This window comes from Oncorhynchus clarkii, chromosome 17, assembly GCF_045791955.1.
Source record: "Oncorhynchus clarkii lewisi isolate Uvic-CL-2024 chromosome 17, UVic_Ocla_1.0, whole genome shotgun sequence".
NCBI lineage: Eukaryota > Metazoa > Chordata > Actinopteri > Salmoniformes > Salmonidae > Oncorhynchus > Oncorhynchus clarkii.
Genome location: NC_092163.1, coordinates 44,478,047 through 44,766,404, shown reverse-complemented (window position 1 = coordinate 44,766,404; position 288,358 = coordinate 44,478,047). Strand labels below are relative to the sequence as shown.

Genomic DNA, 288,358 nt, shown 5'->3' with positions numbered 1-288,358 from the left:
TTCTGCCTGCCAGCTGGAAATCTTTGCCAGGTGGGTGTGCATGTATGTAGGCTACCTGCCCCTCCCCTCTGAAGCATAGGTTACTGTAGCCTACTGACGACATTACAAGAGTGATTCAGAAATTCAGTCTGATAGCCTTGAGATAGAAGCTGTTTTTCAGTCTCTCGGGCCCAGCTTTGATGCACCTGTACTGACCTCGCCTTCTGGATGATAGCAGGGGTGAACAGGCCGTGGCTCAGGTGGTTGATATCTTTAAATGATCTTTTTGGCCTTCCTGTGACATTGGGTGCTAAAGGTGTCCTGGAGGGCAGGTAGTGCTCCCCCAGTGATTCGCTGGGCAGACTGTACCACCCTCTGGAGAGCCCTGCGGTTGCAGTCGGTGCAATTGACATACCATGCGGTGATACAGCCGAACAGGATGCTCTCAATTGTGCATCTGTAAAAGTTTCTGGAGGGTCTTATGGCCGAAACCAACTTTTTGTCTGCCTCCTGAGGTTGAAGAGGCGCTGTTGCACCTTCACCACACTGTCTGTGTGGGTGGACCATTTCAGATCGTCAGTGAAGTGTACGCCGAGGAACTAGAAGCTTTCCACCTTCTCTTCTGCGGTCCCGTCGATGTGGATAGGAGCGTGCTCCCTCTGCCATTTCCCAAAGTCCACGATCAGCTCCTTCGTTTTGTGGACGTTGAGGGAGAGGTTATTTTCCTAGCAGCACTTTGCCAGGGCCCTCACCCCCTCTCCGTAGGCTGTCTTGTGAGTGTTGGTAAACATGCCTACTATGGTTGTGTCGTCTGCAAACTTGATTGCGTTGGAGGCGTGCGTGGCACACAGTCATGGGTGAACAGGGAGTACAGGAGGGGGCTGAACACGCACCTTTGTGAGGCCCCCATGTTGAGGATCAGCAAAGCGGAGGTGTTGTTTCCAACCTTTACCACCTGGGTCAGGAATTCCAGGACCCCGTTGCACAGGGCGGGGTTCAGGCCCAGATCTTAATAATGACCTTGGAGGGTACTATGGTGTTGAAGGCTGAGCTATAGTCAATGAACACCATTCTGATGTAAGTATTCCTCTTGTCCGGATGGGATAGGGCAGTGTAATTGTATCGTCTATGGATCTATTGGGGCAGTAAGAAAAATGAAGTGGGTCTAGGGCAGGGGTGTCAAAGTCAAATGGACGGAGGGCCAAATAAAAAAATCAGCTACAAGACGAGGGCCGGACTGTTCGAATGTTCATTGAAAAATTTTTAAATGACGCATATAGTCTAGTGAACCTAATTGAACCTACTGAAAACCTAACAAATATATTACAATATGATCAGATAAATAAAGCAATATTTTCTTATGGCTCTGTCAGTAATCTTTAATTTTCAACAGACACAAAAGACAAATTTCCTTTATATAAATATCCCCATAACATGAACATTAAATGAAAGAAACCGGTATTCAAGGCACCATCAGTAGACTATATTTTCTATTTTAGCAAAAGTGGGCTAAATTTACTTCAAAGAAAAAACAATAATAGCAATTTTCTATCATCCACTCAACTGAAATATTTTTAAAATATAATTGGATTGAAATACAAAAAAATAAAGTGCAAAAATCTATTAATCAAAAACAACACTTTGTTTAAGGAGAAGTAACATGCAGTGAAAACAAATATTAAATTTTAACTTTTAAACTTGAACTGAGTAAAAACTCTAAATATGTGATTGCACAGTAATGTTCACTTGTTTGAGGTTGAGGGTGATACTTGGTGGTGTCCCATCTTTTCCACAAGTTCATCAATGTTCGGGGTAAGGCTCTGAGCTGAAGAAATCCTCAGAATTGAGTGGAGGTGTTCAGCAGTAAGTCGACTTCTGTGTGATGTTTTGTTCAGGTTCATCAAAGAAAACAGTTGTTCACACAGGTATGTGCTGCCAAACATAGACAACGTTTGAGCAGCCTGGATGCGCAGCTGGGGCATTGTGCCGGGGAGGAAACGGGCGAACTCCGCAGCACCCACTGCCGCATATTTTGCCCTCAGTGCATCATTGCATTGGAGGTCAATCAACTCCATTTGGAGGTTTGGTGGTGAGCTTTCCACGTCAACAGCAAATGGGTTACCGAGCAGTTCCAACCTGCTTTTTTGTGCTTCAAAGTCAGCAAATCGGCGTCGAAAGTCAGCGGCAAGCATACCTATTTTATCAGCCAACTGTGTGCTCGGGAACGCACTGGTAGAGAGCTTCTCTTTCATGGTCTGGCAGCTGGGAAAGTGGCTCAAATTTTCTTTCCGCATCTGCGTCTCCCACAAAGTCAGTTTGGTTTTAAATGCCTTCACTGTACTGTACATATCAGAGATGACACGATCCCGACCCTGCAGCTGCAAGTTTATTGCATTCAGATGACTCGTAATGTCACACAGAAAAGCCATTTCACACAGAAACATTTCGTCTCGGAGTTGTGTTGTGTCTTTCCCTTTGCTGTCCAAGAACAGACAAATCTCCTCACGAAGCTCGAAACATCTTTGAAGCACCTTTCCCTGGCTTAGCCATCGCACCTCTGTGTGATAAGGCAAATCACCATGCTCCGTTTCTAACTCCGTCAGAAATGCCTTGAACTGGCGGTGATTCAAACCTTTGGCTCTGATAAAGTTAACTGTGCGCGTGATGATGCTCATTACATGCTCCATTTTCAAGGCTTTACCGCACAACGCTTCCTGGTGTATGATACAATGATAAGCTGTCAGCTCACCTGTCGCGTTTTCCTCTTGCATCTTTTCCCGTATCTTCGCCACCAGTCCGCTCCTGTGTCCACACATCGCAGGTGCTCCGTCGGTTGTCAAACCCACGAGTTTTTCCCAAGGCAGCTCCATCTCATTTACACATCTTGACACCTCTTCATACAAATCATGCCCCGTAGTTGTGCCATGCATAGGACGTAAAGCCAAAAACTCCTCTGTCACGCTTAGGTTGGAGTCCACTCCGCGGATGAAAATTGACAACTGGGCAATGTCAGAAATGTCGGTGCTCTCATCCACAGCCAAGGAATATGCAATAAAATCTTTTCCCTTTTTCACAAGCTGCTCTTTTAGATTGATGGACAACTGGTCTACTCTCTCGGCAATGGTGTTTCTGCTCAGACTCACATTTAAAAAGAGTTGCCTTTTTTCTGGGCAAACTTCGTCACAAACTTTAATCATGCAGTTTTTGATGAAATCCCCCTCCGTAAATGGCCGGGCTGATTTAGCGATCTCTTCTGCCAAAATAAAACTGGCCTTGACAGTTGCGTCCGCGTGTGTGTCCGCGTGTTTCGTTTCATAATGTCGTCTCAGATTATACTCTTTCAGTACCGCCACACTTTCTCCACACAGAAGACACACAGGTTTTCCAGCTACCTTCGTGAACATATACTCCGACTCCCACCTTGTTTGAAACCCCCGGTTCTCAGTATCCACCTTCCGTTTTGCCATTTTTGATGGGTATCTGAAAGTTAATTTTACTGTGATGCTGACGACTGCTGTGCCAATAAATATTGAAATGAAGCAGCCTACTGCTCGGTGCGTCACCTTTGCATTGTGGGAAATGTAGTATTGGTGCGTGTAAAAGATCTGCGGGCTGCCGGCTTGCTGCGGGCCGGTTCTAATAATAAATCAAGATCATCCCAGGGGCCGTAAAAAACCTTCTTGCGGGCCGGATGTGGCCCGCGGGCCTTGACTCTGACATATGTGGTCTAGGGTATCACGTAAGGCGGAGGTGATATGATCCTTAACTAGCCTCTCAAAGCACTTCATGATGACAAAAGTGAGTGCCACGGGGCAATAGTCATTTAGTTCAGTTACCTTTGCTTTCTTGGGTACAGGAACAATGGTGGACATCTTGAAGCAAGTGTCTCCATAAACACTTCAGCCAGTTGGCCAGCACATACTCTGAGGACGCAGCTAGGGATGCCGTCTGGTCTGGCAGCCTTGCAAAGGTTAACACACTTAAATGTCTTACTCACGCCGGCCACGGAGAACGCCGGCACACAGTCCTGGGAGCAGGACGCGTCGGTGGCACTGTGTCATCATCAAAACTGGTGAAGGTATTTAGCTTGTCTGGGAGCAAGACGTCGGTGTCAGCGATGTGGCTGGTTTTCCTCATTGTAGTCTGTGATTGTCTGTAGACCCTGCCACATATGTCTCGTGTCGGAGCCGTTGAAATGTGCATTTTGTGCGTATGCTACCATCTATCCATGGATTCTGGTTTGGGTAGGTTTTAAAAGACCCTGTGGGAACAACATCCCCTATACACTTCCTGATGAACACTGTGTCCGTGTAAAAAACATGTAGAAATAAAATGAAACAGGCAGTTTTGCTCTATTACAGTGGCCGCTATAGTAGACATCGATCAAGGGCACAAGGCTATGTGTGCAAATATAACGTTAACTTCTTGGTGACATGGGGGCAGTATTGAGCAGCTTTGATGAATAAGGTGCCCAGAGTAAACTGCCTGCTACTCTGTCCTAGATGCTAATATATGCATATTATTAATAGTATTGGATAGAAAACACTCTGAAGTTTCTAAAACTGTTTGCATGATGTCTGTGAATATAACAGAACTCATATGGCAGGCAAAAACCTGAGAGAAATCCAACCTGAGAAAAATCCAACCAGGAAGTGGGAAATCTGAGGCTTGTAGTTTTTTTTAAACTCAGACCCTATTGTAGATACAGTGGGATATTGGTTATGTTGCACTTCCTAAGGCTTCCATTAGATGTCAACGGTCTTTAGAAACTTGTTTGAGGATTCTACTATAAAGGAGGGGCTCATGAGAGCTGTTTGAGTCAGTGGTCTGGCAGAGTGCCTTGGGCTTTGACGCAAAGTCACGAGAGAGTTAGCTCTCGTTCCATTGCTTATGTACAGACAATGGAATTCTCCAGTTGGAACATGATTGAAGATTTATGTTAAAAACATCCTAAAGATTGAATTTATACTTAGTTTGGCATGTTTCTACGACCTGTAATATAACTTTTTGAACTTTTCGTCCAAACGTTCGGCTGGACCTGAACGCGCGTTTGGATTTGTTTACCAAACGCCCTAACAAAAGAGGCTATTTGGACATAAATGATGGACATTATCGAACAAATCAAACATTTATGTTGGAACTGAGATTCCTGGGAGTGCATTCTGATGTTTAGAGAGGTTAACAGAGCTAAAAAATAATAATTATAATCCCCCTCACTCACAAGTGTTACTGTCAAGTTCAACACAACAAAAGCAATATCTTTGGGCTACACTGCACATTGTTACATTGGACACTTTCTGCCTGTGGGCATCTGTTCTACAATGTGCAAGCAGAGTATGATACCATTTGTTGGAATAATTTCTCTCTTTCAGGCAGAGAGCGCACCTGGCATACCCCTTTTTACCCACTGTGTGTATTGAGAAAGTGTGTGGCGTTCCTTTCACCTCTATAGTGGCATCCAGCTTAAGCCAGGCCAAGCTACACTTGATCCCCGAATTCACTTGTTTAACAAGCAACGCCTCATTTTCACCTTTTACCACATACTGTGGAGGGAAAACATTAGTTCACAGACAACTAGTTCACTAGCTATCGAACTAACTACTAACATTTCACACAGATTGCCAGGGTCCAGTAAGAAACTAACATTAGGTTTCTAACATTAGCTCATCTGATGATATAACGTTAGCTAGCATTTTTAATTTGTTTTCCTTTATTAGCCAGCTAATTTTCACACCAGAAACACAATTATTTGATCAATTAAGTTGGCTAATGTTGCTCAATATTTCTCTGGCTAGATAATGGAGAATTAGACCCAGCGAGCAAGATACTTAATGTTAACAATACTTGTTCCACCACACTTTCTCCCTCACTTCAAACTTTCCAAATGACAGTTGTTTTTTGGTTCCAGCTCATGAAGTACGCTTCATCACCTTCTCCATGGTCAGGCTTCTCACCTACCTCTTTGTTATCGTTCAGGGGATGCGCTGCTGTAACTGGCAAACTGCTTTTGCACTCGCTGTCTTTCCAGAACGTGCATTGATGCTGTAACTCGCAAATTGGTTGTCTCGTCTCTCTTCAGTCACATGCTGCATTCTGTTGTTACATGAACGACTGACTGTGCCTTGGATTCAGCCAGTATTGCTCCAAACGAGCATCACTCGTTCGCTTACAGCCAGTGTTGATCCAAAGCCCACCCCGCCTAAACTTTTCTCATTAGATCTACACGGATAACGTAGGTCACCTATTTTGACTAGTTTGCATCCCTGAACTGTTTAATTGTTACCCGATTAAATTAATAATGTAACAATTAACTCACTAGGATTTGGGGCACCACGGAAGAAGTTGTTTGTAACTCTCTAATCTCCCAAATTAAATTCTAGAAAGGTCTTTACCAAGAACATTGATAAACAGTCAACATATTAATCATTACCTCTTATCAAATACTCATTCTGAACGATCGTAACCTTCCTGGATCTGAAGAAACCTCAGCCTTGCACATTTTTCAGTACTATACAAATTGGTTTAATAATTGATTTACTAGCCAACACAGAATATACACACACTAACGAGAAAAAAGATCCCTAGTGGACTGACAAGATATGACTACAACATAGGGGAGGAGAGAGAGAGAGAAAAGGACACTTGTCATGGATACATTCTAGGACTGTCATCACAGTAACCTCTTTGGGCTTGGGGGCAGTATTTTGACGTACGGATGAAAAGTGTGCCCAAAGTAAACTGCCTGTTACTCAGGCCTAGGATATGCATATAATTGGTAGATTTGGATAGAAAACACTAAAGTTTCTAAAACTGTTAAAATAATGTCTGTGAGTATAACATAACTATTATGACAGGCGAAACCCCGAGGACAAACCATCCCCCCCAAAAAATGTTCAGCCTATCACTGTTTTCAATGGCTGTCAATTTTATTATAAGGCAAAAACCTCCCAGATTGCAGTTTCTAGGGCTCCCACTAGATGTCAACAGTCTTTAGAAAGAGTTTCAGGCAGTTTTTAAAAAATATTATTTAGAAGTTGTAGTTTTTCTAAGTGGCTCCCATTTTGTCTGTAGTGTTTCCATGCGCGTGGAGGAAAGTGCGTTCTTTGTTATTTATCTCCGGTAATGAACATACTATTCTCAGTCTTAAATTTGATCATTTATTTACGTATTAGGGTACCTAAGGTTTGATTATAAACGTTGTTTGACTTGTTTGGATAAGTTTATTGGTAATGTTTGGGATTCATTTTGAAGGAGGGAAATCGGTCGATTATTGACTGAAGCGTGCCAGCTAAACTGAGTTTTTATGACTATTAAGAAGGACTTTAATCGAACAAAAGGACCATTTGTGATGTAACTGGGACCTTTTGGAGTGACAACAACAGATCTTCAAAAGGTAAGGTATTTATTATATTGCTATTTCTGACTTTCGTGTCGCACCTGCCTGGTTGAAAAATGTTTTTATGGTTTTGTAAGCGGGGCGCTGTCCTCTGATAATCTCATGGTGTGCTTTCACCGTAAAGCCTTTTTGAAATCTGACAGAGCGGCTGAATTAACAAGAAGTTAAGCTTTATTTTGATGTATAACACATGTATTTTCATGAATGTTAAATATTTATATTTCTGTAGCTTGAATTTCGCTCTCTGCAATTTCACCAGATGTTGTCGAGATGGGTCGCTAGCGGAATGCCTGCGCTAGAAAAGTTAAGCATATACCTTGCACACAAAACACCACCCGTTTGGAATAAGAAATCATTAATGTATTTATGTGTGAAATGCCTTCATTCGTCGTTTCGCTGTGGGAACAGCCCTCCTTCGGAAGGGGGTCTCCCCTTCCCTGTCTTCTACTGTTGTTCACTCTGGAAGATAACTAGCCACATCCACAGTTCCCATTGGTGAGGAGTGTAGTAGTCTCACTTAGATTCGCTTTTCTCGATATCTGACTTAAGACAGCTAATCAGCTGTACCAGTGATTGTCTGAGATGAGCTTCTCGCTCCTTCCTCCTCGTGTTGGTATTCAGGATTTGGACCACAATAGACATGAGCTGCAGCTCTTAAGTCTCTCTGGTCTAAAGGAAGGCCGTATTTATTGTAGCTGGGTATTCTCAGCTAATCTGAGAACGAGGCTTCCTAAAATCTATCAGCATATTGAATGCGCGACATGAGCTGGTAGCATTTTGGACCATTGCTACTCTGACTTCCACGATGCATACATGCCCTGCCCTCCCCCGCCCTCCCTTCTGCAAATCTGACCACGACTTCATTTTGTTGTTTCCAGCCTATAGACAGAAACTAAAACAGGAAATACCCGTGCTCAGATCTAACCAAAGCTGAACTGACCAATCGGATTCCATGCTTCAAGATTGCTTCGATCAAGTGGACTGGGATATGTCCGGGTAAGCTCAGACAACAACATTGACGCTGGCTCAGTGAGCGAGTTCATTAGCAAGTGCGTCGGTGATGTTGTACCCACTGTGACTATTAAAACCTTCCCTAACCAGAAACCGTGGATTGATGGCAGCATTCGCACAAAACAAAGCGCAAACCACCGCTTTCAATCATGGCAAGGAGACTGGAACATGACCGAATACAAACAGCGTAGCCATTTCCTCCGCAATGCAATCAAATAAGCAACACGTCAGTATAGAGACAAAAGTAGAGTCGCAATTCAACGGCTCAAACAAGACGCATGTGGCAGGGCCTAGAGTAAAACACAGATTTAAAAAAAGGTTTTAAATCAGCCTCGTCGCGGACATCGACGTCTTTCTCCCAGGCAAATTAAAACAACTTCTTTGCTCGCTTTGAGGAGTGCCACTGACACGGACCGCTATCAAAGACTGTGGGCTCTCCTTCACCATTGCCAACGTGAGTAAAACATTTAAACATGTTAACCCTCGTAAGGCTGCCGGCTCATACGGCATCCCAAGCCGCGTCCTCAGAGCATGCGCAGACCAGCTGGCTGGTGTGTTTACGGACATATTCAATCAATCCCTATCCCAGTCTGCTGTGCCCACATGCTTCAAGAGGGCCTCCACTGTTGCTGTTCCCAAGAAAGCAAAGGTACCTGAACTAAAAGACCATCGCCCCGTAGCACTCACTGTCATCATGAAGTGCTTTGAGAGACTAGTCAAGGACCATATCACCTCCACCCTACCTGATACCCTAGACCCACTCCAATTTACTTACCGCCTCAATAGGTCCACAGATGACACAATCGCCATCACACTACACAATCCCATCTGGACAAGAGGAATACCTATGTAAGAATGCTGTTCATTGGCTACAGCTCAGCATTTATCATAGTACCCTCCAAACTTGTCATTAAGCTCGAGACCTTGGGTCTCGACCCCGTCCTGGACTTTCTGACGGGCCAATTGAGAATCTGTGGTATGACATAGAGATTGCTGTACACAAGTGGAACCTAACAAACTTGATGGAGCTGGAGCAGTTCTGCCTTGAAGAATGGACAAAAATCCCAGTGGCTAGATGTGCCAAGCTTAAGGAGACATACCCAAAGAGACTTGCAGCTGTAATTGCTGCAAAAGGTGGCCCTACAAAGGATTGACTTTGGGGGGTGGGGTGAATAGTTATGCACACTCAAGTTCTATTTCTTTGTCTTATTTATTTGTTTCACAAGAAAAAATATTTAGCATTTTCAAAGTGGTAGGCATGTTGTGAAAATCAAATGATACAACCCCCCCACCCCCCAAAAAATATAGATTTTAATTCCAGGTTGTAAGGAAACAAAATAGGAAAAATGCCAAGGGGGATGAATACTTTTGCAAGCCACTGTATGTACATATTCGTATTCATCTCTTTACATTTGTGTGTATAAGGTAGTCATGAATGTTAGATATTACTGCACTGTCGTAACTAAACAAACAAGCATTTCACTACACTCGCATTACCATCTGCTAACCATGTGTATGTGACCAATAAAATTTGATGTGAGTTTATTTCTTCACCTCGTGTTGAGGTTCAGAGTTTCAACAATTTAAAACACGTAGCTCCACCTCACATTTCCTGGTCTAAAGGTTGATTCCTCTTCCAAGCCTTTATGCACTCTTGGTAAAAAAGGAGCTCTCTGACCTCCCTCGGGTGTGGTTACTTAACCTGTTTGGGATAGGGGGCAGCATTTTCACGTTTGGATGAAATGCGTGCCCAGAGTTAACTGCCTGCTACTCAGTCCCAGTTGCTAATATATGCATGTTATTAGTATATTTGGATAGAAAACACTGATGTTTCTAAAAAACTGTTTGAATGATGTCTGAGTATAAAATAACTCATATGGCAGGCGAAAACCTAAGAAAAATCCAACCAGGAAGTGGGAAATCTGAGGTTTGTAGTTTTTCAACTCTTGGCCTATCGATAACAGTGTCTATGGGGTCAAATTGCACTTTCTAAGGCTTCCACTAGATGTCAACAGTCTTTAGAACCTTGTTTGATGCTTCTACTGTGAGGTGGGGGGGCTCATAAGGGCTCTTTGAGTCAGTGGTCTGGCAGAGTGCCACGAGCTTGTGACGCACGTTCACGTGAGAGTTAGCTTGAGTTCCATTGAATTTCTGAAGACAAAGGAATTCTCCGGTTGGAACATTATTGAAGTTTTACGTTCAAATCATCCTAAAGATTGATTCTATACTTAGTTTGACATGTTTCTACGGACTGTAACGGAACTTTTTGACTGTCTGCTCGTACGTCATGAATTTGGATTACTGGGCTGAACGAGCTAACAACAAGAAGGTATTTGGACATAAAGATGAACTTTTTCGAACAAATCAAACATTTGTGGAACTGGGATTCCTTGGAGTGCAATCTGATGAAGATCATCAAAGGTAAGTGAATATTTATAAATGCTACTTCTGACTTCAACATGGCGGATATCTGTTTGGCTTGAGCACCGTACTCAGATTATTGCATGGTTAGCTTTTTCCGTCAAGTTATTTTTTTATTTTTTATTTTTTTTTTAAATCGGACACAGCGGTTGCATTAAGGAGAAGTATATATTTAATTCTGTGAATAACACACTATCTTTTATCAATGTTTATTATGAGTATTTCTGTAATTTGATGTGGCTCTCTGCAAAATCACCGGATGTTTTGGAAGCAAAAGATTACTGAACGTAACACGCCAATGTAAAATGAGATTTTTGGATATAAATATGCACTTTATGGAACAAAACACACATGTATTGTGTAACATGATGTCCTATGAGTGTCATCTGATGAAGATCAAAGGTTAGTGATTAATTTTACCTATATTTCTGCTTTTTGTGACGCCGCTCTGACCTAACAACATATGTTGTGCTTTCCCTGTAAAGCCTTTTTGAAATCGGACACGATGGGTAGATTAACAAGAAGTTTTTCATTTGGTGTATTGCACTTGTTAATGTGTGAAAGTTACATATTTCTGAAAAAATATTTTTGAATTTCGCACGCTGCCTTTTCAGCGGAATGTTGTCGATGGGTGCCCTAGCCGTAAGAAGTTAATGTGCAAAGGATATGATACTTTCATAATTTTCCATATAATTTGTATTGGATGGAAACTTGAAAGATAAAGGGGGTATCCTTTACAAGTTACAGTATTTGGTACAGTTTTTAATAGCATCACAAAATGAAAAACAATATGACATTCGTTTTCTACATCTCAACACTGACCATTAGCCACATTTCCCATGTTATAATTACTGTTCCATTATCCACTTGTGGACGTTAAGAGTATTGGGCGGGCAAAAGTGTCTGTAAATTGATACTAAAAAGCAAGAGAGAGCCCTCTCCGGCTTAATTTACAACTGAGTGTGAGCCGTCAACCCGGCAGTTCTCTCCTCCCCCTTTGCGGGTGGGAGAGGGTCTGGTTATTGTCAGCCATTGCCAAGCTTATCTGACCCATTGTGATCCTCACAGGACACTCATGACAGAGCCTATGTTATTAATTTAATTTATTCTATCCACACTGTCCGTTAAAATGTCTATACATCCCATCACACACACACAGTTAATTTGGAAAGTATTCAAACCCCTTCACTTTTTCTTTGCGTTACAGCCTTGATGTGACATTTTTTGTTTCCCCTCAATCTACACACACTATCCCATGACAAAAAAAACTTAGACATTTTTGCAAATTATTTGAATTTAAAAAAAGGACATATTACATTTATGTAAGTATTCAGAACATTTACTCAGTGCAATTTTCTAAACACCTTTGGCAGTGAATACAGCCTCGAGTCTTATTGGGTAGGTATGACGCTACAAGCTTGGCACACCTGTATTTGGGGAGTTTCTCACATCCTTCTCCTTCTCTGCAGATCCTCTCAAGCTCTGGCAGGTTGGATGGGGTGGGGTGTCACTGCACAGCTATTTTCAGGTCTCGCCAGAGATGTTCAATTGGGTTCAAGTCTGGGCTCTGGCTGGGACACAAGGTCATTCAGAGACTTGACCCGAAGCCACTCCTGCGTGGTCTTGGCTGTGTGCTTCTCCCCAGTCGAAGGTCCTGAGCACTCTGGAGCAGGTTTTCATCAAGGATCTCTCTGCACTTTGCTCCGTTCATCTTTCCTTCAAGCCGGACTAGTCTCCCAGTCCCTGCCGATAGCCCAGTCCCAATAGCATGATGCTGCCATCACCATGCTTCACCGTAGGGATGGTGCCAGGTTTCCTCCAGACGTGATGCTTGGCATTCAGGCCAAAAAGTTCAATCTTGGTTTCATCAGACCAGAGAGTCCTTTAGGTGCCTGTCATCTGACTTTTACTGAGAAGTGGCTTCCGTCTGGCCACTCTACCATAAAGGCCTGATTGGTGGTGCTGCAGAGATGGTTGTCCTTCTGGAAGGCTCAACCATCTCCACAGAGGATCTCTGACAGAGTGACCATCGGGTTTTTGGTCACCTCCCTGACCAATGCCCTTCTCCCCCGATTGCTTAGTTTGGCCGGGCAGCCAGCTCTAGGAAGAGTCTTTGTCGTTTCAAACTTCTTCCATTTAAGAATGATGGAGGCCACTGCGTTCTTGGGGACCTTCAATGCTGCAGACCTTTTTTGGTACACTTCCCCAGATCTGTGCCCCAACACAATCCTGTCTCGGAGCTCTACGGACAATTCCTTCAACCTCACGGCTTGGTTTTTGCTCTGACATGCACTGTAAACTGTGGGACCTAATAAAGACAAATGTGTGCCTTTCCAAATAATTTCCAATTAATTGAATTACCACAGGAGGACTCCAATCAAGGTTGATCAAACATCAGGGTTGATCAATGGAAACAGGATGCACCGGAGCTCAATTTCAAGTCTCATAGCAAAGGGTCTGAATACTTATGAAAATGTTTAATTCTTTATAAAAATGTGCAAAAAAAAAAAACTGTTTTCACTTTGTCATTATGGGGTATTGTGTGTAGATTGAGGATTATTTTATTTAATACATTTTAAGGCTGTAACGTAACAAAGTGTTTAGTCAAGGGGTCTGATTACTTTCCAAATTAACTGTATAATTCGGTGGGCCTTATTCTGATGATCCATGTCATACGATATCCAGCGCTTCAAGGCAAGCTTCCGTCACCCTCTGTCGCTCTCCACACCCGCAAAATGACCGTTGCATCTCACGCTCCTACACTGGTCTGTCCATAGTGACTGGCAGCACAGTGTGTCTTTCATTATGATTAAACCATGCAGTTAAGGCAAAATACAATTTGGTCTTAATGACTTTCCTATACAGATTAAATTGCTTATCCACTCCATAGCTTTCTGATTGGTTAAGTAATTTAATGTTTTAAAAAAGAACAAGATTTGAGGTTTAAAAAGGAACAGAAAGGAACGATATAAACCGGTACTTTTGGGCGGTTTAAACCGGTTCAGAACTTTACTTTGCTGGTCGGAACAGTGGAACGGAATGAAAAAAAATAATAGTTCTGAACAGAACCAAGCTATTGGAAAATAATGTTGGTTCCAATAGTATAATAATCTGTCACCTGTTAAATTGATTCTATACTGAACAAAAATACATATGCCAACATGAAATAAAAACACAAATATTTTCCATATACACCTGTGAGCATTTCTCCCCACAGGTGTGGCATATCAAGAAGCTGATTAAACAGTATGATCATTAGACAGGTGCACCTTGTGCTGGGGACAATAAAAGGCCACTAAAATGTGCAGTTTGGTCACAACACAATGCCACTGATCTGTCAAGTTGAGGGAGTGTGCAATTGGCCAACTGCAGGAATGTCCACCAGAGGTGTTGTCAGAGAAAATAATGTTAATTTCTCTACCACAAGCCACCGCCAACGTCATTTTAGAGAATTTGGTAGTACATCCAACAGGCCTCATAACCGCAGACCTCATGTAACCACACCAGCCCATGACCTCCACGTCCAGCTTCTTCACCTGCTAGATTGTCTGAGACTAGCCACCCGGACAGCTTATGAAACTGAGGAGTATTTCTGACCGTAAGAAAGCCCTTTTGTGGGGAAAAACTCATTCTGATTGGCCTGGCTCCCAAGTTGGTGGGCCTATGTCCTCCCAGGTTCACCCATGGCTGTGCCCCTGTCCATTCATGTGAAATCCATAGTCGGTCCTAATGACTTATTTATTTATTTTTAATTGACCGATTTTATATGAACTAAGCTCGTTGAAATTGTTGCATTTATATTTTTGTTCAGTATACATTGAATTTAGTCTTCGACATGCTCAAACAAGCACATATATCTGTAGTTGGTGTTCTTCAACTTTAAAATGCACTAGGCTGTGCAAGACAAAAACCACAAAGAAAGACAACAGGCAAAGACATACAGCATGTGGTCCCAATGTCTAAATAGAGACAGCAGGGCTAGTCCAAACTGCAGTAGGATGGTTCTTCTCACAGGTGAGTGAATCAGCTCACGCTTGTTGAACTGCACTTGGTTTTTATTTGACCTTTATTTAACTAGGCAAATCAGTTAAGAACAAATTCTTATTTACAATGATGGCCTAGGAACGGTGGGTTAACTGCCTTGTTCCGGGGGAGAACGGCAGATTTTTACCTTGTCAGCTCGGGGATTCGATTTAACAACCTTTTGGTTACTGGCCCAACACTAACAACTAGGCTACCTGCCGCCCCATGAAGGTTGATCTCTGGGAGCAGGACAAAGGAGAGCTGAAAAGATCACGAGACAAAAGGGAGAGACAAGAATGAATAAATTAATCACCGCAAAGGAATGTAGCTTGTGCTAGAAAATGAACATCCTGACAGCCAAACTATTGACAGGGATATTGTGGCCTTTCTTATTTGTCAGTTTAAATTAAACTCAGTGAATCCTTCCTTGATGAATATATTTCCTTTACACTACTTGTCCTACAGATGTTTGTAGTTGTAAATTAATTGGAATAAACTGATAACTAAAACCCTCCTGGTCCAGGAATGACATGCAAGCTAGTGATTAAAGCCATCTGCTCCTGCTAGCTAGCAACATATCTACTTGTTGTAACTAGTTAGCTAACTAGCAAGCTAGCTACATTACTAAGGTCGCTGCATTCTATGTTGGGAGTCATTTTACAGCTTGCATCGACGGTATCACGTTTCTATAACTAAATAGTTGATTACAAATAAATGTAAAACTTTACCTGAAAGCAGTTTGTCGGACGGAGATCTCGAGCTTCTACACCTGCATTGCTTGCTGTTTGGGGTTTTAGGCTGGGTTTCGGTACAGCACTTTGAGATATGAGCTGATGTCAGAAGGGCTATATAAATACATTTGCTTTGAGCTGTCACCAGCTGCGTTTAGTACTTAGATATGGAGAATGTGATTGCAGACAATGATCAGCAGAGACAGTACACGTTTTCATTGGTTTACAGTTTAGTACTCGGCCGAGTTTGCCTGTCCAGTTAGCGAACGTGCATTTTTATTGCAATAATTTACATTGTTCAAGTCGCAGCATTTTGTTGGCAAACGTTCCAAAGATATATATGAAGGCTACAACCTTCTCATCTGTTGTAACAGATATTGCGGTAGCACAAGCAAGACACAATCTACACATTGTATTGGGGAAAAACAATTCGGATTTTGTGTGATGTAATCTTTATAGTTATGCCGCCATACAGCCAGCTGTCAGCCTCCTGTTTAGCCAATGTTTGCAGTAGCGACAGTGGCAAGAAAAAGCATGTGAACCCTTTGGAATTACCTGAATGTCTGAATAAATTGGTCATCAAATTTGATCTGATCTTCATCTAGGTCGCAACAATAGACAAATATATAAATTACTAATACAAATTATTTTATTTTTCTTGTCTATATTGAATACATCATTTACAGTGTAGGTTGGAAAAGGTATGTAAACCCATAGGCTAACCTGGAGTCCAATCAGTGAGACAAGATCGGAGATGTTGGTTAGAGCTGCCTTGCTCTATAAAAAAAAGAATTGTGAGTTGAGTTTGCTATTCATAAGAAGCATTGCCTGCTGTGAAACATGACTCGAAGAAAAGACATCTCAGTAGACCCAAAATTAAAAATGCATAAAGCTGGAAAGGGTTACAAAATTATCTCTAAAAGCCTTGATGTTTATCAGTCCACGGTAAGACAAATTGTTTATAAACTGAGAAAGTTCAGCACTGTTGCTACTCTTCCTAGGAGTGGCCATCCGGCAAAGATGACTGCAAGAGCACAATGCAGAATGATCAATGAGGTTAAGAAGAATCCTGGAGTGTCAACTTAAGACTTACAGAAATCTCTGGAACATGCTAACATCTCTGTTGACGAGTCTACGATACGTAAAACACTAAACAAGAATGGTGTTCATGGGAGAACACCACGGAAGAAGCCACTGCTGTCCAAAAAAAAAAAAATGTTTCTGCACATCTGAAGTTTGCAAAAGTGCACCTGGATATTCGACAGCACTATTGGCGAAATATTCTGTTGACAGATGAAACTACAGTTGAGTTGTTTGGAAGGAACACACAACACTATGTGTGGAGAAAAAAAAGGCACAGCACACCAACATCAAAACCTTATCCCAACTGTAAAGTATGGTGGAGGGAGCATCATGGTTTGGGGCTGCTTTGCTGCCTCAGGGCCTGGACAGCTTGCTATCATATCAAAAATTAATTCCCAAGATTATCGTGACATTTTATAGGAGAATGTTAGGCTACCTGTCCGCCAATTGAAGCTCAACAGAAGTTGGGTGAAGCAACGGGACAATGACCCAAAACACAGAAGTAAATCAACAACAGAAGGGCTTCAGCAGAAGAAAATACACCTTCCGGACTGGCCCAGTCAGAGTCCTGACCTCAACCAGATTGAGATGCTGTGGCATGACCTCAAGAGAACAGTTCACACCAGACATCCCAAGAAATAGTGCTGAAATGAAACAGTTTTGTAAAGAGGAATGGTTAAAAATTCCTCCTGACCGTTGTGCATGTCTGATCCACAACTACAGAAAACGTTTGGTTGAGGTTATTGCTACCAAAGGAGGGTCAACCAGTTATTAAATCCAAGGGTTCACATACTTTTCCCACCCTGCACTGAATGTTTACAGTGTGTTCAAAAAATACATGAAAATGTATAATTGTTTGTGCTATTAGTTTTAAGCAGACTGTGTTTGTCTATTGTTGTGACCTAAATGAAGATCAGATCAAATTTGATGACCAATTTATGCAGAAATCAAGGCATTTCCAAAGGGTTCACATACTTTTTCTTGCCACTGTAGGTTCATCCAATTGACAGATTTTCATGCAAATATGAAGAAAAAAAAAACAATAAAAGTACATTTTATACACTAAGTTTTAATGTAACTAATATAAATATAAAGTTCAGGTCCTCCCGAGTGTAGCAGTGGTCTAAGGCCCTGCTTTAGGCTTTTACTACAGATCTGGGTTCAATCCCAGGCTGTGTCACAACTGGCCGTGACTGGTCCCATCGGGCAGAGCACAATTGGCCCAGCGTCGCCCGGGCTCGGGGAGGATTTGGCCTGGGGGGGGGGGGGGCTTTACTTGGCTCACCACGCTCTAGCGATGTGTGGCAAGCCTGGCGCCTGCAGGATGACTTCGTCGTCAGTTGAACAGTGTTTCCTCAGACACATTGGTGCAGCTGGGTTAAGCGGGTGGATGTTAAGAAGAGCAGTTAGGGGAGGGGGGGGGGGTCATGTTTCAGAGGACGCATGACTCAACCTTCGCCTCTCCCGAGCCCATTGGGAGGTTGCAGCGATGAGACAAGATCGTAATTGGATCACACGAAATTGGGGGGTAAAGGAGGTCAAATAAATACATCTAAAGTTCAATGTGTTTCCATCGCATTTTCAACTCTACCGATCTCCACGGTCACAAAATGTTGCGTTAAATAGCAAATGTGCCTCTGCAATTTAGCCAACAGCTGGCAGATACAGTGCGGGTAGGCTAGTCTACATGCTGAGATATATTTGTATTATGTCAAGCATCGATCACATCATCAGAATAAGAGTCTCGATATTTATCGGAAAGGAGCATCAAGATCACCGTGCACTTTCCACACCCTGTGAAGTTCATCATAACGTATTGCACCTGTAGCCTAATAAACTGCATGGTTTCCCGAGTCAGAGTGGGATGACCACCCACCCACACACACACACCCCATCCTGCCTTATACATTTTACAGACACAAAAGGATCCCACCATATCGAAAGCACAAAAGCACTTTTTCTAAATACGGTGTGACTTTACTCACATAAACATGGTTAATGATGGAAAACAACATTACATCGCTATTGACTGCTGGTTTGTGTACAAGTGGTAGCATCACAAGTAAGTGAGCACTAAGCAGGAGGGAGGCTCGTGGACCTCCCATGAGCAGAAATCTACGTATTTTTTTTCCAACAGCATGTTGGATTCCAGAAAATCCAAAACCGCAGCCACTCCATATTACTAATTACCTGTATCCATGATTTCCCTTAGTGGTTTTAATGGCCATCTGCTGGAGTTGGTTCGATTGGCATGGTGGTGGTTACTTTGACCATATTGCATTGTTTAAGATGTACAAACAATTTGTCAGAACATTGTGAAGAGCTTTCCTTCTGGCTGAGTCAGAGACAAGCTGTCTTGATGCTTCATGTTGCTAGGCTATGGACGACCATGTTCCCAGTAGGACATTTTAAGTTCACACTTGAAGAAATGTGTAATATTCATATGCACAGACAGAAAGACAGGAGGAAACGTGTTCCCTTAAAAAATGAAATCACACCATTTCATACAAGCTAAGCAACACACACACACAAACACACCACACACACACACACACACACACACACGAGGGAAGACAACACTGTCACATTAATTACCTTTCCACACAAGCGATGGGGAGGCATTCGTAACGAATTCTGTCTCTCCCCCTACTCCTTTCCCTCACTCCTCTCCCTCTCAACCTATTCCATGCTCTCTCCCTATTCCACGCTCTCCCCCACCCACACTCCCTCCCTCTTCCTCGCACTCCCTCCCTCTTCCTCGCACTCCCTCCCTCTTCCTCGCACTCCCTCCCTCTTCCTCGCACTCCCTCCCTCTTCCTCGCACTCCCTCCCTCTTCCTATTCCTATTCCATGCTCTCTCTCCTTCCCTCTCCCTCTTCCAAACTCTCCCTCTTCCTCCATCTCTCCCTCCATCTCTCCCTCTCTAACTCACTCGCTATTCCGAGGGGAGTCTTGAGAGAGAGAGGCCTCCCCCTCTCTCTTGCAAGCCTCCCCCTCTCTCTCAAGCCTCTCTCTCGCTCTCTCAAGACTCCCCCTCTCAAGACTCCCCCTCTCAAGACTCCCCCTCTCTTGCTCTCTCTCTCAAGCCTCCCCCTCTCTTGCTCTCTCTCTCAAGCCTCCCCCTCTCTTGCTCTCTCTCTCAAGCCTCCCCCTCTCAAGGCTCCCCCTCTCAAGGCTCCCCCTCTCAAGGCTCCCCCTCTCAAGGCTCCCCCTCTCAAGGCTCCCCCTCTCAAGGCTCCCCCTCTCAAGACTCCCCCTCTCAAGACTCCCCCTCTCAAGACTCCCCCTCTCTCTCTCTCAAGACTACCCCCCTCTCTCTCTCAAGCCTCTCTCTCTCTCTCAAGCCTCTCTCTCAAGCCTCCCCCTCTCTCTCAAGCCTCTCTCTCTCAAGCCTCCCCCTCTCTCAAGCCTCTCTCTCAAGCCTCCCCCCTCTCTCAAGCCTCTCTCTCAAGCCTCCCCCCTCTCTCAAGCCTCCCGCCTCTCAAGCCTCCCGCCTCTCAAGCCTCCCGCCTCTCAAGCCTCCCGCCTCTCAAGCCTCCCGCCTCTCAAGCCTCCCGCCTCTCAAGCCTCCCGCCTCTCAAGCCTCCCGCCTCTCAAGCCTCCCGCCTCTCAAGCCTCCCGCCTCTCAAGCCTCCCGCCTCTCAAGCCTCCCGCCTCTCAAGCCTCCCGCCTCTCTCAAGGCTCCCCTCCCCCTCTCTCAAGGCTCCCCTCCCCCTCTCTCAAGGCTCCCCTCCCCCTCTCTCAAGGCTCCCCTCCCCCTCTCTCAAGGCTCCCCTCCCCCTCTCTCAAGGCTCCCCTCCCCCTCTCTCAAGGCTCCCCTCCCCCTCTCTCAAGGCTCCCCTCCCCCTCTCTCAAGGCTCCCCTCCCCCTCTCTCAAGGCTCCCCTCCCCCTCTCTCAAGCCTCCCCTCCCCCTCTCTCAAGCCTCCCCTCCCCCTCTCTCAAGCCTCCCCTCCCCCTCTCTCAAGCCTCCCGCCTCTCTCTCTCAAGCCTCAAGGCTCCCCTCCCCCTCTCTCAAGGCTCCCCTCCCCCAAGCCTCCCGCCTCTCTCTCTCAAGCCTCAAGGCCCGCCCCCTCTCTCAAGGCTCCCCCAAGGCTCCCCCTCCCCCAAGGCTCCCCCCCTCTCAATTCTCAATCCTCCCTCAATACTACCCCCCTCTCTCTCTCCCTCAACCCCCCCCCCCCCCCTCTCTCTCTCTCTCTCTCCTCTCAGAGACAGAGACTGTGCATCCCCACAGAAGTCTGTTCAATTACACCTGCTGCTGGGTCCCTGCTAGGACAACTAATGGAACGCAGCTTGACTCCTGTCAGCCTTGCCGCTAGCCCGGGAGAAAGCTTCATTTAGCCCATCAAACGCCAAGCCAAGTCCCAGTGCCGACCAGGCCCACCTCAGCCGCATGCTCCCCATTCCCTTCTTTCCTCCCTCTTTTTATTTTCTTTCCACACCCGTTCGACGACATGTTGCATTGCTCTTCCACCCTGCCTGACCTGTTCATGAAAATAGTATTTTTCCTAATCTAAATTTTTCTAGATATGGTAGAAAACACACCACAAGCATTTCGCTACACCCACAAAATGTTATTTGATGAAAATACAGCACAGCTTTTAACAACTCTTTGTTTATTCAGTGCTCAATGCTTAATTAAGACTAAATTTAACCATATGAAATAAATCGATACAGATAACGGGGATCATTAATAAAATACAAATATCCACACACTGATGAATGCTCCCGATGTTTTTTGTGCAACGTTTCAACCCAGCAGGAGCACTCAGTGGACAGGGATCTGTACCCAGCACCTGCAACTTCCTGGACATGCGTACACTACGTTGGACAATAGCGTATTCATGTCATCACAGCCCAAAGAAAATTGACAACACACTTTATTTTGACCTTGAAAAAGTGCTGATAATGATGACCTAGGCTAAGCTATCCTTGGATCAAGGCTATGATGCGGTGTTGCGGTATAGTACAGTGCAGTCAATTGGGAAACAATGGTGTAAGGGATACAACAGTGTTGTGATTGGGACACCAAATTCAGTGGCTTACCTAGCGTGGGGGGTCCTAGGTAGAGTGGGGGACATCACCGGTGCTGGGGTGGCTTTGAGAATGCTCTGGGGCACCACAGGAGAGGTGGCTATATCCCTCCTGGACTTGTTATGACAGGGCTCTGCATAAGGAGGACAAAAAAAAAAAAAAAAAAATGGACTTCAGAACCCTAATGAAGGAGACTATGAAGCAGGGATGGCTAACTGGCAGCCAATGGATACAGAGCTGTCACACACAAATGCACACAACCTACCAGGGGAGTGTATGGAGTTTTGCAGGGGGATGTGTGCAGTATTGTCTTTGAGTGGAGGTACTTCTTGCTCCGCTGCCAAGTCCTCTGCATCGTCACACCCTCTCATCTCACTGCAGAGACACAGAGTCAAGCTTTGTAAGCTAATGGTTGGATTACTAGATACAAAAATGCCAGTTACTCAGAGAGCGAGAGATGGAGAGGAAAGAGTGTGTGAGAGATTGAGTGAGGTGGTTCCAAGGCTTTACCTGAGTAGTGCACGGCTGTTGGGTAAAGGATCGGTCCCATTTCTGGACATGGAGTGGCTGAGTTCATCTAAAGTGGCTCGCTGGAACCTGTAAGACACAACATTAAGTACAGGCCCCAAATATTGTTCACATCGTGTTTGACCAGGCTTCAATACTGCACCGTTTGACTTGTGGCAGTGAAACGTTTTCACCTGATCACGTTCCTTTTCGGTTCACAATTCGCTTTTTTTTTTTAAATGTTAAATATCATTATGATTTATTAACATAATGTGCAATTGACCAAAAACAAAACCAACTTTCTAAAGAGGCAAGTACAGCACGGGAATGCCCCCGTCTGTCTCTGCATACTGGGGAGGTTTTGGAAATCTTCTGGCCCAGTCGATCACCACCATCAAAAATATTTTAATAACACTAGGCAACATAACTGATTTTTTTTTTAAATATAATTTAAAAACGGAAGGATTCTCGAAGGTGTGATTAATCATCATACGCGCGCTACACGCATATTTATATATATCCTATAGATAATCTGTTGGGCAGAGAGAGAACGCAACTGTCAAACATCGTTCTCGGTGAATCGAAGACTGACAGCGGTAGGGGTAGGAAAGCAGTAAGACATGTTCCAAGTTATGATATCTACCAGTAAATACTAAGGTAAGAATGGGTATGCAAACCAGGTATTTAAAAAGTTAAGTCTTAGTGGAATATCTGCAATGTGCAAGTCAATCATCATGGAATAGCTTACCTTTAGGCTCTTTGGTCCTTGAAGTCTTTGACGTTATGCTAGCCGATTTCCAAGTTCTACTGCCCCAAAATAAATGATCTGCAATTTCATTTCTGATCAGTTTTTATGAGATGTAAGACCATTATTTTGTTTCCTGACGCTTCTGTTGCGGGACAACCATGTCCCGGTTATTATTGGCAAAACAACTTCCAATGTTTGGCTTCAACTTGGTTTTCCATTCAAAGCGTTCCATTACAAAGGGAACCCGATTTTTGGTCGCTTTCTCGTTTTAAAATATGATAATAACCTCTCAGTAACTCTTCAACATCTCAAATGGCAAGACTGACTATTTACCAAATGCACAGACTCCATTAGTGCGTTTGTGTCGAGAGCATGTCTATTTAGTCAGGCAATTCCCACGTTATTCTGACATATTTTAGAATGTAAAAATAATATGAATGTCAATGCATAATGCCATTTGGTAGGCCTTTAAAAAAAACATTCTTGAAGTGTGTGTGGGGGGGGGGGGGGGGGGGTTCTATAGATATTACAACAATTAAATATACATTGTAGGGCCTTAATAATTACAATTAAATGCTTGAAAAAGTCCTTGAATTTGACTTGCCATTGTCTGTATGAACCCTGTATAGGCTTCTTGCTCAGCCCGCAAATGAAAGATAAAAATCACCTGCTATTGAAATTATGCCTGCATCATTCCATTCCTGTCAGATCTTGTGAAAGTATGCATGTATATATATTGTTTTCCCCATTCCGGACAGTACCTTTGAGTTGGCACTGGCCCGGTGTGGCACTGGCCCGGTGTGGCACTGGCCCGGTGTGGCACTGGCCCGGTGTGGCACTGGCCCGGTGTGGCACTGGCCCGGTGTGGCACTGGCCCGGTGTGGCACTGGCCCGGTGTGGCACTGGCCCGGTGTGGCACTGGCCCGGTGTGGCACTGGCCCGGTGTGCCACTGGCCCGGTGTGGCACTGGCCCGGTGTGGCACTGGCCCGGTGTGGCACTGGCCCGGTGTGGCACTGGCCCGGTGTGGCACTGGCCCGGTGTGGCACTGGCCCGGTGTGCCACTGGCAAATGTACCTGAAAGTCGATCCCTGCTGTGTGCAGTACGTGCAGGTCCTATATCAATGATCTACAGTGCATTCGGAAAAGTATTCAGACCCCTTGACTTTTTCCACATTTTGTTCAATTACAGCCTTATTCTACAATGGATTAAATAGTTGTCCCCCCTCACCAATCTACACACAATACCCCATAATGACAAAGCAAAAACAGGTTTAAACATTTTTGCAAATTTATAAAAATAAAAGTGAAATATTACATTTACATAAGCATCAATGGAAACAGGATGCACCCGAGCTCAATTTCGAGTCTCGTAGCAAAGGGTCTGAATACTTATGTAAATAAGGTATTTTTTCATTTGCAAAAAAACCTGTTTTTATTTAATCCATTTTAGAATAAAGTTGTAATTTATCAAAATGTGAAAATGTCAAGGGGTCTGAATGCACTGTATATACGCACAAACACACTCCGGGTGACTAATAGGTAGCGCTAATGTTACTGTCCCCACTAGAACAAAAGAATAGGAAATATTTATTGAAATAAAAGACCATTCTGAAATGTGCAGTTTTGTCACAACACAAGGGAGGGAACATGTAATTGGCATGGGGACTGCAGGAATGTCCACCAGAGCTGTTCCAAGATAATATAAAATGTTAATTTCTCTACCAACGTCATTTTAGAAAATTTGGCAGTAGGTCAAACCGGCCTCACAACCACAAATCATCTCATCTGCATGGCGTTGTGTGGGTCGAGCAGTTTGTAGATGCCGTTGTGAACACAGTGCCCCATGGTGGCGGTGAGGTTATTGTATGGACAAGCATAAGATACGGACAACCAACACCATTGCATTTTATCGATGACAATTTGAATGCACAGACATGCCGTGACGAGATCCTGAGGCCCATCGTAGTGCCATTCATCCACCACCATCACCTCATGTTTCAGCATGTTAATGCACAGCCCCATACACAATTCCTGGAAGCTGAAAATGTCCCAGTTCTTCCATGGCCTGCATTCTCAGACATGTCACCCATTGAGCATTGTTTGGGATGCTCTGGATCGACGCATACGACAGCGTGCTCCAGTTCCCACTAATATCCAACAATTTCGCACAGCTATTAAAGAGGAGTGGGACAACATTCCACAATCAACAGCCTGATCAACTGTATGCGAAGGAGATGTGTCGCACTGCATGGGGCAAATGGGGGGGGGGGGGGCATCTGAGATTGTTGCAGACACATATCTGTATTCCCAGTCATGTGAAATCCATTGATTAGGGCCTCAATTGACTAATTTCCTTATACGAACTGTAACTTGGTAAAATCTTTGAAATTGTTGCATGTTGAATTAATATTTTTGTTCAGTATAAAATGTAATTCAATTTAATACCTGCTGTAGTCTAGGCGTGTGTGTCGGAGATGCTGGTTCTGTCTGATCAGACGCTCCTCCTGCTGGGCCAGCCGTGCCTGCAGCCGCTCTCTCTCCACCTCCAGCTGCAGCTTCTGCAGGAACAGCTGGTGCCTCCTCTCCTCCCAGTCCTCTGGGCCCAGGAGGGGTGCTGTGAGGGCCCCCTCTGTCTCTAATCCCTCCCCCGATGGGTCTTCTCCGGGTAGTAACCCTCCAGGTCCAAGTAGACCTCTGCTGTCTTTGAGTAGTTCACCAGGGCCGTTGTGGAGCAGCGGGCTGGTGTTGCCCAGTAGAGGGGCTTCTGTGGCCCCCCTATGGGGGAACCTCCCGTTGACCAGACTTTCCTGTCTGCTGCGTTGGGACGCTAGACGAAGCTCACTATGGGCCCCTCCTCGGCAGCCCTGTGGTTTCATTGGTCCCTGGGATTGGTCACTGGAGGAATAGGGAGGGGGGGTGTCTGAGTGAAGGTCGTCCGAGAGAGAGGCAGGACTCAGGGATGGGACTCTTCCTCCCGCTCCTCTTCCTCCACCATTTCGCTCTCTTCCTCCTCTGTTTGTCCCCGTTCCTCCAAGAGTGGGCAGGTCTAGGTAGGAGCCGTCCAAGGCGGTGGCCCTCTCTCCCCTGCTAAGCTTGGTGGAGGCTCCCTCACTGCTGGGGGCCTGTGGAGACAAGACAAATATACCTTTCTATTTGTATCTATTGTCAATATATTATTCAATGTTACCATTTAATCTTATGCACCTGGATTTCAGCCTGTATTAACTGCTACAGTATGTAGGAATTAATAAAATCTGAAACTTGTCATGTATTCGTCTCCAATCTCTACAAGTGTTTAAGAGTAAGGGGTCACTCCTTCCTTTACCTGTTTTAACTTTTCTGTGAGAGAGCAATGGTTAAGCCAAGATATACTCAACAACGCAGAAGTAAGAGGTATGGAATCTTTCACTTCAATTTGGTTTGGGCAAGAGATTCTGGGGGGAAAAAAAGTGCTGAGCACAGGGAAACCAAGGTCTCTGAAGCGAAAAAGATAAACCCTTAGAGTAGAGAAGAGAAAAGTGCCCACCTTCAGCAAGACAAGAGAGCGACTGACTAATCCAGTGTGCGGTCACAGAGCACGCAAACACGCATTACTCAGCCCCACCGTAGGCCACGGAGGATGACGAAGTTGTCTAAATGATTACCTTGAGAAATGGTTTGTGCTACTGTACGCGGTCATAGTGGACTTTTCCTTAGCTGTCGTGACATTTGATGTGCTGTCTAGGTCTTAGGACAGGTCCTTCGAAAAGAAAATGTGAGTGTGTATGTGCATCTCTCCCAGTTGGGGGTATTGCGTTTGATGGTGAACAGCACTGTTGTTTGGAGATGGCTCACTAGGGAAGGTGACGGGTGCACACACACAAATATGCTCTTTCACACATTCACTTTCGCCATCTCTCAGATGCGCATCTGTATCACAATCTTGTATTACACATGTTGCAGGCGTTCACACACACACACACACACACACAGTGAGTACCTTGCTTTGGGAGTTATAGTGGGAGCTGCGGGCGTGGCTGAGCTGGGCAATGGACTGGTTGAGTTTCTCCTGCTGCTGAGAGAGGTACTGCTGGTAGAGCCCAAGCAGCTCCTGACACTCCCGATACTGCTGCTGTAGGCCTGGGCCACAGGGGGCTGGGGTTAAGGGTCATATTAGTCTCCATTTTTCTTCCTTTCTTGTAATACGTTTTTATTTACATTTTGCAGACATGTCACATAACATAAGCCCAAAATAACATCCCACCCACCACCATCATTAAGCCAGCAAAGTGAAAGACAACAGTGAGTTTCAACTCAAGATGTTGAAAAAGAAAAACTGAAAAGAAAGAGCATGATAAAAATGTTGGGCGGGTAGAGCTTTCCAGATTTCTCCATCTGGGTCGGGCCAGGCTGAGCAGAGCTGGGCAGTGATGCCAGATCTGGGTGCCAGGTTGAATGCCAGACAAGAGAGCTCATCTGGAGCAAAACCACTGCTGAGCATGAGGGGCCTGCTAATGACAGCACCGCTCGTACACACAACCGGGCTCTGAGTGAGGTAGATATATACTTCCATTGCAACCCCTACCTTATTAACAAAGCATCACATACACAGTGCATTGGAAAGCATTCAGACCTCTTGACTTTTCAAATACGTTAGAACCTTATTCCACAATTGATTAAATCGTTTTCTTCCCTCAATCTACACACAATACCCTATAATGACAAAGCAAAAACCAGGTCGAGAAATTTTTGCTGGTCCATTCAAGCACATTCAGAGACTTGTGCCGAAGCCACTCATGCCTTGTCTGGGCTGTGTGCAGAGGGTCGTTGTCCTGTTGGAAGGTGAACCTTCACCCCAGTCTGAGGTCCTGAGCGCTCTGGAGCAGGTTTTCATCAAGGATCTCTCTTTACATTGCTCAGTTCATCTATCCTGACTAGTGTCACAGTCCGTGCTATGGAAAAACATCCCCACAGCATGATGCTGCCACCACCATGCTTCACCGTAGGGATGGTTCAAGGTTTCCTCCAGACATAACGCTTGGCATTCAGGCCAAAGAGTTCAATCTTGGTTTCATCAGACCAGAGAATCTTGTTTCTCATGGTCAGAATCCTTTAGGTGCCTTTTGGCAAATGCCAAGCGGGTTGTCATGTGACTTTTACTGAGGAGTGGCTTCCTTCTGGACACTCTCCCATAAAGGCCTGATTGGTGGAGTGCTGCAGAGATGGTTGTCCTTCTGGAATTCTCTCACATCCCCACAGACAAACTCTGGAGCTCTATCAGAGTGAACATTGGGTTCTTGGTCACCTCCCTGACCAAGGCCCTTCTCCCCGACTGCTTAGTCTGGCCAGGTGCCAGCTCTAGGAAGAGTCTTGGTGGTACCAAACTTCTTCCATTTAAGAATGATGGAGGCCACTGTGTTCTTGGGGACCTTCAATGCTGCAGACATTTTTTGGTACCCTTCCCATGATCTGTGCCCCGACACAATCCTGTCTTGGAGCTCTACGGACAATTCCTTTTACCTCATGGCTGGGTTTTTGCACTGTCAACTGTGGGACCTTATATAGACAGGTGTGTGCCTTTCGAAATAATGTCCAATCAATTTAAATTTGCCGAAGGTGGACTCCAATGAAGTTGTAGAAACATCAAGGATGATCCATGGAAACAGGATGCAGCGGAGCTCAATTTCAAATCTCTTAGCAAAGGGTCTGAATACTTATGTTAATAAAGGTATTTCTATTCTGTTATTAATGTGCAAACATTTCAGAAAACCTGTTTTTGCTTTGTATTTATGGGGTAGTGTGTAGATTGATGAGGATATAAAAAAAATTAACAAAATTACATCCATTTTAGAATAAGGCTGTAACGTAACAAAATGTGGGAAAAGTCAAGGGGTCTGAATACTTTCCGAATGCACTGTAGGTAGACCCACAGATAATTTGCATTGCACCAACAATAACACATTACCACCTCTAGTCACCCCTCAAGATGGGTACACACAGTCCCAAACACACTCCTACCAACCAATACCCATAAACCTCCCTGCTGCAGGCCATATCCTTTTATGGATGGGCAATAGCCCCAGGCTGATGACTTTCTCAACACATCACCTTTTAAAAGTCCTCGATTTGGGAGCAAATTAAAAGTTTTCAAAGTGAAGCCATAATGAAGATGAAGATACGCTAGGAGAAAACACTTTTGTGTCGGATGAGTTCAACCAAGCCTGGGAAATGAAACGGAGCATGGGAAGAGAAAGGCTTCTTTCATAAACACTAAACACTCTACGGACTGCAAGGCGCTACAGAGGGTAGTGCGTACGGCCCAGTATATCACTCGGGTCAAGCTTCCAGCCATCCAGGACCTCTATACCAGGTGGTGTCAAAGGCCCTAAAAATTGCCATAGACTCCAGCCACCATAGTCAGACTGTTCGCTCGGGCACGGCTAACAGGTACCCCCGCACATTGACTAGCAGTCTATGGAAAAAGTATGACAGTAATCAATGTTTTAGTTTAGTTTCCCTGGCACTGTTTCCAAATGTTTGAGCATTTGTGGCACAAATCCCATTCAAGTCATGAGACCGATATTAGATTTTCATCATGTCCAAATCATTCGAAAGTTTACCCGTGAAGCTCAAGTCAAGTATAGACGATTTGAACATGAAGCGCGAAAAATACTAATATCGGTCCCATGACTTGAATGGGATTCGTGCCATAAATACTAAAACATTAGCATTTGGAAACTAAACCAAAGCATGGATTGCTGTCATAGCTTGTCCATAGACTGCTAAAAAAAAACTAAAGCATACTTTTGTAATTTGGGTGAACTATCCCTTTAATGTTGGTAGTATAATATCCTCTGGGTTATCATCAGATTCCTTTTATTCAAAAGGAGCCTAATGCACGCGACCATGTCAAAGTAACCCACACAAATCTGGTATTGCAAGCATCATGCTCCAACCAAAAGTCATCACAACCACCTAACCTGGCTAGAGTGTGGGAGCGTAAACACACTATCATTAAAAAGGTTGATGGTCAAAGCAGCCCTGACGCTCAACGCCTGGTAATCTAGGGGCGACTGAAGTGCAATTGATAAGGATCTCTTCACACACCGAAAACAGTAAAACCGCTTCTTTGAGTCTTGGCCATGAGCCAATCAGAACGCACGCCCTCTTCAATCAAAGCTTCAATTTCTACGCTCCTTAAACCAAAAATATACAAAATCAAGAGTTTGCAATCGAGGCTTCAGACAGTGCCTGTCAAAATGATTCACTCACCCTGTCAGGCTGTGCACAAATGAAATAATGAAATCCACCTTAAGGTGAAACATATTTGCGCAGGAAAGGAATATTTTAAAACCTGCCAATGAGCTCTGTGCCAAATCGACTGGGTGTGTGAATGAGTGTGTATGCAGTCTCTCTCTTTCAGTGTGTGTGTGTGTGTGTGTGTAGGGCCTGGCGATGAAGAATTGATGGAAGGGGACAGTTAGCATAACTTTATGTTCCTGGCGAGGACAAATCGGTTTACAAGCAACCAACCAAATAAATAGCTGCATCAAACGCTATAGCTCAAAGTTGACTGTCTTTTGATGGTATTAAAGGTCTAACATAAATACAATAAGAACAAAGTCAACTCAAAGTTTAGCCCTTTATCCATTGCCTAAGGGAGGAGGGTAGTGTCACTTAATATTTCAACCACAGCAGGGGTATAAAAATCGCTGACTAACTTCCAAGGTTGATGAAAAAAAATGATGTGATATGTGGAGCACAGACTCAGAAATGACATTTAGTTTTTAACCTCCCCAAAACAACATGCCAAGGGGAAACAACCAAAGACAACCTTATTCAAATCGTATATTTCATTCAGCACTTGAGCTTCAAAATCGTCCTGACAGACAACATTTCAACAAGAATTGCTTTTCTCTCATCTCAGGTCTTTAGACAGAGAGATATACATCCTCCCCTTGATAACCTGGCTCTTGGTAGATAAGACTGAAGGTGAGGCAGAGGGTGTAATGGAATTAGACTTTACAAGTCTCCCTTTAGCCCGTTTGCCTTTGGTGTCTCCTTAACCTTAAAAAGATCAGTCCAGAACCCTATGTCTCAGAAGTCTCTTTACGACTGTGTGTGCGCTTTAAAAGACTGGTTATCCCATCGAGGTGCTTTAATCAGAGTTTTTCCAGCTCAAATTCCGTTTTAATGGAGTTTGGAAGTTTAGTATAAATGCCAGGTCTCGCAGCCTAAGTGCCTTTAATTGAGTTGTGCTTTCCTAATTTCCCAGCTCCGCTGCCAATTGTGCAATTTACCAGCCAACGATTACTCTTCATATTTCGCTGTGTTTCCCCCCCCTAAATTGCCGGCTCTCCCCACGTCGGTTTGACCTGAGCGGAATCGTTAAGGAGGACGACAGGAGGGGTGGGATGCAAAAGGGGAGGAAACAGAGTAATTCTGGGATGCTGCTGGAATTACAGGAATGTTGCCAGGTCATGCCAAGAGACAGTTAGCTTGTTTAGAATTAACTGGTAGCATTGCATCTGAAAGCCTTTGACAGGTCAGGAAAAAGGTAAGATATGACAAAATTCAGTGCATGATTACCAAAACATGAGACAAGAGCAAATGCCACAGTCCCACAAGGTAAAACGTCATAGACGGTAATGGTTTCAAACAACGTAATCCACAGTGATCTCAGACAGAGTGCAAATGTCATATTAAATGTCAAGATGTGGCCAAGAAGCAAAATCGTGAAAAAGCAGGGGGGAATGAAGGTACGTGTGAATGTTATAACGCTCATGGAGTATCTGGCAGACACTGAGGTTGGCAGTGGTGATATCAAGCCCTAGGCAATGCTGCCCCCTGCTGCCAGAATACAGGAAGAGCCTTAAATTCTTCAGTGGCATAGTAGGGCTGCAGTGTTTTTTTTTTACCTTTATTTAATTAGGCAAGTCAGTTAAGAACATTATTATTTTCAATGACGGCCTAGGTACAGTGCCTTGTTCATGGGCAGAACGACAGATTTTTATCTTGTCACCTCGGGGATTAGATCTTGCAACCTTTCGGTTAATAGTCCAACTCTCTAACCACTAGCCTACCTGCTGCCCACTCATGGCTGTCTTATAAATCATTGACTGATACAAGTCCGGGAAAGCAAGAAAACATCAGCAGGCACGTCAGGCCTCAAGGACGGGGGTTGAGGATACTTCAGACAGACAATGACACCACAGGGCTGACAATGTCATTAAGAGACGCCCTTGATGTGTGTGTGTATATCCGTGTGCGTCCATGGGGAAAAGGATACTCTCTCTCTCCTGTACAATGAGCTGGTTCTGCTGCTCAAGCTGTAAGATTTTGCGCTCAAAGGTCTCCTGTTCGTCCCTCAGCCTCTGTACCGACGACTCCTTCTCTTCACTCACTCTAGGTAAGAAGAGATGGAGGGTCAGGGATTATAGCAGACTGTGTACATTAACATAATTCTTGAGAAAATCCACACACCTAAAAATCCCAAATCCCTGCCAAATACAGACACTTATGTTGGATGAGCAGTTACCTGGCCAGCTCCTGGATGAGGTTGGCGATGCGCCGCTTATCCTGGGGACAGAGGTCCTTCAGAGAGGTCCTGTTCGTAGCCTGGGTCATCTCAGAGATCGCCTGAACAAAATATGCAGAAGTATGTGGACACCCATTCAAATTAGTGGATTCAGCTATTTCAGTCCCACCCGTTGCTGACAGGTGTATAAAATCGATCAGACAGCCATGCAATCTCCATAGACGAACATTGGCAGTAGAATGGCACATACGGAAGAGCTCAGTGACTTTCAACGTGGCACCGTCATTGGATTCCACCTTTCCAACAAGTCAGTTTGTCCCATTTCTGCCCTGCTAGAGCTGCCCCGTCAACTGTAAGTGCTGTTATTGTGAAGTGGAAACATCTAGGAGCAACAACGACTCAGCAGCGAAGTGGTAGACCTCACAAGCTCATAGAAAGGGACCGCCAAGATTTCTCAGTCTCCTGTCTGTCCTTGGTTGCAACACTCACTACCAAGTTCCAAACTGCCTCTGGAAGCAACATCAGCACAATAACTGTTCGTCGGGAGCTTCATGAAATGAGTTTCCATGGCCAAGCAGCCACACACAAGCCTAAAATCACCATGCGCGATGCGAAGCGTCGGCTGGAGTGGTGTAAAGCTCGCCGCCATTGGACTCTGGAGCAGTGGAAATGCATTCTCTGAAGTGATGACTAATGCTTCACCATCTGGCAGTCCGACAGACAAATCTTGGTTTGGATGATGCCAGGAGAATGCTACCTTCCCGAATGCATAGTGCCAACTGTAAACTTTGGTGGAGGAGGAATAATGGTCTTGGGCTGTTTTTCATGGCTCAGGCTAGGCCCCTTAGTTCCAGAGAAGGAAAATCTTAACGCTACAGCATACAATGACATTCTAGACTAGTGTTCCCAACCCTGGTCCTCGATTACTCCCAACAGTACAGATGTTTTATTGTAACCTTGGACAAGCACACCTGATTCAATTGGTCAAATAATCATCAAGCCCTCAATGAGTTGAATGAGGTGCGTTTGTCAAGCGCTATAACGAAACTGTACTGTTGGGGGTACTCGAGGACCAGCGTTGGGAAACACTGTTTTAGACAATTCTGTGCTTTCAACTTTGTGGCAACAGTTTCGGGAAGGCCCTTTCCTGTTTCAGCAGGACAATGCCCCTGTGCACAAAGCGAGGACCATACAGAAATGGTTTGACGAGATCGGTGTGGAAGAACTTTACTGGCCTGCACAGAGCCCTGACCTCAACCCCATCAAACACCTTTAGGATGAATTGGAATGCGTTCTGTGAGCCAGGCCTAATCGCCCAACATCAGTGCGTGACCTTACTAATGTGCTTTTGTGGCTGAATGGAAGTAAATCCCTGCAGCAAAGTTCAACATCTAGTGGAAAGCTTTCCCAGAAGAGTGGAAGCTGTTACAGCAGCAAAGGGGGGACCAACTCCATATTATTGGCCATGATTTTGGAATGTGATGTTTGACGAGCAGGTGTCCACATACGTTTGACCATGTAGTGTAGGATATTTAATTTATCACAAAATAGAAAGCCTTAAATCAGAACAAAAGAGACAATTTTTTTGGCAAGCATTGCACAACAGTACAGTATATTGACATTCTGTGTGTTACTAGCCTGTTGTATGTCAGCCTATTTCAGCCTATGTCAGCCTATTTCACAAATTAGTTAGCACTGATGAATCAGGATTGTGATCAGCATCAGAAAAACATTGCAAATCTGAGAAAAGAGGGTGGGCTTGGGAGTAGGCCTAAGTACATTTCAATTATGTATAAATGGCTGGAGTCAATCAGAAATAGCTGTGTAGTACCCAGGCTTTGTGTTTGCATGTGCCCCTGTCCGACTGGAGAGGTTATTTAAGCAATATACCACAGCTAAGGTCTGTTCTTACGCACAACGCAACGCAGAGTGCCTGGACACAGACCTTAGCCGTGGTATACCGGCCATATATCACAAATTCCTGGGGTGCCTTATTTATATTATAAACAGTTTACCAATTTAATTAGAGCAGTAAAAATGTGTTTTGATATACCACGGCTGTCAGCCAATCAGCATTCATGGCTCGAACCACCCAGTTTATAATAGTTAATAACTAGTTGGTGTTGATGGAGTGGCCCTTCTTGGCAGACCTACCTGTGGAGTGGTGAGGAGATGCTGCTGGGTGGCTGGGTTGGGGGGTGGGACTGTAGGTGCAGGGGTGGCCTGGAGCTGCCCTCTACCCATCGAGGACAGGGAAAGACGCTGGCCTTGCTTCTTATTGCCCTGGCTCAGAGGAGCCTCTCTTCGGATCTCACTGCTATAATTGGCCCTCATCTTCACCTTTCTCTCACTGATGCTGGTGCCTGATACTGACTTAAAGGCTGTCCGCAAGTGTCCCTCTCTGCTGACTCCTGAGAGAGCGAGAGACATGGTGATAAATAAAGTAGCGTTAGCAGTCAGCAATAGGAAAAGGTCAGAACATCTCACATATGGCTTTGAGAAGTCTAATAATGTCCTCACCCGGAATTAACACCACAGGTTGGTCTTCATCTGATGCTGTGTGAATTTAATTATGAAAATATATTTGGTCTCTAACAAGACCCTCACTTCAATAAAAAGCACCATGTTGAAGTTGGCTAAGGCAAGCTACTGAAGTGGGTTCATCAAGTTCCTGGCATGTGTTGATAACTTTATAGCCAGCTAGCTGGCAAGGCTTGCTTTGAACATGGTACGTTAAGGGATAGCTAACTTCCCATGAGAATCCGGCTAACGTTAACTAGTTACACAATTGTAAGTTAGCTTGCTAACATGGTATTTAACATCCCCGGCCATAGCAAACAAACTAGCTAGCTATGATAGTTTTCCAGCCAGGAGATGAACCCCTAGCTAGTTAGTTAACGTTAGCAAGAAAGGCTCCACAACTAGTAAGCAAGCTAATTACATCTAGTTAGCGATGTGTATGCATAACAGCTAGCTAACGTTAGCCTCATACCAACTCCACAGACTTGTAAAATAAAAACGTATCCTACCGTCATCGAAAGCATACTGACAATTTCGACTTCAAAACGTTTCCTATACGGGGGGGCTGTCTTTTATGGACACCATGTAAAAGGATACTGTCATTAGTCCCCCAAAATCCTGAGTTGTTATTTCCTTCCTTTGCTGCCGCCATATTGAATCAACCGCCACTCCCAGGATGCTAAGTATGGCCAAGTTGCGTAGAAACTGGCTCTTGTTAGGATGAAAGACACACTTGTTGGGGGGTGGGAGGAAAGTGGACTGATGCTGCGTTCAGAACAACTGGGTAATCGAAAAGCTCCTACTTTCGACTCAAGTGCGTTCCAAACAACTGGGATCTCGGGGGAAAAAACTGCTCCGACTGGGAAAAATCAATTTGAACGGTTATCCAACTCGGTATTCCAACTATTTCTAGAGCTCCGACATTCCGACCTAAAGATCGCTGACGTTTTAAACGCGGCATTAACATCAACAGTACCACATCCCTGTGATTGCGTGTCAAAGGCTCTACGTGACTGTAAACATACATCTGTAGATGAGACTAGATGCTCATGTCTGCGTCCTAACTATCGGAGTCATTTTCCCAAAGGCGAGGCGCGAAGGCAGGCGACAAGTTTAAGTAAAACAAAAAGCACATAGAAATTCATGCTTGTCTCTCACCTTTAGTAAAGATATTCAGTTTATTTTTTAGTAATAGACATTGTCGTTATCTATAAAGTTATGTACATCAAATTGTCGTTATCTATAAAGTTATGTACATCAAATCCATCATTGGGAGCGGTTGGTTAAATCAAAACGTTCTCTTCAGGCCTAGATCAAGGGATAAGTTTTAACTATTGAATTGTGTGTGAGTATCAATAGTCATTTGGTATTGAATGTAATGAAATATATAACAAATTATAAGCCAATGTATTTGATAGGAATGTTCTATATTACTTCAGTGTAATCATAATCTACAAAATAGAGCCCAGAACATCTCACAGAGAAGTCTGATTTAATAGTTGATCGAGCAAAACCGTCTTTCAGGCATTGTGCTCCATTTTTGGTTTGTCATTAGCCAAGGAAAGTCTAAGCATTGCCGTACCGTTCTCCTCTCCTCCATGACCTGGAAACTGATGATCGAGGAGAATGACAATTCGTTAGGATTGCCTTCTTTGACAGAGGAATGCACAAAAGAATCCTTGGGGCAGGTAGCGTGGAATGGTTTTATAATCCACATTTTTACAATTATTCTCTACTTATCATTTTATCTATAACATGTCTTGCACAACTAGCTACATTTGTTTTTATCACTTTACACATTTATTTTGGGATTCCACCCCTGTAAACATAATTTACCTGATGACTCGTGAGCAGAGGAGGAGTCTCATTTCATGCCAAGGCATTTGTTTCCAGAGAGAGGAAGGAGTTGAGGTGAGCCAACCATTTGAGATTCTCCCACTGAGAATTTTAATGGTGTGTGTTGCCTATCCTTAAACCCTAGGGGCCACCATATTTATTTTTTCACAACTTATAAACATTGTAGAAAGTATAATGGAAAATTGCATACAAAAACACAACCCATTAGCTAAAACAAAACATTAACTACCAATACGATACGTTATTGCAGCATAATGATAGGAAGAAATCACAAAAACAAGGAGATTTACAGGCTTTGTCAGCTCACTTTATTGAATGACTATTTTATACGAGAACATTTCATCGGGAACTCATGTTGTTTGACTCCTTGTTGATGTCTCTCTTCAGGGCTGCACTTAATTTTTCAGCTTCTTTTCCCTAAATGGATTAACAAGAAAAAGGATAATGTATTTTTTGTTTATTTTATATGTAGTTGCACATCATTGATCTGTAATCTGGGTTCATTAAAGTCGACATATCTAAGGAAATCGGAGAACAAAATATTTGATTATACCTTGCCAACTTCACAACTCTTTGCTCTCATTTTGTTGACCTGTGACTCCTGAGCTTCCTCCAGCTCATGCTGCAGCTTCCTGTACCTGAACAGGTGAGTGTTGGCCTGCTCTTCCTGTAGGGGTGTCAAAACACTATTTAATATTCATATAATGTAAATAAAATGACATTAAAATAAACAAAACATTTAAAGTCATGTAGAATAACTGAATGATAGAGTCAAAGTAATGAGTGTGTCTGATTGATTGACAGATCTGATACCATAACTACACTATTTTGTTATTTATTTATTGAGACTCATGCATGCATTACAATGAAAGGAAGGAGTTTATATTTTATACAGTTTTTTTTTTCTCTGAATATAAAAGGCCGTGGCAGGGGGCATGGCAATGGGCGCGGTCTGCCGGTTAGTGTGGCTGAATTTAAAAAAAAACTTTAGCAGCCCCTATCTGCTTTTAGCACTGCTAGTATTTACACACTAGTGGTGCTGGGAATTAGCTTGCTAAAAAACAGGAATAAAATAACATTTCAACTTACTCTGTTGATTGTCTGTAGGCTTGTGTCACGCCCTGGTATTAGTATTTTGTGTTTTCTTTATTATTTTGGTCAGGCCAGGGTGTGACATGGGTTATTTATGTGGTGTGTTTTGTCTTGGGGTTTTTGTAGGTCATGGGATTGTGGTTAGTGGGGTTGTCTAGAATAGTCTATGGCTGCCTGGAGTGGTTCTCAATCAGAGGCAGGTGTATATCGTTGTCTCTGATTGGGAACCATATTTAGGCAGGCATATTCTTTGAGTGTTTTGTGGGTGATTGTTTCTGTCTCTGTGTTTGTTGTCACTTTGGTTTTTCTTTTTGTTTTCTTGTTTTGGAAGAGAAGAGAACGTGAGCCGGGTGAGCCATTCTCCTTGCGGAGATGGTGCTAAATCCATCAACACGGTCGGTCCCTGGGATTGGGCTGGCCAACACGATTCGGTTTGCTTGGAAGGAAAAGGAGTTGGAGCCTTTAGGACGGGAAACTTTTGGAAGGACTATATTGATGGGGATTCTAAAGCTGACGGTGAAGGACGTGTTTTGTTTCCAAGGCAACTCGTTGGAGGGAGCATACGACGTGGCACTACATACAGAGGAGAAACACGATGATATCCTGAGAAGGGCAAGAGCAGTGGGAGGTGAGAGGCCGATGAGCCACTATGAAATAACAAGCCTGGCGAGGAACAACTTTAGGGTTGTAACTGTCAACATTTACAACCCATATGTTAAGGACGAAGAGGTGAGGGCCTTTCTGGGGAGATACATGGATAACGTCTCCTCAGCAAGGCATCTCAAAGACTCCCTTGGGTTTTGGAATGGGAGGAGAGGCTTCCAGGCCCTGCACAGTCCGGTCTGCATGGAGCCGCCAGTCTGCATGGAGCAGCCAGAGCTGCCAGTCTGCATGGAGCAGCCAGAGCTGCCAGTCTGCATGGAGCAGCCAGAGCTGCCAGTCTGCATGGAGCAGCCAGAGCTGCCAGTCTGCATGGAGCAGCCAGAGCCGCCAGTCTGCATGGAGCAGCCAGAGCCGCCAGTCTGCATGGAGCAGCCAGAGCCGCCAGTCTGCATGGAGCAGCCAGAGCCGCCAGTCTGCATGGAGCAGCCAGAGCCGCCAGTCTGCATGGAGCAGCCAGAGCCGCCAGTCTGCATGGAGCAGCCAGAGCCGCCAGTCTGCATGGAGCAGCCAGAGCCGCCAGTCTGCATGGAGCAGCCAGAGCCGCCAGTCTGCATGGAGCAGCCAGAGCCGCCAGTCAGCCAGGATCTTCCAGATCTGCCAGTCAGCCAGGATCCGCTATTCAGCCAGGATCTGCCAGTCAGCCAGGATCTGCCAGAGCCGCCAGTCAGCCAGGATCTGCCGGATCTGCCAGTCAGCCAGGATCTGCCAGAACCACCAGCCAGCCAGGATCTGCCAGAGCCATCAACCTGCCCGAGCTTCCCCTCAGTCCCAAGCTACCCCTGAGTCCCGAGCTACCCCTCAGTCCCGAGCTGTCCCTTAGTCCAGTGGGGCCCTTGGTGAGGGTTACTAGGCCAAGGTTGGCGGCGAGGGTTGCATATCTAAGGAAGCGTATTAAGCGGACTAAGACATTGTTGAAGTTGGGTCCACGTCCCGCGCCGGAGCCGCCACCGTGGACAGACGCCCACCCGGACCCTCCCCTATGGGAGGGGAGTCCGCGCCTTGGGGGAAGGGTTCTGTCACGCCCTGGTCTTAGTATTTTGTGTTTTCTTTATTTTGGTCAGGCCAGTGTGTGACATGGGTTATTTATGTGGTGTGTTTTGTCTTGGTTTTTGTAGGTCATGGGATTGTGGTTAGTGGGGTTGTCTAGAATAGTCTATGGCTGTCTAGAGTGGTTCTCAGAGGCAGGTGTTTATCGTTGTCTCTGATTGGGAACCATATTTAGGCAGCCATATTCTTTGAGTGTTTCGTGGGTGATTGTTCCTGTCTCAGTGTTTGTTTGCACCAGGTAAGGCTGTTTAGGGTTTCACGTTACGTTTATTGTTTTGTATTGTTCGTGTTTATCATCTTCATTAAAGATGTATCGAAATAACCATGCTGCATTTTGGTCCGCCTCTCCTTCGACGGAAGAAGCTTGGTCCTTATGCAGGGGGGAAATTGAGAACAATTGAGAAAAATCATCGAATAGAACATAAATTAAACAGACTTTCCAAACTTGGGTCTGTTGTAGAACCACTTCCTCTCTGCTTACCTCATGTCAAAATAAGCCCTGCACGTGCTCCATACCTGCACAATAAAGCAATAACTTGTGGGGGACTTATTTTGACATGAGGTAGAGAGGGACTGACCTCGCTGAGGTATACTGCATAGGTCGACAACAGACCCACCCTTAGAAATTCTGTTTAATTATACATTCCGTTAATGTTATTTTTTTCTATACATTCCCCCCCTCCAAGGCTACAGACAATCAATAGTAAGTGGAAGTTGCTGTTTAAAGCTAATTTCCTTCAAATCTGTGAATTTTGCCATGGCTAATGATGTGTTCCTTTGCTCAAACATAACAAAAGCAATACTGCTAAATTCAATATTTTAGGAATTTTCTATATTCTCTGACTGTCTAGCTTTTATTTAGGTGATTGTTATAGTTCTCAAATATTGTATTTTCAAATAATACATAATTCAAATAATCCCAATTTCAATTGCAGAAACATCCCTGATATATATTGAAACTACTTGCAGTGATTGTCCCTTCTGCGATAAAGCTAAAACAAAGGCTAATACACTAATGCCAAAGTTTCTGCACCTTGTAACACTACATAAATACATCTCAATAAAGCAAGATGTCAAATCAACCAAGTATTGTACTTACGGCATCCTCAGCATGTCAACCAGATCCTGGAGCCTGTTCACATTTTTCTTGTCCTCTTCAGTCTGTAGGTTGTAAAATAATATACTGTAGGCATTATATCATGTGTAGCTTTATAAATAGACTATTATTATAATTACTAAGAAAAAAATCTTAACCTGGTATGTGAGCTCCTTGACTCTTCCCTCATATTTGCAGACCCCTGTGATAGCATCCATTTCTCTGTTCAGCGTCAACTTCACCTTCCAGCTCACGGACCTGAAATAGAAGACTTCTGTGTTTTGTTCTCAGATGGGATGGTAATACTAAATTATAACTAAACTGTTGCCTTTTTCAATTATGGAGTCGACTTTCTATCAAATGAATGAACTATACATAGTTAAGGAGTTTACCCTAGCCTCCGGTTTCTGGAGTTGTTTCTTTCCGCCCTTCATGGCCAGATTCTCAGCCTCATCCAGACGGTGCTGCAGGTCCTTCACTGTGACCTCCAGGTTCTTCTTCATCCTCTCCAGGTGAGAGCTGGTGTCCTGCTCCTTCTTCTTCAGGCTGGATTACTGATAAATGAAAGTATTGTCCTTAATGTGCACATAATTATAGCACTGGCGATGTTTGGCTCCAAACAGAGATGACATTGTTACACAAACATGCTGGGGAAACTTGATTGTGCTGACAAATAATGAGACATTAATGGCCAAGACGGCTATCCTAGTCTACTTATAGTTATGTAATGTATGTAGACTCACATCAGTAATAGCCTTCTTGGCCTTCTCCTCTGCATTTCTTGCTTCCTGGACAGTGTCTTCCATTTCACCTTGGACCTGAGTAAGGTCAACCTACAGCTTCTTTTTAGTGTTGATGAGGCTTATGTTCTAAACAAGTTATGATAACGTGCTTATGTTAAAAGTAATACATGGGAAGCACATCTTTAATTGGGCATTTTGTAGACTTTACCTGGGAGTGCAGCAGTCCCACACGCTCACTGGCATCAACCAGCTCCTGCTCGACCACTTTGCGGCCTCTCTCTGTCTGCTCCAGGGCAGCCCTCAGTTCTTCAATCTCAGCCATCATCAGGTTATTCCTACGCCATGATAAACTAAAGTGTACCTTGAACGCTCCCTGAAAGTTCCTCATCTGTTTCTGGCGTGCAGCTTCCTGGCGGTTGGCATGGCTCAACTGAATCTCCATCTCATTGAAGTCCAAGTTCTAGCCCACAAACTTGGACTTGGTTATGCAGCCCTAAAGAAAATAAGCAAAATCCTAGGAATCCTGCCTTGCTTCTCAGCTCATATCAGAGACATGACAGGAGAATGACCGGTAAATAAAAATGGAGAGTAGCCCATTATTGTCAGGTGACTTGCTGTGTAAAATAATATTTATTTCCTTGCTCCATGAAATATATTCAATGCTAACAAAACAGAGTGATAGGAAACCATAACTATACCATGAGACTGTCACATAGGCCTACAGTGTCATAGGGCTGTAGCCTAATGCGATTAGCGAAAAATTAGCTTTACATAAAGTAAATACAATGCTGATATGCTAATATTTACATAGTGTAACATGCTGATATTTAGTCCTGCAGTTTTGTCTGTAATGTCGACAGACATAAGTACTTGTATTTGTAAAATGTATAATTAATGTTTATTTGTCAGTTTAGAAGTGATATATGAATAGAAGTTTAATTAATGTGACATAAATGGTCATATTTATGTAAAGTACATTTTTAATTGCATTAGCCTATCTTTATTGGCCATTTTCTCAAAATGATATGTTCCCAGGGCGCCAATTCATTTTTCTCAGCCTTCAAAGGATGTTCATTCCCATTATTCCACACACAGGTTCTTAGGTCTTATAGTCAGATTTTTACAGAGGTTTTTTTATAACTTGTGTCGTTTAGATTTGAAGTGTCATTTTATGTGTAAATATATGCATCTGTCATACATGTGAAGTGTTTTTTAAATAATTCCATGACATGACAATATTTTGATGAACTGATCTGTAAAAGTCTGTCCATTGAGTGTCGTATCGCAATAAAACAAAACAAAAACATTCTGCCTTGAAGCAATGTGTTAAAACAGATTCTTGTAATATGCAAATTAGCGCATATTTAAGGGTTTGCCTCATTGCAAATATAAATACAAGTTGGAATACATTAATATCTTGTATTTATCTATACTTTCCACTGGTAAAGTTTCAGTCTGATGAGCGTAAAGGAAAAAATCCCTATTAGCCTGTGGTGCCTGGCCTTAAACTCACGTAGCTCATCTATGCTGCATAACGCTCTTTGAGGTTATACAGCACAGCGGGCTCATTGAGGTGGGTAATCATGGCCATGTCCTCATTTCTATCATGCATTGGAGGGTCCATGGGGTGTATATCATGCTCCTTTACAGTGATGGTCTGTGACAGAAAGAAAATGAACATTTATTATGTTACTATCATGTATACAGTTTATTAGGTATTCTTTCTATATAGTATGATCACAGAGTCAGTGCTTCATTTTTACAACATTAATGTTTGCTAGTTATTCAAACACATAAGGTGGCCATACTTACTTGCCCACAAAGAGTTTTGACAGTGGCTTTGCCACCCTCTTTACCCTGGTGAACTCTTTTGAGGTGCATTTCTTTGGGCTCAACCCCAAAGAAAGCTCTTTTGGCATCAAAGAGAGCAGCCTGGGCCAAAACTCTTTCCCTTTCTGGCTTCCAGAGGCAATTGGTCGTTGGGCCAAAGACCACAATCTCTGTGTCAGTGCTCATGATGGCACCTTACTCTGGGATGGGGAAATAAACGTAAATCAACCTTATTATTATGTGGTACATTCTATATTGTATCATCACAAATATAAAATTGAACAAAGCTTGAATCATTATTGTTAGTAACAGATTCTGTTATGCCATCTTCATAGTCAGTGTAGTACTATTAGTGCTACTACATGCAAGCAAAGTCTTAAAGATTCCATCCTTGTCAGTTTAACTTTACTGCAAGGCCATTCAAACACCACCTAACTTGGCATTTCATATGCTATGCATTTGTTACCAGCAAGGACAACAGTGTGTGTGTAGATATAACCTTTTCATAAATGAACAGGCAAAATAGATGCTTGAGACCAGGTCAGATGTCTGACCAGAGGGGCAGCAGCAGGTTCCATCATCATAATCATTATCACCATCCTAATCATCATCATCATGGCAATCATCATCATCACCATCATCATAATCATCATCATCACCATCCTAATCATCATCATCCATCATCATAATCATAATTATGATAATCACCATCATCATTATGACAATCATCATCACCATCATCCTAATCATCATCATCCATCATCATAATTATGATAATCACCATCATCATTATGACAATCATCATCACCATCATCCTAATCATCATCATCCATCATCATAATCATCATTATGATAATCACCATCATCATTATGACAATCATCATCACCATCATCATAATCATTATCATGACAAGCATCATCATCATCATAATATCATCATGACGATCATCATAATCATCACCACCATAATCGTCATCACCATCATAATCATAGTCATCATCACCCTCATCATCACCATCATCGTCATCGTCATCATCACCCTCATCACCATCATCATCAGCATAATCAAAAGCAACATTTAAGTGCAGAAACATGCTAGACTGAATCCATCACCCACAGCAAATTTGGTGAGTGCTAATTAGGTGGGTCGTTTCACCAATTCGGTGCCTTGTGAGATGTGTAACTTGGTCATAAAAAAACTTTGGATTTCACCAACTTTTAACATTCTGTCATAAAGAGCACATGTTCATCTTCATTAAAAAAAAACAAGTTTTCCCATCTCAAGATGCTAAATAAAAAAATTAACTACTTAAGTAGTACTCTAAAGTATTTTTATGTAAGTACTTTACACCACTGCCTGTTGCACACAACAAGCAGAAGGGGATTTATCGCTGATTTAAGATAAAATTGTCAACCCTGTTACGATCAACCCTGTCACTTTATTCAGCACTTAATAGGCACTTACTATAGTATTTTTTTTATTGTAGTCATACCTTGTGGGATTGGTAATAATCTAGAAAGATTTAGGGAGTCCCATTGCTTTAGGACTTGGTCAGGTGGTTTAAGCATGTCCCAGTTTGGGTCACCAAGCAGGACAAATTCAGATTTAGCATAAGGGGCCAGGAGAGAGCTCAGGGCAGGTAGGGTACAGGCCGGTGCTGATGGAGGACGATACACGCAGCAACAGTCAACAAAGAGCTATTTGAAAGTTTATTTCTTAAAACCAGCAAATCAAATTGTTTGGGGACAGACTTGGTGGAGACAACCGAGCGCTGAAGGTATTCCTTGGTAAAGATTGCCATTGCCTTTGGAGGATCTGTCTTGCCAAAAAAGGTTATAACCAGACAGGTTAACATCAGTGTTCAAAACATTCTTCCTTAACCACGTCTCAGTAATGACCAACATATCTGGATTGGAGCTGTGAGCCCACACTTTCAATTGATCCAATTTAGGTAATAAGCTTCTAGTGTTAACGTGCAGAAAATCCAGGCTTTTACGAGAGCAAAATCAGTGAAGCAGATATCAGAGCACAAGTCAGAATTGGGGCTAGCAACAGTAGATGGGCATGCACATTTCCAGATATTATCAGCAGTAACACAATCAGGGCACAGCAGAGGACAGGGAGAGCTCTGCAGTGTTGATCTATGACATTTGAATGTGCATTAGATGGTAAAAATATCATATTGTACAGCAATTCCATCAGGTAACATGAATACAAAGTCGGCGAGAGGTGGTGGGAATAGGATGGGAGGCCAAGAGTCCTTGTAACCAAAAGAGAGTCAGATTCCCGAGTGTGGGAACAAACATAGTCTGTCCCACGGTTGGATCAACCAGCAAGTGCATAGTCAACTAAGCATGCAGGAGTCATGAGGCAAATAGCATAAAGAACAAGAAAAAAATATAACGACTTGGGACTTGCCATTGTAAGTTCAGAGTCACGCACCAACAATGATTGTTTGCTGGAGGCAAGCGAAAGTTCGGGAGAGAGGTGGGAGTGTGGTGGGGGTACCTGTACCAGACAGGGAAAGACAGGCCAGAGCAGACGGTGAAGAGATCGCCAGGTGGAATCAAAGCAGCAGTGCAGCTGGAAATGGGAGTAGGTGTCACACCCACCTGGGAGAAGCTTTTTTCTTGAGGTAGATTCCTTGTAGAAAATGTCAGGGGATTGTCTCTGAAAAGCTGACGCTGGTCCAGGAGAACTCGGACGAAAACTTAAAAAATATATATTCCAGGTCGAATAAACTGGTCAAACTAAGTAGAGAATCAATCTTCAGAATGTTATTTTCATATATATCCAATAACGTTCCAACCGGATCATACGTTTTCATCTGCAGCCAAATGGAACGACGGTGACATCAACAGACAAATGTGCCACAGGGAAATTGCATTCTGCTAAGACAGTGACTATTTCCCCTCCCATTCGGTCAAAGTTCACACCAGAGGCTCCATTCCACGTTCTACTGAATGAGGACATCTAGTGGAAGATATCCATATCTTATTTGGAAGGGAAGGGGCGATGACGTCAAATTTGACCCACATTCAGAATTTCACTTCCTGTTTGGAAGATTGCCTGCCCTATGAGTTCTGTTATACTCACAGACATAATTCAAACAGTTTTAGAAACTTCAGAGTGTTTTCTATCCAATAGTAATAATAATATGCATATATTAGCAATCTAGGACAGAGTAGGATGCAGTTCACTATGGGCACGCAATTCATCCAAAGTGAAAATACTGCCCCCTATCCCCAACAAGTTAAATAAAGGTTAAAAAAAATATATATATTTTTAAACATAGACATTTATCCTGTTGCTATTTTCACTACTTGTAGCTCTCAGGCTACATAGACATGTATATTATGCATATAAACAGTACTGCCAATAGGGCTCTCACTAGCCCCGCAAAATCCTCTCTCTGGGATTTAGGATCCTTGTCACTACTTTGATTTTCGCTACAAATTTAAATGACTTACTGACAAAATTAACTTACTGAAATTCATTGGGTTGTCCTGTTCAGATTCGTGAATGTGGTGTTTCCCCCCAGGTAGTCTCCAGTGGTGGTCTAGTCAGGGTGGGTCCTAGTCGTCTTTGGTCGGGCAGGAATTTCCTTCACTTTCCCACGAAGAGTGTCACCGGTGTCTCCTTCGCAGACACTCACCGATGCCTTCCTCAGACAGAATCACACATCCTTGGTCGTGATGCCAGATTGTTGTGGAAATGACCACTAAGGACCACAAAGTCAAGCTTAAGTGAATGTATGTTTATTCACTCCAGCGAGGAGATTACAGACAAACAGGATTTAATGTGGAGTTTAGTCAGAATCTCTGACGAGGTATTTCCTTCCTCAGCATATTTCTACTATTGCTACGGGTTACAGAAAGATACCCAGAGACCGGCTGCAGAGGAGGAGAACACCTGGCAACCACAGTCTGGGCGTTCAGACAATATTTCCACTCCTGATGAACTGACCTTGTGAGTGCAAACCTCAGACACCCTGTCTGTCTACAACAGGCACATTTCTAAGTACGCAACAGGTCAAACATGCATGATAAGTGTGAGACACTGAAAAAGCAGAAAGAGACACATTAAAATGCCACTATAAAGTACCTATACAAATACCTAACATCACTGATTGAGCTGTCGGCTCTTCCAAGGCTATATGAGTATGACTCCCATGTTATGAGAACTCACCTTGACTGGTTCCCTATCAGCCCTTGGAGGAGTTCTGCAAGGCATCTTATATAGAGCGATACGTGTCCAGTCATTAATGGCTCGTTCTATTTGGACTGTTTGGTTATGTATTTTTACCATTGATCTGGTATATTTTGTCTGTCATTATTAACACGTATCGATACTCTACATGCCACTGGTATTTCTGTGGTTTCACAGAGATCAGTTATATTGTTTTAATACTTATACATTTAGTAAAGCCATTGGGAGCACTGTTGAACTTAAAAAGGATGATCTAATAAATGTAACTATGTAAACTATGAAGTTATTCCTGACAATAATATTTAATTCTAGATGAAGACCTCTGTCCTCTAACAGAATGCAGTATTGGATGATTGAATGGCGGCCTGATTACATTGGATATTAAGCCTCCCAAAATTGTGGGTTGAATTTCATGATGTATTTATAGAATTGGGTCACTTGTGATTGACCATTTCTTAACGTTGTGTAAATGTGTTTCTGCGAAGGATATCAGTTACTGAAGTTTAGACATTGTTTTGGTCTTATGTTGACACTAGTCTCCCCTAATTCACCTTGGCACTGAAGTTTAGCTGTGGAGAAGCTCTCAAATGTCACTAGCATACTGTTCCTGAATCCTTTGATGTGACAAGTCTTTGATGTGACAAAGTAGCAAAGCTGGGCTTCTGAGAATGATGATAACTCATGACAGTGGAAAACAGCTTATCTCCTTGAAAAGGAAATATAAAGGACTGCAGAATTGTTTTATATATATAATATATACAGTATATATTTTTTTATTTTCTGGGAAATCTCTATAGTTTAAAGCTATAGTTTGTGCAGGCAGTACTCTTTGTAATACATGTATTGAACAAAATAGTGTAGTGTACTCTAGTTTAAAATCTAATGTTCTGTAACTAGCTTTTCCTTTGTAAAATGTCTATCATTCTAAGAAATGAAATATTATTTAGTTGGGAAACCAAACTTAATTGACCAAAAACTAAAATTGTAGTTTGCTTCTAAATAGCCTCTTATCAATAGGTGTTTTTTTCGGGGGCAAGATTACATTACCTAATAGGAAGTGATGTAGCTTTGACCTAACCTAAGGATTGTACCTTTTTTTTTAAATGTTCACCTAAAATGACATACCCAAATCTAACTGACTGTAGCTTAGGCCCTGAAGCAAGGATATGCATTTTCCTAATACCATTTGAAAGGAAATACTTAGAAGTTTGTGGAAATTTGAAATGAATGTAGAAAAATATGACACACTAGATCTGGTAAAAGATAATACAAACAAGAAAAACATGCATATTCTTTTTGTTTTGTTAAATCATCTTTGAATTGCAAGAGAAAGGCCAAACTTTCAGATAGGAGTCTAGGTGTCATTACCACCGTTTTTCACATACTCCTGTTTTTTCTCTAGTCCCTGTTTTCTAGTTCTCACAGTTTTGACCTTTCTGCCTCCCCTGACCCTGAGCCTGCCTGCCATTCTGTACCTTTCGGACTCTGCTCTGGGTTACTGACCTCTGCCCGCCCTGACCCTGAGCCTGCCTGCCGTTCTGTACCTTTCGGACTCTGCTCTGGATTACTGACCTCTGCCTGCCCTTGACCTTTCGTTTGCCTGCCCTCTGTTTTTGTAATAAACTTTTGTTACTTCCAACTGTCTGCATCTGAGTCTTTTCCTGAGCCGTGTTAGAAAGTTGTATTCTTATTTAGATTAATGATAAATATAGAAGCTTTGTATTTTCCTTGGGAAGCTTTCATCTTCATTGTGAAAGAGTTGTTGGATACATTTTTTATTTTACCTTTATTTAACTAGGCAAGTGAGTTAAGAACAAATTCTTATTTCAATGACGGCCTTGGAATAGTTGGTTAACTGCCTTGTTCAGGGGCAGAACGACAGATTTTTACCTTGTCAGCTCAGGGATTTGATCTTGCAACCTTTCAGTTACTAATCCAACACTCTAACCACTAGGTTACGTGTCGCCCCAACTTGTGTTATTGTGATTATCTTCTGGGCTTTCATCCCTTTTAAAAGTTGCCAACACAAGTGATACACATAATTGGTACGTGGTAGTGTTTTAATTGTTTAATATCTCTTCATATTTCTACAAAATAACTTGAACATATGTAAAAATGCATTTTGCCTTTAATGTATTTATAGGCTACTGCAGGCAAATTGAATGACACTGCACAGTCAATGTAAAAGATTCTTGCATTTTTACACCATTTTGAATAGTGATAGTACCAGCTAGGAAACAGCCACAAAGGTACAGTGCCTTGCGAAAGTATTCGGCCCCCTTGAACTTTGCGACCTTTTGCCACATTTCAGGCTTCAAACATAAAGATATAAAACTGTATTTTTTTGTGAAGAATCAACAACAAGTGGGACACAATCATGAAGTGGAATGACATTTATTGGATATTTCAAACTTTTTTAACAATTCAAAAACTGAAAATTTGGGCGTGCAAAATTATTCAGCCCCTTTACTTTCAGTGCAGCAAACTCTCTCCAGAAGTTCAGTGAGGATCTCTGAATGATCCAATGTTGACGCAAATGACTAATGATGATAAATACAATCCACCTGTGTGTAATCAAGTCTCCGTATAAATGCACCTGCACTGTGATAGTCTCAGAGGTCTGTTAAAAGCGCAGAGAGCATCATGAAGAACAAGGAACACACCAGGCAGGTCCGAGATACTGTTGTGAAGAAGTTTAAAGCCGGATTTGGATACAAAAAGATTTCCCAAGCTTTAAACATCCCAAGGAGCACTGTGCAAGCGATAATATTGAAATGGAAGGAGTAGACCACTGCAAATCTACCAAGACCTGGCCGTCCCTCTAAACTTTCAGCTCATACAAGGAGAAGACTGATCAGAGATGCAGCCAAGAGGCCCATGATCACTCTGGATGAACTGCAGAGATCTACAGCTGAGGTGGGAGACTCTGTCCATAGGACAACAATCAGTCGTATATATTGCACAAATCTGGCCTTTATGGAAGAGTGGCAAGAAGAAAGCCATTTCTTAAAGATATCCATAAAAAGTGTCGTTTAAAGTTTGCCACAAGCCACCTGGGAGACACACCAAACATGTGGAAGAAGGTGCTCTGGTCAGATGAAACCAAAATTGAACTTTTTGGCAACAATGCAAAACGTTATGTTTGGCGTAAAAGCAACACAGCTCATCACCCTGAACACACCATCCCCACTGTCAAACATGGTGGTGGCAGCATCATGGTTTGGGCCTGCTTTTCTTCAGCAGGGACACGGAAGATGGTTAAAATTGATGGGAAGTTGGATGGAGCCAAATACAGGACCATTCTGGAAGAAAACCTGATGGAGTCTGCAAAAGACCTGAGACTGGGACGGAGATTTGTCTTCCAACAAGACAATGATCCAAAACATAAAGCAAAATCTACAATGGAATGGTTCAAAAATAAACATATCCAGGTGTTAGAATGGCCAAGTCAAAGTCCAGACCTGAATCCAATCGAGAATCTGTGGAAAGAACTGAAAACTGCTGTTCACAAATGCTCTCCATCCAACCTCACTGAGCTCGAGCTGTTTTGCAAGGAGGAATGGGAAAAAATGTCAGTCTCTCGATGTGCAAAACTGATAGAGACATACCCCAAGCGACTTACAGCTGTAATCGCAGCAAAAGGTGGCGCTACAAAGTATTAACTTAAGCGGGCTGAATAATTTTGCACGTCCAATTTTTCAGTTTTTGATTTGTTAAAAACGTTTGAAATATCCAATAAATGTCGTTCCACTTCGTGATTGTGTCCCACTTGTTGTTGATTCTTCACAAAAAAATACAGTTTTATATCTTTATGTTTGAAGCCTGAAATGTGGCAAAAGGTCGCAAAGTTCAAGGGGGCCGAATACTTTCGCAAGGCACTGTAAATGGATTTATGTGTTGGACCGTTTCTTCCCAGTTAATTAATTAAATGACAAATTAGAAAAACAGTGCATGTCCTTGATCGCTGAGTACAGTATGACTAACATTTGGTAAAATGCTTGCCTGATTAATTGGTAAAACACCTTACCAAACTATTGTTTTAACATGGCCAAGGAATTGACATGACACTCTTAGTAGAACAATGGGACGAAGTTGGCAAAGTTAGTTCCTTTCAGAAACAGTTATTTGTTGCAGCATCTGCACTTGGCCTCATACAGGTATGCATACTGTATAACACTAAGAATGTGGTGTGGAAGATGAGACTGTAGTGCACGTTGTGGTATGATGAGGATCTCTCAGTGCCTTTCTTCAGTGTCTTTCTTCCTTCATGTAGTTTTCACCATCAGATAGGTGCAATAGCCACTTCAACGAACCTCATGTGAGCATATTTTCCTGAATGATATGTTGTGCCATTAAAAAAAGGGGGCAGTAAAATACATCCAAATTATCTTGAGGTTTTAGAGGAGAAATAACCCCCCCCCCCCCCCCCCCCCCAGACCTACAGATGTATAATACTTTGACAGAATATTTGTGGGAAAACAAAGGAATACCAGTTTTGTCAAAGCACTGATAAGGACCCCATATTGGCATAGCTCAGGTATACGCTGAAAGGGACACCAGGTGGTCTGTTGTTCACATTCTGTTATACTGTATATGAAAAGACGAATGCTGAATTTATGCATGCGGAGCTAAATTACAAGAAGTCAAAACAATAATAGCTACAGTTTTATTCATCAAATGTCAATACCGCAGCAGGAGCGGTAATAATGCACTGACTAATGTAACTGTGTGACGATGTTCAGGAGGAATACGACATCATCAGGCATACATTAGTGGTTCAATCAGTGATATCCGAGGAAGAAGGTGTTTGTGTGACACAATTCATTTCAATGATAAATTATGAAAACAATTGACACGGTGTGGATATGGTTTGCAGATTTATTTTTGATTCATGAGAACATTTTTACCAAAAATCATATTGTATGACCTGTTGATAATGTGTCTCATCTGGACTTCGTCCCTCACTCTTCAGCCACATTCCCCTGGAAAAGAATGTGAAAAGATTTTTTTTTAACATCTTGCTTATACTTTACCATAATGGGATTTTTATAGCTTATATATGAACCATTTGCTGCATTGCAATGTATTACAGTACACAGTTGAAGTCGGAAGTAACATACACTTAGGTTGGAGTCATTAAAACTCGTTTTTCAACCACTCCGCACATTTTTTGTTAACAAACAAAAACACAGGTTTTTATAACGGTCGTTAAATGTATTCGTACCTTGCTACCAATTTCACGGCTCTTGGCTCTCAACTTGTTGACCTGGGACTCAGAGATGTCGGCACGCTCTTGAGCTTCCTCCAGCTCATGCTGCACCTTCCTGTACCTGGACAGGTGAATGTTGGACTGCTCCTCCTGTAGGATTGCAAATACACATTTCAACAATGATGCTGCATTTTTTGGGCAAAACATGCAAAGTTCAAACTTCTTATGAATTGTGTACCTTATTTATCATCAAAATCTTATAAATAAAGAAGTAATGATCATACAAAAAGTACAACAGAAACCAACTACACGGTAAAAGGTCAAAGTAAACTTGATTCTTTTACATATCCCATTTTATATTGTGCTTCTTTTTTTACTGCAAGCTGTACCTTAGATACGATTTTATATGTACAAAATAGATTTCCATCTTTTGGATCTTTTCCATCTCCATCTCTTTTTCCATCATTATTTACTAGGCCTATTTATAATATTATAATATATGCCTTTGCGCAGATGCTTTAATCCAAAGCAATTAACAGTCAATCTATAAATTAAGTTTGTTATTAGGTAATAGACCATGGCGCTTGCAACACAAAGGGTCATGGGTTTGAATCTTCTGGGGCCACCCATATGTAAAATGTGGCCCCATAAGATTCAAACCCACGACCCTTCACATTGCGAGCGACATGGTCTACCGACTGAGCCGCACAGGATCACTACTTTACTTTATCTACAGTCTGCTTTAATTAGTAACAACTTCCTCTGTTACATTATTATTACCTAATACCAAACTTGATTTATTAAGGATTACTTGAAACAAGTACGTATAAGTACCTAACATATAGTTAGTTATTCATTTGTTTGAACATTTTTAAATAGGTAGCAAAATTCTGTTTTTTATTATGTCACCATTACTTTAAAAATCTGTCATTGAGTATCATACTCACAGCATCCTCAGCCGCTCTCTTGTAGGCCTTCATTTTTAACTGAAGCCTGTCCACCAGATCTTGCAGCCTGCTCACATTTTTATTGTCCTCTTCGGTCTGCAGTTTACAAGAGATTGACATTTCGATTTCAAATGGTCCAGTGCAGTATACAATATCTTGTTTATTATTATCAAGATTCATGGTTGTACCTGGTAGGTGAGCTCCTTGACTCTCCTCTCATATTTACGAACACCTTTAATAGCTTCAGCTCCACGTTTCTGTTCAGCATCAACTTCACTCTCCAGGTCACGGACCTTACATATAGGAGTTCCATTTTTTATCAGTTAAGGTTTCATATATAACGTAGCTTGCTCTAGATCCGTATATGCTGTAGTATATAGTACATACCCTAGCCTCCAGTTTCTGGAGTTGCTTCTTTCCGCCCTTCATGGCCAGATTCTCAGCCTCATCCAGACGGTGCTGCAGGTCCTTCACTGTGACCTCCAGGTTCTTCTTCATCCTCTCCAGGTGAGAGCTGGTGTCCTGCTCCTTCTTCAGCTCCTCTGCCATCATGGCAGCCTGGAATAACATGTTGTGTACATTGATTATATGAACACTTCTGCAGTACTTGTAAAGAGTAAAGTATGTAATACTTGCTGATTGTGTATGTAAATTAAATGTCCAAACTCATTTTGATTTCATTCTGAGATATTGAAATTATTACTCAAGACAATTCTAATGGATCTGAACAAAATAGATACAGAAGGAAGAAAATGAAACTTACATCAGTAATAGCCTTCTTGGCCTTCTCTTCTGCATTTCTTGCTTCCTGAACAGTGTCTTCCATTTCACCTTGGACCTGATTAAGGTCAACCTCCAGCTTCTTCTTAGTGTTGATGAGGCTGGTATTCTGAATGAATGGGGGGCATTTAATCACATGCCAAAACTTGATTGTACCTCTCCCGATTTGTAACTGAGAGAAAGTTAATATTTTATATGTACCTGAGAGTGCAGCAGTCCAACACGCTCACTGGCATCAACCAGCTCCTGTTCGGCCACTTTGCGGCCTCTCTCTGTCTGCTCCAGGGCAGCCCTCAGTTCTTCAATCTCAGCCATCATCAGGTTATTCCTGCGCTCCACCATGGCTACTTGCTCCTTCATGTCATCTGCGACGCGGATGGCGTCATCAAGTTGCAGTTGGGCATCCTGAGGTTTAGAGGAAAATGTATTCTAACATCATCTAAAGAGAAAGAACAATTCATTTGGGACTCCATACAAAAATAAAGTATATATACCTTGAGTGCTCCCTGGACGTTCCTCAGCTGTTTCTGGGCTTCAGCAGCCTGGCGGTTGGCATGGCTCAGCTGAATCTCCATCTCATTGAGGTCTCCCTCCATCTTCTTCTTGACTCTCATGGCATCATTCCTGCTCCTGATCTCAGAGTCCAGAGTGCTCTGCATGGAGTCCATCATCCTCTGGCTGTTCCTCTTGATTTGCTCTGTCTCCTCATCCTTCTCTGCCAGCCTCCTGTCAACTTCACCTTTGATCTGGTTGAGCTCCAGCTGTATACGAAGAATCTTGGATTCCTCATGTTCCAGTGTGCCCTAAATAATATAATTGAACAATGACCAAAGTAATGTAGGGATCTAGGTATGACATGTATATCATCATGATGACTTTGTTGACATAAAAACTCTTGTGGGGTCTACCTCTGCTTCCTCTAGCGCAGCCTGGATTTCTGCCTTCTCATTCTCTACTGTCTTCTTTGCCTTATCCAGCTCATGGATGCTCTTTCCAGACTCACTGACCAGTTCAGTCAGGTCAGAGATCTCATCTATTGAAATGAAAAGGAGAGGTAAATTAACAACTTTGTAGATTTGAATCCACACAGCATAAACTGTGCACTGACATTTTTTGTTGTCGTTATTTTTATTTCCCCATACGTTGCAGGTTCTTGTTCTCCCTCTTCAGTGTCTCCAGGTGGTCCAAACATTCTTCATAGGAGTTCTTCATCTTGAACAACTCGGTGCTGAGAGAGCGGGCCTCTTTCAGAGACCCCTCTAACTCTGCCTGGCCCTCCTCATACTTCTGCTTCCACTCGGTCAGAACCTGGGAAAACAGTTAAGTAAATTAATACACAAGATTAGATGCATAGATTTTTACTGTGTTTCATTCACATCTTTGTCAAAACATTACCTTGTCAAAGTTCCTCTGCTTCTTGTCAAGTTGGGCAGCTGAAGCATTAGCTCGCTCCACATCAATCATGAGATCTTCCACTTCACCCAGGAGTCTCTGCTTGGTCTTCTCCAGAGAAGCACACTTGGCGTTTGTTGCTTCAACAGCCTCCTGTGCATCTTGCAGGCGCTGGGTAAGCTTTTTCCTGTCAAAAGAAAAAAACTCAGATTTTAGCTATTGTAGGTACTTTGTTGAGTATGAAGAGTGGTAGAATGTTTTTCAATTACTTGGCATCCTCAAGCTCCTCAGTGCGCTGAATGGCATCAGTTTCATATCTGGATCTCCACTGAGCCACCTCACTGTTGGCCTTGGACAATGCCCGCTGCAGTTCAGCCTTGGCCTCCTGCTCCTCCTCATACTGCTCCCTGAGCAGGTCACAGTCATGGCGGGCTGACTGCAGACCATGGGCTAGGGCATTTTTGGCCTAATGGTCAACAGTATGGGGGGGGGGGAAGTCAAATTGAGCACTTAAGCCAAATATAACATTTATATGAATCACAAAGATGCAGTATAGTAGAAGATGGCATTGAACCTTCACTTCCTCTTCAATCTGCCGTTTGAGATCCTCAATCTGCTGTGTGAAAGTCTGCTTGGTCCTGGTCAACTGGGAAACAAGAGATTCTTTCTCCTCCATCTGACGACCAAGTTCACCTGATTGAGACAGAGAAAGTTGGAAGTTGGCTTTTTTGGTATTATGGAAAACAAACAGAAATACAAACTTTTCATTTTAAACTCACCATTCTCCGTCAGAAGCCTTGCTCTCTGAACATTTATGTCATTAAGTTGGCGGACATGCTCATCATTCTTTGTCTTCAATTCACTCAGTTGATCCTCAAGGCTTCGGCACATTTTCTCTAGATTACCCTATAAACGATGTTCAACAGGTTATCGAGCAATTTTTCATGCTTTTTGATAAGTGTATTTATCATTTTTTTATATATATTCTGGCAACCACATCATCTCCCACCTTTGCCTTGGCGATAGCTTCCATGTTGCTGGAGAGGTCATCACTCTCCATTTTGAATTCACTCTTCTCCTTCTCCAGCTTCTGCTTGACACGCTGGAGGTTGTCTATTTGTTCTCCCAGTTCTGCCACAGTGTCGGCCTGCTTCCTACGGAGTGCAGCAGCCGTGGCCTCATGCTGCAGGGTGGACTCTTCAAGATCACGACGCAGCTTCTGGAACTCAGCCTCACGCTTCTTGCTCATCTCAATCTGGACAGATGTTGCACCTCCAGCTTCTTCAAGCCTTTCACTGATCTCCTCAAGTTCCCTGGAGAGATCAGACCTCTGCTTCTCAACCTTCGCCCGTGCAGCACGTTCAGCCTCAATCTCCTCTTCCAGCTCTTCAATACGGGCCTGAAATATATAATGTACTTAAATGTTTATTTGCTTAAAACATGCAATTCGGAAGATAGTGAATCTATCCCATGAATCTTATTCAGTGTGGTATGTTGAACCGACAGTTCACCTGGAGTTCTTTGATTTTCTTCTGAAGCTGAGCACCCAATGCCTGTTCATCTTCAATTTTGCTGAGAAGTTGGCTTGTCTCAAAGTCCTTCCTGTTTGAAATAAAACATATATATTAAAAGATGTATCAGGCGATCAGTTCTGAGAGAATGGTTCAACAACTGTTTATATTTTAAATGTACTTCTTGATCTTCTCATCAGACTGCTGCTTGTCATTCTCCAGGTCCATCAAGGACTCCAGGGCCAGTTTCAGATCTCCTTCAAGCTTCCTCTTGGCTCTCTCAAGGTCCATGCGGACCTTCTTTTCTTGCTCAAGGGAACCCTCCAACTAGACCACACAAGAACAGTTTCACAATATTTGGTTAACTGTTAATTTATTGTATTTCCTGTGATGGTAATATTAAGCTGTTTTAAGGTTGTCACATCTCTTACATCATCAACTTGCTGTTCAAGCTTGGTCTTGGCTTTGGTCAGATTGTTGACTTTGTCTTCCTCTGCCTGGAGATCATCAAGGACTTGCTGGTGCGCCTCTTGGAGGGCTTTCTTCTCCTTCGTCAACTTGATAAGGCTCTCATCTTGAGAAGACATCTCCTCTGTCAGGTTTTTAACCTAAATTGAATGATTTAATCTCAAATCATCAATGCTCTGTCTTTTACATTTAAAATGAATGCAAAAATTAATGGCTTATAATAAATGGTAAACCTTATTTTCAGTGGCATGTTTCTCCTTTTCCACTTTGGCCAAGGTGAGCTCCAAGTCATCAATGTCTTTCTTTAGCTCAGAGCACTCGTCCTCCAGTTTCCTTTTCTTGGCAGTCAGTTCAGCATTGAGCTCCTCCTCATCCTCCAGCCGCTCAAATGTCTCTTTGAGTTTGGCTTCCATCTGGATCTTACTCTTGATGAGTCCCTCACACCTTTCCTCAGTATCACAGAGAGTATTCTCTTCCTACAACAGGCACAACATAAATGAGGCAACACTGGAAGTCAAAGGCCAATAAAATGACGTGAACAAGAATTGTATAACAGGCAATTTATTAACTTACCGCTGCTATCTGTAGCTGCAGATCATTATTTTCCTGCAACAGAGAAACTATCTTCTCCTCAAGCCCTTTTATCTTGGCCAACGCCTTGGCCAGATCCTCCTTCATTTTCTCAAAGTTTTCCTTCATTGCAGCCATCTCTTTTTCAGTTTCTGCTGATTTTAAAAGAGGCTTGATCTTGAAGTACAGCTTCATCCATGGCCAGTGTTTCACATTCATAAATGAGCGGATGTTGTATTGGATGGAGTAAATTGCTTCTCTGTAAATAATAATCATAAAATAAATAGTTTTGGGGGGGGATTCTCTTCACTGGCTCAATAACATGTACTCTTTAAAATAGTGTAGCTACCGTCTCGCCATCATCTTGACAAACTCTTTCCTCATGACGTAACCTCTGCACAGGGCCTGAGTCATGGTCACCAGAGTAACCAGTTTCTCATCTCGCATCTCCTCCAGAGTACCCAACAGACCAGCTTTGAAGAACACCTGTAGGAATATGTATCTTGATTATATTTATAGAAAATAAAGAACTAGTTGTTGTTTTTTTGATGGAGCTCAACGTTTGTTTTTTTTTTGTGGGAAAAGTGATGGTGCTGTCTATTGCTCTACCTTGGTGTACCCAAACTTGTACTGACTCTTGTCCACATCTATTGATCCCAGGAGCTTCTCTGAAGCCTTCTTGTTGTCAATAAATTGTCCATCAGGGATGACACTTGCATTCAATACTTTGTATCTGAAATTATGATTAAGGGAGATATAAAAAATATTTAAAAAATACATCACCAAATAAATATGTATTTGATGTGATCATGCCTATGAAAGAAGTACTTGAATATCTTGTTGGCATTTTCCCTTACTGAACATGAATTACCTCTGCTTGAAGTCACCATATTGGATTCTGCTGGGGAAGCCCTTTCTGCAGATTCTGATGCCTTCCAGTACACCATTACACCTCAGCTGGTGGATGACCAGGAAGTTCTCCATCAGACCTAACGACAAGAAAGTAGCATGTTCTACGACTTTCCTCAAGTTAGCCAGTACAACAAAGGAGCCTTATTTTCTCAGAATCTTTATAAACGTGTATTAAAATACTTGACACTGAGCCCAGACCTGGTGTCTTTGATTCATTGGGAATCAAACAGCGCACAAAGTGAGGATGGGTACTCCTCAAGTTGGTCATCAGCTTGCCCAAATTCTCCTGTGGGATTGGAAAATGTGTGAGTTGTGAGATTCTATAATAAACAAAGTTGTGTTTGACACTTTTAAATTTCAAGCCACATTCTGTAAGATGTCCAGTCATTTCAATTAATGAAATATACCTATGGATTTTAAAGAATATCAACTATGAACAACTTAAAGAGATGTTATACAGTACACCTGTTTTACCTTATCATAACCAAAAAATGAAATACAAATGATAATGACCAACTAGCCCCCAAAATTTTCATTTGACAAAGTATTGCACCGTAGTGCATCATCATAATAGCGGATAATATACATTTAGATACCCTGAACAGAGCAGACACAGTCTGGAAGGAACCACCCTTCTTCTTCTTGCCTCCTCCTCCTCTTGCTGCATCTGTTTACAAATGTGTTAGGCCAGTTATATTCTTATTCCAATTAGACTTTTACATGATTTCACTGACTGAACACTAATATTGACTCACAAATGTACATTATATACAGTGGGTCATTAAATAATACTGTATTGTATATATTGTGTATTGTGTGTATATATAATCATAAATAAATCCAGTGTACTGAGATTTCCAGTAATACCAATGCCATCAGTTTAACTCAAATGACCACTTCAACCGCAATGCTTTTATAATCATAAACTATATAACAAGGGAAGGGGTAGATATAGTCTCATCTTGTAGTATGAGCAATTCTAGATACTATGGGATGTACCGTCTGCTTGTGAAGCTGCTGCTCCTACATACAGCATAGCCAACAGTTTGACTGAGGACTTCTGGTAGAGTTGCACAACGGAGTCATTCAGGGGGTCCTTGTTCTTGTCCAGCCAGCCTGTGACATTGTAGTCCACAGTACCGGCATAGTGCACCAGGGCAAAGTGGGCCTCAGCCTTGCCTTTCCCAGGTTTAGGCTTCTCAAACGCTTTGGTTTTACCAATATGCTGGTCATACAGCTTGCTCTTGAAGGTAGTGTCTGAAGCCTTGGGGAACATGCACTCCTCTTCAAGGATGGAGAAGATGCCCATTGGCTGTGGGTGACAAGATGTGAAATATTAAACTGTTAAGCAGACATGCCTTTTATTGTATTGTCTGCTTTCTTAAGATTTCACCTACCTTCTCAATAAGCTCAATGCAGGCAGCCAAGTCCATCCCAAAGTCAATGAACTCCCATTCAATTCCCTCTTTCTTGTACTCCTCTTGCTCCAGTACAAACATGTGGTGGTTGAAGAACTGTTGTAGTTTCTCATTGGTGAAGTTGATGCAAAGTTGCTCCAAGCTGTTGTACTAATGTTTAAATACAGAGACGTTGAAAGTCAAGAGTTACCCAACATGACTGCTAGTTCATATTTTGATCAGTAGATATTGTACAGGCATAATGTCTGCTGTTGGTTAAATTGTTTTCAAGTAGCAGGATGAGCTGAACAGCAACATGCTGAATTTACGGTATACAAATACTCACATCAAAGATTTCAAATCCAGCGATGTCCAGCACACCAATGAAGAATTGTCTGGCCTGCTTTGTGTCTAACATCTCATTGATACGGACGACCATCCACAAGAACATTTTCTCATAGACTGATTTACAGAGGGCCATAGTTGAATTGTTCACCTACAGAAAAAAATATGTTTGTTTTTATCCTGCATAAAATTCACGTTCATTTTACTTTTTGCAAATCTCCCTTGTGTACAATAATTGAGAATAGTCTAAAAGATTCTACCTGTGGTACAGTCTGCCCCTTGGTCACCATCTCATTCCCGACCTTCACTCTGGGGTAGCACAGAGCTTTGAGCAAGTCAGCGGAGTTCAGGCCCATGAGGTAGGAGATTTTATCAGCCTCTGGTTAGGAGAGAAAATGTTATGCTCTTTAAACATTTTTTTTTTTGATACATTGCTTAAACCTGTAAATTAGGCTATTTAAATTAGGCTGGAAGAACCTAGAAAATGAACCGTGACCATTTCAAAGGCTTCCAACAGTTGAGTACAGTTGATATGGCAAGAGATAAGGTAGGTTAGTTGTCCATTGAATTTTCTCATTTTATTCTGATATTTACCCTCAGTGCCATCAGGCTCAGCCTGCTCCTCACGCTGCTTCTGCTTGAACTTCATTGCCCCATGATGCATCACAGAACCAGTCAGCTTGTAGATGCCAATCTTCTCCTCAGCAGTGAAGCCTAAAATGTCAATGGCCGTCTATGGAGATTTTAAGAAATGTTTGAGTAATGTTTTCAGTAACACAATGATACAGATTGTTAAAATGTTCTCCGGAAAAGTTGAAGGGAATCTTGATGGAATGCAATGTTACTGACTGTCATGCTTTATTAAAATATAAGCTACGATATCAGTTAACATGTGTTTTCGAAGGCATACAGTCATTATACAAGTTGCTTTTTATCTACTTTTTAGACATGTTCATGTTTTTTAGAGAAACGTTGGCTTCTAATATTCTGTTATATCATGCAATGATGTTTTTCCTACATTTGTAGTTTTTTATAAACTTACATCGGTGGCGATGAACTCTTCTGTATCATCAATACTCTTGACAGCGATTTCACCGTGACTGATTATGGGATAGTCATAGGGGTTGGTGGTGATCAGAAGTGCCTCTGGAATACAATAATGAACACAATAATTAGAAAAAACTATTTCGCACAGTTACTATTACGACTGTATAATGTATTTACTGTTGACCTTGTTTATTCCATGTCATATTTCTGTATTTGTCTCTCACCCAGCAATTGTGGCTGGTGTCCAGTCATGAGCTGATAGAAGATGTGGTAGCTTCTCTCAGCAGACAGCTGGAATGTCACTCTAGACTTCTCCAGCAGATCTGTAGCATACGTTGTTGTATGAGCAGGAGTCTTTTACATGTGTCAATCACAACTTGATAAAGATACACTGATCATGAAGCACTTACATGTTTCAATATCAGCAGAGGCCAACTTTCCAGTTGTTCCAAAATGGATTCTGATGAACTTACCCTAAAAGGTTCATTAGATATCCATCAGTATACAACCCTTCGAAACCAAGAAAGCTCACAAATACAAAAATGCATTTTTTATACTTACAAAGCGTGAGGAGTTGTCATTTCTCACGGTCTTGGCATTACCATAAGCCTCCAGTAGGGGGTTGGCTGCAATGATTTGATCCTCCAACGACCCCTAGAGATGTCATCACATTTAGTCATGTTTTGATGATGCCTACATACTGGATCTTTGATGAATACAACCCCTTTATACTAGATATGTTAGGCTACAGTAATGTTTCTGACCTTTATTTTCCCAGAAGCAGCAGCCGCTGTTTGTTCCTTCTTTCCCCCAGCCACTGCGATTGTCGCAAAGTACTGGATGACACGTTTGGTGTTCACAGTCTTTCCTGCACCAGATTCTCCACTGAGGGTAGACAGAGATTAGTTAAACTCCTATCATTCTTCTTTTCAATAATCTCACTTACTTTTTTTTTTTACTAAACCGCAATATTACTTACTGAACATCCATCAGTGAGCAAGTTGATTGTGTTTTTTAACCATAATCTTACCCTCATTTTCTCATTGATTTGGACTTACGTGATCAGAATTGACTGGTTCTCATGGTCTGAAAATGGAAAGACGTGTGAATAAGTTACAAACATATTGTGCAATTCTGTACATTAAGTAATTTTAGTAGCATGGGTATTTGTGTACCAGTGAGCATGAACTGATAGGCATTATCAGAGATAGAGAAGATGTGGGGTGGGGCTTCAATTCTCTTTTTGCCTCTGTAAGCATTCACAACTACAGAGTCGTACACTGGGAGCCACTTGTAGGGGTTCACAGTGACACAGAACAGCCCAGAGTAGGTCTGTAATAGAAGGGAATAATGTTTGTTAACATTTCAACTCTCCATTGATTAATATCTTGACCGCTAGATTATCTTTAATTTAAGCTCACGTAGATCATCCATGCTGCGTAACGCTCTTTGAGGTTATACAACACCGTGGCCTCATTGAGGTGGGTCATCATGGCCATGTCCTCAATTTTATCGTACTTTGGAGGGTTCATGGGGTGGATATCATCCTCCTTCACAGTGAGAACCTGTGACAGGAATAACATTTTGTAAATGACTGGTTACTCAAACAATTAGATGATGGTTTTAATTAACTCATATCACAGTTTATAGCTTAGAAAACAGCATAGCCATCACCGCATTAGAATATGTCGATAAAAATATTTTTCACTGCCCTATTTTCCGTCCTACAGAATTCTCACTGTTGTAGACATCTACTTACTTTGTTACACAGTGTTTTGACAGTGGCTTTTCCACCCTCTCTACTCTGGAGAACTCCTTTGAGGTACATCTCTTTGGGCTCAACCACAAAGAAAGCTGTTTTGGCATCAAAGGGAGTGGCCTGGGCTGCAATCCTCTCTCTTTCCGGCTTTCGGAGGTAGATGGCCGCCGGGCCAAATGCCGCCATCTCTGCGTCCGTGCTCATAATTACCCTCTGCCAAGAAAAGACAGAGTTGCTTTATCTACAATGACAAATACCAATGCTAATCATTATCTTCCACAAACAAGAATCTGAATGATTTTTTAGATCTTGGTGATAATGTCCCATGTTCTTACTTACACTGCATTTCTCTGAAAACCTTTACTATATGTAATGAACTCTTTATACAATTGTATCAATAAGATCTAGTTAAGCATCTTCCTTTGACTTATCTTGGTAAAGGCTATATTTTGTATTAAACAATTGAAGTGCTCCCCAGTCAGTGTTTCCCCATACTGACATTGTACATGCCAGATACAGTTAACACAATGTACCTCTTTTTTTTGCCCAAGTTCGTAGGATGTTGCTGGGACCAAGTTGGTAAGATGTCGATACTTGAAAAGAAAGAGTTTTGTCAGTTTCCATAACGTTATTATATATGTATTTTAAAGCACTTGTCTTTCCCTACTTGCACTGACTTTGCTGATAAGTACTTTGTTGACGGAAAATGTACCTGATATAATTGTGATGTGTTTTTGTCTCACCTAGCTATCTTTAGATGAATGCACTAACTGTAAGTCACTCTGCAAAAGAGCGTCTGCTAAATGACAAACGTGTAAAATGTAAATATACACAACTGAAGCTAGTACAAAATTAGTCATCTGTGATTGCAGGAGTTTTTTCCATAAGTGAACCAGACAAGAATGTATCTCTAAAGGAGCAAATAAGCATCTCTCTGGCCACTAGTAAATCTTTGTGAGAGCTGTGGCACTTACTCACCTTTGCTGGGTGGCCTTCAGTCAGTCCAAGGGTGGTCATAGATGGCTTCTTTTATAGAGAGATTTGTGTTCACTGAGCAGAAGCAGCCCACCCTTTTGGGACGTGTACTTTTTCTTTATTTGGTCATGTACGTCTGCCCCTTCTCACATCAGCATCCTTACTTGTTGTGTCACTGTTTATATGGGAACTAATAGTGTTAACAGCGATGTCTAGAACCTGTGCAACATAAGCTAATTATATTCATAAATCATTTTGGTTACAGTTGTAAGCCTGTTCTCTAATGATGCATGGAATGATGAATGGGATTTGCTAAGACGGTGTTGTGGAGGATATCTGAAGGTCTTGCACGTGTCAAAACTTCATTCAACGTCATTTGTCTCACCCTCGTCTTTAGTGACATGACAGTGTTGAATTGTAATCATGTTAAAATGTTTACGAAACATCACAATGGATAGGAGAAGGAGAGATGCCAAAAGGTCTGTCATCTCAGCTGTGGTTGTTTTGTCTCTCGCCGACAGTAAGAGTGGTGCCACAAGTTAAGTGCCGTAACAGCCGGAGGTTTGTTCACTTAAATTGAATAGTTGACGGTATTTGAAAAGATGGGATTGTGCATATCTGATAACAAAATAAGAAGCTTGATTGTTTTTCCAGTTCATTGGGTATAAAGTACCTTGAATCAAATACGCGTCTCCAATAAGTAGTAGTTTTCACTGGGTATAAACGGAATGCCCAAAGGATCATCACACACTGACCTTTACGGAAGACATTGTTCCAAAGGTCTCCTGAGATCATCTGATGCCAATTATGCTCTCATACGATACGCTATTTCCAAATGGGGACAGTGTCTTAAGTATTCTTTAGTGGTCCCACATGCGATAAAGTTGCAATAGAAATGTGATACACAATATCTTTGGCTTCCCCTTAGGTTCTTATTAGGACTTAAAATAAATATAGCCTCTAGCTCATTCATGCAGACACTTTTGAGATTGTTGACAATTTAACTCTAGAGCACCCTAATGTAGGCTCACACTCTTCAATTATTTTTTACTTTAATTTCTTATTCATATATTTTTTTAGGTATTTTTTAATACTTTTTAAAAAACTGCATTGTTGGTTAGGCCTTGTAAGTAAGCATTTCACTGTAAGGTCTACTACACCTGTTGTATTCGGCGCACGTAACAAATAAAATGAGATTTGATTTGATACGCTCAGATTGCTCTGTAGCCACTTCAGGTTCAGAAAAATATACATATTTTTTTTAATAGATATTGTCATTCAAACAATTCACTTTTGTAAAATGTGAATATACACTGAGTATACCAAACATTAGGAACACCTACTACCATACTCCGTTCAAAGGCACTTCAATCTTTTGTCTTGCCCATTCACCCTCTGAATGGCACACACACAATCCATGTCTCAATTGTTTCAAGGCTTAAAAAGCCTTGTTTAACCTGTCTCCTTCCCTTCATCTACACTGATTGGAGTGGATTTAACAGGTGACATCAATAAGGCATAATTGCTTTCACCTGGATTCAGCTGGTCAGTCTCTGTCATGGAAAGAACAGGTGTTCTTAATGTTTTGTACACTCAGTGTATGAATCATTTATTTACCTTGACACTTGGAAGGAGGCATTTATTTCAATGATTGTTTTTGATTGATTTATTTATGTTCATAGCGGTGTGCAGATGAACCTGTATTTGTGATTACAGAACACATTTCTATTATATATTTCATTTGAATGTTATTTGCACTGTAAGTGCATGCCTTTTGAAAATGTGGGGCAGAGTTTTTAAAGGGCAGAGTTTACATACTGCTAATACATAGCAATGATTATGATAAAAATGTAACGTCTTAAATATTTAATAATAAAACGTGTTCATTATTTATTAGCTTATTAATACAGGCCTAACATGATTCAAATACATGATGTATTATTAACATGTCAAACATAATATAGTATTCACATTTTCTACTACAAACACATACCTGACCAGAATAATAAGAACAAGTATTTGCTAACACTGTGTTTACAGTGTGTCCATTGTTATATTGACCTTATGACAAAGCTATTCAAACATGCCAGAGGTCATATGGCAGCTAAAGCCAGCAGCTGATATTTCTTACATTATGAAATCTGTCAGCTCAAAGCAGCCTTAGCCCACAGCTGCAGTCGCCAGTGTGTGTGTGTGTGTGTGTGTGTGTGTGTGTGTGTGCACGCGTGTGGGGGAGTTGTGGCAGTGAGAGAGAAAGCACGGTACAGACTCCAAGGTTGGGTAGTTTATGCTATTTGCTCTTCTTTCTGCAGGTAAATGCAAACATGTGGGGAGAAAGGTTTTTGGTGCTGAAGACATTAAGACCTGGTGAGTTAATGAATCAAACATAACCATATTGGTCAACATTGTAGATATCAAGCCAGATAAAATAAAACGATTCTCAGGAGTGAACATGGGGCGTTGTAAATTCAGAGTGGGGTTTACAAATTCGACTTGAATAGTTCATTACAGCAATATAAGCCTTAGACACTTCTGTGGATTTAGATCAAGGACTGTTAGCAGGTCAAAGACCTATTTTGAGCAAGTGGTGAACCATGATTTCTTTGCACATTAGCTACTTTGTAATCATTTCATATGTAGCCAACAGGGAATCACATGGACTCATGGCGGGCTAAATTTGTCTTCTGAGTAATATTAGGTGTGGCATTATGATTAAGACTTATTAATGTGCAGAAGATTTCATAGATCCTTGCGAGCCCCAAGGAGTGCTATTTTTATTTAGCAATTTAAAATACTTCATATGCAATTATAGTGAGATGTACAAAACATAATAGTTAAGGTGTTGCTTCAGTGGTCATTGGTCATTCAAGACACCTCTCTTTTCAAAATGTTATATTGTTCAAGTCAACAATATAGTATAGCAACAATATGCCGACAAAGGCTTATGTCACAGCTGTCACGTGTTTGCATGCAATCTAGAAGAAGAATTGAGTCATGTGATTTGAATTGTTTTTGTGTTCTAGGTGGCCGCCCACAGTAGGTGAATGCAGTCCGGATGCGTGGTGGAGCCCATTTTTTTCTAGGGCTTGTAGGGCTTTGTTTGGTGAGTACATGGCTAATGGAGGTTATTTAAGATTAAATTGAAGTCTTAACAAAATGGACCTTCCAGACTGCACCAGTTCCTGTGACACTTTGTTTTCCTTGTTTTGGTTTGTATGATGATTTTAACTAGCATGGTTTTAGAGTAAACGTAAAATAAATGATATTTACTATGTGTAAAACAAAGCAATTGAATGGAAATTAGAAACTGGAATGTGTTTGAAATGGAAAATGATGCCTTAAAATAAATGTAAGAAACACTCCCTTCGTTGTCTGCCTCTGCTTCACTCTGCTGCTCAACCCAGACCTAGAACCTGTCACCTTACACCTTGTGGTACAGTGCTTTCGAAAAGTATTCAGACCCCTTGACTTGTTCCACATTTTGTACGTTACAGCCTTATTCTATAATGGATTAAATAAATAAATACAAATCCTCAGCAATCTGTACATAATACCTCATAATGACAAAGTGAAAACAGTTGTTTTTGACAATTTAGTAAATGTATTAAAATTAATAAAGAGAAATACCTTATTTACATAAGTATTCAGACCCTTTGCTATGAGACTCGAAATTGAGCTCAGGTGCATACTGTTTCCATTTATCATCCTTGAGATGTTTCTACAATTTAATTGGAGTCCACCTGTGGTAAATTCAATTGATTGGACTTGATATGGAAAGCACACACCTGTCTATATAAGGTCCTACAGTTGAAAGTGCATGTCAGAGCAAAGACAAAGCCATGAGGTCGAAGGAATTGTCCGTAGAGCTCTGAGACAGGATTGTGTCGAGACACAGATGTGGAGAGGAGTACCAAAACATTTTTGCAGCATTGAAGGTCCCCAAGAACACAGTGGCCTCCATCATTCTTAAATGGAAGAAGTTTGGAACCACCAAGGCTCTTCCTAGAGCTGGCTGCCTGGCCAAACTGAGCAATCGGGGGAAAGGGCCTTGGTCAGGGAGGTGAAAAAGAACCCAATGGTTACTCTGAAAGAGCTCTAGAGTTCCTCTGTGGGAGAAACTTCTAGAAGGACAACCAACTCTGCAGCACTCCACCAATCAGGCCTTTATGGTAGAGTGACCAGACGGAAGTCACTCCTCAGTAAAAGGTACATGACAGCCTACTTGGAGTTTGCAAAAAGGCACCTAAAGACTCTCAGACCATGAGAAACAAGACTCTCTGGTCTGATGAAACCAAGATTGAACTCTTTGCCCTGAATCCCAAGAGCCACCAGGAAACCTGGCACCATCCCTACAGTGAAGCATGGTGGTGACAGCATCATGCTGTGGGGATGTTTTTCAGCAGCAGGGACTGGGAGACTAGTCAGGATCGTGGGAAAGATGAACCGAGTAAAGTACAGAGAGATCCTTGATGAAAACCTGCTCCAGAGTGCTCAGGACCTCAGACTGGGGCGAAGGTTCACCTTCCAACATGACAACGACCTTAAGCGCACAGCCAAGACACACAGCCAACGCATGAGTGGCTTCGGGACAAGTCTCTGAATGTCCTTGAGTGGCCCAGCTAGAGCCCAGATCGAACAACTCTGTGTCGTGTCTTTGGCTATGCCGGATTACGAGATATGACATGCTATTCTATAAAATAATTTCTCCGTAATTAATATCACCTGATTGAGCTAATCATGTAAATGTAATTAACTAGAGAGTCGGGCACCACAAAATAATATTTATAGAGCTGTTATCTTCCGAATAAACTCTTAAAGACCTAGTAATATTTTACATTAATAGCAGTCAATATCAATCGTCACCTTAATTCAGTCTCATCTGAAAGTTGTAAATTATTTTATCTGCACGAACCCTGGCTAACAAGTTGAATCAGCAATACAAAATTGGGTTTAATTATTTATTTACTAAATACCTAACTAATCACACAGAATTACACACAATTAATCATAACTTGATTACAAATTACATCATAAAGGAAAATGTCCCTAGTGGACGGAATAGATATGACAGCTTGTTACACAAAAGAAAAGGGTCTGGGTTTGAGTGAAAGAGTGGGAAGACTGAGGAAGAAAGGGAAGAAGCTGTGCTATCGTAAATACAGTATCTTATGCATTCTAAATTACCGCCCATTTAGAAAAGGAAAATGCAATAAATATTTACTCTGAGCTGCGCTTCGGTAGGTTGGTGGTAGATGGAAGGCCGTGTTGCCCAACCGAGTCGTTTGAAGAATGTCTCTGGTGGTCAAATGGATACGTTGTAGTAACGTCGTTATGTGGTAGACGGGATACTCTGTCTGTTCCTTCCTAACCTGCGTTTGCAGCTGGGGTTGCTAACTTAACGGCTGGGAGGTATCCCTTCTGTAGTGAATAAGAGTTCAAAGTTCATACCATTCGCAACCAAAGCTCACACTGATGTTGGCTTCGTTCTGTAGTTATCTGAACCATTCTGACATAGGACCGTCGTCCTACAACCCCGGAACAGATAGTTCTATTGTCGTCAAGGGCTTATATAGGAAGGAAGAGGAGGGCGTGTTTGAAAAGCTTTATAGCCCATGTCCCTTCACAGAGCGGGCCACTGACTGAGCAGCCCTATCTTATGAAAACCCATATCTCACATTTTAGAAGCTAAAATCACATTTCATCCCATCACAAATAATTTCATATTCAAACATTTAAATTGAACAACAATTGCATGTGAATCCGATAACTCTGATGTGTAGACTTTCCACTGTAGAGTTTATGTCATCTTATCATTGATGAGAATGTCTCAGATGACAACCGAACTGACATCATATTCATTAAGTACCACTGCATATGTTCAATTGTTCGGATTACCAGAATATAGTTCATTTCCCCCCACCTACTGATGTTCCCAGAATCTCTATGTTAACCAAGGGTTTTGCAAATGTAACCTCAGTAGGGTAGAGAGAGGAAAAAGGGGGGAAGAGGTATTTATGACTGTCATAAACCTACCTCCCAGGCCAACATCATGGCACTGGAGAGACCTGAAAATAGCTGTGCCGCGATGCTCCCCATCCAACCTGACAGAGTTTGAGAGGATCTGCAGAGAAGAATGGGAGAAACTCCCCAAATACAGGTGTGCCAAGCTTGTAGCGTCATACCCAAGAAGACTCAAGGCTGTAATCACTGCCAGAGGTGCTTCAACAAAGTACTGAGTAATGGGTCTGAATACTTATGTACATGTGATATTTCAGTTTATTTGTAATAAAATGTTTTTTTTATTCTGAAAAGCTATTTTTGCTTTGTCATTATGGGGTATTGTGTGTAGACTGATGAGGAGGAAAAACATTTTAATCAATTTTAGAATAAGGCTGTAATGTAACAAAATGTGGAAAAGGCCAAGGGGTCTGAATACTTTCTGAAAGCAGACTTTAAGAGATCAATGTTGACATTTCACAAGAAGATCATATTATATGACTGCCTAGAAGTGTGTCTCATCTGTGGCACATCTCCCATTCAGCTGCTTCCTTGCCCTGCAAAATAATATAAAATATCACATCTATTTACTAATACATTTTGGCTTGCTTCTAACATGTGATTTGTCTATAATGATTTCAATTAAAGGTATAAATACAGTATTCATATCAATGGGATTAATCTGTTAGAATAAAATATGAATACAAATGTATCAAAGAATATAAATTACATTGTAGTTCTATTGAACAAGATATGTTTTGACGCCCCAGAGAAGTGTCTTCTTGTAATGAATACTCCGGGAGAAAAAGGTGTAGATTCACACGCAGAGCACGGCAGGTGTTTATTTTGCCTTCACAGAAGGCAGGAATCGTGGTCACAGGCAGGCAATGGTCATACACAGGTAGGCAAACAGGCAGGTGAGTCAAAACTAGGACTGAAGGCTATAACTGGTTCTCAACAAAGGAGCTAGAAAAAGGCTTAGTAGAGTCAAAACGAACAATACCTCACAAAGGCACAAACAGAATGAACTGAACTAAATAAGGAGCTGAGGAGACCAGGTGATAAACTAACACAGGTGAAATCAATGAACAAAAATGAAAAACAGGGCTACGTTCAAGAACACAAAGTAACAGGGCTACGTTCAAGAACACAACGAAACAGAACACAAGGTTGACTAAGAAAATAAATACAGAACCATGACACTTCTCCTTTCCAGTATTACGGCTCTTTACCCTCGACTTGAGACAAAGCTATGTCGGCATGCTCCCAAGCTTCCTGCAGCTCATGTGGCACCTTCCTGTTCCTGGACAGGAGAGTGTTGGCCTGCTTTTCCTGGGATATGCCACTCTCAAGCTCATGCCCCTGGAATATTGATACAATATTATCTCAATCTATTTCCCCATGTTTAACCAGGCCTGAACTTTTCCACACACTTAGATACTGCTTAACTTCAGTCCAAGTAAAAGACAACAATTGATGGGAATTTAAGCTAAGATGTATAATGCTGTTGCACTTTAGCTTTTTCCAAAATAGGATCATGTGTAGAAAAAAGTATTGTGCACTCATCCCACATAGCATAAAGTCGCAATAATAAAAGTTTAACTTTATGTTCTTATTAGGAGAAGTCGAGCATCTTGCTCTTTCATGCTCCCCCACGATTGGGATTGCCTAATACATTGAGCCTCACTGTAACGTAAGTGTGAGGTACCTTTCTCCATCCAGCTGTAGAACACCCTAGGCTCAAACTCAGTGATGGCTGCACATTTAAGGTTGGGAAGTATGTGAATTGTTGTTTCTCCTGGTAATTTTGTTGTTTAAACAGTAACTATATCTTCCAGGAGCTGTTTTAAGCGGTTTGACATGCTAAGTAAAACACCAATGCTAAAACAACAGTTCTTTAACTGAAATATAGTTGTAATAAAATGTAATATTTTTGTAATAGAATGACAGCAAAATATTAACTGTCAGCCATTTTTTTTAAACTTTAATAGCTCTGTTCCAACTTGACAGTGAATGTAAACAGCTGATCTTCCCTGCAATGTGAAGTACATATTTGTTGGTCCAAAGGATCGAGAGCTAGAGAGCAGGTGGGGTGAGAGAAAGAGAGAGAGGGGGGAGCGAGAGAGGGGGAGAGAGATGATATACTATGCTGTGAAAAAGTATTTGCCCCCTTCCTAATTTGTTATTTTTTTGCACATTTGTCACACTTAAATGTTTCAGATCATCAAACAAATTTGTATATTACACAAAGATAACCCAAGTGAACATAAAATGCAGTTTTTAAGTGATCATTTTATTTATTAAGGGACAAAAGCTCTCCGAACCTTCATGGCCCTATGTGACAAAGTAAATGCCCCCCCCCCCCCCCCTGTTAAATCATGAATTTACTGTGGTTAATCACATTTTTTGGAAAGCTGAGTTCAATTTCATTAGCCACACCCAGGCCCGATTACTGCCAGACCTGTTGAATCAAGAAATCGCTTAAACAGAACCTGTCTGACAAAGTGAAGTAGGCCAAAAGATCTCAAAAAGCAAGACATTGCTTATTGTTAATACGGTCCGCTCTTCTGTTCCAGGAGCCTGGGTGCCAGTCTGTTTTAACCAATATGTTGTATTGTTTTACAGGACAATGATGAGTGCATTGTTGACTGCAGAAAAGGACAAGCTAGCTTCACAGTACGTGTGGCAATAGTGAGTTTGGAAACCTCTATCATCTTTCACTGGTCTTAGCATGCAAGTATTATCATATTCAAGTCTCTCTCCAATAGAATCACAGGGTTTCATGTGATATGTTTGGATCATAGTCAATAAAAGTGTAACACTTCTTACAGACTATTCATGTATACAAATAGATGAGCTATTTAAAGGCGAGGCGGTGTGACACATCTTGATCGGTTTTTGAAAGGAATATCGTGCTGTTTGCCTGAGTAATCACTGGTCGCAAAGAATCCCAAGTTGACTTGTGTTTTAACATGCTTAAACATGTGTTTAAAAATGTTTACGTTTATCTCAACATAATCATGTTCACAACAGCTGATCTAATCCATCTTTGAGGATTCCACAGAGAACGATCTATTATCTTAGCTACGTGTGAAGACAAGGAGTGCCATCTGTGTCGCATGTCAAGTGTCAGGATCTCCTATCTATCTACCGTATAAACCCTGTGTGTCATTTAATCCCTATGTGTGGGAGTAGAGCCTTAGATCTGTCATGTGGTCTCCAGAGTAGCCTACACAGTAAATAGCCTGTTTGGATCCAATGCTGGGGGACAGAGGATTCTAAAAGAGGAAAGGGGGAGACAAGTTGGAATCCAAAAACAGAGAGGAAAACAATGAGGCACATCAAAGGAACTATGCAGACAAATCAAGTCCGTTTTTCCTGTGTTTTATATCCTTTTTGTACATTAGCTGATTAAACTAACACTAAAAGTGTGGACGTGTGATCATCGTCGTAATTCCACGATAGTCGCTGGCTGGAAATACAATCTATACAGGACTTTATTTTCAGCAGGTTCTACCTTGGTGGACTTTTTGTTTTATAACCGGTGATTATCTGATAACCAGCTGATACAGTGTGTAAAATCACGGAGAAACAACCATAATGACCAGAACATTTCAGAACCAGGAACAATCGCACCATTTGAGATTCATATTCAGATTGTTTAATAGTCACATGTACAGGATTGCAGGGTTGCAGGCGTGATTGCAGGGTACAGTGAAAATCTTAGGCTTCGAGCTCCAACATGCAGTGAAATAAAACAATGAAAATGGTAATAAAAACAATATAAATATAGCACTATATACATAACAGCAACTGTGGCAGTGAGGAATGAGTAAATGCCGATTGGGGTGGAGGCAATGTAAAGACTGTTGGGGGGGTGGGGGGGATGAACATAAGGGGAGAAGCAGCATGATCATTGAGTGAAACAAAAACAAGAAAGTAATACTAGACATATTAACAACTTCTACAGTGATGAATGTCATTGTGGTGGGGGGTGTGGGGGTAGAATACACATAGAGGGAGTAGAAGGGGGAGGGCAGCAGGAGAAAGAATGTCCATAGGGGGAGTAGAAGGAGGGAGCAGCAGGAGGAAGAATGTCCATAGGGGGAGTAGAAGGAGGGAGCAGAAGGGGGAGCAGCAGGAGAAAGAATGTCCATAGGGGGAGTAGAAGGAGGGAGCAGCAGGAGGAAGAATGTCCATAGGGGGAGTAGAAGGAGGGAGCAGCAGGAGAAAGAATGTCCATAGGGGGAGTAGAAGGAGGGAGCAGAAGGGGGAGCAGCAGGAGAAAGAATGTCCATAGGAGGAGTAGAAGGAGGAAGCAGCAGGAGAAAGAATGTCCATAGGGGGAGTAGAAGGAGGGAGCAGCAGGAGAAAGAATGTCCATAGGGGGAGTAGAAGGAGGGAGCAGAAGGGGGAGCAGCAGGAGAAAGAATGTCCATAGGAGGAGTAGAAGGAGGGAGCAGCAGGAGAAAGAATGTCCATCGGGGGAGTAGAAGGAGGGAGCAGAAGGTCTGGTCTGGGGTTCAAAAAATATATAATTTTTTCTTGAATAAATCAAATGAACTACTTGATGAAAGACATGACCTGCTGGTGTGGAAATCAATATATTTTTCTTGAACGAGTTCCCATTTTTAGGCATTTCTGAATGGCTGTAGGGTTCCAGCGCAGCAGACTAGAGACTGAAGCTCAAGGAGTCAGGTAGATCTGGAGCACCATGCAGTGGTTGATTTGTGGACTTACAATACAATACACGCTGCCAATTATTTAAACAAGTTTCCTGTGGACTCAGTCATACAAACCAATGCCAAACTCCTTTCAAGGGGCAATCTGCAGTTCAAACAATAACAAAGCGGCCACCCCACCACCTTTTTGTGTCAACAGTTAAGGCTGTGCTTACACAGGCAGTCCAATTCTGATCTTTTTTCAACCAGGTCAACACTTTTGGCCAATCAGTTCAACCCATTTGCCAATGATTAGCCATGTTTTGACGCTATGCAGTGTTTGTTTACAATTACATTTTTAGACAGTTGACCTGAGGCATTAATAAGTTGAATTCTTCAAGAATCAATGAATCAATTCATTTAAAAGTCAAAAAATGTATGTAGCAAAGTGCAACATTAAAAAACAAGTATCTGGATGGAAAGCAACTATGTACGGTAAATTGGCCATAAAAGGCCACAACCTCAACCATCCACTAACAGGGAAGCCATTCAAAATCAAGGGGATATCACCAGCTCTTCGAAATGTTCATGCGGACTGGCCTGTGGGCAAGACTCACCGTGCGCTAGAGACAGTCAAGGAATGGGATCGACTCCTTTTGCCATTTGATTTGGGGAACATCTCTTCATATGCCTGACCTAATCAACATCATATAGATGTAAGGAAGCAGTTGCACAATAAAAGTACTGTCACAGTGGAGGAGACGAGACAGATATCTTGACCTGAAGGAGGTAGGAAGAGTTGGAGCATCCTGCACAGGTTGATTTGTTTGTAAGTATCTATAAATGAAGTCATCCCTGGACTCAGTCATATGTACAGTTGAAGTCGGAAGTTTACATACACTTAGGTTGGAGTCATTAAAACTCGTTTTTCAACCACTCCACAAATGTCTTGTTAACAAACTATAGTTTTCGCAAGTCGGTTAGGACATCTATTTTGTGCATGACACAAGTCATTTTTCCAACAATTGTTTAAACACAGATTATTTCACTTATAATTCACTGTATCACAATTCCAGTGGGTCAGAAGTTTACATACACTAAGTTAACTGTGCCTTTAAACAGCTTGGAACATTCCAGAAAATGATGTCATGGCTTTAGAAGCTTCTGATAGGCTAATTGACATAATTTGAGTCAATTGGAGGTGTACCTGTGGATGCATTTCAAGGCCTACTTTCAAACTCAGTGCCTCTTTGCTTGACATCATGGGAAAATCAAATCAGCCAAGACCTCAGAAAAAAAATGTAGACCACCACAAGTCTAGTTCATCCTTGGGAGTAATTTCCAAACGCCTGAAGGTACCACGTTCATCTGTACAAACAATAGTACACAGGTATAAACACCATGGGACCACGAAGCCGTCATACCGCTCAGGAAGAAGACGCGTTCTGTCTCCTAGAGATGAACGTACTTTGGTCCAAAAAGTGCAAATCAATCCCAAAACAACAGCAAAGGACCTTGTGAAGATGCTGGAGGAAACAGGTACAAAAGTATCTATATCCACAGTAAAACGAGTCCTATATTGACATAATCTGAAAGGCCGCTCAGCAAGGAAGAAGCCACTGTTCCAAAACCGCCATAAAAAAGCCAGACTATGGTTTTCAACTGCACATGGGGACAAAGATCGTATTTTTTGGAGAAATGTCCTCTGGTCTGATGAAACAAAAATAGAACTGTATGGCCATAATGACCAACTTTATGTTTGGAGGAAAAAGGGGGAGGCTTGCAAGCCGAAGAACATCATCCCAACCGTGAAGCAGGGGGGTGGCAGCATCATGTTGTGGGGGTGCTTTGCTGCAGGAGGGACTGGTGAACTGCACAAAATAAGTGGCATCATGAGGGAGGAAAATTATGTGGATATATTGAAGCAACATCTCAAGACATCAGTCAGGAAGTTAAAGCTTGGTCGCAAATGGGTCTTCCAAATGGACAATGACCCCAAGCATACTTCCAAAGTTGTGGCGAAATGGCTTAAGGACAACAAAGTCAAGGAATCGGAGTGGCCATCACAAAGCCCTGACCTCAATCCTATAGAAAATGTGTTGGAAGAACTGAAAAAGGGTGTGTGCGAGCAAAGAGGCCTACAAACCTGACTCAGTTACACCAGCTCTGTCAAAATTCACCCAACTTATTGTGGCAAGCTTGTGGAAGGCTACCCGAAACGTTTGACCCAAGTGAAACAATTTAAAGGCAATGGTACCAAATACTAATTGAGTGTATGTAAACTTCGGACCCACTGGGAATGAGATGAAATAAATCATTCCCTCCACTATTATTCTGACATTTCACATTCTTAAAGTAAAGTGGTGATCCTAACTGACCTAAGACAGGGAAAATTTACTAGGATTAAATGTCAGGAATTGTGAAATACATTTTAAACTTGTGTTTTTGGCTAAGGTGTATGAAAACCTCCGACTTCAACAGAATTGCGTTGCAGAGGCAGTTGCAGTGCGTTCTGTGGTGCATACATTGGATTTACTGAACGTATGCGTCAAACTGTATAAGAAGACAGCTTGACAGAAATGGTAGCAGAAGGTGAATGTTGAACTTTTCCACCACACATATCCAGATGATGGTGTGTGATATTTAGAGAAATGACACTACCGGTGTGATCAAGGCGTAAGGATGCCTGTCTAGTTCTGTCTCTGTTTAGCCCAGAGCTTAACCTGGGCTAAACAGTCGGAATTGTGAAAAACTGAGTTTAAATGTATTTGGCTAAGGTGTATGTAAACTTCCGACTTCAACTGTAGTTCAAACGTTCAAATTGCGCATTACAATAAGCAGGTATAATAAGCAAATTCAAAGCAATAACACATTAATTTAACAAAATGCTGTTGTTGTTACTTACCTGACACTGTGGTCTGCTGCCCTGTTCACAGTTGCTGCTGCTTGGCAAACAAGGAAGCTCAAGTGATTGAATTTGACAGTAGCACGTCAAGGTCCCTGAAAACACAATAAGCCTTCTAAACATGTGAAACATTTGGCAGTACACAGCCATATGGAATATGTCCTAAAAAAAAAATGAGTGTTTCAAAGGAGATATCAAGTATCACATTTTTACTTGAATACAGGAGACCATTCTATCCTGTGGGTAACCACTTGAGAATTTCTTAACCCTCCTATCCACTGTTCAGATCAGATCACCTTTCCAATGGAAAAAAAAAAGTATCCTCTGGCAGCCTTCTCTTGGTTTTAAATCGTGCCGTATTAGATCCCTTGGCGACGGCATGGCACATTCTTGGCAAAACTGTGGGAGGAAGGTCACCCTGTTGCTTTCTTAGACAACTGTCAATCTCTACAGTCCATCTTCGGATTGAGATCTCATTTTAGCTTAATGTTCTGAGCTGTGTGTTCTTAGCATAATAATGGTACTCCACGGTGTTTACTGCACGTGAAAAACATTTATTGGAATATCTATTGTCAAGACAGGATACATTTTCAACAGTACAATATTAGTGTCTGCTACAACCCACTGGGTACAGACGTCAATTCAGCATCTATTCCATGTTGGTTCAACGTAATTTCATTGAAATGACGTGGAAACAACGTTGATTCAACCAGTGTGTGCCAAGTGGAAAAACAACTGGCCCCGTCTCAAAGTAACACTCTTTGGTTGAAGATTTAACACCTACAAAAATAAAACAAACACGTAACGTGCAATGTGACTTTACTCGCAAAGGGAAAACCTTTAAATCTCGAGGGAGCAGAAACGCAACGAGATTAAACACTCAATGACTTAAGATGGGTTCGTATTGGGAGGTTGTCTCATCCTCCTTCATGTGATGAGCTGGTATGACCACAGCTGTTGGCCCTGTTGTGTGGAACAATAATCTCTTGGAACCCTCCACCTTACTTTACTTCAAGCTCATTGGCATTACCCATTTTATTTCTTTATAACAATTTAGGACTTGCAAGGCTACTGCAACCGTATACCAATGACATTTCAAGATGTCACGGCTAAATGAGGATATTCTGTTGTGCCAGTGAACGCTTAAAAAGAAAAGAGTAAGAACCATAGATTGACCTAACCTTGAGTCGAGTATGTTCTGTGCACTACTTGAAACAAAGCTGTGTTAAAAGAGTGTTAAAAATGCTTGACAAAAACCTTTTCACACCTCATTTGAGATTTTGTAGAGATGTCATCATAGATTGAGTCAATGTTTTTACTGCACACCACAAAACACATATTTACATATCTTGTAAAACATATAAAATATGTTTTTTTATATATATACTGTATATGCTACAATATTGAATGTCAACACCAATTAAATAAATCATTCAAAACAATGACAGCCACTGACGCCCATGGTTATATGTGAGATGAATCATGGGATATTTCGTGAAGCAGTCACACGTCAACTAGCAGTCTAGAGGTTGCTGCCAAACAAAGCCAAAATACATGACCAATGAGATCAAGTAGTAATCTCCTGAGAGCACTCGTCCCTCTATATAAGAAGCGACACCACTCCTATCAGGACAGACAGGGACCCAGCTAAGGTAAGTCATGCTCCTGCACAGATGCTACCTCAGTTTAGTCTTGCTTCGCTCATAGATAACAAGCACATTTAAATTAAACGTTCTGATTATTTATTTGATTATAATCTTAATATCTTAATTATTAGAGTCTCTCTATATTGCATTATCTGATTTAATATTATACATTTTAAAATGTAGAGGAAGCTGTAAAATACTAAACAAATGGTTTGTCTTTTCAGGTATTCTGTTTAAAGGCTGCCAGAGACCTACCTGCACTGTTGGTGTCTGACAAGGTAAAAACATTTTACTTTGCAAGCATTACATGTAGTTATAAAATGTTACATTTTTGTGTTATCACATATACAGTACCAAGAATGTTAATTATTAGTTACTAATTTGGCTAAGGTCCTGTCATTACAATTTAATAATTGTTTTGTGTACCTTCAGTTACCTTCAGTTTGTGTATCTGCAGTTCAAACCAAATCACATTTTATTGGTCATATACATGTGTTTAGCAGATGTTATTGCGGGTGTACCGAAATGCTTGTGCTTCTAGTTCCGACAGTGCAGCAATATCTAACAAGTAATGTCTAACAATCTCACAACATATACCCAATATATACAAATTTAAGAAAAGGAATGGAATTAAGAATTCATAAATATTTGGACGAGCAATGTCAGAGCGGCATCTACTAAAATACAGTAGAATAGTTTAGAATACAGTATATACATATGAGATGAGTAATGCAAGATATGTAAACATTATTAAAGTGACTAGTGTTCCATTTATTAAAGTGGCAAATGATTTCAAGTCCGTGCATATAGGCAGCAGCCTCTCTATGCTAGTGATTATGGCTATTTAACAGTCTGATGGCCTTGACCTTGAAATAGTTACCATAGTAGTCATGAAGTGACAACATACCTTAAGGTTAACTTAGTGTATAGTGTTGTATGCTGTCAATGTGTCCAACCACCACCCAAGTACCATTCAATGATTCCCTTTAGTCAGAGTGAAGTCAATACTTTACAGTGGGGTTATATTCTCTTTTTAAGACGTTAATAATGAGAAAGATTCCAACTCTTTAAAGGCATCATCTGTAACATCTTGTTCAATGATCATTTCAACTAATGTACCCACCACAGGAGGCTGCTGAAGGGAGGACGGCTCATAATAATGACCGGAACGGAGCGAATAGAATGGCATCAAACACATGGAAACCAGCTTTTAGATGTATTTGATACCATTCCACAATTCCTCTCCAGTCATTACCACAAGCCCATCCTCCCAAATGAAGGTGCCACCAACCCGTTGATTCTCTGTGAATAGTCCATAACTTATGCCGCATGAGCTTAGTACAACTGACTTAACCTATCATATGTCAAAATCTAAAGTCGTATTTCTCCATTGTTTATATTTTGTAGGTATCTGAGTCTTTGTTAACAACAATGCATTACATTCTAACAGTAAAGAGCCACCATGGGGGACTCAGAGATGCAGTGCTTTGGCGCGGCGGCCATTTACCTCCGCAAGCCGGAAAGGGAGAGGATCACGGCCCAGGCCGCTCCCTTTGATGCCAAATCAGCTTTCTTTGTGGTTGAGCCCAAAGAGATGTACCTCAAAGGGGTTCTCCAGAGTAGAGAGGGTGGCAAAGCCACTGTCAAAACGCTATGTGGTCAAGTAAGTGATATAATGTATCTCCATCTCAGCACTCTAATAAAAATGGATTAGTACATATAAGGTAAGTAACATTTTAGATTAATAATTCATGTCTTTTATGTGTATTTTTTTTGGCACAGACCATCACTGTAAAAGAGGATGATATCCACCCCATGAACCCTCCAAAGTACGATAAAATTGAGGACATGGCCATGATGACCCACCTCAATGAGGCCACGGTGTTGTATAACCTCAAAGAGCGTTACGCAGCATGGATGATCTACGTGAGCTTAAATGAAAGATAATCTAGTGGTCAAGACATGAATCAATGGAGAGTTGAAATGTTAAAAAACATTATTCCCTTCTATTACAGACCTACTCTGGGCTGTTCTGTGTCACTGTGAACCCCTACAAGTGGCTCCCAGTGTACGACCAGTCGGTTGTGAATGCTTACAGAGGCAAAAAGAGAATTGAGGCCCCACCCCACATCTTCTCTATCTCTGATAATGCCTATCAGCACATGCTCACTGGTATGCTCACTTATTGGTGCAATTTAAATGAACTGAAAAAGAGAAGGCCTCTTTATTGTCTCGTCAACATAGGCTAATCTTTGATATTTTTCCCTCTTGCAGATCGTGAAAACCAGTCAATCCTCATTACGTAAGCACCCGTGTCTGTGCAGCCTAATGAACGTATCAACTTCATTGAGTCTTTAGTCTTCAGTCATTTTGAACAGAAAACAACTGTGTTAAGTGTTTATTTTGAGTGTTTCCTACCCGTAGCGGAGAATCCGGTGCAGGAAAGACTGTGAACACTAAACGTGTCATCCAGTACTTTGCGACAATCGCAGTGGCTGGAGGCAAGAAGGAACAAGCAGCAGCTGCTGCTTCTGGGAAAATAAAGGTGAGACACATTATTGTATATACTGTGCAAATACAGTATGTCAAGATTAAAGTATGTAGATTTTAGGCAGAAGCATCATGCTATTGTTATTTTTTTATGTGGGTACTGATGACCAAATTTGCTGTATTATTCAGAAAATAAATAATATTGTTTAGGCCTATATTGTTTTCAGTACAAGTGCATAAAACTGAAAGTAGTGCGCTTCCTTATTCATTAAAAAATATATTTTAAGGGTATTTTGACACTTTATTTAGTGTTGGTATCTGAAAGGAAAGTGGGATACAGGCAGGTGGGAGATGTAGTGGGAAGGGTGGATGCAGGGATTAAACCCCTGGCTCCAGTGGGGAGCTTTGTACACTTGATACGGCTCTCCACAACGCCCATGACTTTCAAAGGCCATGGCCCAATCCAAAATGGATCACGAAACCCTACGCATTTTGACAGGAGCAATCCATATGGTAATGCCGTCATGTTGCGCTCTCACAGGCCAGGTTTCACCATGTCGCTTATAGCATCTCAGATCTACACAATTGCGTTCTAGGGTCTAGGGCACAGGAGTTTGGTGGCACCTTAAATAAAGTCTAGTTATTTGTTACATTTGACTATGTAAAACCTAGCAGTACTACTTATTTCTCTAAGAGTGAGGTGGATTTAGAGCATTTAGCAAAGAAAAAACATATTTGTCTCTATGAAATGAAACCATCAAGTGATAGATTTTTATTTATTATTTTATTGTATTTTACCCCCCTTTTTCTCCCCAATTTCGTGATATCCAATTGCGACCCAATTACGATCTTGTCTCATCGCCGGGGCGAAGGTCGAGTCATGCGTCCTCCGAAACATGATCCGCCAAACCACGCTTCTTAACCCGATTAACCCGGAAGCCAGCTGTACCAATGTGTCGGAGGAAACACCTTCAACTGACGACCAAAGTCATCTGCAGGCGCCAGGCCCGCCACAAGGAGTCGCTAGAGCGTGATGAGCCAAGTAAAGCCCCTCTGGCCAAAACCCTCCCCTAACCCGGACGAAGCTGGGCCAATTGTGGGCTGCACTATGGGGGTCCCGGGCATGGCCGGTTGTGACACAGCCTGGGATCGAACCCGAGTCTGTAGTGACGCCATGGCATGGGGTTTTTCAATGACAGACATGACCGCTGCGCCACCCGGGAGGCCCAAGTGATGGATTTTACACAAATACATATCATTGAACAACCCCGTGCCATGATTAGATAGTGAAAAAAACACACCAATCTCTTTAATAATTTCTTTAAACAATAAAAGCGAATTTACCAATGTTTTTGAAAATGTATATATTGTATAGCATTTTGGAATGAAATCCTTCATTTCTAAAGTTTGCTGTATCATGTCATCTCTAGGGCTCGCTGGAGGATCAAATCATTGCAGCTAACCCTCTGCTGGAGGCTTATGGTAATGCCAAGACTGTGAGGAATGACAACTCCTCCCGTTTTGTAAGTAATGTTAAAATGCCGCTTCACATTACTTGCTGCCTGTTAAAAACTTGAAGAACTACTTACAATGTCTCGACTGTTCAGGGTAAATTCATCAGAATCCATTTTGGAACTACCGGAAAGCTGGCTTCAGCCGATATTGAAACTTGTAAGTATCTTCATTTTTTTCATACTTTTTATTTACATCTAAAAAATGTATGTTATACAACACACTCTTAACCATGCTATACTTGAACTACAGATCTGCTGGAGAAGTCTAGAGTGACATTCCAGCTGTCTGCTGAGAGAAGCTACCACATCTTCTATCAGCTCATGACTGGACACCAGCCACAATTGCTGGGTGAGAGACAAATACAGAAATATGACATGGGATTCATAAGGCCAATAGGGCTACATAAAAGCCTGTTAAACTCTGAGAAGTTGTTCTGGTCCCTGTACTGGGTCTGGTGAGTTTGGGGGTTACCCCCAAATAGGGTACACCCTGATGGTCATTGCAAAGCAATACATTTCCTTCTCCATCCACATTACCTTGTATGCATCCTCCACATGCACCCTTGACAGTGGTGTAAAGTACTTAAGTAAAAAATACTTTAAAGTACTACTTAAGTAGTTATTTGGGGTATCTGTACTTTACTGTTTATATTTTTGACAACTTTTACTTTTACTTCACGACATTCCCAAAGACAATTATGCACATTTTACTCCATACATTTTTCATGACACCCAAAAGTACTCGTTACATTTTTTATGCTTAGCAGGACAGGAAAATTGTGCAATTCACGCACTAATAAAGGGAACATCCCTGGTAATCTCTATTGTCACTGATCTGGCGGACAAACGGACTCACAAAACACAAATTCGTTGCTTGTAAAATATGTCTGAGTGTTGGAGTGTGCCCCTGGCTATCCATAAAGTCAAAATATTTGCTTAAGATAAGGAATTTGAGATGATTTGTACTTTTGATACTTAAGTATATTTAAAGCCAAATACTTTTAGACTTTTACTCAATTAGTATTTTACTGGGTGACTTTCACTTTTACTTGAGTCATTTTCTATTATTTTACTCAAGTATGACAAGTGGGTACTTGTTCCACCACTGACCGTTGATCTAGTTCACTCATTTATAATAGGAAAAGTGATTGGGAAAATACGTTTGAAGTTTCCTCACCTGTCTGTGTCTTGTTTTTTAAAAAAGTATCACTTCAAAGGCCTGATTTCTTGGGTCATTGTAAGATGTCAGGCTTGAAAATCTGTTCAGCCATTTTGGCACTGTGACCAAACAGTGGCCAAGATACGTCATATGATTTCTTGCTCCCATCTAGTGGACGAACTGGGAATCAGACAGGGGGTATATTTACACACTGGATAGATAGACACTTCAGCTTTCTCCTCATAAATGATGTATATGGCACGATCGTTATAAGGAGTGGACCAAGGCGCAGCATACGTAGAGTTCCACATATTTTAATGAATAAAGTGAAACTTAAACAAATACAAAACAATAAAGAATAAACTAACCGTGACGACAATTCAGTGCTAACAGGCAACTAAACATAAACAATATCCCATAAACCACAGGTGGGAAAAATGCTACTTAAGTATGATCCCCAATTAGAGACAAAGGTAACCAGCTACCTCTAATTGGGAATCATACAAATCACCAACATAGAATATCAAACCTAGAACCCCACATAGAAAATATAAACTAGAACAAAAACCCCTAGTCACACCCTGACCTACTCTACCATAGAAAATACAGGTTTTATATGGTCAGGACGTGACAGTATATCATTCCTCTAAGACGAAAAAGGATCCCTGTGAGACGAAAGATTACTTTGCCCTGCGTTTTTTAAATGTCTGTGTTCCTATGGAAATTTGAGCATGTTTCAAGTGACAACATTAGGTAAAAGATCTGACTTTTTAATAAATATTAAATATAAAATATATCCTTTTGGAACAGTAATTGGTGACATATTTTATGTCAAACCTAGACTTTCAAATGTTTTATTCCCCAACATTGGACAAAATATATCTTGGGCTCTGTAATAGTCACATTGTTTCTGACACCTTTATCAGAATCCCACAGTTCTTAAGACTTATGGTTTTGTAACCAAAATGTACTGTATGAGGGTAGTATACAATATTATGTGTCATTTAGAAAATGCCACCAAAGAGTGTCAGAGTTGAACAGGTTAATAACGTCACTGTTAAACATGTGTTTATATTCCAGATGCTCTTCTGATCACCACCAACCCCTACGACTATCCCATGCTCAGTCAGGGTGAAATCACCGTCAAGAGTATCTGTGATGTGGACGAGTTCATTGCCACTGACGCAAGTCAAATTGACATATGTTATTTCATGCCATAATTGCTTGTTCTTAGCATAATGAATCATATTTTGATAGTATTTTGATTGATGTTGCACGGAATCGTGTCTTTCTTTCTGGAAGTGTACTTGAAAGAAGTGATGTGTAGTGTTCTTCCAGGATAAGAGGGAAATCAACTTGCTTTTCAAGGAAGTCCATTTTGTGTAAACATAGCCCACCTCTACTTTAAATCACAGGAGGCCATTGACATTTTGGGCTTCACTGCTGATGAGAAGATTGGCATCTTCAAGCTGACTGGTTCTGTGATGCATCATGGGGCAATGAAGTTCAAGCAGAAGCAGCGTGAGGAGCAGGCCGAGCCTGATGGCACAGAAGGTAAAATCAGGAATCTCTGGCGTTGTCAAACTGGTGTACATTACATGCATGAAATCAAATCAATATTTACTCAACTTGGTGATTGAAATATCTGATCTTTGTAAAAAAAAAGTATGATCTTTGTAAAAAAAAAAAAGAGTACAATTTTACCTTCCATCTTAGTGGCTGATAAAATCTCCTACCTCATGGGCCTGAACTCCGCTGACTTGCTCAAAGCTCTGTGCTACCCCAGAGTGAAGGTCGGGAATGAGATGGTGACCAAGGGGCAGACTGTACCACAGGTTGGCAACTCGGTTATGGCCCTCTGTAAATCAGTCTATGAGAAAATGTTCTTGTGGATGGTCGTCCGTATCAATGAGATGTTAGACACAAAGCAGGCCAGACAATTCTTCATTGGTGTGCTGGACATCGCTGGATTTGAGATCTTTGATGTGAGTGGTAATCAAATCGCTTTTCCTTCCAATTTACACTAACTACCTGACTTAATGCACTACCCTAAATATTTTATTTTCTTCAGTACAACAGCTTGGAGCAGCTTTGCATCAACTTCACCAATGAGAAACTGCAACAGTTTTTCAACCACCACATGTTCGTACTGGAACAAGAAGAGTACAAGAAAGAGGGAATTGAATGGGCGTTCATTGACTTTGGTATGGACTTGGCTGCCTGCATTGAGCTTATTGAGAAGGTACACATAATAACAATTTCTTAAATCAATATTTTACTGTAAAAAAGCCTGGTCTCTATTAAAATTATTCTGTTCTCAACAGCCAATGGGCATCTTCTCCATCCTTGAAGAGGAGTGCATGTTCCCCAAAGCTTCTGACACTACCTTCAAGACCAAGCTGAATGAACAGCATCTTGGCAAAACTGCCGCCTTCCAAAAGCCAAAGCCTACCAAAGGAAAGGAGGCAGGGAAGGAAGCCCACTTTGCCCTTGTGCACTATGCTGGTATTGTAGAATACAGTATCACAGGCTGGCTGGACAAGAACAAGGACCCCCTGAACGACTCTGTTGTGCAACTCTACCAGAAGTCTACAGTCAAACTGCTGGCTTATCTCTATGTAACTCCAGCAGCCGATGGTAGTGTTCACTGTTCACACAGATTTTTTGAAAATATTTACATAAAGCCTAGTCATGGCATTAGCACATTCCGTAAATACTAACACATTTTGCATCCCTGTAATGCTGGAATGTATCTTTTGAATATACAAATAGAGGCTGCAAGCAAGAAGGGTGGCGCCAAGAAGAAGGGTGGCTCCTTCCAGACAGTGTCTGCTCTGTTCAGGGTATGTGTTAATCAAATATTGAGAGGATTTTCCTTTATGATGGGAGAGGGGAAATATTATAATTGTATTCATATCATAATATGTTTAAGGTGTGTGTGGATCTGAAATAGCTTTTGTTCAAAATGTTTGAGATTCAACAATTGAGTTTGGAGTTTGCAAGGGAAATGTTTATTGTTGGTTTAAATATGTTTCAACTTTCAGGAAAACTTGGGCAAGCTGATGACCAACTTGAGGAGCACTCATCCGCACTTTGTGCGATGTTTGATTCCCAATGAATCAAAGACACCAGGTAAGTGCTAAAAATCTGGAAATTGTTTTTAACCCTGTGAAGAAGAACCTTGTTTTAAGTTTTATGAAAATAAATGAGTAAAACATTACATTTGTCTACAAGGTCTGATGGAAAACTTCCTGGTCATCCACCAGCTGAGGTGTAATGGTGTACTGGAAGGTATAAGAATCTGCAGAAAGGGCTTCCCCAGCAGAATCCAATATGGTGACTTCAAGCAGAGGTAATTACACAGTACGCTTGAAAAGTCAGCCATCGTCAGTGGTTGCAGATATTGTGGCATCCAACACCGCTGTGTGAATACTGCGTGGTATTGATCAATGAAGTTGAACTATCTCTTCTTTCAGATACAAAGTATTGAATGCCAAAGTCATCCCTGAGGGACAGTTCATGGACAACAAGAAGGCTTCAGAGAAGCTCTTGGGGTCCATTGATGTGGACCACACTCAGTACAAGTTTGGGCACACCAAGGTAAAACATTATTCCTCTTACTAATCTCTGGTTGACAGACTACATAACATAAATGGTATTGTAATGTTAACGTCTGTCAAAAGACTGTGGCATCAAACTACTAACGAGCAACGGTACTTCCGGTACTTTAGTTTTCCATCACTGGTTATTTGGACGTGTCAGGATTGGGTGAAGGTGGTGCTTAAAGTGGGGGCAGAGATTTGAAGCAATAATATGAAGCAATGATTTCAAGTGGAACGTTTTCTTAATGGGGGGAGGGGGGGGGGGGCTTTGGCTGAGTTTCCATTTAGGGAGGTGGAGACTGTTTCTCTCATTAGTATCTTTTCTCATATACATCTTCCCCCAGAACCTAATCGAGCATGTGACGCAGTTACAATATTTTAGTTCTGGGTTTCCGTTCTGAGTTTCCGAGATTACTCATTTAAAAATGCTCTTTGAACCTCTGAGTTTAGAATACTTTTCTAATAAACACTAAATTGCAGGTGTTCTTCAAAGCTGGTCTGTTGGGTACTCTGGAAGAGATGCGAGATGAGAAACTGGCTTCTCTGGTGACCATGACTCAGGCCCTGTGCAGAGGTTTCCTCATGAGGAGGGAGTATATGAAGATGATTGAGAGGAGGTAAAGGCTTTGCTGGAAAGAAATGTCTATCCATCCTCATTGGTTTACACAGTTGTTGCGTTTATAATTGACTTGATCCAACTATTTTTTTATTTGTTTGGATTTTGACAGAGAGTCTACTTTCGCCATCCAATACAACATCCGCTCCTTCATGAACGTCAAAACCTGGCCATGGATGAAGCTGTACTTCAAGATCAAGCCTCTTCTAAAGAGTGCTGAAACTGAGAAGGAGATGGCCCAAATGAAGGAGACCTTTGAAAAAACAAAGGAGGATCTGACAAAGGCATTGTCCAAGAAGAAAGAGCTTGAAGAGAAGATGGTTGCTATACTGAATGAAAGAAATGCCTTGGCGTTACAAGTAGCATCTGTAAGTAGCATCTGTAACTGAAGGAGTGGATTAGTACAATGCGCATCAACCCTTGTTTATATTTGAGAGTATAATTGTGGAACAAATAATAAAATATCATATAATCACAACTCTAGGAAGGTGAGAGCCTCAATGATGCCGAGGAAAGGTGTGAGGGACTCATTAAGAGTAAGATCCAGCTTGAAGCCAAACTCAAAGAGACAACTGAAAGGCTGGAGGATGAGGAGGAGCTCAATGCTGAGGTGACTGCCAAGAAAAGGAAACTGGAGGACGAGTGCTCTGAGCTGAAGAAAGACATTGATGACTTGGAGCTCACCTTGGCCAAAGTGGAAAAGGAGAAACATGCCACCGAAAATAAGGTTATCTATTTTTCAATACAACCTTTGTGCATCTCTATAGATACAGGCAACCATGTTAATGAAGCATTACATGATTCTACTTAGGTTAAAAACCTAGTGGAGGAGATGGCCTCCCAAGATGAAACCATTGCCAAGTTGACCAAGGAGAAGAAAGCCCTCCAAGAGGCGCATCAGCAAGTCCTTGATGATCTCCAGGCAGAGGAAGACAAAGTCAACACTCTGACCAAAGCCAAGACCAAGCTTGAACAGCAAGTGGATGATGTGAGCAAAAAACAAACTGAATTGAGGGAGTAAAAAGAGGTTATAACTAGTAGTACATTATCCGTATACACATGTAGGTGGAACCACAGTACAATAATGCCTGCTCTCTGTTAAAACAGCTGGAAGGATCTCTGGAGCAAGAGAAGAAAGTCCGCATGGACCTTGAGAGAGCCAAAAGGAAGCTTGAAGGAGATCTGAAACTGTCCCAGGAATCCGTAATGGATCTGGAAAATGACAGGCAGCAGTCAGAGGAGAAGATTAAGAAGTAAGTTGCTGACCAATAATAAAGCAAGCTCGTATATTTTACCGAAAGTACGTCAACTTCATCTCCATTCCCTGTTCTTGTGTTCAACTGTACATAGGAAGGACTTTGAGTTAAGCCAGTTTCTTAACAAGGTTGAGGATGAACAGACACTTGGTCTTCAGCTCCAGAAGAAAATCAAGGAGCTCCAGGTTGATTCAAGATGTAGAACTTAACTAAAGTGATTCAAATCTATAAGAATGAATATTTTCAAGTTGGCTTTGCAAGGCCTGAATATATACGACCATGTATTTCAGGCTCGGGTTGAGGAGCTGGAGGAGGAGATTGAGGCTGAACGTGCTGCTCGGGCCAAGGTTGAGAAGCAGAGGTCTGATCTCTCCAGGGAACTTGAGGAGATCAGTGAGAGGCTTGAAGAAGCTGGAGGTGCAACATCTGTCCAGATTGAGATGAGCAAGAAGCGTGAGGCTGAGTTCCAGAAGCTGCGTCGTGATCTTGAAGAGTCCACCCTGCAGCATGAGGCCACGGCTGCTGCACTCCGTAGGAAGCAGGCCGACACTGTGGCAGAACTGGGAGAACAAATAGACAACCTACAGCGTGTCAAGCAGAAGCTGGAGAAGGAGAAGAGTGAATTCAAAATGGAGATTGATGACCTCTCCAGCAATCTGGAGTCTGTTTCCAAATCAAAGGTAAAAACAACAGGTTTATATTGAAGTCAAAAAACAAGTCATGATCAAATAACTCTAAAACTGTACTTGTTTCAGGGAAACTATGAGAAAATGTGCCGCTCTCTTGAGGATCAAATGAGTGAGCTCAAATCCAAGAACGATGAACATGTGCGCCAATTGAATGACATAGGTGTGCTAAGGGCAAGACTGCTGACAGAGAATGGTTAGTGTGCAAAGAAACACTACTTACCCAAACAAACATCATCAATATATCTGCTAGAAACATATTTCCTACATTGTATCTTCAATCAGGTGAATACGGGCGTCAGCTGGAGGAAAAAGAAGCTCTGGTTTCCCAGTTGACCAGGGGCAAGCAAGCTTTCACACAGCAGGTTGAGGAACTCAAGAGGCACATCGAGGAAGAAGTGAAAGTAGGATAAATCACTTAATAGGTTTGCAAAGAAATACATAAAATGTGTACAAGTCGTTTTGAACAAATTCTAAAGAAAGGTTTCTTTCTCTACAAATCAACTGAAAGTCCAAGAATGCCTTGGCCCATTCTGTTCAATCAGCCCGCCATGACTGTGACCTGCTCAGGGAGCAGTATGAAGAGGAGCAGGAGGCCAAGGCTGAGCTGCAGCGTGGATTGTCCAAAGCCAACGGCGAGGTGGCTCAGTGGAGAACCAAATATGAGACTGATGCCATTCAGCGCACTGAGGAGCTTGAGGATGCCAAGTAATTAAAGACATTGAACATGTTCATAATGACCAAAATACCTACAATGGCAAACATCAGAGAAAAAAAAACATGTTTCTATACCTTTACAGGAAAAAGCTTGCACAGCGTCTGCAAGACGCACAAGAGACAATTGAGGCAACAAACTCCAAGTGTGCTTCTCTGGAGAAGACCAAGCAGAGACTGCTGGGTGAAGTGGAAGATCTCATGATTGATGTGGAGAGAGCTAATGCTTCAGCTGCCCAGCTTGACAAGAAGCAGAGAAACTTTGACAAGGTACCATGAAAGACAAGATGGCAAGGAAAAATGAATGAAATCCACCTATTCAGTCACTAATTTATTCATGAACCTGTTAATGACACTTCCAGGTTCTGGCAGAGTGGAAGCAGAAGTATGAGGAGGGCCAGGCAGAGCTAGAGGGGTCTCTGAAAGAGGCCCGCTCTCTCAGCACCGAGCTGTTCAAGATGAAGAACTCCTATGAAGAATGTTTGGACCACCTGGAGACACTGAAGAGGGAGAACAAGAACCTGCAACGTATGTTCCAAACATTCTGAATCAAACTTAAAGTAACTGTCCAGTGAACATCCCATCAGCTGGCCAATCAGCGGTCTACTCACATTAATATGTTTATTGACCGGTATATGCCCACACCATTCTGTTATTGGGGTACGCCCACATCATTCTAACACAGATAAGCTGTCATTTAACATACTTACTTAAAACAAATTGAAAGGAAATCTATTTCACTCATGTTGTAATTAATTATAGGTCAACTTTCATAGAAATCTGGAAACACTTTAATGTCTACATGCAATAAAACAATACATGCAGTTTAACATTTTCTTTAAACATTCCAATTAGAGTAAATAGTCTTTAAGCAATCTAATTGACCATATTGTGTAATAACCACTATTTCCATGTTTCTCAAAGAGGAAATCGCTGACCTGACTGAACATATTGGTGAGTCTGGAAAGACCATCCATGAGCTGGAGAAGGGAAAGAAGACAGTGGAGCTTGAGAAGTCAGAATTTCAGACGGCCCTGGAGGAAGCAGAGGTAAAAGAAAATATAGATAAAATTCCCATTTTAAAAAGGGGAAGGGGAAGTAGGTACAATATATTCTGTTGTCTATTACTCATCTATAACTTAATTGCGATTTTGATACATTTTAAGGCTACGCTGGAGCATGAGGAATCCAAGATTCTCCATGTTCAGCTAGAGCTAACCCAGGTTAAAAGTGAAGTTGACAAGAAGCTGGCAGAGAAGGATGAGGAGACAGAGCAGATCAAGAGGAACAGCCAGAGGATGATGGACTCCATGCAGAGCACTCTGGACACTGAGATCAGGAGCAGGAATGATGCCCTGAGAATCAAAAAGAAGATGGAGGGAGACCTCAATGAGATGGAGATTCAGTTGAGCCATGCCAACCGCCAGGCTGCTGAAAGCCAAAAACAGCTGAGGAACATCCAGGGAGCACTCAAGGTATGGATTTTAAACATCTACTTGAGTCGGGAAGGCTGTGGAACAAATATGATATAATTGACTTTTCTTCCTTTGACCTCAGGATGCCCAATTGCACCTTGATGATGCTGTCCGCGCCTCAGATGATATGAAGGAGCAAGTAGCCATAGTGGAGCGTAGGAATAACTTGATGCTGGCTGAGATTGAAGAACTAAGGGCTGGCCTGGAGCAGACAGAGAGAGGCCGCAAAGTGGCCGAACAGGAGCTGGTTGATGCCAGTGAGCGTGTTGGACTGCTGCATTCTCAGAATACCAGCCTTATAAACACCAAGAAGAAGCTGGAAGTTGACCTTACTCAGATCCAAGGTGAAATGGAAGACACTGTCCAGGAAGCAAGAAATGCAGACGAGAAGGCCAAGAAGGCTATTACTGATGTGAGTCCTTATAGCATATAATATAAATCTAAACTCTTACAGCAAAATGTACTTGCCGATAAGTAACATCCCTATCCATTTCTACATGAAATGCCATGGTGGCAGGCTGCCATGATGGCTGAGGAGCTGAAGAAGGAACAGGACACCAGCTCTCACCTGGAGAGGATGAAGAAAAACCTGGAGGTCACAGTGAAGGACCTGCAGCACCGTCTGGATGAGGCTGAGAATCTGGCCATGAAGGGCGGAAAGAAGCAACTCCAGAAACTGGAGGCTAGGGTAAACTCTAACTACATCATCTTAATGAAAACATTCACACTGACTACTAATGACTCCACCAATGACAAAGGAAATACACTGTAATAACTTGGTTATAATCAAATTATTTCATTCAAGGTCCGTGAATTGGAGAGTGAAATTGATGCTGAACAGAGACGTTCAGCTGATGCTATTAAAGGTGTTCGAAAATATGAGAGGAGAGTCAAGGAGCTCAGCTATCAGGTACTTTCAACATCTGATGAGAAGTACTCTGTAAAGAGTAATCTTGACCCCTAAGCCATAATCATCCTTTAATTTATACAGACTGAGGAGGATAAGAAGAATGCGAACAGGCTCCAGGATCTGGTGGACAAGCTGCAGCTGAAAGTGAAAGCCTACAAGAGACAGTCTGAGGAGGCTGTAAGTAAATTGAATTCTTATTATCGTAGAAATACCATAAAACGGCATAGTTTCAACTATGAATTCTAGATTTACTTTGGTAACATTTACTTCACTTTACCTATGGCCTGCAGATATAACGCTCCATAACTTAACTTGTAAGCAGGTTTGAGACTTTATAATGTCTTATAATAAGGCTTACAGTACCTTATTAACCAGCTGGTTTGTCTTACAGGAGGAGCAGTCAAACACTCACCTGTCCAGGTACAGGAAGGTGCAGCATGAGCTGGAGGAAGCTCAAGAGCGTGCCGACATCGCTGAGTCACAGGTCAGCAAGATGAGAGCCAAGAGCCGTGAAATTGGCGGCAAGGTACGATCAACCCTTTATTAATAGGTAATTTTGTTGCCATTCAACAAATATGGCTGAGATTAGAAATTAGATTAATGTGATTAATTTCTAATTATTGTTCCCTAAATGTTTCTTTTAGTCCAAGGATACAATGGAGTGATCAGCTTTGGAGGAATGGAGGAAACGAGACATTCACAAGCAACCATACAATATGAATTTCTTGTGAAATGTTTACATACTGTAACTAGTAGGCCTACCCTATGTGTGAACAATGGCACATTGGGTGTGAACACTGCAGGCAGCAGTCAATAAAAATAGCTTGTTATCATCCCTCCTGTGTGTTTCATTCTCAGTTACAAGTCATACAGTGCATTCGGAAAGTATTCAGATCCCTTGACTTTTTCCACATTTTGACAAAGTGAAAAATGATTTTTAGACATTTTTTCAAATGTAATAAAAATAGAAAACAGAAATACCTTATTTACATAATATTCAGAACCTTTGCTATGAGACTCGAAATTGAGCTCAGGTGCATCCTTTTTCCATTGATCATCCTTGAGATGTTTCTACAACTTGATTGGAGTCCACCTGTGGTAAATTCAATTGATTGGACATGATTTGGAAAGGCACAACCCTGTCTATATAAGGTCCCACAGCTGACAGTGCATGTCAGAGTAAAAACCAAGCATTGAGGTCGAAGGAATTGTCCATAGAGCTCCGAGACAGGATTGTGTCAAGGTCTGGGGAAGGGTAACAAAAAATGTCTACAGCACTGAAGGTTCCCAAAAACACAGTGGCCTCCATCTTTCTTAAATGGAAGAAGTTTGGAACCACCAAGACTCTTCCTAGAGCTGGCCAAACTAAGATAAGGGCCTTGGTCAGGGAGGTGGCCAAGAACCCAATGGTCACTGACAGAGCTCCAGACTTCCTCTGTGGAGATGAAAATACGTATTTACCTGATCAATTTGATATTAATGGTTAACAATAAATATTTAACTGATAGTAAGACATTTCTGTCCTACTAGTGTCTGTGTTTATATGGTCGCCACTGAAGTTCCCTGCAGCTAATCTGGGCATATTGTCACTAGAGATGGCTTGAGCTGACAAATTAATTAAAGACTGCATTACATAGACAAGAATACGCTTTACTAGAGATAGCTTAGGAGTAGAAAAATCCCTCATTGTCTCAAAATCATCCTTGCAACTGGGAAACTAAGTTCAGATAACAACCCCGTGCAGATAACAACAGGATGAACCCAGAGTGGCTTATTATGCTCCTTGGTCTGCATGGGAGGGGTTGAACCAACCATGACTAAGCATTGTTATTGTCAGCTATGTACAGTTGAAGTCGAAAGTTTACATACACGTAGGTTGGAGTATTAAAACTTGCTTTTCAACCACTCCACAAATGTATTGTTAACAAACTATAGTTTTGGCATGTCGGTTAGGACATCTACTTTGTGCATGACACAAATAATTTTTCCAACAATTGTTTACACAAAGAGTATTTCACTTATAATTAACTGTATCACAATTCCAGTGGGTCAGATGTTTACATACACTAAGTTGACTGTGCCTTTAAACAGCTTGGAACATTCCAGAAAATTATGTCATGGCTTTAGAAGCTTCTGATAGGCTAATTGACATCATTTGAGTCAATTGGAGGTATACTGTACCTGTGGATGTACAGTGCCTTGCGAAAGTATTCGGCCCCCTTGAACTTTGCGACCTTTTGCCACATTTCAGGCTTCAAACATAAAGATATAAAACTGTATTTTTTTGTGAAGAATCAACAACAAGTAGGACACAATCATGAAGTGGAACGACATTTATTGGATATTTCAAACTTTTTTAACAAATCAAAAACTGAACAATTGGGCGTGCAAAATTATTCAGCCCCCTTAAGTTAATACTTTGTAGCGCCACCTTTTGCTGCGATTACAGCTGTAAGTCGCTTGGGGTATGTCTCTATCAGTTTTACACGTCGAGAGACTGAATTTTTTTCCCATTCCTCCTTGCAAAACAGCTCGAGCTCAGTGAGGTTGGATGGAGAGCATTTGTGAACAGCAGTTTTCAGTTCTTTCCACAGATTCTCGATTGGATTCAGGACTTTGACTTGGCCATTCTAACACCTGGATATGTTTATTATTGAACCATTCCACTGTAGATTTTGCTTTATGTTTTGGATCATTATCTTGTTGGAAGACAAATCTCCGTCCCAGTCTCAGGTCTTTTGCAGACTCCATCAGGTTTTCTTCCAGAATGGTCCTGTATTTGGCGCCATCCATCTTCCCATCAATTTTAACCATCTTCCCTGTCCCTGCTGAAGAAAAGCAGGCCCAAACCATGATGCTGCCACCACCATGTTTGACAGTGGGGATGGTGTGAGCTGTGTTGCTTTTACGCCAAACATAACGTTTTGCATTGTTGCCAAAAAGTTCAATTTTGGATTCATCTGACTAGAGCACCTTCTTCCACATGTTTGGTATGTCTCCCAGGTGGCTTGTGGCAAACTTTAAACAACACTTTTTATGGATATCTTTAAGAAATGGCTTTCTTCTTGCCACTCTTCCATAAAGGCCAGATTTGTGCAATATACGACTGATTGTTGTCCTATGGACAGAGTCTCCCACCTCAGCTGTAGATCTCTGCAGTTCATCCAGAGTGATCATGGGCCTCTTGGCTGCATCTCTGATCAGTCTCCACCAGTCTGGTTCATCCTAGGGAGTAAATTCCAAACGCCTGAAGGTACCACGTTCATCTGTACAAACAATAGTACACAAGTATAAACACCATGGGACCACGCAGCCGTCATACCCCTCAGGAAGAAGACGCGTTCTGTCTCTTAGAGATGAACGTACTTTGGTGCAAAAAGTGCAACTCAGTCACAGAACAACAACAAAGGACCTTGTGAAGATGCTGGAGGAAACAGGTACAAAAGTATCTATATCCACAGTAAAACGAGTCCTATATCGACATAACCTGAAAGGCTGCTCAGCAAGGAAGAAGCCACTGCTCCAAAACCGCATTAAAAAAAGCAAGACTACGATTTGCAACTGTACATGGGGACAAAGATCATACTTTTTGGAGAAATGTCATCTGGTCTGATGAAACAAAAACAGAGCTGTTGAGCCATAATGACCATTGTTATGTTTGGAGGAAAAAGGGGGACGCTTGCAAGCCGAGGAACACCATCCCAACCGTGAAGCACGGGGAAGCAACATCTCAAGACATCAGTCAGGAAGTTAAAGCTTGGTCGCAAATGGGTCTTTCAAATGGATAATGACTCCAAGCATACTTCCAAAGTTGTGGAGAAATTGCTTAAGGACAACAAAGTCAAGCTATTGGAGTTGCCATCACAAAGCCCTAACCTCAATCCTATAGAAAATGTGTTGGCAGAACTGAAAAAGCCAGATTTGAGATTCTTCAAAGTAGCCAGCCTTTGACTTGACGACAGCTTTGCACACTCTTGGCATTCTCCCAACCAACTTTATGAGGTATTCACCTGGACTGTATTTCAATTAACAGGTGTGTCTTGTTAAAAGTACATTTGTGTCATTTCTTTCCATCTTATTGCATTTGAGCCAATCAGTTGTGTTGTGACAAGGTAGGGGTGGTATACAGAAGATAGCCCTATTTTGTAAAAGACCATGTCCATATTATGTCAAGAACATCTCAAATAAGCAAAGAGAAACAACAGTACATTATTACTCTCTGCATGTGTGGTTCCAACCATGAAGCGTAGAGGAGGAGGTGTGATGGTGAGGGGATGCTTTGCTGTTGACACTGTCAGTGAATTATTTAGAATTCAAGGCACACTTAACCAGCATGGCTACCACAGCAATCTGCAGCGATAGAGTACACCATCCCATCTGGTTTGTGCTTAGTGGGACTATCATTTGTTTTTCTACAGGACAATGAACCAACACACCTCCAGGCTGTGTAAAGGGCTACTTGACCAAAAAGGAGAGTGATGGAGTGCTGCTTCAGATGACCTGGCCTCCACAATCACCTGACTTCAACCCAATTGAGATGGTTAGGGAAGAGTTGGATCACAGAATGAAGGAAAAGCAGCCAACTGTTGGAAAAGCATTCCAGGTGAAACTGGTTGAGAGAATGACAAGAGTGTGCAAAGCTGTCATCATTGCAAAGGGTGGATACGTTTAAGAATCTAAAATAAAATATATATTTTGATTTGTTTAACACTTTTTTTGGTTACTACATGATTCCATATGTGTTATTTCATAGTTGTGATTTCTTCACTATTATTTTACAATGTAGAAAATAGTAAAACATAAAGAAAAACCCTTGGATGAGTAGGTGTGTCCAAACCTTTCACTGGTACTGAATATGTATGTTTATTTGTATCAATTATTTTAAATATGAACACATTTGAATGAACACGTTTATAGTGTCAAATGTGTTAAATTATAGCCATGGTAATAAAGGCATATTCAACTCGGGGCTCGATGCATTCTCTGGAAAATAATGCAACTCCGCGGAAGGTCAGTACCACTCCGCTTGCGCGTTGTGGAACACATCGTTCATTATTTTCCATTCATGAATTATCCGTTACATACTGTATATTTTGAATGAGTTAACCACCTTGCAATGTTTGGAAATGCGGGCTTTTATTTTTAAGGTTTGCATTACCATAGAGAGGTGACATTATCGTTAGTGCTGCTAGCAAAATAGTAGTGTACAGTAGTTGTCAGGGGAATGGCGTGTTGTCCGTCTCAAAACAAACGCCACGAAGATATTTGTGGCAGAAATGAGAGGTCGGACGCATATTTTTTTTGTTTTTCAATGTAAATAGATGATCACTGCACCGAAAACCTTCGAATGTATAAATTGCACACCTTTTGATATGGCTCTTTTCCCTCTATTTTTGGAGGTGCGCAGCACGGACTGCTGAAACCGCAACGTGAACCAGAGACGTTGGATGCAGTCCTGTAAGTGTGATGTGTGTAGCTAGCTAATGTTACTGTGAATTCAACCAAAGTACTGCCAAGCCTCACGTTTCGTCGCTTATTGATTTATTTTACAGAAAATAATAACATTAACTTGCTAGTTGACAGGTACTGTAGCGGAGAATGTGGGTTGTATGACTATGCAATGATGATGATTGAGTCTGGGCAGTATGGATTGTGCACTCATGCGGTAACTTTTATGACTTAACGTAGCCTACCAGAAAGAACCGACTGCATTATTTAACACGTCAATTGACGTCTTTCTCGGTACCAGGGTCCAAAAGATACTCAGAACAACAAACCAGTGATAAGCTTATGGTCCATCATCATATCAGGTCAAATATGATTGAACCACAGGACTGCGACGACAGTGATGAACATGATGAAGCCGTTCCATTACCAACCCTACCCCCTATGCCACGAGAGCGGGTCCCGTTGCAGAGGAGCAACGTGTGCTCCCGCTCTTACTTCATGGTGGTAATGGTCTTTTTCCATGTATACATCATCAATGTCATTGCGCTACTCCTCTACGTGCACTACAACAACAGCCCTGGAGAGGTACTGGCCACCCCGAAGGCAAGCGGTGGAAGCAATCATCACAAGCCCCCCGAGTTCAATCAGCAACAGTCAGATTCTGGCTTTCAGCAGCATATGTACCTTCCACGCCTAGAGGGCATACGGGTGAGTTAAGGCCTTGATCACACCAACAAGGTTTTGCATTTTGGTACACCAGAAGTGTGTTCAAGTACAGTTGAAGTCGGAAGTTTACATACACTTAGATTGGAGTCATTAAAACTCGTTTTTTAACCACTCTACACATTTCTTGTTAACAAACTATAGTTTTGGCAAGTTGGTTAGGACATCTACTTTGTGCATGACACAAGTAATTTTTCCAAAAATTGTTTACAGACAGATTATTTCACTTATAATTCACTGTATCACAATTCCAGTGGGTCAGAAGTTTACATACAGTAAGTTGCCTTAATGACCATTGTTATGTTTGGAAGAAAAAGGGGGAAGCTTGTAAGCCGAAGAACACCATCCCAACCGTGAAGCACGGGGGTGGCAGCATCATGTTGTTGGGGTGCTTTGCTGTAGGAGGGACTGGTGCACTTCACAAAATAGATGGCATCATGAGGGAGGAAAATTATGTGGATATATGGAAGCAACATCTCAAGACATCAGTCAGGAAGTTTTATCTTGGTCGCAAATGGGTCTTCTAAATGGACAATGACCCCCAAGCATACTTCCAAAGTTGTGGCGAAATGGCTTAAGGACAACAAAGTCAAGGTATTGGAGTGGCCATCACAAAGGCCAGACCTCAATCCCAAAGAAAAGCTGTGGGCAGAACTGAAAAGGTGTGTGTGAACAAGGAGGCCTACAAACCTGACTGAGTTACACCAGCTCTGTCGGAGGAATGGGCCAAAATTCACCCAACTTATTGTGGGAAGCTTGCGTAAGGCTACCCACAACGTTTCACCCAAGTTAAACAATTCAAAGGCAATGCTACCAAATATTAATTGAGTGTATGTAAACCTCTGACCCACTGGGAATGAGATGAAATAAATAAACGCTGAAATAACAAATTCTCTCTAATATTATTCTGACATTTTACATTCTTAAAATAAAGTGGTGATCCTAACTGACCTAAGACAGGGAATTTTTTCTAGGATTAAATGTCAGGAATTGTGAAATACATTTTAAACTTGTGTTTTTGGCTAAGGTGTATGAAAACTTCCGACTTCAACAGAATTGCATTGCAGAGGCAGTTGCAGTGCGTTCTGTGGTGCATACATTGGATTTATTGAACGTATGCGTCAAACTGTGTAAGAAGACAGCTTGACAGAAATGGTAGCAGAAGGTGAATGTTGAACTTTTCCGCCACACATATCCAGATGACGGTGTGTAATATTTTGCGAAATGACGCTACAGGTGTGATCAAGGCGTAAGGATGCCTGTGTAGTTCTGTCTCTGTTTAGCCCAGAGCTTAACCTTACAGACAATAGTAGTCTATACGGTTCAGCGGTGGGCTAGTGTCTGTTGTGCTTTTCTTCTATGTGAATGGTGTGTTCCGTGCCATCTTGATGGCATGAAGTTATAGTCAGTGTTATTTTTTCACAGGTGGGCCATGTCCAGAAGTTGTCACTGATGCCAGGCAATGTGCATGAGATGCGGACCCTGAGTCTGAAGCCCCTGCTGTTTGGTGAGTGCTCTCTCTACTAAACTTCTGCTCTGCATTGCACCCCTCTGCACCATGTTAGTGGCTGATGCTGTCATTGCTCTCCAAGGGTGTGTGTGTGTGTGTGTGTGTGTGTGTGTGTGTGTGTGTGTGTGTGTGTGTGTGTGTGTGTGTGTGTGTGTGTGTGTGTGTGTGTGTGTGTGTGTGTGTGTGTGTGTGTGTGTGCGCGCGAGGGTGCATTCATACGTGCGTTTGTGTAAGTGTGTGCGTGCACTCATACGTGTGTTTGTTGCGTGCATGCGCTCAAACGGGTGTTTACGGTGTGCCTCTCTCTCCAGAGATCCCAGGGTTCCTGTCTGAAGAGGAGTGTCGTGTGGTGGTGCAGCTGGCCCAGCTGAAGGGCCTGATGGAGAGCCAGGTGATGGTGCCTGAGGGACAGGAGGAGCTGACGGAGCAGCTCAACCTCAGCCCTGAGGAGATCTTCAACCTGCTAGACCTCAACCAGGACGGACAGCTACAACTCCAGGAGGTGTGTGGGTGGGCAAGCAAGGATGTGTGTCTGTGAGCAGTAGTAGTCTTGCACAAGTGTGAGCCGGAACGGCTCATAGGAGCAGGAGCCTATATCCTGTTTCTGTAGCGTGAGGTTGTTTGATGTAGTACACCTCCTGGACAGGACGCTAGTCTATCATAAGGCCTCAAGCCCAATATATCTCCTTAACACTAGAACCATTAAAGCAGTCATTTTGACTGCTCATGAATAAAAATATACAGTGGGGCAAAAAATTATTTAGTCAGCCACCAATTGTGCAAGTTCTCCCACTTAAAAAGATGAGAGAGGCCTGTAATTTTCATCTTAGAGAAAAAATCCAGAAAATCACATTTTCTATTTCTTTTTTATGAATCTATTTGCAAATTATGGTGGAAAATAAGTATTTGGTCACCTACAAACAAGCAAGATTTCTGGCTCTCACAGACCTGTAACTTCTTATTTAAGAGGCTCCTCTGTCCTCCACTCGTTACCTGTATTAATGGCACCTGTTTGAACTTGTTATCAGTATAAAAGACACCTGTCCACAACCTCAAACAGTCACACTCCAAACTCCCCTATGGCCAAGACCAAAGAGCTGTCAAAGGACACCAGAAACAAAATTGTAGACCTGCACCAGGCTGGGAAGACTGAATCTGCAATAGGTAAGCAGCTTGGTTTGAAGACATCAACTGTGGGAGCAATTATTAGGAAATGGAAGACATACAAGACCACTGATAATCTCCCTCGATCTGGGGCTCCACGCAAGATCTCACCCCGTGGGGTCAAAATGATCACAAGAACGGTGAGCAAAAATCCCAGAACCACACGGGGGGACCTAGTGAATGACCTGCAGAGAGCTGGGACCAAAGTAACAAAGCCTACCATCAGTAACACACTACGCCGCCAGGGACTCAAATCCTGCAGTGCCAGACGTGTCCCCCTGCTTAAGCCAGTACATGTCCAGGCCCGTCTGATGTTTGCTAGAGCGCATTTGGATGATCCAGAAGAAGATTGGGAGAATGTCATATGGTCAGATGAAACCAAAATATAACTTTTTGGTAAAAACTAAACTCGTCGTGTTTGGAGGACAAAGAATGCTGAGTTGCATCCAAAGAACACCATACCTACTGTGAAGCATGGGGGTGGAAACATCATGCTTTGGGGCTGTTTTTCTGCAAAGGGACCAGGACGACAGATCCGTGTAAACTTTACACTGTAAAGGAAAGAATGAATGGGCCCATGTATCGTGAGATTTTGAGTGAAAACCTCCTTCCATCAGCAAGGGCATTGAAGATGAAACGTGGCTGGGTCTTTCAGCATGACAATGATCCCAAACACACCTCCCGGGCAACGAAGGAGTGGCTTCGTAAGAAGCATTTCAAGGTCCTGGAGTGGCCTAGCCAGTCTCCAGATCTCAACCCCATAGAAAATCTTTGGAGGGAGTTGAAAGTCTGTGTTGCCCAGCAACAGCCCCAAAACATCACTGCTCTAGAGGAGATCTGCATGGAGGAAGTGTGTGAAAACGTTTGACCTCTGTCATTGCCAACAAAGGGTATATAACAAAGTATTGAGATAAACTTTTGTTATTGACCAAATACTTATTTTCCACCATAATTTTCAAATAAATTCATAAAAAATCGTACAATGTGATTTTCTGGATTTTTTTTCTTCTCATTTTGTCTGTCATAGTTGAGGTGTACCTATGATGAAAATTACAGGCCTCTCTCATCTTTTTAAGTGGGAGAACTTGCACAATTGGTGGCTGACTAAATACTTTTTTGCCCAACTGTATATTACTCCTTCATTTTTAAAGTCATTCCCCCCTTCGTCCTTGACTTTTCCTAAATAAGTCTATATAACACACTGCCGTTGTTAAAATCTTAAAATCACAAACGGAACTGGAGTTATAACCACTATAGTAGGGAGTGTCATTTTTTAAATAATTTCCCTGTGTTGCCTCCTCCTGACAGTATATACTGCCTCGCTCCATCTCCCGACAGTGGAAGGTGCCGTGCCCAGTTGATAATCGCCTCGGAACTGAACCTAAACTATACCGAAATGAATTTCACACAAACAACAGATGAAATAAATTAAGAAAAGTATGATGGGGGAGTTGATGAGTTAGGGGAAGCGAACAATGCATAATTATGTAATCACCAATTGTGAATGAAGAACAGGGCAGGCCATTCTATTGTATTGGTATATTCCAATTAGAGGTCGACCGATTATGATCTTTCAACGCCGGTACCGATTATTGGAGGACCAAACCGATTAATCAGCCAATTTTTTATATATATATTTGTAATAATGACAATTACAACAATACTGAATGAACAATGAACCCTACATTAACTTAATATAATACATAAATAAAATCTATTTAGTCTCAAACAAATAATGAAACATGTTCAATTTGGTTTAAATAATTCAAAAACTGTTTGAACATTTTATTTGTTTAAGTTGCTTGCTCAGAACATGAGAACATATAGAAGCTGGTGGTTCAATATTCCCAGAAGTTTTAGGTTGTAGTTATTATAGGAATTATGACACGTCAACTATTTCTCTCTATACCATTTGTATTTCATATACCTTTGACTATTGGATGTTCTTATAGGCACTATGTCACGGGATCGGTTCAGCGTTACCTCCGTTTTTTTTTAAGGCAAAGAAACAAGAACGCGACACCTGGAAAACAGACGTGCGCCATGGTAGCCAACGTTTCAGAACTAGTTTGTACAGAACCGCATTACATGTTACAAACCAGGAGACGACATCGCTGTTGATTAACAATTGTCTGCACAACTCCAGGGGAGGAGACAGTACCAGGTGGCCAGATGCACTAAGACCAGAATCCAAGACACCTGTGTTGCCTGCAAGCGACGTGTTTGTGCTAAGTGTGTCGAGCAAGTGAAAGTGGCGAAGATTTGTGTTGACCGTTAGGAAAAGCGCTAACAATGAATTAAATCCAACTGATGCCATTGCGTGAAGACACACACCATGTGAGCAAGGTCACAGAGCTACTGACAATCATTTATTATTTTTCTTTTACTGCTGTCATATCCACACTTCTATTCATTATAATGCCATTTTTACTGTTGTGCTGATTTTCACTATTTATCACGCACACTTATAATGATGTTTAGGCTACTGGTGTTTTCATCATTTGACCGCACCTCTCGGTGGTTGAGGTATTTTTATTTTGTCTTTATGGAAAGAAGCTGTTACTGTGTTCCAACACACATGCTTTCTCTTTCATTGTTGTAAGAAAGGCACTCCACAAATAAAATTGAACACTCAAATGTTTTGGTTTTTACATTAAAAGTAACAGCTTACAGTAACATAAACTAATGAAAATGCTATTGTGTTTTTGCGATAGCGTTTATGACATTTATTAATTATACTGTTAGTGTTGGAGTCAGAATGACTGCTCATTAGCTTGAAGGGGGGGTCTCTCGAGGCCCAGCGGTTCTCATGTTAATGCTGAGTGCTAAGCAGAGACTCATCGGGTCCCATTTTTTTTAATCAGCCGTTGTTGTGACTCAGCCAGGGAACGATTCACCTGAACCTTCCAATCTCAGGGCGGACACTCTAACCACAAGGCCACTGAGTGGAGTGAACACACATCATTAATCATAGTGTGGTGGTACTGGAGCAGCAAATGTAGAAATGTATTTTGTTCCTTTTTTATAATGGATCAATAAACATGTATCGTATTATCTTCTTTATGTGTGATTTATTCATGTTCCTGGGCCTCCTACAGATATTGACACATTCACGAGTGAGGGATGGGATCTGGCTGACACCAGAGAATCTGAAAGAGATCTATGCTGGACTGAAGGCTGACCCTGACGGTAACGGTAAGGGTCATTCTCGACACGGGCCTCTTTGTGATAGGTAGACACCTCTGTCTCTATGCATACAGAGCTAATATTTTCAGGCTGCTCATATTGGATATCTGCGTCTGTATGCGACCCACTTTGTGCCTGTAGGTGACATCTTTGTGTCTGTGTTAGGCTTGCTGAGCCTGGAGGAGTTCAGGCTCCTGGGCAGTGATGCGTTCCAGCGTTTCTTGCAGCAGCGCGGGGTGAAGAGCAGCCAGCTGGTCAGGAACAGCAGACACACCTGGCTATACCAGGGACAGGGGGCACACCAGGTTCTCCGAGACCTCAAGAAGAGGTGAGGAGAACATAATTGTCAACTGTTGCCCTAGCCTCTTCACGGGCCTCTCTCTCTCTTATGGCCCCTCTCTCTCTCTCCTGGCCCCTCTCTCTCTCTCCTGGCCCCTCTCACTCTCTCTCCTGGCCCCTCTCTCTCTCTTCTGGTCCCTCTCTCTCTCTCTCCTGGCCCCTCTCTCTCTCTCCTGGCCCCTCTCTCTCTCTCCTGGCCCCTCTCTCTCTCTCTCCTGGCTCCTCTCTCTCTCTCCTGGCCCCTCTCTCTCTCTCCTGGCCCCTCTCTCTCTCTCTCCTGGCCCCTCTCTCTCTCTTTCCTGGCCCCTCTCTCTCTCTCCTGGCCCCTCTCACTCTCTCTCTCTCTCTCTCCTGGCCCCTCTTTCTCTCTTTCTCTCTCTCTCAATTTAATTCAATTGACTTTTTTTGACATGGCAAGTTCATTACAGTTTTTCTCAGTCGCTTTGGTGCATTTTTCACATCATCCCTAACATGTGCAAAATAATAAGTCCATTTCTCAGAACAATTTGTACAAACTGCAATATACAATAGATACGTTTCTAAAGCTAGTCAGTCACTAAAAATCCTTAGTACATCTCTCAAAAGTAAATATTCATGCCAATGATCATGTCAGTGTCATCAGAATGATAAGTCATTGAGTCATTGTTCACGAACAAGGTCATCAAAATGTTTAGGCATGTTGTCAATGTAACTGTGTACTTTGACAGTATTACCTGATGTAAACTTAGGCTACAGTTTGGATGACAGTGACTGTATTGAAAATGCACAAGGCTGCACTTCTATGGCATATATCAATTTCAACAGTACTATTTACATATTACTGTATGTGGGTTATTGATTGAAAGAGACTGGACAACCCAAGGGGCACAAAGGAAAAAAACTAAATTAGAAAGAAACACAGGAAACCACCCCTAAGGCACAACTTTGCCCGCAGCACTGTTGTGCTGTCTCTACACATCCAGACCTCCCTGTCTGTCAGCCCACATATTCTCATCCACATCACACCGGATATTTTCCCTTCCAATGCAACGTGGAAAGAATCTTTTGGAATGCCCTATCCATCCTCTGCAGGCGTCTACTGTGATGTCCTCACATGCTGCATCCATTGCAGCCAGCAGGGTCATCTGTGTGTGTGGCTGACGATCGTACACCTTCCACCTCCAATGCTGAAAATAACTCCTCAATTGGGTTAAGGAATGGTGAATAAGGTGGGAGGAATTCTATGAGCATCCTCGGGTGGGTCACAAACCATTGCATTATGATGTTTGATTGATGGAAACTCAAATTATCACAAATGTCCACATACTTTGGCAAATCCTCTCTAAACAGACCCCTCTCATCATCAGGGATCATCAGGGATGAGAGCCCTGTAGAGAGTCACTAAAAAGTTGAGTAGATGCTGGGTGTTGCATGGCCCTATAAGGGGGATATGGGTTAGGACACCATGCTCCGAAATAGCAGCACACATGGTGATATTTCCTCCCCGTTGGCCTGGCAAATCCACAGTAGCTCTGTGACCGATGATATTCCGACCCCGCCTTCTGCATTTGGTCAGGTTGAAGCCAGCCTCATCCACGTATACAAAGTTGTGAGAGGGTTCACTTGATTCCAACTCCATTATACGCTATATCCCAGAACACACAATTGAATTTGTTTTGGTAAGGAAGAGTGACATAAAATGTACATATTGCATGTTCCTTCCACAGCAATGGAAATGTGTGCAGTTTATGCTTACTGTACTATGTATCACTATAAAATGTTTCTGTAAAGTAGTTACATAGATATATGTTTTACCTGTACATACTGGTACCGTAGCTCCTTAACTCTGTCCTCATTCCTTTGGAATGGTACACGGTACAGCTGTTTCATACTCATCTGGTTTCTATGCAGCACCCTGTCGATGGTTGAGATGCTAACCATATGGATGTTTTCAAATGCATCGTTGTCTTCTATAATGGTCCTTTGTATTTCCCTGAGTCTCATGGCATTATTTGCTCGGACCATGGTGCATCGCACACTTTCACATAGACAAAAACTATGCGAACACACATTTTACTGTAAAACATACAGGTGGGTGCATGTAAGGTGCAGTATGTATCTGTATAGAGTATATTTCTGTATGCTGTGAAATACAAGTGGACTACTGTAATATGAAGCATTGTAGGAAGTATACAGTATACTGCTTATATACAGTAACAGTGCACTGTACATTGGTGGACATAACTGTTCTCTCTTCGAAACGTTTGAACTATTGAGGACACGGTTGATCTCCCAATTTTCGGCTGCACCCTTCGACCCACCTCAGCCATTGTAAGGCCATGATTGACAACATGGTCTACAATAGTGGCCCTTATGTCATCAGATATGCGCCTATGTCCTCTTCTGCCTCTTCCTCTGTTTTGCCTTCCACCACGCATCCTTGCTCCTCTTCTTCCTCCTCTTGGCTGTTGACCCTGTTCGTTTCCTGGTCCATCCATTATTGGAAAATTGCAACTCTGTGTTGTGGTCTGTCTATATATGCTTGCCAATTGATTCTTCATGAGATGCACCTTTGAGCAATTTAGACAACTGGTTGATTGTTGGTTGAACTAACACTTTACATTCCTTCATGAGTGAGGGTCAATTTCACCTGCACGATTCATCAATTCATGTTTTTGTACAAAAGGTCTAATAGAAATGTGTAAAACTATGCTTGACAGTTTATGACAAATAGTTCAACAATTTTGCATGTAATGGCTTATGCAAGGAACTAATGCCTAGATGTTTTGAGGGGTAAGACTATTCAACAGAGAACCATCTACTATATTTTGATCAACATGACATGAGCAATTGATCATGTGGAAAAAAGCTGACACTTGTACATTATCAATTGCAATTTGTTCAAAGGAATAAGAAATTGCTTTAATGATGTGCACAAGTGACTAGATGATTTGGAATTTGTACAAGTAGTATCAAGAATTGCACTTTTGATCTAAGAAATGCACCAAAGCGACTGAGAAAAACTGTATTACTTACATTGTCAAAGTATACATATCGAAAAAAGAAAAACAAATGTACATATATAAAATAGATACATATTTATATATAAATAAATGGTGCGACCAAACAGCAATAATAATAGTAGTAGTGGACATGGGATTACCATTAACAACAACTACAACAACAATATTAATGAGAACAACAATACATTAAAGCAGTGGTATTAGACCAGTGTCAACATGACTGAGATATATGACATGAAGTGGTATGAAAGACAAAACAAAACAAGATGGGAAATATTATCGACATTACTTTGCACTTTTCACTGGTCGTCCCTCAGGTTGTGGCAGGAGAACACATATTTGGCTGCCAAAACTGCACATTTTGGCTTTTCACCCAATAAATATTAGATTTTTTCTTCATCATTTATAGTTTCAAATTATTTGTATTGAATTATAATTTTGGGAAAGAAATATTCTCTTAGGCCTGAGTAATTGTCACAGTGTAATAGGAAATGCAGCTCTGTCTCTACCTCTCCCCTGGAGCAGAGTGAGCACAGCCTGTCCTCTCTGGGCAGCCAGGTTTGTCTGTGATGACCGGTCTCTATAGCCAGACTGTGCTCACTGAGTCTGTACCTAGTCAATGTTTTCCTCAGTTTTCTATCAGTCACAGTGGTCAGATAGTCTGCCACCATGTACTGTCTGTTTAGAGCCAAATAGCATTGAAGTTTACTTTGATTTTTTTGTGGTGTCTTTCCAATAGGTGATATATTTCTATTTTTGTTTTGTGATGATTTGGTTGGGCCAGATTTTCTGAGTGCTGTCCTGAGGCTCTATGGGGTTGGTTTGGGTTGGTGAACTGAGCCTCAGAACCAGCTGGCTGAGGGGACTCTTCTCTTTTTTTCATCTCTTGAAATTGTAGAGCTGTGTGATGGAATGTTTTGGGGTCACTTGTTTTTAGATGGTTGTAAAATGTTCAAACACATTAATAAACGGTTGGAGTCAAACACCATGGCCAAGGTTATCAGAATCTGATGTTAAGGATTTTTGTCCCTATTTCTCCCCCTCCATTTGTCCTCCATAGGGTGGCCCGTCTGACCCGGATGCCCTCTGCGTTGGTGGACCTGAGTGAGCCCCTCCAGGTGGTACGTTATGAGCAGGGAGGCCACTACCACGCCCACCACGACAGCGGCCCTGTCTACCCTGAGACCGCCTGCACGCACACGCGCCTCGCTGCCAACACCTCCACACCCTTCGAGACCTCCTGCAGGTGAGAGAGAGTTGTGTTGAGTCAGGCAGCGCCTCGTCCTTGGCCTTGTTTTGACGATGCTGTATAGGGGAGAATCTGGATAGACACCCTTCAGATTAAGACGGTTAGATTGAGTGATAATGTAGTGTAACGTCTGTGTACTTTATGTGGATATGTTTGTGTAACTTAGCACATATCAATATATCAGGTAGTTTGTGACTAAGCCTCACATTTCCATGGTGTGGTTGGTCTGTGTGCGGATGTGTGTTCCAGTATGTGTCTGTATTAAATGTGTGTGTTGCACACCCAGGTACATCACCGTTCTCTTCTACCTGAACTCGGTTGAGGGGGGCGGGGAGACCGCGTTCCCTGTGGCAGACAACAGGACCTATGAGGAAGTGGTGCGTTATGGTCTGTCTGTGTGTGTGTTCTTGTGTGTTTATATTAGGGCTGGGAATTGCCGGGAACCTCACAATACGATATTATCACGATACTTGGGTGCCGATGTGATATGTATTGCAATTCAATTTGGATTGCGATTCGATACTTTTATTTTATTGCGATTCAACGTTCCAAACATATTGTTAACCATATGTCTGCTGCAGAGGGATGAGAGAACACGTTTTGATCAGTCATGGAAATAAAAGTGCTGGAAATAAATAGAATTTAAAGAAGAAGATGGAGGACAAGCTATGAAGGAAAAAACCTGGAGTTTTAGTGCAGGTATAGCCAACTAGCGCAAAAATAATATTGCAGTATTGTCAAAACAATACGATATAGCGTTAACAAAATCGATATGTAATTGTATCGACCCCCCCCCCCATCATTAGTTTATGTATCTATATTAAACATTTCCATGTTTGTCGGTGTACCGATATGTTTTTCTCAACGTTATTAATGAGTGATTGTGTTTGTGTTTTCAGTCTCTGATCCAGAACAATGTGGATCTAATGGACACGAGGAAGAACTGTGATAGGAGCAACCTGAGGGTAAAGCCTACTAAAGGGACAGCCGTGTTCTGGTACAACTACCTTTCTGACGGACAAGGTACAGACTGTACACAGTACTCCCTCACACATAGCACGGCCCTTCTATACTAAACAAAAATATAAACGCAACATGTAAAGTGTTGGTCCTATGTTTCATGAGCTGAAATAAAATATCCCAGAAATGTTCCATACGCACAAAAAGCTTATTTCTCTCAGATTTTGTTCACAAATTTGTTTACATCTCTTTTAGTGAACATTTCTCATTTACCAAGATAATCCATACACCTGACAGATGTGGCATATCAGGAAGCTGATTCAACAGCATGATCATTACACAGGTGCACCTTGTGCTGTGGACAATAAACGACCTCTAAAATTTGCAGTTTTATCACACAGCACAATGCCACAGATGTCTCAAGTTTTGAGGGAGCATGCAATTGGCATGCTGACTGCAGGAATGTCCACCAGAGCTGTTGCCAAATAATATAATGTTAATTTCTCTACCAAAAGCTACCTCCAACATCGTTTTAGAGATTTTGGCAGTACATCCAACCGGCAGACCACGTGTAACCAGGCCAGGACCTCCACATCTGGCTTCTTTATCTGCGGGATTGTCTGACACCAGGCACCCGGATAGCTTATAAAACTGAGGAGTATTTCTGTCTTGTGGGGTAAAACTAATTCTGGATGCGCCCCTGCCCAGTCATGTGAAATCCATAGATTAGGGCTTAATTTATTTATTTAAATTGACTGATTTCATTGTGTCTGTTCCTTGTCAATGTAAAATCATTGAAATTGTTGCATTCATATTTTAGTTCAGTATATAAACACACTAATACAGCTTAATTACTGCCCCTCAGACAGCCTACTCAACGTATTGTACACACATAGCAATTGACCCCATTTCATTCATTCACTGCTGTTCAGGTCCTTATTTAAAAACTGTAGTCCGTGTTGTTTTGATGAAGGTTAGGCCCACTGTTGTAGAAATACATTGAAAGAGAATCTGCCTGCTAGTCCACATGGTAGTTATCAGTTCTACTGTTATCAGAGCCTCTGTTGAATACTGTACTCACTGCTCTCTGTTACACACAGGCTGGGTGGGGGAGCAGGATGAGTACTCTCTGCATGGCGGCTGTGTGGTCACCCGCGGCACTAAGTGGGTGGCCAATAACTGGATCAACATCGACCCAGACTACCAGCGCCAGGCTCGCTACCAGCAGCTGGTGTCACAGCAGGGGGAAGAGGACGAGGAAGAGGGGGAGGACGAGGGGGAGCAGTCTCAGCCCCGCCCTGAACAACTGCAAACTGCTGACTCCCATCAGGAACTGTAGCTGTACTGCTGTAGCCTAGAAACCGAAAAACAATGACCTCCCCTTAGGTCCACTAATTACACTAGTTCCAATCTCAGAAGAGTTATGGGTGGTCCAGACTTTGTAGTTAGTGGGCCTAGACCTCCCCCACCCCTCTTCTTCAGCCTAAAGCTACCACAAAGATACCTCTCTACCCACCTCCCCAACCTAACTTGACTCTGCCATGCTGTGCACAACCTCCCATGACGACACCTCTGCGGCCAGTACATAGAGAGATAGTTGATATTCAGGGACTGTGGTAACTTTGGATTTATGCAACTGAGAAGGGGTCTAATGTTGTTGTTCAGATGTCCTTGTTTGTTCACTATTAGTTGTGTTTTCTCAGCTGAATTTATGCATACTTCCAAACTTTGTTTACGTTATATACTTATGCACAATTTTACCTTCTGTGTGTCACAAAACATTAGTGTTATATTTTTTTGTGAGTGAGACTGACCACATTGTGGAGGGGGGGGCGTGGGTCGACTATGCTACTACTTGCATGTACGTACCTTTGTATGAGCTGTTAGGTTAGACTTTATACAGGTTATTAGTGTGTCATGATAGCCATAGACGACTTTATAGACTGTCAGCTGTAATCCTCGTTTTCTTTTAGCTTGACGATGTCTGTCATCACCCAAAGACCCCCCCATCCATGTGATGAAGCATGTTAACTGTTATTTAAGTGTTGCACAAATTCACTTCATTATTTTATTTGTTAGTTTGTTTATTTATTCGACATTCTTTATGTATATACAATACCAGTCAAATGTTTGGACACACCTACTCATTCAAGGGTTTTTCTTTATTTTGACTATTTTCTACATTGTAGAATAATAGTGAAGACATCAAAACTATGAAATAACACAAATAGAATCATGTAGTAACCAAAAAAGTGTTTAACAAATCAAAATATGTTTTATATTTTACATTTTTCAAAGTAGCCACCATTTGCCTTGATGACAGCTTTGCACTCTCTTGGCATTCTCTCAACCAGCTTCATGAGGTAGTCACCTGGAATGCATTTCAATTAGTTGTTGCAACAAGGTAGGGGTGGTATACAGAAGATAGCCCTATTTGGTAAAATACCAAATCCATATTATAGAAAGAACAGCTCAAAGAAGCAAAGAGAAACAACCATCTATAATTATTTTAAGACATCAAGGTCAGTCAACACGGAACATTTCAGGAACTTTGAAAGTTTATTTAAGTGTAGTCCAAAAAACCATCAACACTATGATGAAACTGGCTCTCATGAGGACCGCCACAGGAAAGGAAGATCCAGAGTTTCCTCTGCTGTAGATGATGAGTTCATTAGAGTTACCAGCCTCAGAAATTGCAGCCCAAATAAATGTTTCACAGAGTTCAAGTATCAGACACATCTCAACATCAACTGTTCAGAGGAGACTGTGTAAATCAGGCCCCCGTGGTTGAATTGCTGCAAATAAACCCCTACTAAAGGACACGAATAAGAAGAAGAGACTTGCTTGGGCCAAGAAACACGAGCAATGGACTTTAGACTGGTGAAAATCTGTCCTTTGGTCTGATTAGTCCAAATTTGCGATTTTTGGTTACAACCGCCGTGTCTTTGTGAGACGCTGAGTAGGTGAACGGATCTCTGCATGTGTGTTTCCCACTTGAAGCATAGAGGAGGAGGTGTGATGGTGTGGGGGTGCTTTGCTGGGGACACTGTCAGTGATTTATTTAGAATTCAAGGCACACTTAACCGGCATGTCTACCACAGTATTCTGCAGAGATACGCCATCCCATCTGGTTTGTGCTTAGTGGGACTATCATTTGTTTTTCAACAGGGCAATGAACCAACACACATCCAGGCTGTGTAAAGGCTTTTTGACCAAGAAGGAGAGTGATGGAGTGCTGCACCAGATGATCTGGCCTCCACAATCACCTGACCTCAACCCAATTGAGATGGTTAGGGATGAGTTGGACCGCAGAGTGAAGGATAAGCAGCCAACAAGTGCTCAGCATATGTGGGAACTCCTTTAAGATTGTTGGAAAAGCATTCCAGGTGAAGCTGGTTGAGAGAATACCAAGAGTGTGCAAAGCTGTCATCAAGGCAAAGGGTGGCTACTTTAAAAAATCTAAAATGTAAAATATATGACTGGTACTGTATATATGTCTGCTTGTGTCACTTGCATCCATTACTTCTCATCCTACTACAGGTATTGAATTTCTATTTATTTGAAGTATTATTTATTACTTATTTATTCCAAATGTTTCACTTTCCACGTTGTGTTGTTCATTGTTTCCAAATGCACTGAATCACTTTCCTCTGCTCCAAATAAAGTTTACTTTAGATTTTGAATTATAGAGAGTTATTTCTCTCATTTCATTGGAGTCACAGAGGAGCGAGTGAGGCCAATTGCCAAAGCTGTTCGTGACAACACTGGCACACCCATAAAAACTTTCAGGATTTTATTGTAATTTCATAAAATGTAAAGTATATAAATGAATACTTTCCAACTATTTAAAAATCCTAAATATATTAAATGACAAAGCTGTAAAACATTATCCTTAATATAACCCATAAACTAAGTGAATTCCGTTGGTGTATAATATGAGGGTTTCAGCATATAATATCCTTACATTTTTTTCCACTTTTACTTATTTTACTCTGTCGATATGTGTTTTGGGGCAAAACTTTTGTGAAAAAAGTCCAAAGTTAGAAGAGTTGCAGAGTTAATAGGAAATTATGTCATTGTTGATTAGATGCTTTTTTTCATTATTTGGGTTGTTTTCTCTTGAATCATATGGTCTATCCACTAGAAACCTGTAGACAATATGAATACATATAAATATATATACTTTTAAAGTCATATGTGTACATTTGATAAAAGTTATGTAAATATAAATGACCAGAGATTACCTGTTAAATACCAAAATTAAACTTTGTTAAATTATCAGTAGTTTTGCAACCCTATGTTGTGGTTTAGTGTACCTTTCATTTTTTGAAGGCATTATAGTTACCATATAAATATATATACACAGTATATACCCGTATACTATATTCCCAATTGAAAGTTACTTTTCAAAAGGATAGGGGCCCACCCCATAAAATAGAATATACAGAGACGTCAGACTTCAGTAAGGGTCCTCAGAGTTTGGTGCTGCACTGCATCTCCTGCAATGACATATTTACAGACATGGTTCATTTGTTCAAAGCAGTATACAGTCTTCCATATTGTATCTACTATTGAACTGTAGACGTGCACGTCTCTCACCAGAGAATATTCATAGCTGGGCGTTGATGTTCCCTGGTGGCCAAGGCAGTGCAGCACAGCATCATGGACAGTAGCAAACAGACGTCCTTTAGTGATGGACTCCGAGAAGAACCCTCCCAGCTCTAACTGCTCCACCACGGACACTGGATAGAACAAGTAACAGTTATTTACGCATCCTATTCAAACTAATGAGTTGTTCATGTATTAGCTAAAGATAGTGGGGTTACTTACTCTGACACCCAGCCATGTAGACAGTAACATCAATCTCCCCAAAGTCGTGGAATATCTGTCAAAACGGGACAGGAGGATAAGCACTTCTGTTCTTTTCCGCTTTTAACATCCTAAACTCTTTATCTCCACCTACCAAACCGTTGTCATCCTAATATTTTTCTTTCATTGAGGGCGCCTACATTCCTGATTTTCTTCTCTCAATACAAGGCCATCTCTCGTATGTCATCATTTCCATGCCGTCATCATCACCCACTCACGTTTCTCATGGTCTTGATGGCCACGGTGTCGATGAAGTTAGCCGTGGAAAGGTCTAGGATGATGGAGTGGATGTCCCAGGTCCACTTGCCCAGCGATCCCAGCGAGACCTTATCCAGTTCCCGGCTCAGGGTATCCTCACTACTGGACCCCAGAGTGGTGGTGTCCCCGTCTTGCAGTTCCGACACTGCCCCCAGTGTGGCACAGTCTGGGTCTTTACTGCCCTTCAGGTACTCCCAGCTGCATTGGTCATCAGGCGTGCGGGGCGTTGTTGGCATGACGAACACGGTGCCGTTCTCGCGGCCGCACCAACCTCGTTGGTCGTCTCCCAGTGACTCCTCCCTGTCTCCATCTCCGCCCCCCGGTTCCTTCCATTGCCCCGCCGCCTCCTCTACGGAGAAGACCCCGGTCTTCTGCTCTGCCGCTCTCAGAGCATGCTTCTGCACAGTCCACACACAGACAACACTTTAGTTTACAACACATTTGTAAAACCCGCCTTATGAAGACATAGAGAAAGAGCAGCACCATGGCTGTCTGTCATCTAAATAATGCATAGATTAGTTGAGATATGACGTAGATTTATAGTGTCCAAGTTTATGCATGTACAGAAGGATTCCTGAGTAGTTTGGAATTTGTTATTCAAATGTATATGAATGGCGGCTCGACAGTGTCTCACCTGTCTCTTGGCCTCCCTCCTAGCTCTCCTCTCAGCTCTCTTGTCTCTGCGTCTCTGCTTGGCCTCCTGTCTTCTCTTGTAGATGATCATCTTGCTGATATCAAGCCCGCTCTAAGACACAGACACTCCATCTGTTATCGTCACGTCCAACACATGCCCCAAATATAGGCCTGCAGTCACGAAACACAAGGCCTGCGTCTCAAATGGCCCCCTATTCCCTAAACACTGAGTATACAAAACATGAAGAACACCTGCTATTTCCATGACTTAGACTGACCAGGTGAATCCAGGTGAAGGCTATGACCCGTTATTGATGGCACTTGTTAAATCCACTTCAATCAGTGTAGATGAAAGGGAGCAGACAGGTTAACGGAGGATTTTTAAGCCTTGAGACAATTGAGACATGCAGGGGAGCAACTTTCACTTGGGACATGTCCCCCCCCCCCCCCCCCCCCCCCCATATTCTGAAATTGCATTTTTGTCCTCCCAGTTTTATCATTGGAATGTGTAACAGTGTGCTTGGCAACAGTGTGCTTTAGGAGCATGTGGACTCCTCTGAGCGGTCGGGTAGGCTGTTTGGAGTGTTTATCCGACTGGATAAAATATATATATATTATGTCCCTCCCACTTGTGTGCCATTCAGAGGGTGGATTGGCAAGACAAAAAAATGTAAGTGCCTTTGAATGGGGAACGCTTTCGAACACCCTGTAGAGCATGAGGTGAAAATGAGTATCACATGAAGTGCAAATGAGTGTCACTGTCAGAGTTGTATGGAAAAGGGCACCTTTCCTTTTAGAGCCTCCAGGTAGAGGTCAGCATTGGCGAAGTACACGGTGGCAGAGGAGTGGAAGATAGTGATGCCAGGGACCTCTCTCACCTGCCACACACACAAACAAACAAACGACAAGGTTATGGTTACCCACTGACTGGGCCACCCCTACCTCCCTTCCTGCTGCCTCCCAAGGTCTGCTCTCTCACCCATAGAAATATAATGATTCTATTCTCTGGTGTCTCACCTCTCTGTGGGTCTCCATGTCCAAGTAGAGCTCTGTCCCTGGAACGTGTCCCAGAACTGAGTACTTCGGGCTGAAAGAGAGGACAGCAGGGTTGGCTCACCACCAGAGCACTTCAGTTCTCAGTCAGAGCTACTGTGTAACTATTAAATCGATGCAGTTTTTTTGTTGTTCTGAATTCTTTATCAAATGTTGGTTTTTGGCTTCCACTTTTTTAATCAATCACTGACTTTGGCCAGAAAGACCTGTTTAAAAGTGCCAATAATGAATTGCCACCTGGCACCTGTTGATGCTGAGCTTTTTGATTTGTTTGTAAAAACACCCAGCCAGATGAAAACTATGCCGTGTTGAAGAGGTGGAAGAGCAGTCTTACAGCTGGGTCCTGAAGATAACAGTGAGCACAGCGAAGGTGATGGATGCACCAAGGCCCATGTCCAGGTTGAACAGCAGTGTGGATACCCAGGTCACCAGCCACACCACCTGGGAACAGGGCCATTCTTATGTACTACTTCTGAATGGGTTATGTATGGGTTATGTATGGGTTATGAACGTGTGATGACGCCCCCTATGTAGATACCCTGCAAACAAATTTTATTATATTCAACTATATCGACCATTCACAACCAGAGAAGACGTGTGTAATGTGTATCAGGAAGTTCATTTCTCCTCTCACCAGATCAACTTTGCTGCTCCTCCACAGAGTGATGATGTCATAGTACTGCTTGAACATGCCCTTCAGGTTCACAAAGACGATGGCTGCAAGCACTGCCTGAAACACACACAAACATAAGAGTGGCTACAACCAGTATAGAACGCACGTGCACTTTCAAAACCTCGTACTTCACCTTTTAAAAACACTTGAATAGACTAACTCATATAAACGATGTAGAACGAATACATACAAACAGCATTCTGTCTCCTATCACAATCTCCCACACACACATACGGTCTATAGCTGAAGTAGAGCCGTACCTTTGGCAGCTCCTGGAACAGAGGCCCGAGCTTCAGCACAGTCACCAACACAATCACAGCAGAGGCCATTCCAGCCATCTGGAGTAAAGACATTGGATATCAATGCATCTTTCATTGGTCACAAAACATAGATTCATGCTGCTTTTACATGACCTTCGCACATTCGTTGTGTGTATGCATTTACATGCACGACTATGGCATTAATATAGCAAACACTATTCAGAATGGTGCACAGTAGGAGTCCCTGCAGTGTTCCTCCCACCTGTGTCTTGCCTCCGGTACTCTCCTGGATGAGACTACGGGACATGGAGGAGCAGACAGCGTAGCACTGGAAGAATCCCCCCACGGCATTACTGAGACCCAGCGCCACCAGCTCCTACAGCAGGGAAAGGGATGGAGAGGAGAAAGACAGGTGAAAAGGCGATAGGAGAGGGTGGACGAGGTGAGTGTGTGTAACAGACAGAGGTTTGTTTGGACTGCATTGCAGAGCCGGTTCAGTTACGGTGGCCTATGAGGCGCGACAAGATCAAATTAATTAATGGGAAGATGGTACAGCTTGAGTAGATTGTGAGGGATTCCGTTACTTTGATGGTGTTGGAACAATGTATGATAAGAGGGACTGTCTCACCTGGTTGCTGTCCACCTTGTAGCCATGTTTTAGTGCAAACGTCTTCCCAAGAGAGATGGAGATGGCGTAGCCCACAATAGCCAAGGCAAACGCATCCCCCATCACCTCTTTAAACAGGCTAGCATCAGGTAACCTGGGGGCAGCCAGGCTGAATAAAGCAGAGGATATTTAGGTCAGGGTAGTACCAGAGGTGTCAACCATGAACCAGCAGGGGTCGGTAATAAGAATTAACAACACACCAGCAAGAGAAGCGGTCAACAAGAAGAGGTCAAGATAAAGTCACGAGGATTACAATTTGACAGTCAAACAAGGTATTAATGATTATTACATGTTTCTCTGTCTCTCTATCCCCCCCCCCCCCCCACACACACACACACACAGTTGAGTGTAAAAAAACAAACACTTTAAGTACTCACCCGCTGGGAATTTCCCCCACTACTGAGATTGTGTAGTTGCCGTTTAGGTGGGTGTAGGACGATATCACCGTTGCTGCCACAATCTTTATCGAAATAGAAACACATTCTTTCCAATTCAACTTAGTCACAATCTTTATCAAAATAGAAACACATGCTTTCCAATTCAACTTAGTCACAATCTTCTCAATACAACTGGACAAATGATGGGTATGTTGCAAGGAAAACATCACGTCAATCATTTAGTGAACATACTGTAGGTTAGGTGAATCAGAAGCCAGAAGTGTGCCTAATCATTAGTTATGAATCCCTTATTTCTGCTGTGTATGACACTAATACAGTACATTGGAATGGTCACATATAGTTGACTCAGCTCTTGTGTTTCAGACTAGGGCCATTGTTCTACATTTCTGTTTTTCTATGCAGGAGCCAAAACTTGTCAACACAAACTCGACTAGACAGAAGAAAGAAATCTCTGACCTACCCAAAACGAATATAACCAATGTCAAATATTTGAAGTTCAAATGTATCTTTGACCAACCAAGGTAGAAAAATAAAGAATACATTTTTGTAGAGAAACATAAGGAAGAGACTGACAGAGCGACAGGACGGTGAGACAGCGGACAGAGTATCATAGTAGCTGACCGTGATGAGCTCCACTGGGATGGGCACAGGCAGTCTGGCGCTGATGGCAGAGTTGATTTCCTTGGCTGCGATGAGAAACACCATGGATACACCACTGACCGCCAGTGTGGGGAGATGGGTCTGAGGTAGCTTGGAGCACACCTCCACCAGGGTCTGTGGACAAGAGTTACACCAATAGTATATGAGTTCAGGGTTTTGTGCTGGGGTTAAGTTAGAGTGTCAGTTGAGTTAAAGTGTCAGCTGAGTTATAGTGTCAGCTGAGTTATAGTGTCAGCTGAGTTATAGTGTCAGCTGAGTTATAGTGTCAGTTGAGTTAAAGTGTCAGTTGAGTTAAAGTGTCAGTTGAGTTAAAATGTTAGTTGAGTTAGTTATAGTGTCAGTTGAGCTAAAGTGTCAGTTGAGCTAAAGTGTCATTTGAGTTAAAGTGTCAGTTGAGCTAAAGTGTCATTTGAGTTAAAGTGTCAGTTGAGTTATAGTGTCAGTTGAGTTAAAGTGTTAGTTGAGTTAGTTATAGTGTCAGTTGAGCTAAAGTGTCAGTTGAGCTAAAGTGTCATTTGAGTTAAAGTGTCAGTTGAGCTAAAGTGTCATTTGAGTTAAAGTGTCAGTTGAGCTAAAGTGTCATTTGAGTTAAAGTGTCAGTTGAGTTATAGTGTCAGTTGAGTTATAATGTAAGCTGAGTTACAGTGTCAGTTGAGTTACAGTGTCAGTTGAGTTATAGTGTCAGTTGAGTTATAGTGTCTCACACACACACACACACACACACACACACACACACACACACACACACACACACACACACACACACACACACACACACACGGTACTCACATACACCAGTGACAAGGGCCCACTAAAGCGTGTGGTGGACAGCCCAAAGAGCTGTGCGATCACAGCGACCACAGCGTGAGCAGCAGCTGCTGTTGTGTAGGCTCGCACCAGTGGCTCCGACAGGTAGGTACCCACAAACCCAAACTTCACCAGTCCCAGCACCACCTACAAGTGGAAGCATGAACATTCGAACACAATATATTCCTACTGTCAGTCATAGTAAGGATAAATTAGCTACGAATGCCTGATTTGTGCTATGTGTCATAGCTCTTGAATTGTATTGACTGGATTGAAGTGCAGTGAAACATATTGTATTGTCTTGTGTCATGTTGTATTGGATTGCATTGGATTAAAGCATGCTCTAGTACATTGTGTTGTCTTGTGTTATGTTGTATTGTATAGTTTTTTCCAATAGCAGCTAACTGTTCTATTCTTTTGATGACCTGGATGAGTCCTCCTAGGACGGTGGTAGCAGCAGCGACCTGCACCCTGTAGGAGTCCCTGGCAGTGATGTTCACCTCAGTCAGGTTAGTCCCATTCAGCATGACCAGGAAGTTCCTGTCTGGAGCCAACCTCTCTGTCACACTTCCAACCATGATACTGAGCACTGCAAACGTACCTGCACACAAACACAACATAACGACATCTGTGTATGTACATTTGTATGCACAAAAATAATTGGACTGACTGGGAGTGTTGTTAGCCCTATTCCTTATCAACCACTGGTAATACGGTCACCGTAACAGCCCTAGTGTTAACCCTATTCCTTATCAACCACTGGCAATACGGTCACCATAACAGCCCTAGTGTTAACCCTATTCCTTATCAACCAATCACATGTTACATACTTCTGTCCACTTACCTATGGAAATATGTCTAGACGTCCCAAAGAAGAAGTAGACCAATGCAGGGTAGAGGGATGTGTATAGCCCAAACACTGGGGGCAAGGAGGCCAGCAATGCATATGCCATACCTGCAGAGAGTATCGAGAAATCTAGTTAAACAGCCTCGCTAGCCAATAAATCATTCAACTACTATTTTCCATTGGGTCTGTATATGAAGTGCAGGTTGTTCACATTACGATCATTGAAATGCATGTTGTTATTGAGGATAATTTTGTCTTTGTGATAAACCCATGAGGTTGTGGTCTTACTGTACCTTGTGGCAAGTGCATGATGCCCACACTGATACCAGAGATGAGGTCCGGCATGCCATAGTCCCAGATAGAGTAGCGGGGCAGCCAGTAGAGTACAGGCAGACAGCCCACCACACTACGTTTCAGCCTGGGTACAGTACATCTTGAAAAGGGGGGCAGGGGGGTGACAGACAGAAGAGGGATAGGGTCAGGGTTGAGGCTAGGGTTAAACCGGGATGTGGACATTAAATTAGGGTTGGGGTTAGGGTTAAGGTTGAACCGGGGTGGATAGTGGATCGGGTTGAGAGCTTCAAGTTCCTCGGTGGCCATATCACTAAGGACCTATCATGGTCCAAACACACCAACACCAATGCCTCTTCCACCTCGGGAGGCTGAAATGATTTGACATGGGCCCTCAGATCCTCAAAAAGTTATATAGCTGCACCATTGAGAGCATCTTGATCGGCTGCGTCACCGCTTGGTATGGCAACTGCTTGGCATCTGACCATAAAGCGCTACAGAGGGTAGTGCGTACGGCCCTGTACATCAATGGGGCCGAGCTCCCTGCCTCTATACCAGGCGATGTCAGAGGAAGGCCCTAAAAATTGTCAAAGGCTCCAGCCACCCAAGTCATAGACTGTTCTCTCTGCTACCGCACGGCAATCGGTGCTGGAGCGCCAAGTCTGGGACCAAAAGCCTCCTGAACAGCTTCTACCCCCAAGCCAATAGACTGCTGAACCAGCCTGACTATTTGTATTGATCCAGTTTTAATTTGCACCGACTCTCTTGCACCGGCTCTACACTCACTACCCACACACTCACACATACTACACTGACACTCCAACACACACATACACTCACTACCCACACACTCACACATACTACACTGACACTCCAACACACACATACTCTCACTACCCACACACTCACACATACTACACTGACACTCCAACACACACATACACACACTCACACATACTACACTGACACTCCAACACACACATACACTCACTACCCACACGCTCACACATACTACACTGACACTCCAACACACACATACACACACTCACACATACTACACTGACACTCCAACACACACATGCACACGCTACATAAGCTCACACACATGTATATTGACACACACTCACACATACACACACGCTGATGCTTCTCTGTTTATTATCTATCCTGATTGCCTAGTCACTTTTACCCCTACCTACATGTACATATTACCTCATCTGCCTCATACATTGACTCTGTACAGGTACTACTTGTATATAGTCTCGTTATTTCATTCTGTTACTATTTCCTTTATTTTTTGCAAATGTCTCTTTCTTTTTAACTGCATTGTTGGTAAGTAAGCATTTCACGATAAAGTCTACACCTGTTGTGTTCGGCGCACGTGACAAATAATATGATTTTGAACCGAACCTAGAGTTAGGTTCACGTGGGTCTAAGCCTACTGCTTAAATCCTTCCATAAAATATTTACCCCGTCTATTTGCAATAAATAAGAAACTCACACACACACACACCTAGACTAGTGCGTGCACACACACACACCCCATCTGTGCCTTACCTGAAGGACTCTTTAAGCTGCTTGGTCAGGGAAGGGTGAGTGTCAGAGTAGTCCATTCTCTGAGCCAGCTCCTCCAGCCTCTGCTCATCCAGCACATCCCTCTCCACTCTGTACCCCCTAGCCTTCCGGCCCATACCCATACCACCTCGTCCAATATGTCCTTAACAGTATATAAGAACCAGGTTGGGCTATTTCGATCCTCCCCGTGTAAGCCGCGTGAAGTGCCTGTCAGTCCCCCTTTTGTACAATATGACAGGTGAAAGAGACGTTTTTTCCAAACACCGAATAAAACAGGTTTACTAAAAAGTTAACTTTTTCACCCAAAGCACGTTGGGCATTACCATTGACTGAGGTTCTATCACTATCAAAGATAAGGGTACATTCAATAAATCATCCTTTATATGTGTGTGTCTGTATGGGGTGGGGGGGGGGGGGTCAGTGGTTGATCGTGTGTAGGGCATAGCCTATAATGGCTAACTAAGAGACATTTCTCCACCTCATATTTGGTCATTCAAGGTCATCAAGAGCCCCATTTCAGGATGTCCGGATTGCACTCTAGTCATAGGAAGGAGGTGTTTCCACCAGATTCCTTACACTGCAAAAGTGATGCTAATGAACCATGACAACACCAGGCAGCCTGTAGCTGATGACATACAAGTCCTGTCAGCTATTACAGCCAGATCTGGTACAGTGGAAAGATAGACAAACACAGGATATGGAAAAAGCAACATCAGGGAAATGATTATTGACTCAAGGTGGAAGACAACATACTGTACTATACAGCGCCTTCAGAAAGAATACACCGCCCTGGACTTTTTCCACATTTTCTTGTTACAGACTGAATTTAAAATGGATTAAATTGAGCTTTTGTGTCACTAAGATACACACAATACCCCCTAAATGTCAAGTGGGAATTGTCTTTTTAGAAACGTTTACAAATTAATTTAAAAAATGAAAAGCTAAAATGTCTCAAGTCAGTAAGTATTCAATCATTTTGTTATGGCAAAACTAAATAAGCTCAGGAGTAAAAATGTGCTTAACAAGTCAAATAAGTTGTGTGGACTTATTGTGTGCAATAATGGTGTTTAATATGATTTTTAAATGACTACCCCATCTCTGAACCCCACACACACAATTATATGTAAGTTTCCTTAGTCTAGCAGTGAATTTCAAGTACAGATTCAACCACAAAGACCAGGGAGGTTTTCCAATGGTTCGCAAAGAAGGGCAAACATTTCAAAAGCAGACGTTGAATATCCCTTTGAGCATGTTGCAGTTATTCATTTCACAGTTATTCATTGCAGTTATTCATTGGTTGGTGTGTCAATACACCCAGTCACTACAAAGATACAGGCAACCTGTCACGCTGGTGTAAAGGATTTGGAGACAGGCGCAGGAATACATCATCTGGGTTTTTAATACACCAAAAACAAACACGTGTACAAAACACTGGGATGTACTCAAACAAAAGAGCGAGGGTAAACCTCGTAGAACAACACAAGACGCGTAATACACAAAACATGCAGCACAGGCTGAGACAACACATAGGTACTCACACGACCAACTGACGTGGGAACAATAATCCACAGCCCAATTGGGAAACAAAGGGCACATTTATACAAACACAATAAGCGAAGAATTGGAACCAGGTGTGCGTAATAACACAGTTCAGTCAGTCTAGATGGCCGGTGACGTTGACCTTCGGAACTGGTGAACAGAATGAGCAGCAGTACCGGGGGGATCCGTGACACAACCTTCCTAACTCAGTTGCCGGAGAGGAAGGAAACCGCTCAGGGATTTCACCATGAGGCCAATGGTGATTTTAAAACAGTTACAGTTTAATGGCTGTGATAGGAGATAACTGAGGTTGGATCAACAACATTGTAGTTACTCCACAATACTAACCAAAATGACAGAGTGAAAAGAAGGAAGCCTGTACAGAATAAAATATATTAAAAAAAATGCATCCTACAGTGCCTTGCGAAAGTATTCGGCCCCCTTGAACTTTGCGACCTTTTGCCACATTTCAGGCTTCAAACATAAAGATATAAAACTGTATTTTTTTGTGAAGAATCAACAACAAGTGGGACACAATCATGAAGTGGAACGACATTTATTGGATATTTCAAACTTTTTTAACAAATCAAAAACTGAAAAATTGGGCGTGCAAAATTATTCAGCCCCCTTAAGTTAATACTTTGTAGCGCCACCTTTTGCTGCGATTACAGCTGTAAGTCGCTTGGGGTATGTCTCTATCAGTTTTGCACATCGAGAGACTGAAATTTTTTCCATTCCTCCTTGCAAAACAGCTCGAGCTCAGTGAGGTTGGATGGAGAGCATTTGTGAACAGCAGTTTTCAGTTCTTTCCACAGATTCTCGATTGGATTCAGGTCTGGACTTTGACTTGGCCATTCTAACACCTGGATATGTTTATTTTTGAACCATTCCATTGTAGATTTTGCTTTATGTTTTGGATCATTGTCTTGTTGGAAGACAAATCTCCGTCCCAGTCTCAGGTCTTTTGCAGACTCCATCAGGTTTTCTTCCAGAATGGTCCTGTATTTGGCTCCATCCATCTTCCCATCAATTTTAACCATCTTCCCTGTCCCTGCTGAAGAAAAGCAGGCCCAAACCATGATGCTGCCACCACCATGTTTGACAGTAGAGATGGTGTGTTCAGGGTGATGAGCTGTGTTGCTTTTACGCCAAACATAACGTTTTGCATTGTTGCCAAAAAGTTCAATTTTGGTTTCATCTGACCAGAGCACCTTCTTCCACATGTTTGGTGTGTCTCCCAGGTGGCTTGTGGCAAACTTTAAACAACACTTTTTATGGATGTCTTTAAGAAATGTCTTTCTTCTTGCCACTCTTCCATAAAGGCCAGATTTGTGCAATATACTGATTGTTGTCCTATGGACAGAGTCTCCCACCTCAGCTGTAGATCTCTGCAGTTCATCCAGAGTGATCATGGGCCTCTTGGCTGCATCTCTGATCAGTCTTCTCCTTGTATGAGCTGAAAGTTTAGAGGGACGGCCAGGTCTTGGTAGATTTGCAGTGGTCTGATACTCCTTTCATTTCAATATTATCGCTTGCACAGTGCTCCTTGGGATGTTTAAAGCTTGGGAAATATTTTTGTATCCAAATCCGGCTTTAAACTTCTTCACAACAGTATCTCGGACCTGCCTGGTTTGTTCCTTGTTCTTCATGATGCTCTCTGCGCTTTTAACGGACCTCTGAGACTATCACAGTGCAGGTGCATTTATACGGAGACTTGATTACACACAGGTGGATTGTATTTATCATCATTAGTCATTTAGGTCAACATTGGATCATTCAGAGATCCTCACTGAACTTCTGGAGAGAGTTTGCTGCACTGAAAGTAAAGGGGCTGAATAATTTTGCACGCCCAATTTTTCAGTTTTTGATTTGTTAAAAAAGTTTGAAATATCCAATAAATGTTGTTCCACTTCATGATTGTGTCCCACTTGTTGTTGATTCTTCACAAAAAAATACAGTTGTATATCTTTATGTTTGAAGCCTGAAATGTGGCAAAAGGTCGCAAAGTTCAAGGGGGCCGAATACTTTCGCAAGGCACTGTATTTGCAATAAGGCACTAAAGTAAAAAAAAATGAAAAAATGTGACAAAGAAATGTACTTTATGTCCTGAATACCAAGTGTTATGTTTGGGACAAATCCAACACAGCACATCACTGAGTGCCACTCTTCATATTTTCAAGAATGGTGGTGGCTGCATCATGTTATAGAGCTATGCAACTACAAAATCCTAGAGCAAAACTTGGTTCAGTCTGCTTTCCACCAGACACTGGGAGACTAATTCACCTTTCAGCAGGACAATTACCTAAAACACAACGCCAAATATACACTGAGTTGCTTACCAAGATGACATTGAATGTTCCTGAGTGCCCTAGTTACAGTATTTACTTAAATCGGCTTGAAAATCTATGGTAAGACTGGAAAATGGTCATCTAGTAATGATCAACAACCAACTTGACAGAGCATGAAGAATTTTTTAAAGAATAATGAGCAAATATTTTACAATCCAGGTGTGCAAAGCTCTTCGAGTTACCCAGCAAGACTCACAGCTGTAACCGCTGCCAAAGACGATTCTAACGTGTTGAATTATGGGGTTGAATGTTAGAATTTTTAATTCACTTTGACATTACAGAGTATTTTGTGTAGATCGTTGACAAAACAATGACAAAAAAACAACAATTATTTGAATCCCACTTTGTAACACAACAAAATGTGGAAAAAGTGAAGGCGTGTGAATACTTTCTGAAGGCACCCCAAAAGTATTTGGACAGTGACAAATGTTTTGTTGTTCTGTACTCCAGCACTTTTGAAATGACACACTAACTATAAGGTTACAGTGTAGACTGTCAGCTTTAATTTGAGGGTATTTTCATCCACATCAGGTGAACCATTTAGAAATTACAGCACTTTTTGTACATAGTCATCACATTTTAGGGGACCAAAAGTATTGGGACAAATTCACTTACATGTGTAATAAAGTCATCCAAAGTTTTGTATATGGTCCCATATTCCTAACGGGCAAAGACTACATCTCTACAAACTTGTTGGATGCATTTGTTGTTTGTTTTGCTTGTGTTTGACTTATTCCATATTTTGTTGTGTTACGTCCTGAATTCAAAATGGATTAAATATTTTTTTAAATCTCACCTATCTACACACAATATCCGATACTGACAAAGTTAAAACATATTTTTAGAAGTTTTTGTAAAATATATTGAATCTGAAATACAGAAATATCTAATTTACATAACTATTCACACCCCTCAGTCAATACTTTATAGAAGCACCTTTGGCAGCGATTACAGCTGTGAGTCTTTATGGGAAAGTCTCTCTCTATGTTTTCAGAATTTTCCGTCAATTAGCAAGTGGTTGAATCTCACCAGAGAAATCATCAGAGCGAGGGGAACAGCGCCCCTCTGTCTCAGTAAGTGTAGCCCATGTATCTGATGCTTTCTGGATTATGAAATCTTGCGGCCGTAGCATTTGATTGATTGATACCAGTAGGCATTTGGCCTCCCTTGATAAAAAATATATGTAATTAGCCAATCAACGTTGAGCTGAGCTCAACTGTGGGCTGTCCTGGTGCAGCAAAACGCCTCCCAAGGGAGGCCAGTTTGGATTTGGCATCACTCCAATCAAATCACATCCTAAGCAAAACGCCATTTCAGTTTCTGGTCTGTTTGTGTTGATGTCCTGCAGTAGCTAGCTTGCTAAATCGGCCCTTTCCTATGCCATGGATGGAGATGGGGATTTGGACTTGCGGTTTTGACTTAATTCTCTTTACAGGCCAATAATTATGATGGTGATTCTGACCTAAGCATAAATTAATATGTTGTGCCACTGGTCAAATATGATTGAAGTTCAATATGTAGCCTAGATGTAGCCTAGCCCCTTTAGGCTCAAGATAACTAGCTAGCTAATTTGGCTGGTTCATTGTTGCCCATGCAAGGAAGTTAGGCTAGCAATGTAGCCTATGACAATACAAACTAAAAGCAAACTGTATGAGCCATAGACCATTTTGCCAACATGAAAGAGAGGGGGATGGCATTGGCTTTCAACTAGTCTACAAGTAGGGTGAGTCCAAATGTTTTCTTATTTGTTCACACACGCTCGCACAGAAATCAGTACCATGGACAGCCACATGATTTAGCAACATTGAATGGACTAAATCGTTTTTTGTATCTTTTAAGTTTGTTTTCAGTGTATTAAACTAAGCATGCATAGCCTTGTTAATTTTATTATGTTTAAAAGTTTTAGTTGAAATGGTGCTGAAATAGCAGAGGCAGCAACCTTTGTGCTGACTTGCGGTAATTCTGTGGTTCTAAATCAGTAGATGTTTAGTCAACTGTCCAAAACATTACCTTGCTTGACCATGTTGCAGGTCATATAACTGTTTGTTACATGCCATGTTTGCTTTGTGGACTTCACCGGACATATGTTGTTCTTCGGTTTTGTGATGGAACAAACCTACAGTGCATTCGGAAAGTATTCAGACCCCTTGACTTTTTCCACATTTTGTTATGTTACAGCCATATTCTAAAATGGATAATAAATAAATAAAATCAATCTACACAAAATACCCCATAATGACAAAGTGAAAACAGGTTTTTAAAAACGTTGGCAAATTTCTTAAAAATAAAAAACAGAAATATCTTATATACATAAGTATTCAGACCCTTTGCTGTGAGACTCGAAATTGAGCTCAGGTGCATCCTGTTTTCATTGATCATCCTTGAGATGTTTCTGCAACTTGATTGGAGTCCACCTTTGGTAAATTTAATTTATTGGACATGATTTGGAAAGGCACATACCTGTCTATATAGTTCCCATAGTTGACAATGCATGTCAGAGCAAAAACCAACCAATGAGGTCGAACGAATTGTCCATAGGGCTCAGAGATAGGATTGTGTCGAGGCAAAGATCTGGGGAAGTGTACCAAAATATTTCTGCAGCATTGAAGGTCCCCAAGAACACGGTGTCCTCCATCATTCTCACATGGAAGAAGTTTGGAACCACCAAGACTCTTCCTAGAGCTGTCCGCCCGGCCAAACTGAGCAATCGGGGAAAAGGGCCTTGGTCAGGGAGGTGACCAAGAACCCAATGGTCACTCTGACGGAGCTCCAGAGTTCCTCTGTGAAGATGGGAGAAGCCATCTCTGCAGCACTCAACCAATCCGGCCTTTATGGTAGAGTGGCCAGATGGAAGCCACTCCTCAGTAAAAGGCACATGCCAGCCCGCTTGGAGTTTGCCAAAAGGCACCTAAAGGACTCTCAGACCATGAGAAACAGATTCTCTGGTCTGATGAAACAAAGATTGAACTCTTTGGCCTGAATGCCAAGCGTCACATCTGGAGGAAACTTGGCACCATCTCTACGGTGAAGCATGTTGGTGGCAGTATCATGCTGTGGGGGATGTATTTCAGTGGCAGGGACTGGGAGACTAGTCAGGATCGAGAGAATGATGAACGAAGCAAAGTACAGAGGGATCCTTGATGAAAACCCGCTCCAGAGTGCTCAGGACCTCCGACTGGTGCGAAGGTTCACCTTTCAACAGGACAACGACCCTAAGCACACAGCCAAGACAATGCAGGAGTGGCTTCAGGACAAGTCTCTGAGTTGCCCAGCCAGAGCCTGGGCTTGAACATGATCAAACATCTCTGGAGAGAGTTGAATATAGCTGCGCAGCGATGCTCCCAATCCAACTTGACAGATCTTGAGAGGATCTGCAGAGAATAATTAGAGAAATTCCCCAAATACAGGTGTGCCAATCTTGTAGCGTCATACTCAAGAAGACGCGAAGCTGTAATCGCTACCAAAGGTGCTTCAACAAAGTACTGAGTAAAGGGTCTGAATATTTATGTAAATCTGATATTTCTGGTTTTGCTTTGTCATTATGGGTAATGTGTGTAGATTGATGAGGAAAAAAACATTTAGTCAATTTCAGAATAAGGCTGTAACGTAAAACAAAATGTGGAAAAAGTGAAGGGGTGTGTAATGGATTTTTTTCCGTCACTATGTGACTGTTGTCTTTTTGTTGTCACGGCCTTGTTGTATAGCAGGATTCCATATAAACAAATGGGTTACAGAGCAAACAACACAATTATCACAACAGGTTGTAAAATATATTTTTTACTGGCTTGGCTTCCTCAGTGATTTTACCCACGCACCACTACTGGTCTTTGTAGTGACTGGGTGTTTTGATCCACCATCCAAAGTGTAATTAATAACTTGCTCAAAGGGATATCCAATGCCTGCTTTTTTAAAATGTTTAACCATCTACCAATATTTACGAGGCATTGGAAAAACACCCTGGTCTTTGTGGTTGAATCTGTTTGAAATTCACTGCTTGACTAAGGGACCTTAGAGATAATTGTATGTGTGGTGTACAAAGATGAGGTAGTCTTGAAAAAATCATGTTAAACACTATTATTGCGCACGGAGTGAGTCCATGCAACTTATTATGTGACTTGTTAAGCACGTTTTTACTCCTGAACTTATTTAAGCTTGCCATAACAAAGGGGTTGAATACTTATTCACTCAAGACATTTCAGCGTTTCATTTTTTATGAATTTGTAAAAAAACTTAATTCCTCTTTGACGTTATGGGGTATTGTGTGTAGTAGGCCAGTGACAAACAAAATGAAAAAAATAATTCAAGTTGTGATACAGCAAAATGTGTAAAAACTCAAGGAGTGTGAATACTTTCTGAAGGCACTGTACATACAGTACATATAGCATTTTCTGATTTAAAGGCTCAACAGGATATCACAGAGAAGTGCCCTCACTAAAACTGTTTTAGTTTTGCAATAGCTGTTGTGGTCATAAGGGTCATTAATTGCTCTGTTCGGGATGTTTACACTATAGAGATCCTATTCCATTACTAATTCTATGGTTAACACCACCTCGGGTTAATATTTTAACATCAATCTTTTTGATTGGTATGAACAAAGTATCAGCTGCATCATAGTTTATTATTGAGATTATTATGAATATTGGGATTATTATAATTTAAAATGTCTGTAGAGAGTGATGTCATGAAATTCGAATCCAAGCCACAAGCTGGTTCCATGTGCCATTCCACAGATACATAAGCATAAACGTGATCGAGACACCCCCAAAATATAGCAATAGAAAATAATAGCAATTATACTTGTGAAATTCGACATGAGCATTGCTCAACATTACACAACATTATCATGTGTGAGTCTCCTGACATTATTCCTGGTAAATCCAAAATGTTCCCCTCGCCCTTAGATGCATGCCGTTCCATTGGCCATATCACAGTCTATTTTAAGGTTTGTGCTCAACTCAGAGGGCCAGGGCATTCAGGCAGGCAGCGAGGGAAGGGGAGGGTAAACAGTACTGTGTTTCAGAGGGGATAGCTAGGCCGCCTGTCTATCTCTGACCCTAATTCCAGATGCATTCAGCCACATTAACAACAACTCCTGCAGCCTGGCTGGCTGAGGAACATGACGGTCTACTGGAATTGGAGGATTCCCACTGAATGGTAGGACAGGATGACATAGGCTTGGCTACTGTGTGATCAAAGCGCACAACAGTAATTGGGGCGAAAGAGTTTAGTAACACAATGCATGGTGGGAGATGATATTGATGTCATATCCCTGTTTAACATGGATCCCTGGTTTCACTGCGGCAGGCGGGGCATGGCATGCTTTTGTTGCTGTACTGTTATATTGTCGTCTAAGTGTCAATGTGGGTAATGGGAATTCCAGTAAGAATGGCTCTTCATACTTACAGATGTATGTTAACAATGTCAGAACTGCAAAGTTGAAGATAGTGACTGGCCTTTTAACTCTCAAATCTTTACAGAGATTACAACAAAACTCTACTCGACATGAACGTAAATAATCTACTGGGCTCGATCAGATCAACATTGAACTTGTGTTTCTTTCTTTCTCTCCTTTTCAGATAAAGAACCTCCTTGTTTACACTGCCACTTTGTGATATTTATTTATATTTTATGTATTTCAATTCTATTTCTATTTTTATTCATTTTTTCTGTGTTGTTAATACTCCCGAATAGACATTCAATCCAAATGGATCTGAGAGCTAAACACAGTCTGGGTCTTCTGGACCAGCTGAGGAAGATGAGGGAGACAGAGAAGCTGACAGATGTGGTGTTAGTGGCTGAGGGCATCAGCTTCCCCTGCCACCGCGTGGTCCTCTCAGCTTTCAGCCCTTACTTCCGGGTTATGTTCACCTGCGGCCTGCGGGAGTGTAGTACTAGGGAAGTGTTTTTACGTGACACCCCAGCCGATAGCCTGGGTCTATTGTTAAACTACATGTATTGTTCTGAGCTCCCGCTCAACAACGCCAATGTACAGGGGGTCTCGGTCGCTGCCTTCCTCCTGCAGATGGACGAGGTGTTCAACCACTGCCAGAGCCACATGAGGGAGAACATGGACGCCTCCAACTGCCTCGGGGTGTACTACTTTTCCCGCGACCTGGGAGCCGAGGAGCTGGCCGACCATGCCCAGAGATACCTGCGGACGCACTTCGTTCAGGTGTGTATGAGCGAGGAGATTCTGGAACTAGAGGCTCACCAACTGGGGGCGCTGCTGAGCTCCGACGACCTCAACGTGTCGCGGGAGGAGACCATCCTGGACGTGGTGCTGCGCTGGGTCAGGCAGGACACTCCGGGGGATGGGGTGGAGGACAGGCGGAGTAGACATCTGGTTGAGCTCCTGAGGAAGGTGCGTCTCGCATTGGTGGCCCCTGACTACTTGAGGGAGGCTATGAAGAGGAATATGTCTCTGTTGGCGGATGCAGAGTGTCTGGAGGTGATGGAGGAGGCACTGGAGGCCACAGGGATGCATCCGGCCTCCTCACCCCGTAAACTGAAGCTCCGCTATGGGATGGAGACCACGGATCTGCTGCTCTGCATCGGCAACGAGGGTGGAGGGATCCGATCACGGTATGGAAATTATTCGGAACGTAGCTTCTGCTACGCTCCCTCCACGGGCCGCACCCACTACATCACGTCCCCACGCTACGGAGACGTTCTGGGATTTGTGTGTGCAGGGGTCGTCACCGAAGGCAACGAGATTGTGGTGGCCGGGGAGGCAGGGGTGAGAAAAATGGCCAGGCAGACGAACAGGAATGTGGAGATATTCAGGTAGGAATCTGGAAGAATGGTATCATGAGCTCTGTGTGTGAATGAGATCATCAACAATGGTCACTGATGCGAGTGACAGTCAATGGCATACTGTTTATGTGCTGTGGCCAGGTGGAGTGCGTGGCCAGGTGGAGTGCGTGGCCAGGTGGAGTGCGTGGTCAGGTGGAGTGCGTGGCCAGGTGGAGTGCGTGGCCAGGTGGAATGCGTGGCCAGGTGGAGTGCGTGGCCAGGTGGAGTGTGTGGTCAGATGGAGTGCGTGATCAGATGGAGTGCGTGGCCAGGTGGAGTGCGTGGCCAGGTGGAGTGCGTAGCCAGGTGGAGTGCGTAGCCAGGTGGAGTGCGTGGCCAGGTGGAGTGCGTGGCCAGGTGGAGTGCGTAGCCAGGTGGAGTGCGTGGCCAGGTGGAGTGCGTGACCAGGTGGAGTGCGTGGCCAGGTGGAGTGCGTGACCAGGTGGAGTGCGTGGCCAGGAGGAGTGCGTAGCCAGGTAGAGTGCGTGGCCAGGTGGAATGCGTGGCCAGGTGGAGTGCGTGGCCAGGTGGAGTGCATGTCCAGGTGGAGTGACAGTATGAGAATGATTGTCAGTAGCTCCAGACCAGAGGCCTGCCTAATGGGCTTTAATAGCACTCCTGTCTTTATTTTAACATGGTGGTCTCACTAAAATAGGATGTATCCCTGCCGCTGACTTTGGTTTTCTTGTCCTCCTCAGGCACAGGGTGGAGGCCCAGGGAACCTGGGAGCACCTGAGCTCAGCAGAGTACCGAGACTCGTACGCTCTGGGGGCGCTGGGTGATACTATTTACCTGCTGGGAGGCCAGATGAAGCAGAAGAACCAGTACCTCATCACCAACTCTGTGGAGCGCTGGTCCCTGCAGGGTGGGCCCTGGCATAGCGTCGCCCCGCTACCCATTCCGCTGGCCTATCACAGCGTGGTCCGACGGAAGAACCGCCTCTACGTGCTCGGGGGTCGAACTCCACAGGTAATGGACTAAAGAGAAGGGGTTTGATATACAGTACCAGTCAAAAGTTTGGAAACACCTTCTCATTCAAGGGTTTTTAATTATTTCTATGAAATAACACATATGCAATCATGTAGTAACCAAAAACGTGTTAAACAAAACCAAATATATTTGTGATTTTAGATACTTCAAAGTAGCCACCCTTTGCCTTGATGACAGCTTCATGAGGTAGTCATCTGAAATGCTTTTCCAAAAGTCTTGTAGGAGTTCCCACATATGCTGAGCACTTGTTGTCTGCTTTTCCTTCACTCTGTGGTCCAAGTCTTCCCAAACCACCATTGAGTTGAGGTCGGTTGATTATGGAGGCCAGGTCATCTGATGCAGCACTCCATCACTCTCCTTCTTGGTCAAATAGCCCTTACACAGCCTGGAGGTGTGTTTTGGGTCATTGTCCTGTAGAAAAACAAATTATATTCCCACTAAGCGCAAACCAGATGGGATGGCGTATCGCTGCAGAATACTGTGGTAGCCATGCTGGTTGAGTGTGCCTTGAATTCTAAATAAATTACCTACAGTGTCACCAGCAAAACCACACATGCAGAGATTGTCCGTTCACCTACTCTGCGTCTCACAAAGACACAGCGGTTGGAACCAGAAATTTCAAATTTGGACTCATCAGACCAAAGGACAGATTTCCACCAGTCTAAAGTCCATTGCTCGTGTTTCTTGGCCCAAGCAAGTCTCTTCTTCTTATTGGTGTCCTTCTTAGTAGTGGTTTCTTTGCAGCAATTCGACCATGAAGGCCTGATTCACATAGTCTCTTCTGATCAGTTGATGTTGAGATTTGTCTGATACTTGAACTCTGTGAGGTGCAATCTGAGGTGCAGTTGCTTTCCGATTTCTGAGGCTGGGAAACTCTAATGAATTTATCCTCTGCAGCAGAGTTAACTCTAGGTCTTCCTTCCCTGTAGCGGTCCTCATGAGAGCCAGTTTCATCATAGCGATTGATCATTTTTGTGACTGCACTTGAAGAAACTTTCAAAGTTCTTGAAATGTACCGTATAGGCTGACCTGCATGTCTTAAAGTAATGATGGACTGTCGTTTCTCTTTGCATATTTGAGCCTTTTTTGCCATAATATAAACTTTGTCTTTTACTAAATAGGGCTATATTCTGTATACCACCCCTACCTTGTGACAACACAACTGATTGCCTCAACCGCATTAAGAAGGAAATAAATTCCACAAATGTGCTTTTAACAAGGCACACCTGTTAATTGAAATACATTCCAGGTGGCTACCTCATGAAGCTGGTTGAGATAATGCCAAAAGTGTGCAAAGCTGTCATCAAGGCAAAGGGGGGGCTACTTAGAATATAAAATATATTTTATATACACATTTTTTCCTTGCTACATAATTCCATATGTGTTATTTAATAGTTTTGTTGTCTTCACTATTATTCTACAATGTAGAAAATAGTAGAAATAAAGAAAAACTCTGGAATGAGTAGGAGCATCCAAGCTTTTGACTTGTACTGTAGATGAATGGCCTGTGAATGTTAGACTATATTAGGTGTGTGTGTGTGTGTGTGTGTGTGTGTGCGTGCGTGCGTACATGCGTGCGTGCGTACGTGCGTGCGTACGTGCGTGCGTGCGTTTGCACACACAATGTGCGGGCAGGAAGGCCAAGGGGGGATTTCACATTTGTTTAATTCAATCTCACAACACCTATGTATTTTTGGAGTCCCTCACTCTCACTCATGTACACACTGTGCTTTAGGCTGCAAAGCTTTGACAGCAGAGAGACACACTATCTGTGTCAGTGTGCAACTCTTAGCCCGCTCTCTATACCCTCTTCCTTCTCTAAACTCTGCACCTGTCCTGTCACTTCCCCTGGCAGTCCTGGCGGATGGACGACGAGCCAGACCGCTTGAGCAACCGTCTGCTGGAGTACGACCCTGAGACAAACAAGTGGACAGAGCTTGGTCCCATGAAGTACTCCAAGTACCGCTGTGGTGCTGTGGCACTCAATGGAGAGATCTACGTTATGGGTGAGATTAAGTAAAGAAATATCACAATTGGCCATTTGTTCTAATTAGTTTCCTGATGGTCATGACGATGATGGTCACTTTGTATCAGCAACCGGTGATTATTCCTCATAATTTGATCTTTAGTATGTTTTTTCCTAGAGCATTGTTTCTAATCCTGGTCCTGAGGACCTAAAGGGTTGCACAATTTAGTTTTTGCTTTAGCACGACTGTACACACGATTTAAATTAAAGCTTGATAATGAGTTGAGCAGCTGTGTAGTGCTAGGGACAAAACCAAAATGTGCACGCTTTTGGGTCCCCGGGACCAGGATTAAGTAACACTGTCCTAGTGAAACCCCCAACCTTCAACATAAACAGTATGTTTGGACAAAACCCATTTTTTTAAAGTAGCACTTTACAACACAAAGTAATGAATGTTCCAGTACCAACCCAGTTCTGTTCTAACAGGAGGTATCGGCTGCGAGGGGGTCGATCATGGGCAGTCCCGTCGTTGCCTTGATGCTGTGGAAATCTACAACCCTGATGGAAACTTCTGGAGGGATGGGCCTACTATGCCTTCACCACAGCTATCCCTACGCAGCAATGCCTCCAACGCCGCGGTGGTGGGGGGAAAGCTTTATGTCTGTGGATACTACAAGGGGGCGGGTAACTAAACCACAGATGATCCATTATATTGACCAGATACTCAAGTGGCCGCTCAAATGATGAAAATAAATGTTTTCAAAAATGGAAGGCAGTTGGGAGGAGGCAAGATCAGGTGGGACCATTCTAGCCAATGAGAGGGCAGACGCACGTGAACAACAGGCACAACTCCCGAGATAAAAGTTTTTTTTATCAAAGCTGCTGGAATGTCACGTCTTACTTATGTCAGTACACTCGTAACACCCTAAGCATTATGAAACTTCTATTCGATCAAATAAGCCACATGTAGCAAATAAGCCATACATTTTTTGCAATCGAAATTGGACACTCTCACTGACCTCCAAATAAAAACTTGCTTGGTGAGCGAAAAAAATAAGGATTAAAAAACGGCACCTGCTGGAGAAGACAGATTTTGGGCCCAGTTATGCCTCTCGCTTGCCTCTTCCTCTCTGACTAAACCTACTTTCCTTTCCACTGTTCACAAAACTGTGACATCACGTGGCACAGGTTTGAGTAAAAGATGACCTGTCTCTTTAAGGAGTTAACAAATTGACTGTGTAGATGAATGCTGTTTCATTTGATTGCCACACCACTCTTTAAAATGCCACCATTCTACGCCATGTGGTAGCAAACTTGTCACAAGTTATTCTGAAAAAAAATTATATTGTCAGTAAAGTGATTCCAATAGTGACAACAATTATATTGCTGGCCTATCCTAATCCCTGTCTCCCTCAGATCGTCATGAAGACATAATCAAGGACATCCTGGAACTAGACCCGTGGGAGAACCGCTGGACCGTTGTGGCCCGTCGCGTTCTGATGCATGATGCCTACGACGTCTGCTTGGTGGCAAGCCTCAATCCACGGGAGCTCATGTCTCCCCCGGCAGACCTAGTAACTCAGTGACATTTACCTGCCCTAAGGTCTAATCTTCTTAGCTAAGAGTACCTTGGGCTATAATTATGTATTCTGAAAGATGATCATATTGAGCAACAAGACCTTTCTTTCTGCTGCTGTGGGCCAGGAGTCAAAATGCTGTAGTGCTGGCTGATCCTGGTGGTGCTTGTTGACAGACATTGCGCAGTTGGTGTTTAAAAGCCCTGACCTGAGTGGGGCACTGCACAAAATAACACTCTACCCTTGTCTTGAACTGTATATGACCTACCGAGTTGCACATTTAGAAGTAAACATTGTATCTGAATATCATACCTTTAGTGGGTTTTGTGACACTGAAATATAGCTTGTAAATACAATTGTTTTGCCATTTTATTTTTCATGTTGCTGTAAAATGCCTCTGCCTCATCTTTGGAATACTGGAAAGAAAACCAGACAGGTCCTTCACAATCAAGTTATTTTATATCAATTTTCCATTTTGCTCTTTCCATTTGTTCAAGATTATATTTTTGTCATGCAAATAAGGCTTACATTAAATTGTGTCTTTGCTCAGGCGTAAACATGTGTTTGTGGAGCTAGTGTACTAGAATTGCAGAAAGAGGTGATGAGAGAGGATTCTACACGTGGCACTGGCAGTAGTTATGTGTTGCCCTTCTCCTGTATGCCAACAGAAGAGATGGCCCTTAATTAAACGCTATAAAAACCTCCAAAGCCCCCAGTTATATCGTCATGTAGAAAGTTGTATTGGTAATATAGCAGAAAGTGTAATAATGCCTGGCACCCTCGTGGTTGACTTTAACACCATCAGACTTTTACTTATAAATATGGTCTGACAATTACTTTCCTCTTTTTATCCCGTATTCTTTTGTGGGCATGATTTCTGTACATGTTATCCCACAATTTGCCCCAAAATGTACTCAGAAACAGTAGCTCATTCATTTGTAGTTTAATCTTAATGGGAAAGTCTGATGTAACATTAACAGTGTAAAGGGTTTTGAAAACACTAAAACACAAACATAGGGAATCGATGAAAAAGTACATTTTTGATGGTGAATTTTGTTGTCAAAACCAATTACATTGAGATCAACCAAACACAACAACAGCTTGTCAAACAACTCCCTCCTCAATACCTCCCTACACTGACATCCTGATTCCCCTTCAGACATCAGTCAGAATCACAGTTCATGTCAAACAGCTGCCATAAGCCTCTGTTTCTCTCTGAGACAGCCTGGGGCTCAGGTGGCGATGGGGTCTTTTCCCAGGCGGGCCTGGCGTTGTTCCCTGTGGAACCGCACACAGAGCTGTTACTTTCCTGGGACCACAAGCTGAAAGGGTTGCGATAGCCTCCGGTGGCTTTGTTAGACTTCTTCTCTTTGTCCTGCTGTCGTTTCTGAGCTTCTGGTATGAGTGTGTCCATCTCCATCCTGTTGGGATCATGCTGCTCCTTACTAGTCGATCCAGCTCCCTGCTTCCTTTGGTTTTTGAGGGGCTGTCGGTTCTCATCCCCACCCCTGCCCACTAATCGACCGTTACTCCTGGTCTGTGGTGGCATTAGTGCCCTCCTCCTGCTTCTGAATGGCTGTTTCCTCTGTCCCTGGCCTCTCTGGGTGAACCTACGTCCAGCCATGGTGCTCCTGCCCCTGGGGCTCTCTGAGGGGACCGCTGCAGGCTCACTGTGGTCAGGCTGGCTGCTCTGCTCCGGGTCGCAGTGGGGGTTCATGATGGTGCGGGTGCTCCTAATGGTCACATCTTGTAGAAGCGCGTAGGCCCTGCTGGGGTCCTGAAAACCTTGCATGGGGTACTGTAGAGCTGGAGCGCCCCCCGATGTGCTGGGGTCTTGTAGGCCCTGCATAGGATAGTGTAGGGCTTCGGCACCTCTTCCTGGTCCATGAGTCACAGCGGTAGAGCGTGTGGTGTATGGGTACACCCCCTGCCAGGAAGTCTTAGCCGGCTCATCCAGCATCATCTGGCTACACCGCTCCAGCTGATCCTCCTCCACCATTGCAGGAAGGTACAGAGCTCTGGGGGCTGCGGCCTGGCCCTGGTCACATGTCTCTGAGGGTCCTCCTCTGGTTCCTCTATCTGCGGGGTGCAGCAACCCTGCCGCCTCTCCTCCCGTCTCCCCTACACCACATGATGCCACTGCTTTAGAAGGCGCTGTGACCGCTGTCGCACCGCAGAGACGAACACCTTCAAAGTACCTCTTCTCCTCACTCACCAGGCAGAACCTCTCTACCAGTCCTGGGGATGTCTGGACCGTGCTTTCTGTCACCCTGACAGGTGTGGGGAGGGGTTCGGACCCGTGCTGGGAAATCAAGGTGCTTAGAAGGGACAGGGCTTCTCCTAACATGCTTTGATCTCGGCTCTGCTCATGTCTCAGGACCTCCAGATTCTGCTGCAGGCCCTGCATGTGGGAGCTGAGTTCTGTAGTCGCCACACCCGTCTAGGACAGAATAGAAGACAACAATATATGACTAATAGCAAAGACATGAAAATCAAATATAGATATGTAACATTAAATTATCAACACTAAGTATGTCAAATAGTATTCTCAGCACCCAGAATCAAATATTTTGTGTGCCAGCCAACTAATGTTTTGTTTGTCATGAGAGACTAGTCATATGTTGGTATCACACTCTCACCCCACACACCCTCATTAAGTATAAATTCAACATCAGGACGAAGGCTTGACAATACAGAGTTATAAATGCCACCTGTCCTCACCTTGGCTACTCTGTCCTCCATCTCTTTTAGCATCTGATTCTGTGAGCTCACTTTATTCAGCAAGGCCTCAAACTGCTGTGCAAAGCCATCCTGCAGACTGGCTATGTTTTGCTGCACTGTAAAAGATGTTAAAAGGTAACCCCAATGAATACACAATCCATTCCATAGCAATCAAGACCAATGTAAAAAGATAGCCACAATCTACACACTGCCCATTATAGCCAAAGAGACCGGCTTATTCATCATAATTTCAAAATCGAGGTATTAGATCAAATATTTCTATAATAAAATATATGCATGTGATCATAATTTCACTACTGAACTAAAGCACCATCTACTGGTCTCAGATATTATTTCCTTTATAAACATGTTAATAATGAGCAATGCACAATAGATTCTAATAAAAGTTGAGAGAAATTGTTCAAAGCAACCCACATGTCTTTGCAAAATCTGCAAAATCTTTGTTGCCTGTTGTAGTGCTCTCATCAATGTGATTTACAGAGAGCTTAATCTGAAACACACATAGCATAAGGGTTTATCATTATTTTGAAAATGAGCACCAGACCAGCAGTACAATTTTTCAAAAATGTATTATTCTGGATTGTTCACTTACATTTTCAAGTTTTTCACGAAATTGTAGAAATCCAGAGGTGAGAATGTCACTGATAAAACAGACAGGACACTAATTAAACCACAAAATACCATGTTGTTTGTATCTTTCATAATAAAATCCCTGCAGAAACAGGTAACACTCATGAGACATAGCTACCTCTCACACTTTTCTTTAGCTTTTTTCTTGTCCTCTTCAAACCTGTCCAGTATGCCAATTGCTTTGCCACTTGTTAAGCTTGGCACCTTCACTTTGTCCTTTCCGTCTCCGAACAGGAATGGTTTGGAATGGTAATTGCTTAAAATCTTTGGCTCACTTGCCTAAAACACAATGACTGGTTCATCATAAAACAAAGAAAAGCTCTGACAGTTTTGAGTTTGTTCTGGGGTTCATCTGATAAAGTGAATTGCTAAATGTTGTATTATAAATTAATGGGATACTACATATTGTGAGCAAAAAAAAATGCATTCACTGAGCTCAGGACTGTGGCACAAAGGAGGACATGATGAGACAATGAGATGGTTTACAAAGTAAAAGAAAATATGGGCTAATAGACCTACCTCCTGTGACTGTGAGCTACCGGATATTCTGTTTGAAAAGCCCATGTCCTGTGACATGCCCTGAGAGTTTTCAGGCCAAAACTGGGATCCAAACAAGAACTGTGAGTCTGTCAAACTGGAGTAGTCACTGGTAGCCCCATTCCTGCTGGTGATCTTGGGCACACTATAAATTATAAACACACACACACTTAATTAATTTTAAGGGCTACACAAACATTTAGGCTAACTCGCTAAATTTCAATAATATATTTTTGAAAGCTGCATTAATTGTCTGCTGCAGTGCACTTTAGATAACAGTTATTTATTTCATTGTGTAGGGTGGATTATCTTCTTGGCTATGGGGTGGATTATCTTCTTGGCTATGGGGTGGATTATCTTCTTGGCTATGGGGTGGATTATCTTCTTGGCTATGGGGTGGATTATCTTCTTGGCTATAGGGGGATTATATTCTTGGCTAAAATTAGTTATGCTTACATGGATCCAGTTGGGATGCTTAAAATCTCTTTGATATTCCACACGTTGGGATTCATTTCTGTTTTGAGTACAGATAAAATCATTATTTTAACGTTATAAACCAATTACAAAATATATTTTTTTTTAAACACAAAACAGCTGGCAAATGTATTAGCTAGCCAGCTAGTTGGCTGGTAATGTTAGCTAGCTAACATATATTAGATATGTTAGCCTTCTCACGTTACTCTTTATGGACTTTATGACCTGGCTACTAGCTAATGTTACCTAGCGTGTTCTGCTTTTTCCAACAACGTTAGCTACTCACCACTGTAGTCATGTAGTAGCCAACTATGTAGTTGGCTAACAACTCAATTATATGCTAGTTCCCCCCAAAAATATGGCTAATGGGAAACGTGTTCTGGCTAGCTAGCTAGCTAGCTCCTTTTCGGTAATAAACAACACACGAACACAGCTAGTTGTTTGATATGAATAACCGTGTTGTTGCAGAGCTTGGCCACAGTGGACAAACGTTTCATCACGTGCAGGTGGGTTAAAAGGAGATGCTCGTGGCGATTACCTCCCGCCTTCCCAAATGTTCCCTCTCAATCGTTCCTCATAAAGGTTCAGCAAAGATCTCTCCTCAACTGTAAGGTCGACTCTTCAGTGATGTCAGGGAACGTGACCTGGTCTTAATGTCTTTGGACGTGACCGGTTCGTGGGTAATGTATTTTCACAGACCTTTGAAGGGGCAGGTGCAACAAACAAAAAGGCAGACCCCCCCCCCCCCCCCACACACACACACATAAAATCGACTTTCATAATTCATCGTTCATCATTAAAAACGAATAACATACCAACTGCATCTGTAGCCCAAAGTTCAACCTTTTATAGGCGTATTTATTTTATATCGCGGTGTGACTCTTTTAGGCCTAAACGAGAGATGATTGACATTGGGGAAAAGGTGGCTGGCTGAGCCCGTGACTTAAAATAAGAACGCTACGAGCCGATCAAATCGAATTTTGTCGTAAATATGTTTGCTATGCTGCTGAAACAAACTCGTTTTTAATTGGCAAGTCAGAGGAGTGTTCTCTGTGGAAGGATTCAGGGGAAACGCATGTGCCAGCCAGGTATTAGAGGTGGCAGAGGCAGTGGCGATTTTAGCATTGAAATGCTGGTGGGGCAAACTCCAAAATATGTTTTTAGATGCATGCCAGCAAAGCCACTACACAACACAACACAACACTAAATATTGTGACAAACGGTGCCCACAAACTGTTAGGGCCTACATAAAGCTGTCCCAACAGCAGAGCTTTCTTTTCAGCACCATGGAGTGAATCCTTTTACACCTGGCTATCAGCGGAGCCTTGTCTGGCAGCGAAAGAGTTCATTCAGACTAATTTACTGCCTTAAAAAAAAAACATATCTGATATGGCTGACTAACAAATGTGGTTTTGTTAATGAGCGAGCTAGGACGGACGTAGTCAGTATAACTATTTGTTCTGCACTTTGGAAATGCGTTTTAGGGCATGCAAGAATGAGCTTTCAGAAGACTTGACGAGATGGAAAGTTCAGCCGACAAGGGCAACTACAAGGAACTAGTTAGGTTAACATATAAGTAAAAACTCCAGGTCCCAGGGGGTAAAAACTGCCCCACTGCTCTTGGCACCAGTCTCCTTGCAGTTGTCAGTTATTGACAGGTATGTGGATGATCAGGGCTTTATTCAGGAATGTTTCTTAATGCAGCTGGTGGCCACACCAGATACTGACTGTTACTTTTGATTTTGACCCTGCCTTTGTTCAGGGACACATTATTCAATTTCTGTTAGTCACATGTCTGTGGAAGTTGTTCTGTCTATGTCTCAGTTGTTGAATCTTATCATGTTCATACAAATATTTATACATGTTAAGTTTGCTGAAAATAAACACAGTTGACAGTGAGAGGACGTTTCTTTTATTGCTAAGTTTAGAATTACATATACACCGAGTATACCAAACATTAGGAACACCTTCCTATTATTGAGTTGCAGTGCCCTTTAAATTGAATAGGATCTCTATGGGCCTAATAGTAAAGATGTGTCTTTTAACTTTAAAAATGTATTAGCCTTATAGCCACAGGAAGTATATATGTTGTTGGAGCTGCAGCACACCCTGATAAATCGAAATACAACTTAAAAAATATATATATTACATTTAAAAAAAATATGAACTAGGCCTTTATTACTCCTGTATTAGTGTAAGTCTTCATGTCAGAAGTCATTGCCTCTCCTTGTTCGGGCGGTGCTCGGCGTCACCGGTCTTCTAGTCATCATCGATCAATTTTTCATTTTCCATTGGTTTTGTCTTGTCTTCCCACACACCTGTTTTCAATCCCATCCATTACCTGTTGTGTATTTACTTCCCTGCCACCTATACACACACGTCTCTGACAGAATCTTTGACCAAAATATATGAAGTCAGCAGGAGAGGACACTATGCTCATGGAGGTGGAGGAACGCGTCAGGGAAGTCAGGCGCAGGAGAGTCAAACGGAGTGTAAAATTGAGTATTTTAATACATCTCCAAGTAACATGCTCCACAACACTAATAAGAAAAAAATGAATATAAACAAATTAGGGTACGAAGACCCGTCGCGCACCTATACAAATAACACTACACTGACAATAAACAATCTCTGACAAAGACATGAGGGGAAACAGAGGGTTAAATACACAACAGGTAATGGATGGGATTGGAAACAGGTGTGTGGGAAGACAAGACAAAACCAATGGAAAATGACAAATGGATCGATGATGGCTAGAAGACCGGTGACGTCGACCGCCGAGCAGAAGTCGTGACACTTCATCTATGAACTCAATGTAATACCCCAGGGATCACATATCTTGGTATTACAATTAGCAAAGATCAGAAAGAAAAGGCCAATTAAAATTTCTCTCTTGTTGTAGAAAAAATTGGAATGAGATTTAACTCCTGGTTAAGTCTTTGTTTTTCCAGAACTGGTTTGAAAACACATTATCTGGGTTAAACAATTATTGAATAACGATAGAACTATATCATTATCCAGAACTGGAATTTCTTGATTTTAGGGGAAAGGCCATTTGGCCTTCAAGAGGTGCCCAATCTATCAGGGCACCAAGGCTATTAACCAAAATCGCCAATTAAATTGATTTGAAAACCAAACAGCTATCCTGTTAAGAAAAACATACGTGTATGTAAATGTACATAAATAATTAGCCTACAGTACATATCAAAGGGTAGGTGATAGCCTATACGTATTGGTTACAATCTGTCATCATGTTCAGACCAATCCTGATGGGAGTGATGTGTCAGAAAATGTAGCCAAACTTAAATGAGACTTTTAATTACGTATATACACTGAGTGTACAAAACATTAGGAACACCTTCCTAATATTGAGTTGCACCCCCTTTTGCCCTCAGAACAGCCTCAATTTGTCGTGACTGGTGTCGGACATGTTCCACAAGGATGCCAGCTCATGTTGACTCCAATGCTTCCCACAGTTGTGTCAAGTTGGCTGGATGTCCTTTGGGTGGTGGACCATTCTTGATACTTTTATTTATACATTTTTTATTTAGCCTTTATTTAACTAGGCAAGTCAGTTAAGAACAAATTCTTATCTTCAATGACGGCATAGGAACAGAGGGTTAACTGCCTTGTTCAGGGGCAGAACGACAGATTTTTACCTTGTCAGCTCTGGGTTTCGATCTTGCAACTTTTCGGTTATTAATCCAATGCTCTAACCACTAGACTGATGAATAAAGAATCTTCCAAGAAAAATAAAATGAACAATTATAATTGAATCATGGGTCTATATCAGTGGGGTCCAAATAAAACATAGAGTCATCCAAATACACATTAACAGTAGTTCCCCTTAAAATAAAGTATTCTAGCTCAATTAAAAACCTTCTGACATGAGAGCAGTCCAATTTTTTGCAGTCAAGAGTCCCTGCGTCACAACCACAAAACACACATTTGTCATCTATAGCAACTTTGATTCTGTATACAATAAAGGTCTTCACAGGGTAGACTGCAAATTAGTTTATATGATACTTCTGTCACCTTGTTAGATATACAATATTTGCTAGACAACAAGTGATGCATTCCAGTAGAATCTAGCAGAATGAATGGTAACACCTTGACAGAGATTTCTTATATACAAAGCATTAAGAACACCTGCTATTTCCATGTCATAGACTGACCAGGTGAATCCAGGTGAAAGCTATGATCCATTATGGATGTCACTTGTTAAATCCACTTCAGTAAAGGTAGATGAAGGGGAGGAGACAGGTTAAAGAAGGATTTTTAAGCCTTGAAACAATTGAGACATGGATTGTGTATGTGTACCATTCAGAGGGTGAATAGGCAAGACAAAAGATTGAAGTGCCATTGAACGGGGCGTGGTAGTAGGTGCCAGGCGCACCGGTTTGAGTCAAGAACTGCAACTCTGCTGGGTATTTCACAATCAACAGTTTCCCATTTTAAATACGATGTATCATAATTGACTTGCCTAGTTAAATAAAAGGTAATATAACTGGGCAGAGAACAAACCCCTCTTTAAATGATTTAAGATAGAACTGAAACATTATTTTTCAATTATCGGTAAATGTAGAAACAAAAAAAGGAGTATGTACCATACAAATTTAAATTTACCTAAAAACTGAAAAACCCCTGTTCTAACAGGTTTCTTCTTCCTACTCTGAGGAGGAGTAGGAGAGATCGGACCAATGTGCAGCGTGGTAAGTGTCCATAACGATACTTTATTTACATGAACACTAAACTACAAAATAACAACGTGAATAACCGAAACAGTCCCGTGAGGAAACAAACACTGACACGGAAAATAATCACCCACAACTCAAAAGTGAAACCAGGCTACCTAAGTATGGTTCTCAATCAGGAACAACGATTGACAGCTGCCTCTGATTGAGAACCATACCAGGCCAAACACAGAAATCCCAAATCATAGAAAAGGGAACATAGACAACCCACCCAACTCACGCCCTGACCATACTAAAACAAAGACATAACAAAAGAACTAAGGTCAGAACGTGACACCTGTCTACATTAAGTTTATGCACTCTTGTCTGTATATTTCTGTTTTTACATTTTGTGTTATTGTTCAATTAAACAAGTATTTTTAAAAAGCATTGGAGTTTAACCCCCCCAAAATATCAAAATAATAATAATAATACAACTTTTTTTTATCTACAGGACAGGCATTTCCACCTCTTTATGAAAAGCTGTGACCTTATACATTTTAATTGTGTGGCCTTTTAACTTAGAGTGATGAGACTCAAGACAAATGGATAGGCTACTGCAGCCTGGAGCATGTGATGATGATGCAAAGCATTGCGCAATGACACTCTCACCAAATTTAACCATTGTTCACTCTCAAATGTTTACATTATGCCCTGACTTTCTCTGTTTCTTTTCGGTCATGTTAAATATTAGCCATTATCAATATCGACTGTCAGTAATAATAACACATATTTAACTGCCAATTTATCATTGTTTTGTTTACCTTAATGTGCTTCCTCTGTAAACGCTGTCATGTCCGTGTGATTGTTGCTGACGACCAGTAGCAATAGTTGATTGTCAAAAAAAATGTTTTTATTAATATGTAGAATAATTAAATAATTATGTAGCACAGACCAAGCCGTAACAGTTTGAACCTGAGGCATGGCGCAATACTTGGCTGTGTCATCACACAGTTTCATGGTCAGTGTGGGCAATAGGCCAGGGTATACTATTCTCTCTATTATAATTTTATGTCCACTTATCTTCCAATATTATCATGGGTTGAAGAACTGAAGCCACTCTTCTGTAAAAGGCAATTGACAGCCCGCTTGGAGTTTGCCAAAAGGCACCTAAATGATTCAGACCATGAGAAACAAGATTCTCTGGTCTGATGAAACCAAGATTGAACTCTTTGGCCTGAATGCCAAGCGTCACGTCTGGAGGAAACCTGGCACCATCCCTAAGGCGAAGAATGGTGTTGGCAGCATCATGCTGTGGGGATGTTGTTCAGCGGAAGGGACTGGGAGACTAGTCAGAATCGAGGGAAAGATGAACGGCGCAAAGTACAGAGAGATACTTGATGAAAACCTACTCCAGAGCACTCTGGAGCTCAGACTAGGTCGAAGGTTCACCTTCCAACAGGACAACAACCATAAGCACACAGCCAAGACAATGCAGGAGTGGCTTTGGGACAAGTCTCTGAATGTCCTTGAGTGACACAGCCAGAGCTCAGATTGAACATCTCTGGAGAGACCTGAAAATAGCTGTGCAGTGACGCTCCCCATCCAACCTGACAGAGCTTGAGAGGATCTGCAGAGAAGAATGGGAGAAACTCCCCAAATACAGTTGTGCCAAGCTCGTAGCGTCATACCCAAGAAGACTCAAGGCTGTAATCGCTGCCAAAGGTGCTTCAACAAAGTATTGAGTAAACGGTCTGAATACTTCAGTTTTGTATTTTTTTTTATACATTTGCAAACCTACAGTAAGTGGACATTTGCAAAAAAAACTGTTTTTGCTTTGTCATTATGGGGTATTGTGTGTAGATTGATGAGAAGAAGAAAAGCACTGTACATATTGTGAAATATCCTTGTTTAAAAAATAAATAAAAAACATTTTGTATTGTCACATGCAGTGAAATGTGTTGTTTTACAGGGTCAGACATAGTCATACAGCACCCCTGGAGAAAATGAGGGTTAAGTGCCTTCCTTAATGGCACGTCAACAGATTGTTCACCTTGTTGGTCAGGTATTTGAACCAGCTTCCTTGAACCAACACTATAACTGCTAGGCTACCTGCCCTACGAAATGAAATACGCATAGGTTCTGAAACTGAGATAAATATGTACATGTTTTGTTTGCTATCTTTCATTGATCTCCATTGTGAAAGAGTTCTCCATAGACTACATTCTAATGTTGTGCCGATCAAATTGAAATTGAAGGTAGACAGTATTTCAAAGGATTGCTTTGGATAAATTAACAAAAAAATCAAATCCAATTGAAGAAAATGAAAAAGACAATTCTGACTCAGATTTGTTACTTTAAAAAGTATGTCAAGCTAAATTCAATGATTGCAAAGTTTAAAAAATCATACAACTCCATGGACAAGGACTACTTTGAACTATTTCCATTTTAAAATAAAAAATCTTAGTCTCAGCATCACTCTGTTACCGTGGAAATGCCCTGATCAAATTGGTAGGCAACCCAGTGGATGTGTTTTTTGGGATTTTATAAAATGTATTCAGTGCAACAATTTTTTATATTTTTTTTCCCAGAAAATTCCCAAAACATTCTCATTAGGTTTCCAGGTAAGGTAATAACTAACACAATGTACCAGTAAAGTTTATATAATATACTGCCACAACTAAATGTGAGAGCAATGTCCTGGGAACGTTCTTGCAACATCAAGCCAATGTTTTATACAAACATTGTATAATCATCAGCACAACTGGACAGTTTTTGTGTTATGAGAACACTTACTGCTGGAAGTTGAAACCAGTCCCCTTTTTTCACCCCTTACTGTCTGACTGTTTGAAGAGGCCCCACTTGCAAGAGAACGTGGCTCAAACATTTGGGTTAAATTATTTGGGTGTATCAGTGACTGCCCTCATAATAAAGTCGAGACTCATTAGACAGCCTGACAGTTTTTCTTTGGTGATAATGTTTACTGATTCAGGTACACTTGAACAATCTGTCATAAGGGTTAATAACAAGCACTTTCATATCTATATCAGTGTTATGTAGCCATTGAAGAAGGTTCAAATAAAGTGTTGTGGTATTTCAATATAAGTGAACAATTATAATCGTCATGTTTTTATTTGTGAATATTTCTAAAAGACTGCATGTGGATATCTTAGGGGTTTTTGCATGCAAAAAATATTTGTTGAAGACACAACGAAGACATGGCCATCCATATTGTATCCTAGCAACTGATTGGACCAGCTGATGTTTGTAGTTGAAAATCAGTTCAGTTAAAAAAAATATTTGGTTCAGTTCTCTTAGCAACAGTTATCCCTATAAAAAAAATACAAAACAGGAAATTCAAACACTGAAATAAAAGTCCTCAATAGATAGCTCTTCGAGGCCAAGTGTGACATAATCGGTTAATAAGTCAAAAGTGTGTTTATTTAATAATCATACCTTGTATGCTTTTTATTATGAATCATTTAGGTACTCTCTGTTCAAGAATGTATATGAAATTCCTAATGTGAAGCAATGAAAAGTACTTTCTCATTTTATTAGCTGTCAAAATGTTAATTCTTCAAGACTCATTTACCTAAAAGTCTATTTTGCAAGACTTTTTTTGCAAGTCTAATTTGTAACGTATTTATGACGTACAAGTGATGTATAACGTATTTTTGCATCTATAGCACAAATAGCTACGTTTGTTAGTTTGTGGCCAATGATCAGCTACTTTTATTTTGAAAGAGGAAAAGCCAGAAGTTAATATTATTTGTAGCTAAATGCTGCTCTTTGTACAACAGCTGTCATCTGTCGAGCGAAAACTTGTGTTGTGATTTGCAACGGTAGGTTGGTTTTGCTTTATTGATGACGTTCAATATAACAAATAAATGTTTTTATATGTGATAGCTAACATGCTGATTATAGATAAGCTAGCTACGTTAGTGTTGTTCTTATTTGAATGGAAATCGAGTAAAAACTAGCTGACTTCTGTCGTCGAGCTAGAAGTGCGCATAACGACGTGATTGCTGACAGTCAGCCTAGTTTGCTGTGATGTTAATGTTCGTCATCAGCTAGATTTGAAAAACTGCTCCAACACGGCTTTATTGGCTCTGATTCAGTCTGTTAAACTTAGCATGGCTGGCTAGCTAACGTTAGCTAGTTATACAGCATGTGTCATGACCAATGACTGTAGGGCATGACATTGCTAACGTTATTTATTTTTTTTACATTTCTTTATTTAACCTTTATTTAACTAAGCAAGTCAGTTAAGAAACCATTCTCATTTACAATAACGGCCTACCAAAATGCAAACGTTAGCACCTGCACAGTCAGTATATCTCACCAGACTGGATGTTCCAGTCCGACTCTACCTGCTGTAGTTACTGTAGTAAGATACGGTATAAAATAAAATAAAACATTTGTAAGATGCTGTTTACGTCCAGAGCAATCAGTCGTTGCAATTGTTGCCAGATTACTAGCTAATGTCGTTAGCCACCTCAGTCATGATCTGAGCTGTCATTTTTCAGATCTCTCAGGATACGCTGCAAACGTTATAGCTACAGATTTTATATTTTGTTATTATAGTCTGGGAGTCAGTCTACCTTTCTCTGTTTTTTCTAGGACTGTTCTGAATATGGCTGTGTCATACCTCATGGTCCTTTCAGCAGCTTTGATCCTGATCAGTCGTGAAACTCCAATAACTAAGGTAGAGTAACATACAGTAACGTTACAGGTAATTCCTAAAGTGTTCAGACCCCCTTCACTTTTTCCACATTTTGTTATGTTACAGCCTTTAATAAAACGGATATTTTAAAAAATCAAAAAATTCCCTCATCAATTTACACACAATACCCCATAATGACATAGCAAGAACAGGCCTCTATACACTTTTGCATATGTATAAAAAATACAAAACTGAAATATCACATTTACATAAGTATTCAGACCCTTTACTCAGTACTTCGTTGAAGCACCTTTGGCAGAGATTTTAGCCTCAAGTCTTCTTGGGTATGATGCTACAAATTGTATTTTATTTGTCACATGCGCCGAATACACCTTACTGTGAAATGCTTACTTACAAGCCCTTAACCAACAATGCAGTTCAAGAAATATAGTTAAGAAAATATTTACTAAATAAATGTAAAAAATCTAATCAAAAGTAACACGAAAGAATTACATAACAATAACAAGGCTATATACAGGGGGTACCGGTACCAAGTCAATGTGCGGGGGGTACAGGTTAGTTGAGGTAATTTGTAAAGTGACTGCATAGATAATAAACAGCGAGCTTGGGAGAGTTTCTCCCATTCTTCTCTGCAGATCCTCTCAAGCTCTGTCAGGTTGGATGGGGACAGCTATTTTCAGGTCTCCAGAGATATTCGATCAGATTCAAGTCCGGGCTCTGGCTGGGCCACTCAAGTAAACACTTATCTCCCTCACTAGCTTTAAGCACCAACTGTAAGAGCAGCTCACAGATTACTGCACCTGTACATAGCCCACCTATAATTTAGCCCAAACAACTACCTCTTTCCCTACTGTATTTATTTATTTATTTTGCATCTTGGCCAGGTCGCAATTGTAAATGAGAACTTGTTCTCAACTTGCCTACCTGGTGAAATAAATAAAAAAGTACATTCAGAGACTTGTCCTGAAGCCACTCCTGGATTGTCTTGGCTGTGTGCTTAGGGTAGTTAAGGTTTACAGTGTGTTTGTTTTTTTGTAGGCCCTACATCAGAATTACTTTGACTGCTGTGGAGAGCGACAGAGGCTGAACAGCTCGTGCTCAAATAGCACTCAATGCGAGCCAGGTACTGACCACCATGTCATCCTATAGTGCAGTTCTGTTAAATGTTATTCATTAACTTTAGAATTGCAACAGTGATTTCCTCATACATTAGTAGTAGCCACTTTTGGATTAGACGCATGTACTAGGATTAGAAAATAGACATGGGCCTTTGTTCTTCCAGCATTTGAGCAATCATCAAATCTATTTACTCAGGATGCTACCTGCGTGTCCTTGAGAACAACACAGCTGTGTGTATGCACTGTGACTCGACTATTGCAGATCTTGAGAACTTCACCGCTTGCAACTACAGTAAGTGGACAAGTACTGGACATGAACGCTGGGTGGGGTGGGGGGTTCCACAGGTGTCCTGACCCTGTTCATTTTCCCCCTTTATCTCTTTGCCTTTAACAGCATACATCACAGAAAGGACCAATCATACAACTATAACTACAGTCCTTCCCACAATTGGTAAGAAATGGTGCCAGTTATACTTTACATACATTTTGGTTAATTCACAGGTAACTGCCAAAATAAAGGAAACACCAACACAGTGTCTTAATAGGGCATTCTACAAGTGTGTCTATTGGAGGGATGGGACATCATTCTTCCACAAGAAATTCCATAATTTGTTGTTTTGTTGATGGTGGTAGAAAACACTGTCTCAAGCGCCGCTCCAGAGTCTCCCATAAAGTGTTCATTTGGGTTGAGATCTGGTGACTGAGACACACACCCTGTAAACCCCCTATGCTCCTTTGAGACCCCTCTTTCAAAGTCACTGAGGTCTCTTCTAGTCATGGTAGCCAAAATAATGGGAAACTGGGCATTTTAATTCATGACCCTAAGTATGATGGGATGTTAATTGCTTAATTAACTCAGGAACAACATCTGTGCGGAAGCACCTGCTTTCTATATACGTTGTATCCCTCATTTACTCAAGGTTTTCCTTTATTTTGGCAGTTACCTGTGTGTTGAACTGTCAAACTGTATGGGCTGTATCCAACTCTTCTATTGTTGTCATGCCATACAATTTGGGTATAGCACATATAGCAGGCATTGACATTAAGGGTTGTCCTGATGCCTGGGGCAAGTGACCTGAACCGTTGAGCCTGCTCTGAGTTCGCCCCTTAGGGCAGATTATTATTTTTTTTTTAAAGGAAGACAGCCTAACTGCAAAGAATTCCTGTAGCCTTTCTTGTTCCTCCCCATTGTTTAAGTGAAAGACAGACTCCAGTCGGTCAAGTTGAGCCTGTTCTGAAAAGTTTTTTTATTGTTAACAACCAGAATACAAAGAATTCCAGAACTGGTCATTCTGACCCCTCCCCTATGTGTATGTGAAAGGCAGGCAATATATGGCACTTCTGTATGTAAATAGCTAATTAAATATTTCAGGCAAGTGATCGTCAGACAACCCAAAAATATTCCTGACTTGACTGATGGGCAAGTTGATCCCTAATACAGCATGGGTCTAGACTAGATGAGCTGTATGTTTAGTGAGAACACTAGGAGTGATAAAGTTTATTTAACAATTGTCTGTCTGTGTGAACAGGTGGTCCGGGTGTGGCAGCCTCTCTTCTGTTCGGAACTCTGTTGATCAGCCTGTTCCTGATTCTCTCTGTTGCCTCCTTTTTCTACCTTAAACGCTCCAACCGTCTCCCAGGCGTCTTCTACCGGCGGAATAAGGGTAAGTCGTTACGATAATGGGTTGAATTTGAATAACTGTAAACGGGACAATAATTCTATGGTGTGCTCGAAATATGGAAAAAGTAACTTATACGTCTGGTGTACTTTCACAGCCTACATATTCCAACCAAATGAGACGGTAAGTCATTTTCAAACATTTCAACCGATTTTATTGTGAAACATTTACTCCATTGTTACAAATGTAAATGTATCACCACATCGAATAAACAATACATTAGAATGATTTTATATGCAGTACCAAAAATGAATATCAAGAAATATGACTTGTGAATTTTCATCTCTCTTCAAGGCTGTCATGATACCATCGGCGACCTCTTCAGGTAAGAACATTTCACTAAACCACTTCACAACCTTCGATAGGGTTTTTGGTCGTTGTTTCACTGAGAAAAATGTGTCTATGTCTGGCAATTGCGTAATATCATTGTTTTCAGACGTTTTACATGATCTCACTCCTTTATCCTGGCACGATCTTAGTCAGAGTTTGAACTACCTGCTGTGTGTGGGAAAAGTCAACATTGGGGTCATACCATATCCTATTGGGTTTATCATCCTCCTCTCTCTCCATTGTGTTGTGTAATCTGTAGTTAGGAAACCCAGATATGTGAGGAGGGAGCGGCCCTCAGCAAACTCTGCGTCCAGCGCTGCCACCATCCCCACCACTACCACAGTCTACAATGTGTAGGGAAGGAGGAGGCCCAATGGAGGAGGCCTGAGCCAGCTGGCTAGCAGGTGCCAAATGACAGGGACAGGCTCAGGCCAGAGCACTTACAGTAAATTGGTGAGTATGTGTAGGCCTGTCCCTCCTCTGTAGTGTTGCCTAAGAAGACAGTTTACTTCATTCAAAAGCAGGTGGTGTCAGCTTTTTGACTCCGCAACACCTGCAGTATAGCCTTGTTACCGGAATTCTGTTTTGTAATGTAAATAGATAGACCTTAGATTATTTATTTTGAATCCATGTTTTTTCTATTTAGATTTTATTCTATTGCTGTCTAGAATTGGGCCAATTGTTTGTTTTACTTGAACTCTGTAGAGAATGGGGTGAGGTGGACCGTGATAGCCCTAAATTTGAGGTTTATAATTTCCAAGCTGATTTCAATATGCTTATTGTTCTCATTTAGTGAATCTTGTGTTTTAAATTGCATACTTTTTTTTTTCTTCTTTTTTTTTCTCTGTGGTTTATGCACTGAACCAAACTGAATGTATTTTAATTTATTTAATACATGCACAAATACAAACACTACAAAATGAGAACATAATGTAAAAACGCTTAAAGCTCTTTAAGAGCTCTCCTCACATTCCATGAAAGGTGTGGATCTTCCAGAGCAACACACAACAAGAACGCTAACATGTGATCCACTGGCTGTGAAATATCTTAATATGTCTTATTTAATTCATCCCAAAAAGATGGATCTCAAATGTTATTTCTCTATCAAGTAGGAAAATGGTCATCTAAGAGTTAGATGAAAAATGCTTCTCAGTAAAAATCTTTAATATTCACCCCAACACAGGTAATAGGACCTGAAAAAGGTGCTAGCTAATATGACGTATGCTTTATCTGGCCATAATGTGGGAAATTCATGCTGACATTTTGCCTAATCTTTTCAGAACCATTGCACATAAGCTATTACTTGAATTCCTTTATTTCAAGCATAAATTGTGACATTTGTTGGCTAAGAGTAGCAACTGTTGTCACTGTTGCCAAATATGTTGTGATGCTTGTCTTACCAAAATAATGTGCACTAAACTGAAGTCGTTAGTGTGCCATTGATGTAACGTGTGCTCAAAGATTTCTCCAGGAAACGGGTGGTGATCATTTTAAAGACAGGTGCATATGTTCTCTTCTGGTTTATTATTGGGTATTTGAGTGACCTCCTGTGGCTTTTTAGCAACACCTTGTATTAAATCAAGGTTACGTATTTATTTATTTTTTTGTCTTGCTGGAGGAACGGTACAACGGGTTTTACTTGCTAAACTTCAAGGGTGATTGAGTGATGATATGGTGAATTTAGGGACAAGTTTTAAGTGACATTTTAGTTATTTATGCTGGAAGAACTGTTGTATGAAGACATTTTGAGAACTAGTGTGACTGGTAATTCCAGTTTGTGTGTTCAGTGGGCATGAGTCTGAAGTGATGGTATTTCCAACAACAGGAACAACTGATTGTAAAATCATTTTAATCCCAAATAGAATTTATCCTTCTTACATTAGCTGTTGTACAGCCATTTGTAAAATTGTACACATGTACATTGTTTTTATACAAATGATGTATTGTTTTTGTAATGTGGTATTTTGTACTTATTGATTCTAGTTTTACATTTTATGAAGTATTTTCTGATTCTGAAGAGTATGTATGATTTACAAAAATAAAGCACCTTTCTTGTAATCCTTTGTGATTAGTTAATTTATTCTAATTTAATATTTACATTACTGTTGGTAAATAGTAGGATTTTACAATAGGATGTGTTGTAAAATTGGAATAAACAGATTGCCATAGCATACTCTTTTCCCTATAACCTGAAGGCTGAGTACCTTGGAAAGAGAAGAGTATTATATTTGTAGCTGCAGTGTTTTTTAATAGGGAAGCAGGACTGCTGCTAGTATCCAAATGCAAGCTGCAGTAGGGGGTGCTGCATGACCTCCCCAAATCCACTGTCACATTGATCGGTAGTGACCAGTTTTATGAGTTCTGGATTACTACAGTATAACTATGTTAACATGATCATTGGAGCACCTTCCCTGAGGATGAATTCTAATTATTATCACTCAACAATATCTTATCTGTAAATCCTGAATAATTAATTCAGAGTGAAGTTAGACTAAGCTTTTTGGGACATAAATAATGAGATGCAGCTGTGTGAAGTGTACTACTTTCAGGATGAGGAAATTGTATTTGAATATAGTTCTCTGGATGTTTGGAAAATAATCACCATGGAAGTTCAGATCAGCTTTATTGTGGCAAAAAGTCCGTCTTTGTTGTATTGAACTGTGTCACTACCCAAGTCACAACACCTTTTATGACGCAGTGATTTTTTTATATAGATTTTATTGACATATCTCAAAGTGTTTATGGATAGGCATTGGATATAAAGAGCAATAAAAACCAGTTTAAACACATGGTTGTATAAATAGTCTTTTGATCTTCTGACTGGTGAAGTAGTAAGACATTTGTATGTTTTGGTTCACATCCCTGGGTATACTGATGTATTAAAATACAGTATCAGTCAAAAGTTTGGACACGCCTACTCATTCACATAATAGTGAAGAAATAACACATGGAATCATGTAGTAACCAAAAAGTGTTGAACAAATCAAAATACATTTTATATTTTAGATTCAAAGTAGCCACCCTTTGCCTTGATGACAGCTTTGCACACTCTTGGCATTCTCTCAACCAGCTTTATGAGGTAGTCACCTGGAATACATTTCAATTAACTGGTGTGCCTTGTTAATTTGTGGAATTTCTTTCTTTAATGAGTTTGAGCCAATCAGTTGTGTTGTGACAAGGTAGGGGTCGTATACAGAAGATAGCCCGATTTAGTAAAATATTTAAGTCCATATTATGGCAAGCACAGCTCAAATAAGCAAAGAGAAATGACAGTCCATCATTGCTTTAATGCATGAAGGACAGTCAATGCGGATAATTTCAAGAACTTATGCAGTCACAAAAAACATCAAGCGAACTGATTAAACTTTCTCTCATTAGGACTGCCACAGGAAAGGAATGCCCAGAGTTACCTCTGCTGCAGAGGATAAGTTTATTTGATTTACCAGCCCCCGAAATTGCAGCCCAAATAACTGCTTCACAGAGTTCAAGTAACAGACACATCTCAACATCAACTGTTCAGATTGTGAATCAGGCCTTAATGGTTAAATTGCTGCAAAGAAACCACTACTAAAGGACACCAATAAGAATAAGAGACTTGCTTGGGCCAAGAAACACAAGCAATGGACATTAGACCGGTGGAAATCTTTGGTCTGATGAGTCCAAATTTTAGATTTTTGTTACAATCGCCGTGTCTTTGTGAGACAGAGTAGGTGAATGGATAATCTCTGCATGTGTGGTTCCCACTGTGAAGCATGGAGAAGGAGGTGTGATGGTGTGGGTTGCTTTGCTGGTGACACTGTCAGTGATTTCTTTAGAATTCAAGGCACACTTCATCAGCATGGCTACCACAGCCTTCTGCAGCGATATGCCATCCCATCTGGTTTAGTGGGACTATCATTTGTTTTTCAACAGGACAACAGGACAATGACCCAACACAGGGCTATTTTACCAAGAAGGAGAGTGATGGAGTACTGCATCAGATGGCCTGGCCTCCACAATCACCCTACCTCAACCCAATTGAGATGGTTTGGGACTGCAGAGTGAAGGAAAAAGAGCCATATGCTCAGCATATGTGGAAACTCCTTTAAGATTGTTGGAAAAACATTCCAGAGAATGCCAAGCTGCCATCTTTTTTCTCCTTTATTTAACTAGGCAAGTCAGTTAAGAACAAATTCTTATTTTCAATGACAGCCTAGGAATAGTGGGATAACTGCCTGTTCAGGGGCATAACGACAGATTTGTTCTTTGTCAGCTCAGGGATATGAACTTGCAACCTTTCGGTTACTAGTCCAACGCGTTAACCACTAGGCTACCCTGCCGCCCCTGCCGAGTCATCAAGGCAAAGGGTAGCTACTTTGAAGAATCTCAAATATAAAATCTGTTTTGATTTGTTTAACACTTGTTTGGTTACTACATGATTCCATATGTGTTATTGGATAGTTTTGATGTCTTCACTATTATTCTACAATGTAGAAAATAGTAAAAAATAAAGAAAAACCCTGCAATGAGTAGGTGTGTCCAAACTTTTGACTGGTACTGTATGTCCCTCAAACATACAGCCCAATGGTCAAATTCAAGCCGATGTATGTGTTTTTATCATGAATGGGTAATACTATATGAGCTAGGCCCTATGTTTCCATTCACACCCATACTATAGTATGTCATACCAGGAAGAGGCCTTTATTTTTACAGTAAGACTCACTCCCTACTAAAAGTTTATCAAACAAACTTTATCAAATCTTTTAGTCACTGTTACATGGCAAGATGTTTGTGGGTGTGTGTGTGTGTGTGTGTGTGAGAGAGAGAGAGAGAGGAGTGAGTAAGTGTTTTCCATTCCCTCCCACCTCCTTCCTGTTCTCCAGACAAGCCTGTGAGCACTGCAGGTGTAGGTGAGACTCCACTGTTAGTTCGTAGACAGCAGAGAGAGGGAGTAACTGAGTTATTACCTGAAGGATCACAAAGACAAGAGAAAGGTCCTATCTGTTGACGCTCCATCAGTTGGCCAAATACTGCCCCCTGGACAAAAAAAGCACCTCCTCTGGAAATACAACAGACATTGAATCAAAACTACTACTAATACCACTCCCTACAGGTAAGGACTATACTACTATTTTGAAAGGAATGGTAATGATAACACATTTCGATCCTCCTTATCTCTCTGTATGTTGTTGTGGCAGCAAGTCACAAAGAAAGCTTTCTCCTAATATGATATGTTAATGTATGTTAACATTTTAAACTAAAGCTGCTACCAAGCTAAAACATCTCTACTGTAAATTGGTACCTGACAGTCACTGGTAAAACTGATGGAAATAATCTTAAAAATGTTATAAGGATGTTCGAGCTTCCCATGCTACTCCATATATAGAAGGAAGGGAGAGTCAGGAAGTAGAATGTAAAGTTAATGATTAATCTGCTGGACATAAAATGACGCCTGTCACCTCCCCTCTGGGCTGTTAACAAAGACCCCACTCACCTGTTGGCTACACTCAAGGACCTAGCCAGAACAATAAGGAAATGGGGATTTGGGATTTCTGTAACTCTTTCCATTTTTTTCCCCATTTCCCATGATGTTTCCTTTACATTGTCAACGTAACACATAATGTCTTTCCAAAAAGGTTGAGACAGACTATAGGACAGACAGAATACACAAGACAATGTAAATGTGAAATGAAGTATAATGTAAATGTTTAAAATACAACCAAAGAGACAATAATGTTTAAGGGTTGGTTGGCATAGTTGCATCAATGAAAAGCCTCCATTGAAAACATGTTCAGTAAAAGATAAGAGAAGCAAGACATGAAGAAAGTGAACAAACAGTCTAATCTATGATGTGTATTTCAATGCACTGTCTAATATTTGAAGAGAGACATTTTCTTTGGCATTGTACTGCCCTCAAGGAATCAATGTGCCAAAACCTTTAGTCAAATTGACACAGGCTAATCAGACCTAAGACTATCCCTTCTTAATCTTCATGGTGTGCAAACAAATCATGACACCAACTTAAACGTTTTCAAACAGTCACTGTCATCTTGGGCATCTATTTCTGTAGGTGCGTATCAGAAAACCATGGAGGTCACCAAGGTCTGGCACATCCAGGCCCTGGACCCAGTGCCCGAGGAAGATGAGCAGGAGTCGGACTCTTCCTCCGGTGGGGACAAGCCAGAGTGCTCCATCTGTTTCAACACCTATGACAATGTCTTCAAGACGCCCAAGCTGCTGGACTGCACCCACACCTTCTGCCTGGAGTGTGTCACCCGGGTCATGGCCGTGTCTGTGGAACAGGACGGGGGCCAGATCCCCTGCCCCCTCTGCAGGCACCCCACCTCCATCCCCGCCAGCGGTCCCCCTGCCCTCCTCACAAGCCTGGAGGTTCTGGGCAGGCTCCCCACCCACCTGCAGCAGGAGGAGAGGGTGTGGATGGAGGGGAAGAAGCTATGTTACTCCAGCCTCGGCAGCCCTGACCCCCTCCACCCTGTCGGCTCCTCCACCTGTATCTGTATCGACATTGGGAGGATCCAGGAGGATGCTGTGTCCAGACAGACTGAGGCTGAACAAGGGAGACGCGTCTGGGGCAGACGATACCTCTGTAGCTTCTTCTCAGACTGGAAGCGGCTGGTGTTGTTCGTGGTGCTGCTGGTCATGCTGGTGTGTGTCATCATGTGGCCGCTGCAGTGTGTCTTTAGTACAGGATCGGTTCGTTGTTTGAAAAGCAAGGCTCCAGCCACTGTGGGGCAGACCCCTACTCCCTCTACAGCTTCCACCATCACTCAGCTGCTACGGTGAGATAAGGAGGGGAGACCCAATGTGCAGCAAAAGTGCCTGGGGGCACCTTATTATCGCAGGTGACTCTGACTGGCACAGCAGGACTGTGAAGGATGAGACTGAAAGACAAGCTAGCTCTCCTGGTGAAAGGACTTCAAATGAGCCAATTACTAAATGGGCTACATTGAGCTCCAAAAGTATTGGGACAGTGACACATGTTTTGTTCTTTTGGCTCTGTACTCCAGCACTTTGGATTTGAAATGACACAATGACAATGAGGTTAAAGTACAGTCTGTCAGCTTTAATTTGAGCATATTTTCATCCATATCGGGTGAACCGTTTAGAAATCACAGCACTTTTTGTACATACAGTGCCTTCGGAAAGTATTCAGACCCCTTGACATTTTGTTACGCTACAGCTATATTCTAAAAATGTATGAAATGTTTTTTTTGCTCATCAATCTACAAACAATACCCCGTAATGACATCCAGGCTGTATCACAACCGGCCGTGATCGGGAGTCCCATAGGGCAGTACACAATTGACCCAGCGGCGTCCGGGTTTGGCTGTGTAGGCCTTCAATGTAAATAAGAATTTGCTCTTATCTGACTTGCCTAGTTAAATAAAGGTTCAATGAAATAAAAACAAATGACAAAGCAAAAAAAGGTTTTTTATTAATAAACATTTTAAAACTGAAATATAACATTTACATGAGTATTCAGACCCTTTAATCAGTACCTTGTTGAAGCAACTTTGGCAGCGATTACAGCATCGAGTCTTCTTGGGTATGACGCTACAAGCTTGGCACACCAGTATTTGGGGAGTTTCTCTCGTTCTTCTCTGCAGATGCTCTCAAGCTCTGTCAGGTGGGATGGGGAGCGTTGCTGCACAGCTATTTTTAGGTCTCTCCAGAGATGTTAGATCGGGTTCAAGTCCAGGCTCTGGCTGGGCCACTTAATGACATTCAGACGTCCCGAATGACGTCCCGAAGCCACTCCTGCGTTGTCTTGGCTGTATGCTTTGGGTTGTTGTCCTTTTGGAAATTGAAACTTTGCCCCAGTCTGAGGTCCTGAGCGTTCTGGAGCAGGTTTTCATCAACAACAAAAAAGGAGTCACTGTCCCATTACTTTTGGAGCTCACTGTATGTCATCAACCCTGAAAGTCCCAGAATGGGGTGAAAATGGCAGCCATATTGGTCAGGGAGAAATCCAAACAAGTCTAATTGGAATGAATGCCAGTAGAGGCATAATCCTGATTTTACTTATGCAGGATATTAAAAGTAAGGCATGTGAAATATCAGAAATTGTGAAATATAATTTTTGTCAACCTAAAATATTGTCATATAATTATAAATACAGTGTATATGGTTTTTATACAAATTTTCTGAAAAAATGTTGGCACATTGTCATTTAATTTAAAACATTTATGAAATCATTATTCTAAAACTGTCTGGCTAGCTAGCTAACAAATATACTGTGCAGATACATTTTAAAATTCATAGGTTCTTTGAGGGTACATTGTTTTATATGATAGTTTGTTTTATATGTGAGATATTTTTTGATTAAATCATGTACCAAATTAAACAATTTTGTTTTTAGAAAATCATACTGTCTTTTTTAGGATACCTAGGGCTCTATTAAATCTGTAACGCTAAATAAATTGTTATATAAAAAATGAAAAAGTTACAGATTCCGCTATATAAACGTAAAGGTCATTTCCAGTTGATCCGACATATGCAGTGTTTTCCATGAATGCAGTCTCTGCTAAAGCGGGAACATTGCCTTTAAATCTCAATCACGCTGTAACGCTGAACTTCCGTGATGCGTTATGAATAGAGCCCCTAGTGTTTGGTTTGTGGGTTCTTTGGAGAAGACAGTGGCATCTTGGTATTTTCATGGCCTTGAGTGGTGATCATCACATGAGCACCCCTAATCCGCATGCACGTGTTACTCTTGTCTCACATTCACACTTACACATTTTATTACTTTCAATCAGCTGACACACAGCTATTTCATTATACTGTACCTCCTTATATAAAGACCAGTACACCTCTATTTCTGCTCTCTTGTCTGTGCAATCAACTTGTCGTGTCTGTCTGTACACACATGTTCATCTATTTAAGCAACTTTCTTAAGAGCGCTATGTTATCAAATGGTCTGTTTGTTCAGTGTATCACCTCATGCTACCAGATATCTATGTAATAATGGTTTGTTCATGAAGACATAACTCTCAATACAGGTGTACCATATCAACTTGTCTGCACACACACTGGTCCCCTCTTTATCACTGCCTCTGTTTAGATATAATATGCTCACCGTTGTTATTGTGTAAGGTAAATAGGTAATTATATTGATCCTATCCTACCTCTTCCACTTCAGAGGGCTTCTATTTAAGGCACTGAAATGTTACACCTCTGGGAGGGAGAGAAAGAATGGGAGAGGGTGTGTGTGTGTGTGTGTGTGTGTGTGTGTGTGTGTGTGTGTGTGTGTGTGTGTGTGTGTGTGTGTGTGTGTGTGTGTGTGTGTGTGTGTGTGGGGGGGGGGGGGGGGGGGGCGAGAAGGGCGTCCGGACCCGAGCAGAGCCCTACATGTGACCAGGAGACAGACACACCGCTACAGGTCTATTTATAATGTGGTGAATGGCTAGGCCCCACTCTGACTCTGCTACACCACAGGCAAGGACAGGCGGACGCAGGAGGACAAACACACAGCATGTCACTGCTGCAGGAAAAGCTGAACCTGGAGACTTTATACTCATCCCACAGGTAGGAGGCCATTCTTGCTGAACAGACACTAAACATATCAGCATGGAATACCTACACCACACATACTGTAGCCTACAATACAGTTCCCATCCTTCTTACTGAATGCTAGAATGCTACTTATGGACCCGTGTTGTGCTTATGACAAAAGTTACCTCTAGCCTACAAGGCCTCAGTGTCCTTTGCACATTATTTTGCACATTTCTGACTTAGTTTCATTATAAAAAGCTGTCTATCAAACCAGAACAAAGCCTCAACAGCATACGTTGAATGGTATCTGAACTTGTTGACTTTGAAGAGTTGGACGGGTTAAAGCTCTTTCCATGAAGAGGATTTTAATGCATATGAATCTTATATCTTTATGTATGTGAAAACAAAAGATACGCTAACTCGAATGTATTTATTTTGGACCACATTAGGATTTTTATGGGTATGTACTGTATGCCAAAGTTTATGCAGAGTGAAGAGGCGAGTTACAATATGTCTGACATAGATTGCACACGCTAATAGAATTTTAACCTTGAGATGTTTCCAGTATGCATAGTATGTTGTGATATTGTAGGTGGAAGGTGACAGTAGTGTCGTTGCCCAACTCTGATCACATGACCATTTTTCCAGGAGTAGGGCCATGATGTATTTTTGGGGGGTCTGTTATGGAACTGCAACTGCCATGTTTCTGTGACGCATACTAGCCCATAACATTTTTACATTAACTGATCTACCGGGTGTAGATTTCGACAAGGTACTGCTTGAACTAGAGTCCGCTTTCATATAGCAAGAGGGGAGGGCAGTGAGTTCATCACAACAACACCCCCACAAATCAAAACACTAGTTCTAAGTCTGAAATGGCACGAGGGCACCTTTTACAATCATCATTTTCAAAATATTCTGTACGGCATTGTGCTTGATTTACGGAACAACATAAAACATGTAGAAAACACTTCTTGCAGACACTGCGGGAAAAAAAACAATTTAAAAAGGTTATATTTTATCGTTTCCTTAAAAGTATTCATTACATCTTCAGATTAATATCTGTAAATATAATTAGTAAAAGATGCATAAACAATATGTGTCATACAGCATGTGCCTTAGGTTACTTTCAATTTGTTTTGCCCACTTCTCCCCCCAAGTGAGAATACAGTGCATTCGGAAACTATTCAGACCCCGTTACTTTTTCCACATTTTGTTACGTTACAGCCTTATTCTAAAATTGATTAAATTGTTTTTTTCCCCTCATCAATTTACACAAAATACCCCATACTCACAAAGCAAAAGCAGCTTACATACAGTGAGGGAAAAAAGAAGAAGATCTGCAAAGAGGAGTGGGACAAAATCCCTCCTGAGATGTGTGCAAACCTGGTGGCAAACTACGAGAAACGTCTGACCTCTGTGATTGCCAACAAGGGTTTTGCCACCAAGTACTAAGTCATGTTTTGCAGAGGGGTCCAATACTTACTTCCCTCATTAAAATGCAAATCAATTTATAACATTTTTGACATGCGTTTTTCTGGATTTTTGTTGTTGTTATTCTGTCTCTCACTGTTCAAATAAACCTACCATTAAAATTATAGACAGATCATTTCTTTGTCAGTGGGCAAACGAACAAAATCAGCAGGGGATCAAATACTTTTTCCCCTCACTGTAAGTATTCCAACCCTTTACTCAGTACTTTGTTGAAACACCTTCGGCAGCAATTACAGCCGCGAGTCTTCTTGGGTATGACACTACAAGCTTGGCACACATGTACTTGGGGAGTTTCTCCCATTCTTCTCAGCAGATCCACTCAAGCTCTGTCAGGTTGGATGGGGAGCGTCGCTGCACAGACATTTTCAGGTCTCTCCAGCGATGTTTGATCGGGTTCATGTCCGGACTCTGGCTGGGCCACTCAAAGACATTCAGAGACTTGTCCCGAAGCCACTCCTGCTTTGTCTTAGCTGTATGCTTAGGGTCGTTGTCCTGTTGGAAGGGGAACCTTCACCCCAGTCTGAGGTCCTGAGTGCTCTGGAGCAGGTTTCATCAAGTATCTCTCCGTACTTTGCTCCGTTCATCTTTCCCTCGATCCTGACTAGTCTCCCAGTCCCTGCCACTGAAAAACATCCCCGCAGCATGTTGCTGCCATCACCATACTTCACTGTAGGGATGGTGCCAGGTTTCCTCCAGACAAGACGCTTGGTATTCAGGTCAAAGTGTTCAATATTTGTTTCATCAGATCAGAGAATCTTGTTCATCATGGTCTGAGTTTCCTTTAGGTGCCTATTGGCAAATTCCAAGCAGGCTGTCATGTGCCTTTTACTGAGGAGTGGCTTCCGTCTGATTAGTGGAGTGCTGCAGAGATGGTTATCCTTCTGGAAGGTTCTCCTATCTCCACAGAGGAACTGGAGCTCTGTCAGAGTGACCATCGGGTACTTGGTCACCTCCCTGACCAAGGCCCTTCTCTCCCCAATTTGTTGACCAGGCGGCCAGCTCTAGGAAGAGTCTTAGTGGTTCCAAACTTCTTCCATTTAAGAATGATGGAGGCCACTGTGTTCTTGGGGACCTTCAATGCTGCAGACATTTTTTGGTACCCTTCCCTAGATCTGTGCCTCGACACACTCCTGTCTCAGAACTCTACGGACAATTCCATGGCTTGGTTTTTGCTCTGACATCACATGCACTGTAAACTGTGGGACCTTATATAGACAGGTGTGTGCCTTTCCAAATCATGTTCAATCAAATAACGTTACCACAGTTGGACTCCAATGAAGTTGAAGAAATATCTCAAGGATGATCAATGGAAACAGGATGCACGTGAGCTCAATTTCGAGTCTCATAGCAAAGGGTCTGAATAATTATGTAAATAAGGTATTTGTTTTTTATTTTTAATAAGTGTGACGTTCACTGTCTTCAAACTCCCTGTCATGAGCCAAGGCGCAGCGTGCATGTAATTCCACATCTTTTAATAAAGTGAAACTTTCACAAAAAAAACAGGTAAACAGAAACCGAACGTGACGCAACCGTGGAGCACACAAACACACACAGAAAATAAACAATTACCCACAACATTAGGTGGGCAAAAAAGGCTGCCTAAGTATGATTCCCAATCAGAGACAACGATAGACAGCTGCCTCTAAATGGGAACCACACTCGGCCAAAAACAAAGAAATAGAAAACATAGAATGCCCACCCAAATCACACCCTGACCTAACCAAATAGAGAAATAAAATGTCTCTCTAAGGTCAGGGCGTGACAATAAGTTTGCAAACATTTCTAAAAACCTGTTTCCACTTTGTCATTACGGGGTACTGTGTGTAGACTGTAACGCAACAAAGTGTGGAAAAGGTCAAGGGGTCTGAATACTTTCGAAATGCACTGTATGTAAAAGATTCTATAACCTTTCAACTTTGACATTTTAACTGACGCCCTTAAATGTTGTGTTGTTAACAGATGCAGGAGCCTGTGAAGGTTGCCATGGACGACTTAGACCACAGTGTGCACATAGCGGAGCGGGACTGGGACAGCTTCTATAAGGAGAGTGAGGAATGCTCCCTGCCACAGCCCGAGCTCGCAGGCTCAGACGACTTGGGCCTCAGTGATGAAGAACCAGAGGATTCTGTGTGTCCAGTTTTTCCGGCCTTAGGCAATGTCCAAGATGACCCCCGGCAGCAGAATGCAGCTCCAAACACTGCCATCCCATCTGAGCCCAGTGTTAAGGAAGAGGCTACCCTCAGAGAGGATTTCATCTATACAGACCTGCCTGTAAAGATTTGTGAGAGTGGCTCTGAAGAAACACAACTAAATGATCCATTGACCTTAACTGAGGAAGAGGGTGGTGCTCTCTTGGACAGGGTCTTTGACAACTCCCCCCATGCACAGAAAGAATCAGATTCTGGCTACTATGGAGAAAACAGAGAATATGGGTACTTTGAAGAAAACAGCCTCACCACAGAGTTGGTAAAAGACACCCCAGGAGAGACTGCTGAGCAGAACACAGAAGAGACCTCTAGGAACCAGGACATAACAAAAAATCTGGGTTCAGTTCCAGAATCTTCTAGCAACAAGTGCATAGCTAACAGTGACCCCTCTGGAGCCTGTGATGTCTCAGATATCAAAGGATTCGACGGAGAGCTGCCAAGCGAAGGTGGCACTGGTACATTACATGACATCTTAACACCCCTCTCCCTACAGCCTGTTCCACTGCCACACCAAGACCTGTATCCAGGCCAAAATATCAGCCAGGAGCAGCTGTTGTGCCACACAGAAACAGCTATATTATGCGGGAGACATGCCATTGTGGCGCCAAGGGAAGAAAGAGAGCGCTGGTTTGTGACCGTGAACGAAAGTCAAGCGCCTCACAGAGTGCATGCTGCCACCGCAGTGAAAAAAAAAAGAAGAAAAAAAAAAACTTGTAGGAATTCAGTCCCACGGGGCCACCACACCTCAGAGGGGCCAGACCCTCCCCCTGAGAGTGAGTCCGAGATAGATATAGACGGAATGGAGGAATCTAACAGACAGGAGACCATGAATGAGTTTAGTACCCAGTCATGCAATAAGTCAAAACCACTGCCAGACACACACACATTGCCAAATAATTATCATAGAGAAGTCTATATAGAGTTTCCCAAAATAAATGTAAGCTATTCGGAGTTACCCCCTCTCTTTTCAGAGTTAAGCTCTTCATCATCATTCAGTGAAGACGTGAATATTTCTACAGAGTCGCCCCTTCAGAGGGATGACTCCACCGAGGCGCTCGACCCAGAGTCGTCTATAGAAGAAAACAAACAGGAAAATTACAGCTCAGCCGTTGGCTTAAAAAGGTCAGTAGACCATCCATTATCCAAACTACAACACCTATTACTTGCACTTCACCGCTCTGAGTCTGTGTACTCGAATGAGGAAGGGGAATTATTTTACACCACCAGCACCAGCTATGATTCTGAAGAGGAGTATGTCTCAGCCACAGAAATGGAGGATACTAACCCACCTTCCATTGAGATAGATTCCACTCTCTCTGCCTCTCTTCCTCTACAAACCCCTACTGCTAATTCACAGCCACTAATTCAGGAAGACTGTCTAAATTGCCCCTTGTTGTCACAACGTGAAGGTTATGAAAACACAGCTGACCAGGCTTACATCGAGTCTGTCAGAACATGTCCCTCCACTGGTCACAGTAACAGTAACCCTATAATGTCAGAGGAAAGCTCAGTGCCGGCTGATTCAAAGCAGAGCCCTGACTCCCACATGACTAATGAGACACCAGCACACAGAGCTGGTGAGCCACTTACAGTCTGGGAACATTTACCACAGACGAACACTTCAGAAGATCAACCGCCTCTTCCTCTTCCCGAAGTAACAGTGACACCAACAGAAAACCCTGAAACATCGTATAATGCATCAGACCCTACTCGCCCAGTGTATGCCATCTCTGCTTTTTGGGATGAAATGGAAAAATTGACAATTAAAGACATCTTGCACCTCAGGGTATGCAGAAGCCCATCTCCCTCGAAGGAGACCCTCCATCCTCAGGAATCTGACAGTGCACGTGTTGATGTCACAGTCACAGACGCAGACATGCTGAACAGTTCCCTGACTGATATTGAGGAATACTATTCACAAGACAGCTCACTAATGGACACTTCCGATACCGCAGACTCTGACTATTTCACACACAACGATGACTCCCCCAAGCCAGACCGCTCGAGTTGCGAGTTCTCTACCTTCTCCGATTTTGACGAAGAGTACATGCCATTTTTCGGCACTAGCTCAATCCCCAGCCCTGAGCTTGGGAACTTCGAACGGAGAAGATCAGAGTCTCCCTGCTCAGGGGCCATCTCACAGGAAGAAACAGACTCCAGTACTGGCCTGGCCACTCCTGTTGACTGTGAGGAGCTTGCAGCACTATCCTCCTCCTCTGAAGACAGCATCCCCAACAAAGACAGCATCTCCAACACCAGCCTCCTCCCAGAAGCTACATGCCTGAAAAGGATCAGGAAGAGCAGAAGCATGCTCAACATTGTGCAAGATCTGGAAGTAGCTCAAGTAGAGACGCAGCTGAAAGACATGCACAATGCCCAAGCTCTGGATGTCGAGAAGCAACTGAAAGACATGTGCAATGTACAAGCAGCTCTGGAGGTCCACATGCAGCTGAAAGACGTGCACAATGTACAAGCTCTGGAGGCAGAGATGCAGCTAAAGGACATGCCCATTGTACAAGGTCTGGATATAGAGATGAGGCCAAAAGACATGCGCAATGCCCAAGCTCTGGAGGTTGAGATGGAGCTAAAGGACATGCTCGAGGAAGCCGAAAAGAGCTTATTTCTCAACAGCTGTCAGGACTTAGACTTTGCGGAGAATCCTGTTCTTGCAGTGATTGATAGAATCAGCCGAATGCCCTCCCCAATTCTACCCAATAGACATACTAGACATACTGGACGAGCGCTACAGAATCACCTTTCCAGAACTATACGAGTACCTGTTCACAGAGGATGTCCTCTCTGTCTACGAGTCCCTTATGTCTACGTCAGTGGCTGAGTGCTGTTATGACTACTCTCTCTCTAAGTACGGAGCTGGAGTGTTATTCCCTCCCCTGGTCCAGCAGTCCCTGCATGGTGAAGGAGAACCAGTCCCCATCTTCTCCTGCTCTCGCTCGGCTGCACGAGACCTCAGGTCCCCCGAACTGGAAGATTTTCTCTTCCCACAACAAGACACATATCTCGAATCCGAGGAGGACGACTGCTCCCCTATCCGAGTGGTGACTCGCTCCGACATCCAGGCCAAAGAGGCTGTGTCCTTCTCCTCGTCCCCTTCTGCAGCCCCAGATGGTTACCCACAAAACACCCACTTCTACAGCCAGAGAGGCTGGACAGGGAACTGGAAGAGCCTGCTCTCCCTGAGGAGGATCCGCTTCCCAGGAATGGGCAGCACTAGCAGTAGCTGGTGCTGGAGGTCTGGTGCCTGGATGTCTCCAGCTGTGGGTCAGAATCAGAGGGCTTTGCCCCCTCCCATTACACCACACAGCCAAGTTGATACAATTGTCAATGAGGCAACCAGGATCTCCCCTCCTCCACCTGAGGTCATTCAACTCGGACACCAGATCTTTAGACAGCTTTCAGAGAAGCAGAGACGATTCAAAAGCCTACAGACAACCGTCTCAGTGTCAAGTAAGTATTATCTAGTGATGTGAGATGGTTGATCCTTTACCTATACAATCACACATTGTGTACATACATACTCTTATACTTATACACATACAGGTAACTGCCAAAATAATGGAAACACTTGAGTAATTGAGGGATTCAAAATATATTGAAAACAGGGGCTTCCACACAGGTGCGGTTATGAGTTAATTAAGCAAGTAACATCCCATCATGCTTAGGGTCATGTATAAAAATCCTGGATAGGCCATTATTTTGCCTACCATGGCTACCATAGGATAACAATGCCCCCATTTATTAGGCACGAGTGGTCACTGAATGGTTTGATGAGCATGAAACGATGTAAACCACATGCCATGGCCTTCTCAGTCACCAGATTTCAACCAAATTGAACACTTATGGGAGATTCTGGAGCGGTGCCCGAGACCTCGTTTTCTACCACCATCAACCACACAACACATTTCCCATGGAAAAATGGTGTCACATCCCTCAAATAGAGTCCCAGACACTTGTAGGATATATGCCATCTATGCTGTTCTGGTTCGTGGTGGCCCAACATCCTATTATGACACTATGTTTATGTTTATTTTATTATGGCAGTTACATGTACATTATACATAATACTTAATACATTATGTATTAAGGTCATGTATTTTCATTGACCCATCTCAGTTATATGTGTTTTCCCTCCTGTAGAGAAAGATGGCATCCTCTTCTCACTGAAGCAGTCTGACATGTGTCTGGTCTGTATTGCCTTTGCCTCCTGGGTACTGAGGTCAGCAGATCCAATGGCTGCAGATACATGGAAAGCAGGTAAATCCATAGAACCGCTTACTATTGCTAAAAAGCACTGTCATCAATTATCATTGGTTTTTATATCAATGTTTTATTGTATTTATTCTATACATTTCTTGGGTATTAAAACGGAATATAAATAAGTCAATTACTCATGTCTAATTGTAGCCAGGATGCCAGTCTGTTTCTGCACTTGCCAACTCTTTGTGGAATTGCCATGCCAAACATTGGCCGGACAATGAGTTACCAAGGTAGCACAAACAGAGCTTGGACCGGACTGGTATAATTGCGAGACAGGTTTCAAATTATGTAAACAAATCTCTCTGAACAATTGTTCAGCTCTGCTGGCAAATGTGAGTGCCATATCTGCCATCCAGTACCTTCGGCACTACGTGGTGAAGAGAAGGGAAGCTGGAGATCTGAATGATTCAACTGAAGATAAGGCATGATATATAGCTATTGCTTCTAGAGAACCCTTTCTAGCCATTTTAACTTGGGTCCATAGGAGTGTCATAAGAGTTTCATACAACGTAGAAACACGAATAACCATTTACAGTTGAAGTCAGAAGTTTACATACACCTTAGCCAAATACATTTAAACTCAGTTTTTCACAATTTCTGACATTTAATCCTAGTAAAAATTCCCTGTTTTAGGTTAGTTAGGATCACCACTTTATTATAAGAATGTGAAATGTCAGAATAATAGTATAATTATTTAATTCAGCTTTTATTTCTTTCATCACATTCCCAGTTGGTCAGAAGTTTACATACACTCAATTAGTATTTGATAGCATTGCCTTTAAATTGCTTAACTTGGGTCAAACTTTTCAGGTAGCCTTCCACAAGCTTCCAACAATAAGTTGGGTGAACTTTGGCCCATTCCACCTTACAGAGCTGGTGTAACTGAGTATGTAGTATGTAGGCCTCCTTGCTCACACACGCTTTTTCAGTTCTGCCAACACATTTTCTATAGGATTGAGGTCAGGGCTTTGTGATGGCCACTCCAATATCTTGACTTGGTTGTCCTTAAGCCATTTTGCCACAACTTTGGAAGTATGCTTGGGGTCATTGTCCATTTGAAAGAACCATTTGCGACCAAGCTTTAACTTCCTGACTGATGTCTTGAGATGTTGCCTCAATATATCCATATAATATTCCTTCCTCATGATGCCATCTATTTTGTGAAGTGCACCAGTCCCTCCTGCAGCAAAGCACACCACAACATGATGCTGCCACCCCTGTGCTTCACGGTTGGGATGGTATTCTTTGGCTTGCAAGCCTCCCCCTTTTCCCTCCAAACATAACAATGGTCATTATGCCCAAACAGTTCTATTTTTGTTTCATCAGACCAGAGGACATTTCTCCAAAAAGTACAAGCTTTGTCCCCATGTGCAGTTGCAAACCATAGTCTGGCTTTTTTATGGTGGTTTGGAGTAGTGGCTTCTTCCTTGCTGAGCGGCCTTTCGATATAAGACTAGTTTTACTGTGGATATAGATACTTTGTCCTGTTTCCTCCAGTATCTTTCCTTTGCTGTTGTTCTGGGATTGATTTGCACCACAGTACGTTCAACTCTGGGAGACAGAACGCATCTCCTTCCTGAGCCTTATGACAGCTGCGTGGTCCCATGGTGTTTATCCTTGCGTACTATTGTACAGATGAACGTGGTACCTTTAGGCATTTGGAAATTGCTCCCAAGGATGAACCAGACTTGTGGAGGTCTACAATTAGTTTTCCGAGGTCTTGGCTGATTTCTTTTGATTTTCCCATGATGTCAAGCAAAGAGGCACTGAGTTTGAAGGTAGGCATTTAAATACATCCACAGGTACACCTCCAATTTCTCAAATGATGTCAATTAGCCTATCAGAATCTTCTAAAGCCATGACATAATTTTCTGGAATTTTCCAACCTGTTTAAAGGCACAGTCAACTTACTGTATGTAAACTTCTGACCAACTGGAATTGTGATACAGTGAATTATAAGTGAAATAATCTGTGTGTAAACAATTGTTGGAAAAATAACTTGCGTCATGCACAAAGTAGATATCCTAACCGACTTGCCAAAACTATAGTTTGTTAACAAGAAATGTGTAGAGTGGTTGAAAAATGAGTTTTAATGACTCCAACCCAAGTGTATGTTAACTTCGGACCTCAACTGTATATCTCAATCACAGTAGTAATTGCCATAGCATTACATCATTTTTACTGGCAGGACAGTAGAAGTAAAGTTAATAAGCATTCTAATCCAGATAGAGGCAGTTTTCCGGATACAGATGAAATCTATTCCGGGACAACAACAAAAAGCAGGCTAAATGGAGAATCTCCATCGAAAGTGCTTTTTAGTCTGGTACTGGGTTTAATCTGTGTCTGGGACACAGGCCACTATTGTTTTACTCAACAGGAAGCTTGAGCTGGTAAATGATATTCGATTTTGACAGTGAGACATTACCTAAATTGCGATGTTCAGTATGTAAATATTTCTCAGACAGGATTAAACACACCTAAATAGCAGGGATAAAAATGTTCTGGGTGAACGGAGGTTGATGTGGACCATAGAGACTAATAGAGACTATGCAGTATGTCAATGTAACTTTACAGTAACATGGTAAGCATGACTATGTGGTGCCTTCATGTAATAAAACAGAGTATTCGGGTCTTGTAAAAAGCATTTGTTGTGATTAAGTCAGTCAGCATGGTCAGTTCCTACATTTTATCAAGAGAATTTGAAAGCTAACCATTAGTGCCTATTTTTGACATATGTGCAAAGCAAAATGCAATTTGTATGTAGAAAGTCTATGTGGAGAAAATGGATTTGTCAAGAGTTACGTGTAAGTCAAAGATGTCAGTCAGCCTGGTAGGTTTGTGTTAATGCTCGGAGAGAGGCTACAGCCTACAGAATATGTCTTTGCTTTGTCATGCATGCAAACGGGAGAAACGTGCTAAATATTCTGTGCTTGCAAAAAGGGAGATGTGCAACATTTCATGTGAATGTACATGGTCAACGTACATATAGTTTATTGTACATGGTCAACGTACGTATAGTTTATTGTACATGGTCAACGTACGTATAGTGTATTATACATGTCATGACAGAATGTCCTTCCAAAGCGTTACGTTGAGGGAAGAAAAATAATTGGAGGGAGTTTTAAGTATGTCTAAATGAAAGAATTGATACAATTTGATAACGCGTGGTTGGTTGCTGTGTAATAAATGATCTCAATGATGGTCAGTCCAAACAAATCATTCAGTTGTTGCAAATTACCATCTCAGATATCAATTACATTTCCACCAAGGGCTCTGTTGAGTACACAACATATTATATCACATTGTGCATCAATTAAAGTAACTGAATGTACTTCAGCATGATTCTGCATGTTTATAAAATGCCAATATTAACATGGTCTATGCAAGGCTCCGATTTGTTTTCTCGGCAGTGGAAAGGCCAAATGGTATCTGCAATATTTGAGATATTTGAAATGAATATCAAACACTAGCACTTTTCACCTTAGAAAAGTTGAATGAACCTCTATGATAATAGGGTACTGTGTGTGTGTAAGTTGATGGAATAACTTCAAGAAGCTATTTGTCATTGTTTAGCAATTAAATGTACCACTATGCATCTCTTCCTCTCAGTCTCCACTTCATTTCCATATAATTGCACAAGTCTGGATGTAGGGTCTACATTACCATACACTCAGTGTGTTGGGATTTGAAATGGCCACAGTGTACAGTGATCCTACTGAAACAGCACAGCTTCAATAAGGAAGGGTGAGGATTGCCCCCTATTGGCCAAATGCTGTTACCAGAACAATTCCCCCCCAAAAGGTCTATCCTAAGCAACCAATACATACAGAAGATATACTTTGAACAAATGTTATCATGTTATTGCAGAATTATTTATTCAAATAAATATGCAATGCATACATTTTTGTTTTTCCATATTATTATTATTTCACATAAATATTAAAACAGGATTTGTCCATGGTAGGGATGCCAAGGTTATAATGCTTTTTCTGTTTCGTCTAACCAACACAATATTACTTTCCTGATCCACTGTTCTAAACACTGTTTTCTGTCAGGGGTGACAATAGTGATACTCCAATTTATAATTTTCTGTGCTAACCCACTTTACTTTATAACGCTATATATACTGTGTGTATATCTAAATAATTTAACTTTATTGTGCCAGCTTGCAAGTCAAGAATTCACACCTCATATTAATAATAATCATAGTTATTAATATAGAATATTGAACATATATTATTTACAATCTCAAAAATGTACTGTGTGTGTCAGAGCTTAGGTTAAATTGTGAAAACTTATCTTGAAATATATAAAACTTTAGGGTTTAGACAAATATTTAGCAGATATAGAATAAAATTAATCTACTATGCTTTTTAGTTGTCTAAACACAAATGAACAACGCTACTCTAAGTTCTGATGAAAATCGAAAGGGAAACAGTCATGCAAGGTTATTACAGTGAATCATCCAAACATCTAATATTAAATGTCATTCTGTACAAGGAGATCATTCAGATTGTTTAGAAATTAAAATGATAGTTCACCCGCCCCAAATCAAAGTTTGTCAGATGTTTTCATAACTCCAAAAAAGGTGAGCCATATTCCGCACTCGCTATATATACTGCATTAGGAGAACTCTAGAAACAACAAAATCCATATGGAGTGGTAGACAACAAATGGTATGGAATAGAGACTACACTAATCTTCAATTTCTATAACCAGACCATTATTGAAATATGAAAAAGTCTCACAAAAACTTGGATGATTTGGGGGTAAACTATCCCTTTAAGTGCTGAGCAAGAAACAAGCATACAGATCCAAAGATAGTTCATTCTCAATTACATTTAGACTTATAGAAAAGGATACACTAAGATTAGTTGTAGCATAATGTCAAAAGTACACAGCATTGCTATCTCTATGTATTTCCATGGTGACTCACACCGTCAGGTGTCTCACGATGGCTTGTCACCTTCTTTCTTCAGGCGGCTGCGGAGGAAAACAACAACAACACAATATTAATGTCAGTGCAATAGCTCATCAATAAACCAAGATCCTAATTTCGTCGAGGGATTGAAGACTTCTCAATAAATACATAAATGAAAGCGCTGTGGTTCAGCTAAACTGTTGTTGTTGGTTGTTTTTCGAGGTGGTAATCACCTCACCTGTAGTAATCCTCCTGCCCGGGCAGAGGCCCCCCATGTTGTAGGTGGTGGTGTCCATGCAGCCACTGCTGCTCCATGGCCAACCTCTGCAGCTCTGCTGACTGGGCGTGCATGGCCTGGAGCTGGTGGGCTGCAGACATCTGAGGGATGGGGCCCTGAAGCTCACGGGGGTACCCTGCTCCTGCAACAGCGGCATAGGCTGTTTGGATGTTGATCAAGGGACACACAACCTCAGAGTGAGTCTCAGCCAATTCACAATAACACAGAAATATAGACTAAATACAGTGAACTGAATGTGTGCGTTCCCATATAAAACAGTGAAGGTTGAGGTTCCTCACCAAACAGTGGGTGTCGCAGCATGTCATGGTCGTGGGGCAGGTCGTTGAGCAGAGGGTTGGGGATGGGGCCTCCGGGGAAGGGGAAGCGGGCCAGGCGGGGCCCTGGAGCCAGGGGATCCAGAGGGTGGGGGCCATTACCTGGGTGACAGTAACACACATCATCTAATGAAGCAGGAGAACAAACAGTATATCAATTAACACATATCACACACATCAGTTAACATAGGGCAGGGGGGTGAACAATACACGCATACCAACTGATAACTACACTGGTAGACAGATACAGTAATAGTGAGGAGAAGCATCGTCTCTAAACAATAAATAAGACTACTAAACAACATTAAATAAGAATGTTTTATTTTATTTTAATGAAGATAGCTACCATGTAGCAGAGATTGGTCCTTAGGCTTCACTCACCATAGATGTGGAACAACTATTACCACTTAATTCTGTTTTTTTTATTTATTTTTTAAAATCGGAACTAAACAGAACTAAAACAATACTCAATTTGTGAATATGCAGCACACATATGTACACACATATGAAGATGAAACAAAAACAAAAAAAAAACAAGTGCCCTTACCCTCACCTTGGTTGAGAGGGTCCTGCTGGTGCAGGTGCAGGTGTGAGTGGATGTGGGAGTGCTGGTGGTGATGCGGCGTCACGTTCAGCATCTGCAGCCTGGCGGCCGGGTCATTCGCCACAGACGCCATCCTCTCTGCGTGGAGCCTCTCGGCAGTCAGCCGCTCAGCGTAGCTCAGCTCCGGACGCATCTGGGGCCCGGCCAGGGCCAGCGCTTGTCTCTCCCTCTCCAGGTGGTTCTGCATGGCCGGGTGGAAGTGGCCAAAGGGGTGGTGGGGCGGCCCAGCGATGTGGGGCAGGGCCAGGGCTCCATGTCGGGCAAAGTGCTCCATGGGGTTGGCTGATGGATGCATGGTCTCCATTTCCGGGGGTTTGACCTCAAAGCCGGGCTTCATCCTCTCGCGGAGCTCCCTCTCTCGGAGGTTACGGAGCTCCCTCTCTCGCATGCTGGGGTCGGCGGCGTACAGGCCGGGCATGTGGTAGGCCAGCAGGGGGTCCCCGGGGGACAGGGACACGAAGAAGGGGTGGTTGCGGTTGGTGGGGGACATGACGTGGGGTCGGGCGTACTCACTAAGGGTGCGCAGGGCCGGGGTGTCGGGGCCGATGTAAGGGGGGACGGCCGCCACGCTGGTGGGGGGCTGCTCGAAGGAGGAACGCATGTGGACCTGGCCGATCATCTGGACATCACTCATACGGCTGTCGTGGGACGAGCTGGACGCTCTCTGGAAGAGGGAACATTAAGGTGGTTAAAATTTGCGAGAAAACAATGTATAGAGCCCTACAGACATCATTAACTGATTACATTGTTTTACTATGTAATAATATCATTGCTGAGATAGGAGATGGTAAGACATGTCAGTTTCAAAAAGGAAATGATAGGCTCTGCTCCTTCATGTATAGCTCAGTGCCAAAGCAGTGAGCACAATATGCTCTATCAAATCCCTTGGAAGAAGAAACACAGAAATCAGACAGGCAGAGGCTGGGGGGAGGATCAGAAAACAGCAAGCATAGCGAGTAACAGCAGCGCGGCAGCAAGAGACACCAGCGCATGCGTGCGCCTGACATTGAGGAAGCATGCGTAGAATTGGTCGACTTAAATAGACTGCATGTAAATAAGAGTGCGAATCCAACTGGTGCAATATCCACTGATGCCACCACACTCGGGTTTCCCTTCTGAACGGGCCACAATTTATTCATGTGAAAGAAAACAAACAAGGAATAGAGGGAAGACCACAGCATATTACTCACAGCATTTTTCTCTTCCTGCCTCTCTCGTTCCCTCTCCCGCTCTCTCTCCCTGTCCTTCTCCCTCTCCCTCTCTCGGGCGTTGTGTTCAGCCTCTCTCTTGGATCTCTCCACAGCCTCCTCTCTCTTCTTGGCCAGCTTGGATGAGGCCAGAGGGGTGAAGAACAGGTCTGTTCTGGAACACGAGTTGTAGCCACGATCCAGGTGTTTGATAAACCTGAAAAGAAAAACAATGGTGTATCAAAACAGCATATTTAGAAATCACACAACATTACGTTTGAGAATGTAGCAAACTCAGATGAACAACATCTGTTATACATCGAGAAACACAACACCATAAGATGGTCAACAATATGGCCACAATTAAATCTGTAAAGGAGATCTATTCTATAAGACCATCATGAGCGATGTCATGCAGTAAGTACCGTGCTGATTGGCTGGCGTGGCTGGCGATGTCGACAACCGAAGGTTCTGGCGACGGACTTCTAGGTGGAGGGGGCGGGCTCTCAGGCTCACACTCATCCAATGGCTCTTCTTTAATCTGGACATGTGACCCTCCCATGCCAATGGGGTTTCCGGGCGAGGGTCGCAGGGGCATGGAGGTGAAGGAGGGCTGGAGACCAGGGACTGGACCCATGGTAGAGGGAGCAGAGGGGACAGGGTGCAAGGCCGAGGGGCCAGAGGAGGGCAGGGTGGAGTGGGAGTGACTGCCTCTGCCATGGAGGTTCTGCAGCTGAGTGAGCACGGGAGGTTGGGGTGGGAGTCCCTGCTGCATGGGTAGGGACTGGGGCATGAGCTGGAGGGGGGGTGGAGGGGCACCGGGAGGGTGCTGGTTGGGCAGGGAGTTGAGGGGCTTCAGTGCTGGCGGTGGGGGCAGGTTGGACGGCATCTGGGGGAAAGGGGGAGCAGAGGAGAGGTGCAGTGGCTGCTGCTTGTGCGATGGTGGGATGGGTGTGGTTGGGGGTGGTTTGATTTGGGGCCCAGAAGTAAGGGGGATCGCCTGGGAGAAAGGAGGTTCCCTGGGTATGTGAGGAGGGGGTCGCTGGGGGCGGGGGCCCTGGGTGGGAGCACCATGGAGGGGCAGGGTGGGAGGAAGAGAGCCAGGTGGAGGAAGAGGACCCTGGAACACAGGAGATGGAGGATGAAGGGCCTGTCCCAGTGGTGGAGGGAGGGGTGATGGGCCAGAGATGGGGTGTGAGGAGGGGGGTGGGGGTTGGCTGTGTGTTGGGCCTGATTCATAGCCAGCTGACTGACCAGCCTGAGCAGGCTGGGGGGGCTCTGGGGAGTGGGGTACCTGGGCCTGTACCTGGCCAGGCTCTGCAGAGGGAGAGGTGCCCCGGGGGGGCAGGAATGTGGTCGAGACTGCAGCCTGCACTAGAGGAACAGTCGGTGCGGTCTGTGTTACAGCCAGGGCAGCAGCAGCAGGGGCACTGATGGTCTCTGCTGCCGCCTGGTGGGCACCCTGGGGCTGCTGGACAGAGGAGTCGGAGTCACTCTCATTGCCCTCGTTTCCCTGGTGAGGGCTGGGGATGCTGGGGGAGGAGGAGCGGTTGTCCTGGTCGATGTCTTTGGTGTCGCTGCTGCCGTCGTCTTGGGCACTGCGGCTGTCTGAGCAGCTCTCCTCCTCCACCTCCCCCCCCTCAGGCTCAGCCTCTCCATCGCCCTCTGACCGGCACTCCACCTGTTCACCCTGAGAGGAATGACACACGGTTAGAATTGTCGATGAGGGGAGTTAATGTTACATGAAAAGAGGCAGTGGATAGTTCCAGGCACACCCAACAATGTAGCTCAGCGCAGGAAGATAAGACATTAACTGAAGAATAATGAGGAAACAAAAGCATTTCTGAGAGCTGGTTTTGTACATTTTTGCTTCTCACTGATCTTGAACCTGTTCGCGGTCATCGCCTCGCTACCGTCTTAGTCTCCGTCTCACCTGCTGTGTTTTCGTCCTTTTAGTTGCTGTTCTCTCAGGCTCCTCTGGGTCCTGGGCTGCACTCTCCCTGGAACGTTTAGTACTCTTTGGTAGGGGCACCTCTTCCTTGATCTTCTGTTGGATGGAAGGAATAGAATTCGGTTATTCAATTCAGTTCTACGGTGTACGTACAACACAGTCAAAAGTCTTCGGACAAAGAGGAAGCTCTGGTCTGAATAGCAGATATACAACTAGACATTTGTTAAGATATGCAGTGTACTTTCAATTCACAAATGCGCCATTACAGTGAATACATATATCCCTGACTTAAAAAAGAAAAGATTAAAAAAAGAACATGTACCTTGCCAGGCTTCTTTGTGGAGTCAGTCTTGTCTGAGCCGGAGCTTCTGGATGTGTTGGAGGTGGAGCTAGCTCCACTGGGTGCAGGAGACGGATGGCTACTGGACTGCTGGTCTTCACTGGTAGGGGAGCCTGTCCGCCTCTTGTGGCCACTTCTTAGTGAAGACAACTGGAGAGAGATACAACGGAGTAAGTACTGAAAGAGAGAATGATTGTAACGGTACTGACAGACAAATTAATGAGGGTGGCAGGGGAGGTATCCACTAGACGGTGCTAAGATGGGAGGCTCTCAGCCTTACCGGTGCTCTGCTGCGTCGCGTCCTCATGCCGTGCTTCCCGTTGCCCTCCTCTTCCTCTTTGACAGGTTTGAACATGAAGGGAGGGTCAGCAGGCTTGGGGCCGGGCGGCAGGCGGCCATGTTTGTTGTAGAAGGTCCGACAGGTGGTACACAAGAGGATGTTATCTCTGCCGCCGTGCTGCCAGTCCTTAGAGGCTGAAATTAAGGCCCAGTGCAGTCAAAAAACGGGAATTTCCTGTGTGTGTGTGTGTGTGTGTGTGTGTGTGTATGTATGTATATACACTGCTCAAAAAAATAAAGGGAACACTTAAACAACACAATGTAACTCCAAGTCAATCACACTTCTGTGAAATCAAACTGTCCACTTAGGAAGCAACACTGATTGACAATACAGTTCACATGCTGTTGTGCAAATGGAATAGACAACAGGTGGAAATTATAGGCAATTAGCAAGACACCCCCAATAAAGGAGTGGTTCTGCAGGTCGTGACCACAGACCACTTCTCAGTTCCTATGCTTCCTGGCTGATGTTTTAGTCACTTTTGAATGCTGGCGGTGCTTTCACTCTAGTGGTAGCATGAGACGGAGTCTACAACCCACACAAGTGGCTCAGGTAGTGCAGCTCATCCAGGATGGCACATCAATGCGAGCTGTGGCAAGAAGGTTTGCTGTGTCTGTCAGCGTAGTGTCCAGAGCATGGATGCGCTACCAGGAGACAGGCCAGTACATCAGGAGACGTGGAAGAGGCCGTAGGAGGGCAACAACCCAGCAGCAGGACCGCTATCTCCGCCTTTGTGCAAGGAGGAGCACTGACAGAGCCCTGCAAAATGACCTCCAGCAGGCCACAAATGTGCATGTGTCTGCTCAAACGGTCAGAAACAGACTCCATGAGGGTGGTATGAGGGCCTGACATCCACAGGTGGGGGTTGTGCTTACAGCCCAACACCGTGCAGGACGTTTGGCATTTGCCAGAGAACACCAAGATTGGCAAATTCACCACTGGTGCCCTGTGCTTTTCACAGATAAAAGCAGGTTCACACTGAGCACGTGTGACAGAGTCTGGAGACGCCGTGGAGAACGTTCTGCTGCCTGCAACATCCTCCAGCATGACCGGTTTGGCGGTGAGTCAGTCATGGTGTGGGGTGGCATTTCTTTGGGGGGCCACACAGCCCTCCATGTGCTCGCCAGAGGTAGCCTGACTGCCATTAGGTACCGAGATGAGATCCTCAGACCCCTTGTGAGACCATATGCTGGTGCGGTTGTCCCTGGGTTCCTCCTAATGCAAGACAATGCTAGACCTCATGTGGCTGGAGTGTGTCAGCAGTTCCTGCAAGAGGAAGGCATTGATGCTATGGACTGGCCCGCCCGTTCCCCAGACCTGAATCCAATTGAGCACACCTGGGACATCATGTCTCGCTCCATCCACCACAGACTGTCTAGGAGTTGGCGGATGCTTTAGTCCAGGTCTGGGAGGAGATCCCTCAGGAGACCATCCGTCACCTCATCAGGAGCATGCCCAGGCATTGTAGGGAGGTCATACAGGCACGTGGAGGCCACACACACTACTGAGCATCATTTTGACTTGTTTTAAGGAAATTACATCAAAGTTGGATCAGCCTGTAGTGTGGTTTTCCACTTTAATTTTGAGTGTGACTACAAATCCAGACCTCCATGGGTTGATAAATTTGATTTCCATTGATAATTTCTGTGTGATGTTGTCAGCACATTCAACTATGTAAAGAAAAAAGTATTTAATAAGAATATTTCATTCATTCAGATCTAAGATGTGTTATTTTAGTGTTCCCTTTATTTTTTTTGAGCAGTGTATATATATTTCCACACTATGAGGTTGGAATAATACTGTGAAATTGTGGAAATTATGATAATGCCTTTTCGTATACATTTTTGCCTGTTTTGGTGGGATGGAGTTTTAGCCTGCCTGGTGATACGATTTCATACTGAGATCAAAACAGCTGCATTGGACCTTTAAAAAATTTAATTTAATTTAATCAACGGTATTGATCCCGAAAGGAGAAATTGGATTTGGCAGCTACATAGTACACAGACACACAATGCATAAGAACCCATTGACCTGAGCACTGGTGGCTGGTGGAGCAAGTATGATACATGACATCAATGCAAGCTAATATAATCAATGGGGGAATAACATTGTTGTGTTCTCTGAAGAGAAATGGAGAGAGTTCAGCTGTACTCACTGGTAGTAGCACAGTGTCCACAGGTGCCCTGCTCGCTGTCTTCACTGTCCAGATCGTCCTCACTGGCCGAACTCACGTCCACTGCAGGAGAGAGAAGAGATCAGATTAAAGACTATACCCACTCCTATTCATTTCGATCTTATTGTGTTGTCTACAGTTACTGGACTAGAAAATAGACTAACGGCCTGCCATAAAATCAGCTAAATCTAAGCACTCACATGATTGGGCCCGGGAGGGGGTATTCACAGTGGCAAGGGCGGCGCGAGTCTTGGCCTTGCGTGAGGATGGCTGTCTACGGTGCTGACGGTAGGGCCGGGTGCCTGCAGCCTCGGGCGTTTTTTTCCAGTGGTAGTAGAATGTGATCAACTCACCCTGCCAACAACACAACACGCATGATTTTGAGGAGGGGCACAGATTGCAGATTCCAATGAAGATACTGACTGCATCTCAAACAGTTAGGTCTGTTGATTGTGTGTATAGTTATGTCCAATTATATCTGTCCGTTATGTCTAGACAGACATGAGAGGCAGTATGATAGTAAAATATATTACACCCGGTGTTTTCATTTACCGTCTTCTTGTTAGGCAGCAGCTCTTTGCGAATCCTGAAGAAATGTTTACCGTACTGTCTCAAACCTTTGATAAACCGCTTCTGTTGATTGTAAAAAGATTGTTGTGGAAGCAAAACAAAGTCAACATAGTTCCCAAACATTTGTCTTGTGCAATATACCATGCAGTGTAAACGTGTTTCGTAATGTTGCACTGTTGTCTATGTTATACAATGGCCATAATTCATATTGAACATGCATAGCATTGTTGCTTGGAGTAACCCGATGCAACCACAGAACAGCCCTAACAGCACATAGGGCCATATACTGTCTTGAAATTTGAGCGCTTAAATCAAATATCTGCGCTGACATCAAGGACTGATTTATGCAAAAGCCTGAGCTGCAACGCTCATCTCAACTCTAAATCGGGTCCATAGTGTCTAAAGTTAAACATTGTCTTTGCACCTGAAGTAAGCATGGTGCAAGCTGCCTTACCACGTCATCTTCTGACCAACATTTCTCAATAAGTTTGGGCACGGGTTTCTTCACTAGGCGCTGCAGAGCTTTAGCCGCGTCATAGCGGCTGGCGTGTAACTGTAAAGGGAGACAAAGGAACACAGAGCTCCTGAGAAGGGTTACAGATCTTATTCGTAGCAATATATTGTTCACACAATTGTACACAGGATATTTTTTTTCCATTTTTTTTTATCTACCATATTTTTCGGAAAAACCACAAATTACATTTAAAAAGAAAAAGGAGAAAAAATGAAGTAAAACAGGTGAAAATTAAATGATCTTATTGTTCCATTTCATATTCCCATTTAGATGCAGCAAAGTTATCCTGCTGACCATGTTTAAAGCGTTGAGTGTGGTATCGTCACGAGAGGCCGCCAAACAACCATCCTCTGTGGATCCTCCATCACACATTCCTGCAAACGCTGCCATGCTCCTTCAATCAGGAAGAGGCAGGAAATATAAATAAATTAGGAGGGCTGTGCAGACAAAAATGAAAAGCATTGTACACTACAGACCCCTACAGAAGTGTTTTTAAATGACATTATCTTTAACAATAATGACCTGACAGGCTAGCTCGAAGAACTCTCAAGTCTTTGGACTAAATGACAACTAAAAACCAGCAGCAGTCACACTTTCTTGATATGCTCACCAATCTGAAAAAATGATGTTCTTTCTGCACACAACTTCATGACCATAGTAATGCACATCCCTCTCACCACCAGTGTTATGCAACGCTGACAGACACCACGGTTTTGAATGCATCCCACCAGTCTTTAAATCCGGCAGGAATCGTATGCACCATTCATCACACAAGAGATACAGTATGAGTGTAGCCTGGTCCCAGACCCATTTGTGCTGTATAGCCAACAACAACAAGAGTTGGATATACAGCAAAAACAGATCTGGGACCAGGCTAAATTGAGTGCTGCTGAGTTGACACTAACCTGGCAGCTCTGAGGTACATGAGGAGGTCACAATCATTGACCCCTGGCATCCACACCAACTCTTCATTCTCTGTCTGGGTCTGCACACCAAGCACAGGGCGTGATTGCAGCTCAGGGAGCTTGGCCTGCATACACACAAATAATACAGACAGGTACCATGTTATTCTCACCGTCACAGACAGTTTATTACAATGATATGACTTTTGCACCATGTAACTCACAAATACGGGCAAATATATGACAGGTTATGACCGTGAGTTTATGATGACACACTGTATGAATCAAGTAGCTCACAGATTTTGCAACAGAGATGGTCAAAGACATAGCGGTACTGCTAAGGTCTCGTATGGGCAATACAGACTAGACAGAGTGACATCCTGCCTACAGGGGTTTGTTGGACTATTACCTGATGACTTGATCCCACTCTGATCTCCCCCTGTGTGCTGTTCAGGCTCCTGGAAATAGGGATAATTCAGTTATAACATAAGTTACATATAGCATTACATTGTTATATTATTACGTTATTGTAGATTTCATTACATTAACTAGCCTTTATTGTATAATATTTGCAACTGATAATATGAACAGAAAGGAACCAAGATAAATATTTTTTGGACAATGCAATGCAAGAAACACAAGTCTTTTTATTTGCTGTTGCATCAAGTCAACTTGACACAATTTCATCAACTGTATTATTAATCAAGTAAACACTGTAAGGCCAGTAGGTAGCCCAGCGGCTAAGGAGTTGGCGCATTAGCTGGTTGCTGGTTTGAAGCCCGGGCCGGGCACTGGAAATAAAGGGCGGATTTGATCTGGCAACTGGAGAGCTGCTGGGTTCAGTTTAATAACAACAATCCTCTATGGTTGGGCCCTTAACCCCACAACATGCTCTTCATCCAGGGGTGCTACACTGCAGCTTGATCCTGTGCTCTTCTCAACTGTGTGCAATCAAATTTATGTTGTCTGGTGTAACATATGGATAATAAGGTTGTATTGGATTTTAATGTTTATTGCTATTCAATTCATGTTCTGTTCTAAAACGGAAAGAAAACTAGGTCTACTGCTAGATACCTCCCTTTTTATGACATACTAATGCATGTGTTGTTTATCTGCAACAGTGATTATGCATATTTAACACAAATCACAGGGCAAATATGCTATATGAATAGTGGCAATATTTTAATCCCTATTCTAAAAATCAGAATATTACCGTTTTAAAATTGCATTTCAATTGGGCAGTGCTTTCCTTTAATCCCGCCCATCCATCAGTAAGAGCCAATCTGAGTGCGGGTATTACGTTCCCGCCTCCAAGCATTACATAAACGAGACTCGTCTCGAGGCCCTTGCAAACATATCAATCACACATTGACATCTTTTTACAAATTGTCAACAAGCATTTATTGCTTTCGAGCGTATAACGCATATTTTAGATTTTAAATAAATCAACCTCATGTCGTCAACGCGTCTATTTACGTGGCACGACAAGTCTCGCAAAATGGAGTATTGATATAACCTAGCTACATACTCTTTTCCAATGTGTAGCTAGCCACCCATATTTACAGGGAGCAGAAAATCGACAGAAACCACAGCAACTCTGTCACAGTTGATTTGACACATACCGGTATGACACTAAAGTCCAAAATTCACTAACGTAATAATATATTTTGTCCGTACGGTAGCTAGCTTGTTAGCTTTTAAATAGATTAGGCTAACAACTCCATCGCGACAATTGCAATTCCCAAGTATGTCATAAAAATGGCAATGTAAACATTACAATACAAGATGTTCGCGTCCAAAAACATATATTTAACGAGGCAACTCGAATACCTTCTCGGACTGAACAAGTCATCCATGTCGGAGGCTTGTGTCGTTTTTATGTTGACACTGCCAGCGTAGTGGTCGATACAAACTATGCAATTCCTCTATTTCATAGCTACTACTCAAAATGGAGGCTACGAGGAGTCGATTTTATTCCTACCACTAAGCTGTGCAATGACCTCAGCCCCCACACGCAGCCTTCAAAGTTCCTTTCTCTGTAGACATAACTGAGCATGTGCCGCGGTCCCTAATACGATCATCCACTTGATGTCCACAGAGCCGTGCCCCTTTTAGAGCAACGACGCAAAAAAAAAATACAGAAGATCAAACGTATAAAATATAATTCAGAATTCCAGGAAGATTGTAGAAAACGAGAAAACTGATTAGGTTACATGACAACTGTCCTTACCAAAAACAATTAGCTATAACTAAATTCAAGATTAACATTCACCCATCACACTTATTATAATATGCTTGACAAGCAAACATTTATTTACACATCCCGCTGAGAATAAATGACCAAAGAATTGCAAATGGCTCAGTGTCAAAAAAGGGGTTTATTCACAGCATCTGCAGCCACAACAGGTAGGCTGCAGCTTTTGCAATTTCACAATCCATTATATTGATTACTCAAGGATATAATTATTTTGCTCTATATTGAAATAGATTCAGTGAAAGACATTAATTGCAGCTCACAGGTAAATTGTTAATCTAGGGCAGCGGAATGTAGGTAGACTAGGGAATGTATGTAATAACCTATGGTATTGGACGAACTTTGAACGAGTCTTTCTAGCTACCTCGTTATGTGTATGTAACCCTTTCAGATTTTGGTTATCAGTAAGCTTCTTTAGCATTTGTAAGTAATCATTAGAATTCTTGCTAAACCGTTGTGTGTATATGCCCATGAGTATGTTCCCATTGCACTCAGTTAAGCCAGGGGGTTCCTGAAGTTCTTCCCAGCAAAGACAGCCTTGTCTCCCAATTCCTCTTCAATTCTGAGAATGAACAGGGGGATCAAGTTTAGTGCCACAAAGCAATAATACAATTGTTATGATGCCATATCTGAAAACCATGCTCAACAAGAAAGCCTTTGTAGCAGAACAAAAATTACAAGCGTCACATTGATTAGGCTGTAAAGGACATGAACCCTCACCTGAGAATCTGGTTGTACTTGGCCAGACGCTCAGAGCGGCAAGGAGCCCCGGTCTTAATCTGGAGATGAACAGACAGAGGCAACATTACTTAAACAGCAATAATGAAGACAGTAACATGACTATATAATACAAATTGGTTTTTCAACTGTCATATACAGTTGAATACCAACAGTATTTCCTTTGGGAAGCCCCTTACCTGTCCAGTGCATAGGCCCACTACCAGATCAGCAATGAAGGTGTCCTCTGTCTCCCCAGAGCGATGGCTGACCATCACTCCCCAGCCACTTGACTGAGCCATCTTGCACCTGGACAGTGGGAAGAGAGGAGTCATTAGATATAATTTTCCAACTGTGTGAAAACATCTATAAATTTAAGGCTCACGTTAGACTTGCAACTGTCAGGCTATTTGACTTGCCTTGACTCATATGAGACGCATCTCGGTTTGTTGACAGTTTCATGAATAGATCATTTATAGTATAATTACATCAACTCAAATCTCAGAAAAAGGCAGGAAATAAAAAAGGCTGGAGTTCCTTGTAGAAGTCATTATGGAGTAAAGGGAGGTTGAAACTTACGCGGCCAGAGACTCGGTCACAGAGCCGATCTGATTGACCTTCAGCAGCAGGCAGTTGCAGGCCTTGTCCTCCACGGCCTTGGTGATGCGTTTGGGGTTGGTCACTGTGAGGTCATCACCCACCACTTGGATCTCTGTGCTGCCGGTGAAGTTGGACCACGCCTCCCAGTCATCCTGGTCAAAGGGATCCTCAATGGATACCACTGTCAAAGAGGGGACATTGATCATAAGTGACCACATACAGAGAAGTCATGGTCCTGTACCTTACAGAGTACACAACCAGAGAAAAGGACAATTGATCATTTTTTATGTGCGTAACTTTAATTTCAATTGCCAACTCAGAGCAGTCCTACAATAGGTATTTGAGCCATACTATTTAACACAGTGCCCATCTCCATTATAGTGTACAATGATTGAATTGTGAGAATTAAAATACATAAAGCTGATCCATCCAGAGACAACATTACATAGGTTTTAAACAATTATCAAGGAATGACTAATAGGTCAACAAGAGAGGACAGAACAAACACCTGGGTAATCCTTGCAGAAGCTCTTGTAGAGGTCAGCCAGCTCATCAGGAGTGATGTAACGCTCTGGGTCATCAGGGGACTTGAAGTCTAAGTCGTATTTCCCATCCCTGTAGAACTCAGAGGCTGCCACATCCATGCCGATCACCACCTCTTCTGTGTATCCTGCTTTGCTGATAGCCTCTTTGATCAGCTCCAGAGCTATGGAAAATTAAGCAGAGATATACATTTGTTAAATATGGTTAATTAGATATTGGCAGCACCTTGTGATCATGTGGGTACTACACAGGGGTGGATGAGGTGAGTTTTTCCCTTAATGTAAAGAGCTGAATCCAATCAAGTATCACAATATATTTTTTGGGGCTGAAAATAAAACCCTCTGATCCCGTCGCTCTTGTACCTTCCTTGTTCTCCAGGATGTTGGGAGCGAAGCCCCCCTCGTCTCCCACATTGGTGGCATCCTGGCCGTACTTCTTCTTGATGACGTTCTTCAGGTTGTGGTAGACCTCGGCCCCGATACGCATGGCCTCCTTGAAGGTGCTGGCACCCACCGGCAGGATCATGAATTCCTGCATGGCCAGCTTGTTGCCCGCGTGAGATCCACCGTTGATCACGTTGAAGGCCTGGGAAATCAGAAATCCACAATTTATTAAAATTACATTTCATTAAATAAAATAAAATAATTTTATTATCAGTCCCTTAAGATCTTTTAACAAAGAGACGTAGGTGGAGAAATGTAACTACACAACAAGCTGTAAGACAAGCAGTGGTGGAAAAAGTACCCAATTTTCATACTTGAGTAAAAGTAAAGATACTTGAGTCATTTTCTTTTAAGGTAAGTCACCCAGTAAATACTACTTGAGTAATAGTCTAAAAGTATTTGGTTTGAAATGTACTTAACAAAAGTAGAATTATAAATAATTTCTTATATTAAGCAAACCAGACGACTTGATTTAAATTATTATTTTAAACGGCTAGCCAGGGGCACAGTTCAACACTCAGACATAATTTACAAACGAAGCATGTGTTTAGTGAGTCTGCTAGATCAGAGGCAGTAGGGATGACCAGGGATGTTCTCTTGATAAGTGCATGAATTAGACGATTTTCCTGTCCTGCTAAGCATTCAAAATGTAACGAGTACTTTTGGGTGTCAGAGAAAATGAAAGGAGTAAAAAGTACATTATTTTCTTTGGGAATTGGAGTAAAAGTTGTCAAACATAAAGTACATATGTTTTCATTTTAACCTTTATTTAACTAGGCAAGTGAGTTCAGACCAAATTCTTATTTACAATGACAGCCTACCAGGGAACAGTGGGTTAACTGCCTTGTTCAGGGGCAGAGCGACATGTTTATTTTACCTTGTCAGCTCGGGATTCGATCCAGCAACCTTTCAGTTACTGGCCCAACACTAACCACCAGGCTACCTGCCGCCCCACGGATTCCTCCAAAAACTACTTAAGTAGTACTTTAAAGTATTTTTACTTAAGTACGTTACACCACTGAAGACAAGCGCACTTTGATATTAAATAAGAGTAAAATATGCCCTGTGCTCACCGGTACGGGCAGTATGACCTCTGGGTTCCCAGCGAGGTCAGCGATGTGACGGTACAGGGGGACGCCTTTCTCAGCTGCACCAGCCTTACACACCGCAAGGGAAATACCCAGGATGGCATTGGCACCAAACTTAGCTGATGTGTCAAAAACATGAAAAATTAATAAGTGAAATAGATATACTTTCATATGGGGCAAATATTTAGTCATTCAGTAGACGCTCTCATTCAGAGTGGCTTACAGTCAGTGCATTCAACTAAACTAGGTCAAACATAAGACAATAAACAATAGTCCTCTGATGCATTCTAATCTGAAACAACTTACACTTGTTCTCAGTGCCATCCATGTCAAGCATGATCTGATCGATTTTCTCCTGCTCAACCACAGACACCTCCTGAGATGAAGAAATAAAATGAGTGTTTGGCACATTGCACACTGAGGAACTAGGCCTGCATTAACTAGGAGTATGTGGAAGTGGAGTGAACACTAGACCTGCTTATCTTTACCAGGGTGGGAAATATTGAGACAATATTCCATGTCATTGCCGGAATAACATCAATTTTTTAAAAGTATTATGTTCCTACCTGCCCAACGAGTGCAGGTGCAAGTGTAGAGTTAATGTGGTCCACTGCTTGTGAAACACCTGAAAGACCAAGGAAACATTACTGACTAAGAAACATGGAGACAGATGGGGGATTTGGAAACAAACAATTCAAGCAACATCAACAATTCAGTATGCTTTTTCAGACGCAAACAAATGGTCCTCAAAACAGTCAGAGCACTAATAATCCAATACGTTTTTTAGCTTCCTTGTTATCAAGCTTGGTGAATCATACAACCATTACTGTGACAAAGTGTTGACTTCATGCACAAGGATGAGTACAGTAGTTATTAAGAGAGACAACAAATCAGTCTGCTTTCATTTCCAAAGTCATCAAGAACATACATCACACAGCAAGACAGGAAAGATGCCTTGGATAAACAATGAAGCTAATTTGTAAAAAATCATGCATAAGTGAGCACTACTACTCCGAAGTTCTCCAGTATGTCGATACATATGAATGTTGATTTGTCTAGCAAATGTTAAGTGTATAAACCCTGTATGACTGACAGAGGGTGCTGTTTTGGTAGTCTTTCTCAATTGTAAAAAAGCAATACAAATGTCGACATTTGTTTTTGCCAAGGATATTCTATGATAGACACCTTAAGGCAGTGATATTCAAAGTCGTTTTCTAGACTGCCCCCAACCTTAAAAAAAAAAAAAAAAAGGGGGCCATAAAAAAAATGAAGAGTACAGATTGTACAATTATGGGACCATATACAAATGTTATGAGAAATATCCTTTTAAATTACATGTATAGGCTTCTTTTCTTTGTGATAAAGATATTAAAATGTAATTAATTTAAGGTTACTTGTTTTTTGAAAAAATCTAAATGTATCAATTTTAAGATTGATGACCTAATCCCAAAAATGTCACAGAAATTCTGATGGAATAATACATCTAAAAAAATTCAAAAGGGGTCCCGGCTGAAAAACGTTGAATACCACTGCAGGCTTAATTAACGTATACGCAAAAATTATATTATGTGAACGAAACAAAGTGATTCTTTTCATAATTAAAAAAAAACAAATCCTAATGTCTCAACTACAACAAATACATGTGATTTTGTAATTAAAACATTTTATTGAAATACTGTAGAATTCCACTCATTCTCCTGAGGAGAACCAATATGGCAGCCTGTGGCTTTAAAGACTCATTGGCCAATACATAGCATCGATAATCCAGGGTTTAGACACATTTGGAGCAAACTCACCAATTTAACAGGCCATTTTAGACCTGACAGAGGGGAAGAGTATAAAAAAGGAAGGAAGACTGTGAAGATGGCAGATGGCAAGTTATAGAGACCTCCCTGGAAGAGACTGCCATCATAATCATACAGTATAATGAAGTTACACTATATTAACCCCAGATACACACCTTTCCCAAGGTAGCGTGACTTGTCGTTGTCTCTGAGCTCCAGGGCTTCATAAATACCAGTGGAGGCACCACTGGGTACAGCTGCTCTGAACAGACCTGGGAGATGGAGAACAGTGACAGAGATAAAATACTGACTCATGAAAAGTAGGGCAATCGCCTATAGGAGGAAATATTGAACTCACTGTCAAATTTGTATAAAAAGGTAAGGAGGGTGAATGAACAGGCTGCTTGCAGTCACTACTATGGGAGCTATTTCTAGAGCGCCTGGTTAAATTGTGCATAAGAGCATTTTTAAAACTCTAAATGTATAATCTAGTGAGAAACATACACTGACTGTACAAAATATTGAGAGTGTCATGCTCGTTCCATGACAGACTGACAAGGTGAATCCAGGTGAAAGCTATGATCCCTTATTGATGCCAACTATTAAATCGATTTCAAATCAGTGGAGACAAAGGGGAGGAGACAGCTTAAAAACCCTTCTTTAACCTGTGAGACATGTGAACGTGTGCCATTCAGAGGGTGAATGGGCAAGACAAAATAGGATTTAGAGATTTCAGGACGGTCTCTTTCTAAAAAAATAGTCACTGGCCTCACAACACAAATTTGAAAGTCAAACTATCACTTAAACAGCCAACCCTTGTCAGTGTTGATATCCTATGTCGGGTCGTGATCCGTTTGCGTTAGATAACAAAGCAACTGATTCATTTCATCCCCGTTTCGGCAGCCTCCCAGAATCTCCACCCGACATTCCAAAAGTGACCACCGTCTTAAGCAAATTCTCTTGTAACCAGCGATATAAAAATACTCAGAATTAGTGTGGCCTTTGAATAATGTTAGTTTAAACAGTGTACACAACCAAAACATTTCCCAACGATTTCAATGTGATATCAACGAGTGATTAACAAAATAGTGTTGTGTTTACTTTTCTGCGTTGGCGACCCACGTAAAAAATACATTTAAAAAAAAAAAGACAATCCAAAATGTAGCTGGTTGTCTTCTCCAAGTTGTCCTCTAACCAGTGATATACAAATTATTCCCAGATTCCTGCGTTTTTTTCAATAGGGTTAGTTTCACCAGCGCATACAACCTGTTGTCCCCCTAATCGATACAAGTGATTAATTTACCACTTGTCAAAAAAGGGTTTTGGGTGCATATGCAGTATGCTCATTATTATTATTATTATTATTATTATTATTATTATTATTATTATTATTATACTAGTAATATGATTACTATTGTGGCACATATGTAGTACATTTTAATGTTTTTAATATACACTACATGACCAACAGTATGTGGACACCTGCTCGTCAAACATCTCCTTCCAAAATCATGGGCATGAATATGGATTTGCTGCTATAACAGCTTACACTCTTCTGGGAAGACATTCTACTAGAGGTTGGAACATTGCTGTGGGGACTCGCTTCCATTCAGCCACAAGAGCATTAGTGAGGTCGAGCACTGATGTTGGGCAATTAGGCCTGGCTCGCAGTCGGCGTTCCAATTCATCCTAAAGGTGTTCGATGGGGTTGAGGTCAGGGCTCTGTGCAGGCCAGTCAAGTTCTTCCACACCGATTGACAAACCATTTCTGTATGGACCTCACATTCTGCACTGTTGTCACAAAGTTGAAAGCACGGATCGTCTAGAATGTCATTGCATGGTGTAGCGTTAAGATTTCCCTTCACTGGAACTATGGGGCCTAGCCCAAATCATGAAAAACAGCCCCAGAAGATTATTCCTCCTTCAAACCTTAGCTGGCACTACGCAGTCGGGCAGGTAGCGTTCTCCTGGCATCGCCAAAATCAGATGTCTGTCGGACAAGTAGATGGTTCAGCGTGATTCATCACTCCAGAGAACGTGTTTCCACTGCTCCAGAGTCCAATGACAGCGAGCTTTACACCACTCCAGTCAACGCTTGGCATTGCGCATGGTGATCTTAGGCTTTTGTGCAGCTGCTCAGCCATGGAAACCCATTTCATGGAGCTCCCGACGAACAATTATTTTGCTGATGTTGCTTCTAGAGGCAGTTTGGAACTTGATAGTGAGTGTTGCTTCAGCACTCAGTGGTCCCGTTCTGTGAGCTTGTGTGGCCTACCACTTAGTGGCTAAGCCGCTGTTGCTCCTAGACGTTTCCACTTACACAAACACACTTACAGTTTGTAGCAGCTCTAGCAGGGCAGAAATTTGACGAACTCACTTTTTAAAAAGATGGCATCCTATGATGGTGCCATTGTTGAAGGCCACTGATCTCTTCAGGAAGGCCATTCTACTGCCAATGTTTGTCTATGGAGATTGCATGGCTGTGGGCTCGATTTTATACACCTGTCAGCAAGGGGTGTGGCTGAATTTGCTGAATCCACTCATTTGAAGGGGTGTCCACATACTTTTGTATATATAGTGTATCAAACTGTTCCTGCATATTGATTTGGACACTTCAGAAACTATGTTTTGACATCAAGTAATTTATGAAAAGTTCTTGTCAATAGGAAACAGCGACAGAATAATTTTCAACTTATGTTTAAGGAATAAACATTTTACTTTCAACATTAATTTCCAATAGTATTCTGAATAGTACTGCTGAATGAGTCCAAAAAACATGCTGTGATGAAGTTATTTTGATGATATACCAGAAGTCGTGAAAACGGGTTTGTCCTGTCCAATAAAAAGGTAACAAAAGTCCCTAACCTGGATTTAATATCATGAAGTAAATGCTTTTACTTGCGAGTTCTTTGTAAGCCAGTGTTTACCTAGGTAAGCTAGGCTTAGGCTATTTTCAGATTTTATATGCCATTTAGCAGACACTTATCCAAAGCGACTTAAAATGAATGCACGCACTGAATGTTTTATACTGGCATTGCAAGAGCCATGCTCTACCAACTGAGCACAGAGGACCACTTAACAATGTTAGGCCGATAGCAACGTTTACCTTTGTCAGTGTAGAGGTCCACCTCCACAGTGGGGTTGCCACGGGAATCAAAGATCTCCCGGGCATGAATCTTCAGGATGGACATGGTGCTCGACCTTTGGAGGAGAAAAGTAATTTAAAAAAAATTTAAGACTACCAGATAGTCTCACCATGATACGAGTTCTTAGTCCTATAAAACATGATACCTCTATGTCCATTGTGCAAACTATCTACTGAGCCTGAAAATGTGAATCAGCATGTTTCTTTCAGTTTATCAGTCATTTTTTGGTACTGAAGTTTTTCAGAAACCACCTGACCTTAGGCCAAGGCAATGAATGTGAACACTGCCCCAAAAGGCCATTCCATATCACAGGTCATTTTTTGACTGCTGAATACAAATAACTTAATCAAGTCCAGTACAACTTGTACTGGTTAAAAAATTTAAATCTTTCACTCTAGAGTATCCCCCCCCCCCCCCCCCTCCAAAAAACCAAAAGTGTCCTTCCTGGCGGTTTTAAAGCTTAGTCGTGCTAGCAGTAGGTTGGCCACCTAATTCGATTAGCTACTGTCCATCTGATAAATCACATGACACTGGACTGCAGCATTGGTAAGGTATCTTTAGGTCAAGGCTAGAAGGACTACTGGATGTCAATAGACCACGTCTTGAAAGTCAAACCAATCATTTATCATTCTGAACGTTGCAAGCCATCTATTCTCGGCGTTGTGGATGACATTGTGTACGTTTTTTCTTAGAACGATACCTACAAGGATCTCAAATGATCCGATTGACATGAGATCCCCTATAAATCCTCCCAATGGAACGTCCCTTGAACGTGGAGTTGGTGTGCAAAAAGTATCGTACGTGGGTTGAGAATGCACGTTATGAATGAAAAGGATACACACAGCTCTGGCCACATCACAGCGATGAAGATGAATTGTATCATCACATTACAGGAAAATGCACTACAGATGGCTACATCATTTTTAACACAGTCACTGGACTAAATATTGCGTAGCCAAATGAGCTAGGAATCTAACTAAAAAGTTACTCAAAAGTAATAGTGCGAAAGAGCGGATTGCACTGTTTGAAAAAAAGGAGAATGAATCAACATGCTAGTGGATGGGCTGGCTAGCGGAAACGAATAACCTTATTTTATACCAACAATAGGAACAACTCAGAGCTCTGTCTTCAAAACGGTTTGAATATTGTGAATACACTAAGTTTTCTCACCAAACAGATGAATGTGGGTAGTCACTTACCTTTGTAATTAAAATAGAGGTCAAGGTGACAGGAAGAGCAGTCTTTCTCTAGATGCCGGCGAGTTCAGTGCGAAGTTCTGAGAGGCGTCGCAAAGAGATTTCCGCTTGTTCCTTTTCTTTGGGATCGTCACTAGTTACCACAGCCACAAAGTCATAAACCCCGCCCATTTCTACAACTTCGCTTCGTAAAATGTGATTTTAAAGATAACCTTAACCCTAACCTTAACTGCACTGCTAACCTTATGACTAACCATAACCTTAAATGAAGACCAAATAGCACATTTGAGTGATTTAGTCACTTTGTGGCTGTAAACCTTTCCGTGTTTTGCTCTTCTTCTCTGGAATCATCAACAAGAAAGCTCCACACCGCCACTATGGCTTAGGAGTAGGTCCTACAGTTTCAAATGTAAAGTTTTATTGAAGTCGTGTGTATGGGATAAGCATGGCATACATCGTCCAACGAAATGCTTACTTGAAGGTTCCTTCTCGAGAATGCAACAACAATAAGAAATAAGAAAAGATAAGGATACGAACATAAAGTAAATGGCTTAGAATAGAGTAAACATTTTAGCATACATATAATACAGGAAGGATCCATTTTTAAACATGATTTTTATTTGACCTTTATTTAACTAGGCATGTCAGTTAATAAGAACAAATTCTTTTTTTCAATGACAGCCTAGGAACAGTGGATTTTTAACAAATGTATACTTATAGTCCGATATTTACAAGTCAGTGGAGGCTGTTGAGGGGAGGACGGATCATAATAATGGCTGGAACGGAGCAAATGGAATGGCATCAAACATATGGAATCCATGTGTTTAATCTATTGATACCATTCCCACTAATTCCGCTCCACCCATTATTACGAGCCCTTCCTCCCTGATTAAGGTGCCACCAACCTCCTGTGTTACATGTGTATTGGGGAAGGGGGGATGGGGGTCAAGTGTATAAATTGAGCAGTATAATAAGAGTCTGGTAGCAGCAGTTGTGATGTGTGTGTAGCATGAATGTCTGTGTGGGTGTGTGTGTGCATGAGTGAGTGCTTGTGTGCTATGGTGCAGAGAATCAGAGCAGGTGGTCAATCCAGTTCAAGTGTTCAGCAGTCTAATGGCTTGTGGATAGAAACTGTCTCTGAGTCTGTTGGTATCAGATCTCATGCTCCGATACCATCTGCCTGACTGTAAGGGAGCGAACAACTTGTGGCTGGGGTGTGGGTTCCTTGATGATGCTGCGTGCCTTCCTCAGGCACTTTTTTGAGTAGATGTCTTGGATGGGTGGGAGCACGGTCCCAGTGATGTACTAGGCCATCTTCACCACCCGATGGAAGGCCTTGTGGTCTTGGACAAAGCATTTCACATACCAGGCCGTGATTCAACCGGTCAGGACGCTCTCGATGGTTCAGCGATAGTATTTGGAGAGTCCTCTGTGATGTGGATGCCGAGGACTCTCTCTACTGCAGTCCTGTTGATGTGGATTGGGGCATGTTCCATCCTCTGCTTCCTGAAATCAACAATCAACTCCTTTGTTCTGCTGGTGTTGAGGGAGAGGTTGTTGTCATGACACCACAATGCCAGTTCACTTACCTCCTCCCTATAGGCTGATTCGTCGTTGTTGATTATCAGGCCTACAACCGTGGCGTCGAGAGCAAACTTGATGATGGAGTTGGTGTCACACAGCCATGGGTGAATAGGGAGAAAAGCTGAGGACTGAGGATACAACCCTGGGTGGCCCCTGTGTTAAAGACAATTTATGCTTTATCCGAAATGTGGTCGGAGGCTTGGTATGGAGGGTGTGACGTTATTGCTGAGCCTCTGGAGGCATGCAGAGGCCAAATCAAGCTCCGTACCGCATCACCGTGCGCCTCTCAATTTTTGTGACAATGCGGAGCGCTTTGTATAGCTCCGCGTTGACATGATTGGTTGATGGTAGGTGGGGGCGGTAGGTCCTGTATAAATACAAAATCACTTCCTTGACAACTTCCTTCACAACAGCTCTGTTCTGCTCCGCTAAGCGCAAGAAGTATGAAAGCCCTGACGTCTGCGGAGGCTGCATCGCAGTAAATGCTGTACGGCCACTTCAGACCCCTGATTGACTATGCAGAGCCTTTTAAGAGTCAGTGTGGAGGAGGTGTTGTTGCCAATCCTCACAGCCTGTGGACTGCCTATCAGAAAGTCCAGAATCCAGTTGCAGAGGGTGGTTTTCAGACCCAGGGCTCTGAGCTTGGTGTCGAGCTTGGAGGGAACAATAGTGTTGAATGCTGAACTGTAGTCAATGAACCGCATTCTCACATAGGTGTTCCTCGTTTCCAGTTCCGTCTGTGTGAATAGCAATGGAAATGGCATGTCATGGATGAGTGTACCTTTAAGTGTGCCTTTGATGCACTGAGAGTAAATCATAAATCATAGACTAGTAAATGAATACTGTATCTGGACTGACATAACGGTCGTCTTCAGGATAGATTGTTATTTAGCCTATACCCCAGTTTACTTTGAGCTTTTTCCTACATGAAGTTGAGCACAAAGTCAAAGTCAAAGATGGCCACCTGGACAACTAGGGCTACATCTATTCATCTCTATCTTCCCCCAACCCCTGCCTCTCTTACTCAGTCCATCTTCCTGAAACCCACCTCTCCCCTTTTCTTTTTTGTTGTTGTCACTATGTCAGCCTTTGTGCCTTTACTCACATACCCTCTATCTTCTTCTCTCCATTCTCGAACACATTCCTATACAGTAATATGACAATTATAGGCAAACTATGTTGAAAACAATAGATACAATATTGAATGAAAATGCCGCAAAGAAATATTATTCCCCACCCAACTCCAGAAGCCTAATGAGATCACTTTGCTTTTCCTCCCCAATGTAACCCCATAGAATTAGGAATTAGAATACTAGGATCTCTATGTGTAACCCTTGGTGATATGTAGGCCTACTGTAACTTGCTCTATGGACTGGTACAGTATACTATACTTGGGAATACATTTTTGCTTTTTCACGCAGTCTCCCTGGCTGTGCCCCAATTTCTCCCAGCTGGCAGGCACAGCATACTGTGTACACTATACTGTATGTAATCGGTGACTTTTATGAACTGTACAGCACAGGAAGTCTTATATGGTCTTGGCAGTCAACATGGCTTTCTACTACTTCCACTTGTATACAATATTTGGTTAAATCATATAGAATAACAAAGATAACATGTGTTGTTGGTCAAATGTCAAATGCACTGACATATTCTTTCTTCGTCTTTATGAGAATGATGAAACAACATCAGGGATAAAGGTACAGTACCTTCAGGGCGGTGTGTTTGTGTGGCTTGGTACCCATGGTTACACTGTCGTAACAGGACTCCCTGAGCTGAACTCACCATCTCCACAGAGTCTGTCTCTGTCTGTCTGTGTACCAGTGGCTACATCATTCCCACAACCCCCATTCCACCTGTAGCTGGGACATGACATCTGTCTCTGGGTGATCTTCTTTATGTATTATGTATAAAGGCAGGGAGGTACTGGAGTGTCTGAGTGAAGTCATGGGATTGACAATGTTTGACAATTTGTTTGTGGTTTAACCACTGTATAATCAATGGAAGGCAGATGTCTTAAGTTGGAAGTGGAATCAGCCAGTTAATTGGCTTGTTTGGTTGCTGCTTTGCTTCCCAGATTCACCTGGTCCCATGGGGCTCTGGGGGTAGTCATTTGAATCCCCTGCACTGCCCCACCTGGTGCACAAACATCCTGCTGGGCCCAATTACCTGGGAGTGCAAGTCAGAGCACAGCCTTGTTGCTTGGGTGCATGTGTTCTCTGATGATTACCCCATGCCCAAAGATGAACTCACAGTCACACCAAATGGAAGATCTCAAAGCCTTTGTCTGCTATTATACAGTGGACTAGAGTTAAATATTAGAGCTAATGAAATATTTAAATGTAGAGTTTATTGTTTGAATAATTTATCAAAAATATTAGATACTAGTTATTAGTGGCTGGTTCTGTATTGCTTATTCGTGGTTTTATGTGAGGTAAGATTAGTTGTGTGTCATGCAACCTGATCAATGACACATAAACATAAATAAACCATAAAAATGTATGAAATCTAAAAACACAAATGAAAAAGGAATTGTTGAGGAGATATACTCCCCTCTGTATTTATTTGGAAGTGAAGCAAACATTGTTTTGCGCCCTATCCTCCAGCATTTTGGATTTGAGATAAAATGTTTCATATGAGGCGATAGCACAGAATGACATCTTTTATATTAGGGTATATTCTAACATACTGTTTTACTGTTTAGAAATGAAAGCACTTTATGTATCTAGTCTCCCCATTTGAAATGTGTTATTTTTTTCATAAGTATTTGCACAAATTCACAAAGATCATAACCCCCCAAAAATGCTGCCCTCCCCTCTTATTGGTCATGATGAGAGGTTAGCATATCTTGGGGGTATGATCTTTGTGCCTCTAACTTTCTCATCATTATTCACAATCCACATATGATGATCTGTTAACATGGTAGCATCCACATTAACCCAGTTATTCCCGAATTTGTATGCCATTAGTGACACTAAAATGTAATCCATATTTATTTATTTTTTTACAAGTAAAAAAGGTTGTTTTATTCTTGGTCACAATTGTAACCGATGTGAACATACATTGCTCTGCCTATAATACAATTTACCACTATTCCTCAGCCCCAATATCTATATACCTCAGCCCAATTACCCACACACCCCAGCCCTGTTACCCCATGCCCTAACCCCCATATCCTACCCTTAAATGACCTATTTGTTACTCACAGACCCCAGTTTCTTTGCCAATACACCTCATCCGTGTTGCTTGCCTTTCTCTGCCCTGTTTTCCACTTTCCTTAGGCCTACATTGCCCAAGTCACCAACAGTAACCTATATCCAGCTATTCGCTGCACACACCAACCCTGTTTATATCTTATTCCTGTGATTTCTGACCTGTATACGCTATTAATTTCATAGATACGTGTTATACCACTGTACTGAGTGTGTCGCAGCCCCATTCACTTTTTTCTTACCACAAACGTGTTGCAAGAAAGGATTTGACTAGGAAATAGACATCCATCCAGACCCATTACCTGTATGAGCCTTGACTATCCATACACCACATTACACATATAAACTAGGTAAATTCATGGGCATACTCATAAAACAGTTCTACCCCAGTGCCCAAGCCTCAACTTTCCTACAAACCAGGCCTACACTAGTATATCAGCCCCAATATTCTTACAGGCCAGATGTTTACCTGTATGTCTAGCCCAATATTGATTTAAAAAAATACAGGTCTACTGCTATGTCAACCCCACTTGTCATAAAAGTAGGTGTACTTATGCATTTCAGTCCCAATATTCATACAAACCAGCTATACACCTGTACTTCAACTCCAATTTACAGATATACAATGTCTGCACCTGTGCTTGAACCCAATTAGTCAACTAAGCCAGGTCTAAATGTGCCAACGCCTGAATAGTCATAATGTCACGGCCGTTGAAAGAACTGGACCAAGGTGCAGCGTGGTGAGCGTACATATTATTTTATTTAGAAAAGACGCCAAACACAACAATAAACACTACAAAACAAACCGTGGCGCTAAAGGCTGTGCCATAAACAAAGTCAACTTCCCACAAAGACAGGTGGGGAAATGGCTACCTAAGTATGGTTCTCAATCAGAGACAATGATAGACAGCTGATTGAGAACCCTACCCAGCCAAAACATAGCAATACAAATAATAGAAGATAGAATACTCACCCCAAATCACACCTGACCAAACCAAATAGAGACATAAAAAGGATCTCTAAGGTCAGGGTGTGACACAAACTGTAAACTAGGTCTACCCCTGCAACTCAGCTCCAGTACTTGTACACCTTTGACTGAGTCCCAATACTAATATAAAGAAGATCTACACTTGCATGTCTCAGCCCAAATACACATACAAACCAGGTTTACACCTGTGGCTATGTCCTCTGATAAAGTAGGTCTACCCTTGTGCAAGAGACACTAACATATTCCCTCTGAAATAACAAAATATGAAGTTTTACAGTCAAAATCAGGGATTTAAACATACTATACATGGCCAAAAGTATGTGGACACCGGCTTGTTGAACATCTCAGTCCAAAATCATGGGCATTAATATGGAGTTGGTCCCCCCTTTAATGCTATAACAGCCTCCACTCTCCTGGGAAAGCTTTCCACTAGATGTTGGAACATTGCTGCATGGACTTTCTTCCATTCAGTCAAAAGAGCTGAGGTCTGGCGATTAGGCCTGGCTCGTCATTGGTTTTCCAATTCATCCCAAAGGTGTTCAATGGGGTTGAAGTCAGGGCTCTGTGCAGGACAGTCAAGTTCTTCCACACCAACCTTCCCCAAACTGCTGCCAGAAAATTGGAAGCACAGAATTGTCTAGAATGTCATTGTATGGTGTAGCATTACGATTTCCCTTCACTGGAACTAAGGGGCCTAGCTCAAAGCATGAAAAACAGCCCTAGACAATTATTCCTCCTCCACCAAACTTTACAGTTGGCACAATGCAATTGGGCAGGTAGCGTTCTCCTTGCATTCACCAAACCCAGATTAGTCCATCGGACAGCCAGATGGTGACGTGTGATTCATCACTCCAGATAACACGTTTCCACTGCTCCAGAGTTCAATGGCGGCGAGCTTTACACCACTCCAGCCGACGCTTGGCATTGCGCATGTTGATCTTAGGCTTGTGTGTGCGGCTGCTTGGCCATGGATACCCATTTCATGAAAATCCCAACAAACTGTTCTTGTGCTGAAGTTGCTTCTAGAGGCAGTTTGGAACGCAGTAGTGAGTGTTGCTACGCGTTTCAGCATTTGGAGGTCTCGTTCTGTGAGCTTGTGTGATCTATCGCTTCTTGGATGAGCCGTTGTTGCTCCTAGACGTTTCCACTTCACAACAACAGCACTTACAGTTGACCAGGGCAGCTCTAGCAGGGCAGACATTTTACGAACGGACTTGTTGGAAAGTTGACTTCCTATGACGGTGCCACGTTGAAAGTCACTGAGCTCTTCAGTAAGGCCATTCTCCTGCCATGGTTTGTCTATGGAGATTGCATGGCTGTGTGCTCGATTTTATACACCTGTCAGCAACGGGTGTGGCTGAAATAGCTGAATACGCTGATTTGAAGGAGTGTCCACATACTTTTGTATATATATATATTGTATGTAAAGGCTAATGGATAATGGTAAAATAATATGTAAGATCATCTTGATCAAGTATATCTATAACCAATTCACCTTCAATCTACTGAAAAAAAAAAAAAATCTTATATGATTAAATATATATAATAAGTTAGAGACACTGTATTTTCCCATTGGTCATAAATGTAACTGCTGAGATATTTTCATATACCACGAGCATCATGGATTCAATGTATTGAAAATGAAGGCGCATATGTTATATTTACAAAAAATATATATTACAAAAAAAAAAATCGAAGTATTTTTTTTTCAAGCTGTAAAATTTGTCCATAGAAGTAGGCCTTGGAAATGTATGTGTCACGTGTGCTCCCTCTCCGGCCTCTAGGTCACCAGGCTGCTCGTTATGGCGCACACCCGCCAGCATTGTTATGCGCACCTGCGCGTCGTCAGACTCACCTGGACTCCATCACTTCCCTGATTACCTTCCCTATATATGCCACTCCCTTTGGTTCCTTCCCCAGGTGTCATTGTTTCAGTTTGTTTCATGTCTGTGGGCTGTTAGTGGTTCTCGTTTTGGATTATGTTTATTTTATTAAAACACTCACTCCCTGAACTTGCTTCCTGGACTCTCAGCCATATCATTACAGTATGCTTGTTCTTGTGACAATTTAGAGAAATCCTATGAAACTTCTCTGAATCATACTACACAACTTAGTAATGCATAATACATGACTTTGTTGATAAGTACAACTTTAATCTCTAGAGCCTGTGAAGTAAAAATAAAAATGATCTCTCCATTGTGACCGATGGGATTAAATGGGTTGTAGAAGTGTTCATAACCAGATTCTATTCTTATTAACAATAAGTGACTCCAAAATGACACAATACATGATGTACCATTCATTTCTATTGGGCACAACATACTCTGAAACACAACCAAAACAAACAGAAAATGTACCCAGCAAGTTTGTATAGCCACAAGCTGTAATCATTGTGTGCTATGGATATGGGACAAGCTCATAAAGTGCTTTCATTTCTAAATGGTGAAACAAATAAAAGGTTATGTTCTGTACTGTCAACTTATATGAAACATTTGATCTCAAATCCAAAATTCCGGAGCATAGAGCAAATAAAAAGTTTTAGCTTCACTGTCCAAATAAATAAGTAGGGGAGTGTATAGTTAAACCAAATAAATAAGTAGGGGAGGGTATAGTTAAACCAGTCAAAAAAAGAAAACTGTTGCTAGGCTTTCAGCTAAATTGACACAGCCCTAAATAGCTCAGCTGTATAGACCTCCAGTCAGTGTTACAGGTTTGTAAAGCTGGTCTGGTGGTCTTTTCTCTCAGTTCATTTCAGTACCACCATGTCTATGACTCCATGGCCTTTCACCAGCTTTACCTGCAGGGACCCAAACAGTGCGCCGGTTTATTTTATTTCAGTTTTGTACTAGTCCAGCACACCTGAGTTTAACAAATCATCTAATCATCAAGCCCTTGATCAGTTGAGTGAGGTACTGTATGTTAGTACTGCCTTAGAGAATATTTTTATATACTGCTTTAGAGAATATGATTAGATTGATGTATGTATGTATTCTGACCAAGAATGTACTTTTACCTCAAGGTTTTACTATTACTTATACCTTATACCTTTTACTGTGTTACACTCCAATAGTAGTTCAATTATGATGTTGTTCTGTATACCCATGCACTTTGTTAATTCATTTGAATCTTCAACGTGAGCTCAGGTCATAGGGAAAAGGCGTGTTTGAGACGAGGAAGAGAAGCCATGCCGGATAAGGCGTGGTTCTCAACTGTAAAGCTGATGTCATACATGCACGAACACACATACCCCAGTGGACTCTCAGTAGGTTGACCCGACCAATCACAGTGAAGGAGACACACCTGCTTGGTGCTTGGTGCAAGGTGATTGGTTACATCGTGGAGAGACACTGAGGTAGGGCTGGTAGGTGTACATGTAAACCAAGCCCTTTACAAACTCAGACTCTTTGCATTAGGAGCTTAACCAGGTAACATCATTACCACTTCGGGGCCCCTTGTCGATGGACATCACCCGAAACCTCTACCTCTGATGTCTTCCTTCTACATGAACTGATCAACTGATCTCCTGAATCTCGGAGGCCTCTGCCTTTTGAATCTGACCCAGTAATGGAAGAAATCATTCATCGTTCAGCAAGAGGAGGAAAGAGGGAAGAGGAAGAAAAAACACAACAAGACCCGGCAACACAATGGTATCTCTTGTTATGTCTTCTGGCTCTCTGGCTGCTCCAAGGAAGGATAGAGTAACTCGTAATTATAAAACCAAAGTTTTTAAACAGTCATATCTTTATACTTTTTTCTTAATTGTTGTCATATTTTTTACTTTTAACTTCTATGCAAGGGACTTTTTGAAAATAATCATATCACTACCACAGAATAATATTATTTTAAGGACCGTATTTGTATATTTCCCTGTTTTACTTATTTGCAGTAAGATTTTTCTCATGGGAAAACAAGTCAAGTTGAAGGGTGTTTGACTGTGATGTCATCAGATTAGAGACACCTGTCATTTCACGGAGGAAGCCTCTCTCCCTAGTTTATGCTCTAAACAGAGGAGAATGGAAAACCTCTATTCTTTGACTAGACAAACCAGTTACGGCACATATGTCTAAAAACTCTCAACAGAATGAGTTGTGTCAACAGTTTCTCAATACCACTATGTACAGGATAAGCAAATCATGATGGCCTCTCATGGATGAATTTACTTGATGCTGTGGTTGATATGCTGTAAAAAAAGACAGTTTCTCTATTCAGTGATTTAAAAACAAATTCTACTCAGACAATTGTTCGGCTCCAGATTTAAAAGAGAAAAGGCGGAGAGTTCTTTTCAGTACAGTAGATGTAACTGACATGCTTGTCTTCTCTCAGAATAACTTCAAAAGGCTCTGGTCAGGCTTGTTCTTACTTGTTTTTTACTGGTATGATTAGAGAAGAGAGAAAATAGGAGCTTTCCCCCTTCTCGTTCAACTGGAAGATACGATAGGAAAATGCATTAAAACAGTCTGTTTTAGGCAGTAGTTGATGCTACTGTATACACAACCAACACCTGTCATCTACAGGTAATGATAATGTCATTTTTTCAAGATATCATTGCATATGGCTTTTTATGATTTCCTCCTGCAAGAATAAGATACATCATGTGGCGATGTGCATAGCCTCATATAAACTACGTGTGGTAAAAATGTATAAAGATATAATGTTGTTCACAGGTGAGAGGTCAAGTAGTGCATAGCTTGGTTTTGTGTGGTTAAGACCATGCAGCCATTTTGTCAGAATGACTAAGCACCCGGTTGGGTCCTTTGTTTCATTTCTGTTTGTTCGCGCATGCAAAACACTCAGGGTAGGTGGTGACCATGCAGATGCTGATTTACCAGTATGGCTTTGAAGCAAAATAGATTTTTGCATATTGCGTAAAGTCATATCTATATTTGTATCAGTTGAAATGTATCAATATACTGTTCAAACAATTTAGAGGTTTATTAAATTATTCAAGAGCAAAGCTATTATTGTTATAACGTCATGTTTACCCTATAGTAAGGTTTTACTCAGGAGTATTGAAAACAAGTTTCATCCAAGGAGAATATAATATCACATCCTCCTTAGCCCCGGGGATAGATTAGGGACAAGACTAGGGATAAGGATCAGATTATTATTTGATAGAGTCCAAATATGTAAATTGTTTGTGTTTCAAATTGCTTCCTTATTTAATTGTACTTTCAGCCTCCTAAAATATTTGTTCTCTATTTTCTTTCCCTCTCTCCTTTTCTCCCATTCAGGGCCTCTAGTGCTGGTCTGTCTACTGAAATGGTGCCTGGCTGATGACTGGGAGGGATCAGGGCATGTCTGTGGGGTTTGCCTTTCATGGGCCTTGAATGACCCGAGAGAGACTGGATGTGGCTCTCTCTTGGGCTCCAAGGGGACATTTGAGATATGTCCCCCTCTACTTTCTCCTTTTACAACTCCTGACTTAAAAAAAAAAATACTTCTCTATTCACAACGGTAAGATTACAGGTGTTTCTGTTTGATTTCCTTCTCAGTCCCCCTCTCCCAGAGTATTGTCCTACATTTTCAATTGCTCCCACTGCCATACAACCTTTCCTGCTCTCACAACATTTGCATCAAGTAATGTTTGCTTTGCTTGTTTCAGAGCAAAACCTTTTCTTTATGCTTGTTCTGACAGCAATGGAGGCTATGTATTTTGAACATTCATTTTTAAATATATATTTTTTCACCTTTATTTAACTAGGCAAGTCAGTCAAGAACAAATTCTTATTTACAATGACGGCCTGCCGGGGAACAGTGGGTTAACTGCCTTGTTCAGGGGCAGATTTGTACCTTGTCAGCTCAGGGGATTTGATCCAGCAACCTTTTGGTTACTGGCTCAACGCTCTATCCACTAGGATACCTGCCGCCCCAAAAGAAAGAAATCAAACAATATTTTACTTGTAGTCTGTCAAACATCTACTACTGAAAGTAATGTTACTTCACATGAAAGGGCTAATGTAATCGGACAATATGTATATGGTAAAATAACACAATACCAATTTTTAAATGCTATGATAGTGTATTTACCAGTGCAGGAACAGTGTGATTTGTGCACAGTGCACACAGTTTGTACATATAGGTATTTAGGCTTGCCATAACAAAGTGGTTGAATAGTTATTGACATTTCAGCTTTTAATTCCACTTTGACATGATACAATATTGTGTTTAGATCAGTGACACCAAACCTCAATTTAATCAAATTCAGGCTACAACAACACAACAAAATGTGTAAAAAGCAAAGGGGTTTGAATACTTTCTGAAGGCACTGTAGCTGTTGTGTAATGTATAATGTTTGCCATGAAATGTCAATGAGGGCATTCTACAACGTTGGTGGCAGTTTGCCAATGTGGCAATGATAAATAAATAATATAGTTAACTGTATTATGGTTCAACAGTCATAATCTAGTATGACTAGGATTGCAAAGGGAGGGTATATTACTGGAAACTTTCACATTTACCAGTAAACTGCCCGAATTTTGGGTTCTTTCAAGGATGTTCTGTTATCTATTGCAAGACATGTAGTGGACCATTTGGGTACTTCAGATGTCTGTAATAATCTCTGACCCTCTGTGTGGCTTTATCACATGTAAAATATATGAAATAATGAAATAAGAGATTTAAAAAATAAATAATTCAATGAAAAAGCTGTAAAACATTATCCTAAATATAAACCATCAACTTAGTGAACACCATTGGTGTTTAATGTGAGGGCTTCAGCATGAAATATCCTAAGATTTTTTTTGACACACTTTTATTTATTTGACTATGTCAGTATGTATTTGTTGTCAATGTTTGAGCTTCAAATTGGTGGCAGTTGTTAGTATATGGAAGACAGTCAATATTTAGAAGAATTGCATTCAAAATAATGCCATTGAAAATAATGCCATTGTTGATCAGATGCTTATTATTAATTGGGCGATTTTCTCTTGAACCATATGGCCTATTTACTAGAAACTCATGGACAGCGTGGCCACAGATATATAAAAAAATGAATACTATATATGAATACATTTTTTAAAAAGTTATTCAAGTATAAATTACCAAAGTTACGATAGATTGCCATAGATTTTCTGTTCATTACCAAAATTCCTTAAGATTCCAGTAACTTCAGTAAATTACCGGTGGCTTTGCAACCCTAACTATGACATACTCTGATAAATCTAGACATGACAGTAATCTGATTTCTGAAGTCAGTCCAGTTTTTCTGATATTCCTGTCACTGTGGTACTCTAGAATACAAAATTATTGACATCATACTTCAGCGGTTTGATGCAGCTGAAGCTTGACTTTGCGATGGCCCAGTGCCATACTTTTTAAAACTAACAGCGCAGATCGCATAACGTCAAGGAACTTTTGTAAAACCGCAGCCTCTTAAATGATAGTTTAGGTTCTTGGATCATAAAAAGGAACGGTTTTGTAGCGTTTGGATAATTATTAACAGTGACTTAGTCTACTGATGTTGTTGCACAATGATTGAATGAAACCATCAAAACAAATCCGTCAGGGTTGGTAAACACAGCAGTCAGTAAGTGCTTTTCTGGACCAGTAGCCTCCCCTATTGACACTGTCCGCATCTGTGTTGCTCTTGTAAATGAAATGTTGAAATTTGGATGGCCATCTCCATCTTACAAGGCAGTTTTGGATGTCATAACTCTCTCTAATACTGCCTGGTAATGATGATGATGACCCCCTGCAAGCATCATAGAGTCAACACATAACACACAAACACAATCCCGTTTAGCACTGCATTTTCTTAGTCCTTGAGCCAGTGTGTAGTAACATCTTATGAGTTGCTGGTAGCTTTGAGTACTATTCTAAGGGTTGTGTAGACTTATATATGCTCTGAGTTGGATATAGATAGATATAGTTATGTGCTTTTGATATTCACTTTCTCTGGCTTCCAGGACACATCTTACCTGACAGTGCTCGGCTGTACACAGATGTTCTAACACTGTCTGGTAATGATGTTCCCTGAAAGACCTTCAAACAACCACATCAACACTGTAGCATACCTGAAGCAGGAAGCATTTGCTGTTTGTAAATAGTTTTTGGTACATTTTCTGGTCAATGCTATATGTTTAATAGTGAGGCCCTTGTATGGCATTGTCATAGTTCAGCTGTAGACTCCAAATCAGGTGATCTCCAGTTTACAGTACAGCACATGAAAATATGGATGCTGTAGTAGGGTAGTTATTTTTAAAGGACTACATAGGTGAATAATAAGATGATGGAACAACTGGCTGGAGGAAGCAACCAGAACAGGTGGCACACACTAGACAGTGAAGGCTGACAGAGATAGTCCCATAGGAAAAGAGATTGACGCTGTCTGTGGTGAACACCTTCTGCCTAACCCCCCTTTTGTGATAGGTAGTTCCTTCCTACCTCCTGCCTTTTGTGTAGATGTTCCACCCCACCCAGTAGTTAAAGAATACCAGTGAAATTACTGTTGCAGTAGGAGCCACTTCCTCTACCCCTCCCCCAGTCGGAGCTGAGCCTGTGCTTTAGTTGGCTTGTGATTGGTCCAGCGCTACTGTACCTGCGTGGCATATTGTGTAGCTGACACCTGAGATCTGTGTGAGAAAAATAAACACAACAATCTCTATTGCTCTCCTACTCTCATGCTCTCTCTCTCTCTCTCTCTCTCTCTCTCTCTCTCTCTCTCTCTCTCTCTCTCTCTCTATTCTCTTTTATAACTCTCAACCAATTGGCCTGTTTTTCTATTCAACACACTATTTTTCAAGGAAAAGTGAAGGGAGACGAGGAACTAGGCGGCTCCCACCTGGTACTCTACCCTGCACCTTAGCTGTACATAGAGTCATTGAAAACTGGTAACATTAATGTTTACATACTGTTTTACCCACTCTATATGTATATACTGTATTTTAGTCATGGATCATCCTATATAACTACTGTTGCACGCATCTTTTCTATTCATATGCTGTCTAACACACTACATTATATGCATACTGTATACAGTACCAGTCAAAAGTTTAGACACACCTACTCATTCAAGGATTTTTCTTTTTCTACATTGTAAAATAATAATGAAGACATCCAAACTATGAAATAACACACATGGAATCATGTAGTGACCAAAAAAATATTAAAGTGTTATTTGAGATTCTTCAATGTAGCCACTCACAGGTTTGCACACTCTTGGCATACTCTCAACCAGCTTCATGACGTAGTCACCTGGAATGCATTTAAGTTAACAGGTGTTCCTTGTTAAAAGTTAATTTGTGGAATTTCTTTACTTCTTAATGCGATTGAGATAATGTTGTGTTGTGATAAGGTAGGGGTGGTGTACAGAAGTTAGCCCTATTTGGTGAAAGACCAAGTCCATATTATGGCAAGAACAGCTCAAATAAGCAAAGTAAAACGACAGTCCATCGTTACTTTAAGACACGAAGGTCTGTCCATGCAGAAAATTTCAAGAACTTTGAAAGTTTCTTCAGGCACAGTCGCAAAAACCATCAAGTGCTATGATGGTACTGGCTCTCATGAGGACCGCCACAGGAAAGGAAGACCCAGAGTTTCCTCTGATGCAGAGGATAAATTCATTAGAGTTACCAACCTCAGATTGCAGCCCAAATAAATGCTTCACAGAGTTCAAGTAACAGACACATCTCAACATCAACTGTTCAGAGGAGACTGCATGAATCAGGTCTTCATGGTGGAATTGCTGCAAAGAAACCACTACTAATGGACACCAATACTACTGGACACCAATAATAAGAAGAGACTTGCTTGGGCCAAGGAACATGAGCAATGGACATTAGACTGGTGTAAATCTGTCCTTTGGTCTGATGAGTGCAAATAAGAGATTTTTGTTTCCAACCACAGTGTCTTTGTGAGACGCAGAGTAGGTGAACAGATGATCTCCGCATGTGTGGTTCCCGCCGTGAAGCATGGAGCAGGAGGTGTGGGGGTCTTTGCTGGTGACACTGTCAGTGATTTATTTAGAACTCAAGGCACACTTAACCAGTGTGCCTTGAGAGAATGGCTGAGAGAATGCCAAGAGTGTGCAAAGCTGTCATCAAGGCAAAGGGTGGCTACTTTGAATAATCTAAAATCTAAAATACTTTTTTGGTTACTACATTATTCCATGTCTGTTATTTCCTAGTTTTGATGTCTTCACTATTATTCTACAATGTAGAAGATATATAAAAATAAAGAAAAACCTTTGAATGAGTAGGTGTGTCCAAACATTTGACTGGTACTGTATATATTTATATTCCAGTCTTTGACATAGAAACTTCTGATATTTCTTAATTTCTTTTTTTTTCTGGATAATGTGTATATTGTTTTGTTATTTTGCATTCTGCTGCATCTACAATAATTTCTGCAAATCTGTGTATGCGGCCAATAAACTTTGATTTGAAAATGTATGCACGGATGACTGTAGTTCGCTTTGGATAAAAGAGTCTGCTCAATGGCATATTTTATGATATTATAATTTGAATCATTTTATCAGACTGTGTGTTCTCAAACAATAGGTTGACTGTACAAGTCAATGGACAACAGAGATAAAAGCAGAAGGTGATTGAGGTGTTTCAAAGGTGATATTTGTCAAGGGCTGTACTTCTGAGTTCTGGTTTAACACACAAATTTCGAATCACCCCTTTGCGTACTCATTCTGTTCTCTGAAATTGTAGGCCAATTACATAATTCATTTGCATGTCCTTTTAAAGTTCAAATTATTGAAAGATTGTGTCATCTTGCCCTTTGACATGTTTTGCTCCACTGATAAACTATTAACTCTGATAGATTTGTACATTTTTCACCACTGGTACCTTGATGATGTATTTCTATCAACTATTCCAATTCTCCAACATTTCTGTCTTCTGTCTTCACAGCTTGTCTGTCATCAAGCTGCTGTAGCTCCAAAGACCCTGGCTACTTTCCTCTGATGCTCCTACCTAAACCTTGTAATTGTCGTCTTACCAGACAAGTTTAGATCTAGCTACTCTGTCTAATACTGTCTGGTAATGCCGTCCATTACAAGGTGTCTCATCGCTCTTTCTCTGTCAGTCTCTTGGACAATCCTGTACAAATGAACTGGTATCGGGTCATGTGATGTTTTTTCGCCCCTCAATGATTTCTCCAATTACTGGCTTAGAATGTTTAATTGCAGGTCCATTTTTTTGGTGGAATTATGTAATTGTATGTAAAATATTTGCTAACAGTATTTTGTTGATTATATTAATAAAGGTCATCAACGTTCTTTTGTGCTTTTCATTATCATATGAATCATTATAAACAGCATGAGCGAGCACCCACGAATTCACACCCACCCACCCACAAACACATACACACACGCACACACTGAGCAACTCACACACACATATATTATTAAGCAATAATGCCAGAAGGGGTGTGGAATATGGCCATTATACCACAGCTAAGGGCTGTTCTTATGCACAACGCAACGCAGAGTGCCTGGACACAGCCCTTAGCCTTGGTATATTGGCCATATATCACAAACCACTGAGGTGCCTTGTTGCTATTATAAACTGGATACTAACGTAATTAGAGCAGTAAAAATAAATGTTTTGTTATACCCTTGTGGTATAAGGTCTGATATACCACGGCTGTCAGCCAATCATCATTCAGGGCTCTAACCACCCAGTTTATAATTGCTGATGAAGCATGATTACACCAACTAGAACAGACTGATGCTGCCACACATGAAGCATAGATGGGAGTCTCCATTTTTTTAATATATATATCTACCACTAAAAAAAAGCTTATATCTTCAGTCGTTGTACTATGCTTTTTGTGCACTAGGTGGCGGTAAAGTTCCATTCTGAACTCAACAATAAAAAAAATGCATTTCCGGCACAGTGCACATACGGGGGTTACTTCCGGTTTCTACCACAGTAGCCGTTAGACAGTTTTTCATTGATACAGCGCACAACATTCGCTACTTTGCAGTTTTAGTATATTTATTTATACAATTACTCTAGGTTTGTTAAGTCACCATGTCGGGAATACCACCAGATACCTGGCAGCCACCCACAGTGAGCCTGGAGACAACGTAAGTTATCATAGCTTGCTAGCCTAACTAACCTTAGCTAAATGTTTTGAGTGAATGAATAGCTAACGTTAGCTAGTTAGCTAACTCGTTCGGAGTTACGCAAATCATGTTTTTCGAATACCAAATGCTGTCCATTGGTTAATTTAATATCCGATGGAAAATGAATGCTCCATCTTAGCAACATGTCATGCCCTCTCTTGTTTTCCAGAATGGGTACAATTGCAGTGGAACTATACTGGAGACATGCTCCCAAAACCTGCAAAAACTTTTCTGAGTTGGCCAGGAGAGGTTACTATAACAACACAAAGTTTCATCGTATCATCAAGGACTTCATGGTGCAGGGAGGAGACCCCACAGGAACAGGTGAGACAGAGACAGACACACACACAGATATACACACACTAACATAGATGAGGCCTGGAGAAATTCTTCAGAATGCCACTTGTTCCACTGCCAGGCTTTTGTCTTCCTGAGCATGAATCACCTGTTCACTTTCTTTTTAGATGCATTCAGAATGTTCCAGGGAGACAGAAAAGAAGAGTCACTAACTCAAATGATGACTAAATCTGTTGATGTCAACATCAGATTCTTACTCCCTGTAATGTGTGTTGCTTATAGGTCGTGGCGGTGCCTCCATATTTGGCAAAGAGTTTGAAGATGAACTTCACCCTGACCTGAAATTCACAGGTAACAATAGTCTCACAGTAATGAAATGGAAAAAAACATATCATAGTACCAAAATGTAGTATTTTTATGGTGCTTTCTACTGCTCTCTTATGGTGCTCTCTCCCTAGGTGCAGGGATCCTAGCGATGGCCAATGCAGGACCAGATACAAACGGAAGCCAGTTCTTCCTGACCCTGGGGCCTACTCAGTGGTTGGATGGGAAGCACAGTATCTTTGGGAGGGTATGCCAAGGTATGGCAGTGGTCAACCGCGTCGGCATGGTGGAAACAAACACACAAGACCGACCTGCCGATGACATAAAAATCCTCAGGACGACTGTACCCAACTGAGATGCATTCATACAACCAAGGGCTACATTTTTTATTTGTACATTCATTTTGTCATGATTTTTTTTGTAATAAATGCCTTTGAATTAATTTTGGTATTCTCAAATCAATAATGTAACCATTGTCATAATCACTTAAATTGTTGTGGGTGTGTGGGTAAAATCACTGGGCAAGGCCCACCCCCATCTTTTTAAAATTTGTATTACCATATTACAACCTATATGTTGTGATAATTGTGTTTGTTTGCTCTATAAGCTGTTGGTTCATATGCCTTGCAAACGTATTGGCCTAAGGCCGAGACAATAAGACGCAGTGGCAGAATAAATTCATCCACACCTATGTTTCATCATAAATCCGGAGAGCAACCTCTGTTACATGACTTACAGCATGGTCAAGCAAGTGAATGCTTCCAACATACTGCATGCCTCCACTATTCCAGCAACCACTTCAACATCATCAAATCACCTATGCTTAGTCTACAACTAAATGATTCCAAAAACAATTTAGGGCAATCAAAGTAAGCTAAATATGATGTAGCTGGCCATGATTCTGACTTCTCTGTGCGTATGTGCGTGCACGTGTTTGTGCAAGTAGAAAAAACATGCTGTTGACGAAGCAGTCTGACTGTAGTTAACATTAGCCTACTACATCTGGCTACATATCGAACTTCCATCCTCTCAAGCCAGGGGCACAATGTATGAATTAATGGTTGGATCAGATTTGACGTTATTGGCCAGTAGGGAGAATTAAGTAAAACCACAAGTCCAAATCCCTATTTCCATCCATGTCTAATTTAGGGAACTAGCAACCAGAGGACAACAACACAAGGCTACAATTCAGGTTTTATTTTCTGTCATGCGTTTTGCTCTCGATGTGACTTTAGTGAATCCAAATCCAAACTGGCTTCCCTTGACACTTTTTTTGTGATGCGCCTGGACCATTCATTACAACCTTGATTGGCTATTATTTTATACTTTTTTATCAAGTTGTGATAATTGTCAGTTGGCCTACACATACAGATTTGCTGTTTCGCTCCCTCGGATACCTTCTCTGGTGATATAGTACATTCAGCCTCTTGCAAACTGAAAGAAAATTATGAAGCACAGAGACGAAAGATACATTATTTTATTTTTCTGAATTGTTTTATTGGTCAATTTTGAATACACGCCACTGTGGGTGACATGGTCGGAGTGACAAACTTGAAATAAAGCTGTGAGCAGCAATGAACGGGGTTCACAGTATGACTGAAAGGACACAAGATCAGTTGGATAACAAAGTAAGAACTCTATCATGTAGGAACTATCTTCGTTTATGTGCAATCATGAGTCTAAAAACAAAATGTAGTGAATCTGAAGTTTGGTTCATGAGGAGAAGGTTATTGCAGATTATTTTGCATGAATCGTTTCCTTATTTTTTGAGATATAAAAACCTGAATAACCAGTTTCATCATAAAAACATCACCTCAGCACGATGCTGCCACCACCGTGCTTCAATGTTCCTCTGTAGCGTTTTCCTTGATGGCCTATGACTTACAGTGCTTGGGGATGCCTTTTGTGTTTGCTTATTTTTTTCAAGCAATGGCTTTTTTCCTGGTCAATCTGTGGAGTGTACGGCTTAAAGTGGTCCTATGGACATTCCAATCTCTGCTGTGGAGATTTGTTGCTATTAATGCTCCTTGCCTTGTCTGTGAGTTTTGGTGGGCGGCCCTCTCTTGGCAGGTTTGTTGTGGTGCCATATTCAATTTTTTAATCATGGATTTAATGGTGCTACGTGGGATGTTCAAAGTTTCTGATATTTTTTTATTTTTTATAACCCAACCCTGATCTGTACTTCTCCACAACTTTGTCTCTGACCTGTTTGGAGAGCTCCTTGGTCTTCGTGGTGCCGCTTGCTTGGTGGTGCCCCTTGCTTAGTGATGTTGCAGACTCTGGGGCCTTTCAGAACAGGTGTATATATACTGAGATCCTGTGACAGATTGTGTCTAATTATGTGACTTCTGAAGGTAATTGGTTGCACCAAATCTTACTTAGGGGCTTCATAGCAATGGAGGTGAATACATATGCACGCACCATTTTTCCATTGTAATTTTTTGGGGGAATTTTTTGTAACAAGGTATTTTTTTGATTTCACTTCTCAAATTTGGATGTCCATTGCAAATAAAAATCTATTTTAATTACAGGTTGTAATGCAAAAAAATAGGAAAAATGCCAAGGGGGATGAATACTTTTGCAAGGCACTGTTACTCAGCCATATTTTCTCAAACTAATGAGCCTATATTCCAAATTTGGTGTCGTTTGGTCCTATAGTTCATGAGGAAGAATTCTATATATTTTGCGTATGTGCTAATATGCATCTATGTGGCCATCTTTGAATGCATCAAAGTTATTTTCACAAACTCTTTAGGGACGATTGTGATGAGTCCAAATACCAAATTTGGAGTGAATCTGACTTTTAGTCTATCAGAAGAATATTTTTTTTTTCTGATTGTTTTAAGCATTAGCATTACAGTTTTTAAAAAGGGGAATAGTTCATTTTACAATTTTTTTAACGATTTCAATGTCAAACTTAACATGGTAATCATGGTAATGTCTTTGATGACACTTAAATGTTTCAAGTAGATAGGCCACTGTGAAGTTAATTTACAACGGATTTAAATGGACACGTCAAATCGTATTTCCTGATTTATCAGTTTCTCAGCCATGTCTTAACCAATCAAATTGAGGCAAATTTGTTTGACATGAGGAAAGACACCTACATACAAAGTTTTAAGTCTAGGTCGAACGGGGCGGCGGATATGAGGATGTGAGACTGCTTTTAACAGTGCCAACTATAGGCCAATCGGTGGCATTCTTTTAGAACAATTTTCTCATGGCCTCTAGTTTTTGTGTGCAAATCTAGAAAACAAAGTTATCAATCTAGGTTATTATCTAGGCTTGAGTTATTTGACCATGTCAGCTTAGCTGAGAACCCCTAAATATGCCTGCTGTTTCTTATCTGATGCTTGCAGATAACTCTCATCCTATAACTTGAACAGACTACCTCTGGAGGGAGACAAACAACAAAGCATACTGTAGGCCTTCTATTTCATTGGATGGTTATGTGACATAAGAAATAGCCAACTCTTGTGGACACAGATAGGATGTTTTGGTTATAATGTTTGGTAATCTCCCTATAGCTTAAGACACGTTTCCCCAAGTGGCATTTTTTTTTTTTTTTAGCCCCACAAGTTTTCTGAGCAAATATTATATCATTATATATTATATCTGTTTGGGGTTCTTGCGGTCAATTTGCAGTCTACAAATTATTTGTAATTATGTTCCACCCCCCCGACCATATGCTCAAGAAAAAATCGTCCTGCGGCTAAATCTAGTTGATGATCCCTAGTTTAAGGGTTATCCAAGTTCACCTGGCACCTGCCCTTAGCAGGGTTTCGACTACTCATTTACTGGCTCCCACGGTTCATTGCATAAGATGCCAAACTTGCGTGCCAATTTGACAAAGGACCAAATTCACTGAAACGTTTTGTAACATCTAAAAGGTCCCTTATACAACCTTGGAAATCTGCCAATTTAGGAGGATTTTATGGATCCTGATTTTGTCCGTAGGCTATATTATAAATCAAATCAAATCAAATCAAATTTTATTTGTCACATACACATGGTTAGCAGATGTTAATGCGAGTGTAGCGAAATGCTTGTGCTTCTAGTTCCGACAATGCAGTAATAACAAGTAATCTAACTAACAATTCCAAAACTACTGTCTTGTACACAGTGTAAGGGGATAAAGAATATGTACATAAGGATATATGAATGAGTGATGGTACAGAGCAGCATAGGCAAGATACAGTAGATGGTATCGAGTACAGTATGTACAAATGAGATGAGTATGTAAACAAAGTGGCATAGTTTAAAGTGGCTAGTGATACATGTATTACATAAGGATACAGTTGATGATATAGAGTACAGTATATACGTATGCATATGAGATGAATAATGTAAGGTAAGTAACATTATATAAGGTAGCATTGTTTAAAGTGGCTAGTGATATATTTACATCATTTCCCATCAATTCCCATTATTAAAGTGGCTGGAGTTGAGTCAGTGTCAGTGTGTTGGCAGCAGCCACTCAGTGTTAGTGGTGGCTGTTTAACAGTCTGATGGCCTTGAGATAGAAGCTGTTTTTCAGTCTCTCGGTCCCAGCTTTGATGCACCTGTACTGACCTCGCCTTCTGGATGATAGCGGGGTGAACAGGCAGTGGCTCGGGTGGTTGATGTCCTTGATGATCTTTATGGCCTTCCTGTGACATCGGGTGGTGTAGGTGTCCTGGAGGGCAGGTAGTTTGCCCCCGGTGATGCGTTGTGCAGACCTCACTACCCTCTGGAGAGCCTTACGGTTGAGGGCGGTGCAGTTGCCATACCAGGCGGTGATACAGCCCGCCAGGATGCTCTCGATTGTGCATCTGTAGAAGTTTGTGAGTGCTTTTGGTGACAAGCCGAATTTCTTCAGCCTCCTGAGGTTGAAGAGGCGCTGCTGCGCCTTCTTCACGATGCTGTCTGTGTGAGTGGACCAATTCAGTTTGTCTGTGATGTGTATGCCGAGGAACTTAAAACTTGCTACCCTCTCCACCACTGTTCCATCGATGTGGATAGGGGGGTGTTCCCTCTGCTGTTTCCTGAAGTCCACAATCATCTCCTTAGTTTTGTTGACGTTGAGTGTGAGGTTATTTTCCTGACACCACACTCCGAGGGCCCTCACCTCCTCCCTGTAGGCCGTCTCGTCATTGTTGGTAATCAAGCCTACCACTGTTGTGTCGTCCGCAAACTTGATGATTGAGTTGGAGGCGTGCGTGGCCACGCAGTCGTGGGTGAACAGGGAGTACAGGAGAGGGCTCAGAACGCACCCTTGTGGGGCCCCAGTGTTGAGGATCAGCGGGGAGGAGATGTTGTTGCCTACGCTCACCACCTGGGGGCGGCCCGTCAGGAAGTCCAGTACCCAGTTGCACAGGGCGGGGTCGAGACCCAGGGTCTCGAGCTTGATGACGAGCTTGGAGGGTACTATGGTGTTGAATGCCGAGCTGTAGTCGATGAACAGCATTCTCACATAGGTATTCCTCTTGTCCAGATGGGTTAGGGCAGTGTGCAGTGTGGTTGAGATTGCATCGTCTGTGGACCTATTTGGGCGGTAAGCAAATTGGAGTGGGTCTAGGGTCAAAGACAGAACATGTCCTAAGAGATAACATTTCTTTAATCATGACATTTTCAATTATCATTTTTAGCATTCAATGTGTAAGCAAATTTGGATCGGTTACAGGAAGGTATAAGGAAGTAATACCGAAGACAAGATTCCAACATTAGTAGGAGACCACTGCCATATCTGTAACTCATCATAATGAATCTGAAGTAGAGTTTCTCCATGAGCAAGCAAATCTTATATAACTGAATTAATTGTTAACAGGTTTTTTGACAAAGTAGAGAGGAGAAGTTGGTTTTCACAGCCTGCCGTCGACTTTACATGACTTAATCATGCCAGGAGATGAAGCAAGGCTGAAATGTATCATGGGGCTGTACACACCTACAACATTAAACACAAATCCTCCATTAACACAAATGTCTCCATAACAAAAAAAAAATCCATATTTTAACTAAATTGATTTGTGGCCGCCCCTCACTTTTTTCGCTGACCTTAGCTGTTCTCTGGGAGATAAAGCGGTGCATCACTGTTACACCAAACTCACTCAACTCAGAAAAGTGCTATCTTCTTCTAATCAGTTGAGCGAACACATTTTTGTTAAGTCCACCAGACCAAACAGATGTGTTATGAAACATTCCCCTTTGTCCTCTTCAAGCAGAGGTCTGGATCAGAGTTGGGGTTAATGGGTTTGAATTGGAATGCCGACTGCGAGCCAGGCCTAATCGCCCAACATCAGTGGCCGTCCTCACTAATACTCTTGTGACTGAATGGAAGCAAGTCCCCACAGCAATGTTCCAACATCTAGTGGAAAGCCTTCCCAAAATAGTGGAGGAGGCTGTTATAGCAGCAAAGGGGGGACCAACTCCAATTTAATGTCCATGATTTTGGAATGAGATGTTTGACGAGCAGGTGTCTTCATACTTTTGGTCATGTAGTGTATTTATGTCAAACTCTTTTCAATTTTGGCATTTTCAATTCAAATCCCTTCCTCAATTGAAATACTTCAATTCAAATTGACCCCAACCCTGGTCTGTATAGCATATTGTAGGCTATATGATACATAGGCCTACATCCCACCAGACACTCTTACTGACAGTTGGGGCTGCTTTGCGTGACGTGTTGCCTCTACCTTCTTGTCCTTTGTGCTGTTGTCTGTGCCCAATAATGTTTGTACCCTGTTTTGTGCTGCTGCCATGTTGTGCCGCTACCATGTTGTTGTCCTATTGTGTTGCTACCATGCTGTGTTGTCATGTGTGGTGCCATGCTATGTTGTTGTCTTAGGTTTCTCTTTAAGTTACAAAAATAAACAAGAATAGACAAAAAAAGGGCTGGTTTCATGGACACAGAACAAGCCTTGTCCTGGATACTATGTTGTTGTCTTAGGTCTCTTTTTATATAGTGCTGTGTTGTCTCTCTTGTCGCGATGTGTGTTTTGTCCTATATTTTAATGAAACGTATTTGTATTTTTAATCCTAGCCCCCGTCCCCGCAGGAGGCCTTTTCGTAGGCCATCATTGTTTATAAGAATTTGTTCTTAACTGTCTTGCCTAGTTAAATAAAGGTAAAATAAATACAAATAAGGAGTAAGAAGGATCAGTGTTCTGTTTAAAAGTATTTTATTACAGAAACGTTAACAAAAATATCTTGTAAAACAGTATTAGATAAAATAGAACATTTCTACATAAGTTGATATTAAGAGATATAGGTAACTGCTAAAATAAAGGAAACACCAACATAAAGTTTCTTAATAGGGCGTTGGGCCACCATGAGCCACCATCACAACTTCAATTCGCATCAGCATAGATTCTACAAGTGTCTTGAAATCTATTAGAGGGATGCAACACCATTCTTCCACAAGAAATTCTATAATTTGGTATTTTGTTGATGGTTGTGGAAAACGCTGTCTCAGGTACCAGTCCAGAATCTCCCATAAGTGTTCGATTGGGTTGAGATCTGGTGACTGAGACACACAAACACACTTTAAACCCCTCTTTGCTCCTTTGAGACCCCTCAAGTCAGAGATCTCTCCTTCTAGCCATGGTAGAATGACGGGATGTTTTTAATTGCTTAATTAATTCAGGAACCACACCTGTGTGAAAGCAACTGCTTTCAATTGACCTTGTATCCCCCATTTATCCCTTGAGTGTTTCCTTTCTTTTGGCAGTTACCTGTATATACAATGTTCCAGGTGTACTTGTTGACTTTCAAAAAATACATCAAAACCCCTGCTGTGGTAGATTTGTATTGCACGACCAACACCTCAGCAAGATACAACATGATACAGACATCAGAAATGGATTTGAAGTTAAACAGTAGACTACAATGCATTATCTTTTTGTGACCAAATTACACACAGGGGTTTATAACATTATTCTTTAGAATTAGATCCTGAGGTTGTTCATTTTGTTTGTTCAAATAAGAATAGTTCATTACAAATGGGGTGATTGCATGTCAATTTACCCGGTAAAATAAAAGGTACACGTCAACGACTTGGATTGATGAACTACTGTATACTGAGTGTATGCACAGATTAAGCCTAATCCTGGACTAAAAAACATGTTCAATGGAGATTCTCTGTGTGTGGGAAACCGGCCCAAAATGTTAAGGTGATCTAGGTGTAGCTATTTTATGATTGGTCTTCAACCCACTAATCATTTCAATCTTAAGAAAAATATGTTTCTATGATTTCACACATTATGTTATAGATATTAAGTTGATTAAGCTAAATAAAACTATGATATTACACTCACTATACATCATACTGCAGTTGAAACCTAATACCCCACATTACTCAAGCACAACTCTGAGCAGCTACATGAACTATATAAAACACAAAGCCCCCAAAAACTCTTAATATATATACAGTGGCGAGACAAAGTATGTGAACCATTTGGAAATACCTGGATTTCTGCATAAATTGGTCATAAAATGTCATCTGATCTTCATCTAGGTCACAACAATAGACAAACACAGTCTGCTTAAACTAATAACACACAAACAATTATACGTTTTCATGTCTTTATTGAACACACCGTGTAAACATTCACAGTGCAGGGTGGAAAAAGTATGTGAACCCTTGGATTTAATAAATGGTTGACCCTTCTTTGGCAGCAATAACCTCAACCAAACGTTTTCTGTAGTTGCGGATCAGATCTGCACAAAAGTCAGGAGGAATTTTGGACCATTCCTCTTTACAAAACTGTTTCAGTTCAGCAATATTCTTGGGATGTCTGGTGTGAACTGCTCTCTTGAGGTCATGCCACAATATCTCAATCGGGTTGAGTCCTGACCTCAACCCAATTGAGACTGGGCCAGTCCAGAATGCATATTTTCTTCTGTTGAAACCATTCTGTTGTTGATTTACTTCTGTGTTTTGGGTCGTTGTCCTGTTGCATCACCCAACTTCTGTTGAGCTTAAATTGGCGGACAGGTAACCTAACTTTCTCCTGCAAAATGTCTTGATAAACTTGGGAATTTATTTTTCCGTCGATGATAGCAAGCTGTCCAGGCCCTGAGGCAGCAAAGCAGCCCCAAACTATGATGCTCCTTCCACCATACTTTACAGTTGGGATGAGGTTTTGATGTTGGTGTGCTGTGACTTTTTTCTCCACACATAGTGTTGTGTGTTCCTTTCAAACAACGCAACTGTAGTTTCATCTGTCCACAGAATATTTTGCAAGTAGCACTGTGGAACATCCAGGTGTACTTTTGCAAACTTCAGATGTACAGCAATGTTTTTTTTGGACAGCAGTGGCTTCTTCCGTGGTGTCCTCCCCTGAACACCATTCTTGTTTAGTGTTTTACGTATCAAAGACTCATCAACAGAGATGTTAGCATGTTCCAGAGATTTCTGTAAGTCTTTAGCTGACACTTAACCTCATTGAGCATTCTACACTGTGCTCTTGCAGTCATTTTTGCAGGTCAGCCACTCCTAGGGAGAGTAGCAACAGTGCCAAACTTTCTCCATTTATATACCATTTGTCTTGCACATCAAGGCTTTATGCAAGTCAACAATTCTTAGGTCTACTGAGATCTCTTTTGTTCGAGGCATGGTTCACATCAGCCAATGATTCTTGTGAATAGCAAACTCAAATTACGTGTGTTTTTTTATAGGGCAAGGCAGCTCTAACCAACATCTCATCTCCTCTCTTTGATTCGACTCCAGGTTTTTTTCATTTTACCTTTATTTAACTAGGCAAGACAGTTAAGAACAAATTCTTATTTTCAATGACGGCCTAGGAACAGTGGGTTAACTGCTTTGTTCAGGTGCAGAACGAGAGATGTGTACCTTGTCAGCTCAGGGATTCGAACTTGCAACCTTTCGGTTACTAATAAAACACTCAAACTACTAGGCTACCCTGCCACCAGGTTAGCTGACTCCTGACTCCAATTAGCTTTTGGAGAAGTCATTAGCCTAGGGGTTCACATGCTTTTTCCAACATACACTGTGAACGTTTAAATGATGCATTCAATATAGACAAAAAAATACAATAATTTGAGTGTTATTAGTTTAAGCACACTATGTTTGTCTATTATTGTAACTTAGATGAAGATCAGATCAAATGTGATGACCAATTTATGCAGAAATCCAGGTATTTCCAAAGGGATCACATACGTTTTCTTGACACTGTGTGTGTGCATCTATATATATATATTTTTTTTAAGTTACAAAAATAGACAACAAAAAAAGGCTGGTTTCCCGGACACATATTAAGCCTTGTCCTGGACGAAAAATCATGGTCTCAGTCCCACTAGGCTTAATCTGTGTCTGGGAAACCAGCCCCAAAACTAGTAGTAGAACAGTCAGTCTATAGATTATTGCTGTATGTCTTCTCATCGTCAGTAACATGGTCCAGAGCATAAAGACCTACCATCTCCTCCTTCATCATCATAGGAAGGTCATCTGCTGGCCGACAGATTGTCTGGAGGCGCTTGGGAGCAAAGTGGTCTCAAAGTAAGTATAATCAATGTGCTACAAAAGTATTCTTACAAATCTCAGAATAGTGCATAAACTCTATGCTAGAGATGAAAGATCCAGATGAAAGGTCCCAGCCTTTCCGATTAGATTAATTTTATTTAGCTTTTCTATTTGACATTTTCTAGATTGTTAACTTTGTAAATATGACCAAGAGCAACAACAAGAATATGAATTTGATGCAATCATTCACACTTTTAAATGTTCCAGGGAAAACTTCCCATCATACTGACCTGCCAGAAAGTCCCTTTGCCCCAGTACAATTTGTAGACCATGGTGATGGGGATGAGAGATAAGGAGGACATAGCCAAGAACCAGCCTAGCCAGTAGGCCCACCATGGGTACAAATATGTGTTGTTGAACTTCAAAGGGCTGTACTTCAGCAGGGAAAATACAAAGGTTCCCTTGAAGAGAGAAAGGAAGATGGCAGAAATATGTTGTTTCATTGTTGTTTTGATTATGCCTTGCCATTGATAGACAGCAGAACGTTTTGTAAGCATAATTTCAGTTGTATCCATTAAAACAAAGAATGAAATAATGATAAAAATGGACTGGGTTTAAACTCACTGTGCAGATAGTAGGGGTAATGTAGAGCCAACAATACTTGACCAGGGAGGAGGGCCTATAGCCAATCATATCCTCAATGTTGTCACAGAAGCGTTCAGCACCTTCGAAAGAGACAGACATGTTACAGGATGTAACGTGTACGCCAAGAATTGGGAAGCAAGTACAGGGAGTGTATTTAATAAAGGTTACATGGAACAAAACAAGAAACATGAGTAGCGTACATACATGAAACATATAAACAGAAACAATAACGCCTGAGGAAAGAACCAAAGGGAGTGACAGATATAGACAAGGTAATCAGGAAGGTGATGGAGTCCAGATGAGTCTCATGAGGCACAGGTGCTCGTAACGATGGTGACATGTGTGTGTAATTATGAGTAAACTGGTGACAATGAGCGCCAGAGAGGAGTGGGAGTAGACGTGACAGTACCTCCTCCCTGAGGAACCCGACGAGCCGGATGATGCGCAAGAACCCGCAGAGCCAGCGCCGCCTCAGCCGGCACGAGGTGCGTGAACCCGCAGAGCCTGCACGAGGCGCGTGAACCCGCAGAGCCGGCACGAGGCGCGTGAACCCGCAGAGCCGGCTGAGGCGCGAGAACCCGCAGAGCCGGCACGAGGCGAGTGAACCCGCAGAGCCAGCACGAGGCGTGTGAACCCGCAGAGCCGGCTGAGGAGCGAGAACCCGCAGAGCCGGCTGAGGCTTTCCTTTGGTGAGGCATTATTCTGTAACGTGTATGCTAAGAATCGGGAAGCAACTACAGGGAGTGCAAATGTTATAATAAATGGAAACTAGTACAAAACAAGAAACACGAAATGTGTACAGACATGAAACCGAGTCAGCAATGCCTGGGTAATGAACCAAAGGGAGTGACTGATATAGGGGAGGTAATCAGGAAGGTGATGGAGTCCAGGTGAGTCTCATGAAGCGCAGGTGCGCGTAACAATGGTGGCAGGTCAAATCAAATCAAATCAAATCAAATGTATTTATATAGCCCTTCGTACATCAGCTGATATCTCAAAGTGCTGTACAGAAACCCAGCCTAAAACCCCAAACAGCAAGCAATGCAGGTGTAGAAGCACGGTGGCTAGGAAAAACTCCCTAGGCAGGTGTGAGTAATGATGAGTAAACTGGCGACAACTAGCACCAGAGAGGAGGAGCGGGAGTAGACGTGACAGAAGCCCACTTTAAATTGTATCTTTTTAACTAGCTCTTCCGTATGTTTTTTTAAACGTTAGATCTTTATCAATCCAAATGCCCAGCTAGTTCTTCACGTTTGGCTGAGAAATCGCCCGGAAATTGCAGTCACGAAAACTCCGAAAAATATTCAAAATTAGCTCCATAATATCGACAGAAACATGGCAAACGTTGTTTATAATTAATCCTCAAGGTGTTTTTCAAATATCTATTGGATAATATATCCACCGGGACAATTGGTTTTTCAGTAGGACCAATTGGAATAATGGCTACCTCTGTATTTTACGCGAGAATCACTCTGAGAGCATCAGGTGACCACTTGCGCAATGTAGCCGCTTACAGGTATTCTTCAACATAAATGCGTAAAACTGCGTCACAATGCTGTAGACACCTTGGGGAATGCGGAGAAAAAGTAATCTGGTTGATAGCCCATTCACTGCTCAATAGGGACGCATTGGAACGCAGCGCTTTCAAAACATGAGGCACTTTCCGGATTGGATTTTTCTCAGGCTTTCGCCTGCAATATCAGTTCTGTTATGCTCACAGACAATATTTTTAAAGTTTTGGAAACTTTAGAGTGTTTTCTATCCTAAGCTGTCAATTATATGCATATTCTAGCATATTCCAAAAATGAAAATACCTCCCCCTAGTCACAAAAGGTTAAGACATGAAGGTCAGTCAATACGGAACCATTTTAAGAACTTTGAAACCATCAAGCGCTATGATGATGAAACTGGCTCTCATCAGGACCGCCACAGGAATGGAAGACCCAGAGTTAACTCTGCTGCAAAGGATACATTTATTAGAGTTACCAATCTCAGAAATTAAATGCTTCACAGAGTTCAGGTAACAGATACATCAACATCAACTGTTCAGAGGGGACTGTGTGAATTGCTGCAAAGAAGACTACTAAAGGACACCAATAATAAGAGACTTGCTTGGGCTAAGAAACACGTGCTTCTACACCTGCATTGCTTGCTGTTTGGGGTTTTAGGCTGAGTTTCTGTACAGCACTTTGATACATCAGCTGATGTAAGAAGGGCTTTATAAATACATTTGAATGATGGACATTAGACCAGTGGATATTTGTACTTTGGTCTAATGAGTCCAAATTGGAGATTTTTGGTTCCAACCGCTGTATCTTTGTGAGACGCAGTGTGGGTGAACGGATTACATAGATTGTATTTTATTTGTGTATTTGCCACCGTAAAGCATGGAGGAGGTGTGGAGGTGCATTGCTGGTAACGCTGTCTGTGATTTATTTAGAATTCAAGGCACACTTAACAAGCATGGCTACCACAGCATTCTGCAGCAATATGCCATCCCATCTGTTTTGGGCTTAGTGGGACTATCATTTGTTTTTCAACTTGACAATGACCAAACAAACCTCCAGACTGTGTAAGGGCTATTTTACCAAGAAGGAGAGTGATGGAGTGCTGCATTAGTTGACCTGGCCTCCACAATCCCCGACCTCAACCAAATTGAAATGTTTTGGGATGATTCGGACAGCAGAGTGAAGGAAAAGCAGCCAACAAGTGCTCAGCATACATGGGAACTCCTTCAAGACTGCTGGAAAAGCATTCCAGGTGAAACAGGTTGAGAGAATGTCAAGAGTGTGCAAAGCTGTCGTCGAGGCAAAGAGTGGCTATTTGAAGAATCTCAAATAAAAAATACATTTTGATTTGTTTAACACTTTTTAGTTTACTACATGATTCCATGTGTTATTTCGTAGTTTTGATGTCTTCACTACTATTCTACAATGCATAAAATAGTACAAATAAAGAAAAACCCTATGTGATCTAAAACTTTTGACTGGTAGTGTATATTTCATTTTGCCTGCATTAAGTACACGTTGTAAATCAACAAGGCCTTTCTGTAATGTAACAAAATAAGATTGCAGCTGTAACATAGCTTGATCAACAGTAGGCGCAATGGCATACATAACCATATCGTCTGCATACAATATTACAGGATTCAATAGATAGTCCCAAAACCAATCCTTGTGGTACTGTCACGTTCTGACCTTTTTCCTTTGTTTTTTATTTATTTAGTATGGTCAGGGCGTGAGTTGGGTGGGCAGTCTATGTTTGTTTTTCTATGATTTGGGGAGTTGTATGTTTCGGCCTAGTATGGTTCTCAATCAGAGGCAGATGTCATTAGTTGTCTCTGATTGAGAATCATACTTAGGTAGCCTGGGTTGCACTGTTTGTTTGTGGGTGATTGTCTATGTTTAGTGGCTTGTGTCAGCACAGGTCTCATTTGTGGCTTCACGGTCGTTATTTGTTTATTGTTTTTGTATTCAGTGTTCAGTGCTTTCTTTTATTAAATACTCATCATGAACACATACCACGCCGCATTTTGGTCCATCCTTTAACAATATCTACATGTACATACTACCACAATAAACCCGACTGTATGTAGCCTTGCTACTTTTATAGCCTTGCTACTGTGTATAGCCTCGCTACTGTTATTTTTCACTGTCTTTTTACTGTTATTTTTATTTCTTTACTTACCTATTGTTCATCTAATATATTTTTTGCACTATTGGTTAGAGCCTGTAAGTAAGCACTTCACTGTAAGGTCTACACTTGTAGTATTCGGCGCACGTGACAAATAAACTTGGATTTGATCATTGCATGATGCAAAAAATGCAAGGGAGTTCAAGGACCTTGTTTTAACAAAGTTAACCATTTTCACTGTAGTGTCCAAAATGTCTTTCAAGCTGTCAGGCATTCCCTTGGCAGAAAGAGCCTCTCGGTGGATGCTGCAGTGTACCCAAGTGGCGTCGGGAGCAAATGCTTGCACGCGCGTTACCATTCCACTGTGTCTCCCTGTCATGGCTTTTGAGCCATCAGTACAGATACCAACACATCTTGACCACCAAAGTCCATTTGATGTCACAAAGCTGTCCAGTACATAAAAAATATCCTCTCACGTTTTCCTGGTTTCCAATGGTTTGCAGAAGAGGATGTCATCCTTAATTGATCCCCCAAAAACGTAAAGGACATATACCAAGAGCTGTGCCAGGCCCACCATGGTCTCTTGACTCAGCTGTAATGCATATAATTCACTGGCTTGTATGTGAAGCAGTAATTGTTTCAAAACATCTCCTGCCATATCACTGATGCGTCTTGAAACAATGTTGTTTGATAAAGGCATTGTCTGTATAGTTTCTTGGGCCTTTTCCCCCAGCATTGTCCCAACCATATCCGCAGCAGCAGGAAGAATTAAGTCCTCCACAATAGTATGGGGTAGCTCACCATATAAGACGCTTCTAGCCCCTTCTTATTAATGGTATCTGTTGCTTTTATACATGTCTTACTACTTGAAAGTCATATTTATTCTCGCTCAAAAAACTCCCGTGGCTTGTTTTTACATTCTCATGTTTCGTTTCTAAATGTCTGTGCAAGAGTGAAGGTTTCCCGTGAAAGAGTAACAGTTAATGTGATTGGATGTTAATTATTTGACTAGGCTACCTGTATTTGACATTGTTTTGTTATTTCGCTGAACACTAGATGGTTTAATTTTATTTCTGTCAGTGAAAAGAGGCTACTCAGGCAAGAAAGAAAAAAACACTGGATAGCCCCACTGAAAAATATAAATGTACTGTTTGAAAATGTGATTCATATTTTTATTTGGCGTACCCCGATGGCCTTGTGCGTACCCCGTACCCCAGTTTGGGAATACCTGATATAGGGGACAGATCAGAGTGGCAGCAAGTCAAACCTGTAATGGTTGAGTGGCTGGCCTTGTCCTTTTGATCTGTTTGTCCCTGTAGTCACTGTCAGTTTAGAAGCCTTTGTTAAGGCCTGCAAGTGATATAAAACACCAAATATCAGTTGGTATGCTGTAATATATAGTTACATACTCACTATTAGCAATTCCTTAATATTTTTTCAATACAATTCAACAAGAACATACTGTATTATTGTTTTGCTGTATATTTAATGCTGCATACTATAAATTATGGTGCATTGTAGAAAAGTATTGTGGGAGGGGAAAGAATCGCTGGCTTATTAACATATTTTAAGGCGTGCCTTGAAAGTGGCTATATTTGTTCCACCCGGTTAGTGAGAGTCCTGTATCAATTTAAGTGATATGTGTTAGTAGTTCCCTAACAATTAAAAATGTATATACGGGCCAGATCAGACTGGCAGTGGGTCTTAAAACCTCTACAGGATCGGTGGGTCCCCCGCGGGACGGTTGAGTTAAAGTAGGATAATGTGATCAGTCTAAAACTTTGCACATACACTGCTGCCATCTAGTGGCCAAAAATCTAAATGGTGCCTTGGCTGGAATAATACATTTTGGTCTTTCTCTTGCATTTCAAAGATGATGGTACAAAAAAAATATACAAAAAATACATTATTTTTTTGTATTATCATTTACCAGATCTAATGTGTTATATTCTCCTACATTAATTTAACATTTCCACAAACTTCTAAGTGTTTCCTTTCAAATGATATCAAAAATATGCATTTCCTTGCTTCAGGTCCTGAGCTACAGGCAGTTAGATTTGGGTATGTCATTTTAGGGGAAAATGAAAAAAAAGGGTTCAATCCTTAAGAGGATTTATTAAACCTATAATGGTTGAATATTCAACCACGTCCATTTAATCTGTTTTACCCTGTAATCACGGACAGTTTGGAAGCCTTTGTTTAGGCCTCTAGAAGCGCATGTTATATAAAACACCTAGTATTAATATGCTGTAATATACAAATGCCTAGCAGCCAACCTACTTGCTCCAATCCCTTGTAATCAGGTGTTGGAACCAGTTCAGGGAACAGAATTTAAAAACAGAAAATAATATTTGAGGAACAGAGTTAGAACCGGGAACGAAAGTGATCTATATATTTCTGGAACAGAACCGTTATTTTAAAAGCATGGGAACCGGTTAACAACGTTCTTTTACGTTACAAGCCTTTTTTTCCAGTCCCACAAAAATTGCAACAAACGCCTATGCAAGCCCTCACTCTGTCACTCAAACGTCTTCTAGTGTCTGCCTGCCAGCTGGAAATCTTTGCCAGTGTGTGTGTGTGTAAACTACCTGGCCCTCCCTCTCCGAAGCATCGCTTACTATAGCCAACTGACGACATTACAAGTGTGATTCAAAAATTAGGAAGATAAATGTTTAAATAGAGAAGAATGGATTAACATTTTCAATGCTAGTTTTTTTTTTCAAGGATACTATAATTATCATGTTCCACATTGGATTTACAGATTTACAGAAAGGTAAGTTGTAAGTTGGTAAGAAAGGTAAGGTAAGTTGTGTTTATATTCTAGTGCTGCTCTGCACACACAAGATTGTTAGCTCTGATCCAACGTTAAGCCAAATCTCTCAAGTTCAAAGACATTCAAAATTCCTTCATAGAAGCCTAATTCCAGTAAATCATGTCATAACAAGATGCCCAGCACTTCAAGCCAAGCCTCCTCCTCCACCCTCTCTCCCTACTCGCAAAATTTCAGTCGCATCTCGCACCCTACACTTGTCTGTCCATAGTGACTGACAGCACAGTGCAGTGTGTGTGTTTGTTTGTCATTATGATTTAATTAAACCATGCTGTTACGGCAAAAGACAATTTGCTCTTAACGACTTCCCTATGAAGATTAAATCGCTTAACCACTCCATAGAAAGCTGCTCGATCCGCACTGATTGGTGAGGTAATTTAATGTTGAGCTAAATGTAAAAAAAAATCAATGTCAGAGGTTTCAAAAGGAACAGAAAAGAACGATAAAAAGCAATACCTTTTTTTGGTCGAACCATTTCAGAACTTTATTTTGCTGTTCGGAACAGTGCAATGAAAAAAACATGTTACGAATTATAATTTGTATTATATGTTACGAATTTTCTAAACGTACAACATGTTACGTATTTGCAAAACGTATGGTATGTTATGAATTCTAGCTATGTGGCTAACTTTAGCTAGTATAGGAGTTAGGTTAAAGGGTTAAGGTTAGGGTTAGGAGAAAGGGTTAGTACACTCCGTGTACAATTGAATATGGGATGGAAAAGATTTGATTACATTTCTACGTGGAATCTTCCACATACTTTCATCATATATATACAGTGCCTTGCGAAAGTATTTGGCCCCCTTGAACTTTGCGACCTTTTGCCACATTTCAGGCTTCAAACATAAAGATATAAAACTGTATTTTTTTTGTGAAGAATCAACAACAAGTGGGACACAATCATGAAGTGGAACGACATTTATTGGATATTTCAAACTTTTTTAACAAATCAAAAACTGAAAAATTGGGCGTGCAAAATTATTCCCCTTAAGTTAATACTTTGTAGCGCCACCTTTTGCTGCGATTACAGCTGTAAGTCGCTTGGGGTATGTCTCTATCAGTTTTGCACATCGAGAGACTGAAATTTTTCCCATTCCTCCTTGCAAAACAGCTCGAGCTCAGTGAGGTTGGATGGAGAGCATTTGTGAACAGCAGTTTTCAGTTCTTTCCACAGATTCTCGATTGGATTCAGGTCTGGACTTTGACTTGGCCATTCTAACACCTGGATATGTTTATTTTTGAACCATTCCATTGTAGATTTTGCTTTATGTTTTGGATCATTGTCTTGTTGGAAGAGAAATCTCCGTCCCAGTCTCAGGTCTTTTGCAGACTCCATCAGGTTTTCTTCCAGAATGGTCCTGTATTTGGCTCCATCCATCTTCCCATCAATTTTAACCATGTCCCTGCTGAAGAAAAGCAGGCCCAAACCATGATGCTGCCACCACCATGTTTGACAGTGGGGATGGTGTGTTCAGGGTGATGAGCTGTGTTGCTTTTACGCCAAACATAACGTTTTGCATTGTTGCCAAAAAGTTCAATTTTGGTTTCATCTGACCAGAGCACCTTCTTCCACATGTTTGGTGTGTCTCCCAGGTGGCTTGTGGCAAACTTTAAACAACACTTTTTATGGATATCTTTAAGAAATGGCTTTCTTCTTGCCACTCTTCCATAAAGGCCAGATTTGTGCAATATATACAACTGATTGTTGTCCTATGGACAGAGTCTCCCACCTCAGCTGTAGATCTCTGCAGTTCATCCAGAGTGATCATGGGCCTCTTAGCTGCATCTCTGATCAGTCTTCTCCTTGTATGAGCTGAAAGTTTAGAGGGACGGCCAGGTCTTGGTAGATTTGCAGTGGTCTGATACACAGTGCTCCTTGGGATGTTTAAAGCTTGGGAAATCTTTTTGTATCCAAATCCGGCTTTAAACTTCTTCACAACAGTATCTCGGACCTGCCTGATGTGTTCCTTGTTCTTCATGATGCTCTCTGCGCTTTTAACGGACCTCTGAGACTATCACAGTGCAGGTGCATTTATACGGAGACTTGATAACACAGGTGGATTGTATTTATCATCATTAGTCATTTAGGTTAACATTGGATCATTCAGAGATCCTCACTGAACTTCTGGAGACAGTTTGCTGCACTGAAAGTAAAGGGGCTGAATAATTTTGCACGCCCAATTTTTCAGTTTTTGATTTGTTAAAAAAGTTTGAAATATCCAATAAATGTCGTTCCACTTCATGATTGTGTCCCACTTGTTGTTGATTCTTCACAAAAAAATACAGTTTTATATCTTTATGTTTGAAGCCTGAAATGTGTCAAAAGGTCGCAAAGTTCAAGGGGGCCGAATACTTTCGCAAGGCACTGTATATAGTTCTGATGATTATGTTGAAATTAACCTGTTAGTCAGGTTAACCTCTTTGATCTCTAGGGGCGCTATTTCATTTTTGGATAAAAAACGTTCCCGTTTTAAGCGCGATATTTTGTCACGGAAAGATGCTCGACTATGAATATTCATATTCAGTTTTTGAAAGAAAACACTCTGAAGTTTCAGAATCTGCAAAGATATTGTCTGTAAGTGCCCCAGAACTCATTCTACAGGCGAAACCAAGATGATGCGTCAACCAGGAAATTAGCAGAATCTCTGAAGCTCTGTTTTCCATTGTCTCCTTATATGGCTGTGATTGCGCAAGGAATGAGCCTACACTTTCTGTCGTTCCCCCAAGGTGTTAGCAGCATTGTGACGTATTTGTAGGCATATCATTGGAAGATTGACCATAAGAGACTACATTTTCCAAGTGTCCGCCTGGTGTCCTGCGTGGAATTCGGTGCGCAAACGCCAGCTGCTTGTACTTTTCCATTTGATTGAGGGGAGAAACCATGCTTCCACGAACGATATATCATTGAAGAGATATGTGAAAAACACCTTGAGGATTGATTCTAAACCACGTTTGCCATGTTTTCAGTCGATATTATGGAGTTAATTTGGAAAAAAGTTCGCGTTTTGAGGACTGAATTTTCGTTTTTTTTTTGGTAGCCAAATGTGATGTAGAAAACAGAGCTATTTCGAATTCACAAATAATCTTTTTTGGAAAAACTGAGCATCTGCTATCTAACTGAGAGTCTCCTCATTGAAAACATCCGAAGTTCTTCAAAGGTAAATGATTTTATTTGAAGGCTTTTATGTTTTTGTTGAAATCTTGCGTGCTGGATGCTAACGCTAATGCTAACGCTAAATGCTACGCTAGCTAGCCACTTTTACACAAATGATTGTTTTCCTATGGTTGAGAAGCACATTTTGAAAATCTGAGATGACAGTGTTGTTTACAAAAGGCTAAGCTTGAGAGATGGCATATTTATTTCATTTCATTTGCGATTTTCATGAATAGTTAACGTTGCGTTATGGTAATGAGCTTAGGTCTGTAAATAGAATCCCGGATCCGGGTTTGGTAGACGCAACAGGTTAAGTCAATGTATTCAAGTTTAATTTTTACCCTTATTTCAATGTTTACAATGCTGGTTGAAATGAGATGAAAACAGTACTGGTTGATGACTAAAATCTGATGTATTTTCCACGTTGATTCCATATCACAATACGTTGACCAATTACTTTGAAACAACGTTGATTCAACCAGTGTCTGCTCAGTGGGTATCCTGTGTCACGTCTACTCCAGCTCCTCCTCTCTGGCGTTCGTTGCCGCCAGTTTACTAATTATTACGCCCACCTGTCACCATCGTTACGTGCACCTGCGCCTCATTAGACTCCATCACTTTCCTGATTACCTTCCCTATATCTGTCACTCCCTTTGGTTTTTCAGGCGTTATTGTTTCTGTTTATATGTTTCATGTCTGTATGCTAGTCGTGGTTCTTTGTTTGTTCCATATACCGTTATTTATTAAATACACTCCCTGTACTTGCTTCCCGATTCTTAGCGTACACATTACAATATAACGCTTTACAGAGTAACAGTGATTTTCTTTTGCTTTTTTTTACTGGTGACGTCAGGTCCAAGGGCAGCTGCCAAAGCAACTGGGGATGCCCCAGCTGGCTCGTCAGGCTTCCATGCCTCAGCTGGCTTGACAGGTTCACAAGCCTTGGTTGGCTTGTCAGGCTTCCATTGCCAAAGCTACCAGGGACGCCTCAGCTAGCTCATCAGGCTTTCATGCCTCAGCTGGCTCAACAGGTTCTCAAGCCTCGGTTGACTCGTCAGGCTGTCATTGCCGACGCTACCGGGGATGCCTCAGCTGGCTCGACAGTTTCTCAAGTCTCGTTTGGCTCATCAGGCTTCCATGCCTCAGCCGGCTCGACGGGATCCTATGCCTGAGCCGGCTCATCAGGCTCCCGTGCCTCAGCCGGCTCGACAGGTTCCCGCGCCTCACCCGTCTCTACAAGTTTCCGCACCTCAGCAGGCTCTACAGGCTCCCACGCCTCAGCCGACCATCATTCTTTCCTCCTGATTCCTGCTTACAGGCAAAAATTAAAGCAGGACGCACCAATCACTAGATCAAAAGTGGTCAGATGAAGCAGATGCTAAGCTACAGGACTATTTTGCTAGCACAGACTGGAATATGTTCCGGGATTCCGCCAATGGCATTGAGGAGTACACCACATCTGTCATTGGCTTCATCAATAAGTGCATCGATGACGTCGTCCCCACAGTGACCGTAGGTACATATCCCAACCAGAAAACATGGATTACAGGCAGCATCCGAACTGAGCTAAAGGCTAGCGCTGCCGCTTTCAAGGACCTGGACTCTAACCCGGAAGCTTAAAAGAATCCCGCTATGCCCTCCGACGAACCATCAAACAGGCAAAGCATCAATACAGGACTAAGATCGAGTCGTACTAAACTGGCTATGACGCTCGTCTGATGTGGCGGGGCTTGCAAAGCATCACAGACTACAAAGGGAAGCACAGCCAAGAGCTGCCCAGTGACACAAGCCTATCGGACGAGCTAAACTACTTCTATGCTCACTTCGAGGCAAATAACACTGAAATATGTGTAGAGCACCCGCTGTACCGGAAGACTGTGCGCAGAGATCACGCTCTCCACAGCTGATGTGAGTAAGATCTTTAGAGAGGTCAAACATTCACATGGCCGCTGGGCCAGATAGATTAACAGGACGTGTACTGCGAGCATGTGCTGACCAACTAGCAAGTGTCTTCACTGACATTTTCAACCTCTCCTTGTCCGAGTCTGTAATACCAACATGTTTTAAGCAGACCACCATAGTGCCTGTGCCCAAGAACACTAAGGTAACCTGCCTAAATGACTACCAACCCGTAGCACTCGCGTCTGTAGCCATGAAATGCTTTGAAAGGCTGGTTTGGGCTCACATCAACACCATCATCCCAGAAACCCTAGACCCACTCCAATTTGCATACCGCCCCAACAGATCCACAGGTGATGCAGTCTCTATTGCACTCCACACTGCCCTTTCCCACCTGGACAAAAGGAACACCTATGTGAGAATGCTATTCATTGACTACAGCTGAGCGTTCAACACCATAGTGCCCTCAAAGCTCTTCAATAAGCTAAGGACCCTGGGACTAAACACCTCCCTCTGCAACTAGATCCTGGACTTCCTGACGGGCTGCCCCCCAAGTGGTAAGGGTTGAAAACAACACATCCGCCACACTGATCCTCAACACAGGGGCCCCTCAGGGGTGCGTGCTCAGCCCCCTCCTGTACTCCCTGTTCACTCATGACTGCACGGCCAGGCACGACTGCAGATGACACAACAGTGGTAGGCCTGATCACTGACAACAACGAGACAGCCTATAGGGAGGAGGTCCTGTACTCCCTGTTCACTCATGACTGCACGGCCAGGCACGACTCCAACACCATCATTAAATTTGCAGATGAACTGCTCGACCTTCACTACAGAGGGTAGTGTGAATGGCACAGTACATCACTGGGGCCAAGCTTCCTGTTGAGGCATTGTCCAGGTTCCCTCTGCGCAAGCGGTCAGCCGGCTCTACAGGTTCCCGTGCCTCAGCCCAGCTCTATAGGTTCCCGCGCCTAAGCCCAGCTCTACAGGTTCCCGCGCCTCAGCCCAGCTCTACAGGTTCCCGCGCCTCAGCCCAGCTCTACAGGTTCCTGCCCCTCAGCAGAAGCAATCGGCCCACTCCTGGACCTAGACACCGTCCCTCTGGTCTGCATCCCGACGCTGAAGCCAAGCGTCAGGGAAGGGGTACTGTCACGTCTACTCCAGCTCCTCCTCTCTGGCGCTCGTTGTCGCCAGTTTACTCATCATTACGCACACCTGCCACCATCGTTGCGCACACCTGCGCTTCATGAGATTCACCTGGACTCCATCACCTTCCTGATTACCTCCCCTATATCTGTCACTCCCTTTGGTTCTTTCCCCAGGTGTTATTGACTCTGTTTCTGTTTCATGTCTGTACACTTTTCACGTTTCTTATTTTGTACTATGTTCAATTTATTATTAAATGTGCACTCCCTGTAGTTGCTTCCCAATTCTTAGCGTACACGTTGCAGTTTCTGTAAAAAATTTATTATATGAGACACCAAACCTGTTCACAGGGATGTTAACTCTCAAAGTTCCAATAGTCCGTACTGGTTTAGGTAGATCCACTTTCAGTTTTAATGTGCAGTTGCCATCCCAGACGGTGACACAACCAGTCAGGGTGTTCTCAATGGTGCAGCTATAAAGTTCCTAAGGATCTGAGGGGCCATGCCAAATCGTTTCAGCCTCCTGAGGGAAAAGAGGGACTACCGTGCCTTCTTCACAACTGTGCTGGAGTTAGAGGACATTGATGTGTACACTGAGGAACTTGAAGCTCTTGACCCTCTCCACTGCGGCCCCGTTTATATGTATGGGGGTGTGCACCTGCCCCTGTTTCCTGTAATACACGACAGCTCCTTGTTCTTGCTGACGTTGAGGGAGAGGTTGTTGTCCTGGCACCACACTGCCAGGTCTCTGACCTCCTACCTGTAGGCTGTCTCATCGTCATTGGTGATGATGGAGTTGGAGTTGTGCATGGCCACACAGTCGTGGGTCAACGGGGAGTACAGAAGGGGCTAAGCACACACTCCTGGGTGGCCCCGTGTTGCATGGCGTTGAAACAATGACGTTGGTTCAAACAAACCATTTTACTATCAACATTGAAATGAGGTCAAATAAAATATGTCTAGTTAAATCTCAAATTCAACATACACTGAAAACAAAAATATGCAACATGTAAAGTGTTGGTCCCATGTTTCATGAGCTGAATTCTTTTTTTTTTTTTACATCCCTGTTCGTGAGAATTTCTCCTTTGCCAAGATAATCCATCCACCTGACATGTGTAGCATATCAAGAAACAGCATGATCATTACACAGGTGCTGGGGACAATAAAAGGCCACTCTAAAATGTGCAGTTTTGTTAAACAACACAATGCCACAGCTGTCTCAAGTTTTGGGGGAGTGTGCATTTGGCATGCTGAGTGCAGGAATTGTGGGTTTGCACAACCAAAGAATTTCTGCACAAACTGTCGGAAACCGTATCAGGGAAGCTCGTCTGCATGCTGGTCGTCCTCACCAGGGCCTTGACCTGACTGCAGTTTGGCGTCGTGACCGACTACAGTGGGCAAATACTCACCTTCGATGACCCCTGGCACACTGGAGAAGTGTGCTCTTCACGTATGAATCCCAGTTTCAACTGTACCAGGCAGATGGTAGACAGCGTGTATTGCATTGTGTGGGCGAGCAATTTGCTGATGTCAACGAGTTCTCGTACTGACGTTCCCCATGGTAGCAGTGGGGTTATGGTATGGGCAGGCATATGCTACAGACAACAAAGACAATTTAATTTTATAAAAAGCAGAGATACCGTGATGAGATCCTGAGGCCCATTATTGTTCCATTTATCCGTCGCCTTCATCTCATTTTTCAGCATGACAATGCATGGCCCCATCTTGCAAGGATTGGTACACAATTCCTGGAAGCTGAACATTTCTCAGTTCTTCCATGGTTCTGCACACTCTCTCCAATATCCAGCAACTTCGCACAGCCATTGAAGAGGAGTGGGACAACATTCCACAAGCCACAATCAACAGCCTGATCAACTCTATGCGAAGGAGACGTGTTGTGCTGCATGTGGAAAATGGTGGTCAACAAGTCAGTTCATAAAATGTCTGCCCTGCTAGAGCTGCCACGGTCAACTGTGAGTGATGTTATTGTGAAGTGGAAACGTTTTGGAGAAACAGTGGCTCAGCCGCAAAGTGGTAGAACACACAAGCTCACAGAATGGGAGTGCTGAAGCGTGTAGCACGTAAAAAACAGTCTGTCCTCGGTTGCAACATTCACTACTGAGTTCCAAACTGCCTCTGGAAGCAACATCAGTACGAGAACTGTTGGCCTGGAGCTTCATGAAATGGGTTTCCATGGCCGAGCAGCCGCGCACACCATGCGCAATGCCAAGTGTCCCCTGGAGGGGTTTAAAGCTCACCGTCAATGTACTCTGGTGCAGTGGAAACAGGTTCTCTGGAGTGACGAATCACACTTCACCATCTGGCAGTCGAAATGACAAAAAAATAATGATCTGGGGCTGTTTTTCATGGTTCGGTATAGGCCCCTTAGTTCCAGTGAAGAGAAATCTTAACACTACAGCACACAGTGACATTCTAGACAATGCTTTGCTTCCAACTTTGTGGCAACAGTTTGGGGAAGGTCCTTTCCTGTTTCAGCATGACAATGCCCCCATGTACAAAGCAAGATCCATAGAGAAATGGTTTGGCGAGTTTGGTGTGGAAGAACTTGACTGGCCTTCACAGAGCCCTGACCTCAACCCCATCGAACAACTTTGCGATGAATTGGAACACCGACCTCGAGCCAGGCCTAATCGCCCAACATCAGTGCCAAACCTCACTAATACTCTTGTGGCTGAATGGAAGCAAGTCCCCGCAGCAATTTTCCAACATCTAGTGGAAAGCCTTCCCAGAAGTGTGGGGGCTGTTATAGCAGCAGAGGGTGGATCAACTCCATACGAATGCCCATGATTTTGGAATGAGATGTTCGGCATGCAGGTGTCCACATTCTTTGGGTAACCAACAACAGTGGTATTTCAGCCACGCAGTCAATGTTCCCTCTAAGCGGCCACACACCTCCTCCGGGACTGCCGCGCAGAAGAAATGCCAGCCCTTGCAAAGATGCAGGAGATTGAACTTCACAGTTCGCCCCATTAGTTTGCACTATAGATCAATGTTTTCTCTGATGTGATCTAATCGACATAATATCAGCTTCTTTTCAATGCAACAAACCAAACCAAATTGAACTTTGCCAGACTGAGCCTGTGATTTTGTTGTAGTCCACGAGCAGCCTTTCAATCACCTGCCAGTGGATGCCCCTTTTCAGATCAGGGCACAGAGCCACGCGTGTGCACATTTGTTGATGTTCTTTGCTAGTTAGCGAGTCCAGGAATCACTTCTTCCTACAAGATCACAACACATGTACATTTCAAACTGTCTTTGAAAAGCGAGTCAGGAGAAAAAAGCTTGTTTATTTGTATTAAAGGGAAAATGTTGTATTTTGAGATAGGCTTGATTATGCAAATAAGCCAATAGGCAGAGGGTAGCCTACATTGTCTTGTTCTCTGTATGGTTTCTTGCATCAAGCAAGACAATACAATTACAGTCACATAATTACAGTCACCTATTTACAGTCACCTATTTACAGTCACCTATTTGGCCCATGGTGTTACAGATCAAGTAAAAAAAACATTAATCGATGTCAAGCCCTGCATAATCTAAAACAGTTTTTAACGGTCTCATGATGGAATGTAGGCTGTTTTGAGCACCACATAGGCTGCTGTAGGCTATATCATAGAAATCAAAAGCTATTTCCATGTGAAAATGCTATAGGATTTGCCACTCTGATAGACCTACATTATGCTCAAATAGCTACAATAGCCTATTGGCTACAGTCTAAAACTGTAACTTAAAGTGGGTACAGCCTCAGTTTTCCACGGAAACACAAGCCGGAAGTTGCACAGAATTCTCACAATATTCAATTAGAGGGAACATTGCACCCAATATACAGTATATTGAATGTAGGATGAAAAATACTTTGTTTTCTTTGTGGAATTTTCTATGCAATTTCAACATATAGATAGTTCTGTTGATTATGTTGAAATTAGATTGATGTAAGAACCTGTTAGTTAGGTTATTTCTATGTATTTAAGTTGACGTTTTACCATACTTTAAATGTTTACAACACTGGTTGAAATGAGATGAAAACAGTACTGGTTGATGACTTTTAAAAAATCTGATGTATTTTCCACGTTGATTCCATGTCACAATATGTTAACAAATGACGTTGAAACAACGTTGATTCAATCAGTGTGTGCCCAGTGCGTACTCATGTCCCTTTCAGGACTTTCAATTATTATTATTTTTTATAGTGAGAGAAAACCTGGCGAGGAAACTAGATTTGCATATGTATGTGTTTTTCCCATGATTACATAGTGTCATTTCTCTATTCTTACCATATATCCATCCAATACTGAGTGACTGGCATATGGAGAGGAGCAGCAGAGTGGCACCACTGCACACATAATGGTCAAACAGCTGGATGATGTAGAGGCCACCCTGCGGAAAAAAATGAAGCTTCAATATACAGTACAATCAATTTTTACAGATCACAGTGCGTGCGGAAAGTATTCAGACCCATTGACATTTTTTATGTTACAGCCTTATTCTAAAATGTATGAAATTAATCTAAATTGAGCTCAGGTGCATCCTGTTTAATTTGACCATCCTTGAGATGTTTCTATAACTTGATTGGAGTCCGCCTGTGGTAAATTCACACACCTGTCTATATAAGGTCCCACAGTTGACAGCCATAAGGTTGAAGGAATTGTCCGTAGAGCTCCGAGACAGGATTGTGTTGAGGCACACATCTGGGGAAGGGTACCAAAACATTTCTGCAGCATTGAAGGTCCCTAAGAACACAGTGACCTCCATCATTCTTAAATGGAATAGGTTTGGAACCACCAAGACTCTTCCTGGAGCTGGCTGAGCAATCGGGAGAGAAGGGCCTTGGTCAGGGAGGTGACCAAGAACCCGATAGTCATTCTGACAGAGCTCCCTTAGTTCCTCTATGGAGATTGGAGAACCTTTGAAAAGGACAACCATCTCTGCAGCACTCCACCAATCAGGCCTTTATGGTAGAGTGGCCAGACGGAATGCACTCCTCAGTAAAAGGCACATGACAGCCCGCTTGGAGTTTGCCAAAAGGCACCTAAAGGACTCTCGGACCATGAGAAACAAGATTCTGTGGTCTGATGAAACCAAGACTGAACTCTTTGGCCTGAATGCCAAGTGTCACGTCTGGAGTAAACCTGGCACCATCCCTAAGGCGAAGAATGGTGGTGGCAGCATCATGCAGTGGGGATGTTTTTCAGCGGCAGGGACTGGGAAACTAGTCAGGATCAAGGCAATGATGAATGGAGCAAAGTTGAGAGAGTTCCTCGATGAAAACCTGCTCCAGAGTGCTCAGGACCTCAAGCTGTGGCGAAGGTTCACCTCCTAACAGGACAACGACCCTAAGCACATAGCCAAGACAATACAGGAGTGGCTTCGGGACCAGTCTCTGAATGTCCTTGAGTGGTCCAGCCAGAGCCCGGGCTTGAACCCGATCGAACATCTCTGGAGAGACCTGAAAATAGCTGTGCAGCAACACTCCCCATCCAACGTGACAGAGCTTGAGAGGATCTGCAGAGAAGAATGGGTGAAACTCCCCAAATACAGGTGTGACAAGCTTGTAGCGTCATACCCAAGAACAATGTTTGTCATTATGGGGTATTGTGTGTAGATTGACGAGGCAAAAAACAATTCAGTACATTTTAGAATAAGGCTGTAAAGTAAGAAAATGTGGAAAAAGTCAAGGAGTCTGAATACTTTCCGAATGCACTGAACAAAAATATAAAAGCAACATTTAAAGTGTTGGTCCCATGTTTCATGAGCTGAAATAAAAGATCCCAGACATTTTCCATTTGCGCAAAAAGCTTATTTCTCTCAAATTTTGTGCACAAATGTGTTTACATCGCTGATAGTGAGCACTTCTCTTTTGCCAAGGTAGTCCATCCACGTGACAGGTGTGGAAAATCAAGAAGCTAATTAAACAGTATGATCATTATACAGGTGCACCTTGTGCTGGGGACAATAAAAGGACACTCTAAAATTTTAAGTTTTGTCACACAACACAATGCCACAGCTCTCAAGTTTTGACGGAGCGTGCAATTGGCATACTGTCTGCAGGAATGTCCACCAGAGCTGTTGCCAGAGAATTTAATGTTCATTTCTCTACCATCAGCCGCATCCAATGTCGTTTTAGAATATTTGACAGTACGTCCAACCAGCGTCACAACCGCAGACCACGTGTAATGTTCACATGCGACTTCTTCACCTGCGTTATCGTCTGAGACCAGCCACCTGGACAGCTGATGAAACTGAGGAGTATTTATGTTTGTAATAAAGCCCTTTTGTGGGGAGAAACTCATTGTGATTGGCTGGGCCTGGCTCCCCATTGGGTGGGCCCATGCCCTCCCTGACCAACCCATGGCTGCACCCCTGCCCAGTCTTGTGAAATCCATACTTTAGGGCCTGGTCCTGGTCAGTCCTTGGATGGGAGACCAGATGCTGCTGGAAGTGGTGTTGGAGGGCCAGTAGGAGGCACTCTTTCCACTGGTCTAAAAAATATCCCAATGCCCCAGGGCAGTGATTGGGGACACTGCCCTGTGTAGGGTGCCGTCTCTCGGATGGGACGTTAAAACGGGTGTCCTGACTCTCTGAGGTCATTAAAGATCCCATGGCACTTATCTTAAGAGTAGGGGTGTTAACCCCGGTGTCCTGGCCAAATTCCCAATCTGGCCCTCAAACCATCACGGTCACCTAATAATCCCCAGTTTACAATTGGCTCATTCATCCCCCTCCTCTCCCCTGTAACTATTCCCCAGGTCGTTGCTGCAAATGAGAACGTGTTCTCAGTCAACTTACCTGGTAAAATAACGGATAAATAAAATAAAATAAAATAAAAAGGGCCTAATGAATTTATTTCAATGTATTGATTTCCTTATATAAACTATAACTCAGTAAAATCCTTGAAATTGTTGCATTTTGCATTTATATTTTTTTTCACTATAGTTATTGTAATACACAACCATAAAGGACTTGGATCAAAAAGTGCTACCCAGATCCACCCTTTTATTGCCATTATTTTGAAGGTATTTAACTTACCTCACTAAGGTGCTTCAATTTATGTTCCTGATATTATATGTTCAGATATCAGAGAACCACCGCTGTAGTCACACAACAACAACAACAACAGTCTTCGAGCTGGTGTGCATTGGAGACCTGCGTCTGTGACCTCTCACCTCTGCGACCATGATGAGTCCGACCAGGTAGCAGCAGCAGCAGATGAGCAGCAGCAGCATCTCCCTCCGGTAGCCTTTTCTGATGAGGTTTGGGTAGACGTCCGTTACTGAGGTCATTAGGCTCTCAAGGCCGACAAACTGGGGAACACGAGAGAGGGCAATGTACTGTACATGGGAAAGGAAAGTAGAGGAAAGAACAGCAGAGACAAGACACCCAGGTGGAGGTGTTGGTGGAGGGCGTGGTGAGCTCTAACCTGGCCGTCCACTCCCAATAGGATGATCATGGTGAAGAAACAGACAGCCCAGAACTGAGGGCAGGGGAGCAGGGACACTGCCTGGGGGTACACTATGAACACCAGGCCAGGACCTGCAGCAGGGCAACAAGGAAAACGTTATAGAAAATATGTACCCAAACATAATTTGATTGAATTAATTGAACGAAACATTCAGTTATGTGTGGTAGTATGTAAAAAATAAAAAAATATTAAGATTCCATGAGGTGAGACAGGGGCTGTGTCCAAATACCCGCACTTTCGTTCTAAATAGTAGGCATTTTGGGAATGCAAAAATATAACTTTTCATATATGTGACGTTTTTCAAAAAAGTATGCTTTAAATGCCAGGATGTCGTACTCATTTTGGCTTTTCATCTTGTAGAATTTGCTGCACACTACTGAGGAAGAGAATCGTCTTTCGAGACCTACGTGTGTTTGACAAGAGCTGACAATCAGCTGAGTGGACGCGCTGTACCAAAATGAAAGGAATGTCAGGAATCAACGTAATTGAGCATTAAAGGCAACATTCTCAGTAGGATGAGTCTAGTATGTTGATATTTGTTGCTTACTGCATTCGTTTTTACTAAACAGTATGTTCTAAATAGTATGTAGTATGATTAGTACACAGCATGTTGTTTTAGTAAGTAGTAGGCAAGATGTACAGTACTTCGGACACAGCCAGTGCTTTTACCAGAAGAGGTAGACAAAAATTAAGTTCAGATGAGGAAAGTGTGCAGTTATGTTGTCAGACAGTATTTAGGTTGATCAGGAGAACAATAAGGAGTCACACCCTTGTAGATGAATGTCCTTTAGAGCCTCACCTGACTCAGCAACCACAGAGATGTCCACACCCTGTTCTCGAGCCATATGACCCAGTATGGAGAAGATGGCAAAACCAGACACGAAGCTGGTCCCACTGTTCAACAAGCACAGGTAGAAGGAGTCTCTGCAAGGCACGAAACCGTTTTCAACACATGATATAGTCACTCTCTTTAACATGCAGTGTTGTCATTGGCAAGGGTCTAATAAGATGTAAATACAGGTGATTAACATTCATGGCAATTGAGGTAGTGTTGTGACATGACATGTTGTGCCATGAATCCTCCTGGCGTAGTATTTGATGGAGACAACTTTTCTTATATGCTCTGAAGAGATCTTGACCTGCAGTGTTTACCAGATGAAACCCTGATGTACGCAGCTTGCTGTCGAAACATTATTCAGTGACTAGAATGAATGCATCAGAGCCATGAGATTGTGCAGCTTTTCTTATCTAAGTGTTCTACTCCTCCAGCCAGAACCTCACCTACCCAGATGTGCCTTTTTACTGTCTCCAGACTGGCTGGAGAAATCTTGTGGCTATGGATCCTCATGGCACTGCTAAATAAGCCAACTGTGCGAGATCTTCAACGTGCCACATGTTTTATTAAACCCACAGCCCAGTTGAAAACTCACTTGTAACAGTTGTTGTTGTATTTGTTGTAGCTTCCAAGAGAAGTCAGGTAGCCCAGGCCTATGGCGTAAGAATAGAATATCTGTGTTCCTGCATCCATCCAAACCTTATTGATGAACAAACAGACAAAGAAGACTTAAACTAAAGTTATAAACTGAACATGTCACAACAGAATTGTATACCAGTAAGATGTGGTGAGAATAGAGGAAGACTTAGAGGGCTGGTTTCTTGGACACTGATCAAGCATACTCCTGCACTAAGACTCAATGGCCTTGTGGTTAGACAGTCCTCCCTAAGATTGGAAGGTTGGGAGTTCAATCCCTGGCTGTGTAAAAATGGGACTTGATGTTTTTCTGCTTGCTACTCAGCTTTGAGGAGATAGATTGGGGCTAAGGCCCTGTGAAAGACTAACATCCTGTTTAGGGGGTCTACTCATACATCAAGCTGCCTCATGTGACAGGAGATACAGTAGGCTCCTGTTCCTATGATCTTTTTAGTCCAAGACTAGGCTTAATCTGTCTGGGAAACTGGTCCATAGATTTATACTACAGATTATACTACAGATAATACCTGTGGATCAGCTAGCCGTGTTGTATTGGGATACAAGTAGTAGAAGATGCCATCTTTAGCTCCTGGAAGGGTCACTCCTCTGACGAATAACACCACTAGCATGACATAGGGGAAGGTAGCCGTGACGTACGCTGCCTATGAATTAGTAGTACGGGGTTAGTACAATACAGAAAACACAACATAGCCACACATACCGGTATTACCACACTAACGACGGACCCATTGTCTCACCAAGTAACTTTACAGCTACAGAAAATAACTGTTTTTTTTCTGTTTTTCTTTGTTATTTTTTACCTCTGATTTTAAATTTGATTGAGATTGGAATGATGCATAATTATGAAACTACTATCTGACTACAATATCTTATAACCCTCACCTTCCCAGTAGACTTCACTCCTTTCCAGATACAGAAGTAACAGACAATCCATGACAGTAGAAGACACAGAGCCAGCTCCCATCTAATACCTCCCAAGGACTCAATCCCATCTGAAATCCGCAGCACTCGCCGCCTGTAAGGAGAAATGGTTGACACTGCAATACATTTGTTCCCCAAAGAAAATGTATTGTATGTAAATGTGTTGCAGCCTATTGTAGTTTATTGTATTCTTATAACAATAATTTAAACATTATGATACAACTCTCTTTAAAAATTGTTTAACTATGGTACCTTATTCATTTCTCATGTAAGTAGTCAAGCATCTAATCATGAAAGATGCAGTGGTGAAAAAACACAGCATTAATTATAGACTTACTGCCAAAACTCCACAACGGAAGATGACGAATTCAGGAGAGAACCAGTCCAATTGCTGCTGGCATTCTTGGTGCCAAATGTCACACAAGCATCTGAAATACATTGAAGTCTAGTTGTAACATGTTATAAACTTGACAGCTTTAAGTGGATATGCTAGCTAATATCCAGATCCTCTTAACGTGATTGACTCAAAAGCGACTTGTGTATGCTAAACGCTATGGGGCAGAAGTATCAAACCTGGTTTGAATAGGACAGTTTTAGAGTCTGTTTACTTTTTTAAAAAGAGAGTGGGTCTTTCCACGAGAAGAGTGCACCAATATTGCATTTTAATATAGACCACATGGAGAATTAAAAGTGTCACATCTCACCCTCTGTGACTTCTAGGAAGATTTTAACCCACTTCTTAGGGCTGCAATCCCGTTAACGGGATGATATGACAACAGCCAGTGAAAGTGCAGGGCGCAAAATTCAAAACAACAGAAATCTCATAATTAAAATTCCTCAAACATACAAGTATCTTATACCGTTTTAAAGATAATCTTTTTGTTAACTTCTTATGGCTGCCATCCCGTTATTGGGATAATTGTCATCAACAACCGCTGAATTGCATAGCACCACATTAAAATAATATTACTCAAAATATTTATATTCATGAAATCACAAGTGCAATATAGCAAAACACAGTTTAGCCTTTTGTTAATCCACCTGTCATGTCAGATTTTGAAAATATGCTTTACAGCGAAAGCAATCCAAGCGTTTGTGTAAGTTTATCACATTATGTACACCTAGCATCAAGTAGCTTGGTCACGAAAATCAGAAAAGCAATAAAATTAGTTGTTTACCTTTGATGATCTTCAGATGTTTCACTCACGAGACTCCCAGTTACACAATAAATGTTCCTTTTGTTCCATAAAGATTATTTTTATATCCAAAATACCTCCGTTTGTTTGGCGCGTAATGTTCAGAAATCCACAGGAAGAGCGGTCATAAAAACGCAGACAAATTCCAAATAGTATCCATAATGTCCATAGAAACATGTCAAACGTTTTTATAATCAATCCTCAGGTTGTTTTTAAAATATATAATCGATAATATATCAACCACAACTGTCTTTTTCAGTCGGAGAGGGAAAGGCAATGGCTGCCCAAACTCTGTTACGCATACAAAACGCTGCTGGCACCCGGCCATACAATGACGCGATGCTATCTTTCTCGCTAATTTTTCAAAATAATAGCCTGAAACTATGTCTAAAGACTGTTGACACCTTGAGGAAGCGATAGGAAAGGGCATCTGGTTGATATCCTTTTAAATGGAGCAAAGGCATGCTATGGAACATGGATTTTTTAAAATAGAAGCCACTTCCTGGTTTGATTTCCTCTGGGTTTTGCCTGCAATATCAGTTCTGTTATACTCACAGACAATATTTTGACAATTTTGGAAACTTTAGAGTGTTTTCTATCCAATACTAATAATAATATGCATATATTCGCAACTGAGACTGAGGAGTAAGCCTTTTAGTTTGGGCAAGTTATTCATCCAAGCTACTCAATACTGCCCCCCAGCCATAAGAAGTTAATCCCACCACAGTGTCTGATTTCAAATAGGCTTTACGGCGAAAGCACCACAAACGATTATGTTAGGTCACCACCAAGCCACAGAAAAACACAGCCATTTTTCCAGCCAAAGAGAGGAGTCACAAAAAGCACAAATAGAGATAAAATTCATCATTAACCTTTGATGATCTTCATCAGATGACACTCATAGGACTTCATGTTACACAATACATGTATGTTCTGTTTGATAAAGTTCATATTTATATCAAAAAATCTAATCTGAGTTTACATTGGAGCGTTACATTCACTAGTTCCAAAAACATCCAGTGATTTTGCATAGCCACATCGATTCAACAAAAATACTCATGATAAATGTAGATGATAATACAAGTTATACACATGGAATTATAGATATACCTCTCCTTAATGCAACCGCTGTGTCAGATTTCAAAATAACTTTACGGAAAAAGCAAAACATGCAATAATCTGAGACGGCGCTCAGAAAATTAATCAAATTAGCCGCCATGTTGGAATCAACAGAAACCAGAAATTACATGATAAATATTCCCTTACCTTTGATGATCTTCATCAGAATGCACTCCCAGTAATCGCAGTTCCACAATAAATGCTTGATTTGTTCGATAATGTCCGTTATTTATGTCCAAGTAGCTTATTTTGTTAGCATTAGGTACACATATCCAAACACTTGTGCGTTTGGACAAAAACTTCGGACAAAAACTTCAAAAAGTTATATTACAGGTCGAAGAAACATTTCAAACTAAGTATAAAATCAATCATTAGGATGTTTTTATCTTAAATCTTCAATAAAGTTCCAACCGGAGAATTCCTTTGTGTCTACAGAAGGAACGGAACGCAAGTCGATATCATGTGGAATGCGCGTGACCAGGAAATGGCTCTCTGCCAGTAAGCTGACTCATTCAGCTCTTATTCAGTCCCACAAGACAGCAGAAGCCTCATTCAAGTTTCTAAGACGGTTGACATCTAGTGGAAGCCCTAGGAAGTGCAACTTCATTCATATCCCAATGTGATTTCAATTGGGCATGGGTTGAAAATATACCAACCTCAGATTTCTCACTTCCTGTTTGGATTTCTTCTCAGGTTTTTGCTTGCCATATGAGTTCTGTTATACTCACAGACATCATTCAAACAGTTTTAGAAACTTCAGAGTGTTTTCTATCCAATACTAATAATAATATGCATATATTAGCAACTGAGACTGAGGAGCAGGCCGTTTACTCTGGGCACCTCTGGGCACCTTTCATCCAAGCTACTCAATATTGCCCCTGCAGCCATAAGAAGTTTTAACCCCAACATTTCTCCAAGTTTTCACCATCATTGCAATGCTCTAGTTACTTTGTTGTGTTTACAAAGTAATTTATGAAGATTATTATTTATTTAATGTGATTAGTGATTCATTTGCATCTGTCCCTCATTTTAAGGTCAACCCCATTACGTGAACTGATTTCTCAATTTAATATCATGAAACTACTCCTTTTAAAATATTTTTTTCAAAAGTAACATTGAAAATCTAAAAGCAGGTGAGCTGGTTCTACTCTTTTTGGCAATTTTCTAGTGTTTAGTGGTGGAAAACTGAGCACAACGTGTCAACCCTGTTGCCCATAGATTAGCCTCTGCTGAGTCCACAACAACTGGATGTTCCGGTTTTCAGGGGAAATTGAAAGAGTGCCTGTGTACATTATTAACAAGATCTTTTGGAGAATAACAAGGCAACACTCCATCTTAACTCCTCCATCAAATGTGCTGGTTTAGTTGAACAGTGCAGAAGTGAACCTCCCCCAACAGTTGTTTTTCTTCTTGTCAAGACCAGTATGTAGGGGATTTAGTTTCAGGCATTTCTTTTACAGCTGCTATGTTAGGTTACCCATAGATAGACAGGCTAGAAATGAAAAAAAAAAAAAAACATCAATAAAATGCCACTCCCTGTTGCACACAAGCTTCCATTCTCCCTGTCACAAGGGGATTTATGACTGATTTAAGATTAAATCATTAACCCTGTTCATTTATTTGGCACTTAATATGAACGTACTATAATCATTTGTTTTTGTATGTAACCTCTTGAGATGCGAGGTTTATGAAGTTGAACATGTGCTCTTTATGACAGAAGGCCAAAATTTGGGGAAATCCAACGTTTTTTTGACCAAGTTACACTTCTCAAAAAGCACCGAATTGGTGGAACGCCCAGAGTACATTTAAATGTACTTCATTCAATCTGAGCAAAGAGGTCCGATGACAAGGTACAAACGTTGATGTGGGAGGGGGGAGTGGTAGTGAGAGGTAGAAGACAGCCTACAGCAGAAAGCACCCCTCCCCCACTATTCTCACTGTTTTGTCTGTCTTCACTGTCTTCTCTTAAACTGTCAGAAGGTGTTCACCTGAACACATTGACTGTTCATGATCTCCACTGAACTATTGTGCCTGCAAGCAGTTTAGAATTGTGGGTGGTTAGGACTGGTTGAACTTTTGTGAGGGATGTTACTTGTTTGCAGCACTCTGTGTTTTACAACTAAGCTACGAAGGTAGTTGCTTCTGCAATGATTATCGAATGCACTGTTTGATTTCCCCCAAAAGGGACATTTTCTCACAGACATTACCTGCAACGATTATTATTATCCCACAACTGAAAATATTTATTTCATATATGTTTTTAATTTCAATATATTTTTTGATACGTAGACCATATAATGTTTTTTAAATGATTTTATCAGTCAGTCAGTGGGCAGCTGGGGCCCGTTTCAATCGAAACCTATGAAACATAGCAGTCCGCCTCTGCACCAAGTTTCAGTAGAGTCACCGGTACTGTAAATACCTGTGTTCCAGGCATTGTTGCAGTTGGCCCATGGCAGGTCAACACTGAAGGATGAGAATAGGTAGAGGAAAGCCCACGCCAGAATCACAATGTAGGTCATACATCCATATATAGTAATCACTTGGGCGGCATAGCCCATTCCTGATGAAGAAAAGAAGAGAAACATATCAACATGCTGATAAAAATCAACAACCTAACATGATTTTCCCATTTACCTTGGTTGTATTTGATTCCCCATGAGTCAGATTTACCACAGGGCCCCATTCATTCTGAAAAAATTTCTAAAATCCAAATCAATTTGTGTTACAAGTACCGTTTCTGAATGCTGTTTGATTTGCATTTTTGGAAATACTCTACTGTAAGTCTCACTCTACTCTTCATTGCGGTGTGCCTTATTTAACTTAAATAACATTTCAACTCTACATAGATGTAGCATCATCTTTTAACTTCACTGTGATGTAACAAGACCATGCTACGCACATCTACATTATGATGTTATCTGTGAAGCAGATAATAAAGGCTCATCCTACCAGTGATTTTCACAATGATAACAATGTAACTTACCTGTGCTGCGGCAAAGGCATTTGAAAAAGTAACTTTTAACTGAAGTGTACAGGACTGGACAGAGAAACTCACCTTCAAACACCGGGCAGATCTTTCTCCAGCAGGTGATGCCACCCTGGCTAGTGTACTGGCCCAGAGCCGTTTCCAGGATGAACAGAGGGATGCCACAGGTCACCAGGTACAGGATGTACGGGATGAAGAACGCCCCTATAGTACAGGAAGGAGTCATATATATTAGGCCTTTATACAATGCCTAATGTTAATCTACTTTCAAACGTTAAACTTTAGTTGACACAAATCTTTTGTGACAGCCTTAATATAGCTGACTTGGTTCTGGGTGCTGAGATTAGTTGACACTGACAGCATACATAGTTATCTGTATCTTTCACCATTACACATCTGAACAATCCCATTTTGATCTGGCTCTCGTGGATCACACCCTCAATGTGGCTCTCGGAATATACGCGGTTTTAGTAATCACATTCCCGTTGCCTGCGACAGATGTCCTCTCAGACGGGTTCAACCTCCATCAATACTGAACAGGCCACGCCACTGATATCTAAGTCTAGTGTCAACTAACTCCCTCCATCTGAGAGACACCAAGCAAACCAAGAAAACTACTGAAAGTGCAGTGTGGAAAATGATGGATAAATAAATCCTCTGTATCATTCAACAATCATCAATATTATTTTAAATTGTGACCATGCAAGGTGAATGAATGTGTACTCAGTTATCACATAGTGATGGGAATGAGAAACCAGCACTATGACCATGGGGTCATCTGGGTTCACACAGTTCTCAGGGGGTTTCACTAAAGTATTTGGATGCAGATATGGTTTTTTGTGTAATTTCAATGAGCTTTATATCAGCTAAACGAAAAAACAATCCTCCTCTTTCCTCTTTTTGCCTGATATAAAATCTGACCAGGGAACAAATCAACAACACATTTGTAAACAAGAATGAGAGAATGTGGAATAGGATATGATAATTGCATCATCATATTATTATAATTATGCTCTCACAACCAAACTTTTTATAAAAAACTTGGATGTAATGTTATTAGGAATGGTATATGTGTTATACAACATTATATTTTGTATAATGACACACAAGTTAAGTCTGTAGAATACACTGTATTATAAACTGTATTATAAACTGTGTGTTTTGAGCCCTGAATGCTGATTGGCTAACAGCCGTGGTATATCAGACCGTATACCACGGGTTTGAAAGAAACATTTATTTTTACTGTTCTAATTACGTTGGTAACCAGTTTCTAATAGCAATAAGGCACCTTGGTGGTTTGTGGTTTGGGTTGTGCCTAAGAACAGCCCTTAGCTGTGGTATATTGACCATATACCACACCCCCACAGGGAGAAATATAAAATAAGATCAAATATATTTTGGGTTCATTTTCATGTTCTCTGATGTGACACAGGACTTGCCTGTGAGTCACAAAGTATACAACTGTAACTGTTAAATAAAAAAATAAGGACAGAACTGATGACTATATTTACAGTATTTTCATGAGCCATAACCAACTCTTGAGCTAGCAGACTGGTTCAATGTAAGAATAGCTGTTATGAAAGACTAGATCAGCTGCAACATACCTCACACACCTATTTCTTATTTTCACTAAACTGACCCATAAATATGGTAAGTATTTTGGAAGTTCTAAAGAAGATTTTGGAAGTTCTAAAGAACATTTTTCAAGGGACTGACCTCCTTACCCCCCACCGACCCCACTAAAAGTACGTAGAAATGTATAAACATGTTTAACCAACAAGCCACTGTTGACTGTGTGACTGTGTGATATTAGATTGCTTCTTGTGTAAATATTTTCTGTCTGGGTTTGAATGATTTGTATGTTAACCAATAAGACTTTGTTGACTCACCCCCACCGTTCTTGTAACAAAGATAGGGAAATCTCCATATATTTCCAAGTCCAATAATAGCGCCAGCCACAGTTAGAATAAACTCCATTTTGCTATCCCACTGGCCGCGCTCCTTCACACTTTGTTGGGTGTCCTGCACCGGCCCTGGGAGAGTCTCATGCTTGCCTGCAGAGAGAGAAGCAGCCATCCTGCGAGTGAAAGAGAAAGGGTTCGGGAGGCAAGTTCTGCTGGTGGAGTCAATGGTTGGTGCAATTGTCTGCTGCTGCTGGAGCTTTTATGGATAACAGCACTGTCAAGATGCCAGCTGCTTCTGCCCGAGGGGGGACCCAAAGACATGTGGACTAGATAGTTGAATGAGAGCTGCACCTTTAGTGTGACTAACTTGTCATTTGACACGGTCCAAAATAATGCCTGCAGGACTGTGATTCTTTTAGCAGGAATGGAAGAGATTGATGTTTCAGCAGAGCTACACAGAATGACAAGTACTTTTTTTTGTGGTGGGGGGGGGGGGGGATTTATTTTTGCCATTGGGCAAAGGAGAAGAATTTGCAGTTTTAAAGCTAATCTCATGCTATTCTACACATTTTGCCATGAGGCTGAGAGAAAATGTTGCTGTTTTAAAGCTAATTTCTTGAAGTCTTCATATTTCTCTGAAGTCTTCATATTCTATCTGGGGGGCCCAACCTTTACATGGATCTCACAGATCCATTTAACACCTTTCAACAGGTGAGGACCCTCAAATGGGTATTTTCCCCTTGTACATGAACTGCTATGATTATTATTATCCCACAATTATAAGTGTGTCATTTTAGGCAATTACACAGTGTTTACACCCTATACAACTGTTTAATCATCAGATTTGCATTCAGAATCAGTCGGTGGGGGCCCATTACATTAGAAACTGGAGAAACATAGAACTAAGTCTGCCTCTGTATGTCAGTCCTACTATGGAAAAACATGGAACATCAAACTGAAAACACATCATTCCTGAAGCCTTGACCTTGGTTGGGCCTTAAGTCCATCATTATACTTCTTGGTTTGAGTTCATCAAGGGCATACATCTTGAGGTCCCAGATACCAGCGCAATGGGGAGGCCAACCTGAAATACGGTTGGTATTTATGTATATAGGGCTGCTGACTTCGTAGCTCTGTGAGTGACAGGCAGCATATGGCGACTCCTAGAAGTGCAGACAGAGAGGATAGGGGTTAGGGCACGAGGCTTAAGGTTAACCAGGAGCCTTTGGATTTCCTGTATTACATACAGTACAGTATTCTTGGAAATACAGTGATACTCTTTTACAATAGATGAAAAAGGGTTTTTATCGTGTGTCTCGTGTTCCGTGTCTATCTCGTGTTCTGTGTCTGTCTCATGTGCTTTGGGTGTGTACAGTATTAGTGATGGTACTGTAAGTGCGCTGACGGGTCAAGTGTGGGCCCCGATCACTGACCGATCACCTTTAAACTAGGCACACCTAAGCTAGTGTCCCATTAGTAAATAATGAGCCTGAAGACAGCTGAGGAGAGCGAATGAGCACACAGTCAAAAGTATTTGTCCTTTCATGCTATGAGGGATGTCTCCTTTTCATTTTAGTGTAGGCCTACATGAGTTCTTTCAAACAGGTGAACAGGTGAACAGCGGCAAAAGGAACTTGACAGGCTAGACTACAGAAGGTTTTGAATTTGTTTAAAATGATTCAGGGGTTGAGTAAGCTTCAATGTGACGATGATGATAATGATTATTATTATTATGAGACATGAAATCTGAATGAAAAGATGGAGATGATACGTACAGTGCCTTCAGAAAGTAGTCACACCCTTTGACTTTTTCCACATTTTGTTGTGTTACAACCTGAATTTAGAATAGATTTTTCGAGATTTTGTGTCACTGGCCTACGAACAATACCCCATAATGTCAAAGTGGAATAAACTTTGTATTATTACATATTAATACAAAAATGAAAAGCTGAACTGTCAATAAGCATTCCATCCCTTTGTTATGGCAAGCCTAAATAAGTTCAGGAGTAAAAATTTGCTTAAGTCACATAATACGTTCCATGGACTCGCTCTGTGTGTAATTACAGTGTTTAGCATGATTTTTTAATGACTACCTCATCTCTGTACCCCACACATACAATTATCTGTAAGGTTCCTCAGTCGAGCAGTGGGTTTCCAACACAGATTCGACCACAAAGACCCGGAGCACCTATTGCAGACATTGAATATCTCTTTTGAGCATGGTGACGTTATTAATTACACTTTGGATGATGTGTCAATACACCCAGTTACTACAAAGATACAGGCGTCCTTCCTAACTCAGTTGCCGGACAGGAAGGAAGCAGCTCAGGGATTTCACCATGAGGCCAAAGGTGACTTTAAAACAGTTACAGAGTTTAATGACTGTGATAGGAGAAAACTGAGGTTGGATCAACAATATTGTAGTTACTCCAAAATACTAACCAAAATGACAGAGTGAAAAGAAGGAAGACTGTACAGGGAAAAGAGGTAAGGTAAAAAAGAAAAAAAAAGAAAAAAAATTGCTAAGAAATTAACTTCATGTCCTGAATACCAAGCGTTATGTTTAGGGCAAATCCAACACAACACATCACTGAGTGCCACTCTTCATATTTTCAAGCATGGTGGTGGCTATGCTTGTCATCGGCAAGGACTAGGGATTTTTTTTTTTGATAATTAGAAACGGAATAGAGCTAAGCACAGACAAAAATCCTGGTTCAGTCTGCTTTCCAACAGACACTAGGAGACAAATTCACCTTTCAGCATAACCTAAAACACAAGGCCAAATATACACTGGAGTTGCTTACCAAGACGACATTGAATGTTCCTGGGTGGCCTTATTCATAGAATGTTTTTCTTGCATCATGTCTGTCTTCCTCAATAGCTGAAGGCATCATGTCATGTTACCAGTGTGATTGAAGAGAGTGGCTTGCCTTGTCTAATTAGTCCTTGAACTACAATATGGTTATACCATAGAGACTGTATAGATTAAATGCTAGCACTTTATTTGGATAGTCCCAAATAGATGGTTTGTAGATGTTCAACTAACTGTCAACAACATTTCAACTAACTATCCACTGACCCGAACCCTCTCCCTAACCTTAACTCTTACCCTAATCCTACTTGAACCATAATTGTTCATAAACATAAACATACATTTTAATTCTACATACATTTCAAATGTACATTCAATTTAAAATAAAATAATAAAAACACTAAATAATTCAAAAACAATTAAGGAAGAAATGTGTTTGAGAGTCAGGGGGCGTCATGCACCCATTATTTTAAAGGCGGCACAAAGTACATAAGGATGAGTAGGGGTGGCTGGAATATAGAGAATTTTGCATTTTGAAACACCTGAATGGAAATTGGGAACATATCTAGCTGGCTAGCTAAAGCCAACTTCATAACATTGCTAGGTTACAGAGAAACAACAACACATGTTAGTTGTATTTATCTGTCAAGATGGAATCAATATACCACATAGCTTGATCAAATTCATGAACAAACATACTTCCTGCGACTCCTGCCCATCACTGGCAGTTAAAATCAAATCAAATGCTGTGTGCGTCACTTGACACTCTCTCTCCTCCTCTATTGACGATACGATCTGCATGTACACTAAAGTTTCTAACATCCTGACAAGCATATCTTTGCTATGTGGTGCTCCTAGGAAGGAACCACTTACTAGGGAGAATAGGAGGGGCACTATTTGCCTGGTCCAGTCAGTGTGCCCCCTTCGTAAAATACAGCTGAAAGATATTTTTATAAATAATTCTGATATAACGTAGGCTTAAAAATTAAGTTGAGTAATTCATTTAACATCTGAACATTTTATTTAAAGGTATTTAAAAAAACGTTCCCTTGGGACCCCTATGGGCATGAGGCCTCTGCCTATTCCTATAAAATTAGCACATTTTAATTAACTTTAACTTCTTAACTAACTCATCAACATGCTTTTTGAAGTCAAGCTGTCATCAATCCAGATGCCTTGATATTTATGAGTAGGGACACAATCAATCAGATACATTTTTACGTGACTTTGAAAATAACATATACTTTATTTTACCTGCATTAAGTTCCCCTTTCAGTTCAGTTCAGTTCAGTTCAGTTCAGTTCAGTTCAACAAAGACTTTCTGTAAGGAATGTGGACTCGTGTGGACATATAAGTTGTGACACATTGTCAGGATGAGTGCAGCCATAAAGCATGGAGAAGGCTATTATTACTGAACTATACAATTGTAAACGTTTTAAAGTTGGCCAATGATGAACAACTTTTGGTGATTTTAATATCATCAACGATATTTAGAATGGAAAGAACTGATTCATAGGCTGGTGTTATAAAACTGTTTAAAAAAACATGTTGTTATGTATCATAGCAGCGTTACAAAAGAGTATTACTAAAGAGCTTGAACAGATCAGTTTCAAGATAACTGTAAATGACAGTTTAACAAGATAATTTCACACCTTTCCACTTATCATATCAAGTCTGTCATTTAATACAGTAAGTGAATGAATAGGGCGTTATTTGGATAATTATCTTTATCAGTTGAATCCAAGGTGTTAATGGTTGGATAATTTATGTGTCCTACAGGGAATTGAAATGAACTTGATGTGCTTCTGGAGTTCAATAAGAGACGTGGAGTTCCATACATGAAGTTCCATAAGAAGTGGAACATCTTTTGCGCCTTTGGTGAATTCCTGAAGAATTAGCTCCAGAATGACTGTCCTGTTAAGTAAGGTCTTGACACCTGCCAATCCTGCCAATATTTCCTTCAGATGTCCAGAAACAGTCTGCTCAATTCCGGCTGCTTGTTTTTCTTGCGTGTCGACGTTCTCCCACCAATTTCAGCTCGGTTGCTCAATTCCTGCTATTTTCTTTCTGCTTAGCTTATATAAATTGCATATCAATTTGAGCTGAGGAAGATAAGAAGAGTCAGCCGATAAGTAATCACTCTTACCTTGTCTTTTAAGGGATGATATACTGCTTTTGCGCTTTTGGTGAATTCCTGAAGAATTACCCCCAGAATGACTGTCCTGTTAATTACTGGCTTGACACCTCTGAGAAAACCCCTGCCACTGTTTCCTTCAGATTCCCAGAAACAGTCTACTACATTGGTTGCTCAATTCCTACTGCTTGTCTATTTTTCTTGCGAGTATACGTTCGCTCATCAATTTCAGCTCATTTGCTGAATTCCTGCTATTTTCTTTCCTGCTTAGCTTATGTAAATTGCTCATCAATTTGAGCTGAGGAAGGAAGATAAGAAGAGTCAGCCGACAAGTAACTACTCTTGCTGTAAGTACCTTGAAAACAATTTAGAATGAACTAGCCAAATCAAATCAAATAAAATGTTATTTGTCACATACACATGGTTAGCAGATGTTAATGCGAGTGTAGTGAAATGCTTGTGCTTCTAGTTCCGACAATGCAGTAATAACCAACAAGTAATCTAGCTAACAATTCCAAAACTACTACCTTATAGACACAAGTGTAAGGGGATAAAGAATATGTACATAAAGATATATGAATGAGTGATGGTACAGAGCGGCATAGGCAAGATACAGTAGATGGTATTGAGTGCAGTATATACATATGAGATGAGTATGTAAACAAAGTGGCATAGTTAAAGTGGCTAGTGATACATGTATTACATAAAGATGCAGTAGATGATATAGAGTACAGTATATACGTATACATATGAGATGAATAATGTAGGGTATGTAAACATTATATTAGGTAGCATTGTTTAAAGTGGCTAGTGATATATTTTACATCATTTCCCATCAATTCCCATTATTAAAGTGGCTGGAGTTGAGTCAGTGTGTTGGCAGCAGCCACTCAATGTTAGTGGTGGCTGTTTAACAGTCTGATGGCCTTGAGATAGAAGCTGTTTTTCAGTCTCTCGGTCCCAGCTTTGATGCACCTGTACTGACCTCGCCTTCTGGATGATAGCGGGGTGAACAGGCAGTGGCTCGGGTGGTTGTTGTCCTTGATGATCTTTATGGCCTTCCTGTGACATCGGGTGGTGTAGGTGTCCTGGAGGGCAGGTAGTTTGCCCCCGGTGATGCGTTGTGCAGACCTCACTACCCTCTGGAGAGCCTTACGGTTGTGGGCGGAGCAGTTGCCGTACCAGGCGGTGATACAGCCCGACAGGTTGCTCTCAATTGTGCATCTGTAGAAGTTTCTGAGTGCTTTTGGTGACAAGCCAAATTTCTTCAGACTCCTGAGGTTGAAGAGGCGCTGCTGCGCCTTCTTCACGATGCTGTCTGTGTGGGTGGACCAATTCAGTTTGTCTGTGATGTGTACGCCGAGGAACTTAAAACTTACTACCCTCTCCACTACTGTTCCATCGATGTGGATAGGGGGGTGTTCCCTCTGCTGTTTCCTGAAGTCCACAATCATCTCCTTAGTTTTGTTGACGTTGAGTGTGAGGTTATTTTCCTGACACCACACTCCGAGGGCCCTCACCTCCTCCCTGTAGGCCGTCTCGTCGTTGTTGGTAATCAAGCCTACCACTGTTGTGTCGTCCGCAAACTTGATTATTGAGTTGGAGGCGTGCGTGGCCATGCAGTCGTGGGTGAACAGGGAGTACAGGAGAGGGCTCAGAACGCACCGTTGTGGGGCCCCAGTGTTGAGGATCAGCGGGGTGGAAATGCTGTTGCCTACCCTCACCACCTGGGGGCGGCCCGTCAGGAAGTCCAGTACCCAGTTGCACAGGGCGGGGTCGAGACCCAGGGTCTCGAGCTTGATGACGAGCTTGGAGGGCACTATGGTGTTAAATGCCGAGCTGTAGTCGATGAACAGCATTCTCACATAGGTATTCCTCTTGTCCAGATGGGTTAGGGCAGTGTGCAGTGTGGTTGAGATTGCATCGTCTGTGGACCTATTTGGGCGGTAAGCAAATTGGAGTGGGTCTAGGGTGTCAGGTAGGGTGGAGGTGATATGGTCCTTGACTAGTCTCTCAAAGCACTTAATGATGACGGAAGTGAGTGCTATGGGGCAGTAGTCATTTAGCTCAGTTACCTTAGCTTTCTTGGGAACAGGAACAATGGTGGCCCTCTTGAAGCATGTGGGAACAACAGACTGGGATAGGGATTGATTGAATATGTCCGTAAACACACAGCTACCATTACGCTGCATCTTAGAGATTGAAGACCTATGCACATAGAGTCATTGAACACGGGTCACTTTAATAATGTTAGATACTGTTCTGACCACTTTATATGTACACTACCCGCCAAAAGTTTTAAAACACCTTCCAATTCAGGGGTTTTTCTTTCTTTCTTTTTTAAAACTATTTTCTACATTGTAGAATAATAGTGAAGACATCAAAACTGTGAAATAACACATATGTATATGTGTATGTATGTAGTAATCAAAAACGTGTTCAACAAATCTAAGTATATTTGAGATTCTTCAAACAGCCACCCTTTGCCTCATTCTCTCAACCAGCTTCATGAGGTAGTCACCTGAAATGCATTTAAATTAACAGGTGTGCCTTTTTAACCTTCCAAATATCTCTAATGGTTGCCCCAGCATGAGTTTTTCATGCACGTGATGTTAGAATGTCCTCTCCATTCCAGAATGTGATTGTTACACAACAGTACATTTTATTTATTTATCTAGGCTATTAAGAACAAATTCTTCTTTACAATGACAGCCTAAGGCTTAACTGCCCTGTTGAGAGGCATAACATCAGATTTTTACCTTGTCTGCTCAGGGATCGATCTGGCAACCTTTCGGTTGCTGGCCCAACGCTCACTAGGCTACCTGCCACCCCTTTAACCTGCGCTGCCCCCACAAACCAATGCACCGCAGCCTGTTTTTATTTATCGGTTGTTTCAACTTGTCAATTCCAAATTATTTTCTAATACGTTTTTATTTTCTAAGAACAGTTTGAATTGAGGTTTGTTCTGCCTCTTCATTCATTCACATAACAATATTCCTTTCTACTTTTGTGGACGATACATTTTTTTTGACATTTCTGACCAGCAAAATTCCCCAAGCACTTCCCAATTGTTTGTGCACTTTAAGTCTGTAGACGTTTGCGTATCTCGCGTTAGAGCAGGATCTGCACACACGTGTTCACATTTGCCGTCTGTTGCCCACATCGCGGTCATTGTTGTTTTCATTACTAATAACTTTGGAAATGTGTGCATTTCTATCAAAGTAAGTGCCTTATTACGTTATAATAGTTTCTGTATGTTGTTTCTACTGTAGCTCACTGTATGTATGGAGCATAATATATTTGTGTATATATATATTCCTTATACACGCAAGGTAACGTTACTCATTTCATAACCTTTATGGTGTTATATTCAATCGTGCTTATGAAACGTTAGCTAGCTACATTATTTTATTAGCTCTGTAAAACAATGCTAATTGCGTCAGAGAAGTATTAGCTTGTGTTGTATTTTGAAGTTACCCTGGCCTTGTGACTCCCAAGTGGCGCAGCGGTCTACGGCACTGCATTGCATTGCTAGAGGCGTCACTACAGACACCCTGGTTCAAATCCAGGCTTTATCACAACTGGCTGCGACTGGGAGTCCCATAGGGCGGTGCACAATTGGCCTAGCGTAGTTGTAAGTAATAATTTGATGTTAAGTGACTTGCCTAGTTAAATAAAAAATATATGACCATGGTTTGTTTTCATTTGGCCTAGTTAACGCAGCGCTGCCCTGCCCTTCCATGCCCTGCCTTGCCCCCTTGTGGAGCTCAAAAGTTGCTCTTTCTTACTGTTATACCTCAAATTAGTGATTTTGTCGATGCAATATACTATTTTTATAGCAGTGTTCATTATGCTACTTCCTTGTAATATTGTTTTATTGCTATATCCTTATATTGTTTTATTGCTATATCCTTATATTGTATTCTAGTGAATAATTCCTCTTTATTCTGTACTTTCAGAAACCACAGACAGTTTTTGCCAATATCATAACTGGAGCTGCAGCTGGACATCTTTCAAGCTGAAGATCTTTCAAGCTTTTGTATGCTAGTGTACACTCCTGAACAGTTTACCTGGATGAAAACACAGAAAGAAAACACATACCGTATGCCAATATGTAATAGTCGTCTATTTTATTGCAGTATTGGCGGTGGTTGGTTGAACAACAACAACAAAAACTTGTTTGACTAGAGGAAAAAAACGGAATATGTGTAACCGATGTGAAATGGCTAGCTAGTTAGCGGTGGTGCGTGCTAATAGCGTTTCAATCGGTGACATCACTCGCTCTGAGACCTTGAAGTATTGGTTCCCCTTGCTCTGCAAGGACTGCGGCTTTGGTGGAGCGATGGGTAACGATGCTTCGTGGGTGTCAGTTGTTGATGTGTGCAGAGAGTCCCTGGTTCGAGCCCGGCGAGGGTACGGACCAAGGTTATACTGTTACATATGCATAACCCATATTCCATATGCACGCTGTGACTGAACAATAACTGCACCCCCCCCTCTCCGCAGCAGGATGGGCGCCTGAGGGGCGTGGTCCTCCTCCAGCAGCTCGCTCATGAGGTCGTTTTCCAAGTGCATTCCACAAAGCTGTTTATCATGTCCAAATTATCCACTGCCCCCGTTTTGAGGTTATAGTCAAGCACCCAGTCTGGTTTGATGTTTCTTTCTCCCGTCAGCTGGTCCACCTTCCCTGTGGCCGACATGGTTGCTGTGTGGACAGTGGAGAGGACATGTACGTATTGTTTGTCATGCCACTTTACTGCCAGCTGTTGACCGTTCTCCTTGAACTCCACCTCCCCTCTGCATCTTCCTGCATCCGAAAGCCGGTATCCCCTTCCTGTTTGACCTGACTCTGCCACAGGCCCCTGTGATGTTTGAGAGCAGATGCTGGAAGAGTGTGGGACTGCTGTACCAATTGTCCACATGCAAAGTGTGTCCCTTGCCGAGATGAGGAGCCAGCATGGTCATCACCACGGACTGGACACCCCAAGCCCCTCATAATGTTGGATGTCAGTGGTGGATCCTGTGTAAACTATAATGTCCTGGACAAATCCTGTCTTCACGTCGCACATGATATAGAACATGACCCCAAACCTGTGCCTTTTGGGGACTCATCAATGCATAGGTCCTTGTATGGCATGACCGAATGCTGACGTCAGGCTGGTAGGAACATTTCTTATTTTGTATAATGGGCCATTTAGTATGGCAGTAGCATTGTTGACGAAATGCAGGCATCGCAGCAGAACTGGGAAGCAGTCTTGGGAATAGAGGGTGGCAAAGAAGGGAGTTGCAAACATAGCATCTGTGCTCCAGTATTCTCTTAGGGAGTTCTTCTTTACTATCCCCATGAGAAGGACTGTCACCAGGAAGGTATACATTTCACTAACTGTGGTTGTCACCCATTTAGCGAGTTTCCCCCTCTCTCCTGGCTCTCTCTTCTCCTGTAGCTCCAAGGTATAGCGATTGGTCTCCTCTACTATGTCTCCCACCAGCTCCTCTGTCAGAAACAACTTGAATCACTCTGCCTCAGATGGAAATGGCAAGGGGCGTTGCACTCCAGACTGGGACTCATCAAAGCAAACAGCAGGGCCAGGAGGGGTGAAATGGCTGGCGGCCTTCCAGCTACCATAGAACTCCTGTACTTCATCCACTATCGGTCTGCCTCCATCACCACCAGCATCTTTAAAGGGACCTGGGACTTCGTCAGTGGACAAGTGGTCCTCAGATTCAGGGTTCTCAATGGCTGAAAGGTTGTGGGCAGTTCCTCACTGTCACTGTCAGAATCTGATTCCTGACTTTTAGACTCATTGTCAGAATTTTAAAAAATCTCCAGAATTTCCGCATTTGTGAGTTATTTCCTTTTGAAAGACATTGCTAATGCTACAGCTTAGCTCACTAGCTACATACATCCAGTTGAAGTCGAAAGTTTACATACACTTAGATTGGAGTCATTAAAACTCGTTTTCAACCACTCCACAAATTTCTTGTTAACAAACTATAGTTTTAGCAAGTCAGTTAGGACATCTACTTTGTGCATGACACAAGTCATTTTTCCAACAATTGTCTACAGACAGATTATTTCACTTATAATTCACTGTATCACAATTCCAGTGGGTCAGAAGTTTACATACACTAAGTTGACTGTACCTTTAAACAGCTTGGAAATTTCCAGATAGGCTAATTGACATCATTTGATAGGCTAATTGATAGACTCATTTACATAATTTGAGTCAATTGGAGATGTAACTGTGGATGTATTTCAAGGCCTACCTTCAAACTTAGTGCCTCTTTGCTTGATATCACGGGAAAACCTAAAGAAATCAGCCAAGAACTCAGAAAAAACATTGTAGACCTCCACAAGTCTGGTTCATCCTTAGGAGCAAATTCCAAACGTCTGAAGGTACAACTTTCATCTGTACAAATAATAGTATGCAAGTATAAACACCATGGGACCACGCTGCCGTCATGCCAGTCAGGAAGGAGACGTGTTCTGTCTCCTAGAGATGAATGTACTTTGGTGCGAAAAGTGCATATCAATCCCAGAACAACAGCAAAGGACCTTGTGAAGATTCTGAAAGAAACAAATACAAAAGTATCGATATTCACAGCAAAACGAATCCTATATCGACATAACCTGAAAGGCCGCTCAGCAAGGAAGAAGCCACTGCTCCAAAACTGCCGTAAAAAAGCCAGACTATGTTTTGCAACTGCACATAGGGAAAAAGATCGTACTTTTTCGAGAAATGGGCTCTGCTCTGATGAAACAAAAATAGAACTGTTTGGCCATAATGACCATCATTATGTTTGGAGGAAAAAAGGAGGAGGCTTGCATGTCGGAGAACACCATCCCAACCTTGAAGCACAGGTGTGGCAGCATCATGTTGTGGTGGTGCTTTGCTGCAGGAGGGACTGGTGCACTTCACAAAATAGATGGCATCATGGGAAGGAAAATGATGTGGATATATTGAAGCAACATCTCAAGACATCAGTCAGGAAGTTAAAGCTTGGTCGCAAATGGTTCTTTCAAATGGACAATGACCCCAAGCATACTTCCAAAGTTTGGAAATATGGCTTAAGGACAACAAAGTCATGGTATTGGAGTGGCCATCACAAAGTCCTCACTCAATCCCATCGAACATTGGTGCATGGGCAGCAGTACCGGGAGAATCCGTGACAATATCTCAGTTTCAAGGTCTCAGCTTGGAGAGAAGAAGCCTCGTGCGGTATTGATCAATAACTTACATGAAACAAATGTTAATGATGAATTTATTATGATTAATAAATAATATAAATCATGCAAATATAATTTGTAAGCAGTATATACGAGAACTAACAGGACTGCCCCGGTGGAGCTCACTTCAAACTGAGTTTAAATGTATTTGGCTAAGGTGTATGTAAACTTCCGACTTCAACTGTAAACAACAACACTGAATAGCTCAGAGTGGGAGTTTTATTTATTTTTATTTCACCTTTATTTAACCAGGTAGACAAGTTGAGAACAAGTTCTCATTTGCAATTGCGACCTGGCCAAGATAAAGCAAAGCAGTTCGACACATACAACAACACAGAATTACACATGGAGTAAAACAAACATACAGTACAAAAATAAGTCTATATACAATGTGAGCAAATGAGGTGAGAGAAGGGAGGTAAAGGTAAACGAAAGGCCATGGCGGTGAAGTAAATACAATATAGCAAGTAAAACACTGGAATGGTAGATTTACAGTGGAAGAATGTAGAGAAGTAGAGATATAAATAATGGGGTGCAAAGGAGCAAAATAAATAAATACAGTAGGGGAAGAGGTAGCTTTTTGGGATAAATTATGGATGGGCTATGTATAGGTGCAGTAATCTGTGGGTTGCTCGGACAGCTGGTGCTTAAAGCTAGTGAGGGAGATAAGTGTTTCCAGTTTCAGAGATTTTTGTAGTTCGTTCCAGTCATTGGCAGCAGAGAACTGGAAGGAGAGGCAGCCAAAGGAAGAATTGGTTTTGGGGGTGACCAGAGAGATATACCTGCTGGAGCGCGTGCTACAGGTGGGTGCTGCTACGGTGACCAGCGAGCTGAGTTAAGGGGGGACTTTACCTAGCAGGGTCTTGTAGATGACCTGGAGCCAGTGGGTTTGGCGACGAGTATGACGCTAGGGCCAGCCAACAAGAGAGCACAGGTCGCAGTGGTGGGCAGTATATGGGGTTTTGGTGACAAAACAGATGGCACTGTGATAGACTGCATCCAGTTTATTGAGTAGGCTATTGGAGGCTATTTTGTAAATGACATCGCCGAAGTCGAGGATCGGTAGGATGGTCAGTTTTACAAGGGTATGTTTGGCAGCATGAGTGAAGGATGCTTTGTTGCGAAATAGGAAGCCAATTCTAGATTTAACTTTGGATTGGAGATGTTTGATGTGAGGCTGGAAGGAGAGTTTACAGTCTAACCAGACACCTAGGTATTTGTAGTTGTCCACATATTCTACGTCAGAACCGTTCAGAATAGTGATGTTGGACGGGCGGGCAGGTGCAGGCAGCGATCGGTTGAAGAGCATGCATTTAGTTTTACTTGTATTTAAGAGCAATTGGAGGCCACGGAAGGAGAGTTGTATGGAATTGAAGCTCGTCTGGAGGGTTGTTAAAATAGTGTACAAAGAAGGGCCAGAAGTATACAGAATGGTGTCGTCTGCGTAGAGGTGGATCAGAGACTTACCAGCAGCAAGAGCGACATCATTGATGTGTACAGAGAAGCGAGTCAGTCCAAGAATTGAACCCTGTGGCACCTCCATAGAAACTGCCAGAGGCCCGGACAACAGGCCCTCCGATTTGACACACTGAACTCTATCAGAGCAGTAGTTGGTGAACCAGGGAGGCAATCATTTGAAAAACCAAGGCTATCGAGTCTGCCGATGAGGATGTGGTGATTGACAGAGTCGAAAGCCTTGGCCAGGTCAATTGATACGGCTGCACAGTATTGTTTCTTAGGGATGGCAGTAAAGATATAATTTAGGACCTTGAGCGTGGCTGAGGTGAACCCATGACCAGTTCTGAAACCAGTTTGCATAGCGGAGAAGGTGCGGTGGGATTCAAAATGGTCGATAATCTGTTCATTGACTTGGCTTTCGAAGACCTTAGAAAGGCAGGGTAGGATAGATATAGGTCTGTAGCAGTTTGGGTCAAGAGTGTCCCCCCCTTTGAAGAGGGGGATGACCGCAGCTGCTTTCCAATCTTTGGGAAACTTAGACGACACGAAAGAGAGGTTGAACAGGCTAGTAATAGGGGTTGCAACAATTTCGGCAGATTATTTTAGAAAGAAAGTATCCAGATTGTCTAGCCCGGCTGATTTGTAGTGGTCCAGATTTTGCAGCTCTTTCAGAACATCAGCTGACTGGATTTGGGAGAAGGAGAAATGGGGAAGGCTTGGGCGAGTTGCTGTGGGGGGTGCAGTGCTGTTGACCGGGGTAGGGGTAGCCAGGTGGAAAGCATGGCCAGCCGTAAAAAAAGTTGAATATCACGGGGGCTGTTGTAGAACGCCATATGATGTTTTTGTGTTGGTTAAGGGCAGTCAGGTCTAGAGAGAACCAAGGGCTATATCTGTTCCTGGTTCTACATTTCTTGAATGGGGCATGCATTTAAAAAAAATAACCAGGCATCCTCTACTGACGGGATGAGGTCAATATCCTTCCAGGATACCCCGGCCAGGTCGATTAGAAAGGCCTACTCGCTGAAGTGTTTCAGGGAGCGTTTGACAGTGATGAGTGGAGGTTGTTTGACCGCTGACCCATTACGGATGCAGACAATGAGGCAGTGATCGCTGAGATCTTGGTTGAAAACAGCAGAGGTGTATTTAGAGGGCAAGTTGATTAGGATGATATCTATGTGGGTGCCCGTTTTTACGGCTTTGGGGTGGTACCTGGTAGGTTCATTGATAATTTGTGTGAGATTGAGGGAATCAAGCATTGATTGTAGGATGGCTGGGGTGTTATGCATGTTCCAGTTTAGGTCGCCTAGCAGCATGAACTCTGAAGATAGATGGGGGGCAATCAGTTCACATATGGTGTCTAGAGCACAGCTGGGGGCAGAGGGTGGTCTATAGCAGGCGGCAACGGTGAAAGACTTGTTTTTAGAGAGGTGGATTTTTAAAAGTAGAAGTTCAAATTGTTTGGGTACAGACCTGGATAGTAGGACAGAAATCTGCAGGCTATCTCTGCAGTAGATTGCAGCACCGCCCCCTTTGGCCTTTCTATCTTGTCTGAAGATGTTGTAGTTAGGGATGGAGATTTCAGAATTTTTGGTGGTCTTCCTAAGCCAGGATTCAGACACGTCTAGAACATCTGGGTTGGCAGAGTGTGCTAAAGCAGTGAATGAAACAAACTTTGGGAGGAGGCTTCTAATGTTAACATGAGAGAGAGGTTACGTGACTGACTGCCAGCACAAGCCACTTGTATCAATAAATCATGATCAGAAAATGTTTTGTGTGGTAATTATTTATATATTTACTATTTTATTCATATGTTTTCATGTTCTGATGACAAATCATGCATTCCGATTCTTGCATAGATTGTAATGGGCACATATTATGTGTGTAAAATACTTTTTTGAATGTAAAATACTTTTTTGAAGGTTGTACTGATTATAATGAGATAAGCTAATTCCATCTGTGTGTGGAGCCATGTTTGTTGACATACAATGCATTCTGGGTTTCACGTAATTGTCTGTCGGACCAAACATGTTATAACAAAATGAGGTGAGGTTTCTGTGAGGAGAAAAAATAATGACAGTGCACAGAAACTACCCATCGTCGGATTACTTTCCATTTCTAGAGAGTGTTTTACTCAATTATTTTGATCATTGTTGAGCTCACCCGTGATGTGAGTAATTATAATAGTAATTGCTATTAGCTAATTCATATTGTAGTTTATGTCAGCCGAGAGTTATAAAAATATGACCGCTTGTGTTAAGTCAATCTTTCCTCAGTTAGCGCTAAGACAAATGTAGCCTACATTTTTCCGGTTTGGATGATTATGTTATGCTGTAGATACTTCTGTGAATGTCTGAACATTGCATCCAAAAATAAACTGCTCACATTCTGGACATAACTTTGTAAGGACTGTGTTTGTGCAAAATGTTTCTAACAAAACAGTGTGGCCAGCTAAAATGCTTGTTGTAGCTTCTTTCGAAACTGTCCGTTCTAAATAAACATTCTAATCACACCGGTTTGATCGTAAGCTACAGGGACCACTGTAGAATGATCACATCCATCTGTTGGTACGTGTGAAAAGGTTCAAAGTTAATTTGAGGAATTTCTTTCCTTAATGCGTTTGAGCCAATTAGTTGTGTTGTGACAAGGTATGGGGGTATACTGAAGATAGCGCTATTTGGTAAAATACCAAGTTCATATTATGGTGAGAACAGCTCAAATAAGCAAAGAGGAACGACAGTCCATCATTACTTTAAGACATGAAGGTCAGTCATTGCGGAACATTTCAAGAACTTTCAAAGTTTCTTCAAGTGCAGTTGCAAAAACCATCAAGCTATGATGAAACTGGCTCTCATGAGGACCGCCAGAGGAATGGAAGACCCAGAGTTACCTCTGCTGCAGAGGATAAGTTACCAGCCTCCGGAATTGCAGCCCAAATAAATGCTTCACAGAGTTCAAGTAACAAACACATCTCAACATAAACTGTTCAGAGGAGACTGTGTTTCAGGCCTTCATGGTGGAATTGTTGCAAATAAACCACTACTAAAGGACACCAATAATAAGAAGAGACTTGTTTGGGCAAAGAAACACGGCAATGGACATTAGACCAGTGGAAATCTGTCATTTGGTCTGGAGTCCAAATTTTTGGTTCCAATCGCTGTGTCTTTGTGAGATTCCGTGTGGGTGAACGGATGATGTCTGCATGTGTATTTCCCACCACAAAGCATGGAGGAGGAGGTGTGATTGTGTGGGGGTGTTTTGCTGGTGACACTGTCAGTTATTTATTTAGAATTCAAGGCACACTTAACCAGCAAGGATATCACAGCGATACACCATCCCATCTGGTTTGGGCTTAGTGGGACAATCATTTGTTTTTCAACAGGACAATGACCCAACAAACCTCCAGGCTGTGTAAGGGCTATTTTACCAAAAAGGAGAATAATGGAGTGATTCATCAGATGACCTGGCCTCCACAATCACCCAACCTCTATACAATTGCGATGGTTTGGGGTGAGTTGGACCACAGAGTGAAAGAAAAGCAGCCCACAAGTGCTCAGCATACGTGGGAACTCCTTCAAGACTGTTGGAAAAGCATTCCAGGTGAAGCTTGTTGAGAGAATGAGTGTGCAAAGCTGTCATCAAGGCAAAGGGTGGCTATTTGAAGAATCTCAAATATTTAGATTTCTTTACACTTTTTTGTTACCTACATGATTCCATATGTGTTATTTCATAGTTTTGATGTCTTCACTATTATTATACAATGTAGAAAATAGTAAAAATAAAGAAAAACCTTTGAATGAGTAGGTGTTGTAAAACATTTGACCGGTAGTGTACAGTGCATTCGGAAAGTATTCAGACCCCTTCCATTTTTCCACATTCTGTTACATTACAGACTTATTCTCTAATGGATTACGTAAATAAAACATCCACTTCAATTTACACACAATACCCCAAAATGAGGAAGTGAAAACAGGTTTTTAGACAATTTTACAAATGTATTAAAAATAAAAAACAGAAATACCTTATTTACATAAGTATTCAGACCCTTTGCAATTAGACTCAAAATTGAGCACAGGTGAATCTGTTTCCCTTGATCATGCTTGAGATGTTTCTACAACTTGATTGGAGTCCACCTGTGGTAAATTCAATTGATTGGAAATTATTTGGAAAGGCACACACCTGTCTATATAAGGTCCCACAGTTGACAGTGCACGTCAGAGCAAAAACCAAGCCATGAGGTCGAAGGAGTTGTCCGTAGAGCTACGAGACAAGATTGTGTCAATGCACAGACCTGGGGAAGGGTACCAAAAAATGTCTGCAGCATTGAATGTCCCCAAGAACACAGTGGCCTCTATCATTCTTAAATGGAAGAAGTTGGAACCACCAAGATTATTCCTCAAGCTGGCCACCCTGCCAAACTGAGCAATCGGGGGAGAAGGGCCTTAGTCAGGGAGGTGACCAAGAACCTGATGACAGAGCTCCAGAGTTCCTCTGTGGAGATAGGAGAATCTTACAGGAGGAGAAACATCTCTGCAGCACTCCACCAATCAGGCCTTTTTAATAGAGTGGCCAGACGGAAGCCACTCCTCAGTAAAAGGCACATGAATGCCCACTTGGAGTTTGCCAAAAGGCACCTAAACAGTCTCAGAACATGAGAAACAAGATTATCTGGTCTGATGAAACCAAGATTGAACTCTTTAGCCTGAATGCCAAGTGTTACATCTGGAAGAAACCTGGCACCATCCCTACGGCCCAGCCAGAGCCCAGACTTCAACCCGATCTAACGTCTCTGGAGAGACCTGAAAATAGCTGTGCAGCGACGCCCATCTAACATGACAGAGCTTGAGAGGATATGCAGAGAAGAATGGGAGAAACTCTACAAATATGGGTGTGCCAAGCTTATAGCGTCAGACTCAAAGCTGTAATTGCTGCAAAAGTGGCTTCAACAAAGTACTGAGTAAAGGGTCTGAATGCTTATGTACATTTGATAGTCCCATTTATTTTTATTTTAATACATTTGCAAAAATTTCTGAAAAACAGTTTTTGCTTTGTCATTATAGGGTATTGTGTGTAGATTGATGAGGAAATAAAAATAAAAAAACTTCTTTGTGATCCCTTCGCGCGCCAATCCCGTAACGGGATTGATTTGACAACACCCAGTGAAATAGCAACGAGCCAAATTAAAAAACAGAAATACTTATAATAATAATTAATGAATTATACAAGTGTTATACATCAGTTTAAAGATGAACTTCTTGTTAATCCTGCCACAGTGTCAGATTTCAAAAAGGCTTTACGGCGAAAGCAAACCATGCTATTATCTGAGGAAAGCACCCCATCAAACAAACACATGAAAATCACATTTCAACCCGCCAGGCGCGACACAAAAGTCAGAAATAACTATATCATTCATGCCTTACCTTTGAAGATTTTCTTCTGTTGGCACTCCAGTATGTCCATTAAACATCACAAATGGTCCTTTTGTTCAATAAATTCCGTCGTTATATCTCCAAAATGTCAATTTATTTGGCACGTTTGATTCAGAAAATACACCGGTTCCAACTCGCTCAACATGACTAAGTTACCTGTAAGCTTTATCCAAACATTTCAAACAACTTTCCTAATCCAACTTTAGGTATTTTTAAACGTAAATAATCGATAACATTTAAGACGGATTAAACTGTGTTCAATACAGGACAAAAACAAAGTGGAGCGAGCTTTCAGGTCGTGCGCCCCAACCACAACAGTACACTAGACTCGACCCTTGTTCTGAACAGCCATACGTCTTCATTACTCAAAGGAAAAACCAATTTCTAAAGACTGTTGACATCTAGTGGAAGCGATAGGAAATGCAAGCAAGTGCCTTAGAAATCTAGATCCACGTAGAAAACACATTGAAAAGAGAGTGACCTCAAAAACTAAATTCCTGGATGGTTTGTCTGCCAAATAAGTTATGTTATACTCACAGACATAATGTTAACAGTTTTAGAAACTTTAGAGTGTTTTCCATCCAAATCTATCAATTATATGCACATCCTAGCTTGTGGGCCTGAGAAGCAGGCAGTTTACTTTGGGCACACTTTTCATCCTGACGTGAAAATATCCTGGCCTTAAGAATTAATAAAGCTGTAACGTATCGAAATGTGGAATGAGTCAAGGGGTCTGAAAACTTTCTGAATGCACTGTGTGTACTGTATTCTAGTCATGGCTCACCCTAAAGAACTACTGCTGTACCCACCTTTTCTATTTACATACTGTCCATATTGTCTACACACACCATTCACATACATATATATTTATATGGTATATTCCTGCAATTCTATCCATTTTGCCATGGGGTTTTGTACTGTGTATTTAAATACTGTATTCTTGACATATTTCATTCTATTATTTCTACTACTGTACATTGCATTTTAGTTACACTGTTTATACACACACACCATATTTATTTATATACTGGATTCTTGGCATAGCTCACTCTAATATATCTACTGCTGTACATATCATTCTTAATATATTGTTACGGCTTTCTTGATGCGAAGGAGAGTCGGACCAAAATGCAGCGTGTAGATTGCGATCCATGTTTTAATGAACAAACGTAAAACACGAATCAATGCAAACACTACAAAATAAAGAACGTGATGAACGTAACGAAAACCTAAAACAGCCTATCTGGTGAAAAACACATAGACAGGAACAATCACCCACAAACACACAGTGAAACCCAGGCTACCTAAATATGGTTCCCAATCAGAGACAATGACGAACACCTGCCTCTGACTGAGAACCATATCAGGCTGAACATAGAAATAGACAAACAAGACATGAAACATAGAATGCCCACTCAGATCACACCCTGACCAATCAAAACATAGAAAATACAAAGTAAACTATGGTCAGGGCGTGACAGTACCCCCCCCCCAAGGTGCGGACTCCGGCCGCAAAACCTGAACCTATAGGGGAGGGTCTGGGTGGGCATCTGTCCGCGGTGGCGGCTCTGGCGCTGGACGTGGACCCCACTCCATGACAGTTTTAATCCCCCTCCTAAACGTCCCTAAATAGGTTACCCACCACAATGATAACATGGGACAGAGGGACAGCTCGGGACAGAGGTAACTCGGGACAGATGGGTAGCTCAGCACTGAGAGGAAGCTCAGCACTGAGAAGAAGCTCAGCACTGAGAGGAAGCCCAGGCAGGTAGTAGAAACTACCAGAACCTGGCTGGCTGGCGGTTTCAGCAGATCCTGGTCGACTAGCAGATCTGGGAGAATCTGGTCGACTGGCGGATCTGGGAGAATCTGGTCGACTGGCGGATCTGGGAGAATCTGGTCGACTGGCGGATCTGGGAGAATCTGGTCGACTGGCGGATCTGGGAAAATCTGGTCGACTGGCGGATCTGGGAGAATCTGGTCGACTGGCGGATCTGGGAGAATCTGGTCGACTGGCGGATCTGGAAGAGTCTGGTCGACTGGCAGATCTGGAAGAGTCTGGACGACTGGCAGATCTGGAAGAGTCTGGACGACTGGCAGATCTGGAAGAGTCTGGACGACTGGCAGATCTGGAAGAGTCTGGTCGACTGGCAGATCTGGAAGAGTCTGGTCGACTGGCAGATCTGGAAGAGTCTGGTCGACTGGCAGATCTGGAAGAGTCTGGACGACTGGCAGATCTGGAAGAGTCTGGACGACTGGCAGATCTGGAAGAGTCTGGACGACTGGCAGATCTGGAAGAGTCTGGACGACTGGCAGCTCTGGCTGCTCCATGCTGACTGGCTGCTCCATGATGACTGGTAGCTCTGGCTGCTCCATGCTGACTGGCTGCTCCATGCTGACTGGCAGCTCTGGCTGCTCCATGCTGACTGGCTGCTCCATGCTGACTGGCAGCTTTGGCGGCATCCTGCAGACAGGCAGCTCTGGCGGCTCCTTGCAGACTGGCAGCTCCATGCAGACTGGCAGCTCCATGCTAACTGGCAGCTCTATGCTAACTGGCAGCTCTATGCTAACTGGCAGTTCTGAACAGGCGGGAGACTCCGGCAGCGCTGTAGAGAAGGAAGGCTCTAACAGCGCTAAACAGGCGGGAGACTCCGACAGCGCTGGAGAGGAGGAGGGCTCCGACAGCGCTGGACAGGCGAGGCGCACTGTAGGCCTGATGCGTGGTGCTGGCACTGGTGGTACTGGGCCAAGGACACGCACAGGAAGCCTGGTGCGGGGAGCTGCTACCGGAGGGCTGGGGTGTGGAGGTGGTACTGGAAAAACCGGACCGTGCAGGCGCACTGGAGCTCTTGAGCACCGAGCCTGCCCAACCTTACCTGGTTGAATGCTCACGGTCGCCCTGCCAGTGCGGAGAGGTGGAATAGCCCGCACTGGGCTATGCAGGCGAACCGGAGACACCGAGCGCAAGGCTGGTGCCATGTAAGCCGGCCCAAGGAGACGCACTGGGGACCAGCTGCGTAGAGCCGGCTTCATGGCATTAGGCTCGACGCTCAATCTAGCCCGGCAGACACGCGGAGCTGGAATATACCGCACCGGGCTATGCACCCGCACTGGAGACACCGTGCGCACCACTGCATAACACGGTGCCTGTCCGGTCTCTCTAGCCCCCCGGTAAGCACAGGGAGTTTGCGCAGGTCTCCTACCTGGCGTAGCCATACTCCCTGTTAGCCCCCCCCCAAGAAATTTTTGGGGCTGCCTCTCGGGCTTCCTTGCCAGCCGTGTTCCCTCATATCGCCGGCTCCTCTCTCCGGCTGCCTCAGCTCTCCTAAGTGCCTCCACCTGTTCCCATGGGAGGCGATCTCTTCCAGCCAGTATCTCCTCCCAAGTGTAACAGCCCTTGCCATCCAAAACGTCCTCCCATGTCCATTCCTCTTTACGCTGCTGTTGCTGCCTGTTGACACGCTGCTTGGTCCGTTGGTGGTGGGTGATTCTGTAACGGTTTTCTTGATGAGAAGGAGAGTCGGACCAAAATGCAGCGTGTGGTTTACGATCCATGTTTATTAATAATACGAAACACGAATCTCCAATACAATACTACAAAACAAAACGTAACGAAAACCTAAACAGCCTATCTGGTGAAAAACACATAGACAGGAACAATCACCCACAAACACACAGTGAAACCCAGGCTACCTAAATATGGTTCCCAATCAGAGACAATGATGAACACCTGCCTCTGATTGAGAACCATATCAGGCCGAACATAGAACTAGACAAACTAGACATGTAACATAGAATGCCCACTCAGATCACACCCTGACCAACCACAACATAGAACTATACAAAGTAAACTATGGTCAGGGTGTGACATATATGTTGTGTAAATTCACCCGGTTTAAATATGTACATATTGCATTTGGATTACTGTTACAGTGCTATTTGGTTTGTTAAATGGATTCGTTCCGACATTTCAAGATGTAGTGTTTTTCATTTATATTTTTTTAGATATGTTTATTTTATTTGTGTACTTGTTTGACATTTTAGGGGCTAGATACATAACAACTGCACCCGCAACAACATCTGCTAAACTGTACTCAACAAATAAACTTTGATTTTGATTTGGAAAGAGTTAGTGTTCCACCAAGTCTATTGAAACCCCTTCATTATAGCGTCTCCATCTACAGTACATAGTAGTAAATTAACATCTTAAAATTATCTGAAAAGATAGAAGTAGCAGAAAACTCCCAGTAACCTTTATAAAAGCCCCATCACAAAAATGTCTGCCATCCACTCCTAAAGTGGGTCCTATATACATTATAGGGAGTATCTCTGAGGTAAGAAATAAACTACCTCAACACAAAATATGAGATGTGATGAAAGAAAATAAATCATGAATACATTTTAATATTTGCATATATTCCTAAAATATTACATATGTACGGACTGTTTCATTAGGCACTGAAAATATCGTATCAAAATACTATGCATCATGTTTTGAAATTAGCAAGATGTCATGTGTGCATCTCTATCTCAACTATGCCACTTCCCTTGTACTCTTGATTTGCGGTTGGATTAAGAGTGGAATCTGGGACACAGGATCCCAGGACACTGTTCAGGAGTGTGCTGCTCCTGGTTAAAGGAGTTGTTGGTTTAAAGGCAAAATTCTTCAGCTTCATCAGCTGTCTGGGTGGCTGGTCTCAGACAATCCTGCAGGTGATGGATGTGGAGGTCCTGGGTTGGTGTGGTTACACGTGGTCTGGTTACATGTGGTTGTTAGGCTAAATTCTCTAAAACAACTTTGGCTTATGGTAGAGAAATTAACATTTAAGTATCTGGCAACAACTCTGGTGTACATTCCTGCAGTCAGCATGCCAATTGCACGCTCTCTCAATACTTGAGACATCTGTGGCATTGTGTTATGTGACAAAACTGCACATTTTAGAGGGGCCTTTTATTGTCCCCAGCACAAGGTGCATCTGTCTAATGACATTGCTGTTTAATCAGCTTCGTGATATGCCTGTCAGGTGGATGGTTAATCTTGGCAAAGGAGAAATGCTCACAAACAGGGATATAAACACATTTGTGCACAAACATTTGAGAGAAATAAGCTTGCTCTGCATATGGAACATTTCTGGGATCTTTTATTTCATTTAATGAAACATGGGACCATGTTGAGTTTAGATTTTTGTACAGTGTAATTTACCAAGCAATGTATGCCATGAGCCCAGGAAGATGGCATCTCCTCGCCACTTTTGTATTCTCTTGAAAATGTCATCTCGTCATTGAATTATAAAAATAAATACGTTTACCTTTATTTTACCAGGTTAGTCTCATTGACATTAACACTCTCTTACAAGAGAGACCAGGCCAAAATAGCATCACACAAAGTTGCAGACACATCTACAACAAAACACAAATCAATACAATTTACATATTGAACAGCAAGATGGTTTGGGGATCAAAGCAAGATGGTAACTAGGGATCAAAACATTTACAGCCCCCACTTCATTTTCTATCATAGTGTTTAACATAGCTTTAAACTTATTTAAAGCCATGAACTCCTGTAATTTCAGGATCCTTTTGAAGCTTGTACCAAGCGGATGGGGCAGAGAAATGGAAAGCTTTTTATGGGCCTTTGGCACAATCAACAACAGTAGTCTTACCTGCCAGACTGTCAATTTGAACCGATAAACCTTCCAGATAATCCACAGAGGCGCCAGTCATACACCCAGTCAGGGTACACATATTTTGTTTAACTTTAGGGTCTTGTACTGTACCAAGGTACCCACCCTGAAGAGAAACACACAATAACATAGGCATGTCATTATATCATAAATTGTTGAGGATTTTTATTGTTTTTGTAGGCATGATGCATGAGATAATATTATTCAATATTAATATCAAAATATTATGGTTATAGATATACCATGTCATCATAAATAGTAGTCAGACTTTTTGCAGGCATGTTGCATGAGATATCATTCATATTAAAAACGTAATAATATTACAATTGATGTATATTTTCCTGTGCTGGAAAAAGTACCTAATTGTCGTACTTGAGTATAAGTAAAGATATCTTAATAGTAAATGACCCAAGTAAAAGTGAGTCACCCAGTAACATACTACTTGAGTAAAAGTCTAAAAGTATTTGGTTTTAAATAGACTTAAGTATCAAAGTAAATGTAATTGATCAAATATACTTAAGTATCAAAAATAAAATTTTAAGTATAAATCCTTTCAAATTCCTTATATTAAGCAAACCAGACAGACCCATTTTCTTGTTTTTTATTTATTTATGATAGCCAGGGGCACGCTCCACATCATTTGCAAGCGAAGCATTTGTGTTTAGTGAGTCCACCAAATCAGAGGCAGTAGGGATGACTTGGGATATTCTCTTGAAAAGTGTGTGAATTGGACCATTTTAATGTCCCGCTAAGCATTGAAAATGTATGGAGTAGAAAGTACATTATTTTCATTAGGAATGTAGTGAATTAAAAGTAAAAGTAGTCAAAAATATAAATAGTATAGTAAAGTACAAATCAAATCAAATGTTATTGGTCACATACACATATTTAGCAGATGTTATTGTGGGTGTAGCGAGATGCTTATGTTCCTTGCTCCAACAGTGCAGTAGTGTCTGACAATTCACAACAGTGCAAATAAATCTAAAAGTAAAAGAATGGAATTAAGAAATATATAAATATTAGATAGAGCAATGTCAGAGTAGCATTGACTAAAACAGTAGAATAGAATACAGTATATAGATATGAGATGAGTAACGCAGTATGTAAACATTATTAAAATAACTAGTCTTCCATTATCAAAGCCACCTGTGAGTCGAAGTCTATGTACTATATAGGGCAGCAGCCTCTAAGGTGCAGGGTTGCGTAACCGGGTGGAAGCCAGCTAGTGATGGCTATTTAACAGTCTTGAGATAGAAGCAGTTTTTCAGTCTCTCTGTCCCAGTTTTGATGCACATGTACTGACCCCGCCTTCTGGATGATAGCGGAGTGAACAGACCTTGGTTCAGATGGTTGACATCCTTGATGATCTTTTTGGCCTTACTGTAGGTGTCGTGGAGGGCAGGTTGTGTGCCTCCGGTGATGCATTGGGCAGACCGCACCATCCTCTGGAGATTCCTGTGGTTGCGGGCAATGAAGTTTTCGTACAATGCAGTGTTACAGCCCGACAGGATGCTCTCAATTGTGCATCTGTAAAAGTTTGTGAGGATTTGGGTGGACAAGCAACATTTCTTCAGCCTCCTATGTTTGAAGAGGCACTGTTGAGCCTTCTTCACCACACTGTCTGTGTGGGTGGACCATTTCAGATCATCAGTGATGTGTATGCAGAGGAACTTGAAGCTTTCCACCTTCTCCGCTGCGGTCCTGTCGATATGGACAGGGGCGTGCTCCCTCTGCTGTTTCCTGAAGTCCACGATCAGCTCCTTTGTTTTGTTGACATTGAGTGAGAGGTTATTTTCCTGGCACCACTCTCCCAAGGCCCTCACCTCCTCTCTGTAGGCTGTTGCGTAATTATTGGTCATCAGGTCTAGTACTGTTGTGTTGTCTGCAAACGTGAGGATTGAGTTGAAGGTGTGCATGGCTACGCAGTCATGGGTGAACAGGGAGTACAGGAGGGGGCTGAGCACGCATCCTTGTGGGACCCCTGTGTTGAGGATCAGCGAATTGGAGGTGTTTCCTACCTTCACCACCTGGGTCAGACCCAGGGCCCAAGCTTAATGATGTGCTTGATGATGAGCTTGGAGGGTACTATGGTGTTGAATGCTGAGCTATAATCAATGAACAGCATTCTAACATAGGTATTCCTCTTGTCCAGATGGGATAGGGCAGTGTGCAGTGCGATGGTGATTGCATCGTCTGTGGATCTATTGGGGTGGTAAGCATATTGAAGTGGGTCTAGGGTGTCAGGTAAGGTAGAGGTGATATGATCCTTAACTAGCCTCTCAAAGCACTTAATGATGACAGAAGTGAGTGCTACAGCGTGATAGTAATTCAGTTCAGTTAGCTTTGCTTTCTTGGGTACAGGAACAATGGTGGACATCTTGAAGCAAGTAGTGACAGCAGACTGAGATAGGGAGAGATTGAATATGTCTGTAAATACTCCAGCCAGCTGGTCTGCGCATGCTCTGAGGACGCGCCTAGGGATGCCATCTGGGCCAGCAGCCCTGCGAGGGTTAACACGTTTAAATGTCTTACTCACGTCGGCAACGGAAAAGGAGAGCCCACAGTCCTTGGCAGCGGGCTGCGTCGGTGGCACTGTGTTATCCTCACTGTATTATCCTCAAAGCGGGCGAAGAAGGTGTTTAGCTTGTTCGGAAGCAAGATGTCGGTGTCCGTGACGTGACTGGTTTTCCCTTTGTAGTCCGTGATTATCTGTAGACCCTGGCACATGGGGCTCCCGAGTGGCGCAGTGGTCTAAGGCACTGCATCTTAGTGCTTGAGGCGTCACTACAGACACCCTGGTTTGAATCCAGGCTGTATCACAACCGGCCATGATTGAGAGTCCAATAGGGCAGTGCTTAATTGGCCCAGCATTTGGCCGATGTAGACTGTCATTGTAAATAAGAATTTGTTCTTAAATGACTTGCCTAGTTAAATAAATAAAATATAAAAAACATACGTCTTGTGTCTGAGCTGTTGAATTGCAACTCCACTTTGTCTCTGCACTGACATTTTGCCTGTTTGATTGCCTGACGGAGGGAATAACTACACTCTTTGTATTCATCCATATTCCTTGTCACCTTGCCATGGTAAAATGTGGTGGTTCGCGCTTTCAGTTTTGTGTGAATGCTTCTGGTTTCTGGTTTGGGTAGATTTTAATAGTCACAGTGGGTATAACATCTCCGAAACACTTCCTGATGAACTCCGTCACTGTATCCGTGTCTTCGTCGATGTTATTCTCAGAGGCTACCCGGAACATATCTCAGTCCGAGTGATCAAAACAATCTTGAAGCATGGATTCTGATTGGTCAGACCAGCGTTGAGTAGACCTTATAACGTGTACTTCCTTTTTGAGTTTCTGCCTTTAGGAAGGGAGTAGCAAAATGGAGTTGTGATTAGATTTGCTGAAGGGTGGGCATTTGTAGGCATTTCGAAAAAGTTGAGTAGTACTGGTTCAAAGTTTTTCCAGAGTGAGTACTACAGTCAATGTGTTGTTATCACTTTGGTAGCGTTTTCCTAAAATGTGCTTTGTTAAAATCCCCAGCTACAATAAATGTTGCCTCTGGATATGTGGTTTCCAGTTCGCATAAAGTCCAGTGCAGTTCTTTGAGGGCTGTCGTGGTATCGGCTTGAGGGGTAAATACACGGCTGTGACTATAACCGAAAATAATTATCTTGGGAGGTAATACGGTTGGCATTTGATTGTGAGGTATTCTAGGTCGGGTGAATTGGTACATATAGCCCAATTAAGTAGCACTTTAAAGTATTTTTTACTTAAGTATTTTACACCACAGATATTTTAATTGAAGAAAGATTTA

At 42.0% G+C, this 288,358-nt stretch overlaps 14 protein-coding genes, 1 long non-coding RNA gene and 1 pseudogene across 24 annotated transcripts in view; 8 read left to right on the top strand and 8 right to left on the bottom strand.

The window, feature by feature from the left end:
• The window catches only part of LOC139369770 (protein hinderin-like), a 41,069-nt gene extending 5,345 nt beyond the window's left edge, over nt 1-35,724 (bottom strand). Inside the window, exons 1-10 of one of the 3 annotated variants that reach the window (XM_071109032.1) lie at nt 35,570-35,724; nt 34,973-35,008; nt 34,607-34,863; nt 32,453-32,553; nt 32,204-32,319; nt 26,915-27,054; nt 25,381-26,057; nt 22,190-22,276; nt 21,945-22,054; nt 21,692-21,812 (exon numbers count right to left, since the gene is read on the bottom strand). In XM_071109032.1, the coding sequence (XP_070965133.1) occupies nt 21,692-21,812; nt 21,945-22,054; nt 22,190-22,276; nt 25,381-26,057; nt 26,915-27,054; nt 32,204-32,319; nt 32,453-32,553; nt 34,607-34,863; nt 34,973-35,008; nt 35,570-35,624 (1,700 nt within the window). In that variant the 5' untranslated portion in view covers nt 35,625-35,724. Of the gene's footprint in view, nt 1-21,691; nt 21,813-21,944; nt 22,055-22,189; nt 22,277-25,380; nt 26,058-26,914; nt 27,055-32,203; nt 32,320-32,452; nt 32,554-34,606; nt 34,864-34,972; nt 35,009-35,481 lie in introns of all 3 variants that reach the window. The other 2 variants (XM_071109034.1, XM_071109033.1) reach the window with 2 other exon arrangements.
• Nucleotides 35,725-37,168: 1,444 nt separating this feature from the next.
• Nucleotides 37,169-41,912, bottom strand: LOC139369439 (myosin-8-like; annotated as a pseudogene).
• A 10,468-nt stretch (nt 41,913-52,380) lies between these two features.
• LOC139370919 (myosin heavy chain, fast skeletal muscle) lies at nt 52,381-64,436 on the bottom strand. Its single transcript, XM_071110804.1, has 40 exons — nt 64,381-64,436; nt 63,848-64,060; nt 63,510-63,653; nt 63,264-63,420; nt 63,147-63,174; nt 62,853-62,973; nt 62,650-62,742; nt 62,499-62,562; nt 62,313-62,411; nt 62,084-62,187; nt 61,636-61,774; nt 61,302-61,420; nt 61,043-61,192; nt 60,697-60,867; nt 60,299-60,611; nt 59,896-59,966; nt 59,498-59,585; nt 59,259-59,376; nt 58,997-59,120; nt 58,737-58,873; nt 58,391-58,646; nt 58,051-58,293; nt 57,781-57,957; nt 57,531-57,676; nt 57,350-57,440; nt 56,848-57,237; nt 56,618-56,744; nt 56,413-56,531; nt 56,108-56,304; nt 55,842-56,025; nt 55,589-55,754; nt 55,355-55,479; nt 54,941-55,249; nt 54,648-54,851; nt 54,430-54,555; nt 54,054-54,224; nt 53,855-53,959; nt 53,667-53,762; nt 52,735-52,869; nt 52,381-52,492 (listed from the first exon to the last, which is right to left on the bottom strand). Exons 2-40 carry the CDS (start codon nt 64,049-64,051, stop codon nt 52,472-52,474), a joined length of 5,832 nt encoding a protein of 1,943 aa, XP_070966905.1. The 5' UTR covers nt 64,052-64,060; nt 64,381-64,436; the 3' UTR covers nt 52,381-52,471.
• A 15,579-nt stretch (nt 64,437-80,015) lies between these two features.
• Nucleotides 80,016-95,288, top strand: LOC139370918 (myosin heavy chain, fast skeletal muscle-like). The gene is made up of 39 exons (XM_071110803.1): nt 80,016-80,037; nt 80,256-80,309; nt 81,482-81,694; nt 81,814-81,957; nt 82,047-82,203; nt 82,306-82,333; nt 82,456-82,576; nt 83,952-84,044; nt 84,129-84,192; nt 84,286-84,384; nt 86,275-86,378; nt 86,610-86,748; nt 86,911-87,179; nt 87,266-87,436; nt 87,519-87,831; nt 87,967-88,037; nt 88,239-88,326; nt 88,429-88,546; nt 88,671-88,794; nt 89,277-89,413; nt 89,525-89,780; nt 89,897-90,139; nt 90,224-90,400; nt 90,520-90,665; nt 90,763-90,853; nt 90,959-91,348; nt 91,424-91,550; nt 91,640-91,758; nt 91,866-92,062; nt 92,155-92,338; nt 92,431-92,596; nt 92,993-93,117; nt 93,235-93,543; nt 93,626-93,955; nt 94,061-94,231; nt 94,349-94,453; nt 94,535-94,630; nt 94,845-94,979; nt 95,098-95,288. Exons 3-39 carry the CDS (start codon nt 81,494-81,496, stop codon nt 95,116-95,118), a joined length of 5,829 nt encoding a protein of 1,942 aa, XP_070966904.1. The 5' UTR covers nt 80,016-80,037; nt 80,256-80,309; nt 81,482-81,493; the 3' UTR covers nt 95,119-95,288.
• A 4,346-nt stretch (nt 95,289-99,634) lies between these two features.
• LOC139370917 (prolyl 4-hydroxylase, transmembrane b) lies at nt 99,635-115,720 on the top strand. The gene is made up of 10 exons (XM_071110802.1): nt 99,635-99,910; nt 100,203-100,609; nt 102,050-102,131; nt 102,446-102,636; nt 106,397-106,493; nt 106,650-106,812; nt 110,886-111,071; nt 111,361-111,451; nt 111,974-112,097; nt 113,135-115,720. The coding sequence occupies exons 1-10, from the start codon at nt 99,901-99,903 to the stop codon at nt 113,371-113,373; spliced, it is 1,590 nt and encodes a 529-aa protein (XP_070966903.1). The 5' UTR covers nt 99,635-99,900; the 3' UTR covers nt 113,374-115,720.
• A 623-nt stretch (nt 115,721-116,343) lies between these two features.
• On the bottom strand, nt 116,344-125,147 carry LOC139370916 (solute carrier family 26 member 6, like 1). Its single transcript, XM_071110801.1, has 19 exons — nt 125,008-125,147; nt 123,453-123,592; nt 123,157-123,267; nt 122,738-122,913; nt 122,295-122,459; nt 121,467-121,619; nt 120,825-120,907; nt 120,409-120,556; nt 120,043-120,156; nt 119,781-119,858; nt 119,482-119,577; nt 119,182-119,288; nt 118,812-118,881; nt 118,580-118,672; nt 117,796-117,906; nt 117,122-117,559; nt 116,865-116,919; nt 116,634-116,776; nt 116,344-116,533 (listed from the first exon to the last, which is right to left on the bottom strand). The coding sequence occupies exons 1-19, from the start codon at nt 125,145-125,147 to the stop codon at nt 116,507-116,509; spliced, it is 2,448 nt and encodes an 815-aa protein (XP_070966902.1). The 3' UTR covers nt 116,344-116,506.
• An 8,731-nt stretch (nt 125,148-133,878) lies between these two features.
• LOC139370915 (kelch repeat and BTB (POZ) domain containing 12) lies at nt 133,879-143,718 on the top strand. Its single transcript, XM_071110800.1, has 6 exons — nt 133,879-134,066; nt 134,489-135,695; nt 136,403-136,673; nt 138,550-138,700; nt 139,147-139,344; nt 140,077-143,718. The coding sequence occupies exons 2-6, from the start codon at nt 134,617-134,619 to the stop codon at nt 140,244-140,246; spliced, it is 1,869 nt and encodes a 622-aa protein (XP_070966901.1). The 5' UTR covers nt 133,879-134,066; nt 134,489-134,616; the 3' UTR covers nt 140,247-143,718.
• LOC139370914 (interactor of HORMAD1 protein 1) lies at nt 140,678-145,106 on the bottom strand. Its single transcript, XM_071110799.1, has 8 exons — nt 144,907-145,106; nt 144,603-144,660; nt 144,129-144,291; nt 143,728-143,888; nt 143,572-143,620; nt 143,394-143,469; nt 142,959-143,074; nt 140,678-142,677 (listed from the first exon to the last, which is right to left on the bottom strand). The coding sequence occupies exons 2-8, from the start codon at nt 144,656-144,658 to the stop codon at nt 141,400-141,402; spliced, it is 1,899 nt and encodes a 632-aa protein (XP_070966900.1). The 5' UTR covers nt 144,659-144,660; nt 144,907-145,106; the 3' UTR covers nt 140,678-141,399.
• Nucleotides 145,107-153,060: 7,954 nt separating this feature from the next.
• Nucleotides 153,061-159,162, top strand: c17h1orf159 (chromosome 17 C1orf159 homolog). The gene is made up of 9 exons (XM_071110798.1): nt 153,061-153,135; nt 153,914-153,998; nt 155,016-155,100; nt 155,292-155,387; nt 155,490-155,546; nt 156,625-156,759; nt 156,872-156,897; nt 157,069-157,099; nt 157,364-159,162. Exons 2-9 carry the CDS (start codon nt 153,927-153,929, stop codon nt 157,459-157,461), a joined length of 600 nt encoding a protein of 199 aa, XP_070966899.1. The 5' UTR covers nt 153,061-153,135; nt 153,914-153,926; the 3' UTR covers nt 157,462-159,162.
• Nucleotides 159,163-162,079: 2,917 nt separating this feature from the next.
• Nucleotides 162,080-163,887, top strand: LOC139369769 (RING finger protein 223-like). Its single transcript, XM_071109031.1, has 2 exons — nt 162,080-162,196; nt 163,154-163,887. The coding sequence occupies exon 2, from the start codon at nt 163,171-163,173 to the stop codon at nt 163,885-163,887; it is 717 nt and encodes a 238-aa protein (XP_070965132.1). The 5' UTR covers nt 162,080-162,196; nt 163,154-163,170.
• Nucleotides 163,888-166,415: 2,528 nt separating this feature from the next.
• Nucleotides 166,416-177,532, top strand: LOC139370912 (PPARGC1 and ESRR induced regulator, muscle 1b). Its single transcript, XM_071110796.1, has 4 exons — nt 166,416-166,629; nt 170,050-173,762; nt 174,453-174,569; nt 174,891-177,532. Exons 1-2 carry the CDS (start codon nt 166,504-166,506, stop codon nt 173,131-173,133), a joined length of 3,210 nt encoding a protein of 1,069 aa, XP_070966897.1. The 5' UTR covers nt 166,416-166,503; the 3' UTR covers nt 173,134-173,762; nt 174,453-174,569; nt 174,891-177,532.
• An 893-nt stretch (nt 177,533-178,425) lies between these two features.
• On the bottom strand, nt 178,426-190,745 carry LOC139370910 (arginine-glutamic acid dipeptide (RE) repeats b). Of its 8 annotated transcripts, none has more exons than XM_071110793.1 (17): nt 190,517-190,745; nt 189,096-189,144; nt 188,690-188,814; nt 188,079-188,178; nt 187,725-187,823; nt 187,253-187,333; nt 186,901-187,054; nt 186,683-186,763; nt 184,468-184,661; nt 184,170-184,337; nt 183,830-183,943; nt 182,322-183,586; nt 181,900-182,113; nt 180,653-181,373; nt 180,070-180,231; nt 179,727-179,930; nt 178,426-179,555 (listed from the first exon to the last, which is right to left on the bottom strand). In XM_071110793.1, exons 1-16 carry the CDS (start codon nt 190,540-190,542, stop codon nt 179,728-179,730), a joined length of 3,756 nt encoding a protein of 1,251 aa, XP_070966894.1. In that variant the 5' UTR covers nt 190,543-190,745; the 3' UTR covers nt 178,426-179,555; nt 179,727. The 8 variants fall into 8 exon arrangements, with proteins under 8 accessions (XP_070966894.1, XP_070966889.1, XP_070966892.1 ...); XM_071110788.1 differs by having other exon boundaries at nt 179,732-179,930; XM_071110791.1 differs by having other exon boundaries at nt 179,732-179,930; nt 180,070-180,207.
• Nucleotides 190,746-191,045: 300 nt separating this feature from the next.
• LOC139370909 (enolase 1b, (alpha)) lies at nt 191,046-200,619 on the bottom strand. Its single transcript, XM_071110787.1, has 12 exons — nt 200,461-200,619; nt 199,222-199,316; nt 196,292-196,387; nt 194,898-194,956; nt 194,638-194,707; nt 194,317-194,450; nt 193,163-193,385; nt 192,766-192,963; nt 192,237-192,438; nt 191,858-191,966; nt 191,661-191,719; nt 191,046-191,502 (listed from the first exon to the last, which is right to left on the bottom strand). The coding sequence occupies exons 2-12, from the start codon at nt 199,304-199,306 to the stop codon at nt 191,436-191,438; spliced, it is 1,302 nt and encodes a 433-aa protein (XP_070966888.1). The 5' UTR covers nt 199,307-199,316; nt 200,461-200,619; the 3' UTR covers nt 191,046-191,435.
• A 13,564-nt stretch (nt 200,620-214,183) lies between these two features.
• LOC139369768 (uncharacterized) lies at nt 214,184-217,465 on the top strand. The gene is made up of 2 exons (XR_011627065.1): nt 214,184-215,069; nt 216,085-217,465. It is a non-coding gene; the product is annotated as an uncharacterized lncRNA (long non-coding RNA).
• Nucleotides 217,466-218,105: 640 nt separating this feature from the next.
• On the top strand, nt 218,106-219,380 carry LOC139369767 (peptidylprolyl isomerase (cyclophilin)-like 1). Its single transcript, XM_071109030.1, has 4 exons — nt 218,106-218,278; nt 218,487-218,641; nt 218,897-218,965; nt 219,073-219,380. Exons 1-4 carry the CDS (start codon nt 218,223-218,225, stop codon nt 219,291-219,293), a joined length of 501 nt encoding a protein of 166 aa, XP_070965131.1. The 5' UTR covers nt 218,106-218,222; the 3' UTR covers nt 219,294-219,380.
• Nucleotides 219,381-229,110: 9,730 nt separating this feature from the next.
• On the bottom strand, nt 229,111-259,973 carry LOC139370908 (solute carrier family 6 member 11a). The gene is made up of 14 exons (XM_071110786.1): nt 259,787-259,973; nt 257,967-258,101; nt 257,331-257,471; nt 252,931-253,021; nt 252,555-252,687; nt 252,179-252,313; nt 251,611-251,714; nt 250,980-251,104; nt 250,139-250,251; nt 249,885-250,022; nt 246,996-247,098; nt 230,022-230,122; nt 229,688-229,858; nt 229,111-229,410 (listed from the first exon to the last, which is right to left on the bottom strand). The coding sequence occupies exons 1-14, from the start codon at nt 259,971-259,973 to the stop codon at nt 229,288-229,290; spliced, it is 1,800 nt and encodes a 599-aa protein (XP_070966887.1). The 3' UTR covers nt 229,111-229,287.
• Nucleotides 259,974-288,358: the final 28,385 nt, after the last annotated feature.

What these genes read in the sequence shown, in the direction of transcription:
- LOC139370910 (XM_071110788.1), bottom strand. Translation starts at nt 190,542, where the DNA reads ATGGATGACTTGTTCAGTCCGAGAAG. An exon ending in CCCCTCCCGGGCCCAATCAT is followed by an intron (nt 186,764 to 186,900) that starts GTGAGTGCTTAG and finishes TCTCTCCTGCAG; the next exon opens with TGGACGTGAGTTCGGCCAGT. An exon ending in TGGACACTGTGCTACTACCA is followed by an intron (nt 184,662 to 186,682) that starts GTGAGTACAGCT and finishes CCTTAATTTCAG; the next exon opens with CCTCTAAGGACTGGCAGCAC.
- c17h1orf159 (XM_071110798.1), top strand. Translation starts at nt 153,927, where the DNA reads ATGGCTGTGTCATACCTCATGGTCCTTTCAGCAGCTTTGATCCTGATC. An exon ending in TAGCACTCAATGCGAGCCAG is followed by an intron (nt 155,101 to 155,291) that starts GTACTGACCACC and finishes CTATTTACTCAG; the next exon opens with GATGCTACCTGCGTGTCCTT. An exon ending in TATTCCAACCAAATGAGACG is followed by an intron (nt 156,898 to 157,068) that starts GTAAGTCATTTT and finishes TCTCTCTTCAAG; the next exon opens with GCTGTCATGATACCATCGGC.
- LOC139369767 (XM_071109030.1), top strand. Translation starts at nt 218,223, where the DNA reads ATGTCGGGAATACCACCAGATACCTGGCAGCCACCCACAGTGAGCCTG. An exon ending in ACAGTGAGCCTGGAGACAAC is followed by an intron (nt 218,279 to 218,486) that starts GTAAGTTATCAT and finishes CTTGTTTTCCAG; the next exon opens with AATGGGTACAATTGCAGTGG. An exon ending in AGGAGACCCCACAGGAACAG is followed by an intron (nt 218,642 to 218,896) that starts GTGAGACAGAGA and finishes TGTTGCTTATAG; the next exon opens with GTCGTGGCGGTGCCTCCATA.
- LOC139370919 (XM_071110804.1), bottom strand. Translation starts at nt 64,051, where the DNA reads ATGAGCACGGACGCAGAGATGGCGGCATTTGGCCCGGCGGCCATCTAC. An exon ending in AACCAGTCAATTCTGATCAC is followed by an intron (nt 62,974 to 63,146) that starts GTAAGTCCAAAT and finishes GTCTACCCTCAG; the next exon opens with TGGAGAATCTGGTGCAGGAA. An exon ending in AAGGCTTCTGACGGAGAATG is followed by an intron (nt 56,532 to 56,617) that starts GTGAGTTTAAAA and finishes TGTCTCAATCAG; the next exon opens with GTGAACTTGGTCGTCAGATG.
- LOC139370912 (XM_071110796.1), top strand. Translation starts at nt 166,504, where the DNA reads ATGGCTAGGCCCCACTCTGACTCTGCTACACCACAGGCAAGGACAGGC. An exon ending in ACTTTATACTCATCCCACAG is followed by an intron (nt 166,630 to 170,049) that starts GTAGGAGGCCAT and finishes TGTTGTTAACAG; the next exon opens with ATGCAGGAGCCTGTGAAGGT.
- LOC139370917 (XM_071110802.1), top strand. An exon ending in CCCTTCGAGACCTCCTGCAG is followed by an intron (nt 111,072 to 111,360) that starts GTGAGAGAGAGT and finishes TTGCACACCCAG; the next exon opens with GTACATCACCGTTCTCTTCT. An exon ending in ACAGGACCTATGAGGAAGTG is followed by an intron (nt 111,452 to 111,973) that starts GTGCGTTATGGT and finishes TTGTGTTTTCAG; the next exon opens with TCTCTGATCCAGAACAATGT.
- LOC139370915 (XM_071110800.1), top strand. Translation starts at nt 134,617, where the DNA reads ATGGATCTGAGAGCTAAACACAGTCTGGGTCTTCTGGACCAGCTGAGG. An exon ending in AGGAATGTGGAGATATTCAG is followed by an intron (nt 135,696 to 136,402) that starts GTAGGAATCTGG and finishes TGTCCTCCTCAG; the next exon opens with GCACAGGGTGGAGGCCCAGG. An exon ending in TGGATACTACAAGGGGGCGG is followed by an intron (nt 139,345 to 140,076) that starts GTAACTAAACCA and finishes TGTCTCCCTCAG; the next exon opens with ATCGTCATGAAGACATAATC.
- LOC139370909 (XM_071110787.1), bottom strand. Translation starts at nt 199,306, where the DNA reads ATGTCCATCCTGAAGATTCATGCCCGGGAGATCTTTGATTCCCGTGGC. An exon ending in GGACCTCTACACTGACAAAG is followed by an intron (nt 196,388 to 199,221) that starts GTAAACGTTGCT and finishes TCCATCTCCCAG; the next exon opens with GTCTGTTCAGAGCAGCTGTA. An exon ending in CTTCTGCAAGGATTACCCAG is followed by an intron (nt 192,439 to 192,765) that starts GTGTTTGTTCTG and finishes CCTCTTTGACAG; the next exon opens with TGGTATCCATTGAGGATCCC.
- LOC139370918 (XM_071110803.1), top strand. Translation starts at nt 81,494, where the DNA reads ATGGGGGACTCAGAGATGCAGTGCTTTGGCGCGGCGGCCATTTACCTC. An exon ending in CAATGAATCAAAGACACCAG is followed by an intron (nt 88,327 to 88,428) that starts GTAAGTGCTAAA and finishes TTTGTCTACAAG; the next exon opens with GTCTGATGGAAAACTTCCTG. An exon ending in GAGGAGCTTGAGGATGCCAA is followed by an intron (nt 92,063 to 92,154) that starts GTAATTAAAGAC and finishes ATACCTTTACAG; the next exon opens with GAAAAAGCTTGCACAGCGTC.
- LOC139370916 (XM_071110801.1), bottom strand. Translation starts at nt 125,147, where the DNA reads ATGGGTATGGGCCGGAAGGCTAGGGGGTACAGAGTGGAGAGGGATGTG. An exon ending in GGAGGGAGGCCAAGAGACAG is followed by an intron (nt 117,560 to 117,795) that starts GTGAGACACTGT and finishes TGGACTGTGCAG; the next exon opens with AAGCATGCTCTGAGAGCGGC. An exon ending in CCATCAAGACCATGAGAAAC is followed by an intron (nt 116,920 to 117,121) that starts GTGAGTGGGTGA and finishes CCGTTTTGACAG; the next exon opens with ATATTCCACGACTTTGGGGA.
- LOC139370908 (XM_071110786.1), bottom strand. Translation starts at nt 259,973, where the DNA reads ATGGCTGCTTCTCTCTCTGCAGGCAAGCATGAGACTCTCCCAGGGCCG. An exon ending in CTCTGTGGTTGCTGAGTCAG is followed by an intron (nt 250,252 to 250,979) that starts GTGAGGCTCTAA and finishes GCCCTGCTGCAG; the next exon opens with GTCCTGGCCTGGTGTTCATA. An exon ending in GCAAAGGGACTTTCTGGCAG is followed by an intron (nt 229,411 to 229,687) that starts GTCAGTATGATG and finishes TTTGCTCCCAAG; the next exon opens with CGCCTCCAGACAATCTGTCG.
- LOC139369769 (XM_071109031.1), top strand. Translation starts at nt 163,171, where the DNA reads ATGGAGGTCACCAAGGTCTGGCACATCCAGGCCCTGGACCCAGTGCCC.
- LOC139370914 (XM_071110799.1), bottom strand. Translation starts at nt 144,658, where the DNA reads ATGAATCCCAACGTGTGGAATATCAAAGAGATTTTAAGCATCCCAACT. An exon ending in TGCAGATTTTGCAAAGACAT is followed by an intron (nt 143,075 to 143,393) that starts GTGGGTTGCTTT and finishes CATCTTTTACAG; the next exon opens with TGCAGCAAAACATAGCCAGT. An exon ending in TGGAGGACAGAGTAGCCAAG is followed by an intron (nt 142,678 to 142,958) that starts GTGAGGACAGGT and finishes ATTCTGTCCTAG; the next exon opens with ACGGGTGTGGCGACTACAGA.